The 288,358-nt window shown below is 49.1% G+C and overlaps 4 protein-coding genes across 13 annotated transcripts; 3 read left to right on the forward strand and 1 right to left on the reverse strand.

Moving 5' to 3' along the window:
* Nucleotides 1-1,899: 1,899 nt before the first annotated feature.
* Nucleotides 1,900-65,471, reverse strand: plaat1 (phospholipase A and acyltransferase 1). Of its 3 annotated transcripts, none has more exons than XM_072474320.1 (4): nt 65,282-65,471; nt 11,667-11,805; nt 8,782-9,050; nt 1,900-2,070 (listed from the first exon to the last, which is right to left on the reverse strand). In XM_072474320.1, the coding sequence occupies exons 1-4, from the start codon at nt 65,318-65,320 to the stop codon at nt 1,969-1,971; spliced, it is 549 nt and encodes a 182-aa protein (XP_072330421.1). In that variant the 5' UTR covers nt 65,321-65,471; the 3' UTR covers nt 1,900-1,968. The 3 variants fall into 3 exon arrangements, with proteins under 3 accessions (XP_072330421.1, XP_072330422.1, XP_072330423.1); XM_072474321.1 differs by lacking the exon at nt 65,282-65,471 and adding an exon at nt 45,031-45,146; XM_072474322.1 differs by lacking the exon at nt 65,282-65,471 and adding an exon at nt 13,915-14,084.
* On the forward strand, nt 14,324-45,502 carry polr2h (RNA polymerase II, I and III subunit H). Of its 3 annotated transcripts, none has more exons than XM_072474318.1 (5): nt 14,324-14,505; nt 38,274-38,357; nt 39,167-39,260; nt 40,943-41,026; nt 45,053-45,502. In XM_072474318.1, the coding sequence occupies exons 1-5, from the start codon at nt 14,484-14,486 to the stop codon at nt 45,168-45,170; spliced, it is 402 nt and encodes a 133-aa protein (XP_072330419.1). In that variant the 5' UTR covers nt 14,324-14,483; the 3' UTR covers nt 45,171-45,502. The 3 variants fall into 3 exon arrangements, with proteins under 3 accessions (XP_072330419.1, XP_072330420.1, XP_072330418.1); XM_072474319.1 differs by lacking the exon at nt 14,324-14,505 and adding an exon at nt 33,737-33,946; XM_072474317.1 differs by lacking the exon at nt 14,324-14,505 and adding an exon at nt 33,738-33,933.
* Nucleotides 65,020-149,505, forward strand: mfsd8l1 (major facilitator superfamily domain containing 8-like 1). 6 transcript variants are annotated; one of them, XM_072474313.1, is made up of 14 exons: nt 65,026-65,328; nt 87,250-87,330; nt 87,849-88,034; nt 90,015-90,077; nt 101,790-101,909; nt 110,589-110,668; nt 113,353-113,716; nt 118,110-118,183; nt 119,209-119,292; nt 120,410-120,539; nt 121,517-121,639; nt 127,952-128,082; nt 135,169-135,294; nt 148,998-149,505. In XM_072474313.1, exons 2-13 carry the CDS (start codon nt 87,324-87,326, stop codon nt 135,259-135,261), a joined length of 1,455 nt encoding a protein of 484 aa, XP_072330414.1. In that variant the 5' UTR covers nt 65,026-65,328; nt 87,250-87,323; the 3' UTR covers nt 135,262-135,294; nt 148,998-149,505. The 6 variants fall into 6 exon arrangements, with proteins under 6 accessions (XP_072330417.1, XP_072330416.1, XP_072330414.1 ...); XM_072474314.1 differs by having other exon boundaries at nt 87,260-87,330; XM_072474310.1 differs by lacking the exon at nt 87,250-87,330 and having other exon boundaries at nt 65,027-65,328.
* Nucleotides 149,506-185,675: 36,170 nt separating this feature from the next.
* Nucleotides 185,676-188,954, forward strand: LOC140389793 (transmembrane epididymal protein 1-like). The gene has a single exon (XM_072474323.1). It carries the CDS (start codon nt 185,948-185,950, stop codon nt 186,869-186,871), a length of 924 nt encoding a protein of 307 aa, XP_072330424.1. The 5' UTR covers nt 185,676-185,947; the 3' UTR covers nt 186,872-188,954.
* Nucleotides 188,955-288,358: the final 99,404 nt, after the last annotated feature.

Below are 288,358 nucleotides of genomic sequence, written 5' to 3' on the forward strand. Positions count from 1 at the left end.
CAGTCGCTGAAAGTTGGCATGTAGGTACAGCAGGCTATGAGGAAAGCTAATGGCATTCAGGCCTTCATAGAGAGAGGTTTCGAGTTTCGGAGTAGGAATGTCTTGCTGCAGTTATACAGGGCCTTGGTGTGGCCATACCTTGAGTATTGTGTGCAGTTTTGGTCTCCTAGTTTGAGGAAGGACATTCTTGCTATTGAGGGTGTCCAGCGAAGATTCAGGATGGCAGGACTGACATATAAAGAAAGACTGGATCGACTGGGCTTGTACTCACTGGAGTTTAGAAGAATGAGAGGGCATCTCATAGAAACATGGAAAATACATTGCTAGTTTATATTTATTAACATTATGCAAATTATAAAGGAGTTGTTTCGCAAAAGATGCCATTACATGGTAATTTTATAATGGGCTTGGGTAAGTACCAAAATTACATTTTATTTTGTGACTTACTGGTCATTGCCCCTATTTTCTTTGTAACTAGATCGATTAGTTTCTGTTTCTTCTATCCTTTTGCATAAATTTGCCTGTGTTGCTTCAATTTTTGTCTTTCTCGGAGCAAGGAGAAAATAGTCTCACAGGGCAAGCTCCATTCCAGACAGCTCCCATAAATAAGTATATTTGACATCTGGAGGTTGTATATCAGCCTGGCTTGCTAACTACACATAAACTTTGCAGTTTATCCTGTAATTGAATATAAGCAAGCTACTGACTTGCATTGTACTGTTATTCCATAAATAACAATTATATGTAAGAAAGTATTAGCTGAAATGTGCACAATTAAATACATTACTGGAAAATATTTAGGAATAGTATATTAATTTTATATAACACAGGCAGTATAAGGGAAGGTGGTGGCGTAGTGGTATTATCACTGGACTAGTAAGGGCAGCACGGTGGCACAATGGTTAGCACTGCTGCCTCACGGCGCCGAGGTCCCAGGTTTGATCCATTTGATTTCAATTTTTAAAAAATCTTTAATTAATAAAGTCTAATGATAATTGATTGTCGTAAAAATCTACCTGGTACACTAATGTCCTTAAGGGAAGGAAATCCACCATCCTTACCTGGCTTACATGTGACTCCAGACCCACAGCCATGTGGTTGACTCTTAAATGCCCTCTCAAGGGCAATGAGGGATGGGCAATAAATGCTGGCACAGGCACGACCCAAGTTTGAATTTTAAAAATTGTCAATGTTATCTAAATTTAAGGGTCGGGATTCTCCGAGCCCGCGGTGGGTCGTACAATCGTTGGTGACATGGGAAATTCCCGCCACGCCGCTCCAACGCCGGGATGCGATTCTCCGGCAATCAGAGAATCGGCACCAGTTGTGCCCGCACGGTCGACGCGGCGCCGATCGGGGCCGTTGAAAGCGGCCCCGCGGCGATTTTCCGTGGTTGACCAGCCGAATTCCGCCGTCATGGCTCCAACCTGGTACCACCCAGCGGGAGCTCGGACCCGCGTCCACGGTGGTTGTCCTGCTGAGGGGATCAGACCCCAGGGGGGCCTCCACGATGTCCAGGCCCGCGATCGGGGGCAACCGATTGGCGGGCACCCGCGTGGGCCCACTGTAGGGCTCTCCCGTGTTGCGCGGCGCCGGCGTGGAAACGGCCACCATGCGCATGCGCCAGCGTGGAAATGACTGTGCGCACGCGCAGACCCGCGCCGTCAGTGCAGGGCCACATATCGGCGGCGGAGCTGCGTGCAGCACTCCGGTGCCGTGCTGGCCTCCTGACGGCCGCTGAATCCCTTACGCCGGGATTTCGGAGAATCCCGGCCAAGATCATTTAAAATTGCTTAAATTATTTTTTTTCCAGAAAATAAATGAACTATCTGGTTGAAGATGTTGAATATAATGTTTTAAAACTGAGTAAACTATAATAACAAAAGACATCAAACCACATTTTTGTTCATTTATTTTTAATTTGTCTCAGTTTTCATATACAATCACTCTCCTCTGCTCGAACATCTTTCAATAATTTCTTTGCCTTGATCTATTTTGAAATAGTCCAATCATTGAAAAGGCACCAGCAGCAGCGGTTACAAAGGAAATGGCACTGATAGCTCTGCTTGCCTGAGGAAACAAAAGTGTAGTTAACAAAACTTCAATATAGCTGGTCAATGGGTGTGGGAACTATTGATTAGGTCATATGTTGGTCAATGTGAAAAATTGGTAAGTTGCAAAGTGCTTGTACTGGCAGTTGATCATGTTTGAATCCTTTTGAAAGATTTATTAAAACGATGGGTTAATGATAACTTTTGTAAATCTTTAAAAAATCAATGAAAAACACTGAGGCCCAGATTTTCGTCATGATGAAAAGTCTCTGTAGTGGCAAAAATCATAAGCCCTGCCCCGAGCATGGCACTTCCCATTTTCATGTGGGGGAAATGCACTTTTTACGGAGGCAACATTTAAATCATCAGCTGCCTCACTGAAATCGGAATTTGGTAGGTCAAGAGTGTGGGGCGGGCGGCAACACAGCCAGAAGCCCAGTCCTTCTATTTCACCCACTCCTACCCAAAAAACCACCCACGGGGCAGCATGAAATTCAGACCAATGTCTCTTTGTGATATATGTTATTGTGGGGATAACTATAACCAACTCATGACTTAATTGGTGCTGGACTATTCATAAAGTGTTAGTTACACTTGGAAACAAAAAGGTAATTAAGAATGGCACCTGAAATAACTCTAATTAAAAATTAGATACCAAAGAAATGTTTCAAAATACGGTGATTTTTAAAAATCTACTGATTACTTCAAAGCTAATTAGAAATTGATATTTTGCAAAGATCTTGTTGACATCATTTCTCTGCAAATTGAGAAGTAGTTTGTTCATATATACTTTTTATAAAAATGTTTTTATTGCGTTTTTGGTGTGTTCATGTAGACTTTTGGCTGTGATACTCATTCAGCAATACTATTATATTGCTGTAGTTATCCATAGATGTTCTTCTGAAGGTAAGAGAGTAAAGAACTCTTATCATACATTACCAAGAGGAAATCCAAATCTGCAGTGATTCTTGCATCAGTCTGAGATCTGCAGCTTACGGGCAGGATTCTCCGTTCCCCGCCACTAAGATCGGCAATCCTGATCAAGCGGACAATTCCGCGTCAGTCCAAAAGTGGGATCAGCCCCGACCAGCAGGCCCGTCCCCATTCTCCACTCCTGCTCTGCTGGCCGTAGTAGGCTCCTGGTCACATCAAAGCAGCCAAGTGGTTTTATTTTCTCTTTCCTAACTTCAGAAAGCACTTAGCATTATTGAAGTGGTCAGAAGGACTTCTGGTGGCGGCCATAGTGTGAATGGTCGCACATTAAGCAGCTCCCGCCTGTGGTGGTGTTCTTTGGCCTTTTCCCCAATTAACGGGCAATATTTTGGTGGGAAAAGGTGTAGGAGTGGTGGAGGAAGAGTTTATTCCACCGGTGGATGGATTCGTGGACCAGAAGTCGTTTCAGGCTAAAGGAGCTGTTGGAGCAAGAAACTTTTCCTGCGACACAGGGAAACATGGAGGAGGGCAAGGGGTCGGCCCTACCATCTCAGTGGTCTATGGGGCGTCTGGTGGACTTCTTGAATGAGAAGTTCACCCAGCAGATAAAGGAATCTCTGGAGGACCTGACGGTGGGCCTGTTTAAGGCAGGATCAACCACGTGGAGATCCAAAGCCAGGTGATCCAGTAGGTGGAGGAGATGGTGGGGGAGCATGAGGAGCAGCTTACTTTGTTGGTAGCCGAGATAAGGTGTTGAGAGATATCTAGAAACGGCTTCAGGCGAAGGTGGAAGTTATGAGTCAGGTGAATTTCATAACACACTTCGAAGTTTCTAAGCCCTGGCCCTGCCCATAACAAAAGTCAGTTTTTGAGAAACATTAACAGTGTCCTCAAAGCTGATTTCCAAATAATTGTGCATGGTACAGATGACAAAGAGGGAGGACATTACCTCATGAGGCAGAACCTGAGGATTGTTAGGTTGCTGGAGAGCACTGAGGGAGAGGAAGCAGGCTCGTATGTAGCCAGAATGCTGGAGAAGTTGCTGGGGGAGGGGGTCTTCTAAAGGCTCCTGGAGCTGGATTGGGCGCATTGGGTGCTGATGAGGAAGCTGCAGGTTAACGAGCCGCTGAGTGTGATGGTGGTGCGGTTGCACCTGTTCCTTGATAAAGAGCGGATCTTGAGGTGGGCCAGGCAGATGAGGCGGTGTACCTGGGAGGGCAACGAACCTCGGGTATACCAAGATCTGGTTACGGAGCTGGCGGAGAAATCTTCGTTGGTGGGTTGGTTTTTGTTTGTTGACTGCACTCGGGGCTGTTTTGAGGGGATGGTGGAGGGTTGTGGGTGAGTGCATTTGGTTTTGTTTTTTCTCTGGGAGTATTGTCCTTTGTTCTTTGGGGTTTTTTTCTCTCTGTCTTTGATTGTTGATATTGTTATTTGCACCAAGGTAGTGTGTGAGCGTGGGGAGGGGAATCAGTGGAAGGTAGGATGCTAGGCACCATGGGCAGGGGCTGCCAGGCTAGCTGGGCAGGCTAGTTCACGGAAATGCAGTGGGGGGGGGGGGAGGGGGAGGTGAGCAGGTGGTTAGCGTGTTGATGGGGGTTGGGATTGTTGTTCTGTGTCAAGGGGGAGGGGGGAATTGCTGACAGGGGAGGAACTTTAAAATATGTTTTGAGGGGGGGTGATGACAGTGGACATCCAAGGGGATGGTCAGCTCGGAGTACTCGGCAATTTTGGTTTTGGACCATACGCCGCATTGGGTGGATTTTCAGGTGAATCGGGGTGGGAGGGGGGGAGAGGGGGGGGGGGGGTTAGGTTATGGCCGCTACGCTATGGGAGGCACTGAAGGCAGTGGTGAGGGGGGAGTTCATTTCAATAGGGGGCAAGACGGAGCAGGCGGAGATGGCAAGGTTAGTGGATAATATCCTGCAGGTGGATAGGAGGTATTCAGAGGACCTGGCAGCGGGGTTGTTGAGGGAGCGGCAGAAACTCCAGATGGAGTTTGGATGCATATCTACGGGTAAGGCGGTAGGGTAGTTGAGGAGGGCTAGGGGGGCAGTCTATGAATATGGGGAAAAGGCGAGTAGAATTTATAGAATTTACAGTGCAGTGTAGGGTGTTGACACATCAATTGAGGAAGCATGAGACGGCGATGGAGAGTGGAAAGGTGAAGGATAGGAGGGGGAATACGATATTGGACCCGGTGGGGGTGAATGGGGTGTTCGGGGACTTTTATAAGAGACTATATGAGTCGGAACCCCTGGTCGGGGTGGAGAGAATAAGCCGTTTCTTGGATGGGCTAGAGTTCCCTAAGGTGGAGGAGGATCTAGTGGAGGGCTAGGCACCCCCATTGGGCTGGTGGAGGTGTTGGAGGATATGGGGGCGATACAGCGGGGAAGGCTCCGGGCTTGGATGGGTTCCCAGTGAAATTGTATTAAAAAATTTCAGAGGACCTGGGGCCCCTGCTAGTAAGGACATTCAGTGAGGTGAGGGAGAAGGGGGTGTTCCCCCGTACGTTATCACATGCATCGATCTCCTTAATTTTAAAGAGGGATAAGGATCAGGTGCAGTGTGGGTCTTACCGGCCAATTTCAATACGAAATGTGAACGCTATGTTGCTGGCCAAAATCCTGGCCTCATATTAAGGACTGTATGCCGGGGGTGACAGGGGAGGATCAGATGGGGTTTGTAGAAGGGAGGCATCTGTCGGCTAATGTAAGCCGGTTGTTAAATGTTATAATGATGCCCCCGGAGGGACAAAGTGTGGAGGTGGTAGTCACTATGGATGCAGAGAAGGCTGTCAACCGGGTGGAGTGGGACTATTTGTGGGACGGTTTGGATTTGGCCAGGGGTTTGTGGACTGGGTTTGGCTGTAGTACCGGCCGCCATTGGCGAGTGTGTGAACGAATCAGGTGAGCTGGGAGTATTTCAGGATGCACCGTGGAACGAGGCAGGGATGCCCACTCTCCCCATTGCTCTTTGCCGTTGTCAATGGTGCTTAGAGGTCAAGGGATTGACAGGGTATTGTGCGGGGGCGGGGGGAGCATAGGGTCTCGCTGTATGCGGACGATTTACTGCTGTATGTATCAAACCCGTTGGAAGTTATTAGGGGGGATTATGGGCACATTGGAAGAATTTCGTCGGTTCTCAAATTGAATATTGGGAAGAGTGAGGTTTTCTCAATCCATGCGAGGGGGCAGGAGAGGAGGTTGGGGGAGTTGCCGTTTCGGGTAGTGGGGGTGAGATTTAGGTATTTGGGCATTCAGATGGCGCGAGGGTGGGAGCAGCTGCACAAGCTGAATCTGGCTCACTTGGTGGAACAAATGAAGGGGGATTTTAGGAGGTGGGATGTACTCCCGCTGTTGCTGGTGGGACAGGTGCAATGGGCGAAGGTGACGGTTCTCCCAAGGCTCTTACTTGTGTCCCAGAATCTCCCGATCTTCATTCTGAAGGCTTTATTCGGGAGGGTTAATGCACTGATATCGGGCTTTGTTTGGATGGGTAAAGCCTCGCAGAAGAAGGTGTTGCTTGAGCGGGGGTGAGGGGGGAGGAGTGGGTTAGCACTTCCAAATTTGATGAATTATTATTGGGCAGTGAATAAAGACATGGTCAGGAAGTCGATAGTAGGGGAGGGGTCGGTATGGGAGCAGATGGAGGCAGCCTCTTGTAAGGACTCGAGTTTGGAGGCACTGTTGACGGTGCCTCTAACGTTCTTGCCGGCCAGGTACACCACAAGCCCAGTAGTGGTGGTGGCACTAAGGGTGTGGGGTCAGTGGCGGCAGCACCAGAGGCTAGAGGGGGCCTCAGTTTTGGCACCGATTTGCGGGAATCATAGGTTTGCTCCAGGGGTGGGTGGCTGTATGGGCGGTTTCGGGGGTGGCAACAGGCAGGGATTGAGCGATTTGGGGATCAATTCATTGGCGGCAGCTTCTCAAGTTTGGAGGGGTTGGTGGAGGAATTTGAGTTGCCCCCCGGGAATGGGTTCTGGTATCTATAGGTGAGGGATTTTGTCAGGAAGCATGTACCGACCTTTTCCCACCTGCCGCCGCAGGGGCTACAGGACAACATGTTGTCAAAAACGAGGGTCGGTGAGTGTCAGAAATTTATAAGGAGTTAATGGATTGGGAGAGAGCCCAGATCGGGGCAGTGAAGCGTAAGTTGGAGGAAGGGTTCGGGAGGGAGGTGGAGGCTAGGGTATGGGAGGAAACTTTGAAGAAGGTGAACGCATCCTCATCATGTGCTAGGCTTAGCCTTATCCAGTTCAAGGCGGTTTACAAGGCATATGTGATCGGCCAGGGTGAGCAGGATTTTTGAAGGGGTGGAGGATAGGTGTGGGCGATGGGAGGGTGGGCCTGTGAATCATGTCCACATGTTTTGGGCCTGTCTGAAGCTTGTGGAATTCTGGCAGGGGTTCGCCAATAGTATGTCGGAGGGTGAAGGTGGGCCCGAGTCCAGAAGTGGTGATCTTTGGTGTGTCAGAAGACTCGAGGGTCCAGGGGGGCGAGAGAGGCCAATGTCTTGGCCTTTGCTTCCCTGGTAGCCCGGAGATGGATCTCATTGGAATGGTGGGATTCAGGGCCGCCGAAACCAGGGGTTTGGGTGAGCGACCTGGCAGAGTTCCTCAGGCTGGAGAAGATAAAGTTCTCCTTGAGGGGGTCTGTGGAGGGGTTTGCCCGAAAATGGCAGCCAGTCATCGACTTCTTAAAAAATAGGTAAGGTGTCAAATAAATAGTTAATAGTGTCAGCAGAGTGGGGGGGGGGGGGGGTGGGGGGGGTAAAAAAGAGGAGGTAGGGGAGTTGGGGAGCAGGAGGCAGGATGGTGGGATGTTAGATATTTATTTGTTTTGATTATTTGCATTCCTGTTTGCTTGCTTTTTTATGGTTGTGTTTGTTGTATATATATATATATAAGTGCCTCAATAAAATATTTTTCAAAAAATTGAAGTGGTCAGAAGCTGTCAATCATAACAAGAATATTTACAGAATCAATGTGGGGTACTTCTGATGCTTTCGAGCATGGAGGGAAAAATAAATAAACAAACTCTCTGACAGCTGTGTTTAAACAATTAAGCTGTCAATCAAAAGTGCTGCTCTGTGAAATTGAATGAATGGTTAGCATTTCAAAGGATCTCAGAGGATTTTAGTGCTGTGGGCTTTCTGGGAAGGTTCTGATACTTCTAGAAGCAGCAGTTTTCAAATAATTGAGGGAGCATGTATGAAAAAAAGGAAAGTCTTCTTAGAATCCATTGAATCGTTACAGTACAGAAAGAGGCCATTCGGCCCTTCAAATGAGCATTCTACCAGTGTCTACTCCCACACCTGAATGGGGGGGGGTGGATCTGGGGGTTGGCTGGAGGGGGGTTGGCTGAGGGGGGTCGGATCATCCTCATACATGCGTGGTATGGGGCAGTGACCCGTTAGTCACATTGTGGGGGGAGAAGGATACCCCTCCTTGCTGAGGGGCTGGTGGTCCCCTTGTCAGCAGGGGAGATGACATTTCCATGTAGGGGGCAGGGGGGCCTGCCACTGGACGCTAGGATCAGGGCGTCCATTGAAAATGGTGGCCCATGACCGTGAAGGGAATGCAAACAGGCACACATGTGCCATGCATAAATTTGCATGGCAACGGTATGTGAAGAGCACCTGGGTGACGATCCTGGCGCCAGCGGGAACCAGTCCCAATTTTCCGCTGGTGGAGACTCTCGCCCAACGAGTGTCTTCTTATCTGAAGTGAATATGTTACATTGGCCTTCTGCAAAATAATCATGCACGACACACACTGTTGTGGCAAGCTACGTACCTGATCAGACACACCCTCACCATAACGAAGTAAGGTGACAAAATGTTCACAGTTATTTCCAAGCAAATCATAGGACACTTCCTGACCAATCAGAAACTCTGCTCGCTGAACAATTTCATCCACTGGCAAAGGTGTGTGGTTATCATCATATTTGTTATTTATTTTGAAAGTGTCTTGCCCAACAACATCTTTAAGTGGTTGCATTTTTGCCATTGCTTTCCTGCTGAAAACTGACTTTGCGCTAGTGAATGAAGCAGGTGGCCCCTCCTCTGTTGGATGGAAAAGACAGATTTATTAAGAGAGTAAATCTTTTTTTGGTTCAGGAAATCTACCATCTTCGAAGGTCACCAGTAATCAATTCATTTCTAACGAACTGCAAATATTGAATTATGTCTGCTAAAAGAATAGCCACACTATAAATATGATTTACAATAATCATGTAAATTCTTCCAATGTCAACACAGCTATTGATCTGCTTTAAACACTTGCTTTTGTCTGTACAACTATCAACTTCTTAAAAATAAGCATGATTGCATCAGCTGTATTGAGCTCTTTGGTATCATTTTGTGGCATCTTTATATCAATGAGCCAGCGAGAACGTTTGCCATTAACTTTGGCTGCCTCCATGCCAAAACTAGACTGACCACTATCGACATAGTTGATCTGCAGCTTGTTGGTGACTACAGTGTTGTTGCTCACTCTGCACCAGATTTGCAAGCCATTCTCAGTCTCTTACAAGAAACTTGGTCTGTCCTTGAATATTGGCAAAATCAAATCTCACATATCAATCCACACCTGGTGCTAAATATTCCACCCAAACGTGTTGAAGCAGAGTCCCTGGAATATGTTGAGCACTTCCTACACCTTGGCAGTGACATCTCTGAAAGGCTACATTTGCTGCCAATGCGGTGCATGCGCAGTTGTCCCACTTCATTCCATGACATTACTGCAAGCGACGTAGACCAGGGGCGGGATGCTCCATCCCACCAGCCCCATTTTCTGGCAAGGTGCACCCCCGCCGGCAGTGGGATCCTCTGTTCTGGCAGCCAGCCAATGGGGTTTCCTATTGTGGCCACCTTACGCCATCAGGAAACTCATGGAATAGGTGTGTTGCCGGCGAAGTGGAGGATCCTGCCAACGGAGAATCCCGCAGCAGAAGTCTACCTCAGCACCATTATGTATCCTTTCGATTTAGTTTCTCCTTTTGTTTTGGATTTTGGAACTAGAAAGGACTATTTTATGCAGAACAAAATGCAGTACCCATTTTTACCAGTGTAATTTCAGTTAGTTTTATCTTTTGCTATGGCATGCACTCATTTCAAAAAAATTAGCACCTAGATAGAGACTGGAAACTTCAAACTCCCTCTGAAATTCAATAGAGCAGGTTTTCATATTCCTGATTCTGAAGCTACTGAAACACCTGGAGACAGCCACAAAGATTAAAAATGGGATGGGAAATTGGCTGACTCCTTTATGGGGATGTAATCCTCCTCACCTGAGTTTTTACGATGCTCTGTATTTGGATGATTCAATATGCCCAAGTTAGGAACACAAAAACCTCTGCACCAGGTTTTAAAAGATATAGTCAGAATACTAAATATATAGATTGTGTTTTATCTAACCTCAAATTCAGTGGCAAATTAAATTTGTGCATCTGTTTTCTATCATAGAACATAGAACATACAGTGCAGAAGGAGGCCATTCGGCCCATCGAGTCTACACCGACCCACTTAACCCTCACTTCCACCCTATCCCCGTAACCCAGTGACAACTCCTATTCTTTTTGGTCACTAAGGGAAATTTATCATGGCCAATCCACCTAACCTGCACGTCTTTGGACTGTGGGAGGAAACCGGAGCACCCGGAGGAAACCCACGCACACACGGGGAGAACATGCAGACTTTGCACAGACAGTGACCCAGCGGGGAATCGGACCTGGGATCCTGGCGCTGTGAAACCACAGTGCTAACCATTTGTGCTACCGTGCTTCCCTTGTCGTTGGCAAGATTCGACTTTAGGTTTGTCGATGACCATCTGGCATTGGCAGGAGACACAGTGAATTCAAAATGTCACCGTCGATGAGTCCTCCCAACACTAGATTACCTGTGCCAGCTCAGCCTTCTATAAACTACAGCTGTGTGTGTTTGACCTCAACAAGTCAACAAAAGTCCCAGTGTGCAGAGCTGTTGACGTCATCACAGACCTGTACAGGAGCTAGAACTGGACTGGGTATCAGCAACACGTAAGAACATGTTATGGAGAGAGTAGGAGAACTAAACTGACAACCCCTTCGTCCCTTACTGTCTGAAATCAGTTTGTTTTTGGAAAGGTAGATGTGTGTGTTATTTACAAGAATGGGTGGGAATGGGATATGATGAATGTGGTGGCACAGTGGTTAGAACTGGTGCCTCACAGCGTCAGAGACACGGGTTCAATTCTGACCCTGTCTGTGTGGAGTTTGCACATTCTCCCTGTGCCTGCGCGGGTTTCCTCCGGATGCTCCGGTTTCCTCCCACAGTCCAAAGATGTGCAGGTTAGGCAGATTGGCCTTGACAAATTGTCCCTCAGTGTCCAAAGGTTAGTTGGCTTGCAGGATTATGGGGATAGCGTGGGGGAGTGGGCCTGCGTGGAGTGCTCTTTCAGAGGGTCGGCGCACATTCGATGGGCCGAATGACGTCCTTCTGCCCTGTAGGAAATCTATGATTCTATGATGTCGGCATTTAGATTGCGTGTCAAAATTTATTAGGATTAACACAGGAGATTTAAGATTGAACGTGGTAGAGTTCTTAAGGGCCATTTTTAACTCAAAATTAGTTGATAGTTTTGAAAAGTTAGAGCAGAGACAAAGCTTGTGCGGCACATTTTTTCTTCTTAATTTATCTTACCTAGAGGTGCCACATTTATAACGTTGCCATCTCCCAGGTAAAGAGCCCAATGCTGATATGCAGGTCTAAATATTTCAATTAAGTCCCCAGGATGGGGATCCCCAGAGTATTCCACACTAATGTGGTCATTAGAAGCCATCTGAAATGGAAAACATGAATAAAGCATTTTAAAACAAAATGTAATTTTACAAGTACTCTGCATAATTGATCAAAATATTCAAATTTAATGTATTTCTCTGTGAGAAGGTATTGGATCACTTTGTACAACATACAAATCTGACTGAATGACGAAAAACAATGCTGCTGAAAATCTGGTACAACTGAAAATCAAACACTTAACAGATCATCCCCATCTGTTAAGAGAACAAAGTTCACGGTCAGAACTAATACCGGAACCATTAATTCCTCTTTTCCCGGCACAGATATTGGCTGACCTGGTCAGTATTTGCATCATCGCCTTATTAAATAGTAGAGAGAGGCAGAAAGCTAAATAGGGAGCTTTATGTTTGTAATTCTAAATATATATTGTATCATCCAAGTACCAACTTTTGATCCACTGTCCCAATCCTCCTGGAGGATTTTTTAAAAATGCAATCATGGGGTTTGGGTGTCACTGGCGAAAGCCAAAATTTATTGCCCATCCCTACTTTTCCTTGAGAAGGTAAGTCAACAATTTTTTTAGAATCTCTACAGTGCAGGCCATTCGGCCCATCGAGTCTGCACCCACCTTCTGACAGAGCACTCCATCCAAGCCTACTTTCCCACCCTATCCCAATAACCTAACCTCCACATCCCTGGACACTAAGGGACAATTTTAGCATGGCCACATCTTTGGCCTGTGGGAAGAAACCGGAACACCCGGACGAAACCCGCGCAGACACAGGGAGACTGTGCGAACTCCACACAGACAGTCACCTGAAGTCGGAATCAAACCTGGATCCCTGGCGTTGTGAGGCAGCGATGCTAACCACTGTGCCACCGTGTCGCCCCATGTTGTGCCATGTTATTTCCGAGGACAATTAAAAGTCAACCACAAAGCTGTGGCTTTGATGTCAGATGTAGGCCAGACAGGAGAGGGAAAATGGATCAGATTTTTTTTTTCAAGTGACAATCTGGTAGTTACATGGTCACCATTACTGAGCACCAGCATTTTGTCCGATATTTCTATAATTAACAGAGGGCAGGTGTCCTTTGTTTGCAACCACGACTTGTCTCCCTTTTCATCTCATTTCCTCCTTGCAAGTTATTGTTGGTTGAAATATGACAATATTCAACTCTTTGATAATGAGAAACACATTTTCATAACATAAGATGACTTGTAACATATTTAGCTATAAGAAATCACAAACTCCAAATGTATCCAAAACATACCAACTTAACCATGACCAAACCACCCTGTATGTCTATGATAACATAATGCACACTTGACAATTATTCACGACTATCCACTTTGCACGGCACTGCATTTGTCTACTCAGCCACCTGTCTACATCTTCTTGAAGTCCTCCACACTCTTCCTCACACTTTACTGTGTTCCTTAATTTTGATGCAATTAGCAAATTTTGATATTCGCCCCTCTACTTCTCCAAATCTTGTATGACGAATTATCACGATTATCGGGACAGAGTGAATTTCTAAATTTAAGAATTAAAAACATCCTAATTTGTTGCCATGCGTTATATTCTCCAAACATGTCAGGCAGTCTAAACTTATTTAAAAACTCAACACAATAATAAATGTGAAACTATGCCAATCTTAAATGTAAATCTCGGTGACTTTTGGCGCTTCTGTTTAACGTGTCTAATAACAAATATCGGTAAGGATTTGTACACTAGTTTTCTAATTCATACTAAGTATTGCCAGTGCCAACTCTTTCTAATTCCAGACTCCTGATATATAGCTTCTCTCTCTCGCCCCAGCCTAGTGTGGTACCAAGCCGTTTCTCAGACCACCTGCTTGACACAAGAGGACATTTAATCTTTAAAAACACACACACACAAAGGATTCGTCAAAATTAAACTCGGAATCATAATCATTAATAGTCCAAATGAATGAGCTGAGGTGCAGGCTTGAATGAAAACACGATATCAATACTCAACCCAGTGACCCAGGCGCCATGCATTCCTCAATCTGCTGTCAGAAGGTCGACTGGTTTGAAAATAGCACCAGATTACCAGATTGAGTTCCACGTGGCTGCATTTGCCGATTTTACTGCAGCAAAGATAAAATGAGTAAAGCAGCGACTCACTGTTGTGATCTGAACATCCCACACATCGGTTTAAGTGTTCGTCCTGTCAAAGGTGGGTGTCACTGTACAAGCGCAACACTATCCCTGAAGTTTTAAAGCTGCCTGCTACTTATATGCAGATCAAGTGAAGGGTTACACCAGTGACATTGCTGTGTGTACCGAGGCTCGCCACTCCCTATATTGTTATGGTAATTCTGAATGAACGCGTGAGGAGTGGCCAGTGCCACCGAACTGTGTTCTTTTCTGGAATTCAATTCATTCACCAACAGAACAAACGCTGAGTCCGGGGATTTTCGAGTTCTGTTCACGTGTAAATTAAATGTTCATGTAGGGGGTCAGATGCGTCACGATAAGCCTTCAGCAGAAGTGAGAAACTATTTTTTAGCTTTATTTTCCAAACGAAGGTGTGTTTCTGTTGTTGGAGCAGCAGTGTGCCCCGTTTGGATGAATTTATTGGCCAATCTGAACCAACCCCCTCTTCACGCCAAACTACTGACCCTTCCGACTTCCCTCCAGCTTTTCACTTTCCACCTCACACACATTTTGAAGGTGAAGTAAGCCAACGTTTGATGCCGTTGGTGCAAATGTCAGGTAAGTAATGTTTCAGATTCCAGCATCCGCAGTAATTTGCTTTTGTCAGAGTCAGTAATAACTGTCAACAATTAGAACTGACACAAAGGGCGCAATTCTCCCCATGGCCCTGCCGGCAGCTTCAATGGAGGGCGGGTGGGAGAATTCAGCAGGAGTCCAAAAATTAGGGGATGGTGACAGACATGCCATGTGGAACCGTAACACAGCGGGGTCTCACTTGCTCAGATGATCCTGACCTCCAGGCCCGCCAACCCGGGGCCGGATCCCCCCCACACAATCCAGGACTCCGCAGGCCGCCCTCAAAGCCAGGTCCCGCCGGTGTGGACCTGGTCTAATCCACGCCGGCAGGACTGGCCGAAAACGGGCGGCCGCTCGGCCCATCGGGGCCCGTAGAATCGGCGGGGGGGCCACTGCCAACGGCCCCCGTCCGACGGAGACCGAAGGGTCTCCCTCCCTGACCTGCACCCAGGTGAGGGTTTTTTTTCTAGTCAGGGCTCCCCTTGTTAAGGGGAAGCCCCGCTCCCGTTACCGGGGGAGTTCATATTAAATGGAGTTCACGGGGAATTGGATTGTCCTTATTTCTTGACCACCATGGGGGTTATAACAGGGAGGTGAAAGGTTGGAGTATTGAAGGGAGGGCAGGAAAGTGTGGTTGGGTAAGCCTCAAAATGGGTTCCCTCAGCAACCCCTGCCCAAGCAGGGTGTCCTAACTTGGGGGGGGGGGGGGGGGGTGTAATGCCCATGTGTACAGGAGGTGACATTGTCTGTGTGTAGGGGTGTGGGGACAGTCAAGCTCACTTGATCCATCCAAAATGGCAGTCCAATCACAGGGTAGCTGTTCTCGCCGGCGAGTTCAGCTCCCCATTGTTGAAAAAATGTTGAAGTGTGTGCGAGACTGGGGAGAAAGTCACCAAGGCCCCCAAAAATGACTTAAGTGTGGTTGAATAGCGGTGTGGATCTCACCTGAAATGCCGGAGGGAAACACCCCACCCAAACACACCCAAAATGGCACTTAGGGCTGGATTCTTCCACTACGCCCGCCGCAAGAATGCCACAGGTGGGATGCCAACAATGGAAAAATCCATTGACTTTGGGCAGGATTCTCCAGTCGCTGGGCAAATGCAGCTGGAAAATCCTGCACTTAGAAATTTTTTGGTTGAATTCCGCCCTGCATTTTCCAGTCCGGACCTCATTAATTATGCACCATGGGATTTTGGGCCATATTCCGTGGTGGGTCGGACATGATGGCAGGAGTCTCACTATCATATCTGGGCGCCATATTGAAAATGCACCCAACATTACTGACCAACCGTTGAAGAAAGAAAATGAACCTTCTGAAAAAGATGGAATGCTAGAAACACTCTGACGCTGGAAGATGGACCTTCCTTTTTTTAAAAAAATGTTTATTCAGATTTTCCAACAAAATATAACAAACCACCCCCCATAACAAAAAGAAAAAAGAACACAAACACAACAATCAAAAATAATACAAAACTTATGCATTGGGTTTCCCCCGTATATAGCAACCCCCCCCATATGACATTCAAAGGTACCCTTGGGGAACCCCCCCCCCACCCACCCAAATACCCCCCTCGAAGGAGACCCCCACTCCCCCCTCCCCCCCTTGGGTTGCTGCTGCTGACCCCCTCCTAACGCTCCACGAGATAGTCTGTGAAAGGTTGCCACCGCCTGAAGAACACCTGCACAGACCTTCTCAAGGCAAACTTTATCCTCTCCAGCTTAATGAACCCTGCCATGTCATTCATCCAGGCTTCCACACTAGGGGGCTTCACGTCCTTCCATAATAGCAAGATCCTCCGCCGGGCTACCAGGGATGCAAAGGCCAGGATACCGGCCTCTTTCGCCTCCTGCACTCCCGGCTCATCCGTTACCCCAAATAGTGCCAACCCCCAACTCGGCTTGACATGGACTTTCACCACCTTGGACATAGTCCTCGCGAAACCCCTCCAAAACCCATCCTGTGCCGGGCACAACCAGAACATGTGGACGTGATTCGCCGGGCTTCCCGAGCACCTCCCACATCTGTCCTCCACCCCAAAGAACCTACTCAACCTCACCCCTGTCATATGCGTTCTGTGAGTAACCTTGAATTGTATTAGGCTGAGCCTGGTGCAAGAGGAGGAAGAATTAACCCTACTCAGGGCGTCAGCCCACAGACCCTCATCTATCTCCTCCCCAAGCTCCTCCTCCCACTTGCCCTTTAACTCCTCTACCGAGGCTTCCTCCTCTTCTTTCAGCTCCTGGTAGATCACCGAAACCTTGCCTTCTCCAACCCATACACCCAAAATCACCCTGTCCTGAATCCCCTGTGCCGGGAGCAGCGGGAATTCCCTCACTTGCCGCCTCACAAACGCCCTCAGTTGCATATACCTGAAAGCATTTCCCGGGGGTAACCCAAACTTCGCCTCCAGCGCCCCTAGGCTCGCAAATGTCCCATCTATAAACTGTTCCCCCATTCTTCTAATCCCTGCCCGGTGCCAGCTCCGAAACTCCCCATCCATCCTTCCCGGGACGAACTGATGGTTCTCCCGAATCGGGGACCAAACCGAGGCTCCCACCACGCCCCTGTGTCGTCTCCACTGCCCCCAGATCTTCAACGTCGCCGCCACCACCGGACTCATGGTGTACCTTGTCGGCGAGAGCGGCAGCAGTGCCGTCGCCAGCGCCCTCAGGCTTGTGCCCACACAGGACGCCATCTCCAACCGCTTCCACGCCGCCCCCTCTCCCTCCATTACCCACTTACGGATCATCGCCACATTGGCAGCCCAATAATAGCCGCACAAATTCGGCTGCGCCAGCCCTCCCTGTCCCTACTCCGCTCCAGAAACACCCTCTTTACCCTCGGGGTCTTATTTGCCCACACGAAACCCATGATGCTCCTACCTACCCGTTTGAAAAAGGCCTTGGGAATCATAATGGGAAGGCACTGGAACACAAAGAGAAACCTCGGGAGGACCATCATTTTAACCGACTGCACCCTGCCCGCTAGCGAGACTGGCAGCACATCCCATCTTTTGAAATCCTCCTCCATCTGCTCCACCAACCGTGTCAAATTGAGCTTGTGCAGGGCCCCCCAACTCCCAGCCACCTGGATCCCCAAGTACCAAAAGTTCCTTTCTGCCCTCTTCAATGGTAGGTCGTCTATCCCCCTTCCCTGGTCCCCTGTGTGCACCACAAAGAGCTCACTTTTCCCTACGTTGAGCTTATAGCCCGAGATGTCCCCAAACTCCCTTAGGATCCGCATGGCCTCCACCATCCCCTCCACTGGATCTGCCACATACAGCAACAGGTCGTCCGCATACAGCGACACCCGATGTTCCTCTCCCCCTCGGACCAATCCCCTCCATTTCCTGGACTCCCTTAGTGCCATGGCCAAAGGCTCAATTGCCAATGCAAACAACAAGGGGGACAGCGGGCACCACTGCCTCGTCCCTCGGTACAGCCGAAAGTACTTCGACCTCTGCCGATTCGTAGCCACACTCGCCACTGGGGCTCTGTATAGCAGCCTGACCCAGCTAATGAACCCCTCCCCAAACCCAAACCTCCGCAACACTTCCCAAAGATACTCCCACTCCACCCGGTCGAAGGCCTTATCCGCGTCCATAGCTGCCACTACCTCCGCTTCTCCCTCCACCGATGGCATCATAATCACGTTGAGTTGCCTCCGCACATTAGTATTTAGCTGCCTCCCTTTACAAAACCCGTCTGGTCCTCATGGATCACCTCCGGGACACAGTCCTCAATTCTCGTAGCCAGCACTTTTGCCAGCAACTTAGCATCCACATTGAGGCGTGAGATCGGTCTATACGACCCACATTGCAGTGGGTCGTTGTCCCGCTTCAGGATCAGAGAGATCAGCGCCCCGGACATTGTCGGGGGCAAGGTCTGCCTCCCCCCCCCTTGCCTCATTGAAAGTCCTCACTAGCAACAGGCCTAGCAGGTCCACATATTTCCGATAAAACTCGACCGGGAACCCATCTGGCCCCGGGGCCTTCCCCACCTGCATGTTCCCCAATCCTTTAACCAGCTCCTCCAACCCAATTGGTGCCCTTAAACCAGCCACCTCCTGCTCCTCCACCCTCAGGAACCTCAGTTGATCCAAAAATCGTCGCATCCCCTCTTCCCCCACTGGGGGCTCAGATCTGTACAGCTCCTCATAGAAGTCCTTGAATACCTCATTTACTCTCACTGCACTCCGCACCGTATTCCTCCCCGCTATCCTTAACTCCACCTATCTCCCTCGCTGCCTCCCTCTTACAAAGCTGGTGTGCCAGCATCCGGCTCGCCTTCTCCCCATACTCGTACGTCGCCCCCTGTGCTTTCCTCCACTGTGCCTCTGCTTTCCCTGTGGTCAACAGGTCAAACTCCGTCTGGAGGCTTCGCCGCTCCCTGAGTAGTCCCTCCTCGGGGGCCTCTGCATATCTCCTGTCCACCCTTAAGATCTCCCCCACCAACCTCTCCCTCTCCCTGCCCTCTCTCTTCTCCCTATGGGCCCTAATGGAGATTAACTCTCCCCTGACCACCGCCTCCCAGACTACCCCCACCTGCACCTCGCTGTTGTCATTGGCCTCCAAGTATCTCTCAATGCACCCCCGCACCCTCCCGCACACCTCCTCATCTGCCAATAATCCCACAATAAGACGCCACAATGGGCGCTGATCCCTCTCCTCTCCTAACTCCAGCTCCACCCAGTCAAGGACGTGGTCTGAGATGGCTATGGCCGAATACTCCGTTCCCTCCACTTTCGCCCTACTCAAAACAAAAAAATCTATCCGGGAGTAGGCTCTATGTACATGGGAAAAGAATGAGAATTCCCTGGCCTGGGGCCTGGCAAACCTCCATGGATCCACTCCCCCCATCTGGTCCATAAACCCCCTAAGCACCTTGGCCGCAGCCGGCCTCTTCCCCGTCTTGGACCTAGAGCGATCCAATGCAGGATCCAGCACCGTGTTGAAATCCCCCCCCATTATCAAGCTTCCTACCTCCAGGTACGGAATCCGACCCAGCATGCGCTTCATAAATCCGGCATCATCCCAGTTCAGGGCGTATACGTTTACCAGTACCACCCGCACCCCCTGCAACCTACCGCCCACCATCACGTATCGACCTCCATTATCCACTACAATATTCTTTGCCTCAAACGACACCCGCTTCCCCACCAGTATTGCAACCCCTCTGTTCTTCGCATCTAGCCCCGAATGGAATACCTGTCCTACCCATCCCTTTCTCAGCCTGATCTGATCTGCCACCTTCAAATGTGTCTCCTGAAGCATGACCACGTCTGCCTTCAGTCCCTTTAAGTGCGCGAACACTCGGGCCCTCTTAACCGGCCCATTCAGGCCCCTCACATTCCAAGTTATCAGCCGGAGGGGGGCTGCTCACCACCCCCCCCCCGCCGACTAGCCATCTCCTTTTCTAGGCCAGTCACGTGCCCGCGCCTCCCGCACCCTCCAGTCCCCCAGACGGCGGACCCCCACCCCGACCACCTCTCCTATTTCCAGTTCCCTTTTGGCCAATGCAGCAGCAACCCTATACCCCACCTCTCCCCACCCCCTCCCCCCGCTAGATCCGTATCTAGCTCTTTTGCTCCCCCATAACACTCCCGTATGTCAGCTGACTCCTGCTGACCCCGGCCTCTCCCGCCTTCCCATCGACCCCGCCAGTGTGGGAATCCACCCCCCCCCCCTCCTCCCTGGCAGTCAGTGTGCGCTCCTCTCCAGTACCGCCCCCCCTCCAACCCCCTCCTCCGTCCTTCCCCAGCGCTTTCCTGAGCAGGCCCTGCCCCCTCTGGCGCATCTCCTTTTGCGGCCTTACCTCAATTCCCCATCCCCGGGCCTCCCCTCCCTCCAACACCGACGCCCACACTCTCCCACAGTCTCCCCATCAAATCGCTTCACCCATCCCCATCCAGCACCCAACCAAGGGAACATTCCCTACACGTAGTGAAAACCATATATACAGCAAACATCCCCGCCCAACAACAAACCCTCAATTTGAGTCCAACTTTTCAGTCTGTATAAAGCTCCAAGCCTCCTCAGGCGTTTCAAAATAGTGGTGCCGATCCTGGAATGTGACCCATAATCGCGCTGGCTGCAGCATACCGAACTTCACCCCTTTCCGATGGAGCACCGCCTTTGCCCAATTAAAGCCAGCTCTCTTCTTGGCCACCTCTGCACTCCAGTCCTGGTAGATTCGGATCTCTGTGTTCTCCCACCTGCTGCCCCGCTCTTCTTGGCCCATCTCAAGACACACTCTCTGTCCATAAAGCGGTGGAACCTCACCACTACAGCCCTTGGGGGCTCGTTGGCCTTGGGTCTCCTTGCCAGGACCCGGTGCGCCCCATCTAGCTCCAGGGGCCTCGGGAAGGCTCCCGCGCCCATCAACGAATTGAGCATCGTACTCACATATGCCCCGGCATCGGGCCCCTCCACTCCTTCAGGGAGACCCAGAATCCAAAGATTCTTCCTCCTCGACCTATTCTCCAGGTCCTCAAATCTTTCCTCCCACCACTTGTGCAGCGCCTCATGTGCCTCCACCTTCACGGCCAGGCCCAAGATCTCGTCCTCGTTCTCCAAGACTTTTTGCCGCACCTCTCGGATCGCTGCCCCTTGGGCCTTCTGGGTCTCCACTAGCTTCTCAATCGCCGCCTTCATTGGCGCCAGCATTTCGGTTTTCAGCTCCTCAAAGCAGCGTCTATGAAACTCCTGCGACCACTGCGCCCATGCTGCTTGGTCTCCACCCGCCGCCATCTTGCTTTTTCTCCCTCTCACTTTTCGCTGCTCCAAGATACCTTTTTTCACCGCTCCACTCCTGGTCCAATCCATATACTGTTGGGGGGACCTTGCTGTCACCTTCCCACACTGTAAGCCGTCGAACAAGTGCCGTTGGGGCCCCTCTAGAGAGCCCAAAAGTCCATTCCCGGCGGGAGCTGCCGAACGTGCGACCTATCCAGGCATGGCCGCAACCGGAAGTGAGATGGACCTTCCTGATGGCAATGAAGCTGGAAGATCCATCTGTAGCTACAACCCCCACCCACTGCTGTGGTGTCCCAGGGTCGCTGGCAACCTCCATGCCAAACTCAGGTGGCAGCCCCAGGCATTGTTCGGGAGAGTACCTCTGCACGTCACATTCTTCCAAACGTACTCTGGATTGGCATGTTTTCCCACTGGTGTCACGGATATTCGGGTGCGGGGGAAGATTCCAGTTGGGCCTTCATCTGCATTGCATTAGCGGGATGCAAATCAGTTTCATACTGGCCTCCAGCAGGTTTTCTGATTCGCCATGGCAGGCACTAGTGGAAGATCCCGGTCGGGATTCTCCGTTTCAGAGACTAAGTGCTGACGTCGGGACAGAATCGGTGGGCTTCAGCAACAGCAGATTTGGCACTGCTCTGGAAGCAATTCATTAACCGTTAATGGACTAGCACTGGCGCCACGTGGAATACAAGCGGGCTACCTTGTACTCCAGCATGGCAAGGAGGTTGCCACCTGTCGCCGTCCACCAGGACTGGACGCAATGCCAGACACCATTAGCGACATGAGACCACCGCCAGGACCGGCCAGCAGTGTCGCAAAAAACTGCACGCCTCCTCAGGGCAGCCAGGGTGAGTAGGCAGCACTGTATCCCTGGCACTAGCTCCAGTCCCACACAACTGTATCCCCCTCCCACCCTGCACCACCCAGAGGGCAACCAAACTACCTCACGCCAGCACCCATACCAGTCACCATAGCCGGGTGCCCTGGCCACAAAGGTCACCAGCTACCCGCCCCCTGTGCTGCACGTGTTCGACCATCTAACACTGTGCGTTTCAGTCACCCCCCTCCTCCCAGCAAGGAGAAGGCAGACCACAACCGGCGGGAGAGGGAAAAGACTGGAGGGGGACCGCTGGACCGATGGCGGCCCCTCACCACAGTGGAGCAGCAGGCACTGGGCCAGGTTGGTGGGCCGGAGGTCAGGATCGGCTGAGCAAGTGAGACCCCGCTGAGTTACGGTTCCCCATGGCATGCCTGTCACCACCCCCTCCCAATCCCCCAGCAACCCCTTCTACCACCACCCCAACCCGCGATCCAATCATGCGTCATATCTTGTGCCTTGCAGGATCTCCTGGTCTTGAGGTGGGCCCTTCTCGAGTGCTCCACCCCCAACCCCAACCACAACGCGAACCCCAAGTGGATAGCAGCAAGGAAGAGGGCACGGACAGCGACCGGAGCCCTCGAACTTCAGCCTGAGACATCCTGGAGCACCAGTCCGGAGTGACACTGACATCCCACGCACCTGTCAACAGTTGCATCGTGTGGCATCACCGCTGGTCGCCCCAATCACGTAAATGGGCATTCGATTCGGATGGAGCACGATACCGGAGCCGCGGTATCCACGATCAGCCGCAACACTTTTGACCAGATCTGGTTCCGGCCTTCAAATACTGACCCTTCGAGACACCAACGCCTGCCTTGTCACTTATATGGAGGGGGTCCCCTGGCGATCACGGGCACCTCAATGGTCCCGGTCGAATATGGGCAGCAGGTGGTGAACCTGCGTTTGGTAGTAGTTCATGGCAGCGGGTCACGTTTGTTGGGATAGGACAGGTTACACCATCTATGTTTGGATTGGCAGCGGGTCTGTTGAATTCACCCACACGGCACATACCTGCCCTGCACCCACACACCCTTCATACCTCCCTCTCTCCCCTTTCATGGGTATGGCCCCCTCAGGCCCCAATCCTTGGCAATGCCTCCCTGGCACCCATGCCCTGCCACCCTGGCAGTGCCACCTAGGCACGCTGGCATTTCCAGGGTGGCACTGCCAGGGTGCCATGCTGGCAGTACCAAAGTGCCCAAATGCCAGAGGGTGAAAGCCAGGGTGCCACCCTGCCCTGTCTCCTACCACCAAGGGGTCTCTAATGGCCTGAGAGACCCCCCCAGGTGCCATTATGCCTGGTCCACGTTTGCGTGGACCAGTACTAAACGGCACCCAATTGATGCCTCGCTTGGGAGGCCATTAGCCATCGGGTGCTGGGATAATCCGGTACATGCATATTTAAATTAGCCTAATAGCTCATTAAAATATGCTGATCGGGATCTCAACTAGCGAGAGCGAGATCTAGATTGTGACATCTCATGAGGCTCGGTTGAATCTTGCGAGACATCTCGAGCGTCGCGAATCTCGTGCGAGGCCTCTCGTGGGATTCAACAGCCTAGTCGCGACACCAAGTAGAGCGAGATAAGGCCGGTAAATCGTGCCCATGGTGTGTTTTCCTGCAGGCCTCACAACGGTAAACATCCATGTTCCTGCACCGTCACGGGACTTGGTCCGAAATGGGAGAATTCTACTCAAAATAGGGGCTGGTTTAGCACACTGGGCTAAACAGCTGGCTTGTAATACAGAACAAGGCTACGACGCGGCTTCAATTCCCGTACCGGCCCCCCCGAACAGGCACCGGAATGTGGCGACTCTGGGCTTTTCACAGCAACTTCATTGAAGCCTATTTGTGACAATAAGCGATTATTATTATTTAAAAATTAAACGTATCAACATACCTTGCCTCCCTTTCCTCCTGCGCTTCATTCTCTCTTTTCTTTCTAATTATTTTAACATTACTTTGCCCCAACACAAAATGTTCAAGTTGCATATTTTTTTTAATCTAAGCATGTTAAAGCTTCAATTAAGTATCACATCTTCAGAAAATACAGGTAAATATTGCCAAATCTACCTGCGCAATGCAGCATAACTATTGTTGGAAGTGTAACATTATCGATATGTATTATTCAAATGCTTCCCCCTCACCCCTCTTCTAGTCAACTCTGACCGCGCTTGCTTTTCTGTAAATGAGCAGGATTGCTCCAAATGGCCTCTTTGTTTTTGAGGTTGTTACAAAGAGACCCACAAGGACAATCGAGTTATGGCTCTTTGAATTTTCCATCTCTCTAATGTCTGACCTCTACCCAGTGTCCTATCAGGTCAACATCAAAACTGCAGTAGGATTAATTGGTCTAGATTAGAAACATAGAAAATCGGAGCTGGAGGAGGCCACTCAGCCCTTCGAGCCTGCTTCACCATTCGTTATGATCATGGCTGATCGTCCATTAATTGGCTGATCTTGTTTTGGTCTCAACTGCTTTCTCTGGTAGCGAGTTCCACAGGCCGACCATTCTCTGGGTGAAGAAATTTCTCCTCATCTCAATCATAAATGATCTACCCCGTATCCTCAGACTGTCACCCCTGGTTCTGGACACCCCCACCATCGAGAACATCCTTTCTGCATCTACCCTGTCTCATCATGTTAGAATTTTATGTTTCGATGAGATCACCCCTCATTATTCTCAACTCCAGTGAATAAAATCCTAATCGACTCAATCTCTCCTGTAACACCAGTCAGTCCTGCCGTCCCAGGAATCAGTCTGGCAAACCTTTGCTGCACTCCTTTGATAGCAACAACATCCTTTCTCAGATAAGAAGACCAAAACTGCGCACAATATTCCAGGTGTGGTCAGACCAAGGCCCTCTATAACTGCAGCAAGACATCCCTGCTCCTGTACTTGAATCCTCATGCAGTGAAGGCCAACCTATCATTTGCCTTCTTTATCACCTGCTGCACCTGCACGCTTAGCTTCAGCAACTGGTGTATGAGGACACCTAGGTCTCATTGCACATTCACCTCTCCTAATTTATGGGAATTCAGATAATAATCTTCCCTCCCAATATAGCTACCAAAGTCGATAACCTCACATTTATTCAAATTATACTGCATCTGCCATTCATTTGCCCACTCACTCAACTTGGCTAAATCATACTAAAGGAGCTCTGCAACCTCCTCACAGCTCACCCTCCCACCAAGCTTTGTGTCATCTTCAAATTTGGAGATAATAGATTTAGATTCTGCATCTAAACCAGTGGCACAGTGGTTAGCACTGCTGCCCCACAGCACCAGGAACCCAGGTTCGAGTCCAGCCTCGAAGTGGAGTTTGCACGTCCTCCCCCTGTCTGTGTGGGTTTCATCCGGGTGCTCCGGTTTCCTCCCACAGTCCAAAGATATGCCAGTTAGGAGGATTGGCCATCCTAAATGACCCCTTAGTGTCCAAAGGTTAGGCCTAAGTAGAGTGCTCGTTCAGAGGTTTGGTGCAGACTCGATGGTTGAATGGCCTCCTTCTGCACTGTAGGGATTCTATGATTCGTCTGAAGTGTCATGTGAAAAATAAGAACAAGAATATCTATTAGTAGACTCAGAAAAGTGATATAACATTCTGATACAAATTTAGAGATTGGCTTAATTTTCTAGAGAGATCATTTTATCCCATATATGGAGCTGAGAGTGATGGTCTTGATCAAGCCAGCATCTGACTGAGTGTGAGACCAAGGAGCGCTGGCTGAATTAAAGTAAATGGGAATCAGGGAAATCTCTCCAAAGGATGGAGTTATACCCAGCATAAAGGAAGGTGGTTGTTCAAGGCCAATCATCTCAGCTTTGCAAGATTTCCTCAGGTTAGTTACCTAGGCCCAACCATCCTTATGTGTTTCAACAATAACCTTCCCTCCATCGTAAAGTCAGAAGCGGGAATGGTCACTGATGTTTGCAGGATGTACAGTACCATTAGCAACTCCTCAGATACTGAAGCAGTCATGCAACAAGACATGGACAACATTCAGGCTTGGGCAGATAAATGGCAAGTAATATTCACACCACATAAGAACCAAGCAATGGCATAACCAGAAAGAGAGAATCTAACCACCTCCCCTTGACATTCAATGGTATTACCATCTCTGAATCCCCCACTATTAATATACTGAGGATTACCATTGAACATGAATAAACTGGACCAGTCATACATAGACTGTGGCAACACAAGCAGGTCAGTGGGTGGGGATTTTGTGGCAAGTAACTCTCCTGCTGACTTCAAAAAACCTGTTCACCATCGACAAGGTACAAGTCAGGTACAAGGACATTCCACTTGCCTGGATTACTGTACAATGTCCAGTACTCCTCAGCTACTGAAGCTGTGCCTGCCAAAATGGACAACATTCAGCCTTGGGCTCATATGTGGCAAGTAATATTTGTGCTACACAAGTGCCAGGCAATGACCATCTCCAACAAAAGAGAATCTAACGACTTCCCCTTCACAAGCAATGGCATTACCAATAAAACTCAAGAAGCTCAACATCATCCAGGGAAAAACGTCCGCTTGGCTAGTACCCCATCCACCAACTTAAACATTCACTCGCCTACTGATGCACAGTGGTAGCAGGGTACACCACACACAAGATGCACTGCAGCAACAATCCAAGCCTTCTTTGACAGCACCTTCCAAACCAGCGGCATCTACCACATGGCAGGGCAAGAGCAGCAGACATATGGGAACACCACCACCTGCAAGTTTCCCTCCAAATCACCCACCATCCTGACTTGGAACCATATTGCTATATTTTTCAGTATCACGGGATTCCAATCCTACAACTTCCTTCCCAGCAGCATTGCAGGTGTACCTGCACTAGATGGACAGTAGAGGTTCAACAAGGTGGCATCATCTTCTCAAGGCTAATTAAAGATAGGTAACAAATGCTGGCCTTGCCAGCAACAGCCGCATCCCATAAAAGAAGAGAACATACATATATTTACAAAATGCCACCAACAACTATGAACTCAAGACATTGTGTCCAAAGGCACACTCTATATTTCTTTCACAGCTGATGAAGGTTGTTTGTGCAATAGACAATGTAGTCCCTTTTCTCTCAGCTGTAACTATTGTCAGAAAAAAATTAGCTTCTGTACAAAATTAGGGTAGGAACCTCGTGGTTTCTGGAATGTGCATCTGTCAGTTGGAACACTGGCTTTCATGAACATACAACAGAATCATCAGCAGTTATTAACAATACTCTCCTAACCTGGAGAATAATTACTGAACTGCGAGCCCAACATAATTAAATTTATTTTCCTCAGATAAATACGAGCAAATACAAAAATCGGATTGCTGTTAATGGAATGTCTCCTTTACAGAATAAATTTGTTTATTTGTTCTTCAATTTTAATCATGCACCCAATGTTGCTCATCAGTCAGGGCCTGAATAAGCCGTAGCTGAGGCCCAGTGGTTAGTTTGAATGCTGAGAAGGAAGGGAAGATGATTAGGAGGTGAGCTGGTAGTAGCTGCTATTCTGTGAAGACAGGAGGAGGCAGCCTGTGACTTCGAACTCAGCAATAAACAACATTGTGTACATTTGTGTACCTCTTTCAGGGCAACCTCTCACCGTCTCTTCATGCATCGTTGGTTGAAGCTATTTAAGGTGCACAAACTCTGACAGGAACAAACAAATTTGAGCCTTGATCTGAAATGAGCACAGAAGCCTCATTTCAACATTAAAATGCGCCTAAATAAAGGCTCCAGCTAGTTTAGCAGTGGCCTGAACTTCCACACATATTGGTCATTGACCTCTGTGCTGCTAAGTTGGTTACTGCACCCATTTTATACCCCTAAAGCGGGCACAGCCATGTTAAATTTAGACCTAATGTTACCAATTTTACTTATGTGTATAAAACAAAGAAAATATTTAAAATGACTGATTTATACAAATTCTCAATTACAGTAATGCAATTTCTATGTAAGATGACTTCTCTCTTTTTTTCTCCTCACCTTGAGTAAAAGGAATCCCAGGACAGATGATACTCAGAATGATCGTTTTGACTAGCACTTTAATGGCAATTGATGCGGTAGTTTCCACTTGACTATTAATGAATTATACAAGAGGTAATACAGTGAGCAGATAGTTCCATCAGTCAGGGACAACATTAACAGGGGAAGCAGAAAATTCTCAAACTGTTTTGCACAACTGCATAGTGCTCCTGGTTATTTCAGTTCCCTGGCTAATTTCTTTCAATTAAAATACATGGATGGTAGACAGATGATTCCATAACTAAAAATCACAACTAACTGTAGTCAAACTAGTTATTTTGGTCTGTGTAAGTAAAACATATTGGCGCAGATATCTTTTTATTGAATTGCACTCTCTCTGGTATGACAGGCTAGATAAACCTGCTTTAGAAAATGTTTGCCAGCAACAATAAAGTTGCTGATAATAGTTGAGACATTTTTATTTCTTAAGCCTGTGAGTAGTTGATTGCATAATCTCGCACTCTTAAAGGTTACATTCCACGGACTCCCCCCCCCCAACCTTGCCCTCCGCTACGAAAGCAATAATGATGTTATTCATGGCACACATGCATATACAAAATCCATTGGGCGCGATTCTCCGGCCTCGTAGCACTTTTGCTCATAGGAAAGGGGGCTCCACTGTGGGGGTGGTGGGGGGGGCAACTGTTTGTGGCACCAGCGTGCCAACCCATGGATCAAGTGTACCCGTTCCAGGCGCAACCCTTGTCTCTGCCCCACAAACTACCCATAACCCCACCCACTGCCGAGGCATCTGGCTGTGCGGCTGAAGGCTTCTGCTAATAGGGAATTGGCAAATGTGGCAAAGTGAGCACTTCACACAACCCAAGTGGATTCCTGTGGGTGAGCGGGCAATGTAGCATGTGGGAGTCTTTGCCTCGCATCCAAATCACACTTTGATGCCTGGACACTGTGCTTGAACACTGCAGGAGGCAACACCACACATGCAGCAGCCAACATCCGAACACCCCGGGATGGGACACATCTCCGGGAACATGTCCGCGGCCAGAACGTGGGTGAATGCTCTGGGGTGGGGGGGAGATATTGGAGAGTTGGGCCAAGGGTTCGGAGGTCGGGCCACATTGCAGAGGAAAGTGACAGAGGTGTTATACTGCTTATGATAAAGGATGTTTATTGTGTTTTACAATTCCCGACCCTTCCAATGGTGCCGCCCATATCCCCCACCCTCACTTTCTACCTATGCCCCACCCTCTCGCTCCTCCCATGGTGCCCGTAGTGATCCTCCATGTGCCTTGCCCTTCTAGCCCTCCTGCTACATCTAGGTGTGTCCCCAGGATGCACATCAGAAGTGGAGGCAGCCAGCTGCTTACCTTGTCCTGTGGCCTTTGATGCTCCTGGCGGGCAACGTCTGGGCGCTCTGGGGCCGGAAGACCCTGTCGCATTTCTCGCTGGCACATATACAGCGCTATCCCGTGTGCTGACTGCGAGACGCTGCCTCATCAGAGGGGTGAAACCCGGGGGAGCTGGTGGTCACTGTCACCACTCCATGGGATGGGTCCGGGTTGCCTCCCAATCCTGATCGGTGCGCATAGGGCCCCAGGGTTCACCTGGGTGTGAGCCCCGGATGACCCTGCATCATCTGGCTCAGCCAACACTGGCAGTTTCCCATGCTGGCACCATCTTGTCGACGCCCAATTCTGAATGTTGTCCATGTCTTGCTGCATGACTGCAATCATCAGTGACCATTCCCGCTTCTGACCTTATGATGGAGGGAAGGTTATTGTTGAAACACATAAGGATGCTTGGGCCTCGGTCACTAACCTGAGGAAATCCTGTAAAGCTGAGATGATTGGCCTCCAACAACCACCTTCCTTTATGTTGGGTATAACTCCAACTTTTGGAGAGTTTTCCCTGATTCCCATTTACTTCAATTTAGCCAGCGCTCCTTGGTCTCACACTCAGTCAGATGCTGGCTTGATCAAGACCATCACTCTGAGCTCCATATATGAGATAAAATGATCTCTAGAAAATTAAGCCAATCTCTAAATTCGTATTAGAATGTTATATCACTTTTCTGACAATCTACCAATAGATATTCTTGTTCTTATTTTTCACATGACACCTCAGACTAATCATAGAATCCCTACAGTGCAGAAGGAGGTCATTCAACCATCGAGTCTGCATCAACACTCTGAATGAGCACTCTACCTAGGCCTACCCCCCGCCCTAACCCCATCTAACATTTGGACAATAAGGAGTCATTTAGCAAGGCCAATCCTCCTAACCTGCATATCTTTGGACTGTGGGAGGAAACTGGAGAACCCGGAGGAAACCCACGCAGAAGGGGAGTGCAAATTCCACAGTCACCAAGGCTGGAATCGAACCTTGGATCCTGGTGCTGTGGGGCGCAGTACTAACCACTATGCCACTGATTTAGATGCAGAATCTAAATGCATTATCTCCAAATTTGAAGATGACACAAAGCTTAGTGGGAGGGTGAGCTGTGAGGAGGTTGCAGAGCTTCTTCAGTGTGATTTAGACAAGTTGAGTGAGTGGGCAAATAAATGGCAGATGCAGTATAATTTGGATAAATGTGAGGTTATCCACTTTGGTCGCAAAATCGGGAGGGAAGATTATTATCTGAATGCCCATAAATTAGGAGAGGTGAATGTGCAACAAGACCTGGGTATCCTCGTACACCCGTTGCTGAACCTAAGCGTGCAGGTGCAGCAGGCGATAAAGAAGGCAAATGATAGGTTGGCCTTCATTGCGAGGGGATTCAAGTACAGGAACAGGGATGTCTTGCTACAGTTATACAGGAGCTTGGTGAGGCCACGCCTGGAATATTGTGTGCAGTTTTTATCTTCTTATCTAAGAAAGGATGTTGTTGCGATCAAAGGAGGGCAGAGAATGTTTACCAGACTGATTCCTGGGTTGGCAGGACTGACTGTTTTTTTTGTTGATTTTATTTGCCAATATTTTCCATGCCTCTCTTTGTTTTCCTATTAATTTCATGCTTGCACTTTCTATATTCCTTTGGGCTTTCTGCAGTATTGTTTTGATTTATTTAACCTCCTTACAAACAGGTTGAGAGTGCCTCATTTTAACATGTCATTCATAGGGCAACACCTCTGGCAATGCTACATTCTCTCAGTCTACATTAGAATGTCAGTCCAACTCTGTGCTTTAACCGACAACTTTGTGAGTCAGAGGTAAATGGGCTAAGAACCAAGCCAGCTGACTGTAGAATTGTCTCTAATCGCCACTGTGGTATAATTTATTATAGTTAATCAGAATTTTCAATCTGGCTGTCGATTCAATTGTATGGTTCAGTGTGTTCTCAAAGCAACTCACCAATTACCTTATCTCTTTACAAGGATACTTAAAATTATCCTGCAATTGCAACCTTCTTCTCCTTTTAAAAATGTCCTCCTTCACCTTTGTCATATGCAGTATGTAATCCAGTTTTAAACATTCCGACCAGGAATTATCCACTTCGTAGTTCTGGAAGGGCCCTGCTCCATTCCCATGTACACGTGTTGGTTGGGAAATTAGCAGCTTTTGGGGCAGAACCAGGGGAGGGAAATGATAGTTGGGGCAATGATAGGCCTCACTGCCTGCCAGATTTGAGGCAAAAGAGCAGATTGGCTTCCTGGTCATTCCCTGACAAATTGATTATTAATGTGAGTGCTATTTTTTAACTAGGTGTAATGACTTAGACCAGGCCTTTGAGATTGGCCAATTGTATATAACAGAGTGTCAGATCCTCTGCACTCCCAGTGTAGACAGCAAGCTGAATGCACATGGTTGTCCTGCTGTTGGTTTTGTTAATAAAATGGATTCTGGTGAAGAGACATCTGCCCCTGTGGACTTATTACACTAAGTAAATTGAAGAAATCCAATGGGGTTATGGATAAAGGAAAGTGAGTTTTGAAAAATATATTCTGTACAATTTACTACTCACCTTTATGATTTTCACCTAAATGAGTTGTAAGAAAAGGCATGGGTGGGATTTTCCAGATTGTCTGATCCTGACAAATGTCTGTGGACTTTTGTCTGGGCTGTTGAATCTCCCATGGCAGGTCCCACCACGACAGGGCTGGAAAATCCCAGTCAGGGGAACTGTGAGCTTTTAAACTTTGAAAGAAAATACCTGGCATCGAACAGGAATTTCTACAAATAAAAAATGGGTCAATACATAGAATGGTATGGGTAGAGCAGGGAAGATGAACACTCTCGGATCATTTGAAAGCTGATACTGCAACAGAGGACCATTATGGATAAAATGAGGGGTTAAATGACCTTTTCATTCGTAATTTCTATGATGCAATTACTTTGAGATCGTCATGCACCTCCATTATTCATCTGGTGGGTTATTCCAAATATTAATCTCTCTTGGTGTGAAGAGTCTTACCCTGGATATCCCTCCCTCTAGCCGGTCTCTGTTATCATCCTCATATACCTGGTCTGTTTTCATCCCTATTAAGACTGATAACTTGTAAAAAGATATTTGAATTTCCAGTGAATGACTGGATGGATCACAGGACAAGATTTCAAGTTGAAAGACTTCTGTCATAGACAAGGTTTTTTTTTTTAATTTGCTTAAGAACAGTTCAATAAGCAAGTTATAGTCTAAACTAAATGAAGTTTCTATCATTTAGGTTTTTTTTAAAGCCAGAAATCCCCCACTTTAAGTAAACATTTTACTCTCCAGAATTAGTTCGGAGCTATTCTCCACTCCAAATAGCCTGTTTCCTTTCCTTTCTCCCAACTCGGTAACTTCTAATTCACAAACGAACTTTCATGTTAAGGATTACCCGGGAGATTCCTCCTCTAGCCAAAGCTCGGCAGATCTACCAGACTTGTTTAAATCCTCATATACTTGATTTCTTCAACTTAGAACCTGCCACTGGGATATCGCATGGTAACACTTCTCTGAATTGATTCCACTACTTCAATTTATTTCTTGATGAACATAACTGGAAAGAGTATTCATGGTAAAGTCTGACCAAACCAAAGTAAAGGTTGATCATTACTTCTTTGAACCTATCCGCTAATACTTTGGCCAAGGAAATCAAAATTTTATTGCTTTTGTTGATTGACTTGCAATCGGTGGTAACTCGCCCGCTGCCCTTCTCCTTCTAGTTGGTTAAGGTTGTGGATTTATTTGGAAGTTGCTGCTGAAAGAGATTTAGCGAAGTGCTGCAGTGCATCTCACGGTGCTGCTGGAGGGAGCGTATGGACGAGGAGGCTGGCTCCCGGCAAGTGCGGGCTCCGGACATCCATTTGGTCCCAATGTTGGATGAAGAAAACCCGCAGGAAAATTGACTGCCTCTCTCTCTCTCTCTCTCTGCAGACATGGCGAGTATTTCCAGCATAGGTTTTAGTTCAGATTTCCAGCACCTACAGAAATTATGTTTGTGCTGTAATTTGTTTTGTCGATACAGCTTTAAGAGACATTGAAAAATATGGAGACCGAAAAAAAAAATCTTTTCAGAAAGTATTTACAGAGCCAGAGCAGCGCCTTGATTAAAGATGGCGGAGTTGCGGTCATATGCTCACACTGCACTGCTGCCAGTCTGCTGGGAGACGGGCCTGGTCTGCCAGTATCCCGGCATACCTTGAAGAACTCCCCGGACACGAACAGAGGCCTGCTCGTTAGCGGTTGGAATTTCTCTTGTTCATGTCTGCTCGAAGTTAAAAATTATTGTACCAGGATGGCGGGGATTTTATTTGAGGATATCTTTGATGTGAAAGATATTGACCCGGAAGGCGTAAAGTTTGATCGAGGTAAGGAAAGGAGGTGAGCGACACACCGCCTGAGCTCCCCCTGCTCCATGGGGTCTTTTAATGAATGGGACTCGGGCAGCTCAGCTCCAATACAGGAAAACGAACAACTTGTCACCAGCAACGCTGACACTCTTCCAGTGCTTCTTTCAATGTTCAGTATCGAGTCCAACAATTTTCTTCCATAGCCAGCTCCTGTAATATTGCACGTGTGTTTTCCTCGACTTATGGAAGGGTGTAAAAGTCCCAGCTTTGACCAAATATTCATCTTTCACACCAGAAAATAATTCCGATCACATTTATACAACCTGTTCCCGCATTCCTTCATTCACATTTTCTACATTCACCCGCCCCCTACAAAAGTCTGAGAACACACTAACAGATTCAAAAACAGCTTCTTCCCCGCTGTTACCAGACTCCTGAATGACCCGCTTATGGACTGAACTGATCTCTCCACGCATCTTCTCTACTGAGTAGTACTACACTCATAGAATCATAGAATTTACAATGCCGAAGGAGGCCATTCGGCCCATCGAGTCTGCACCAGCTCTTGGAAAGAGCACGCTACCCAAGCCCGCGCCTCCACCCTATCCCCATAACCCAGTAACTCCACCCAACACTAAAGGCAATTTTGGACACTAAGGGCAATTTAGCATAGCCAATCCACCTAACTTGCACATCTTTGGACTGGGAGGAAACCCATGCACACACGGGGGAACGTGTAGACTCCGCACAGACAGTGACTCTTCTCCAAGTGGATTCAATCTCCACTTGGAGAGGCAAGTTTGATGAGGGACAGTCAGCATAGCTTTGTCAGAGGGAGGTCATGCATAACAAAGCTAATTGAATATTCTGAGGTGACCAGGTGTGTAGATGAGGGTAGTGAAGTTGATGTAATTTATATGGATTTCAGCAAAGCCTTTGACAAGATTCCACAGGGGAGACTGATAAAGGAGGTAAAAGCACATGTGATCGAGGGAAATGGATCCAATATTGGCTTAGCTGATAGGAGACAGAGGGTGATGGTAGAAGGCTGTTTGTGTGACTGGAGGTTGATAGGCCAGTGGCGTAACACGGGGATCAGTTTTGTGATATGTATGTATATATATATATATATACACAAGAGATATAAGAAAAAGGGTGGGGGGTGGGGAGCGATAAGTAAGTTTGCGAATGACACAATGATTGGCCGGGTGGTTGACAGTGAAAAAGGTCTTGGGTTACAGGAGAATATAAGTGGATTGGGCAGATCAGCATCAGATGGAATTTAACCCTGAAAAGTGAGGTGGTGCACTTTGGAAGGAGTAACATGACAAGGGAGTATTCAATGACTGGCAGGATGCTAGGAAGCTCAGAGGAACTAAGGGATCTTTGGTTTCTTGTCCACAGATCTCTGAAGGTGGCAGGACACGTTAATAGGGTAGTTAAGAAGGCACACATGTCACTTGCCTTTTTCAGTCATGGCATAGATTATCAGAGCAGAGAGGTTATGTTGGAGCTGTACAGGACGTTGGTTAGGACATAGCTGGAGTACTGTGTTCAGGTCTGGTCACCATACTGTAGGAAGGATGTGACTGCACCAGAGAGAGTGCAGAGAATACTCACCAGGATGTTGCCTGGGCTGGATCATTTTAGCTATGAAGATAGACTGGGTAAGCTCGGGTTGTTGTCTTTGGAGCAGGGAAGGTTGAGAGGGGACCGGATTGAGGTGTATAAGATCATGAGGGGCATGGACAGGGTAGCTAGACCCTTAGTTGAAGGGTCAATAACAAGGGGACATAATTTTAGGGTGAAAGGCAGGAAGGAGATTTAGCGGGGATTTGAGGAAATAAATTTTCACCCAGAAGGTGGTGGGAATCTGGAATGCACTGCCTCGGAGGATAGTTGAGGCAGGAACCCTTACAATCTTTAATCATTACTTGAATGAGCACTTGAAATGTCGTAACATTCAAGGCTTTGGATTAAGTGCTGGGAAGTGGGATTACGGTAGATTCGTTTTCTTTGTTGCTGAATGCTTGATGGGCCGAAGAACCTCTTCTGTACTGTATGATTCTATGAATGTATAGGATACTGATGAGACCACATCTGCAGTACTGTGTAGTTTTGGTCCCCTCATTTAAAAAAGGATATAAATGCATTTGAGATAATTCAAAGAAGGTTAATTTGATATATTCCTGGGATGGGGAGGGTTACCTTATGTAAAAAGGTTGGCTGGGCCTGTATCCATTGGAGTTCAGAAGAATGAGACAAGGTCTTATTGAAACATACAATATCCTGAGGGGATTTGACAGGATAATACTTAAAGGATATTTCTCCTAGTGGGAAGAGAATAGAACTAGGGGACACAGTTTAAAAATAAGCGGCTGCCAATTCAAGATAGGGATGAAGAGATTTTTTTTTCTCTCTCACCCGAGGTTTGAGAGTCTTTTGATCTCTCTTCCCCAGACAGCAGTGGAGGCATGGTCACTGAATATTTTTCAGGCAGAGGTGGATAAATTCTTAATTGACAAGGGAGTTAAAGGGCATCGGGGATAGGTGGGAATGTGGATTTGAAGCCACAATCAGATCAGCCATGATCTTATTAAATGGCAGAGTATGTTCATAGGGGCTAAATGGCCTGCTCCTGCTTTATGTGTTCATATGTTTGGAATGAATGATGAAATGAAATTAAAATCGCTTATTGGCACAAGTAGGCTTCAAATGAAGTTACTGTGAAAAGCCCCTAGTCACCACATTCCGGCGCCTGTTCGGGGAGGCTGGTACGGGAATTGAACCATGCTGCTGGCCTGCCTTGGTCTGCTTTACAAGCCAGTGATTCAGCCCCGTGAAACATTCATAGGAGTGAAATTTTATTAGATAGTACATTTATTATCGGTTAAAACTTCTTTGCACTATAGTATATTTTTCCTCATTAAAAACTGGCTATTGCTCCACTGCACAAAGCACAACAGTCCAAAGCAAACTAAATTAATTCAATAAAAAAATTAACAGCAGCAGTAGGCAACAGTATATTTCCATCAATATTTTAAAATCCTTAAATATTATTACAATTAGAGAGGAGGCCCGTATGGGAGAGAACAGCAACATGGACCAGTGAGACCAAATGACTAGTTACTGTGCAGTTGATTCTCTGTAATTATACCTCAGAGTTATTCGAAAAGCAAAGGACATGATAATTGGGAGTAATTAAATAAATAAATACAAATACAAGACTTGTATTTGATATTTTATATTTGAAAATATCTCAGAAAATACCACATGGAAGATTGCTAAAAATATTAAGGAGTATGGTGACATGCTGATATAAAAAGCTCTTGAATACATTTCAAGAAATCTGCTCCCTCTAAACCCTTTACAATATGATTATCTCAATTAATATTGGGCCAATTGAAATCCTCTAATATAATTACTCTCTTATTGTTTTTATATACCTCAGTGAATTGTCTACATATGTGCTCCTCTGTTGCCCGCTGATTATTTGGTGGTCTATAATACACTCCCAGCAGCGTGACTGCCCCCTTTTTATTCCTAAACTACCCACAAAGGTTCGTTAAAGACCCTTCCAAGATATTCTCTCACCTTACTGCAGTAACAACATCCTGAATTAATAAGGCAACACTACCTCTTATACACTCTCCGCTGTCCTGCCTGAAGATCCTATAACCCGGAATGTTGAGCTGCCAGTCCTGGCCCTCCCTCAACTATGAATCTGTGATGGTAACAACATCAGAACTCTGTGTCGATACATGCTCTTAACTCATCTGTTTTTCCTATTATACTCCTGGGATTGAAGTAGAGGCCATCAACCTTGCCTTAGTCCCTTGAAACTCAACCTGCTGTGTCCCTATTGCATTAACACACTGTTTCCCCTCCACTGCCGAACTAGTTTAAATTCCTCCCAACAGCACTGGCAAACCCATCTGCAAATTGTAACAATTTACTAATATTTGATTATGCAATAGATACCTGTCTGTTAGTGTTCAATGGCAATTCTGAAGTGACTAATGAAAACAATATAGAAATCCTACAGTGCAGAAGGGGCCATTCGGCCCATCAAAATATGCACCGACCCTCTGAAAGAGCACCGTATCTGGGCCCACTCACCCGCCCTGTCCCCACTTAACCTGCACATCTTTGGACTGTCGGAGGAAAACCGAGCAGCCAGAGGAACCCGAAGCAGACATGGGGAGAATGCGCAAATTCCGCACTGGTCACCCAAGGTTGAATTGAACCCGGTCCCTGGTGCTGTGAGGCAGCACTGCTAACCACTGTGCCAATGTGCTGCTTCTTTAATATTTAGGCACATTTGGGAAGATGACAGGATTTTTATGTTGTCTTTACAGTTTCACGTCTACACTGTGAGAGTGAATCCTTTAAAATGGACCTGATACTTGATGTGAACATTCAGATTTACCCTGTTGAACTTGGTAAGAATTTAAATATATTTCTGTAATTACTGTCTTCTAAACCTCCAAGTTCAGTTACAGATAAGCTGAATCAACACTAAAATGGAATAGTTGAAAAGCCTTTCAGTTTGACAGCTATATTATTGAGTGCACACTTGCACATGTTCACCAGGCTCTTGCTGCCATTGAAATTTTTAATGTTAATAAAGATTTGAAATATAGCTTCATTAGCAATTATAGTTAATAGTGAAGCCAAAATTATTTGAGACTACATTGATGTTCATCCATTCAATACAAAACACAGAATTGATGTTCAATTTGCTAAAGCCCAGAAATATTAATTCAGTTCAGTGGAATAATTTGATTTGATCATAATGTAATGGAGGTTTATAGTATGAAATCCCATTTTCATTATGTTGAACTTGTTGAAATGCTTAATTGAAAAGATTTGTTTATCAGGAGTCAAAAGTCTCCAGTGTAATAACAGAAGGACCTGTAGAGATGTTTTGTTTGGCCATGACGATTTCTTTAAATATAATTTATACTATCCTTCAGATGTAATGTGACAGTTTGTGCTCTTTTGATTTACATACAATGCTGTATAGATTTGGAGTTAGTTTGAAGTGAACAGTATCAGTCAATTTATTGATTCAATTACAACACTCTCAAAAGGAGATAAAATAATTGTAGACACAACACAACAAAAATGTATTTTGAGTTCACTCAAGTTTTGGATGGGGGTATAGACTCGGCCAGGGAAGGAGTTGTGACACCCAATATTTTTTACCCCATCATATTGAAAGTTTATTTTTCTTACTGGCTTTCTTCAGGTGACAAGTTTCGTCTTGTAATAGCGAGTACTTTATATGAAGATGGAACGCCGGATGACGGAGAATACAACCCCACAGATGACCGGCCATCAAGGTAGTTAAACAATCATCAAATCTTACAGAAGGAGGCTGCTCCAGCGCTAACAAGTCAAGGGTTGGAATACTTATGATTCACCTGAATGAAGGGCAGCACGGTGGCACAGTTGTGGTGCAGTGGTTAGAACTGTCTACCTCACAGCGCCGAGGTACCAGGTTCAATCCCGGCTCTGGGTCACTGTCCGTGTGGAGATTGCACATTCTCCCCATGTTTGCGCCCCCACAACCCAAAATGTGCAGGCTAGGTGGATTGGCCGCGATAAATTGCCCCTTAATTGGAAAAAAATGAATTGGGTACTCTAAATGTAAAAAAGAAAATCATTCACCTGAATGGGCACAGCCAGAATGTCACATTATATATTTTTTTAAATGTTCAACCATCCAGGACAGCAATTCACTTGATCATTGCCACTGGACACAATATCCACTGCTCCAGAGGTTACTCATGAAGGCCTGCCTTATCAACCTTGCCCCTCGCCTTAAGGTGTAGTGATCCTCAGGTTAAATCAACACCAGTCAACTTTCCCCCTCAAAGGGGAAAGCAGCCGATAGTCATCTTGGACTAGGCAACTTTACCTTTTTACTAACCCCTGTTGTTGCAGTAGGCACAATTTACACAACTTCAGAAACTTACTGAGGTAACTTTTGCAGTACCATCTACCATGGAGACGGACAATGTTGTAAGAACATCACCGCTTACAAACTCCCTTTGAAGTTACACTCCCTTCTGACATGGATATGTAGTGCTATTCGAGCCAATAACCTCAAATTATTTTGCTAAGACAGCAGTCCGTTAAAAAATAGGCACACTGTACTGATCTTGTATAAAGACCGTTGTTAGGCCTAGAACACTTTGATTGGCTTTCGTTTCCTCAAATGCTGTGTGATGTGAAGGACCCAGAATGGATTTGGAAGAAAACCACTTGTTTAAAGGTCTTTAGTTACCATGAAAGCCTTAGAGAACTGGGTCCTTTTGCTCCAGAAAAGTGTAGATTTTGAAAACATTTTAACTAATTAAAGAATTAGAATTCTGGATATTCCATTCCGTATAGCGAGGCATTGAAGGATGGAACTGGAACATTATATTTATATACATCAGCTATTATTAACAGAGACATACATTACAAACACACACCGCCGAACCCAACAACCGCAATTGCAGTTCATTATTCACATGTGAGCAATGATGGTAAATTGTGACACATGATTTGATTACAAAGATTGAGAAGCCTATTATTCTCTCATATACACGTGTAATTTCATATGCTTCTATTTCAAACACTATTGCTGAGTTTTCATCAAGAGCATGATCTCTGGCTGATTTTCATTTCTGTAATCAAGGCTATTTCCAAGACACCGTTTGTAACAAAATGGGCCTTGGTCAGAATAGTTCAGATGACAATATCAAAGTACTTTTGATTTGGTTGCACAATGTCTTCTGTGAAATTAATTTAAACAGTTCAGATATCGCTGTATAAAAATAATTGGAACACTTGCTTTCTGTAGTGATGGACTAATTATTGTTGAGTGCATCAAATTGAAGCAGGCTGGTAATAGTAAATACTGTTCTCTGCAGTATTTAGCCTAGAATCACCTGGGTCCAAAAATGTAAGTTTTCAGTTTCTCTGAATTTATTTTCTCACGTTACTAAATGCTATTTTCTTTTCTGTTTTGTAACAGGGCTGACCAATTTGAGTATGTTATGTATGGAAAAGTTTATAGAATAGAAGGTGATGAGAGCTCGACTGAAGCAGCCACTAGATTGTGAGTATAATATCGTCTACTGCATTTGTTGAGGTTAACAGAAATTGGCTGTACATTTATTTAAATGATGAGTTGTATTACTTAAAAATAAATGCTGCAAATGTTCATGGAGATAATTTGGTGAAATCTTTGGATGTATTGAGCACCCAAATGTAAAAAAAATTTGTTCATGGGAGGTGGGCGTTGCTGGCTAGCCCAACATTTATTGCCCATTGTTATTTGCCCTTGAGAAGGTGGTGAGCTGCCTTCTTGAACTTCTGCAGTCCTTGTGTTGTAGGAACACCCACAGTGCAGTTGGAAAGGATTTTGACCCAGCCACAGCAAAGGAATGGTGACATAGTTCCAAGTCAGAATGGTATGTGACTTGGAGAAGTTCTTGCAGGCAGTCATGTTCCCATGCATCTGCTGCCCTTGACTTTCTAAGTGATAGAGGTGCTGGATTTGGCCTTAGTGAGTTGCTGGAGTACATCTTGTAGATGGTACACACCACTCTCATTATGCATCGGTAGTTGAGGGAGTGAATGTTTATGGATGGGGTGCTAATCAAGCGAGTAGCGTTTTCTAGTATGGTGTTGAGCTTTTTGTTGGAGCTGTATCCATCCAGGCAAGTGGAGAGTATTCCACTCTATACTTGTAGATGGTGAAAAGGCATTGGGGAGTCGGGAGGTATCGTGTTCTGCAGAATTCCAGCCTCTGACCTCGTTGTAGCCATAATTGATAGATGGCTGGTCCAATTCAGTTTCTGGTCAGTGTTTAAACCCCCCCCCCAAGCCTCCCAAGAATGTTGATGGTGGAGGATTCTGTGTTGGAAATGCCATTGAATGTCATGGGGAGATGGTTAGATTCTCTCTTGTTGGAGATTGTCATTGTCTGACACTTGTGTTGTGCAAATGTTACTTGCCACTTATCAGTCCAAGGCTGAATATTGTCACGCAATAGCCTGAGGAACTCGTGCAATGATGTCCCAGGACTGAGATGATTGACCTCTAACAATCATTAGAATCTTCTTTTATGCTCTGTCTGACTTCAACTGGTGGAGAGTCTCCAGGACTATTGCTGAAAAGTTGTCTGGGTGCATAGCCTTTGCGGCATCCAGTGCCTTCAGCTGTTTCTTGATATCTGGGGAGTGAATCAAATTGGCTAAAGACTGGCACCAGTGGTGCTAGGGACTTCAGGAGGAGGCCAGCTGGCTGCAAATGCTTCAGCCTTGTCTTGAGCACTGGGATCTCCCATCATTGATGCTGGAGATATTTATGGCGCCTTAGTTAGTTATTTAATTGTCCATTCACAACTGGATATGGCAAGACTGCAGAGCTTAGATCTGATCCGTTGGTTGTGAGACCATTTAGCTCTGTCTATCGCAAACTGCTTCCACTGTTTGGCATGCATGTAGTCTTGTGTTGCAGCTTCACCAGGTTGATACTCATCCCTGGTGTTGTTCCTGCCACGCCCTCCTGCACTCTTCATTGAAGCAGAGTTGATCCCCCTCTTGATGGCATAATAATCTTTATTGTCACAAGTAGGTTTACATTAACACTGCAATGAAGTTACTGTGAAAAGTCCCTAGTTGCCACATTCCGGCGCCTGTTCGGGTACACTGAGGGAGAATTCAGAATGTCCAACCTACCTAACAGCATGTGTTTCAGGACTTGTGGGAGGAAACCAGAGCACCCAGAGGAAACCCACGCAGACACACGGAGAACGTGCAGACTCCGCACAGACAGTGACCATTACCAGTGGTAATGGAAGAGTGGGGGATATGCAGGGTCCTAAGGTTACAAATTATGTTTGTATACAATTCTTCTGCTGCTGGTGACCCACAGCACTTCATGGATGCCAAGTTTCGAGTTTGGTTTGTTTGAAATCTATTCCATTTGGCATGGCGGTTGTGCCACACAACACAATGGGGCGAATTCTATGTGAAGGTGGGACTTCATTTCCTTCAGGACTATAAAGTGGTTATGCTTGCCAGTACTGTCATAGACAGATTCCACTGTGACAGATAGATTGGTGAGGACCAGGTCAAGTATGTTTTTCTTTCTGTTGGGTCCTTCATCACCTGACAAAGACCCAAGACATACCAAGGGATGGGTGACGGTGATGTTTTGGTCATTGCCCATAAAGTATGATTCTGAAGGTATGACTGTGTCAGGCAGTTGCTTGACTTGTCTGTGGGACAGCTCTCAATGTTGGCACAAGTCCCAGATGTTAGTCCAGAGAACTTTGTAGGACTGGGTGTGCCTTTGTTTCTGGTGCACAGATCAATGCTCGGTTGTCTGTCTGGTTTCATCCCTTTTAGACTTTGTAACAATTTGATACAACTGAGTGGATAGTTAGGCCAGAAGGTATTTCAGAGTCAGTCACATTGCTGCTGGTGTGAGGTCACCATTGAGGCCAGACCAGATAAGGGTGGTTGATTTCCTTACCTTTAAATTAATTAATCAGATGTTTTTTTTAACAATTGACACTAGTTTTGTGGTCACTGTTAGACTAACTTTTAATTCCAAATGTTATTAATTTAATTTAAAATCCACCAGTTGCCTGATGGGATTTGAAACAGTGTCCCCAGAGCATTAGCCTGGGCCGCTGAATAGTTTTTCCAGTGACATTCGTTGCTCTTTTTAACCTTAGTCTCTTTTTAACCTTAGTCTATTTGCTCTGATTACGTCACCTTTGCTCATGAGTCGCCAGGTATCTTTATGATACCGCCACGTGGTTCAAGTTCAGGTTATGATTAATAATACAGCACACCTTAGTAAGGATTAAAACAACGATCATTTATTATATACAACAAGCAATATTAATACCCTAATACTACTTTCTATATAATAAACCTATCACTACTGGCCAATACTTAACTTAGGAAGAGCCCACCAGGTCAGGGAAACGAATGGCTTGTCCAATCAGATCTGGCCCGCGGGATTCAAAAGGCTGCTACAGGTCGGTGGCTAGGTGTCTCTACCGGATAGCGATCGCTGGATTCAAACTTACAGTTGCTGGTCTTGCGAAGGTCTCGAGCAGGCGAAGAGAAGAGAGAGAGATCTGAACTTGGACCCTCACTTTTATAGGGCCCAGGGGCTTCCCGCCTCCCGGGTCGGCCCTTGACCCTGAGTCCCAAGTGATTGGATTCTGTCCCCAATCTCTGGGGTCGATGTGTCCAATGGTGAGGCGATTCCTCGATCGGGGGGTGGTCGCTCACCTGTCTTTGTTTCGGCCACTGCAGGCGCCGACAGGTCTGGCCCGGTATTCAATTGCTAATATGTTGCAATTGTTCCCGGGGATAGCTGATTTAACTGTGGATGTCTGAATAGATTGGCTGCAAACAGTCCTGAATGCAACTGCGAATACCTGGGTTGATGGGCTGTTGATAGCCCTGAGTATCGATCTGGGCTACCTTCCCAGAGCCGAATATACAAAACTGTCTGCAGCTGCCTGCTTGTGTTTTCTTGGCTGCTTTTCCCAGCAGTCTTTCGGGTTAGCCGTTTTCAACTGGGTTTTGGCCAGATTAATCGGAACGCAGCCATTTTACATGACTACACATTATCGCAACACCACTGCCTCCCTCCTCTTTCCCCCCCCAAAAAAGTATGGTTAAGTACTAGGGTACAATGTAAATTCTAGAACTAGACATTAGTACACTACTGTTCTGAAGCACAAAGTGGATGAAGTACTAATCAACAGGTTGTTAAGAATATCCTGAATTAAGTTAAAACTATTCCTGATATTGGTGCAATAATAAAAAAGTAAAATACTGTGGATGGTGTGAATCTGAAATAAAACAAAGTGCTGGAAAGACTCAGCAGGTCTGCTCGCATCTGTGGAGAGAGAAACAAAGTTAACGTTTCCAGTCTAATATGACACTTCAGAGCAAGAGTCATACGGATTTGAAGCATTGTCCTGGATACTAGTGCCTCAGCATGTTAATACGTCTCGTATGCTTCGGGATAGTGTAGAGCTAATGTTTTAAATTGAAATTTTCTTGAAAATGTTGCAGAAATACTGACTGTGGATTTTCACTCCTTTCAGATCAGCCTATGTGTCATATGGCGGTCTCCTAATGAGGCTTCAAGGCGATGCAAATAATTTACATGGATTTGAGGTGGATTCCAGAGTGTACCTGCTAATGAAGAAACTTGCTTTTTAAGATGCATAGACAAAATAATGGCAATCTAAAGGTTTCTTGGCTTATCAATGAAATCAAGTTTGTTTGTTGCTGTAGTCAACAAACCATTATCACACCAAATGTGTAAATGTTGCCCTACATTTCCAGTTTCCCTGTTTTAAAGGGGATAGGAAAGGAACCACTGAAGGAAACTTATTTGCCTCACTGTGTGAAATTAAAGAAAGTTTTATTAAGTTGCTATTAAGTGAAACAAAAGTGTACTTTTTGTAATAACGAGTGAACAAAAAAGGATTTACCGGTAATTGAATTCTCCAGTGTCTAAATAAAAATGTGTTACATGATTAACAGTAAAAGGCTATTTTAATGAGTCAGCATGCCATATACAATATATACTGTTTTAGTTTTGAATAAATTTGGTCTGAGAAAAGGGATCAGTTGCTTTTATCAACTGTTGGGAGACAATGGACAAAGTAGAATTTCTTAGATGCATAAAAGAAAACTAAAAAACGTGGTATTTGGCCATAAGGGCAGCAGAGATATAGAGTAGAATTTTCCCTGTGGCCTTCAGGATGATGCTGTCCAGCTCAAATAGGGGTCAGAAATCTGCATTTTGTTTCCGTCCAGCTCAAATGGGGGTCAGAAGCCCGCGCTTTGTGGGAAACAGTAATTAATCTGTGATTTTCACTGAATTGGTCATTTAGCGGCCAGAGAGCAGGTACACTGTTGAAATAGGGATGTGAGGCCACCTCAAAGCTGGAGGGCCAGTAGCGGGCTCTCCAACTTCGAAACAGCAACAGGAGGATACCTTTGCAGTGAGGTTGCTCAAATATGGAAGTGTCTTCTCCAATTTTTATAAATTTAAAGTCAAAGAAAAAGTCCTCTAGCCACTATTGGAGGAGGTGAACCCTTTCACACGTCAGCTGCATGCAGACAGGAGGAGCTTCAAACCTGTCAAAGTGCAAAACCATGCTCACCCCCCCCCCCACAACTATCCCTGAGGAGCTTCCTCAAGGCACATACATGCACTGTTCCCCAACATCTCTGGGGACCTGAAGGCTTGTGGGTGGTTCTGCTGCCCCTCCATCCCACCCCGGGGAAAATGGCTTCAGGACGGGATGGAGCTGAGGAACCGACATACCATCTGGCGGTGTGAAATTCTGAACCCTCTTGACTCAATGCCTGCTCAAGTCATTTTCAAAAAACTCTAACTGTTGTTTGCAGTGGAAAGGCCAGCAATTGGCTGCTTATCCCTAATTGCCCTTGAGAAGCAGTGGTGAGCTGCCTTGAACTGCTGCAGTCCATCTGGTGTCAGTACGCCATAGTACTGTGAGGAAGAAATTCCAGGATTTTAATCCTGTGACAGTGAAGGAACGGCGATGTAGTTCCAAGAATTTTGTGGGTTTGAAGGTGGTGCTGTTCCTAGGTGGTAGAGCTCACGGTTTGAAAGGTGCTGTTGAAGGACTCTTGGTGAGTTGCTGCAGTGCATTTTCTGGATGGTATACAATGGAGGGAATGAATGTTTAAGGTGGTGGATGAGGTGCCAATCAAGTGGACTGCTTTGTCCTTGATTGTTTCAATTGTAGCCACCTGGGTTGGCCACTTCCCGACTTAAAATGGAGATCCGCAAAGAATGCAGGGAAATTCAGTCAAGTCAGGAAAAACAAGCAGGTGCAAAGTTTCCTGTGCATTAGAACTTGCAGAAACCCAGACAGCACTGAACCTAGCAACAATCTGCATATTAATAAGTGATCCCCGGGAACAATTGGAAACATTTAAGGTGAATAAGGCCAAGCCAGACTCCTCGGCGCCAGCAGGAGCCAAGACAAAGGAAAGCCAACGGACACTCAGGAACTGCCCAGCGATCAGGGAACGGCTCCAGTGTTGGAGAAATCGATCCAAGTGATCAGAACGTAGTCCAATCACTTGGAACCAGATACGAGGTCCGCCCCGAACGGCGCGAAGCCCCTGGGGACTATAAAGTAGAGTCCCCAAGTTCAATTTGTCCTTCTTGGCAGGGTCACTCAGCAGCTTGAAACAACCCTTGACAGTGACCTGCCTATCTGGCATCAACCAAGTAAGTATCCAGTCACGCACGCGACGAGATAGGTGCTCCTAGCTACCAGTCTATACCAGCTTTGAATCCTGCAGACTCAGAATCGAACGAAAGGCCATTTGTTCCCCTGACATGGTGGGCCAGTTCCGAAGCGAAGTATAGGCCTTTTAGTGATAGAGATAGTCTAGTATGTAGAGTTTATGCATGAGTAGTGATTGACTGTGTATAATAAATGTGTTTTGATTTGAAACTTACTAACTGGTGTATTGAGTTATTGATCAGCACTTGAACCTCGTGACGGTATCATAAACCTGGCGACCTAAGAGCAAAGGTTATAGAAACAGAGCAAATTAAGTAAAGACACCACGAGCAACATTTAAGAGCCAACCAAAAGTTAGCAACATTTACTGGCGAACTCTGACGGGATCCGACTTAGAAGTGGCCTAACCACTCCGGAAGAACCCAAAATTTGAATTGGAATCCAATTGGGAACAGAAAAATCACAAGTGTTCAAGCAGTTCTGATCAATCCTCATAATGCGGAAGTGTGTTAATGCATGCGTAACTAACAGGGCTATAAGATAAAACTGATAGATTTTGTTGCGAAAAACTGTTAGGTGTTTGTATTCCGGAAAGTAGCGAACGCCGTACCCGTATTACAGCACCGTCTTAGTACCCCTCGTTCCAAATTTTAAAAGACAGCATTCAGATAGGAAAAATGGCAATGAAGGCAATGGAACGCCTCATGAACCCTCAAGAATCCGTGGTCGCAGCGACCAGCAGCAGAGTAGGACAGCGTCCCGTTTGGGAAGAAAAGATCAGAAAATATCTCAAAGGGAAAGGATGGCCGCATTGGAGTGAATTCTGTGATCATGAGGAAACAGGACCCGGGAGTATAGGACATACTTGGTGGGAGAACCTGTCAGAGATCCACAAGAAGAGCTTGGGAAAAGCTCGCAAGCTGATGGCAATGGTGTCCTGTCTGGCACAATTGCGAGGCACAGAGGAGGTTGTTCGGACGCTCCGCAAAGAGATAGAAGAGAGACATCGAATGAGCAAGGTCGATGTTAGTGAGATCCAGAGAGAATATAGAATTAAGAAGGAAGTTGGCAGCAAAGGACGGAGAGGTGGAAGATGCCAAGAGGGCACAACAGTCTTGTCTAGCGCATCTGAGCAGCTTCCAAATCCAGTACGATAAGGCCTATCCGGACACGCAACGTGCAGTCCTGGTAAGAGAAGAGACAGAGAAACAGGTAGAGGCATTGCAAAGGCAGTGCAGCGATCTAAAAGCAGCGTTAAGAGCACTCCATGCTGCCACCACGGAGCACAGACAAAGCTCAGTGGATCATGCAAAATGCCGGAAGCAGATTGCGGAACTGCAGTCTTTGCTTTCCGTGCAAAATGGGTTTCAAAGCACCTTTGGATCCCAATCAGATGAAGAAGACGGCCCTGATTGGCAAGAACTAAACAAAACCGCGCATAGATATGTACAGGAAACATGTGCGCAAGGAAAGCCCCAAAGGAGAAAAGCACCCCAACCCCCCACAGAGCAGAGATCAGGCACCCATGAATCCCGTAACTACCCACCGCACAGTCACAGCGGAAGGAGACGCGGAATTCCTTTACACCACCCCCTTAACCGTGACCCAATTACGGGACGCGTGCGAAAAGATCACACCGTTCCTCCCCACCTCAGACCCCCACCACTTCTTTGCTAGAGTGAAGCAGCAGGCGACCATGTAAGGCCTGGATGAGTGTGAGCAAGTGAAGCTCACAGTTTTAAGCTTAGCCCCTTCTGTTGTCGCAGCCCTTCCCGACCCACAGAATGTAGGAGGGGGCACCCTTGCAGAGATGCACATGGCGATCCTAGACGCGATCGGTTATAACAGAGGTGACCCAGTAGAAGGCCTGAATAAGTGCAGGCAGAAGAAAACAGAACACCCCACAGCGTTTGCTGGACGCTTGTGGATACATTTCACAGCAGTTTTCGGAAACTTAGACTGCGCCCATTTGTCCCCAGACAACATGGCCAAATGGACCCGCACCCTTATCTCCCAATCCACAGAGGCAGGACAAAAAGCTTGTGTGGTAGTATGTATTAGGGGTCATGTGGGACTGGAAGCCCTAATGTCATTGGCTGACAGATCCCGGGTCCTGGTTGGCCGTTGACCTCTAGCTCCGCCCTGAAGGCGGAGTATAAGAAGCCGGAGTCCTCCCCCGCAGGCCAGTCTACTATCGAGCTGCGGGGGAACAGACACGCTTAATAAAGCCTCATCGACTTCACTCTATTCGTCTCACGGAGTCTTTGTGCGCTACAATTTATTAAGCGTGCCTAAAAAGGACTATGGAGCTCAGGATCATCACGGAATGCCTGAGGATCAGCCCCCACGCAGTGAACGCGGCAGCAGCCTTCAAGCACTGGCAGACTTGTTTTGAGGCCTACCTCAGAACGGCCACCGGCCGGGTCACAGAAGACCAAAAACTACAGGTCCTGCACTCGCGGTTAAGCACGGAGATTTTCTCCCTCATCGAAGACGCGGAGGATTTCCAGACGGCGTTCGCAGCACTGAAAAGTCTCTACGTCCGCCCAGTTAACCAAATTTACGCTCGCTACCAGCTCGCGACGAGACGGCAAAGTCCCGGAGAATCGATGGACGAATTCTACGCCGCGCTGCTGATTTTGGGACGAGCCTGCAGCTGCCCTTCGGTGAACGCAAATGAACACACGGACATGTTAATGCGCGATGCTTTTGTGGCAGGTATTAATTCCTCCCAAATCCGCCAAAGACTTCTAGAAAAAGAGTCGCTAGGACTCTCAGAGGCACGGGCCCTAGCAGCCTCTCTAGACATGGCCGCGCGTAATACCCGCGCCTACGGCCCCGACCGCGCGGCAGCCCATTGGGCTCCGTACGCACCCGTCGCGACAACCCCCCCCCCGGACACCCCACAGGCTTGCGCAGTCCAAACGCCAAGTTGCACCGGGGGCGCCCGCTGCTATTTCTGCGGCCAAGCGAAACACCCCCGGCAGCGCTGCCCGGCCCGCGCAGCAATCTGCAAGAGCTGCGGGAAAAAGGGCCATTTCGCGGTTGTGTGCCGGTCCCACGAGGTCGCCGCTGTCGCGGGAGAACAGGGAGCCCTGCAAGCCGCTTACGCTCCCCAGCGCCCCATGTACGACCCGCAGGCGCAGCCGCTCTGGGTCCCGACCACCGCGGTCCCGGGAGAACAGGGAGCCCTGCACGCCGCTTACGCTCCCCAACCCACCCCCCCGTCCCCACGTATGACCCACCGGCGCTACCAATTTGGGTCCCGACCACCGCTGTCCCCAGAGATGAGGGAGCCCCGCGCGGTCCTAACGCTCCCCAACCCCCCCAGCGCCCCATGTGCGACCCGCAGACGCCGCCATTTTGGGTCCCGGCCACCACGAGGGGAGGCAGGGCGCCGCCATCTTGGACCACCCCAGACCTGTACGACGCGTGGGGGCGGCCACTTTGTCCACCCCCGCCGCCATCTTGTGACCCCCCAGCCATGTGCGATGTATGGGGGCAGCCATTTTGTTCATCCCCGACGCCATCTTGGACGACAACAACGGACCCCAGTGTCGACGGCTCCACAGGGTTCGAGGAAGACGCTCCACTACGACAACCACGTCTCGCTTCAATTACGCTCGATCAAGCTCGGCCCCGGACACTCCAGACGACGACGACAACGGTGCTAATAAACGGGCACGAGACACCATGCCTAGTCGACTCCGGGAGCACGGAGAGCTTTATCCACCCCGACACGGTAAGACGCTGTTCCTTGACCGCCTATCCCAGCGCACAAAAGATTTCCCTAGCTGCAGGATCCCACTCCGTACAGATCCAAGGTTTCTGCATAGTTACCCTAACGGTGCAGGGGAGGGAGTTCAAAAACTACAAACTACACGTCCTTCCCCAACTCTGCGCCCCCACATTACTGGGATTAGATTTCCAGTGCAATCTACAGAGCCTTTCGTTCAAATTCGGTGGCCCAATACCCCCACTCACTATCTGCGGCCTCGCAACCCTCAAGGTGCAACCCCCGTCCTTGTTTGTGAACCTCACCCCAGATTGCAAACCCGTCGCCACTAGGAGCAGACGGTACAGCGCCCAGGACCGGACCTTCATTCGGTCCGAAGTCCAGCGGCTACTAAAGGAAGGCATAATCCAGGCCAGCAATAGTCCCCGGAGAGCACAGGTGGTAGTAGTGAAGACAGGGGAGAAACAAAGGATGGTCATAGATTATAGCCAGACCATCAACAGGTACACGCAACTAGACGCGTACCCTCTCCCCCGCATATCCGACATGGTCAATTGGATTGCCCAATATAAAGTCTTCTCCACCGTGGACCTCAAGTCCGCCTACCATCAGCTCCCAATCCGCCCAAGTGACCGCAAGTACACAGCCTTCGAGGCAGACGGGCGATTATACCATTTCCTAAGGGTCCCATTTGGCGTCACAAACGGGGTCTCGGTCTTCCAACGGGAGATGGACCGAATGGTTGATCAACATGGGTTGCGGGCCACGTTCCCGTATCTCGACAATGTAACCATCTGCGGCCACGACCAGCAGGACCACGACGCCAACCTCCAAAAATTCCTCCAGACCGCCAAAGCCTTGAACCTCACGTATAACGAGGACAAGTGCGTTTTTAGAACCAACCGGCTAGCCATTCTGGGCTACGTAGTGCGCAATGGGATAATAGGCCCCGACCCCGAACGTATGCGCGCCCTCATGGAATTTCCCCTCCCGCACTGCTCAAAAGCCCTGAAACGCTGCCTGGGGTTTTTTTCATACTACGCCCAGTGGATCCCCCAGTACGCAGACAAGGCCCGCCCCCTAATACAGACCACGACCTTCCTTCTGTCGACAGAGGCTTGCCAGGCCTTCAGCCGCATCAAAGCGGATATCGCAAAGGCCACGATGCGCACCATCGACGAGTCCCTCCCCTTCCAGGTCGAGAGCGACGCCTCCGACGTAGCTCTAGCGGCCACCCTTAACCAAGCGGGCAGACCCGTGGCCTTTTTCTCCCGAACCCTCCACGCTTCAGAAATACGCCACTCCTCAGTGGAAAAGGAAGCCCAAGCCATAGTGGAAGCTGTGCGACATTGGAGGCATTACCTGGCCGGCAGGAGATTCACTCTCCTCACCGACCAACGGTCGGTAGCCTTCATGTTCGATAATGCACTGCGGGGCAAAATCAAAAACGACAAGATCTTAAGGTGGAGGATCGAGCTCTCCACCTTCAACTACGAGATCTTGTATCGTCCCGGAAAGCTGAACGAGCCGTCCGATGCCCTATCCCGCGGCACATGTGCCAACGCACAAATTAACCGCCTCCAAACCCTCCACGAGGACCTCTGCCACCCGGGGGTCACTCGGTTTTTCCACTTTATCAAGTCCCGCAACCTCCCATACTCTTTAGAGGAGGTCCGTACAGCCACATCTGCGCGGAATGCAAACCGCATTTTTTCAGGCCAGAGGGTGCGCGCCTGATTAAGGCTTCCCGCCCCTTTGAACGCCTTAGTCTGGATTTCAAAGGGCCCCTCCCCTCCACCGACCGCAACACATATTTCCTTAATGTGGTGGACGAATACTCCCGCTTTCCATTCGCCATTCCCTGCTCTGACATGACCGCGGCCACAGTCATTAAAGCCCTGAACACCATCTTCACACTGTTCGGTTGCCCCGCATACGTCCACAGCGACAGGGGGTCCTCTTTCATGAGTGACGAGCTGCGCCAGTTCCTGCTCAGCAAGGGCATGGCCTCAAGCAGGACGACCCCCGGGGGAACGGGCAAGTAGAGAGGGAGAACGGCACGGTCTGGAAGACCGTCCTACTGGCCCTACGGTCCAGGGATCTCCCAGTTTCACGGTGGCAGGAGGTCCTCCCGGACGCTCTCCACTCCATCCGGTCGCTATTGTGTACGAGCACTAATCAAACGCCTCATGAGCGTCTCCTTGTCTTCCCTAGGAAGTCCTCCTGTGGAACGTCGCTGCCGACCTGGCTGGCGGCCCCAGGACCCATCTTGCTCCGAAAGCATGTGCGGGCACACAAGGCGGACCCGTTGGTCGAAAGGGTTCACTTCCTCCACGCGAACCCGCAGTACGCTTACGTGGAGTACCCCGACGGCCGACAGGACACGGTCTCCCTGCGAGATCTGGCGCCCGCCGGCAACACACACACACCCCCGACACCATTCACCCAACCCCCCCCTTCCTGCCACCGCCGCACCCCGCGACCGCCCCCTTCCCAGGAGGATCAGTCCTCCTCCCAGGCCCGACCAGGAATAAAGCCCAAGCTGAAACCGTAAGGCTCCCGGAGACGACAACACCGGAACAAGCACCACCACCACCACCGGGGCCGAGGCGATCGACACGGACGACCAAACCGCCCGACCGACTCGTGACGTCGATCTAAATCAATATATGGACTTTTCACAAGAACATTTTGCTTTTCTCCCGATACCTTCTGTAAATAGTTGAAACAGGACAAAATTGTCCAATACTGTATTGCCATATGAATGTTTTCCTCCCAGGACCAGCCCTGTAAACCCTTACCACCATGCGAAGCATCACCCCGCCGGGTTCATTTTTGACAAGGGGTGAATGTGGTAGTATGTATTAGGGGTCATGTGGGACTGGAAGCCCTAATGTAATTGGCTGACAGATCCCGGGTCCTGGTTGGCCGTTGACCTCTAGCTCTGTCCTGAAGGCGGAGTATAAGAAGCCGGAGTCCTCCCCCGCAGGCCAGTCTACTATCGAGCTGCGGGGGAACAGACACGCTGAATAAAGCCTCATCGACTTCACTCTATTCGTCTCACGGAGTCTTTGTGCGCTACAGCTTGTACTAATTATGACCCCTCGGAAGAAACGCACAACGAAAAGTGGGTTTTAAAAAGGTTGTTCCCACGCTTGGGAGCAATCTGTCCACAGCAAACCCGCGATTAGGAAACCCGAAGAACAGCAGGCAGAGGCAGATATCCAAGCAGTTAAAGCGCACCAGAGCCCCGCATGGGTGAACAAAGGCAGGAACACCCCCCCCCCCCCCCCCCCACAGAAACCACAGGAGTGTCGCAACTGTGGACAATTAGGTCACTTTGCACGAGAATGCAATGCCCCACGAAAGCCACAGAGAGCCCAGCAGGCAGGCACTCTGAATAGTAACAGGACAAAGCCCATACATAGTGTAGGCACCCGTTCAGACCAGACAGACATGAACGGAACTGACTGACGGTGTTCGGGCTCCCCCACTTGGGTCTGCGACACCCTTTGGGATAGGTCCAGCCGACCAGTCGTTGCAGCGAAAATACGGGGACAGCCCATCGAATTTCTCTGGGACGCAGGAGGGTCCCGCACCACAATTAATTCCTCCACCATGTTCCAAAAAGACACGTGGCCCACTACAGCCTCAATCACCCTCAGCGGCTTCACAGGCCACTCACAACAGGGACACATCACAGCCCCTGGACCCATTCAAATTGGCAACATTACAACAAAACACCCCATAGTTTTGGTCGATCTGGACCACACAGCAGAACACATTTTGGGCATCGATTTCATGAACTCCCACAACCTATCATTTGACCCGGTAAATCAATGTGTCTGGAAGATGACAAAATCAGCAAGAGCCCCCACAACGCTCACAGTAGGTGAGTATGCTAATAAGATTAGCGCAGTCAGCGATTTTTGGTTTGACCCGAACACGATTAGCACAGACAAACAGGTTAGGGCAGCTTTTCAGAAAAACAGGACCGTATTTGCAAGTCATAAACATGACTGCGGCAGGATGGTTGGTTTGGTTCAAATAACAGGCCCTGACCCTAGACCCCAGAAGCAATATGGATTTCCCCGAGAGGCAGAGGGAGAAATCTCAAAAGTCATTGATAGTCTATTAGAACAAGGAGTACTTAGATCAGTAGCCTCTACTAATAATGCCCTTATTTGGCCAGTGAGAAAGCCCCATGAATCATAGCGACTGACATTCGATTACCGGGAACTCAACAAAGTCACCCACGCAGCAGCCCCCACGGTAGCCACAAGTCCCGAGACCATGCTCAAACAGGGACTCAACTCACGCTATTTTACGGTTTTGGACATCAGTAACGGATTCTGGTCCATTCCATTGGCAAAAGCGTGCCAGTACAATTTGCCTTCACATTTAAAGGTCAGCAGTACACGTGGACATGCCTTCCACAACTCCCCCTCCATTTTCCACCGACAGCTGGCTAATGGTTTATCAAAATTTTCTCGCCCCGAATGTCTGGTCCAGTATGTGGACGACCTATTACTGCAGACAGACACCAAGGCAGAGCACATCGCGCTTCTGGCTGAACTCCTGGAACTCCTACAGCAAATTGGATGTAAAGTGAACCCCAAGAAGGCCCAACTTCTGGAAAACAAAGTGGTATATTTGGGAATGATTATCATGCATGGTAAACGCGAGATCAAGCATAAAAGAATTGACTCGATTGTCAAATTGCCCCTTCCCCAGAATGTTTCCGCCCTCCGGTCGTTTTTAGGACTGGTTGGCTACTGCCGAAACCATATTGACGGCTTCGCCACCAAAGCAGCACCCCTCTCGGAACTCCTAAAGAAAGGAGCCCCTTGCGAATGGCTTCCGCGGCACACAGATGCCGTAGATGCTTTAAAGCGTGCACTCATTGCAGCCCCCGTACTACAGGTTCCAGACCCACTTTCCCCCTATGCTATAGAGATAGCTAGCACAGATCGAACCCTTTCGGCCGTGCTCCTCCAGGAACGGCACGAACAGTTAAGACCCGTGGCTTACGCCTCCAGAGTTTTAGATCCTGTGGAGCAGGGATTTCCGGCCTGTGAAAGGCACCTGCTCGCAGTTTTCTGGGCAGTTCAATACTTTTCATACATCACCGGACTAAACCCCATCACAATCCTCATGGAACACACCCCCACCCAACTTTTACTAGACGGACGACTTAAGGATGGGACAGTAAGCCAGATCAGAGCGGCCAGGTGGACCCTTCTTTTGCAGGGACGGGACATCACAGTAAAAAGGACCAAGACCCACACTTTCCTAGCCGACAACCTTCAGTACCCAGGCACCCCCCACGAATGTGAAATCATCTCACCGCACCACAACACAGGCCCCTTTATCGCGAAAAGATAGGTAGTTCACCCCAGAGCCCCCAGCACACAGACACATGCGCACCCTTGAGAATATATGTGGATGGTTCTTCCAATGTATTAAATGGGAAGTGCATTACAGGATGCGGCGTCTATGTTGAGGACGCGCAGGGACGTGCCCTAGAAGAAATCTCGTTAAAACTACCAGGACACTTAAGCGCGCAGGCGGCAGAACTAGCAGCCATTGCGTACATTATAGATCACCCAGTTTCCTTCCCCAGCCCAGCAGACATATACCCGGACAGCCTCTATGTCTGTAACAGCCTCACAGAATTCCTACCCCTGCAAGAGGATTTGTTTCCGCGGACGGAAAACCCCTCCCTTCAGCCCCATTGCTCCGGCACATTTTGGACAAAGCACAGGACAGGATATTCGGTATCATTAAAGTGCGAAGTCACCACTGTTCCTCCCCACCTGGAAATGTAAAAGCCAACGCACTGGCTAAAGCAGGATCCAGACATTGACATTTTTGGAACCGCTCCGAAAGCGCCCCAGTGAATGCAGCTCAGGTCTCAGAGACAAATATCGAAGATTTAGTGCAGGCCCTGAAACAAGATAGTAATCTCAGGGAGATTTTAAAAGGAAGATTTCCAGCCCCATATGATAGGTTTAAAAATGCACTGACCACACATGATGGTGTGGTCCTAAAAGACACCCTTTATGTGGTTCCTGAACAGGACAGGAATCAGCTTATTTGTTTGTTCCATGATAGTCATGAGCATCAGGGAATTGACCCCACTACAGCCCATCTCAGGCAGCTCTGTTGGTGGCCGGATTTAAAGGAAGACGTCACGCACTATGTTGAAAATTGCCTTATCTGTGCCCAAAACAATTCGGACAGATATGCGAAGAAAGCTCAGCTTAGCCACACCCGCCCTGTTAATGGCCCCTGAACTAACCTCCAGATTGATTTTATAGGACCATTGCCCCCTAGCAGGAATGGTCACAAGTATGTGTTAGTTGTGATAGACACGTTTACGAAATGGGTAGAAGCATTCCCACCTGGGACAAACACGGCAAAGATTACAGCAAAGATTTTAACCCACCACATCTTTACGATATGGGGACTCCCCTGCAGCATTGAATCCGACCAAGGTTCCCATTTTACGGGATGTGTCATGAAGAACGTCCTCACGATATTTGGCATTACCTAAAAATTCCACATCGCAGACCACCCCCAGTCAAGTGGTATCGTGGAGCGAATGAATCGGACCCTAAAAGCAACCCTCAGGAAAATGGTCCAACAGAACAGCACCACTTGGGATTCAGTCCTCCCTTTTGCACTAATGTTTTTGCGTAACACTGTTTCGACATCCACAGGATACACCCCACACTCATGACCGGACGTCCCATGAAAGGCACAGAATTTTTATTAGGACTTGACTTGATCAGCCCCGAAGTAATGGCCCTCACATACGAGAACGCAGTGAAACAGTTAGTTGAGAATGTAAAAATGGCTCAGCTAGCAGCCGCAGTAAAATTAGGCACCAGGAAGAAACAGAGCAAGGCCTGTTTCGACAAGACAGTGCACGCGACTGAGTTTGATATAGGACAGCAGGTCATGCTCTCCATTTACAACACCAGCACATTCCTGTCACCTAAGTATTCGGGTCCGTACTCCGTTGCGGACAAAGTAAGCCCTCCGTTTACAAGATCAAGTACCCCAACGGGAAGACCGCGTGGTTCCATATTAACCAGCTAAAGGCATACGGCTCGCAGTCTAACCACACACACCACGTCATGCTCGACGCAGCAGACCACGCCCCACCCACAGTCAACGTTTCCCTACCCTCCCGCAACACGCCCACCCCATCCACGGTCTCGACCTCGACTCCGCTCCCGAACTCTAGACTCCGCCCTGGAACGCCCACAGGCAGCAGCAACAGCGACTGTGACACAGACGATAGCCACAGCACACATCCCCACTATCCCCAGGCAACAGGCCCCACACCCAGCGAATCTGAACACAATTCGAGTGATCCCTTCCTGATCACATTCCTTGACAAACCTCACCAAAGACCACCGCCCTACGATGACGACCCCGACTCCATCTCCACAGAATTAGATACAACTATTTGGCACCATGACAATTCGTACAGGCTCGTCCGAAATGACGAGATGGACCCTAAGTCACACCATGCAGCTTTAGCAACCCTCATCCACTCAAGAGTATGGCTTCTGGGAGAAGATGATGACATTGAGTCTGACTCCCAAACAAGAACCCCTTTGCGACCCTGTTCGCAACCGATAACTGAGGTGTCCAGATGATGTTTTAAAGGAACCGCTTGGGAGAAACGGTGTCCTTTCTGATGGAACCTGCAGCATGTTTGTTCAATGTTTGTTCGTTAATGTTATCGTTATGTGTTGTTTGTAAACTCGGAAGTTTCACGGCCCCACGCCACCACTCCGTTGACGCCCGGCTGTTAATGGAACAAGTCTGTCCCAGACAATAGTTCAGAGGAACTAGTCTGTTGACAGAAAATTGTTAGAGGATCTAGTTTGTCCCAGACAATACTTCAGAGGAACTAGTCTGTCGACAGAAAATGGTTAAAGGTACAAGTTTGTCCCAAACAATAGTTCAGAGGAACTAGTCTGTTGACAGACAACAATCATAACTACTCTCCTGATTCGAAGGTAATCACGAGAGGCAGCCCCACGACGACCACATTCTTACTCGTCTTGCCGGTTGCTCAGGCAGTGGAGAAACGGCATTGGTCTCCACCTTGCCTGAGGACCCCGCTCTGGTCAGCTACGCTCGGGTAGAGCACAAACGGCATTGATCACTGTCCTACCCGGGGATTCCATCCACATCTTACCCGCCGCGGTCCATACGCACCCCATTTTGGCTCGTTACGTTCAAAATTCTTTTGTTTGGTTTTGGCAACCTATGGTGGCTGCCCTATGCTATTTACATCCTCAAAACTGTGATGGTAAATCACACAGGCTGCGAGACGGCTCGCAGTATGGCAGTATTTTCTTAGATGTCTAGTCCAAATTTTCGGTTTAAAAAAAAAGAGGGAGTTGCACATGGTGACCAATTATAAAGGGCAATTGGCACTAAAAGACAGACATGCTAACATACAAGATATTAAACAAGATCGTAACAGAAACTATGCTTGATCCACAGAATTCCAGGAGCTCCAGGAAGAGAGAAGAGACGAAAAGGAAGAGAAGAGAACAATGAAGACATCATACGTGTTTTTCGTTACCATTGGAATTTGTATTCGGTTACGTGCGAACGCGAACCCCCTGACCCCAACCCCCCCCGGCCGTCAATGATTCACTTCCCCATAGCACCCAGAGCCCAGTGACAAGTAACAACACACCATCATGGTGCGATACGTTTGTAACATGGTACTCCCTTTCATACGTAATTGAGTCCCTTCTAGCATTGGCGATATTCTGCAGCATCGTGCAGACTATCCGTATGAGAAAATGGCGAAGGAGAGCCCACCGCTCTCGCACCCCGGTATACAGGATGAGATCCCCTATTTTTGGTTTTCACCAGGCCCCCGAACCCCTTGATCTACAATAAAGGACATTCGTTTGCGTCATCTGTAAATAAAGAAAGATGTCTCATTTGCAAATGAAAGATTGTACAACTCTGTGCTTGAACGCCAAGCCAGAGGAAAATGTGAATGCTGCTATTATTTTTGTACTGTTAGGAAGTTAGTATGATTGGATGTTTAAGTGAGTGTAGTTTATGGAAGATAGTTAGAGGTTCCATTTTTTCATGTTGTATTGCATGTCCCTGTTGTAACATAGCGCCACTTACATTTGTCAGTTAAAATTTTTGTGCATAGTTATGGTCAGTGTAGAGGCCATGGAAAAGCGCTCGCTGGGTCAGGGAGTGAAGACGACGCAGTTATGTGATCCTTCACGCTTCGCGTTAGGGATCACAAGGAGGATGTGTAGCCACCTGGATTAGCCACTTCACGACTTAAAATGGAGATCCGCAAAGAATGCAGGGAAATTCAGTCAAGCCAGGAAAAACAAACAGGTGCAAAGTTTCCTGTGTATTAGAACTTGCAGAAACCCATACAGCACTGAAACTAGCAACCATCTGCATATTAATGAGTGATCCCCGGGAACAATTGGAAACATTTAAGGTAAATAAGGCCAAGCCAGACTCCTCGGCGCCAGCAGGATCCAAGACAAAGGAAGGCCAACGGACACTAAGGAACCGCCCAGCGATCAGGGAATGGCTCCAGTATTGGAGAAATCGATCCAAATGATCAGAACGTAGTCCAATCACTTGGAACCAGATACGGGGTCCGCCCCGAATGGCGCGAAGCCCCTGGGGACTATAAAGTAGAGCCCCCAAGTTCAATTTGTCCTTCTTGGCAGGGTCACTCAGCAGCTCGAAACAACCCTTGACAGTGACCTGCCTAGCCGCTGCATCAACCAAGTAAGTCTCCAGTCAACGCACGCTACGAGATAGGCGCTCCTAGCTACCAGTCTATACCAGTTTTGAATCCTGCAGACTCAGAATCGAACGAAAGGCCATTTGTTCCCCTGACCTGGTGGGCCAGTTCCGAAGCTAAGTATAGGCCTTTTAGTGATAGAGATAGTCTAGTAAGTAGAGTTTATGCATGAGTAGTGATTGACTGTGTATAATAAATGTGTTTTGATTTGAAACTTACTAACTGGTGTATTGAGTTATTGATCAGCACTTGAACTTGAACCTCGTGATGGTATCATAAACCTGGCGATTCTAGAGCAAAGGTTATAGAAACAGAGCAAATTAAGTAAAGACACCACGAGCAACATTTAAGAGCCAATCAAAAGTTAGCAACACAACCTACTTGAGTGCTATTGGAGCGAAACTCATCTAGGCAAGTGGAGAAAATTCCATTGCTCCTTATGCATTGAGGTAGTTGGGAGGAGAGTTACTTGTTGCAGAATTCCCACCTCCAGGATGCTGATGATGAGGTATTCAATGATAATAATGTCAAGGGGAGATGGTTAGAATCTCTTGTTGTGGTATTTGTACATTGTCCTTCTACTTTGTGATCTGAGTTGACTGACTTGATGGAACTCTGCTCTTTATAACAGATGTTCCATGTAAAAATCACTAAACATTAGTGCTCAAACAAAAAAATAATCAAAAACAATAATTTTATAATGTTACCCTTTATCTCGAGGCTGGAATTCAGAAGAGAAGAAGTTATGCAGATATTTTCTTCATGATCATGTAGGATATATAGCACAGAAGCAGGCCATTTGGCTCAATCAGTTCATATGAGTGTTTATTTATGCTTCACTCAAGCCTCCTCCCCTCTTGGATTGATTGATTTTGATTTATTGTCACATGTACCGAAGAACAGTGAAAAGTATTTTTCTGCGGCTGAGGAATGTATCTTTCCTTATCTTTAAGTATAACTTCCTATTCTAGGGCTTCTGTAGCTCAGGATTATATTTCAGGGTTATGAGTTCCGAGACAGAAATGGCTGTCAAAAGCTTGGTCAAAGAAGTAGGTTTTAAGAAGTGTCTTGAGGATAGCAAGGCAAAGAAATGTAGGGAAGGAATTGCAGAGCTTGACAACTGAAGGTACGGTGACCAGTGAGGATGCTCAAGAGGTCAGAATTAGAGAAGTGAAGATATCTTGGAAGGTTGTGGGCCTGGAGGAGAGTACAAAGATAGGGAGTGACAAGGCCATGGACGAATTTGAAACAGGATGAGAATTTAAAAATATTGATTGACATGAAGCCAATGTAGGTCAGTGAGCATAGGTGATTAGAACTTTGTGTAAGTTAGGCAGCTTTTTGAATGTCCTGCATTTGAATAATCTTTATTAGTGTCACAAGTAGGCACACATTAATACTACAATGAAGTTACTGTGAAAATCCCCCAGTCGCCACACTCCAGTGCCTGTTCGGGTGCACTGAGGGAGAATTCAGAATGTACAATTCACCTAACAGTACGTTATTGGGACTTGTGGGAGGAAACTGGAGCGCCCGGAGGAAATCCACGTAGACATGGGAAGAACGTGCAGACTCCGCACCGACAGTGACCGAAGATGGGGGATCGAACCCGGGTACCTGGTGGTGTGAATCAACAGTGCTAACCACTGTTCTATCGTGCTGCCCATATGAAAGATAGAATGCAGGAGACCAGCCAGGAATGTTTTGGAACAAGCAGGAATAAAGGTAACAAAGATACAAATGACAGTTTCAACAGCAGATGAGCTGTGGCAGGGGTATGTCAGGTGATGCTATGGAGGTGGAAATAGACAGTCTTAGTGAATATGTGGTTGGAGGATCAAATGGAACATCCAAGGTTCCAAACAATCTGGTTTAGATACAAAAGCAAAATGCTGCAGATACTGAAAATCGGAAATAAAGTGTTGGAAATACTCCGTAGGTGGGCGACATCTGTGGAGCGAGAAAAAGTGCTGCACTTCTTTCCAGCATTTTCTATTTTTATTTCTGGTTTACCGTACATACTCAAGTAATGGTTGATCTTGTGTAAATGTTGACTCCTGGCTTTTATATATTTTTTATATAAATTCAGAGTACCCAATTATTCTTTTCCAATTAAAGGGCAATTTAGCGTGGCCAATCCACCTAGCCTGCACATCTTTGGGTTGTGGGGGCGAAACCCACGCAAACACGGGGAGAATGTGCAAACTCCACACGGACAGTGACCCAGAGCTGGGATCGAACCTGGGACCTCGGCGCCGTGAGGCAACAGGGCTAACCCACTACGCCACCATGCTGCCCAAGATCCATTCTCTTTGAACTTAACACTCTCTTGCCACTGAAATCGAACTCATCTTGGTGCAAAATTATTCATTGATAGAATCAGAGAATGGCACACCACTGAAGGCAGTTGTCCAGCTCCTCGTATTTGTGCATCAACAAGTGCTGTCAAGGCTACCACCTCACTGGTGTGTGCTGCATTTCCACCAATCCCGCCCTCCAAAATGGCAACAGTGCTGAGAAGGAATGGCTGATACACAGTCCAGTTCAAACTTAAAATCATTGAGATTGCAGAGCAGACAAATAATTGTGCAGCAGCTAGTGAATTGAAAATATCCAAGAAGAATGTTCAAGATTGAAAGCATTTTTCTACACAACTTAGGCAGATGCCTAAGAATATGTGTGCAAACTGAGTAAAGCCTAGCAAGAGGCTGCAGTTGGAAATTAAGTTGCAGAATCGCCTGAATGGACTCGCCATTTCTTACTGATCTATCCAAATCTTTACCCTGGAACTAGCAAGAAAATTAGGTGTTGCAGATTTCAAAGTCAGGCTTATAGCATTTCTGCAATTTACAATCAAACATCAACAAAAATAATGGATCCCGATTGGCCTGTATGGGAACATGGAGATGCTGGTGAATTTTGATATGCCAACCAGTAAAATGGTGAGCAAAGCTGCTGAGAAACAGTGTTAGTGAAGACAACTGGCCATGGGGATGACCTTGGCGTCTTCTTCGCAGCCTTCAACACGTCATCGATGAAGACGAACATCTTGCCAAGGTCATCCCGACACTTCCACTACTTGACCCCCACTACTTGCCTTCAAACAACCGCGCAACCTCAAACCATTATTTGCAGCAAACTACCCAGCCTTCAGAACACCGACCACGACACCACACAACCCTGCCATGGCAATCTCTGCAAGATGTGCCAGATCATCGACATGGGTAGCACCATTACATGTGCGACCACCACCCACCAGGTACGTGGTACATACTCGTGTGACTCGGCCAACGTTGTCTACCTCATACGCTGCAGGAAAGGATGTCCCGAAGCGTGGTACATTGGCGAGACTATGCAGATGCTGCGACAACGGATGAACGGACATCGCATGACAATCGGCAGGCAGGAATGTTCCCTTCCAGTCAGGGAACACTTCAGCAGACAAGGGCATTCAGCCTCTGATCTTTGGGTAAGCGTTCTCCAAGGCAGCCTTCAGGACACGCGACAACGCAGAATCGCCTAGCAGAAACCTATAGCCAAGTTCCGCACACATGAGTAAGGCCTCAACTGGGACCTTGGATTCATGTCGCATTACATTCACCCCCCACCATCTGGCCTGCGAAATCCTACCAACTGTCCTGGCTTGAGACAACTCACACCTCTTTAACCTGTGATTATCCCTCTCTCTGGATCTGTAAAAAGTATTGTCTTGCATCTTTGACTTTGTCTACATATATATATATATGTTTCTGGAACCTACTTCTTCATTCACCTGAGGCAGGAGCAGTGCTCTGAAAGCTAGTGATTTGAAACAAACCTGTTCTACTTTATAACCTGGTGTCGTAAGACTTCTTACTGTGCCCACCCCAGTCCAACGCCAGCATCTCCACATCATTGTTTCAGGTAGTAAGGGATGGGGCATATAGGGTGTGGTCAAGCTGGGCAGGGCCAGGTGGTAAGGGCCGGGGCTGGTCAGGTGGCCCTATTGTGGGGGGAGGTGATAAGGGGCGAGGTCGTTGCTGGTGGGCTGGGCCAGGTGGTAAGGGGCGGGGCTGTTGCAGGTGGGTGGGGCCAGGTGGTAAGGGGCGGGGCTGTTGCAGGTGGGTGGGGCCAGGTGGTAAGGGGCGGCGCTGATGCAGGTGGGTGGGGCCAGGTGGTAAGGGGCGGCGCTGATGCAGGTGGGTGGGGCCAGGTGGTAAGGGGCGGCGCTGATGCAGGTGACACGCTCTCACCGTGGAGCGAGCGGCGGGTGACCACCGCGGCCTGAGGGACATCGAGCAGGCCGCGGCTGGCAGCTGAAAGTCGCCTCAGCTCAGTGCGGTTCCGCCCGCACTACCTCAACCTGGGGGAGAGGGGAAGGCAGAGCAGAGCTGCCGTGTCCGACGGCCTGGTGCCGGGCAGTCGTTGCGTCCTCCGGCCGGCCGGCTGGAAGGCAGGGAGTTGTCGCCATGGAGCAGCGCACCAAGCGCAGGCTCACCAATATCACCATCGGTCTCCTCTTCCTCTTCAGCGGCATCGAGTACGGTAAGCAAGGAGCAGACCCTCTCGCTGCATCCCGGTAGCCCGCTGGCCGCCTGCCTGAAGAGGCTGTAAACAGTCACATCTGCGTTTTCAAGCCTGCGCCCGGGCTGTTAACTGGGTTTGCAGCTCCAGCAGGGAGAGGGGGGAAAGTCCGAGCCGCCGGTGCAGGGCACCTGCTAATGTTTTATCCGGTGGACTTTCAGTCATAATGCCATGTGTAGCTGTGTAGCCATCCAGCACTCATTCAGATTTACCTTCAACCATTTAACAAACGTGTAGGACGGCTAGCAGAGACTCTGGGGAAAGGACATTTTACTGAATAATTATGTTTCAAACACTCCCTGCTCAGCCTCATGGCAAATCAGCGTGCTCGCCTGCCAACTTATTTTTAAATGAAGGATTAGTTTAGAACATAGAAAACATAGAACATAGAAAAGACAGCACAGAACAGGCCCTTCGGCCCACAATGTTGTGCCGAACCTTTGTCCTAGATTAATCATAGATTATCATTGAATTTACAGTGCAGAAGGAGGCCATTCGGCCCTTTGAGTCTGCACTGGCTCTTGGAAAGAGCACCGGCTCTTGGAAAGAGTGCCCTAGCCAAACTCAACACCTCCACCAAACACCAAGGGCAATTTTGGACACTAAAGGCAATTTATCATGGCCAATCCACCTAACCTACACATCTTTGGACTGTGGGAGGAAACCGGAGCACCCGGAGGAAACTCACGCAGCCACGGGGAGGATGTGCAGACTCTGCACAGACAGTGACCCAAGCCGGAATCGAACCTGGGACCCTGGAGCTGTGAAGCAATTGTGCTATCCACAATGCTACCGTGCTGCCCTTAAGAACAAATACATCTACACTATATCATTTTACCGTAATCCATGTACCTATTCAATAGCTGCTTGAAGGTCCCTAATGTTTCCGACTCAACTACTTCCACAGGCAGTGCATTCCATGCCCCCACTACTCTCTGGGTAAAGAACCTACCTCTGACATGCCTCCTATATCTTCCACCTTTCACCTTAAATTTATTTCCCCTTGTAATGGCTTGTTCCACCCGGGGAAAAAGTCTCTGACTGTCTACTCTATCTATTCCCCTGATCATCTTATAAACCTCTATCAAGTCGCCCCTCATCCTTCTCCGTTCTAATGAGAAAAGGCCTAGCACCCTCAACCTTTCCTCGTAAGACCTACTCTCCATTCCAGGCTACATTCTGGTAAATCTCCTTTGCACCTTTTCCAAAGCTTCCACATCCTAAAATGAGGCAACCAGAGCTGTACACAGTACTCCAAATGTGGCCTTACCAAAGTTTTGTACAGCTGCATCATCACCTCACGGCTCTTAAATTCAATCCCTCTGTTAATGAACGTGAGCACACCATAGGCCTTCTTCACAGCTCTATCCACTTGAGTGGCAACTTTCAAAGATGTATGAACATAGACCCCATGATCTCTCTGCTCCTCCACATTGCCAAGAACTCTACCGTTAACCCTGTATTCAGCATTCATATTTGTCCTTCCAAAATGGACAACCTCACACTTTTCAGGGTTAAACTCCATCTGCCACTTCTCAGCCCAGCCCTGCATCCTATCTATGTCTCTTTGCAGCCGACAACAGCCTTCCTCACTATCCACAACTCCACCAATCTTCGTATCGTCTGCAAATTTACTGACCCACCCTTCAACTCCCTCATCCAAGTCATTAATGAAAATCACAAACAGTAGAGGACCCAGAACTGATCCCTGCGGTACGCCACTGGTAACTGGTATCCAGGCTGAAAATTTGCCATCCACCACCACTCTCTGACTTCTATCGGTTAGCCAGTTCGTTATCCAACTGGCCACATTTCCCACTATCCCATGCCTCCTTACTTTCTGCAGAAGCCTACCACGGGGAACCTTATCAAATGCCTTACTAAAATCCATGTACACTACATCCACTGCTTTACCTTCATCCACATGCTTGGTCACCTCCTCATTAAAAGTCGCCAAAGCAAAAAAAAGAATAATGGCAGATCTGTCTACACTTTAATCCACGCTGTTATCTTTAATGCTTGCATTCTACTCTTAAACTTCAGGGTCTTTTGTTCAGTAGCCGGTAGTGCAACTGTCACTTTGACATTTTATCTGGAAATGCCATTGACGGCTGTGCACTCGCAACAAGCAATAACAATTTAAAAACGTGCTGCCAGAGATTTTATGCCTTTGGGGGAAGTGTCACTGGGGAAAAGAGCTTTACGATTCCCAAAGTGAGCAAGACAACAACATTAAATGATTAAATTGAACAGAATCTGGAATATGCAGACAGATCACGCATCTTCAGTGATTGAGAGTCAGGCAGAGGCTATGGGAGGGAGATGAAGACAGAATTGTTGAAACCCCCAGAACTTTCAACACCACTAAGAGAAGGTGGCTGTGGTCAGGAGCAGTCGTTGGCACGTATGTAACATGCATCAAAGGGAATCGGTCTGCTGAGTTAAATAGCGTGCTGTTATTTTGAGATGTGAACATTATTGTTTTGATTTACAAAATTGTGTAGCATTAGGGAAAATGAGATGATTTCCAGGTTTCAACCCCAATACTAATTGTAAACCCCTTAGGGGATATCTTATTAAATGAAAGTAAAATATATGTATTTATAAAACGTTAAGGAATGTATTGAGATTTGTACATATTTTATTTACAAATGCCTTGGATCCATTTGGGCGAACAGTTACATGTGTCCCCTATGTATAGTAAACTCCTGGTACTGATATGTGAGGCTTTCTATGAGGGACGGTAACCTCACCATTTAGGAGGGACAAAATGACCAGAGATTAGTCAATGTTCCTTACCAGCAAACTAATAAAAATGTAGAAAATTTATAGCACAGAGGACCATTAGCCCATTGTGTCCACCGGCTGAAAAAACAGTTTTCCTGCCTAATATCACTTAGGTTATGACATTTCAAGTGCATATCCACTTATTTTTGAATAAGCTAAGGGGTTTTGCCTCTACAAGTTTCAGACCTCCAACACTTTCTTGAAGAAAATGTTCCTCCATTCCCTTTAATCCTTCCACTAATTACTTTAATTCAATGCTAAGTGAAATAGAACCTTTCTATCCAGTCTGTTTAAGGCCCTCATAATTTTATACATCTCAATTAAACCTCCTCTCAGTCTCCTTTGATCCAAAGAAAATAATCCCAGTTTATCAAGTCTTACTTCACAACTAAAACGTTCTATTCCTGGCAACACCTTCATAAATCATCTCTGTACTCTGTCCAGTGCAATTACATCCTGTAATGCAGTAACCTAACTGGTCGAACTAGTGTTTTATGTCGTTATTTTTAAAAATAAATTTAAAGTACCCAATTTTTTCCAATTAAGGAGCAATTTAGCGAGCCCATCCGCCTACCCTGCACATCTTTGGGATGTGGGGGTGAGACCCACGCAGACACTGGAAGAATGTGCAAACTCCTCATGTACAGTGACCCGGGGCTGGGATCTAACATGGGTCCTCGGCGTTGTGAGGCAGCAGTGCTAACCACTGTGGCGCCATGTGTTATGTAGCTCTGTCATAACCACTTTACTCCTTACTCTACTCCTTTGGCCAATAGAAGCAAGTATCCCACATGCCTTCTCAAGCATCATATTGACCTGTCTTGCTATCTTCACGGTTCTCTGGACATGCACTCCAAGGTCCTTTAGTTCCTTTACATCTCTTGATATTCTACCATTTACTGCGAATTCCCTTGCCTATTTTCTTGTCCTCTCAAAATGCATTACCTGACATATCTCAGGATATTGCTACCTTCCTGAAGTGTGCAGCTTTCTTCCTCACTGTTAACCACGTGGCCAATTTTCCTATCATCTCCAAACCTCTGAATCGTGCCGGCCCCCGACATTCAAGTCTAAATCCTTGGTTAAAAATCATGAGAAGCAAGGGATCCAGTACTGAACTCTGTAAAATCCCATTGGTAATACCTCACAGACCGAAAAACACCCATTGACACTTTTATTTCCTGCCACGTTATCAATTTTGGATTCCATGAGCTTTAGTCTATCATATGGGATCTTGTCAAAAAGCGTTATTAAAATCCATATTCACTATTCAAATGTGCTAACCTCAACAACCCTACTGATTAATTTCTCAAATATTCAATCAGACATGATCTTTCCTTAACAAATCCATATTGATTATCCTTGACTAATCAGTGGCTTTCCAAATGAAAATGTTTCCTGTCCTTAAATCTCTTTCCAATATTTTGTCCACCATTCAGGTTACGATGACTGGTTTGTAATTAATTAGTCTGTCCCGTCTTGCTTTATTAAGTCGCAGCACAGCTTAATCTTACCTGAGGTTAATTTCACATTATCATTTCCACCCATTATTATAATTATCCAACAGTGCTACTTTAAACATACAATTGCATTTGTCATAACCATTTTACTGCTGTAGGATTCAAATCAGCTATTCAGCAGTGGAGAATCACCAGCAGTGGGTTTGGTGATGAGAAAATACGGGCCGGAAGTCTCCGGGGTTCACTTTTCCCACCGGCAGTGCCACCTCCCCAGTGGGTTTTGCCGTGGAGCAGGGTGGTTACAATGGGAAATCCCATTGACAATCGGCAGGAAGATAGAATCCCACTGCCAGCGAATGGCTTGCGGCTGAGAAACATGCGGCTGGCGGACCTGAGAATCCCGCCCACAGAGAATGACTTGGGAAAGGTTTTATGTTCATTGTTTTGTCAGGAATTACACTTTTTAAATGTGCAAGTTTGTTTATGTCTTGTCGATAATAATTGAGGCTGCTGATTTACATTGACTGAAGAAGCCAAATTCTATTTTTATTAATTTATTAATTTGGGATTTTTGCTGGTGCTTTGGGATTGTATTGCACAAATATGACCATTACTTTGTGGCAACTGGAAAGAGTGCCTTTTATAAAATGTTCTCCTTGAGCTGTCCATTTTTTTTTTTTACTCCTTTCTATTTTGAAAACTGAGAATACGCAGCAAGATGATATGCAACATGCAATAATCAGGTCCCTGACATTTAGCAGTACTTGGGAAGGGAAATTGGGTTTGGCTACACATGCGAGGTAATGTTGGTTTTTGGTTCGCTGGCAATGTTGGGGTTTGGTAGAACTGGGTTGGGGGGTCTGGACTTAGATGAAACTGTAGTAGGACTGCAAGAATTTGGCAGCATGGAGACTGTTTAACGAGGCAATGCAACTGAAGAGAGAACCTGAAGAATGACAGATCTGTGGAAGGTGGAGCTGAGGTTTACCACATCTTGGGGCCTGAATGGGATTTGGCTCATTGTGCATGCTTAGAGTTTCTCATGAGTGATGGGAGGGCAGCACATGGGCCTGATTGCAGCACTGGTTTGTGACTTTCTGTGGAATCTTTTCTCTAGATACCAAATTTGTCTGTGGTAGTTTCCTGTCTCTGTGGGGTGAGATTTTCAGTTTATTTGTGCACGCACGCACTTATGTAATGACCAGATTTTCACACGTTATTATACCCTTTTTAAAAAATCCCTCAACTGAATGTAGCCTCTGTTCACAGACTGAAGAGTTGCTACATTTGAACTTCCTGTAATTTCACAGTTTGTACATGGGTGTAAAATTGCACCCAGAATGTTAAAGACAGAATGGAGCAAGTTATTTTCTGAGATCTTATTGTGACTTAAAACAATATCCTTAAACAAATCTGTATTTTCTGCTTTGTTGAATATTTATGATACTGAAATCTTCCAAGATTCTATGTTCTTAAACATGTCGCATCGATGCATATGAATATTAGTCAAATGGCTTAAAACTTTAATTTTCATACTCCCTTCAGCCCCCTGTATTAATTCTCATTTCTGTCTGTTTACACTTTCTACCTTCTTGTCAGGTTAATGAAATTGGCAGGAAATTTAGGTGTAAGTGAATTTAATTTTGGGCGTAACTTCTCAATTACGTCCTCCCAGAAAATTTCACTATACGACAAGGGGAAGTGAAGTTGTGCAAGTGTAGGATTTTTTCTGAGAAGCGATGTGAAGAAATTATTGAAGTAAATTTTGGTTCTGAAATTTCGTATAGACTTGCTAAATATCTTGGGAAACATGAGGCATGTTGGAATAGGATTGGGTTTTTTTCACCTCTGCTGTTGCAAGTTTTCCTATTTGAACATCAGATGTCCATGCTGGAGTAAAGACCTGGATTATAGGCAGCCTTGCAGTACCTTGTTAAAGTGGCTACTCTTCATGCTCGCCTGTTGATTGGCAATTTGACTACTGAAAAAGGACCTGTCCTCTACTCCCATCTTCTACACTTACAGTTTATCGGACTAGTCAGTGGGTAACCATCGTAAATGGAACTTGCCTTATTTTGTTTTCCTGTTGATACTACAGCACAGAAAATACCTCCCAATAGATCAGAAATGAGACTAGGTATCTATCACTGTATCACAGCATAAAGCATATTCATCTGCTGAACCATTGATAGAATCGCTGAAAGGTGTAATTCTGATTCACTTTACGAAGAGAGAAACTAAGAGTGCTGATTTAAGGTTGGTGCAGTCGCACTGATCCACATTTTCAGGTCTTCGTTTTGTTGGATTCTGGACATCTGACCCAAGATGCCTTGCAGAAGTCCTGATGTGCTCATCTCCATGGACATTGCCTAGGAGGTTTCAACTTCTGATCAGCAATCCCTCCCTGCTCCCTGGGACCCTTGTGAATGTCTCTGACTTAGGGTTAGAGCCTGAGACTTTGTACATTTCAGATGTACTCAAATAGCCACGCATGATATGTTAGACTGATTAAAACAGTAACTTCTGGGTTATTTCAGAACTGACCCCTAATTTCTCAAATTGACTACATCCAAACTGCATGGAGTACTCCGGAGCCCTGCTAGCCCCCTCTTCAAGAAAGTCCAGAGTGAAACTCCTGTGTTTTGGTGCTGGAGTGGGGACATAGCCCCATTATTGGAGAATTCCACCTCTGGTCTTTATTTTTAAAGCTTATTGACATGTATGGAAGTTAAATTATGTTGTTATGGATAAAGGTGAATAAATAATAGTGTACATGTTGAAACGGTAGGGTGGCCTGATAGCACAGAGCATTGGTTAGCACTGTTTCTTCACAGCGCCAGTGTCCCAGATTCGATTCCCAGCTTAGTCACTGTCCGTGCAGAGTCTGCACGTTCTCCCCGTGTCTGCGTGGGTTTCCTCCGGGTGCTCCGGTTTCTTCCCACAAGTCCCGAAAGATATGCTGTTCGGTAATTTGGACATTCTGAATTCTCCCTCAGTGTACCCGAACAGGCGCCAGAATGTGGCAACTAGGGGCTTTTCACAGTAACTTCATTGCAGTGTTAATGCAAGCCTACTTGTGACAATAAAGATCATTATTAAGGCTATTGTAGAATAGTCAGATTGATGACACTGTCAAGCCTCTTCAATCTAAAATATTCGCTATTGTAGAACTGCTATAGAAGTTCAAGTTAGGAAACTATTTTGAGTGCAGTACCATTCAAATAAACTATTCCACGTTCTTGTACCTTCCTCTCGGTTAAAGGATAGCACAATAAACTGCTTTGAAAATGCAGACAAGTCAGTAGAATACAAAACCGAGGATGTTGGTTTTGTTTTGCAAAAGTCAGTCAGTGCTTGTCCTAATTCCAGAGTGGAGTGAGGTTCCCTAAAGAAGGGAGTCCCACCCTGCCTTATTCTATTTGGGTCTTAATTTGTGCAACCTTTAATTCTGATTGATTGTTTAGCTCATTTCATAATTTTGTTCACTCAAGTTCTGAACATTCACAATATTAAATAAGCGTTCCTCCGGTATTTAATTCTTGAGCAAAATACTTTATTCCAAAAGCATTCAACTCGTGCAAATGCACCATTGGCTGTAGTTTTGTGTTACAAGATCATGATGCCCCAAGATTGAGTAAAGCTACATGGAAAATTAGGAGTTGTGTTACAGCAGAAAGCATTATCTTTCCAGTGAGTTTTAATGGTTTCTGTTTTCTTTTCAGTGTTATCAATTGGAATTTGTGTTTCATTTAAAAATGCGTAATTGTTTTTTCTGATCATGGCAGTGGCTAATTGCCAGGGAAAATCAATATGAAATGCATGCTGGGTATCACCATGCTGTTTTATTCAAGTGTTGAAACATCTCTTAAGAAGATTTCAAGACTCTTGTTGATAATAGCATTTGAGACAGTTTCCTGTTAAATGTGGTATATCGTGTTACCTGTGAGGAGGATAACTTGAAACACTGGTTTTTAGTGGTGTATTTTGGTTTGGAAGAATGTGACGAACCATGAACAACCCAGTGAGGAACCAGTCCAGCCATTGAGGCAATAATTAATAAGGAATATTTATTAATATTCCATTTGGCGTTACGAATGCAGAGATCTCCTTTGCTGTCTCGGCCACAGGTACTTTCCAATAGCTCTTTAGCACGTCTGCCTTCATGATGAATTTAGACTGTCCAACTCTTTTGATACAATTTGGTAGCCAAATGTGGAATAGGAAACAAATCCCTCTTACTGACAGTATTCATTCTCCTGCAGTCCATCCAAAATCTTTGTGTTCCATCTGGTTTTGGCACCAGTATGATAAGGGAGCTCCAATCACTAGAACTAAATCAAATAATGTATTTTTGATCACATATTCAATTTCCTTCTGTACTTATGATAACTTTTCTGGATTTAACCTATATAGATATTGTTTTATCGGAGCTGTGTCCCCTTGTATTGCTATCTTTGTTCTACCTAATGTGTACCAAAAATACATATATTGGTCTGTGGCAACTCTTTTCAATTTGCTCCGGCTCTTATCTGGATGATAACTTAACCGGTTGTTTGAGTTTTTGAGGGCTTCCTCATTACCCAGATGAATTTTAGGGAAGTCACTGTCTGAATTTAACCCTTCTTCTCCCTGTTTCCTTATTATTAAGACCTCCTGCTTGCCCTCATCTCCTCTATCTCAATACTCTTGAAGCATATTGATATGACACACTGTGCGGTTTATGTCCATCTGGTGTGCGTATCAGATAATTTACTTCTCTCAACTATCTTTTAATGTGGCCCACTAAATCTGGTTTGCCTGACACGAGTAATAATACAAGCATTTTTCTCTTGTTACAAAACTGAGTCTGTGCTGTCCTAACAGCCATTGCATTCATTCCATGCTGTGCTGTCTCTAAATTATTCCTTGCCAGCTCACAAGTCCCGTTCAGTCTTTTTGAATTAAACACATCTGCTCATTCCCTGTGACTATTTCATCTTTATTCAGCTCACTGAAGAGCGTATCAGATAACCTGATCTCACTTGTCTCATCCTGTGCTCGCAACTCCTCCCTCTTTTGTCTTAACTTCTGAGCCTGTAATCTTGTCACTACACAATCAGGAAAACCCTCCGGAGGGTCTGTTTGCAATTTCTCTACATCTGGGTTTCTATCGGCTGTTCAACCACAGTAGGCATCATTATTATCTGTGATCCTGCTATAGAATGAAGTGAAGGAATGGCGCTATGACACTTAAGTAGATGAATAACTAAACGCAGCATTTCATCTGAAGTTACCTCTTGTTCCCAAAATATACTCATGTTTCCTGAACTCATTGAGACACTCCTGTTCCCAAGCAGAATCCAATGTTAGTAACTCTATAGGTCAAATCCAGTTAATAGTTAGCACACAAAACATTGCTCAGGTGACCATGTCCGGGAACACGTGTTTTCCTGGTTCAGTGAAAGCACAAAACCGTGTGTTTTAGAGGAAATTATCTGCAGTCTCCCATGTCTCTAAATGTTAGATGGACCAGGCCTCCGTGGCTCACAGCATAGATGGAACTGTCATTTTTGACTATTGGATGAAGAACTAGCCTCTCCCCATACAGTTATTTTTAAATATTTTTATTCAGGAAATTTTAAATTTTACAACTTACAGAAAGGACAAATAGATTTTAAATAATTTTTATAAAACTACCCACAACCCAGCTCCACCTTTCCCTTATTTATCCGGAACCCCCCCCCCCATCTACTGATAACAATCCGCTCCTCAAAGAAGATAATGAACGGCATCTACCTCGAATAGAACCCCTCCTCCGATCCCCCAGTGGTGGACGTCCGCCAAGTACCACAGCCTCGCCTTCGACTTAGGGGACGTCGACTATTCTACCTGAGCAAGACCTGCCTCCAGGCTATCGGAGTGCTGAAGGCCAATACGCCAGCCCTCTTTCCCTCCTGCAGCCTCGGCAAGTCCAACATTTCAAAATTTGCTACCATTGGGCACTGCTTTATTCTAACTCCCCAAATCTCTGACTTTGTTTCTAAGAAGGAAGCCCAGAGCTTGAGGGACAGAACCAAATCATATGCGAGTGGTTCGCCAGCCCCCTTGAACAACACTTTCATCTATCCTGTATCTCCGGCAAGAACACACTCATATGAGCCCTAGTCAGGTGTGCCCTGTGTACCACTTTAAACTGAATTAAACTCAGTCTTGCACACAGGGAGGTAGAATTAACCCTATGCAGAACCTCGTTTTCCCCCCCCCCTCCTCAAAAATACTCCCCAACTCTTCCTCCCATTTTCCCTTTATTTCTTCCAGTGAAGCCCCCTCCTTCTCCAACGACTGCCCATAAATATCTGATATTCCCCCTTCCCCTATCTCATCAAGGCACAGCACCTTATCCGTAAAAGTGCCGGCAACTGCTGAAATGAAAGAGTTCCTCTCGCACAAAGTTCCGTACCTGCAAATACCTAAAAACATTCCCTCCAGGGAGCTAGAAGTTCTCCACAAATTCCTCCCACCCAGCAAACCTACACTCCATGAATGAAAGGAAGCAAATTTGTACTTGCTTGTCTCTCTTCCGATGTGGGATGCGGAAGATGTTTCTAGGGAAATCGAGAAAGCGGTGGCCCCGCCTTCGTTTAACTTTGGAGGGGGTGGCGTAGCGGATGGAGGCATAAGGCATGAAGTTCCGTGAGATGGAAGAGGCGGTCTCGGATCATAGTGTCCAGATTATCTCTTTGGAGGCCGAGGTATTGTTGATGGCGGAGACCCAAAAGCTTTTAAGAGCCATGGTTAAAGACCGAGAGAACAGGTCCAAGCGCCAAAATCATAGGATTGTTGGGCTACCGGAGGGCATCGAAAGCACGAATGCCACAGAAGATGTTAGAGAAATTGGTGGGGGAGGGGGCCTTAACACTCCTGAGGTAGACCAGGCCCACCGGTCACTACGACAGAAACCAAAATCCGGGAATCCTCCACGGAAAGTCATAGTCCGCCTTCATTGATTTCTCGATACAGAGTGATCTTGAAATGGCGTAGGCCACCAAGGAAATCTGTTGGGGAAAGCATAGAATTCTACTTTACCGGGATGTGGCGATGCCGGCGTTGGGCTGGGGTGAGCACAGTACATAAGAACATAAGAATTGGGAACAGGAGTAGGCCATCTGGCCCCTCGAGCCTGCTCCGCCATTTAATGAGATCATGGCTGATCTTTGTGGACTCAGCTCCACTCTCCGGCCCGTACACCATATCCCTGAATTCTTTAGAAAGGCATCTATCTTTTTCTTAAAAACGTTTAAAGAAGGAGCCTCACTGGGCTCACTGCTTCACTGGGCAAGGAATTCCAGAGATTCACAACCCTTTGGGTGAAGACGTTCCTCCTACACTCCGTCCTAATTCTACCGCCCCTTATTTTGAGGCTATGCCCCCTAGTTCTGCTTTCCCCGACCAGTGGAAACAACCTGCCCGCATCTATCCTATCTATTCCCTTCATAATTTTATATGTCTCAATAAGATCCCCCCCGCATCCTTCTAAACTCCAATGAGTACAGTCCCAGTCTACTCAACCTCTCGTCATGATCTAATCCCCTCAACTCTGGGATCAACCTAGTGAGTCTCCTCTGCACTCCCTCCAGTGCCAATATGTCCTTTCTCAGGTAAGGAGACCAAAACTGAACACAATACTCCAGATGCGGCCTCACCAACACCTTATACAATTGCAGCATAACCTCACTAGTCTTGAACTCCATCCCTCTAGCAATGAAAGACAAAACTCGATTAGCCTTCTTAATCACCTGTTGCACCTGCACACCAACGTTTTGCGACTCGTGCCCCAGCACACCCAGGTCCCTCTGCACAGCAGCATGTTTTAACATCTTACCGTTTAAATAATAAGCCATTCTGCTGTTATTCCTCCCAAAATGGATAGCCTCACACTTGGCAACATTGAATTCCATCTGCCAGACCCTAGCCCATTCACCTAACCTATCCAAATCCTTCTGCAGACTTCCGGTATCCTCTGCACTTTTTGCTTTACCGCTCATCTTAGTGTCGTCTGCAAACTTTGACACATTGCACTTGGTCCCCAACTCCAAATCGTCTATGTAAATTGTGAACAACTGCGGGCCCAACACTGATCCTTGAGGGACCCCACTAGTTACAGGTTGCCAACCAGAGGAACACCCATTTATCCCCACTCTCTGCTTTCTGTTAGTTAACCAATCCTCTACCCATGCTACCACTTTACCCTCAATGCCATGCATCTTTAGTTTATGCAGCAACCTTTTGTGTGGCACCTTGTCAAAAGCTTTCTGGAAATCCAGATATACCACATCCATTGGCTCCCCGTTATCTACTGCACTGGTAACGCCTCAAAAAATTCTACCAAATTAGTCAGACACGACCTACCCTTTGTGAACCCATGCTGCGTCTGCCCAATGGGACAATTTCCCTCCAGGTGCCCCGCTATTTCCTCCTTAATGATAGATTCCAGCATTTTCCCTACAACCAAAGTTAAGCTTACCGGCCTATAATTACCCGCTTTCTGCTGACCTCCTTTTTTTAAACAGTGGTGTCACGTTTGCTACTTTCCAATCCTCTGGGACCACCCCAGAGTCTAGTGAATTTTGATAAATTATCACTAGTGCGTTTACAATTTCCCTAGCCATCTCTTTTAACACTCTGGGATGCATCCCATCAGGGCCAGGTGACTTGTCTACCTTTAGCCCCATTAGCTTGCCCAATACTGCCTCCTTAGTGATTACAATCATCTCAAGGTCCTCACTAATCATATCCTTATTTCCATCAGTCACTGGCATGTTATTTGTGTCCTCCACTGTGAAGACTGACCCCAAAAACCTGTTCAGCTCCTCAGCCATTTCCCCGTCTCCTATTATTAAATCTCCCTTCTCATCTTCCAAAGGACCAATATTTACCTTAGCCACTCTTTTTTGTCTTCCATATTTGTAGAAGCTTTTACTATCTGCTTTTATGTTCTGAGCCAGTTTACTTTCATAGTCTACCTTACTCTTCTTTATGGCTTTTTTAGTAGCTTTCTGTTGTCCCCTAAAGACTTCCCAGTCCTCTAGTCTCCCACTAAAATTTGCCACTTTGTATGTTTTTTCCTTCAGTTTGATACTCTCCCTCACCTCCTTAGATATCCACGGTCGATTTTTTTCCCCTTTCTACCGTCTTTCTTTTTTGTCGGTATGAACCTTTTCTGAACACTGTGAAAGATCGCTCGGAAGGTTCTCCACTGTTCCTCAACTGCTTCACCATGAAGTCTTTGCTCCCAGTCTACCTTAGCTAGTTCTTCTCTCATCCCATTGTAATCGCCTTTGTTTAAGCACAAAACACTAGTGCTTGATTTTACCTTGTCATTCTCCAACTGTATTTTAAATTCCACCATATTGTGGTCGCTCCTTCCAAGAGGATCCCGAACTATGAGATCATTAATCAATCCTGCCTCATTACACAGGACCAGATCTAGGACCGCTTGTTCCCTTGTAGGTTCCATTACATACTGTTCCAGGAAATTATCCCGGGCACATTCTATAAACTCCTCCTCAAGGCTGCCTTTACCAACCTGGTTAAACCAATCGATATGCAGATTAAAATCTCCCATGATAACCGCTGTACCATTTCTACATGCATCCGTTATTTCTTTGCTTATTGCCTGCCCTACCATCCTATTACTATTTGGTGGCCTATAGACTACTCCCATCAGTGACCTTTTCGCCTTACTATTCCTGATTTCCACCCAAATTGATTCAACCTTGTCCTCCATAGCACCAATATCATCCCTTACTATTGCCCGGATGCCATCCTTAAACAACAAAGCTACACCACCGCCCTTACCGTCCATTCTATCCTTTCGTATAGTCTGATACCCTTGGATATTTAACTCCCAGTCGTGACCATCTTTTAACCATGTTTCAGTAATGGCCACCAAATCATAGTCATTCACGATGATTTGCGCCATCAACTCATTTACCTTAATTCGTATACTACGAGCATTCAGGTAAAGTACACTTATGCTGTTTTTTATGTCTTTGTTATGAATCCTAACACCTTGATCAGTAACTTTTCGCAATTTATTTTTCCTCTTGCCCATTCTCCTAATTTTCCTTGTCTGTTGAACCCATATCTCTGCATAATAACCTGTCACGTAACCTGCTGCCTTGATCTCCATTAACCATTATACTGTCCATAGCTTTACACTTCCCTTCCCCCCAACTTGCTAGTTTAACGTCCTTGTGACCAACCTATTTATCCTATTCGCTAGAACACTGGTCCCAGAATGGTTCAGGTGAAGACCGTCCCAACGGTACAGGTCCCTCCTGCCCCAGTACTGATGCCAATGCCCCATGAAATGGAATCCCTCTTTCCCGCACCACTCCTTTAGCCACGTGTTAACTTCTCTAATTTTCTCAACCCTATGCCAATTGGCACGTGGCTCGGGTAGTAATCCAGAGATTGTAACCCTGGAGGACCTGTTCTTTAATTTAGTCCCTAGTGTTTGATAATCCCCAAACAGGTCCTCTTTCCTAGTCTTACCTATGTTGTTAGTCCCAACGTGGACCACAACAACTGGATCCTCCCCCTCCCTCTCCAAAATCCTTTCAAGCTGATCAGAGATGTCCCTCACCCTGGCACCGGGTAGGCAACATACCATGCGGGACTCTCGATCTGGCTTACAAAGGATGCCATCAATCCCCCTAATTATAGAATCCCCTACAGCTACCACTTGTCTTTTTGCTCCCCCCTCTTGAATGGGTTCCTGTACCACGAGAAGTGTACATATTGTGATTTTTATTTTTTACAAGTGAGATATTCACTTGAATTTTTGGAGATATACTTGTAACTTCCACAAATGCTATATTTTCCCTTCCTCATCCCCTTTATAGATTAGTTGCTGGTAGGATAGTAGGAAATAGTAATCTCACAATTGGCTTATTAATTCCTTCAATTACATAACTTTATCTTTTGCTTGATACCAATTTAGATGTTATAAACAGCATTTGTTCGGATTATCTGCATTTACAGCTTGCTAAAGGATAGAACATAGACCATACAGTGCAGAAGGAGGCCATTCGGCCCATCGAGCCTGCACTGACCCACTTAAGCCCTTCCATCCTATCTCCATAACCCAATAACCCTTCCTAACATTTTTGGACACTAAGGGCAATTTAGCATGGCCAATCCACCTAACCTGCACATCTTGGACTGTGGGAGGAAACCGGAGCACCCGGAGGAAACCCACGCAGACACGGGGAGAATGTGCAGACTCCGCACAGACAGTGACCCAGCAGGGAATCGAACCTGGGTCCCTGACGCTGTGAAGCCACAGTGCTAGCCACGTGTGCTACCGTGCTGCCTTTCTCATAAATTTGTGATGCACGTCTTTCTCATAAATTTGTTTTATCTAACAAAATCTGATGTAAATAGTACTCAGTAACTTGATTTGGAACCAGCCAAATTGCGGATGGTGCTGGGGTTATTGAGGAAAGGCATTATTTTGCTATAAAAATCTATCTTGAAGGAATCCTTGAGGGTATTTTCTTTCCCACTAATTTGTTCAAGGAAATCTTAAACATCAATTAAGTAATAAAACGTGTTTTGGTAACCAGGCATGTTCTGATGTTCCCTGACATTTTTATAATAATAATCTTTATTAGTGTCACAAGCAGGCTTGCATTAACACTGCAATGAAGTTACTGTGAAAGTCCCCCAGTCGCCATACTCCGGCACCTGTTTGGGTACACTGAGGGAGAATTTAGAATGTCCACATTACCTAACCACGTCTTTTGGGACTTGTGGGAGGAAACCAGAGCGCCTGAAGGAAACCCACGCAGACACTCGGAGGAGGTGCAGACTCCACACAGACAGTGACCCAAGCCAGGAATCGAACCTGAGTCCCTGGCGCTGTGAAGTAACAGTGCTAACCACTGTGTTACTGTGCCTGCCCAATGCAAATACTTATTGAGCTTGTGCCGTATGCATGAATTGTGGCCAGTAACGACTATATTTTCTTTTCAAAAGACCAAATTGATTTGATGTTGTCATTTCGTGAGCAAAACCTAATGTTCGGGTCTTATTGGTCTACATTACAATGGAATAGTTGATGTATTGTAGACATATGACAACATATCAGCTTTTTGTGATTTTGAACTTTAAAAAAGTAGGGTGATATTTAAAAACAATGCATTGTGTAAGTATTTTCCTATTCCATTCCACCTTTATTTTTTGTACCTGTTGTTGAATGGTTTACTTCATTTCGGGTAAATATTAATAGCTGATCTCAAAATCGAACAGTTAATTTTTAAATACAAATACTTTTGGGGTCTACAAGGCGGAATTTAATTGCCTAATTTTTCACAGCCCAATGTTTGTATACTCTATACAATTTCTGACTTGTAAATATTGGAGAAATGTGATCAAATCATTAATTTTAAGTTCACTGCCATGAAGCAGTGTTTTAAAATAGGCTGTTGTGCAATGGGCACACAACAGTCATTGGACTTGGATGGAACTGGAGTGAAGATAACGACTTGGAACTTAAAAGGCCTGTGGTATCCTGTGTCTGCACCAATAGTGATACTAATTCTTCATTTTTTGCAGAAATATACCAATTTTTAAATTTTCTGCAGAAATAGTGCTTTATTATAAACATCATCTGGCTACTTTAATCAGCACATTGAGGCGCTTCCACAAATTCATTCTTAAAGCTATCATTTTTAATTTACAAATTGCTTTGGTAGTGAACCCACAATGCACTACACTGTATCTGAAACTTGAAATACATATTCAATGTGATAATTTAATTAAGTAGATGCGGTATGGTACCGCAGCACGGTAGCATAGTGGTTAGCACAGTTGCTCCACAGCTCCAGGGTCCCGGCTTGGGTCACTGTCTGTGCGGTGTCTGCATGTTCTCCCCGTATGTGCGCGAGTTTCCTCCGGGTGCTCCGGTTTCCTCCCACAGTCCAAAGCTGTGCAGGTTAGGTGGATTGGCCATGCTAAATTTCCCTTAGTGTCCAAAATTGCCTTTAGTGTTAGGTGGAGTTACTGGGTTATGGGGATAGGGTGGAGGTGTAGGCTTGGGTAGGGTGCTCTTTCTAAGAGCTGGTGCAGACTCGATGGGCCGAATGGCCTCCTTCTGCACTGTAAATTCTATGTCTATCTATGGCTTGTTTCAATTAATGAGCTAAAATGTGAAATTGCTTTTGTGATCCTATTGCTTTATGAACAAAACATTGGTGTTTCCTGCCTCTGATTATTTTTGTCTCTAGTACCGTTCCTTTGTATGCGAGGTAAGAGCTCATGCATGCTAGTCTAGTGCCCTGCTTGTGCTAGCTCCTGTCTATTTCTCTTTTTTTTCTCTCCTCTGTTTACTGCTTCTTTTTTCCTTTCTCATGCACCTGCTGTTTCTTGCCCTTGATCACTATTTGTCTTTCTCTGTCTAGACTTCCCCTCTCCCCTTTTTGCTCTTGTCCATACACTTCCTCTCCCTCTCGCATGCTGTTTCTCACTTTTTTTTCTCTCTCCGCCTATCTGCTCGTTTGTTCTGCTTTTTCCCTCTTTTGCACAAACATTGTCAATTGAATTCCAATTTTGGGCATTAACTGGGGGTTTACTTGTGGCCCTAAAGATAAAGGAGTCACCATAGACCCAGATCACCTTAGACTGCTTTCTTTTTTGAGGGGGCGAACTGACTGGTGGTGATTTAACCTGAGGATCACCACACCTCAGGCGAGAGACAAGGTAGAGAAGGCGGGACCTTCATGGCCTGTATGGGAATTGAACCCGCGCTGCTGTTTGTGCATCACAAACCAGCTGTCTAGCCAACTGAACTAAACCGACCCGATAAATAGACACAGACTGCAACTGTGAAAACAAGCAGTTAGGAGGTGTTTCCTTGAAATGTGCAACTCTACAAATAAATATGAAATTGTGTGAAGATTAGTTCTGGTCTATCTTTCAGCAATTGACTTTCTGGCATATAACATTGTAGCAGAGGCTGGTTGCCTGAAGGTGAGGATTGGAAACTGAGAAAATACATGTTTAGATGGAAAACTGTGATCTTTGTGGCCATTTTTGAAACTGACAGAATAAGTGTAATGATTATTCTCTGATATTCCTGGAATCTAACCAGTAAAAGAATGAAGTGGCTATGGGTATATGTCCCTGCCTAAAATAAAATATGGCCTTGTCATTGTCATTTTCTCAAGTACTAAAATCAGAAATAATGGACGTGATCTAACCAAAGAAAAAAAATCAGAATCCATTCTTAGCGGGATTGTACTGGGAATGACCCGGCCATCTGACAGCACTCTGTTGCTACTTGGGGCCCTGCCGGTTAAGTCCCTGAGGCTGCACTTTAATGGAGCTCCTCAGTGCAGGAAGAGATCGGGACACCATTTTTAAATGGCATCCCGATCTCTCAACCCCCCACCCCCCCAACCCCACCCCTCGACACGACTGCTGGACCCCCCCCCCCCCAACTCATTTATAAGAGGGTCCTCAGCAGGCCCCCCACACCCCACCTCAGACCAGCAGTGCACCCCCGGGCCCGATCCCCAGCGTGGGCAAAGTTCCAGCCTGACTTCCTGGCAGTGTGAAATTAAATGAAAAGTGAAATGAAAATGAAATGAAATGAAAAGTAAGTAAGTGTCCTGCCAGCCTAGCAGGTGGCACTGTCCGGTGGCAGGCTGGCGGAGGCCGTCTACCCGTGGGCCTCATCGACAGGGAGATCTCCTCGTGTGCCATTCCGCCTGCTCCCCGTTTGTGGGGATTAGTGCTAAATGGCACCTAGTGAGATCTTGGTGAGGCCGGTAGATGCTGGGAGGCCATCAGCACGGCTAATAGAGTTTCCGTGTGCGAGACTGTGTCCCGCCCATTATGGGCGCGATCCAGATTGCAACATCTCGCGAGAAGATCTCGTGAGGTGTAACGGCCGTCAAGAACCCCGTGGAAGGCCTCTTCCAAGGTCTACCGGCCTTGTTCCACTCTGATTCCAACGGGACGTGACCGGTAGATCAGCCCCTAAGTATTTTGTGAGAGGAATGCCTGTCAGTTGGATAATGAAGGAGGTTTGGATTTTCTACTAAAGTTCTTGAATGAAAGTTCAGATGAGAAAGATTGTTGAGGTACACTGTACTTCTATCTTCCCAGATGCTGCAGAATATTTGCAGCACTTTTAGTTTTCAGTTCTGATTTCCAGGATTGGTATTATTTTGCGTACTAGTGTTTAAATTGTTGGATTATGTTAGGTTGTCTTATATGGACTGATGCCTGCAAGGGAGGGAGATCATTTTGGATCAGATATCTGCTGCCTTGAAAAAGATCCTGGGGTCACAATCATTTCCTTCAGCCTTCATGGAACATAACCGTGACACAAAGAATAGAGCGCTCAATGACCGCCAACTTTCAAAATGGTCCAGATACTGGGAGCAAGAGTCAATACAATGGAACGATTAACAACAAGCAGAACCAGATCTGGCGATTACAGCAGACAACAGAACTGGAACAACAGTGATGAATCAATGAATCACAGGAAAGCGCTTATAGTTAATAGGTGCGTCAGGTGACACTCAACATATCATTGTGGTGAACTTCCCAAAGTTGAGAATACGGTTCTTCAAAAGGCCACATGATAAACAGAAGTCTGAGAAAGGCGATATAAATAATAATGGGCACGATTCTCCGGCCTCGTTGAGCTCTTGCTCAAGTGAAACGAGGCCAGTGAATAGCACGAGAGGCCAAAAACACAATCCGTGTCATGCGTCAAATGTTTGCACTACAACCAGCCCGCTCCCGTAGGGAAAATCGGGAGTTTGCTGAATGCATATTGGCTGCTGCGTTTCACAACAGTGACTACACTTCAAAAATACATCATTGGTTGTGTGGCAGAGTGAGATGTCTGGTGGTAGTGAAAGCACTGTGTATATGTCTTCTACTGCAGGAGGACCTTCCAATAGTGCAATAAGAAGAGATCACACAGTAGTGCAAAGTGCACATAGATGCTGTATTTTAAATAGATTAGATAATGAAATAAAGTTTGCAGAATAGGCTTTGAGAAAACTAGAAGCAGATGTCCTCATGGTGGCACATCTTTGGTGGCTGCCAATAAACCTGGTGACAAATTCATAGAGGAAAGGCAAGAGTTTGGAGTTTATTCTGAGGCAGCTTTGTCTTCGAGTTCGATTTATACTGAAAGTACTTACAGATGGAACTTGTCAACTGGTTGTTACGGGTTTTGAAGAATGACTGGATGATACAGATGTTAGTGTGGACACTGCCACAGCTGGAAAAGAATGTCATTTTTTTTAGCTTTTATGGCCACATGTGTAGCTCAATGAACATAATAATTGTGTTTCTGCAGGGTAGTACCTTTCAGAGAGAAGAGTTTTTGAAATTGCCTAAAGAGGTAGGAAGTGCAGAAGGAAAGTTATAGAAACAAAATAAATGCATCTGTGGACTGAAGAATGCTTCCAGGCTGCAATTTTGTTTCAGTGAAATTTGTTTGGCTGAAAATTGAATGTGTTCAACTTAAAAGTAGGTTTTGCAATGTTTTATTGGTAGCAACAGGAAATATTTCCGGTATCGTCACAAGGCATGTTGATGATTTCTTATGGGATGCTGCTGCGGAATTTGAGAAGTATTAATTAGATTGGAGTAGACGTTACAATTTTAAGTCAAATGTGTAGCTCTTTTAAATAAATTGGATTAGACATTAAACAGAGTAATAATAATCTTTATTATTGTCACAAGTAGGCTTACATTAACACTGCAATGAAGTTACTGTGAAAAGCCCCTAGTCGCCACATTCCGGCGCCTGTTCGGGTACACGGAGGGAGAATTCAGAATGTCCAAATTAACTAATAGCACGTCTTTCGGGACTTGTGGAAGGAAACCGGAGCACCCGGAGGAAACTCACGCAAACACAGGGAGAACTAGCAGACTCCACACAGTCAGTGACCCAAGCCAGGAATTGAACCTGGGACCATGGCGCTGTGGTGCAACAGTGCTAACCACTGTGCTAGTAGGTCTGGAATTAATTTAAATCAACAATCCTATTCCAGGAGGGTTATTGTTATCCTGGTTAATCATGTTCAGTCATCACAAAGATATGACGTTACGTCAAAAATGAGACAAAGTAATTGCAAAGATTGGTCGGTCAGTTGAGCTGGTTGGGTGGTCAGACTAGATCAGATGTTAGTTTTGATGTAATGGAGTAGTGTGTGACAATGAAAAGCCCAAAGTCACGGATGTTCTAAGAGCAATTAATTTTTAAAAATCAAATATGGAGAACTGCGTATTTAAATTCCAATCCTCGGGTGACCCAAGAACATGAAACTAGTCATTTTTAGTGATGTTTCACATGCTAATCTTCCTGTTGGGTATTCTAGAGCAGCTGGTTTCATAATGTGTCTTATCACCGAGTGTGGGAAATGTGGCTTATGGACCGAAGAAAATAAAACAGATTTATGAAAAGTACTTTAGCTGTTGAAACAATAGCTGTTGTGGAGGCAATGGATGTGAGATTCTATTTGGCAAAAATATTAAGTAAAAGTCCATACAATGGGCATATTGAAGGTTGCATATCCATTATGTTACTTAGATAATCATTTCTAATGTGAGCGAGTGTGAAAAGTTTATTACAGATTAACCTTGGTGACTTGAAACAAATGCTGGGAACGAACAAAAGAAGAGTGAAGGATTCTTTTAATGTTATGTAAGTGGGGTAACTAAGGATTCATTAGTACTGCTTTAAATAGACTGATGATGTGCTTTTGGGTTTGGAAGTGTATTCTTGTAATGTGTCGGTCTGTAAATAGATGCTTATAAAAGTGTGAAGATCAGCTCCAGTTTGGTCTTTCACAGTTTTTTTTCCGAAATATAGCACCTCCGACTCTCATCTGGGCAACCGAGTAATAGGTTCACCCAAATGCTAAGATTTAACACGATCAACATCACTGAAGGTGCATTGGTTACCTAAATTGAAATGCTTGTAGTGAAAATGAAGCAGGTTTGATTGAAGAATTCAAAAGGGAATGAGACTGTTATCTGAAAAGTGTGCAGGATTACGGGGCGAAGATGGGAAAATGGCACAAAGGGAATAGAGCATTCGTGGAGCCAGTGTAAGCACGATGGCCCGAATGGCTGCCTTCTGTACAGTAACAATTCTGTGATTTTGTAATCCAGTTGTAACCAGGTGCAATCTAAAATGTTTTGTTTTATTTGTTCTTTCAGCTGTGATACTTCCAACAATCTGGGCGTATCTTCAGACTCTTGATGCTGAACCTTATTTTCTGGGCCTGGGGCTATCTGCGTTCAGTTTTAGTGGGCTGATTGCAAGCCCCATCTTTGGACATGTGTCAGATAGACTACAGAGGACAAAAGCCATCATATTGTTTGCTAATTTATTTGAGATTGCAGGTAAGTTAACTCTCTGCCCGTCCTTTTTGTCCATTGACGGATGCAGTAAATAGTGGTGGCTGTTCAGAAGCAGAGAACAATTGTGGGTGGGATAATGTAGCGGGAGACAAAAGCTGCATTGATTGCATTCAGGTAGTGGAAGTTTGTACAATATTTCACCAGCTATTTTAAATGTATTGCTTCTAATCCTAGGCTGGATTCTCCGGTTCCTCAACCATGTTTTTCTCGGCGGCATGCCGTTCACTGCTAGCGGGATTCTCTTTTCCCGCCACTTGTCAATGGGACTTTCCATTGAAGAGATCCCATGCCGCCGGTAAACCCACGGACAGGGAATTCCGGCCCGCATCTCTACCCAGTTTGCACGACAGTAATTTGTAGAAGAGGTATTTCGTGCAGAATCAGTTGTAATGTTCAAAAAGTACACAATAGAGAGCATTGCTTGGGAATGAGAGAAATCTGATCAAGTGGCTGATTTTAGCACTCCCAAATCGGTGGGTTAGGTCATCTTAAAGATCTGAACCCTGACCCTAACTTGTTTACACTTCCAGATTTTCCAAGGCAAGAATTTAAATCTTTTAATGAGACTTGCAGCCTCTCTCTGCGGTGTGGTTTAGAGGTTTTACTGTGGATGGCTGGGTTTTGCAGGTCTCAGGAAACCTGACAGCTGAAGTGAGGTGAGGACAGCTTCAGGGAGAAGTAAATATTTTCATAGTACAGATTGTGTAACAGGAGGAATAGGAGTGCTACCCTCCCTGGTCCCCATCTCCTACCCCTCTATCAGACCCCTGTCACCCTCCAAACTATGGCCCCTTGGATGGGGAGCCACAATCTCATGATTGTGGATCAGACCTATTGTTCCTGGGGCCTGCTTCTGGAGTGCTCCCTGCCTAATTGAAGCCACTCCTGTCAGTCAAGGTGATATCCAGCCAGGGACACACATTCGAGCCAACTGGGGCACACTGAGTTAAAACTCAATAGAATCATAGAATTTACTGTGCAGAAGGAGGCCATTTGGCCCATCGAGTCTGCAACGGCCCTTGGATAGAGCACCCTACTTAAGCCAACATCTCCACCCTAACCCAGTAACCCCATGTGACCTTTTTGGATACTTAAGGATAATTTATCATGGCCAATCCACCTAACCTGCACATCGTTGAACTGTGGGAGGAAACCCATGCAGACACTGGGAGAATGTGCAGACTCCGCACAGAGTGTGACCCAAGCCGGGAATCGAACCTGGAACCCTGGAGCTAAGAAGCAACTGTGCTAGCCACTGTGCTACCGTCCTGAGTTCGATAGGTTCTTGATTAATAAGGAGATCATGGGTTATGGGAGAAGGCAGGAAAATGGGGATGAGAAAATAAAAGCCATAATTGAATGGCGGAGCAGACTCGATGGGCCGAGTGGCCTTATTCTGCTCCTATGTCTTATGGTCTTATATCGGAACCTGTAACTCCTTATTTTGCCCATGTAACTTGCTCCTTGAATCCAGGCTTTTTGATTCTGATGAAAGATCATCCACATGAATTGTTCATTAGTTTCCCTCACCATGGATGCTTCCAGACACGTCGGAAATTGCCAACAATTTGTGTTTTAATAGATGCCAGAAATGTACATGTGGGCAGTTAGTAACTGAAAGTGAATGACTTGTGAAGAATTTTGGTTGATATCCTTCAATGGAACAGACACAGTTTAGTGTGACTTGATGTTGCCAATGTGATCAATCCCATTCAAAAAAGAAAAATAATTCCCTTCTCATTTCTCTTTCCAAAGCTTTCTCTTTCCACAGCTGGTTGATCTTGTGTATATCTCTGGTATTTTCTTACCTTTTTGAGAGTATTCAGTTTTTTGACTGTTAGTCAGCTACCCACTGTAAAACCTCCAAATCAAACTGTAGAGAGGCTGCAAGAGTATTTTGATGAATTGTAATAAAGGCAAAATATAATTTTTTGGGATTAAAATAATTACCTTTGTTTCTAGGCAACTTTATGTACTTCATGGGTTATTCAAAATGGTTACTACTTGGTAGTCGGCTTGTAGCAGGTAAGTTGAATTATCAACAGCTGTATTATTGACCAGGAAAACTTCTCTTCATCTTTCTTCAATATCTTGATTTGTTTTATTGTATATGTACAGTAACTCTCCTATAAAAATGTAATTTTCATGCCCTCAAGATGTTGGGTGAAATTTGGGGTTCTAAATACAGATTTATTTGAAAGAAGTTGGCGATGTGTGTCTTCATCTCTTCCTGTTTTTTGTAAAGGAAAACGCGAGTGAAGTATATTATTGCAATATCATTGATTTGGAAGGAAAATTAGAATACAGTATCACATTTAAATAAGTAGGCTGTCATGCGAGAGTACCTTTAAGAAATGGGTGTTTATAAATGGGTGTGTAGATAAATATCTGTAGTGAGAGTACCTTTAAGAAATGGGTGTTTACTACTGCAGTGATGTCAGAGTGGGTAGAGCTGGACTGTCTGTCAGCTTTTTACTTTTGTTTTTGAGCAGGCTGCAGGGTGTGTTTTAGTTTTGTTTTCAGTGTTGGAGCTGAAGCCAGACCAAGCAGGTGTACTGCTGTTCTCTCTGCCATCAAAAGACTCTTGATCATTTGGTGAATTCAGAATTATGAATGTTCTCAGTAGTGAATGTGCTTCTGTTAAAAGGTGTTTCTTCTGTCTTCTGGATGTTGTTTGGGAGGTTATTAAGGACTACTTAGTGTTGTATTCTTTGGGGGTTGTATTTGAATTAATGGTTGCTAAGATGTTCACTGTTTGGTTTAAAAAGGTTAACTTGAATTCATAAAATAAACATTGTTTTGCTTAAAAACATACTTTTCCATTTCTGCTGTACCACACCTATAGAATGGGCCGTGTGCTCCCCAGACCACAATCTATTAAAAGTTGTGGGTCAGGTGAACTCCATGATACACTTTGGGGTTCTCTAAACCCTGGCCTATAACAAGGCAGAAAATGCACAGAATACAGCACCCAATTAGTATAAAATAATTAATTTGGGTGTGTGTATAATGCTCACTCTTTACAACTGCCATATTTGGATGTGGTGAGCTTAATAAATTAGAACCGCAGACAGTTCCTCCAGCAATACTGTATTATTTGCTATAATTTCAATTACAAAATTGCTTCAAGAAGCAATTCTGCATAATTACCCAGGTAGGATACTTTATAAGCCAACAGTCAAACAACTGAATGTAATGTCTATAATGGCATTCAGGAGACTTCCGGGTGCGGCTATGCAGAGCTAGGTCGCATATTCGGCAGCTCCTGCTTGGAACGGACTTTTGGGCTCTTTTACAGGGCCCCCACGGCATTTGTTTGACATTTCCCGGTGTGGGAAGAAGGCGGCAATATTCCCCCGACAGTGTCCCCCAGGAAGGGTATGTCTCTTGGTTGCCAGACACACGCAGAAACAGTGAAAGATTTGGCTGCAACTACAGGATAAACAGGGCCTCTTCCAGCATGCAGGCGGGGGAAGGGCAAGCTTAAAGCTGCAAGCTGACCTGAGGGCCTGTATCAAAGGTGAATTCTAGCAGCAGAGGGAACAACTGTGAAAAGACCTCATCAAGGCCACTGAAGGGACTTCCGGTTGCGGTGATGCCTAGCTAGCCGCACGCTTCGGCGGCTCCAGCTCCGACGGACCTTCGGGCTCTTTTAAGAGCCTCAACGGGGAATTTTTCGACGACGCAACCCGGTGTGGGGCGTGTGAGAAGGGAGTCCCCCCCAAACGAAGGAGGAAAAAACCGGCGGCGGCGGCTGCAGCGCGAGGAATCGTCGACCAAAGGGTCAGAAAGAGAGAAGTACAAGATGGCGGCGGAGAAAGCGCAGGCGACATGGGGGCCTGAGCATGAAATTGTGAGACGGTGCGTGGAGCTGCTGAAGAGGGAGGTGCTGACCCCGTTGCTACAGGCAATTGAGGGGCTCAAGGAGACATTAAAGACCCAGGAGACAGAGCTCCGTGTGGTGGAGCAGAAGGTGACAGATATTGAGGACGAGATCCTGGGCCTGGCGGTTAAGACACAGACGCACGAGGCACTTCATAAAAAGTGTACTGAAAGGATCGAAGCCCTAGAAAATGGAGCGCGAAGGAAGAACCTTCGGATACTGGGTCTCCCTGAGGGTGTGGAAGGAGTGGACTGTGGAGCGTACGCAAGTACGATGCTGAGCTCACTGATGGGTGCTGAGGCCCCTACGGGCCCCTTGGAGGTGGAGTGGGCAAATCGGATTCCGGCGAGAAGACCAAAAGCGGGAGAACCACCCAGGGCGATAATCGTGCGATTTTACCGCCTTAAGGATAGAGAAGAGGTCCTGAGATGGGCTAAAAAGGTGCGGAGTAGCAGATGGGAGAATGCAGTGGTACGGGTATACCAGGATTGGAGTGCGGAGGTGGCGAGAAGGAGGGCGAGCTTCAACCGAGCCAAAGAGGTGTTGCATAAAAGGAAGGTGAAGTTCGGGATGCTGCAGCCGGCAAGACTATGGGTCACGTATCAGGAGAGACACCATTATTTCGAGACGGCGGAGGAAGCATGGACCTTCATCAAAGAAGAGAAATTGGATCGGAACTGAGGGACTGATGCTGCAGGAAATGTTATTGTTAATGTTACGGTGGAAGTTAATTGAGAAGTAAACAGGGAAGGGGGGAGACATTGGGGAAATGTGGGCGCCGGTGAGGGGGGAAAGACGGGACATAGTTGGAGAATGGGGAAGGGGAGGGGGAGGGGAAAGGGAGCTGCGCCATAAGAGGCGGGTCAGGTAAAGGGATGTTCCCGCACCAGAAAGAATAAGGCGGGAAGACAGGCGCAAGGCGGATGGGAGTTCCCCACATGGGGAGGTCGAGGAGTGAGCAGGAGTAGCCGGGGTCAGTTGAAGTCAGCTGACTTACGGAAGTAATATGGGGGGAGCAATCAAGCTAGAAAGAGATCTAGCGGGGAGGGGAGGAGGGAGGGAGAAGGGGGGGGGGGACAACTGGGTTGCTGCTGCGGAAATCCAAAAGGAAATGGCTAAAGAGTGGGTGGGCGGGGATGGTGTGCGACGCTGGGGGAGCGAGCGGGAGCGCGGAGGCGGGATATGGGACTGGCCTAGAGAAGGTAATGGCTAGTCGACACGGGAGGGGGGCAGGTAGCCCCCTAGTGAGGCTGATCACGTGGAACGTGAGAGGCCTGAACGGACCGATAAAAAGGGCCCGAGTGCTCGCGCATTTGAAAGGACTAAGGGCAGACGTGGTTATGCTCCAAGAGACGCACCTAAAGGTGGCGGACCAAGTTAGGCTAAGGAAAGGATGGGTGGGACAGGTGTTCCACTCAGGACTGGACGCAAAGAATAGAGGGGTGGCCATTTTGGTGGGGAAACAGGTCGCATTTGAAGCAAAGAACATCGTAGCAGATAGCGGAGGTAGATATGTAATGGTGAGTGGCAGGCTGGAGGGAATGGAGGTCGTGTTGGTTAACGTGTATGCCCCAAACTGGGACGATGCGGGATTTATGAGACGGATGCTGGGGCGTATACCGGACCTGGAGGTAGGAAACTTGATTTTAGGAGGGGACTTTAATACGGTGCTGGACCCGGGGCTAGATAGATCCAGCTCAAGGACCGGAAGAAGGCCGGCAGCGGCCAAGGTACTTAAGGGGTTTATGGACCAAATGGGGGGAGTGGATCCATGGCGATTTCTTAGACCTAGGGCTAGGGAGTATTCCTTCTTCTCCCATGTCCATAAAGTGTACTCCCGGATAGATTTTTTTGTTTTGGGAAGGTCGTTGATCTCTAGGGTGGAAGAAGCTGAGTACTCAGCCATAGCGGTTTCGGATCATGCCCCACATTGGGTGGACCTGGAATTAGGAGAGGAAAGGGAGCAGAGAACACTCTGGCGATTAGATGTGGGACTGATGGCGGATGAGGGAGTGTGTGCAAGAGTGCGGGGGTGTATTGAGAGATACCTGGAGGTCAATGACGACGGCGAGGTCCCTGTGGGAGTGGTATGGGAAGCACTAAAAGCGGTGGTCAGAGGAGAGCTGATCTCCATTGGGGCCCACAAAAGGAAAAAAGAGGCCAAGGAAAGGGAAAGATTACTGGGGGAGATTTTAAGGGTGGATAGGGAATTTGCAGAGACCCCGGAGGAGGAATTGTACAGGGAGAGGAGACGACTCCAGACGGAATTTGACCTTCTGACCACCAGAAAGGCGGAGGTACTGTGGAGGAAGGCACAGGGGAGGAGGTATGAATATGGGGAAAAGGCGAGTCGCCTGTTGGCTCATCAATTGCGAAAGAGGGCAGCAGCGAGGGAAATAGGAGGAATTAGAGACGAAAGGGGAGACACGGTGCGAAGGGCAGGAAAGATAAATGAGGTGTTCAAGACCTTCTATGAGGAACTGTATAGGTCTCAACCCCCAGAGGGAGAGGAGGGGATGCGGCAGTTCCTGGACCAATTGAGGTTCCCGAAAGTGGAGGAGCGGGGGGTGGTAGGCCTGGGGGCACCGATTGGGGTGGACGAGGTTATTAAGGGACTGGGAAGCATGCAAGCAGGGAAGGCCCCAGGACCAGACGGGTTCCCGGTGGAGTATTACAGAAAATATGTGGACTTGTTGGCCCCGTTGATGGTGAGGACGTTCAATGAGGCCAGGAAAGGGGGGACTCTACCCCCGACGATGTCGGAGGCGACGATATCGTTAATTTTGAAGAGGGATAAAGATCCGTTGCAGTGCGGGTCCTATAGACCCATTTCATTGTTGAACGTGGACGCCAAATTGTTGGCAAAGGTGCTGGCATCGAGGATAGAGGACTGTGTCCCGGGGGTGGTGCACGAAGATCAGACAGGGTTCGTAAAAGGGAGACAACTGAATGTTAACGTGCGACGACTATTAGGGGTGATAATGATGCCCCCAGTGGAGGGGGAGGCAGAGATAGTGGCGGCAATGGACGCAGAGAAGGCATTTGATAGGGTGGAGTGGGAGTATTTATGGGAAGTGTTAAGGAGGTTTGGGTTTGGGAACGGGTTTATTAGCTGGGTTAGACTTCTTTATGGGGCTCCAACGGCAAGCGTAGTTACAGGTCGACATAGATCGGAGTATTTCCGACTATATAGGGGAACAAGACAGGGATGCCCGCTGTCTCCATTGTTGTTCGCGTTGGCAATTGAACCTCTGGCCATGGCGTTGAGAGACTCCAGGAAATGGAGAGGGGTGATTAGAGGGGGAGAAGAACACCGAGTCTCGTTATATGCGGATGACCTATTGTTATACGTGTCGGACCCAGCGGGGGGAATGATAGAGGTTATGCGAATTTTGAGGGGGTTCGGGGATTTCTCGGGGTATAGGCTAAACATGGGAAAGAGTGAATTATTTGTGATACATCCAGGGGACCAGAGTAGAGAGATAGAAGGCTTGCCTCTAAGGAAAGTGGAAAGAAACTTCCGATACCTGGGGATTCAGATCGCTAGGAGCTGGGGAACCTTGCACAGACTTAATCTGACACGGTTGGTAGAACAAATGGAGGAGGACTTCAAGAGGTGGGACATGCAGCCTCTATCGCTGGCGGGCAGGGTGCAAGCAATTAAGATGATGGTCCTCCCGAGGTTCTTATTTGTATTTCAATGTCTCCCTATACTAATCACTAAGACCTTTTTTAATAAAATAGACAGGAGCATCACGAGCTTCGTGTGGGCAGGGAAAGTTCCGAGAGTAAGGAGGGGGTTCCTTCAGCGTAGTAGGGACAGAGGAGGATTGGCACTACCGAACTTGGGCGATTACTATTGGGCCGCCAATGTGGCAATGATACGTAAATGGATGATGGAGGGTGAGGGAGCGGCGTGGGAAAGACTGGAGAGAAAGTCCTGTAAAGGGACGAGTTTAGAGGCGCTGGTGACGGCGCCGCTACCGATCTCACCTAAAAAGTTTACCACGAACCCGGTGGTGGCGGCAACATTGAATATCTGGGGACAGTGGAGGCGACAGAGAGGGGTGCGGGGAGCCCTGGTGGGGTCCCCAATCAGGAACAACCATAGGTTCGCCCCAGGAAGAATGGATGGAGGATTTCAGAGCTGGTTCCAGTTGGGAATTAGGAGGGTGGGAGATTTATTTATAGATGGGACTTTTGCGAGCTTGGGAGCATTGGAGGAAAAGTATAAGTTGCCCCGGGGAAATTTCTTGAGATATATGCAGGTGAGGGCATTTACTAGACAACAGGTGAGGGAATTTCCATTGCTCCCGACACAGGGGATACAGGACAGGGTGCTTTCAGGGGTGTGGGTCGGAGAGGGCAAGGTGTCAGAGATTTACCGAGAGATGAGGGAAGAGGGGGAGGAGTCGGTGGGCGAACTAAAAGGAAAGTGGGAAGAAGAACTAGGGGAGGAGATAGAGGAGGGTATGTGGGCTGATGCCCTAAGCAGGGTAAATTCCTCTTCCTCATGCGCCAGGCTTAGCCTGATTCAATTTAAGGTGCTACATAGAGCACACATAACGGGAGCAAGATTGAGCAGGTTCTTTGGAGTGGAGGACAAATGTGGGAGGTGTGGCGGGAGCCCGGCAAACCACGCACATATGTTTTGGGCATGCCCGGCACTGGAAGGGTATTGGAAGGGAGTGACGGGAGTGATTTCGCGGGTGGTGAAGGCCCGGGTCAAACCAGGCTGGGGGTTAGCTCTATTTGGAGTTGCGGAAGAGCCGGGAGTGCAGGAGGCGAAAGAGGCCGACGTTGTGGCCTTTGCGTCCCTAGTAGCCCGGCGCAGGATCCTACTCATGTGGAAGGAGGCGAAACCCCCCGGACTGGAGGCCTGGGTAAATGATATGGCGGGGTTCATTAAACTGGAGCAGATAAAGTTTGCCCTGAGAGGATCGGCTCAAGGGTTCACCAGGCAGTGGCAGCCATTTCTCGACTACCTAGGGGAACGTTAGAGGGAAGACAGATGACCAGCAGCAGCAACCCAGGGGGAGGGGGGGGGGGGGGGGTTTAGTTTAAGTTTAGGTCAAAGATAAAGGGGTTTTGTTACTTGTGTATTGTTTAAAATTTCTGTATTGTTATTGTTGCGTTTGCTTTGTAAGAGGGGAAAAATTGTTGTTTGGGAAAAAAATTTCAATAAAACATTTATAAAAAAAAAAAAAAAAAAAAAAAATATAATGGCATTCAGGATATCTTCTGGCGGTATCACCAGGATCTTCTCAAAGAAGAGGGGGTCAGTCTGGGAGGGCCGGGATGCAGGCGCTGGGGGAGGGGGTGAATCAGGTAGTGGTGTTTTTTTTTTTGGAGGGGGGGCGGGTCCCGTGCAATCTGGGCTTTTTAAATAGTTACTCTGGAGTTGTGTGATTTTTTTTCCCTCTAACTCTTGCAGAGTAACTAACTCTTGGACAGTAACTATCAGGATAAAACTGGCAGAACCATTCAAAGTTAGCAATTAAAATCACTTCTGTCGGATGGTTCTCAGCCCAGCGCAACTGTCCAGAGGAAATTAGCACTTCTAGGCAATTGCTGGGGAAACCAGCAATGCAAACCAGCATACCAGGATGTTGCCTGGTATGGTGGGCATTAGCTTTGAGGAGAGGTTGAATAAACTTGATTTGTTTTCACTGGAACAACGGAGGTTGAGGGATGACCTGATAGAGGTCTACAAAATTATGAGGGCCAGAGACAAAGTGGATGGTCAGAGACTTTTTCCCAGGGTAGAGGGGTCAATTACTCAAGGGCATAGGTTTAAGGTGCGAGGGGCAATGTTGAGAGGAGATGTACGAGGCAAGTTTTTTTACACAGAGGGTGGTGGGTGCCTGAAAGTCGCTACCGGAGGACGGGTGGAAGCAGGGACGATAGTGACGTTTATGGGGCATCTTGCCGAATACATGAATAGGATGGGAATAGAGGGATACGGACCCCGGAATGAAGATTTTAGTTTAGACGGGCAGCATGGTCGGCGCAGGCTTGGAGGGCCAAAGGGCCTGTTCCTGTGCTGTACTTTTCTTTGTTCTTTGTTCAAAACTCTCACACGGGAACATCCGAGAGGGATTCCCCAGCACATTATTGGGGTTCCTCCTAAATGCTGGGAAACCCAGAAGTAATGGACCAATAGCACATAAATTAATAGCAGGAGTAGTCTATTTGGCCCTTCAAACCAGCTCCATCATTCAACAAGCTCATGCCTGATCTGATTGTGACCTCAACTCCACATTCCCACCTACCCCCGAAAATCTTTCACCCCTTGCTTTTAAAGAATCTATCTAGCGCTACCTTAAAAATAGTCAAAGACCTGGGTTCCACCACCTTTTGAGGAACAGAGTTCCAAAGACTGAAGACCTTCAGAGAAAAAAAAATTCCTCATCTTCATCTTAAAGGGTGATCCCTTATTTTTAAACAGGGACCCCTAGTTCTAGATTTTCCCACAAGAGGAAACATCCTCTTCACATCCACCTTATCGATACCCCTCAGGATCTAAAGGTCTCAATCAAGTTGCCTCTTACTCTTCTGAACTCCAGCCGAAACAAACCTACCCTGTCCCACCTTTCCTCACAGACAACCCACCCATTCTTGGCATTAGTCTAGTGAAACTTTAACTGCTTCAATGCTTAATTCTTCATTAAATAAGGAGACCAATATTGTAAACAGCACTCCAGATGTGATCTTACCAATGCCTTGTATAACTGAAGCATAACCTCTCTATTGTTTTATTTAATTCCTCTCACAATGAATGATATCATTCTATTGCCTTTCCTAATTACCAGCATGCCAACCTTTTATGATTCATGCCCCAATACACCCAAATTATTCTGCATCTCCGAGCTCTGCAATCTCTCACCATTTGGATAATGAGCTTTTTTATTCTTCCCTGCTAAAATGGGCGAATTCACATTTTACCACATTACACTCCTTTTACCAGATCCTTGTCCATTCAACCTATCTATATCCCTTTGTAGCCTCCTTGTGTTGACTTCACAGCTTACTTTCCTACCTATCTTTGTATCATCACTCTGAGCTTCTTTCAACAGCTGTTAAAGATAAAAGTAGCCTTTGGTTCTACAGCCTTCAAACTACTGAATCATACACCCAAGTGTTGAACCTAAATTATTTATTTGTGCATTTTTCATTCTTGAGATTTATAAATAAGACTTGGATTTTGGAATTAATTTGCCGGAGCATGTGAGCCACTGGAGGGTAGCAATTACAGGGGTGATGGATCGTTAGATTTGGTATTGGATAGAATGTCGGTGGCAGTATCCGATAATTCATATAGCATGAATGTCTGAAGATTAGTTAGGAATCCTCTGAACAGTTAATCTTGCAGAACCAAAAATATTGGCAAGAGTAGGGTTGACATAGATGACTAATATTCTAGAAATGGCAGATATTCTTGGGGATGATATTGGATCTGAACTTCAGCCTAGAATTGAATAAAGCTTAAGCCCAGTTGAGTTTAGCCTGAGCAAGAAATCAAGGAAAGGATAGAATCAGTCTTGGAAATTGAGTTGCATAGGAACGGTGAACTAAATTGTATGTTCTGCCAAATAAGTCTTTGATATATATACATTCTATAATTCTGAGATTTTGAAGTGAGAGGGGAGACAAAACTGTCAACGTTTTCCAATAATAAAGGTGACAAGGTGCTTGGTTTGCAAACAATGGATTGACCTTTCAGATACAGCAGAATCTATACAGATTGGACTGAGAAATAGTAAATAAAATTCAGTATCAAAAATGCAAAGCAATAAGACTAGGAATGAAAGCACTGAATAAGCATTGGAACTATATATCGATGGTGTTAGTTTTCATCATACTGCGCAAGAAGTAAAATAGACTTATTGATGAACAGGATAATTGATGAATTACAAAGAAGAATTTGGGGGCATTTGTGCACACTAATGAAACCATCTTCATTGTGTGGCAGTGGTTTAAAAAAAATCAAATTGGATTTTTGGTTGTATAATGCAAGGGATCAGACACCAGGAATATCTTATAAAAGATGTTTTGTTCTTCACCATCTGAAATATACAGTTCTGATCACCATATTACAGGAGAGACTTCATGGCACTGGAAAAGGTACAGCAAAAGGTTATTGATCTGATACTAGGTATCAGACATCTGGGGCGAAATTCTCCGGAAATGGCGCCATGTCCGCCGACTGGCGCCCAAAACGGCGCAAATCAGACGGGTATCGCGCCGCCCCAAAGGTGCGGAATGCTCCGCATCTTTGGGGGCCGAGCCCCAACATTGAGGGGCTAGGCCGACGGCAGAGGAATTTCCGCCCCGCCAGCTGGCAGAAAAGGCCTTTGGTGCCCCGCCAGCTGGTGCGGAAATGACATCTCCGGGCGGCGCATGCGCGGGAGCGTCAGCGGTCGCTGACAGTTTCCCACGCATGCGCAGTGGAGGGAGTCTCTTCCACCTCCGCCATGGTGGAGACCGTGGCGGAGGCGGAAGGAAAGAGTGCCCCCACGGCACAGGCCCGCCCGCGGATTGGTGGGCCCCGATCGCGGGCCAGGCCACCGTGGGGGCACCCCCCCGGGGCCAGATCGCCCCGCGCCCCCCCCAGGACCCCGGAGCCCGCCCAAACCGCCTTGTCCCACCGTTAAGGTAGGTGGTTCAAATTACGCCGGCGGGACAGGCAATTTATCAGCGGGACTTCGGCCCATCCGGGCCGGAGAATCGAGTGGGGGGGGGCCCGCCAACCGGCGCGGCACGATTCCCGTCCCCACCGAATCTCCGGTGCTGGAGACTTCGGCAACCGACGGGGGCGGGATTCACGCCAGCCCCCGGCGATTCTCCGACCCGGCGGGGGGTCGGAGAATTTCGACCCTGAACTGCAAGGGGAAACTACAGAAGCTGAGTATATTGGTGTTGGAGAAATGAATGAAAGGGGAACACTGGTGTGATTCAGGTCCTTAAGGATATGAAGAAGTTCTACCTGGAGAAACGGTTTATCTCCGTTTCATGAACAATAAGAAGGGCCATAGGATCGCATTTATGAAGGAAAATAATGGACAGATCACATTTAACTATATCACAAAATAGTTGATGAATGCTTGGGATGAACTGTACGGTGAGGCAATTGAAGCTGATAATCTCTGATTTTAAGAGGGTATTGAAAGACAATTAGCAATAAAATCAATTGAGGGATAAAGGTAGTGAATTCTGCATTTTGTTGTCGAACTCTAGCAAGCCAGATGGATTGAAAGGAGGTCTTTACCGGCCTTGCACATGTCTATATTGATGATGGTATATAGAATAGAATCAAACTGTTTTGACCCACCAATCCAATTTGTGTGTTTGCTCATCAAAGGAGCAACCAGGTTTGTTACAACAATTCTGCTTGCTTTCGATATCCTTTCGCATTTCTCTTCAGCAAACTATCTGATTTTCTTTTGAAACAGTCCAAAGTTCTGCTTTGGCAATAGGTTGTGAAAGAGGATTCGGAATTCAGAACCTTTATGTAAATATAAGATGATTTATTTTCTGACCTTGCTTTTTTTATTCTTCAATGGAGAAAAATCATGTAATCTCTGTTTATCACCAAGGAAGTAGTTCATCGGGGTCACATTTTAACCTTCAGCAAAAGAAAACACCCTAATATTTTAAGCCAAAGTAAAAGTAATGTTCACTGTGAAAAGCTGTTAATGTCAAACTTTTGTGCAAAAAGACTGATTGTTGCTGTCTGCCACTAATCATTTTTGTTCTCTAAATGGCAAGACTCATTGACTATTAAAAATTGATTGCAGTAAATGGTGCTTTAACTAGCTCATCTGCTAAAAAGACCTGTAATTATTACTTTACAGGTATAGGTACAGGAGCTGGTGCATGCATTTTTGGATACCTTACTCGTTCGACCACAACAGAGGAACGGGCTACAGTATTTGCTGTCGTCATGGCTGCACGACAGGCTGGGCTCCTAATTGGTAAGTGTTAATGTATAGTTAGTGGTAATGCAAAGCTGTGGAATGCATAGTACAAACATATAAAGTAGGAGCAGGAGGAGACCTCTCGATCCTGTTGCGTCATTCAATAAGATCATGGCTGATCTGATTTAAACCTCAACCCCACGTTCCTGCCTACCCCCGATAACCATTCACCCCTTAATAAAGAATCCACCTAGTGCCATTTCAGTGGAGATGTTGAGCTGTCTTAATTAGAGCCACAAGTAATGAGTGAATTGTGGTCTTGATACACACTTATCCAGGTCTTAGATGTGGACCTGTGGTAACCTGACCACAAAAAGGTAGTGAAATGAATCTTCTTCACTTACATAGAAAAAATTTAAGTAACAGTTTAGAAACTAGCAGCAGTTATACACAACTATACACAAGCTCCTTGTGGCCAATGCTGAAACCCGTGCTACTGAGGATGTCACTCACGCTTGCTCACAACTTGATAAAGACATCCATACATATAATTCAAATCAGAATATGTTTATTATAACACTGTGTAATAGGACCCTTCTCCAACGGAATTACACTTTTCTCATTGATCATTATGCTCCTCAGTCAAAATGGCTAAAAATATACTTTGAAAATAATTTTCTGAACTACGAAGTCAAATGTACAATTCTTGATTTAGTGTTGCTCTCAAGTCAAACTTTCCAGTTAGTATGGCAGAAATAACCATTATTTCATTTACCTGAGTACCAAGGAGGATTTAAATAAAAACACTTGCTACACGGTGCAATGGATGACACATTGTGTATGGTGGGGCAGTATCTAAGGTCAAATGACTATCAATTAACTGATTCGAGCAACTTATTTGACATTTCCGTGCAGTATCTTGGAAACAGTACCAGATGGCACTATAGTTCTATTTACTGGAGCACAGCCAAAGTCTCACTAAAGAATAAATAATTAATTCTTATTAAAGGACGGGATATCCTATCAAGAAGCCCACATTATTAGTTAAATGATGGCAGTAATCTCCAAACTCCCTCATTGAATGGCACTCGTGACTGTCTGCCATTTGAGCTGAAGCCTGACAAGACTCTGAGCGGCACACCAGATCAGTACAAGCAGGGCCCACACCACACCCTCCCAGTGAGAGCTGGTCTGACCCTTCCTCTCTCGGACCAACATTCCCCTCTCCCAGACTGACCCTCAACCACCCCCTCCTCCTCCACCACAGCAACCAGTGCCTTAAAAAAGGGCATGTCTTAACCCTCTGCACCCCTGTCACTTCACTCCGATGCAGCCAGGCCGGTGGCGAGTTTCGCTGCTCCTGTCTCACCCAGCCTGAGTGAGGAAGATTGGGTTAGATTGGGGCTCCGGAAACCCAATGGCGGTAAGTCCATCAAAAGTGGTAATCTGATGGAGATTGCCACTGCTGAAGTTACAGGCCTATTTAAATTTTTTAACTGCTTCCCACCCTGCGTTCTGCTCAACCTGATCTAGAGTAACTCTTCCTCAACATCAAAACAGCATTTCATAAAGTGTGGTACCAAGAAAGCATAACAAAAGTCAGTGAGGATCAGTAGGAAGAACCTCCAGTCACTGGTATTGTACCTGATACACCGGATGGTGGTAATGGTTGTGAATAAATACCTCATTGAACTTTGATTCAAGGTCCTGGAACCCACATGAAACAATAATTCTTTGCTCTATAATATTTGCCTTGTAAATTTTTATTTTCTCGATTCCTCTTTTACTGTACTTATGCACAGGAGACAACTTTGCGACCCAGAAATTGGATCACACCAAACAGAGGGGTTGGGAAATACATTACCGCTTATAAAGGAGGAAACAAATCAAAAACACATTTCTATTGAGAAATTTTTGCCTTTTAAATTGACTTCCGCTTCTGTCCTTAACATTTCTTTCATTTCCCCTCTGAACATTCCATATTCTAACTGGTTCTTTCTTCCATTACTTCACATCTGTCCTATGCACCCACTTTTTGCTTCACCTCCCTCTCTGTCTCTTTCGTCATTCCGGAAGCTCTGGCTTTGGTTCCCTGATGGGAATCCACTGTGGCGGTACCCAAGCTTTCTCCTCTTTAAATCCACTCAATGGCTCTGTTACAGTTTTGCCTGACAATCTTTGATCTCAATTTACCTGGGCCAAATCTGTTCTTACCCAATTGACGTTTTGCAGACCTCAATTTACCCTGAATTGCTCTGGTCCTTTTCAATAGTTAACCTAAACCTTTGATCACTGTGCCTTTAAATGTTCCCCTACTTGATCTACCTCATTACCCTCAACTGGATTCAGTAATGAAGCCTTCCTCGTCCAGTCAGAGACATAACTGATCTAGAACATTCACCGGAGCCCACTTTCTTTCCTGCCCTTTGCATAACTACTTCTATCTACTTCTTCAGCGATCACTCTCTAACAAGTATGATTGTCCACCTAAGAAACTCCATGTTATAACAGGAAGACAGAGTACTGGGCTAATGGTAAGATTCTTGGCACTGTGGATGAGCAGAGAGATCTTGGTGTCCATGTACATAGATCCCTGAAAGTTGCCACCCAGGTTCAGAGGGTTGTTAAGAAGGCGTACGGTGTGTTTGCTTTTATTGGTAGAGGGATTGAGTTTCGGATCCATGAAGTCATGTTGCAGCTGTACAAAACTCTGGTGCGGCCACATTTGGAGTATTGCGTGCAATTCTGGTCGCCGCATTATAGGAAGGATGTGGACGCATTGGAAAGGGTGCAGAGGAGATTTACCAGAATGTTGCCTGGTATGGAGGGAAGATCTTATGAGGGAAGGCTGAGGGACTTGAGGCTGTTTTCGTTAGAGAGAAGAAGGTTAAGAGGTGACTTAATAGAAGCATACAAGATGATCAGAGGATTAGATAGGGTGGACAGTGAGAGCCTTTTTCCTCAGATGGTGATGTAGCACGAGGGGACATAGCTTTAAATTGAGGGGAGATAGATATAGGACCGATGTCGGAGGTAGGTTCTTTACTCAGAGAGTAGTAAGGGCGTGGAATGCCCTGCCTGCAACAGTAGTGGACTCACCAACACTAAGGGCATTCAAATGGTCATTGGATAGACATATGGACGATAAGGGAATAGTGTAGATGGGCTTTAGAGTGGTTTCACAGGTTGGCGCAACATCGAGGGCTGAAGGGCCTGTACTGCGCTGTAATGTTCTATGTTACTGGTCATGGGTTCTGCCGGTTCTTGCATGGCTGATGAGCTCGATCCTAAATCCGCATCTTCAATCCCACACTTGGTGTTTCCAGGAGATGGGATTGGTTTTTGGACTCTAGAACATGGAGATTCATTTCTTGGGCTCCTTTTCCAGGCATCCTCCTGTCATCAGGTGTTGTCGAAGATTTGTATCCCTTCAATCAAGAGGTTCCTCCAAGGAGGTCTCTTCTGCGCAAGGATTTTCCAAGTGTTGACGTCTATGTTGCATGAGTTCAGAGTCCTGACTGCCAAAGCAAATCTTCTTTGCTCAGCTCGAGGAAGGCTTCTGAACAAGAGGACGACAAAAGAAGCACTTCAAAGACACCCTGCCCTAACTTAAGATAGGCCTTCAGCGTGTCTGTGAAGCGCTCCCTTTGTCGTCCTCTTGTTCAGAAGCATTCCTTGAGCAGGGCAAAGAAGATTTGCTTTGGCAGTCAGGATTCTGACATCCCAAGCACATGGCTGGCCCATGGTGCTCTTTCAGAGGGGCGGTGCAGACTCAATGAGCCTCCTTCTGCACTGTGGAGTTTCTGTGATTCTCAAGGGTAATTAGGGATGGGCAATGATGCTGGCCTGGTCAGTGAAGCCCAGATCTCCTGAACAAATGTTTTAAAAGTCTATAATTCTTGCATCTATTTATAATTTCATTGCAAATTTTTTCCTTTTCATCTTGCCCACTGGTAGCCTGTATAATACTAGAAGAGTAATAGTTCCTCTATATTGTTTCTTGGCTCTAACAAAATAGATTTCATCCTTGAACCCTCTAAGATATCCTCACTCTCCAGTACTGTAACGTTTTCCTTAATCAACACTACCACCCTTCTTCCTTTCTTTCCTGAGCACATTGTAACCAATAATATTCAGTACCCATGCCTGCCCTTATTTTTTTTGAGCCATGCCTGTGCTATCTCTATGACATTATAGCATGGTATTTCAAATTCAGGCCAGCATTTCTCCACCTTCTAAAACTGATCACCTAGAGCGAGAAATGATACTTCCAATTTGTAATAGGGGACTCTATAGTCAGGGGCACAGATAGGCGCTTCTGTGGACGTGAAAGAGACTCCAGGATGGTATGTTGCCTCCCTGGTGCCAGGGTCCAGGATGTCTCCGAACGGGTAGAGGGAATCCTGAAGGGGGAGGGCAAACAGGCAGAGGTCGTTGTACATATTGGTACTAACGACATAGGCAGGAAGGGGCATGAGGTCCTGCAGCAGGAGTTCAGGGAGCTAGGCAGAAAGTTAAAAGACAGGACCTCGAGGGTTGTAATCTCGGGATTACTCCCTGTGCCACGTGCCAGTGAGGCTAGAAATAGGAAGATAGAGCAGACAAACACGTGGCTAAACAGCTGGTGTAGGAGGGAGGGTTTCCGTTATCTGGACCACTGGGAGCTCTTCCGGGGCAGGTGTGACCTGTATAAGATGGACGGGTTGCATCTAAACCGGAGAGGCATAAATATCCTGGCCGCGAGGTTTGCTAGTGTCACACGGGAGGGTTTAAACTAGTATGGCAGGGGGGTGGGCACGGGAGCAATAGGTCAGAAGGTGAGAGCATTGAGGGAGAACTAGGGAATAGGGACAGTGTGGCTCTGAGGCAGAGCAGACGGGGAGAAGTTGCTGAACACAGCGGGTCTGGTGGCCTGAAGTGCATATGTTTTAATGCAAGGAGCATTATGGGTAAGGCAGATGAACTTAGAGCTTGGATTACTACTTGTAACTATGATGTTGTTGCCATTACAGAGACCTGGTTGAGGGAAGGGCAGGATTGGCAGCTAAACGTTCCAGGATTTAGATGTTTCAGGCGGGATAGAGGGGGATGTAAAAGGGGAGGCGGAGTTGCGCTACTTGTTCGGGAGAATATCACAGCTATACTGCGAGAGGACACCTCAGAGGGCAGTGAGGCTATATGGGTAGAGATCAGGAATAAGAAGGGTGCAGTCACAATGTTGGGGGTATACTACAGGCCTCCCAACAGCCAGCGGGAGATAGAGGAGCAGATAGGTAGACAGATTTTGGAAAAGAGTAAAAACAACAGGGTTGTGGTGATGGGAGACTTCAACTTCCCCAATATTGACTGGGACTCACTTAGTGCCAGGGGCTTAGACGGGGCGGAGTTTGTAAGGAGCATCCAGGAGGGCTTCTTAAAACAATATGTAAACAGTCCAACTAGGGAAGGGGCGGTACTGGACCTGGTATTGGGGAATGAGCCCGGCCAGGTGGTAGATGTTTCAGTAGGGGAGCATTTCGGTAACAGTGACCACAATTCAGTAAGTTTTAAAGTACTGGTGGACAAGGATAAGAGTGGTCCGAGGATGAATGTGCTAAATTGGGGGAAGGCTAATTATAACAATATTAGGCGGGAACTGAAGAACATAGATTGGGGGCGGATGTTTGAGGGCAAATCAACATCTGACATGTGGGAGGCTTTCAAGTGTCAGTTGAAAGGAATACAGGACAGGCATGTTCCTGTGAGGAAGAAAGATAAATACGGCAATTTTCGGGAACCTTGGATGACGAGTGATATTGTAGGCCTCGTCAAAAAGAAAAAGGAGGCATTTGTCAGGGCTAAAAGGCTGGGAACAGACGAAGCCTGTGTGGCATATAAGGAAAGTAGGAAGGAACTTAAGCAAGGTGTCAGGAGGGCTAGAAGGGGTCATGAAAAGTCATTGGCAAATAGGGTTAAGGAAAATCCCAAGGCTTTTTACACGTACATAAAAAGCAAGAGGGTAGCCAGGGAAAGGGTTGGCCCACTGAAGGATAGGCAAGGGAATCTATGTGTGGAGCCAGAGGAAATGGGCGAGGTACTAAATGAATACTTTGCATCAGTATTCACCAAAGAGAAGGAATTGGTAGATGTTGAGTCTGGAGAAGGGGGTGTAGATAGCCTGGGTCACGTTGTGATCCAAAAAGACGAGGTGTTGGGTGTCTTAAAAAATATTAAGGTAGATAAGTCCCCAGGGCCTGATGGGATCTACCCCAGAATACTGAAGGAGGCTGGAGAGGAAATTGCTGAGGCCTTGACAGAAATCTTTGGATCCTCGCTGTCTTCAGGGGATGTCCCGGAGGACTGGAGAATAGCCAATGTTGTTCCTCTGTTTAAGAAGGGTAGCAAGGATAATCCCGGGAACTACAGGCCGGTGAGCCTTACTTCAGTGGTAGGGAAATTACTGGAGAGAATTCTTCGAGACAGGATCTACTCCCATTTGGAAGCAAATGGACGTATTAGTGAGAGGCAGCACGGTTTTGTGAAGGGGAGGTCGTGTCTCACTAACTTGATAGAGTTTTTCGAGGAGGTCACTAAGATGATTGATGCAGGTAGGGCAGTAGATGTTGTCTATATGGACTTCAGTAAGGCCTTTGACAAGGTCCCTCATGGTAGACTAGTACAAAAGGTGAAGTCACACGGGATCAGGGGTGAACTGGCAAGGTGGATACAGAACTGGCTAGGCCATAGAAGGCAGAGGGTAGCAATGGAGGGATGCTTTTCTAATTGGAGGGCTGTGACCAGTGGTGTTCCACAGGGATCAGTGCTGGGACCTTTGCTCTTTGTAGTATATATAAATGATTTGGAGGAAAATGTAACTGGTCTGATTAGTAAGTTTGCAGACGACACAAAGGTTGGTGGAATTGCGGATAGCGATGAGGACTGTCTGAGGATACAGCAGGATTTAGATTGTCTGGAGACTTGGGCGGAGAGATGGCAGATGGAGTTTAATCCGGACAAATGTGAGGTAATGCATTTTGGAAGGGCTAATGCAGGTAGGGAATATACAGTGAATGGTAGAACCCTCAAGAGTATTGAAAGTCAAAGAGATCTAGGAGTACAGGTCCACAGGTCATTGAAAGGGGCAACACAGGTGGAGAAGGTAGTCAAGAAGGCATACGGCATGCTTGCCTTCATTGGCCGGGGCATTGAGTATAAGAATTGGCAAGTCATGTTGCAGCTGTATAGAACCTTAGTTAGGCCACACTTGGAGTATAGTGTTCAATTCTGGTCGCCACACTACCAGAAGGATGTGGAGGCTTTAGAGAGGGTGCAGAAGAGATTTACCAGAATGTTGCCTGGTATGGAGGGCATAAGCTATGAGGAGCGATTGAATAAACTCGGTTTGTTCTCACTGGAACGAAGGAGGTTGAGGGGCGACCTGATAGAGGTCTACAAAATTATGAGGGGCATAGACAGAGTGGATAGTCAGAGGCTTTTCCCCAGGGTAGAGGGGTCAATTACTAGGGGGCATAGGTGAGAGGGGCAAGGTTTAGAGTAGATGTACGAGGCAAGTTTTTTACGCAGAGGGTAGTGGGTGCCTGGAACTCACTACCGGAGGAGGTAGTGGAAGCAGGGACGATAGGGACATTTAAGGGGCATCTTGACAAATATATGAATAGGATGGGAATAGAAGGATACGGACCCAGGAAGTGTAGAAGATTGTAGTTTAGTCAGGCAGTATGGTCGGCACGGGCTTGGAGGGCCGAAGGGCCTGTTCCTGTGCTGTACATTTCTTTGTTCTTTGTTCTTTGATCAAACTGTCTGCAGTTTGCTGTTCGCTCCTACCTACAAGGTTCGGCATGCCCACTGTTGGACTTGTTCTTGCACTTGTTTTGTTCTGTCTCTGTCTTGTCCTTTTTTGTTCATGGGTTTTTTCTGGGCTATCTTTCTCTTCGAATCATAAATATAGCCCAGAAGGAGGGCGTGCATTTTTCACATCTGTCGAACACTTGGATTGCTTGGTGCTGACAGTGGATATAACTAACTGCAAAAAGTGATACAATTCAAAATGACATTGATCACCTTTCAGAACTAATCTTGAATGTAACAATTTGCATATCTTTTAAAATAATTTATTTTTTCCTTCATTATGTTTTTAAAAAATTGGGTCGTTAATTGACTGTTCCCTTAAGAAAATGGAACTTGTAAGACCATAAGATATAGGAGCAGAATTAGGCCATTCAGCCCATTGAGTCTGCTCCACCATTCAATCATGGCTGATATCTTTCTCATCCCCATTATTCGCCTGTCTTCTCCCCACAACCCCTGATCCCCTTCTTAATCAAGAACCTATTTATCACTTTCTTAAAGACGCTCAGTGACTTGACCTCCACAGTTTTCTGCACAATGAGTTTCATGAACTTGCTTCAGTATGAGCTTTATGGGAATATAAGAATAGGACTGGTCGACGATTCAGCCCCTCAAGCCTGCTCTGCTATTCAGTATCCTCTGCCTCAACTCCATTTTCCTGCCTGCTCCCCATAACCCTCGATCCTATTACAGCTTTGATGGAACATGCACAACTCTCTGTGGTAGGGTTTCCAGAGATCTCAAAGCAGACCTTTCACATCTCCTTTAAATCTTGAGCTCATTAACTATTCTTCTGCCTCCAGTGGTCATTTTAAAATCTTCACTATTAATAGCGTTCCACCAATGTTTAAAAAATTGATCCAAATTGTTTTTATGCTTTTCTTTTAGGACCAGGATTTAATCTTTTCCTGAGACTTTGTAACTTCAACCTGGGACCATTTAAAGTAAATAAATACACGTCACCTGGGGTAAGAATTACTCTGTTCTTTTAAACTTTTGCTTTGTGAATTCAGGTAGAATTAAGAATAATTATAATAATTAGTGGCATTTTTATAATTGCCATGATCTCGCAGAGGCTAAGTGTCATGCAAACCAAATCCGAATGGGAAAGTTGCCAAGCTGTCACAACCCGTTTCTTTTTGTAATTTACCAAGAGAAGATATGTCTACTGAAGTCAGAAGCTATAATTCCAGTGACACTTTTGAAGATTTTAAATATTGCGTTAAAACATTTATCAAGAAAAGAAAAAAAAACACAAGATTTAATTTGCACAGTTAAAATTAGTCTTATAGAACATCCCCCCCCCAAAAAGATTCCTACTTGGTTAGACTCACAAGCACTCCTTTAGGCAACCATCTCTTATAGATATTTAATTTATCAATAATTCCAGTAATATTACCAAAAGACCCATTGTTGCTGTCGGGAGGTTTATCACAGGACTTCTCTTCTCCCACTCTGCTGTGAAAATTCCAATACACCTTACACCAAAACCTTACTTTCTAGTAAAGAGATAACTGGGTTGGCTGAAGGTCACTTAGCTTCTTTTCACAGTTCTCTCTCAGCACACAGCACACTCTAGGGAGGTCTTCCATTGCTTCTCTCTGAACAGCTTTCACATCTTTCCTCAAGTATATTATTTCCTTTTTCAATTTTTCCCATTGTCCTTCTTCTTTGAAATTTACCTTTATGTTTTCCTATTGCCACGACTTTCTGGTAAAATAAAATTTATGATCTTGTCTTAAGTTATAAACTCCGTCTTGCCTCCCATTGAAATTCAACAACTGAACACAACAAATTTGTAAATAAGTGGTTGCAGTAATAAAATTCACCTGAACATTCTGGTTTTGAAACGTTTCCAGAAATTTCAAAGGATTGTGGTCCGTATGTTATAAAATTTCCTTCAAAGCAATGCTTGCAACATAAATTTTAAAATGCTGCAATGCTAACACCAAACTTTGAGTTTGTTTCTCGACAGTGAATATTTCTTCTGAACTAGCTTAAGTATTTTAAACCAAAACATATAAGCCGGGATTTAACTAAATGGGAACAAAGTCTCACAGCGAGCGCGAGAAGCACAACACACTCGAACGTCACTCGGATTAGATAGAGGACCTCAGTGGGAAATGCGCGGCTGAGGTCTCACATAGCCCCGTTTTATGCATTGAGGAGCTCTGCTCGTCAGAACTCCTCGGTGTAGTGAGCGATGCATTCCGATAATCGTGCAGGGCACCCCCGATCTGATTGCCACTGCATGGAAAATGCCAGCTTGTCAGTGTCAACCTGGTACTCTGGCAGTGCCCTTACCAGCTGGCAGTGCCACCTAGGCACTGGCAATGCCATGCTGGGACCCAGGTGGAATTGCATGCTGGCACCCTGTAGAAAGGGCATGCACCTGGGGGTCTCCGATCCCGGGGGAGACCCCCACAAGTGCCGTTCTGTCTGGTTGCCGTTTGTGGAGACCAGTACTGAACGGCACTCGCCCGAGGTCTCCGAGGCAAAAGGGATAGATCCCAATGTTTCGGGTGCCTCGGAAAACTGTATATTAGAGTGAGTCTAGCTGTCTCGCTTCAATATGCAGATTTGCCAAAAAGTGATGCCGCCCACAATGGGCGGGATTTACATTGCAACATCTCGCAAGATCACGTGAGGTGTTGCAAACCATGTAGATCCAGAGAGCAGCGTCTTCCAGCTTCTATTGGCCACAGCGAGCTGTTTTTCGGGTGCAGGGTTGTGATATCTGTTCGATCGCGCCCATGTTAGAAATCCCCAAAAATACAATTTAGTGCATTTTTAGAAAAAAATTGAAATGTCCTGATATAGCACTCTGAATGGATGACTACATCTTTGTGCTTTACAGTGAAGAGGAAAGTATTTTATTTTAGTTAAGATCGCAGGCCCTTTGCTGCTCCTATAAGCAGCTGTTGACGATGGAGTAGAGGAAGCAAGGAAATCTCAGTGTTAGAGGAGCATAGAGTACGTGCAAGGACATAAGGCAGAAAAAGATCATTTAAGTGTGGTAAGCTGAGGGTGCAGGCCATTTTTAATTCTGCAAGCTGGAGAATGGGAAGCCAGTCGAGTTTGCAGAGGGAGGGTCTTATGAAATTATTGAAGATTATTGTAGGTGGGGACAGGGACTGTGGCATTTTCTGTAAGTTGTAGCTTGTCTGGGAATAACTTGGTATTGAAGGCAAAAGCAAAGAGACGCAACTAACTAAAATTTAGTGATGCTCTGGCTGCTAGTGGATAAGTGAAACTAAGCAAGGACAGCCCCTCTGAAATGGCGACAGACTTTGCTGTGAGCTGCTCTGCCAAGGAGTGCAGGGAGGGGCAGGGGCAGAGTTATAGGAGATGCAACTTGTGACTTAATTTGGAAATTAATTGCAGATGTAAAGAAAACAACATTTTCAAGATTGTATAAATACGGAACAATAAACAGTGACGTCTAGAAGTCTGAATATGTTGAGCTACAGGGTACCAATTTTCCCCACAAACTTTCAACCTACTCTATTAGGATGATGTACTAATTATGATAAGTTGCAAGAAAGCATTTGAATAGGTATTTTTGCATGGTAATTGAGCCAGAATTCAGACTTAACTATGCACGGAAATCTCTTACACACCCACTAATATGTTTTTGTTCATTTTATTACAGTTGTTCATGTGTCTTATGTGGATCATTCTTCAAGTGATAATAATTTTTATGTATTATGACCTTCCATTGGTTCCCAAACGCAATTCTCAACAAAGACTCATTTCAGCTGTGGAGGAAGAAGAACCTTTGGTTCAAGATGATGATGATGTGAACCATGCAGCTGCAGAGAACAATCGGTATGGTAGCATTAAGGAAGATGAAAAATCACATGTTCCACCAACTAATGAAATGGATGGTGAAAATAGCACAGTAGATGACTATCACTATATACCTAATGGACACATTGATGAAGATTGCAAAGCGAATGATAATCCATTCCACAATTTTAGTGCCACTAAAGGTGGGTATTTTAGTGCCACTAAAGGTGGGTATTTGCAAATTATTAACTGTAATCCATTTGTAAGCTCCTGCCCCACCCCACTCATTTGTAGAATTGTTTTGAAACTTAAACTTCCTTTGCTTGTTGAGTGACTTATTCAGAGATGGTTGTGCTGTGGATCATCCATGTATTCTGCTTATTGGTTTTCAGTTGTGTTAAAGTATGTATTAGATTTTAATCAAATTTCAAAGAAGGCCCCTCCAGAGGACTCCCGCATCTCAGGCCATAGGGAGTGGAAGGCAGCATGCTGTCTCCACACTGATGTACATCCTGGGATGACACCTAGATGTAGCGGTAGGGCAGGGAAGATTAAGAAGTTGTAGGTGCTCAGTGGGTACGGGTAAAAGTAGATGCCATTAATAAGGGCATTAATAATGTTGCACTGTTACAAATCACCGTATTAAATAACATTGCACCTCAAAGCCATAACTCCTCTGTCTTCGACCCCTCTCACATAGGGATGGTTATTCTCCCCATTTAATCAGACATAAGTGGAGTCTGAAGAGCATCTCCGCTTTCCTCGGATAGAGTTGACATCACCCTCCTGCCTTACTTACACGGTCAACCCAGACACATCACCCTAGGTGATATGTCAGTGAGACTTTCGAAGGGGGGGGGGGGTAGAGGTTGAGGGGCAAGGTCTTCGGGAGGTTGAAGGTTTGTGGGGGGGAGGAGTGGCGGTTTGTGGAACACCAAATCTTCTAATGAGTGAACCTGGAGGCTATGAAGGCTACCCTGGTCCTCCTGGCCTGACCAACCCTGCCGTCGTCTGTACTCCTTCCTTGGGGTCCTTCTCGGGCTCTTACTCCACTCCCTCCTGGTCCTCCTCAGAGGAAGTGGCACATTCCTCCTTCTCCTCCTCTTCCAGCATGTCACCAGCTGCTATGCCAGGTTGCACAGTGCGGTAGCACAATGGTTAGCACTGTTGCTTCACAGTGCCAGGGTCTCTGGTTCGATTCCCGACTTGGGTCACTGTGCAGAGTCTGCACGTTCTCCCTGTGTCTGCGTGGGTTTCCTCCGGGTGCTCCGGTTTCCTCCCACAAGTCCCGAAAGACGTGCTATTGGGTAAATTGGACATTCTGAATTCTCCCTCTGTGTACCGAACAGGCGCCGAGAATGTGGCGACTAGGGGCTTTTCACAGTAACTTCATTGCAGTGTTAATGTAAGCCTACTTGTGACAATAATAAAGATGATGATGAGGTTGTGGAGGGCACAACAGACAACGGCAACGTGGTACACCCTCAGGGGGCTATGTTGAAGAACATTGCTGAACCAGCTGAGGCAGCACAAATGCATCTTCAGCAGCCCTATGCACCATGGCTTACTGATCAAGTGGCACTATGAGCTTCATTATAATGGGGCTCAACCATGGTTTTGGGCGTCTGCACTGGTATCATCAGCCATTCCCTCAATGGATAGCCCTTGCCCCCCAAGATCCATCTCAGCAGCCTGAGGTGGTCCTTGAAGATCCCAGGGATCTGCGAATGCCCCAGGATGAAGCTGTCATGCCTGCTCCCAGGGAAGTCTGCACACATGTGCATGATGTTCATCCGCTGGTCGCAGGAACCTCTTATGATTGATGAAGGGAACTCCCTGATGCCACGGTACTCTCAAGGCCACATGTGCCCCCCCTGGACCTGAGGCATCCCAGTGATGGCAATGAATCTTGAAACCGGGCATCTTGGTGGGCCTGGTCAAGGTCAAAGTGGAGATGTTGGGGAATACAGATCTGTAAGATGCACTTGTGGACTGATGATTGAGATAACCTACAAAAATCACTGGTTGAGATCTGGATGAGCCAGTGACAAAGTTCAGGACTGCCATGACGTACTTGACCACAGGGAACAGGTGCCCTCCTCCTCCAAGTGGCGCCAGGTCTGCAAGAACATGACAGAGGTACCTCTCTGCCTGTCTCTGTTCAGACAGAGTCTGTGGGGATACATGGTGTCCGACAGGAATGGCGTGTGAGTCCTGTAAAACCGAGGTATCCTCCGATGGCTTGGATTTCTCCTCCTCGGCCTGATGGCTGGTCTTGAGCCTGACCTGCGGCCTCCTGCCCCGTGGCGCAGAGTCCTCCTTGGGTTAGGCTTCTTGGAGTCGGTGTTGTCTGTCCGCCTGCAGTGGTGTTATTTAAATTATTGCCAGCTCCACTGGCTCCATTCTGAGACAAATCAGTAATCTGAGAGAAATGGGAGAAAGAGTACACCGTCTCTAGCAGCCAGCGCTGCCTCACTTCTTTGCTGTCCATTACACTTCATTGCTTTACTGGCCACGATCACTGCCGTCACCCTATCAGAGTCGTCTATGGGCTTGCATTTGATTTCTCCCTCAATATCAGCAGCAGTGGGGATCATCATGTGTTGTGGCAACTGAATGCCTATGTGAACCTTGAGGGCTGTTGGATCTCCCAGGATATTCACGTACTCAAGACTTTCCCTCCCGATGCCCTGGATCCAACCTTCATCCCTTTGCACTTAAGGTTTCAGCCCTCACCCTAACTGTGAGACTGTGGGCAGCTGATATTGCTGAGGGTCAACTGGTGATGACCAATTAGACGAGCAAGACTCTTGGGACTGTTAGGAGGGCACAACTACTCTAAGGTAGGGAAAGGCTACACTAATATGTACAGATCATACTCTGGTTTAATCATCCCAATTTTTAATCGCTGTCACGTCTTAACACTCCTGGGCGGCCATTGCATTATCTCAGTGATTGCGCAGCAGCGTTTCCCCCCCCCCCCCCCCCCCCCCCAAACTTGATCATCACAAAGAGTTTTTTCCTTCACTCTGGCCTTTGACGTGCTCTGTAAACAAAGAGCCTTTCGCTCACTGTGGGCTGTGAACTGCTTTTAAACCGGGCAGGCTGCAGAATTGCTCCGTGCTGTGAACTGAATTTAGAACAGGCACACAGAAGGCTTATTTGCAATGCAGGTCCACGGAAAGCCCCCAGCCCAGAGGTAACTTCCGACCTGTTCCCTCACTCCAGACCGACAGCTCAAACTCTTGCAACCTTGAACTATCCCCCCTCCACAACTGTCCAGCAATAACTTCCCCCTTGTGCACTGTTAAACAAGGTGAAGAGCAGTACTAACCTCCCTTTCTCCCCCTCCGAGTCCATGGCGCCTGGTCCACGTTTTTATAGAGCAGTTGTAATTTTTTTTTAATTCATTCATTGGATGTGGGAGTCACTGTCTGGGCCAGCATTTATTGCCCACCCCCCTTGAGGGGGCATTTAAGAATCAACCACATGGCTGTAGCTCTGGTCACATGTAGGCCAGACCAGGTAAGGATGACAGATTTTCTTCCCTAAAGGATATTAGTGAAGCAGATGGGGTTTTATGACAATCGACTGGTTCCATGGTCATCATTAGACTTTTTAATTCCAGATTTTTATTGAATTCAAATTTCAGCATCTGCCCTGGCGGGATTTGAACCCAGTCCCCAGAGCATGTCTCTGGGTCCCTGGATTACTAGTCCGATGATAATACCAGTGCGCCACTGCCTCCGCGTGACATCATCATGCTGGTGGACTGGAAGATTCAGTGAGGCCGGAATATCTGATTTTAAACTCGCTCATGATATTAAATTGGATTTAAATGCATTCAAATCAGGATCACGCACAGATAAGGCATCACCAGGAAGGGTCCGGGGAAGATCATGTTCTGAAATCTCCTTGGTGCAAATCCCGTCTTTGGCCCCTCGCGATATATTGCAGCCATTCCAGGATTTGCGCCCACGGCTAACGGACCCACAAAATTGCACCCTTTAATTCTCAGTTTTTTTTGTTGATTATAGAAAAAAGTTGCAGAATTTGTAATGGAAAGCATTCCTGTGGTTTGTTGTACTCCAAGAAGCCTTTAGAATTAGTGTCAGTTTTATTCTTTGTTTTTATTGATCAAATAGCCCTTGTCCTTGGAGAGTTTTTTTTTGGCAGTCTCAATGCGCCACCTTGTGGACAAAAGATTATTCCAATTGTGTAATGCAAAATCTTCCCATAACAAATAAATGGTGAACATTTGCATTATAACTTTTGGTCTTCACATTGTCTCTTTTACCAAAAAGGTATATTATAATTAAGTCAATTCTTAGGATATTTTCCTTGCAATTGTGTCTTTTCAAATGAATATGATAGTACCCATATTTGTATGAATTAAGATTGCTGTCTCTCGGCCAGATTAAGTAACAGATGTGATTCAGAATTGGTTTAATTCTGTCCCTATAAAATGATGTGCCACAATATTTTTATTGAAGTAAGTAGCTGCAGTGTTCTAAAAGCAGCTGAAAGGCATCAGTCTGGTGAAAATTAAAATTTTTAAAATTTTCCCTTGTTATTGAAACATTCATCTATAATCAGTGCAGTGTTATTCTCCCATTTTAGAGTACCTACGAGAGGAAGTTGTGGTTGTCCTTACTGCACAATTCATTACACTATTCAATCAGACTGCTTTAGAGGTATGTAAGTAGATTTAACCAGAACATAATTTTTAATCGGATGTAAACCAATGTTAAGTTTAAGGTGACGCTTGCCAACTAAAGCTCTTTAGCAGTTTAAGGGTTGCTCTGCAGGTTCCTGGGTTAGTTGCTTTAGTAACGTGGAAGCAGCCCAATGATGGATAGTAGAGCTGTTGTTGAACTGACGTTTAATTCTCTGCACTTATATTTGTTATTTTTTACTTTTTCTCAAAAAAAATTATCAGTTTTAAATCCATACAGCAGATTGCCGTGTAAGCGGATGATGCATTTTTAAAAATTTTAGCTAGTTCCTGAGTTTTGTTACATTTTTAAAGCAGTTTTACTCTTGGGAAGGGCAGTGTGAACTTCTGATCTCAGGTACTTGCCCTGTCCCAAACATCATTTTAAGCATCCTGTATGCATTGTAAAAATAATGTTTAGGTTGGTCCTGGGAAGATCATGCATTTGGTGCATTCATGAAAATGTTATCACTGTATTGCAGATTAAGAGTGTTGCAGTGCTGCTCTAACCCAGCACCATTTAAAACCACATTATGTCAGTTAAATTACCTTGCTCAATAGACGAGTTGTTTAGAGATTGCTAATCTCAAATTAACAACCTGAAATATATTGTTTGTAGGAAGACAAAATCTTTGCATGGTTATACTGTGAATATATCAACACCCCTCCCTCTGCCCCTACACAGCAGCATCAAACTCTGTTTAAACTCTGAGATCACTGCTTACTTTTTCAAGGTGTAGTATTCAGCTAGCTTTGCTGTGCCAGCATTTGCACATGGTATAGTTAGTGACCACCATTGTGTGATGACATTGGCACTGAATGGCTAATTATTAATTGCAAAGTCATCCAAAACGTTTTTAATGTAATTACTACAGTAGCAATGAAATGACATGCTGATAATTTCTATGCGCAATGATTTGAAGTTTTATGAATGCTGTTTGTCTTACCTTTTCAAATAAAATATGTTAAATGTATTTAAATGAATATGCTGAATTTTCATTTCAGACAATGGTTACTCCTATTACACAAAAGTATTTTCACTTTGGGGAATTGGAGAATAGTTTGATGTACTGTATATGTGGTGTAGAGGTAAGTAAAAATTGTCATTCAATGTCATGATGAAATACTGTAGATTTTACCTTTACCAATCAATCATCTGTAGCGATTCCAATAGAGTAGATTTCGGTTGACTTGGTTCTGAAGAGAAGTGAAATGATTCCGTGGAAGTGATGGTCTTATACATGTAAGTGCATCACAATGTCAAGCAGAACATTTGTTAACCCTGCCAACAATTGATTTAAGCGTGTGGTGAGAATGCTACCACCCTGGATTTTTAAATCAGCAGTTGCATCATAAATGCTGCCTTGGATGCAATCAAACTTTTATTACCTGGTGCTTTATTAAACTCCATGATGCTGTACACCATGCAGCCTTGCCACAAGGATTCAAAGACAAAACCCTTGTAAGGAGTGACAATACTGGCATTTTTAAATCTTAAAACATGTATCCAATAATTGAAATTAAGCAACATGGGTAAGACAGCAAAATGAGACTGAGTACATAGAACATTACAGCGCAGTACAGGCCCTTCGGCCCTCGATGTTGCGTCGTCCTGTGAAACCACTCTAAAGCCCATCTACACTATTCCCTTATCGTCCATATGTCTATCAAATGACCATTTGAATGCCCTTAGTGTTGGCGAGTCCACTACTGTTGCAGGCAGGGCATTCCACGCCCTTACTACTCTTTGAGTAAAGAACCTACCTCTGACATCTGTCCTATATCTATCTCCTCTCAATTTAAAGCTATGTCCCCTCGTGCTAGAATCACCATCCGAGGAAAAAGGCTCTCACTGTCCACCCTATCCAATCCTCTGTATTTGAGTATTTGAACAAAATTTTGGTGATATGACCTGTGAATTAAGCAACTTTGAATTAAGGTTAGCTAATTCTATAAAGTTTGGTAGTGGAAGGTATGGATGGCACAAACTTTCTTGATTGCATCTGAATTTGGACTAAAGTTCTATTATTGCCTACTCATTGTTTGGAATTCTACTCTACACGATGCTTTACATCTGGTGGGGAAAAAAAGGAAATAAAATTATTATCTAAATACGGTTATTGTCTATTTGTAGTATTTAATATTAGACTCTAGAAACATTTTGGCATTCTTTTCGGTGGTAACATTTTAACTTTCTGTTTTATAGGTAATAGCTGGATTCTTTCTTGTGAGGTGGCTAAGCACTCGGTTTACAGACCGAGTAATCCTGGCAGTGGGTCTCGTCATATGCAACATTTCTTGTATTTGGTGTTTGATTTTCCTGGCAAACCCAAAAGGTAAGAATTCTGTTGCTTCTGTGTCTTTTTGTTACTTACCCCTCATTACGCTTTCTAGAATAAAACATTTCTAATACAAAGTATAATTTCTGGTATAGAAATAAGTAGGGGGTGGGATTTACTGCACAACCTGCTGCATGTTTTTCAGCGGCGGAATCTTCCCACCAGCAGGATTTTCTGGTCCCGCTGTTGACGATGGGATTTCTTGTTGACTGCACCTCTCATCGCCGGGAAACCCGTGTGCCATCGGTGGGACTGGAATAACCCACTGGCGACAACAGCTGGTAAATTCCGCCCGTAATTTCTTTAAGATGCCCATTGCTTCCTTCAGATAGGTTAAAAGTTTAATTCTTGGGTGATTGACATTTGAAAACTGTAGCATTTACATATAAATCAATTAATTTTGCATAGTCTTTACAATTGAAGTGAACTCCAACAAGATGAAATGAATGCTTCTGTTCTACCTGATTTGAACAGGTAGGTCGCAGAATAAGCCTCCAATATGTGTCTGATGATTTTGCATGTATAGTAATATGAATTAATGAAAAATGCCTAATCATTTTTGCTCTATTTTGATTTAAAACATCCATGATCATAAATGCTATTTCTCAGTTTTACCGTCATAAAGCACAGTTGGTAAGCTTCACAATTTTATATTATGACTGATTAAAGGAACAAGTCTCCTGATGCAAATGGCAAGGCATTGCTCCAAATTCTCAGTGTCCTGTAGCTTTATCATGCAAATTAATCCATCCCTTGGAATATAGCCAGGGTCATCAGGACAGTGGTCCCTTCCTGCTGTACTTTGGCAGTGCATCTCCCAGTCCCATGTTCACTGATCAGCTTGCCACAACTCCAGCTTCTGCCTTATTGTTTACAAGGTATTCCAAACTTTATTGTGTCCAGTTATGGATGCATTGATATATGCTCTTAAGTAGTTTTTAAAAATGCAAACCTCTTGTTTTTTTTATTTGCAGGGAGTTTTGCCATTTTGCTATCAGAGTTTGTGGTAGGTGTGTTTCTACAAATTCTGGGGTTGCCTTTTGTTGCTGTTTCTCAAGTGTCTTTGTTTTCAAAAGTTACAGCAGAGAAAACACAAGGTCAGTTGGTTCTCTTCCTCATTCCCTCATTCTTAGAGTATGTATATTGAAAGTAGGTGTTAATGTGTCCCATTGGAATTTTCCATAACCTTTTTAACACAACTTTTAAGCTGCAGTCCGTGAGGCTGGGGATTATGTTTTGAATTTTACATCAATTTTATTAAGCAGTTGTTTCAAAAATCCTTTTTAAAAACATTATCAAATTCACATGTTTAAAGGTGGTGCCTTTAGGTAGAATTTGTAAACCGCACAGTTGTTTTACTCATTAGTCCACAAAGAGATACATATGCCAGGCTTAACATAAAGAAAGATCGGGCTGTTCACCAATGTTTCTGGCGTGATCATCTCCATTCCCATGTAGCCCATGCCAGTTGACAGCAGGACCTGGAAAATACTCAGGCTTCACCTAGCATGGCAAGCAATATTTGTGGCACCTGTAATGCAATTCTCAAGTAAGAGAACCTAGCAACTCCTCATAACCTTCAATGCCATCAAAAAGAAATCTGAAATTAAAAGTCTAATGATGGCCACAAAACCAAAAACCCATCTGGTTCACTAATATCCTTCAGGAAAGGAAATCTGCCATCCTTACTCAGTCTGGTCTACATGTCTACTCCAGCTACATAGTAATATGGTTGACTCTTAGTTCAAGGGCAATTAGGGATGGGCAATAAATGCTGGCTCAGCTAGTGACGCCCACTGGTTGCCCACCATCTACACCTTGGTGATTCCCATTAACAGAAGCTTAATCAGATCAACCATATCCAAACCATAGTGGTATGTGCAGAATAGAAGCAGGGTAGTGTGAAGAAAACAAAGGTAGTTTTAAAGGATTTATATTTATACAGGTAAACATTGGAAAAAGGTATAGTTTTAAGTGGGTTTAATTTATTGTTTCCATGGAAGGAAGGGTAAAACCTATAGTTAAATTCATGCTGGACGAAGGTGTTTGTGTGTGGAGGTTGGTTCAGGTTCAACTTTGTTTCTGTACTCCGAGGGCTACGGCATCAAGAATAAATAAATTAGCAGTGGTTGCTTTGCAACAGGGGCCACTTTCCAGAGAGAGGATTTCCTTTGTTCTTAGTTTTAGCTGAATTTGTTGGCGGTTGGAGATAGTATACTAAGGAGTGAACATCTCTCAACTTTGCCACAAGAAAGACCTGGGGCGAAATTCTCCGGAAACGGCGCGATGTCCGCCGACTGGTGCCCAAAACGGCGTAAATCAGACGGGCATCGCGCCGCCCCAAAGGTGGGGAATGCTCCGCATCTTTGGGGGCCGAGCCCTAACCTTAAGGGGTTAGGCCCGCGCCGGACGAATTTCCGCCCAGCCAGCTGGCGGAAAAGGCCTTTGGTGCCCCGCCAGCTGGCGCGGAAATGACATCTCCGGGCGGCGCATGCGTGGGAGCGTTAGCGTCCGCTGCCGGCATTCCCGCGCATGCGCATTGGAGGCAGTCTCTTCTGCCTCCACCATGGTGGAGACCGTGGCGAAGGCGGAAGGGAAAGAGTGCCCCCACGGCACAGACCCGCCCGCGGATCGGTGGGCCCCGATCGCGGGCCAGGCCACCGCGGGGGCACCCCCCGGGGCCAGATCGCCCCGCGCCCCCCCCCCCCCCCCCCCCCCAGGACCCCGGAGCCCGCCCGCGCTGCCTTGTCCCACCGGTAAGGTAGGTGGTTTAATCTATGCCGGCGGGACAGGCATTTTAGCGGCGGGACTTCGGCCCATTCGGGCCGGAGAATCACGCGGGGGGGGGCGCCAACCGGCGCGGCGCGATTCCCGCCCCCGCCGAATATCCGGGTGCCGGAGACTTCGGCAACCGGCGGGGGCAGGATTCACGCCAGCCCCAGGCGATTCTCCGACCCGGCGGGGGGTCGGAGAATCTCGCCCCTGGTCAGGATTGTTCAGAAGAATTAAAGGAAGATTAAACCAAGTGTTCTGAGTTAAAGAGACAATTTCAGGAACCCGATTTTAAAGTGGGAAAGCAGACTTCAGAAGTAAATCAAAGGCTTGATGCTATTTTAATAGAATCTGGGAATCGAGAGTTAACCGAACAGTTTGTACAGCAGTCAAGACAAATCCTAAAGGGGGTGGTGTAAAACCTGGACTGGATTCACTGTGATAAAGTAGAACGGAAGCTTTGTTTAAGAGAGTCATTTGAAAAACCTGGACTGTAGGTTGGAATTCAAACCACTGATGGAAAGCATTATTGTGTAAGAATATGTTAAAATTGTATTTTTGGGGTGGAGTTTGGAAGCTCCCATGTGACAAATCATCGGAGATTCTGAGGATACATCCACAGACACTTGGGCTTCGGTGCGGAGTGTGTGTATTTGACCATAGCCAATCTGTGCTCTTAATGGGACGTTGTGTTACTGAGAGAATAGTACCTTAAGATAAACTGTGTAACCCGTGTTAATCTTAAAATTGGTGTGTATTTGTTAAGCTACGGGGGGGGGGGGGGGGGGAGTATAGGAGTATTGTACCATAATCTAAAATGTTCATGTTTAATATAAGTTTTTTTTTGTTAAGACTAATTAACCGCCCTGTGGCTCTGTTCCTCCATGTTTTATAAAAAAAAGTAAAAGTTACAGTCTTTTGAGCAGGGTTCAATTCTGGGATCGTCCCATCTAGTTATAACACAGACTGGGATTGTAACAAATTCTGTGACTAGTGGCTCACTGCTCTCCCTTAAAAGCCTATCTTGTAAGGCACGTGGGCGGCATGGTAGCACAATGGTTAGCACTGTTACTTCACAGCACCAGGGACCTGGGTTCAATTCCTGGCTTGGGTCACTGTCTGTGTGGACTCTGCACATTCTCCCCGTGTCTGCGTGGGTTTCCTCCGGGTGCTCCGGTTTACTCCCACTCCCGAAGGATGTGCTCGTTAGGTGAAGTGGACATTCTGAATTCTCCCTCTGTAAACCCGAACAGGCGCCAGAGTGTGGCGACTAGGGGATTTTCACAATAACTTTGTTGCAGTGTTAATGTAAGCCTACTTGTGACAATAAAGATTATTATTATTAGATTTGTTCATGAGATGTGGGTGTCACTGGCTAGGCCAGCATTTATGCGCAGTCCTAATTGTCCTTGAGAAGGTGGTGGTGTATTACCTTCTTGAAACGTCCATGTGCTGTTGGGAAGGGAGTTCCAGGATTTTTACCCAGTGACAGTAAAGGAATGGCAATATGTTTCCAAGTCAGGATGGTTGGAGGAAACTTGCAGTTGGTGATGTTCCCATAATCGGCTACCCTTGTTCTTCTAGGTGGTAGAAGTTGTGGGTCTTAACATATAAGAAGCTCAAATCAAGAATGTGATTCTGTTTCCGAACACACTACTTGCCTGGTTGGATACAACTGTAACAAACTAATGAATCTCAGCGATATCCAGGCTAGAGTAATTCAGTTGGTATCCAAGTTATCAAACTCCATATTCACCCACTTCATTACCTTGTGTATTATGGCTGCAGTATAGTCGAATCAAGTGTTTGAATGTCTGCTTTGTTTTACTTGAAACGTCGGCTTCAACTGAAGCAATTAGAAAAATGTTTTCTTGGCCTCGCAACTAACAAAAGATTCTGGAAGTTTCAACAGCTTGAGGCAGGAAAGCTTTTTGCTTCATATACTTCTGTCATACAGCCATTTCAATGGAGTATAATATCAATATTGCGCATATGTGTCTTAATAATAGAGGTGGAACAGAAGCAGGAGGAAGAGAAAATCTTGGAAAGTTTACAGCACAGAAAGTGGCCACTTGTCCTATTGTGCCTACGCCAGCCGAAAAACGAGGCACCTGGCTTAATCCCACTTTCCAGCAATTGATCGATAGCCCTACAGGTTACAGTATTGAAATTCAGATCCAGGCACATGTTAAATGAGTTGAGGGTTTCTGCCTCTACTCCCCTTTCGGGCAATGATTACCAAATTGTCATAATCCTTTGGGTGAAAACCTTTTTCCTTTTCTCCCCTCTAATCCTTCTACCAATCATTTTAAATCCATGCCCTTTAGTCACTGATCTTTCTGCTAAAGTAAAAAGGCCCTTCCCATTCACTCTATCCATGCTCCACACAATTTTATACATCTCAACTAAATCTCCCTCCGGCTCCTCTGTTCCAAGGAAAACAACCTCAGGCTATCCAATCTTCCCTCATAGCTGCAATTTTCCAGTCCTGACAACATCCTCCCAAATCCCTTCTCTACTCTCTCTCAAATGTAATTACGTCATTTCTGTAATGAGATGACCAGAACCGCACATAGTACGCAAGTTGGCAGCCTAACGAATGTTTCATAAAGTTCCAGCATAGCCACTCTGCTCTTACATTCCTTGGCTAATAAATGAAAGGATCCCATAAACCTTAGCCATCTTATCAACCTGTCCTGCTGCCTGCAGGGATCTATGGACATCCAAGTTTTCACAATTCCTCTGCACCTTTCAGTATCCTTCCATTTATTGTGTAATCCTTTGCCTTGTTTGACCCACCCAAATGCATCACATCGCACTTCTCTGGGTTGAATACCATTTGCAAATGTTCTACCCATCTGACCAGTTCATTGCTATCTTCCTGCAGTCTGCAGCTATTCTCCTCTCTTTCAACTATATGGCCAATTTTTGTATTTGTCTGCAAACCTCTTGATCATTCCCCCTCCATTTACATCCAAATCATTGATGCATGCCACAAAAAACAGGGACCTAGTACTGAGCCCTGCAGAAGCCTATTGGAAACAGACTTCCAGTCGCAAAAACATCCATCAACAGTTGCACTTTATTTCCTGCCACCGAAACAATTTTATGTTGAGTTTTCTACATTCCCCTGGATCCCATGGGCTTTTTTTTTTAACCAGTCTTATGAGGCACACGGGGTACATTGCATCAGAGCCGAGAACTTCAAAAAAGGTCAGTTTATGAAAGCAACAGTTTAGTAAGGAGCAATGGAAGGAACTCTGTGCCTTGTTGCAAATTGATTTCTAAGCATTCTCACAAACACAATGAGCATATTTCTTCACATTAAACCTTATGACAGTGGTTTTCTTTTATGTAAATTATGGATATTTGCAGCAAATGCATTTGATACCATTGAGCCTACTCCTGGTACCAGTCAACTGTTCTAAAATCTATCCTGGTGCCACAACATGTTACCTGAGGTCCTCCAAAATCTGATTCTGAAGGTAACATGGCTGTATTTCCCCGCGAGCAGGGTTCACTTTGACTTTATCCATCATTTTAAGCTAGCTCTTCTGGCCTCACAAGGGTGATGAATTCAGGACTATCATACACTGGAAGAAACTGGAAGGAAAGGCCAGGGGAAATATGCAGCTGTTCTTGGTGAGGTTGTTAAATTTCCCATAATATAAAAATTCAAGGAACTGCCACAACAACATTCCTCAAAACATGTGCCTAGCTCTGGTGCCCGACCAAACACGCTCCCTATTTCTGTTATGTACTTCAGTCACTGGTTTGCCACTTGTTTTCATTTCAAATTGGGTACCATCAATGTAGCCCATTAGCCTGCTTGTCCTAGTGGTGCTATTGTTCATTTAAGGAAGAGTCAATTTTATACTCCCTCCACCAGGTATTATCTCACCTGTTTTCTTTGATTTGAGATCTCACTCTTGCCACATGCTGCCACCCTCGCCCTAGTATATCTGAGGGTTATAGGCTGTATTTGCATAGCCAACATGCCTCTGCAGATGTAAACTAACAAATTATACCAGCCAAAGTGTTCGGTAGGGCCCCTTAACTACACTTAAGGCGGCACGGTAACACAGTGGTTAGCACTGTTGCTACACAGTGCCAGGACCCAGGTTCGATTCCCATTTGGGTCACTGTCTGTGCGGAATCTGCACGTTCTCCATGTCTGCGTGAGTTTCCTCCGGGTGCTCCGATTTCCTCCCACAAGTCCGGGAAGATGTGCTGTTAGATAATTTGGACATTCTGAATTCTCCCTCAGTGTACCCGAATAGGTGCCGAAATGTGGCGACTAGGGGCTTTTCACAGTAATTTCATTACAGTGTTAATGTAAGCCTTCTTGTGACAATAACGATTATTAATTTACTCTTTCTCAGCACTGCTTTTAGGGGGCTGAAGAAGTCTCGCCAATGAGTTGTAAATAGACCATGGTTTGCTATATTTTAAAGACACAGGTTTTAATCATTTTAATTGTACTTCTAACATGAATGAAATAAAATCGCTTATTGTCACAAGTTGGCTTCAAATGCTCATATATGCAAGTGATCATATACAAACTTTGTCTGAAAATATGGTACCGATACTTTTCTGTATGGATGTCCAGCTCTGAGTGCTTCCCTTTTCCTTTCCAGGATTCAGTCAAGGATTCCGTCGTTCAATTGGTGGACTTGCCACTATATTGGGTCCCATGTGGGCAGGAGGATTAACTAATAATCTTTACATAATGTTAGGAGTCATGATGGGTTTACTGACACTTCTGACTGTAAGTAAACTTGAAATTAATGAACCTCGAGAATAAGAATTACTTTGCAATTTCTAGTACTTGTAATTTGTGGTGTATAATTTGGAAATTCAGCTGTCAATCTGACATTCTGCAGGTTCCTTAGATTGACCTTTTCATCAGCCTTGATCGTTTATAAAATAATGATTGACAGGGAAGGACCGTCTCTGGTTCATCCAGCCTACCTCCCCCAACTCCAATGCCTTCCTTTTGCATCACAATACACAGACTCAGTGTCTCACCTCAAATCCATTCTATTGTCTTGCAATGTGACTGAGGTATCAGAGCTAAACTCAGTTCTTCCCCCATTATTATTTTCTGTGCGTAATGGATAGCAGCTGGGAGCTTGAAGCCTTGGCTGATGATTTTGTAACAACCTCCTCTGGCCCGTGATCATGAGTACAATTTTAGAATGCCTACTGCACACTCCATATGAAATAATAGAACTTGGGACATTTCTGGTCCAAAGTAGATCAACTTCTTGCCTAACCATTAGAAAATCAGGTTTATGGATTACTATCCATAATAGCATATACTAATTGACAAAATCACACGGGTCCTTTTAAAATTATTAGAGGGTAAATAAACAATTTTCTTTATACCTGTCCTTGTATCAGCTTTTCTGTTTTTAGTGAAGAATGAAGGGTGGATAAACAAACTCATTAACCCTCAGGAGCTTGTATTAAAATTAGGAGACCTGTAACGGACTCATCAAACAACAGCATGATATAGTTATGCTCATCAAAATCATGCTTTCCATTCAACATCCCAGACTCCTTCACCAACAATTGCTGAGTATACCTTGTTCCAGCGGTAAGACAGACCCACCAAACTGGTGGCACATTTGGGAGGACGTGATCCCGAAAGATCTGAATGACTCAAGATTGCAAAGTCTCGTAGCATCAGGTCAAACAAGGGCAAGGAAACCTACACCTCCATTCTGTGCCCCTCACACCCCAGGATAGCCTGGAACTTAATTGAATCTTCCTTAAACAGAATCCCAACAAGCCCTCATCCGCCACCACACTTCTTTTTATTTTGTTACCTTGCTGAATTTGATCTCGCATTGAACAAACTGCTCCTTTTGGCTCTGCTGCCATGGGAACATATTTGGGCCTTCGCTCGATCTAAAAGTGTATTTTTTAAGCAATGCCTACCTTTTTGTGAGGTATGTGTCACAGTCTTTATTCCAGTCCTTCTCAGATGCCCTCCACCATCATTATTTCTGGCACATCAATGATTGTATCGATGCTGTTTCCTGCTCTCGCCCTGAACTGAAACATTTCATTAAATGTGCTTCCAGTCCCCACCCTTCCCTTGTCTTCACGTGTTCCATTTCTGACTCTTTCTTCCATGAATTCTGTTTCTAGCTCTGGGGATGGGCTATCAATTGATACCTACTGGAGCCAACAAACCTCCAAAGCTACCTTGACCGCACTTCTTCCACTCTGCCTCCTATAAGGCTTCGATTCCATTTTCTCAGCGTCTCCATTTCTGTTGCATCTCATCTGACGATGCAACTTCCATACCAGTGTTTCCGATTTGTCTTCATTTTTTCGCAACCAGGATTTTTCTCCACTTTCATATTTAACGGTATTCTTGACTATTGTCTGTTTCCAAATCTTGTCTCACCACTTTCCTTTCTTCCCAGATGTACAGGTTCCCCCTGTGCTCACCTTCCACATTCAATTAATCATCCTTCGTCACTTCTAGTGTCATGCCATCACCAAACACATCTTCCCTTCCCTCCCCTTTGAGTATTCTGAAGGGATAGTTCTCTCTACAACAACATTGTTTACTCCTAAATCGAGCTCAATACCTCCAACCTTTTCTCTGGCAGCTTCCTGCAAGTGTAGGAGATGCAACACCTCTCCTATTTACCTCCTTCCTTCCCACCTTCCAAGACTGCGACCTCTCCTTCCAGGTGAAATAACAATTTAATTTTGCTTTCAATTTAATACATCGTAGACACTATACATAACAGGGATCTCATTTACCTTTTACAGAATGTCTGTTCAGTCCGCGAGCAAGAACTCTGAGCTTCTGGTCACTTTTTTGCCCACTGTGGCTCTGACTCCTCTGCCTTGAGTCTCATACTTTGTTTCAATAAATCCCAATGTGCTCTCAATGATCAGCATCTTATCTTTTAAATAGGCACTTACAGCATGCTGGATTCAATATTGTGCTCAACAATTTCAGACCACCGCTTCTGCCCTAATTTGTTCTGCTATTTATACCTCGTCTAGACCCATTTTATTATTTTATTCTACTTGTCCCATTTTGCTTTGCACTATCTTTCATTTTAATAATTCCTGCCTTTCACCGTAACACACACCTTCCTTTTTTTTCTTTTTCCCTCCTCCCATCCCTTTCTCCTGCCTGTACTTGCTTAAAACCTATCCCATCCCTAGATCTTTATAGTTCTGGTGAATGGCCGTCGACATAAAATGATGGCCCAAAACCGTCCGATATAGGAGTGGCCTCTGACTAACTTGCATCACGATGCGTCTTGGGGAACCCTGAGGAAGTCTCAGTGTTTGCACATTATACTTATGTTGGAAGTTTGAACTTCTATTTGCCAGTTTTACCCTGCCCAGATTGTTCTGTGACTCCAACAAAAGTGGGATCAGATAGCTAAAACCATGGAGACTTGGGTTGTTGGTGCTAGACTTATGCTGGTTTGAATATGGATTTATGTAGAGTTTCTCAATGGTATAAAACCAAAGTAACTTAACATAAATCAGCTGGCATGTCAAAGCACTGCAGACCCACAGTAATGTTCACCCCCAACTACCCCTTCCTAGTAATGCAACCCCCTCCACCTGACAATATTCATCCCCCTCCAGGCAATGTTCAGGTGTTTAACCCCTTCACCACTGCCCTCGCTAGATAGTTTCAACCCCTTCCACACCATTCTCCTGACTCACCGTCTGGAATCCCTAGCTCTTGTTCAGTTGACGTTAGAAGAGTCGGCATTGTTAGCAAGGGGGAGTTGTGCATTTTCATGAGGTGAGGGAGGGGGGTTAAACATTGTCAAGCATTTGAATCATACAGAAGGAAATTTGAGTGGCTTGAAGCAACACTGAATCCCAGTTTTGCATGGAGCGGATTGATCACATCAGGCAAGCTGTCCAGTTTAGAGAAAAGTTCGGTGAGGTCTGATCAAAGCGTGATGTTGCATCCAGAACTGCATAATAGCACACTGAAATGTTTGCGTGATAAGTAACAGCTTGTCCAGGAAGGATTGTACATAATTATTCACGACTCATTCAATATCCCAGCAAAAGTTGTGGGATTTGGGCTCAGCATCCCGCAAACCAACGGTGGTTTCATATCCAGGACTGACTGTGAAAGTGTAGTGCCCAACATTCCTGAGGGAACACAACTGGACAATGCCGTCACCACCATGTTATCAGTGAAGGGATTGTTTGCAGGATCTCTTCCACTTTGTTGTCATTGTCCATTAGCAAATCCTCCACACCATGTGAGGGTGGGGGTGGGGGGGGGGGGGGGGGGGGGGGGAATGGACACTGAGGGGGATGGTTGAGAATTTTTGTGAGGTTGGGAATGGGGAGGGTGAAAGTTTGAGCATTGGCAGAGCATGCTGGGGTGGTCAGCACTGTCAGTGGGTTGAGGCTAAGCAGTTTGAGGTTGACAGGCCTATTTAAAAATAACACCAGTTAATGAACTGATGTCTGACCTTGAGAGGTAAATCTTCAGTTATTGATGGAAAAAAAGAGCTTGGCTGCAGTGGAATTACTCTAGACTATTTGCCTCTGGACTCCATTTGTCCTCTGCTGGAACCATCATAGGAAGGTGCAAAGACTGCAGTCCAAAATGTTAAGTGGGCAGTAGGGTGGCGCAGTAGCACTGCTGCCTCAGAGCTCCAGGTCCCCGAGTCCAGTTACAGCCTTGGGTCACTGCCTGTGTGCGCTTTCTCCCCGTGTCTGCGTGGGTTTCCTCCGGGTGCTCCAGTTTCCCCTCTCAGTCCAAAGATGTGCAGGTTAGGTGGATTGGCCATGATAAATGGCCCCATAGTGTCCAAAAGGTTAGGTGGGGTTATGGGGATGTGGTGGAGGCGCGGGCGTAAGTGGGGTGCTCTTCCCAAGGGCCAATGCAGACTCGATGGGACGAATGGTCTTCTGCTCTGTAAATTCTATGATTATATCACAGTCGGCATCCAACGCATCCTCTCCGACACTAACTTTGTTTATCCACCAATGCTTTCTGATTTCCTAAGCTCAGCATTTTCCAGTTTTATTTTTTTCCGGTTTTATTTACGGGAATGGACATCTCTTGAATGCCACTTATGCCTTCCCTTAGCTGGCGAATCAGTATGCACTTTGGTTGGAGATCTTCATGTCCGTCACCAAGAGTAGCTCGGTAGCACCACTTACTAAGGTGATTGAGTCCTGAAAAACATAGCTATCAGATTGGACCTGCAGAGAATGGTGAACAAACCAACACAAGAGAAAAACATTGTTTTCCTTGCCCTCCCCAATCTACCTGTCACAGATGCAACTATCAATGGTAATGTTGGAAGGAGTTCTTAATCCTTATAGAAGTAAAGAGCCTTCTTTGCACTGAGAACACCCTCCGTTGTTTTTTATGGCACCGTGACCTTGCTAAATAGCATAGATCCAAAACAGAACCCACAACTCAACCCTGCAGCACTGTGAACAATTAGCAGTAGACTTGTATTCCACCACAATCTGTAAACTCATGAACTGACATAACCTTCATTCATCTATTACCATCAAGTCAGTGATCAATCTTGCTTCAACTAGGGAGTGTGGAAGTGCATGCCAGGAGCAGTACCAGGTGTACCTAAAAAGGAGGCTCAAATCTAAATGAAACAGCAGCACAGTACTCCCTGTATGCTAAAGTTCAGAAGTAGCATGCTATGGAAGGCGATAAGCAATCCCACATATCACATCAAGGCTCTTGTAGTTCCACCACATCCAGTTGGGAATAGTGGTAGACAATTAAATACATGGGAAGTGGCGTCTCTGTGAAGATCCTCGTCCTTAATAATGTGAGAGCTCAGCACATCAGTGCAAATGACAAGGCTGAAGTATTTTCAGCTGTCTTTAACCAGAATGCCGGGTGGATAATCTATCTCGGCCTTCTCCTGAGATCGCCATCATCACAAATGTTAGTCTTCAGCCAATGTGATAGCAAGAATCAGCTGAATATACTGGATACAGCAAAGACCCAACACAAGCCGGTGGTGGTGCTGATGACTAGTGTTGCAGAACTATAGTACTTCTTGCCAACCTGTTCCAGTACAACACTAGCATCCAGCTGACATTGGAAAATTACCCAGATATGTCCTGTCTATAAAAGGGACAAATCGATTCTTGCCAATTACCGCCCCGTCAGTTTACTCACAATCATCAGTTAAGTGATGGAGAATGTTGTCAGTGCTGCTATCCGGATGATTTACTCATCAATAACCTGATCATAAATGCTCAGTTTAAGTGCTGTCAGGACCACTTAACATCAGACCGCTTTACAGCCTCGTTTCATATGCAGAAAAAGAACTGAATTCCAGAGGTGGGGTGACTTTTTTTGCAGCAAGGAAGCATTTGACAGTGTGAATGAAATGAAAATGAAAATCGCTTATTGTCACAAGTAGGCTTCAAATGAAGTTACTGTGAAAAGCCCCGAGTCACCACATTCCAGCGCCTGTTCGGGGAGGCTGGTATGGGAATTGAACCGTGCAGCTGGCCTGACTTGGTCTGCTTTCAAAGCCAGCAATTTAGCCCTGTGCTAAACAGCCCCAGTGGTATCAAGGAGCCCTATTACCATTGAAGCCAATGAGAATCCGGAAGAACGCTCTCCACAGATTGGAGTCATATCCAACACAAAGGAAGATGTTTGTGATTATAAGTCATTTCAGTCCCAGAACATCACTGCAGGACTTCCTAATGGGCAATGTCCTTGGCCCAACAATACTCAGCTCCTTCATTGATGACTTTCCTTCCAACATAAAGTAATATATGGGACTGTTCATTGAGATTGCAGTGTTTAGCACCATTCACAACTTCTCAGATAATGAAGTGGTCCATATCTGCGTGCATGAGGATCTGGACAAAATTCAGGCTTTGTCCAGTGATTTCTGTTTTTGTCTCAGATTCTAGGAGCCGCAGTAATTTGCTTTTATTTTATAATACATTGGACCTCGACCATTGCTGCTTGCTGATTGACTACAAGCCTCGGGCCTGATGAATCATATCCTGTAGAGTTGCATAATGATTGATAGCAATTTACGATATGCCTCCCCATATCAGAAAACTATCCGCCATCATCGCATGCTCGTAAAATTGTAGTGTTGAGGAATTGCACCAAGAATAGTCTTCACATAGAATGGTGGTCACCATTGGCCAGAAACCTAACTGGACAAACCTGCAAGAGCAGGTCAGCGGCTGGGTATTTTGTGGTAAATGACTCTAGTACCGACTCCTCAAAACATTACTGCCACCTAAAGGATACAATTCAATGCAGCAACACCACCATTCAGGAAGTGGAATCCCATCCAGGACAAAAAAGTTGGTTGGATTGACCCCATCTATTACCTTAAATGTTCACATTTTCCACCACTGGTGCTCCGTGGCTCCACTATGTACCATCTACAAAATACACTGCAATACCTCACCTAGTTCTTCTTCATAGTACCTTCTCAATCATGACTTCGACCATCTAGAAAATCTAGGGCAGCAAGCCCTAGTTCCCAAGTTCTCTTCCCAGTCACATACCATCTTGTATTGGATATATGTATTGTCATTTCTTTAATGTCACTGCTTCAAAATCCTGGAAGTCTCTATCTAACAGCACTGTGAGCATACCTTCATATAAACTGTGGCAGGACAATAAGGCATCTCCCCTCCACCTTCTCAAGGCTAATACACGCTGGTCTTGTCAGCAACTCTCACAACATGGGAATGATTTTTTTAAATTGCTGAATTTACCTGCACCGTTAATCCTAATAATCTTTTTGCATCTGGTGCCCTTGAGGTTTAAATAATAATGAACTCTAAATTCACCTGACCATATTTTCTGCTTTAGATAATGATGATATTATCATACAGCTACTTGGTTGAACCTCCCCCAACCCAGCATTCAACAGTGAACAGAAGAAGTATGGATGATGATTGCTGAACATGGACGTGAAATCCAGCAGAAAAATACAAGGTAGAGTGACAGAAGAAATGATTGTCTATGCATAGAAGTTAAAATTAACCCTGTTTCAAAGCTAACTTGAGAAGATAGGAATGTATAGGATCAATACCACTGTTCTTTACAAGTCTTGAGTTCAAAAGCAGAGCCTATAGTTCATTCCCTATGGCCACGCTGTGGTGGCAGGATTTTCTAGTGTCGCCGAGTCTGTGTACTTTGCGTGGCTCACCCTTCTGCTACAGCTAGGGACTCTGCCACAACGGGTTGACTTTAGCGGGGGCCAAAAGATCCCGCCGACAAGGGTGGGGCTGTAAAATTCTACCCTATGTCTCTTGGCTGTTTTTCTTTCTGGCCAAATGCTTATTTATTTCCAGTGTATCCCTAATCATCGTTTTGGGTGGGGTTACTGGGTTATGGGAATAGGGTGGCAGTGTTGGCCTTGGGTAGGGTGCTGTTTCCAGGAGCCGGTGCAGACTCGATGGGCCGAATGGCCTCCTTCTGCACTGTAAATTCTATGAATCCTAACAAATCTTTCCTGCTCCTCATCAGCGACTTCAGTGTGAATTACAGTGCATAGTTATAACTTGGGTCTGCCAAATGGATGTGTCCATTAGCTGCAATATAAATGTATCTTTGAATGTGAGACCAGTGCATTATCGAACGGAATCAATTGCGATGCGATTACTGATCATTCTCTGTGGAAGTATTTAGTCAATGTGGGCCTGCTACTAAGTGTCATGCCTAGTAGAAGGATGCCATATTCATAACTACACATAGGCTGAGGAATATGGAAGCTTGAGGAATCATGATTTATTGATTAAAATGAATACTGATTCACATTTAAGTGGTAGTAGATGATCATTGCTTATTCAACATAGATTATCAAACTTCCGGTGTTACAAATGGGTTAATTATGGGTGGGGCCTAACCCATGAATGGGCACACCAAGATGATATCTGTAGCATTCATAACTATCATTGCTTGAAGCTTACTCAAAACACTTGAGTCACTCAGGTTTGAAATTCAATAAAAGAAAACTGGTGAAACAAGTTGTGCACAGTTTTAAAAAAAGATGAAAAACCAGCATCTGTTTCCGATTGTACATCAATGACCTTTTAGTTTAAGCCAATCTGTGTACAATGGCTGTTGACCATGTGACCAAAACTGGTATCTGATACTGAGATCCTGTATTATCCCAAGACCCAGAAGAGACGTGGTCAGACTGAAAAGAACATCAACAAGGCGACAGCTGCAGAGAAGGGCTGTGCCATCTATGTCTTTTTTAAAACCATCAGGAGTCAGCCAGTCTGAGAACTAGATGCTGGAACTAACTTGCGAGATTGGCTGTCACTGGTTAGACCAGCATTTATTTTCCATCCATAATTGCCCTTGAGCAAGTGGTGGTGAGCTGCCTTCTTGAATTACTGTAGCCTCTGTGGTGTAGGTACACCTACATTTCTGTTAGGGAGGGAGTTCCAGGATTCTGACCCAGCGACAGTGAAGAATGGCGATTATATTTCCAAGTCAGGATGATGAGTTACTTCGAGGGGAACCTCCATTTCGTGGTGTACTAATGTGTCTGCTGCCTTTATACCTTATAATGGTTGTGATGCTGTTGAAGGAGCCTTGGTGAGTTTTTTAGTGTATTTCATAGATGGTACACATTGCTGCCACTATTGTAGGTGGGAGAGACTGAGGGTTTGTGGAAGGGTGCCAATCAAGCGGGCTGCTTTGTCCTGGATGGTGTCAAGCTTCTTAAGCATTGCTGGAGCTGCACTTATCCAGGCAAGTGGAGAGTATTCCATTACATGCCTGACTTGTGCCTTGTAGGTGATGGCAGGCTTTGGGAGTCAGGAGGCGAGTTACTCATTGCAGGGTTCTGAACCTTTGGCCTGCTCTGGTGACCACAGTATTTATATAGTTGTCTGGATGAGTTTCTGATCAACAATAACCCCAGGATGTTGATAGTGGGGATTCAGCAATGGTAATGCCATTGAATGTCAAGTGGCGATTATTAGATCCTCTCTTGTTGCCAGTGGTTATTGCCTGGCACTTGTGTGCCGTGAATGTTACTTCCTACTTTTCAGCCCAAGCCTGGATATTGTCCAGGTCTTGCTGCATTTTAACATGCACTGTTTCAGTATCTGAGGCATCTCAAATGGTGCTGAACATTGTGCAGTCATCTGCGAACACCCCCACCTCTGACCTTATGATGGAAAGGTCATCGAGAAGCAACTGAAGACATTTGGGCCTAGGACACTATCCTGAGCAACTCCTGCAGTGATGTCCTACAGCTGAGGTGATTGAGCTCCAAACCTGACAACCATCATGCTAGGCAAGAGTCTACCCAGTGGAGAGTTTCCCACTGATTTCCATTAGCTTCAGTTTTGCAAGAGCTCCTTGATGCCATATTTTGTCTAATGCTGCCTTGATGTCAAGGGCAGTCACTCTCCTCTCATCTCTGGTGTTCATCTCTTTTGTCCATGTTTGAACCAAGGCTGTACTGAGGTCAGGTGCTGAGTGACCCTGGCGGAACCCAAACTGAGCATCAATGAGCAGGTTATTGCATAGTAAGTGCCGCTGAGCAGCACTTTTGATGTTCCCTTCCATCACTTTGCTGATGATCCAAGTGTAGACTGATGGCCAAATTGGATTTGTCCTGCTTTTTGTGTACAGGATATATTGGCAATTTTCCAAAATACCAGGTAGGTGCCAGTATTGTAGCTGCACTGGAACAACACGGCAAGTTCTGGAGCACAAATCTTCAGCACCATTGCCAGAGCACCATCAGGGCCCATAGCCAATGCCTTTAACTATTATTTGGTGGTAACGTGGGTGTGGGAGGGGATGGTACTTGGTAATCAGCAGAAAGATTCCTTGAACTGATGCCGGAAGAGATTATGGGTTCTGGAATCAATTTAAGAACTCCCAAGGCAACTCCCTCCATACTGTACAATAATGAGCCGCCACCTCCTGCACAGTCTGTCCTGCCATTGGGACAGGACAATCATAGGAATGGTGATGGTGGTGTCTGAGAAGTTGGGTGGGATTTACCCACCACCCTGCCGCGTGTTTTTCAGTGGCGGCCCGCCAGTGGGATCTACCGGTCCTGCCGGTGTCAATAGGATTTCCCGTTGACTGCATCTCTCGTCGCCTGGAAACCCGTGGGTCGACGTGGGAGTGAAATGCCCCATTGATGTGAAGAGCTGATAAATCTCGCCCATTATCTGTAAGGTATGATTCTGAGAGTATGACTTTGTCAGGCTGTTGCTTGACCAGTCTGAGAGACAGCTCTCCCAATTTTTCCACAAGCTCCCAGATGTTAGAATCATAGAATCATAGAAGTTTACAGCATGGAAACAGGCCCTTCGGCCCAACCAGTCCATGCCGCCCAGTTTTTACCATTAAGCTAGTCCCAGTTGCCCGCACTTGGCCCATAACCCTCTATACCCATCTTACTCATGTAACTATCTAAATGCTTTTTAAAAGACACAATTGTACCTGCCTCTACCACTACCTCTGGCAGCACATTCCAGGCACTCACTACCCTCTGAGTGAAGAAATTGCCCCTCTGGGCCCTTCTGAATCTCTCCCCTCTCACCTTAAACCTATGCCCTCTAGTTTTAGACTCCCCTACCTTTGGGAAAAGATGTTGACTATCTACCTTATCTATGCCCCTCATTATTTTATAGACCTCTATAAGATCACCCCTAAGCCTCCTACGCTCCAGGGAAAAAAGTCCCAGTCTATCCAGCCTCTCCTTATAACTCGAACCATCAAGTCCCGGTAACATCCTAGTAAATCTTTTCTGCACTCTTTCTAGTTTAATAATATCCTTTCTATAATAGGGTGACCAGAACTGCACACAGTATTCCAAGTGTGGCCGTACCAATGTCTTGTACAACTTCAACAAGACGTCCCAACTCCTGTATTCAATGTTCTGACCAATGAAACCAAGCATGCCGAATGCCTTCTTCACCACCCTGTCCACCTGCGACTCCACCTTCAAGGAGCTATGAACCTGTACTCTTAGATCTCTTTGTTCTATAACTCTCCCCAACGCCATACCATTAACTGAGTAGGTCCTGGCCTGATTCGATCTGCCAAAATGCATCACCTCACATTTATCTAAATTAAACTCCATCTGCCATTCGTCGGCCCACTGGCCTAATTGATCAAGATCCCGTTGCAATCCTAGATAACCTTCTTCACTATCCACTGTGCCACCAATCTTGGTGTCATCTGCAAACTTACTAACCATGCCTCCTAAATTCTCATCCAAATCATTAATATATATCACAAATAACAGTGGACCCAGCACCAATCCCTGAGGCACACCACTGGTCACAGGCCTCCAGTTTGAAAAACAACCCTCCACAACCACCCTCTGTCTTCTGACGTCCAGCCAATTTTGAATCCAATTGGTAACCTCACCCTGGATCCCGTGAGCTTTAACCTTCTGCAACAACCTACCATGCGGTACCTTGTCAAAGGCTTTGCTAAAGTCCATGTAGACAACGTCTACTGCACTGCCCTCATCTACCTTCTTGGTCACCCCCTCAAAAAACTCAATCAAATTTGTGAGACATGATTTTCCACGCACAAAGCCATGCTGACTGCCCCAAATCAGTCCTTGCCTCTCTAAATGCTTGTAGATCCTGTCTCTCAGAATACCTTCTAGCAACTTACCTACTACAGACGTTAGGCTCACCGGTCTGTAGTTCCCAGGCTTTTCCCTGCTGCCCTTCTTAAACAAGGGCACAACATTCGCCACTCTCCAATCTTCAGGCACCTCACCTGTGGCTGCCGATGATTCAAATATCTCGGTTAGGGGACCCGCAATTTCCTCCCTAGCCTCCCTCAACATCCTGGGATACATTTCATCAGGTCCCGGGGATTTATCTACCTTGATGTGCTTTAAGACTTCCAGCACCTCCTCCTCTGTAATATGCACACTTCTCAAGACATCACTATTTATTTCCCTTAGTTTCCTAACATCGATGCCTTTCTCCACCGTGAATACCGATGAGAAATATTCATTCAGGATCTCACCCAACTCATGTGGCTCTGCACATAGATGTCCTTGTTGATCCTTAAGAGGCCCTACTCTGTCCCTAGTTACTCTTTTTCCCTTTATGTATCTGTAGAAGCTCTTTGGATTCTCCTTTGCATTATTTGCCAAAGCAATTTCATGTCCCCTTTTTGCCCTCCTGATTTCCCTCTTAACTCTATTTCGACAATCTCTATACTCTTCAAGGGATCCACTTGATCCCAGTTGTTTATGTACGTCATATGCCTCCTTCTTCTTTTTGACCAGAGTCTCAATATCTCGAGTCATCCAGGGTTCCCTACTTCTACCAGCCTTGCCCTTCACTCTAAAGGGAATGTGCTTACCCTGAACCCTGGTTAACACATTTTTAAAAGCTTCCCATTTACCAGCCGTCCCTTTGCCTGCCAACAGTCTCCCCCAATCTACCTCTGAAAGTTCCTGTCTGATACCATCAAAATTGGCCTTGCCCCAATTAAGAATTTTAACTCTTGGGCCAGACCTATCATTCTCCATAGCTATCTTAAAACTAATGGAGTTATGGTCACTTGTCCCAAAGTGATCCCTCACTAACATTTCTGTCACTTGCCCTTCCTTATTTCCCAAGACGAGGTCAAGTTTTGCCCCCTCTCTAGTCGGTCCATCCACATACTGAATGAGAAATTCCTCCTGAATACACTCAACAAATTTCCCTCCATCCAAGCCCCTAATGCTATGGCTGTCCCAGTCAATGTTGGGAAAGTTAAAGTCCCCTACTATTTCCACCCTATTATTCTTGCAGCTATCTGTAATCTCCTTACATATTTGCTCCTCAATTTCCCGCTGACTATTTGGGGGCCTGTAATACAGTCCTATCAAGGTGATCTCTCCCTTCTTATTTTTCAGTTCCACCCATATAGACTCAGTGGGCGAACCCTCGGATATATCCCCTCTAAGTACTGCCGTGATGTTCTCCCTAATCAAAAACGCCACTCCCCCTCCTCTCTTACCTCCTGTTCTATCCTTTCTATAGCATCTGCACCCCGGAACATTGAGCTGCCAGTCCTGCCCCTCCCTTAGCCATGTTTCAGTCATAGCTATAATATTCCAGTCCCATGTGCCCATCCATGCCCTGAGTTCATCCGCTTTGCCCGTCAGGCCCCTTGCATTGAAATAAATGCAGTTTAATGTAGACTTTATGTTAGTAAGGAGGACTTAGCAGGGTCAACAGGGCTGGGTTTGCCATTGTCGTTTCTGGTGCCTAGGTGAATGCTGGGTGATCCGTCCAATTTCATACCTTTTTATTCACTTTGTAGCAGTTGGCTTGCTAGGCCATTTCAGAGGGCATTTAAGAGTCAACCACATTGCTGCAGATCTGAAGTCACATGTAGACCAGAGCAGGTGGGGTGTCAGATTTCCTTCCCTAAAGGACATTAGTGAACCAGATGGGTTTTTATGACAATCGACCAATGGACAAGTTAAAAAATCTGCATTAATCCTGTGTAATTTGTCAGGCCACTTCTGGAACATTGCATGTTTTTTTTTGTTATCAGACATACATTTATCCATTGGAAATTAATCAGTGGAGCAACAGTTAAAACACACTTATCAGGGCAGACTGAACCAATTGAACTTGTTTTCATTGGACAGCAAAAAAATAAGGCATGATGTTTATTGGAAGAGTTTCATTCCAACAAAAGTGAAATAAGCATGATTTAACTAAATATTTAATTTTTAATCATAGAATTTACAGTGCAGAAGGAGGCCAATCGGCCCATCGGGTCCGCACCGGCTCTCTGAAAGAGCATCCTACCCAACCGCACACCTCCACCTTATCCCCGTAACCCAGTAACCCCACCCAACACTAAGGGCAATTTTGGACACTAAGGGCAATTTAGCATGGCCAACCCACCTAACCTGCACATCTTTGGACTGTGGGAGGAAACCGGAGCACCCGGAGGAAACCCACGCACACACTGGGAGAACGTGCAGACTCCGCACAGACAGTGAGCCAAGCGGGAATCGAACTTGGGACCCTGGAGCTGTGAAGCAATTGTGCTAACCACCATGCTACCGTGCTGCCCACTACCTGTAACAATATATTAACCGTTGATTGTGTAAGAAATACCGTCTGAAATTCAAAACTTGTTGAGCTAGCTATCGTTTAATTCTACCACTTAAAAACGTAAGCACTAATATTTAAACCATTACACGTGTAATTAACTTTATTCTGTTCACAAAACAGTACTGTACTTACAAAATTACCTCGTGTATTATAATCCGTGTAAATTGAGTATATGTGATAAAACTATTAACTATCTAAAGATGATTAAAGAAGATCTCTATCTCATCCAATATTAATCACAATTAATTCTTGTTATTCGCCTGGAGGCTCAAAAGCTTGAATCTTGGTGTTCTTGGCAAAGGTAATTTGCACGACTGTTGCAATCGATTCCACATCTGAACAAAATTCATAGCTCAAAATGAAAACGTTTAAACTAAAACAATAAATGACAACTTAGAAATTTACTGGGATATTTCAAGGAATTTTGTAGGAAACCAACCTGGTTAAGGAAGCTGGGGTTACTTTATTTGGAAAAGAGGTTTCCAATTCAACAATTTTTTAAAATAGTTATGAAAGTAATTGATAAACTTAATACCGGCAATTGTTCACTAATAAAGGGTTCAAATGCCAGGAAAGAATATTTTTAAGAAAGAAAAATAGAAAACTGTGAATATGAAGGTAAACCAAGTGGAATTTTCACAAAAGGATGATAGACTTGTGAAACAAGGGAAGACCAATAGAAGGAAAATATAAAGAAGTGGAGACTGGGGAGATTGAAGGGGCATAGTAAAAAGGTAGGTAAATGTGTTTATCTGTAAGAAGGATTGGGTTTCATTGGACAATAACTCTTCTGTATTCCTTATGTTATTTTGGTCCATCATCTTCTGCATAAATGGGGCTAAGTTCCACACATCAACTATTTAAAAAAAATTAGTTTCCTAGGAGAATAATAAAGTAATTTTCCACAGGACTTAGTGGCAAATACATTTGCAGGAGTCTTTCCAAACAGGAATAGAGTGTTGGCTCAGATGAGAAAATCAGAGTGAAGTTCACAGGCTGCACAGCCAGCTTTTCTCGCCATATTGAACTGCACTCTGTGCAATTTCAATGGGGAGGTGAGACTCACAGTCAGCTGGAGGGGCCTGGAAATCCCGAGATCACGCTCCGTTTTTAAAAGCGCCCCGATCTCTGATTTTGAATTAAACGCAACCCACCCTATGGACATCAAGTCCCCTCCCAAATGCTAAAGAGCAATCCCTGCCCCCCAGCCGCGAGAACAGCGTCAAGGCTGCGCATATATTCATTTATGCAAATCAGGCTCACTCTCTTCCTGGGTGTGAACCTGATTATGGCACCAGTGGGGGACAGAGAAGATTTCATTCTGAGATCTCGCCAGTGCAAATCCAATTTTCGACCTCACGCGAAATTTAGCAGCCATTACGGGATTTATGCCCATGGTCAGTGAGACCATTAGATCGTGGCCATTATCTTTCAGATTGAGAAATGTTTTACTTATTACTGCAACTCTTCAAAATCACAGAATTATTATAGTGCAGGAGGCCATTTGACCCATCATGGCTCACTGGCTCTCCAAATGAGCATTATGCCTTTGTGCTATTCCCTTGCACTTTTCTCCATACCCCTGCATATTGTTCCTATTCAAGTAATTATCTGATGCCCTTTTGGAAACCTTTATTGAACTAGTCTGTATGAGATAAAATTTTTGCATCAATTGTTTCCTGAACTTTGTATTTATCCTCGTGAAATCTTATCCCCACTATCTGAATGCAGTTTGCATTGACATCATTGGACATGTTCCCTACTGTGCTGCTCCTACCTGACTGTTATTGGGAACACTTTCAGGTGCTGCATATTGTACAGAGGAATTCTAGCAAGAATAGCAGTTTCTGCCTAAAGTATGCAATGGCTGGAATTCTCTCCATTAGAAGCAGAAAGGGGAACATGGACAGGGAGAAGGGGAAGCTGGAACTGGTGTTTTGAGGTGGGAGTGGAAACATGGGGCTGGATTGTCCGTTCCTGACACCGATGCAGGACTTGTGGAGTTCCACGACAGCCAAACTGGCGCTGCACCTGGACCAATTCAGTGACTGTTGAGGGGTTAACACTGGCGCCACGTGGAACACAAAAATCGATTCCAATGAGCAATGGCACCGGATTCGTCAGATTCGCGATTGACAATCCGAAGGCTGATGAGCTGCATCCACATATACAGACTACGCTTCCCGTGCGCACACCATTCCAGCCAACAAGATGGCAGCAAGGAGAGCGTCCCCGAGATTCATCGATGCGAGCTGGAGCCCCTCCTGAACGCGGTGGAGAAGAGGCGGTTGATCCTGTACCCTGGCCCAGGAAGGAGGCTGCCAGCTACCGCCATTTGCATACCTAGGTGCTGGTGACAGAGGCGGTGAGCGCCACCAGCAACACCGCCCGGACCGACCAGCAGTGCTGGAAGAAACTCCACTCAGCAGCCCTCAATCCGGCATTGCCCATGCGCTGGCCGACATGGCACAGACCACAGACAGAGACGGAGATGGCCCAGTTCCGGAGGGAGATGGCGCAGTCACTCTGATGTGTCAGAGATCCAGAAGGTGAAGGCACAAACAATGGGTGATGTGGCGCAGTCCCAGACGGCAATGGTGCACTCCCTGTGCTTCATGGCCGCGAGCACGCAGACCTGGTGGAGACCTGAGCGAGCCACCAGGACTGGCAGCGACAAGTGGCGGGGGAGAGCCTCCGGGGATAGCTCCACTCACATCCCCATCCATGGAGTTTCCCGGGAACCAACGGGCACTCCGAGGAGGAGGAGGTGATGGGGCCCGTGCAGGTAGCTCCCGCAGGGGACGTGCCAGAGCACAACAGCACCTACCCCCACCCCTCCTGTCCCTGAAGGTGGTGGGCAGTGGGCAGAACAGGGCAGCACCACACCATCTGGGACACACGAGCAGCAGCCGGGCCCATCCAGTCCCGGTCCCCCCAGAAAACGCCCCAGGGATGTGAGTGGAGCTATCCCCTGAGGCTCTTCCCCCTGCCACCTGACGCCCGCCAATGGGGACCCAAGTCGCAGGGTGGGATTCACAGCACCCCTGATGTACCGTCTGTGGACCCACTTAGACGTAGAGTTATGGCCCGTAGGCCAGGAAGTTAGACACCAGTTAAGTTGGAACGGGTGCAGTACCACAGTTTAGTTATAGGGGCTAGGACACGACTAGCCCCTATGTTGTCACATTGAACTTCTGTTCACAATGTTACAACCTGCTCTGTCAGATGGGTGTGAGGGGTGGGCTGGCCTGACAGGGGTGTGGGGGGAGAATGGGCGGATATGGTGGGTGGCCTGGGCTCCCCCCAACCATCCCTACCACCGCAAACCCAGAAATCCGATGGCACCTTGTGATGGAATGGCCAGCTCGCATGCAGGGATCACCCAGGTGGACGGTGGAAAGTGCTACCAAGGGCAGGAGTTATACGTTGTTAAATGATGTGGCGCACCAGAGCTCATCGCAGAGTGGGTTGTCATCCTCCTCCATCCCATGGACCAGACCCTCTGTTACTGCCAACCCATGGTCCGTAGTGTGGCAGGTATGTTTAACGGAGGGGGTTGCAGGTGAGGCGTGTGTCCCCGCCACGATGACGTGTCGTCAGCTACAACCGCAGTGGATAACCGCTGTCGCCCAAGAGCCAACACCCGAGCCGCAGTGGGGCGTTTCGAACATGTCACGAACCGTCGTGTTTGCCAGGATGAAGGCGTCGTGCACACTGCCCGGGTATCGGACGCAGCTGTGTATGATGCGCAGCTCATAGTCACATATCAGCTGCACGTTCATCGAGTGGAACCCCTTTTTGTTTGTATAGAGTGGCCTGTTACCTGCAGGTGCTACTGAGGGACATGCATCCCGTCGATCACCCCCTAGACCCGGAGCATGTCGGCGATGGCAGCGAACCTTGCTCCCTGGGCATCCTGGGCTTGGGCTTGGTCCACATTGAAATGGATAAATTGTGCCGACTGTGCATGCAGGGCCTCCATGATGGCACGTATGCACCAAGGTCTGTGAGAGCCCGGACAGGTCCCCATTCGGCAACTGGAAGGACAGTGGGGCAGCACGGTAGCACAGTGGTTAGCACCGTTGCTTCACAGCTCCAGGGTCCCAGGTTCGATTCCCGGCTTGGGTCACTGTCTGTGCGGAGTCTGCACATTCTCCCAGTGTGTGCGTGGGTTTCCTCCGGGTGCTCCGGTTTCCTCCCACAGTCCAAAGATGTGCAGGTTAGGTGGATTGGCCATGATAAATTTCCCTTAGTGTCCAAAAAAAGGATAGGTGGTGTTACGGGGATAGGATGGAGGTGTGCGTACAGGGTGGAGGTATGGGCTTCGGTAAGGTGCTCTTTTCAAAGGCCGGCGCAGACTTGATAGGCCGAATGGCCTCCTTCTGCATTGCAGATTCTATGACCCTGTGGCTTAAAAATTCAGGGCAACGTCACCTTGATGGCCACCAGAAGCGGGTGTCATCCCCTATGGGGCCAGACGTGCATGATCTGACAGATATGTCGCACTGTCCTCCTGCTCAGCTGGCGTCTTCAACGGCATGCCCGTTCTGACATGTCCTCAAATGATAAGTGCTGCCGGTACACATGAGGCCTCATGCAGTGCTTCCTTTGTACTTCCTCCTCGCCGACTTGTTGGGCAGCTGGCTCACCATCCAGGGCGGCTACGTCCTGTTTCTCTTGAACATGCTCCACAGCTTCCTCCTCCTCGAGCAGCTCCAGGTCGTACAACCGCAGGGCTGCAGTGACTGGCAGGAAGGCCATCATTGCTAGTTGAATTTCAATATCCATTGTCTGCATGGGGTGAAAGGCTGACATGTTAGCACGGGGCTAGGTCCAACGGGCTACATGGTGCCCCCGGATGGCACTGCGGACTCTGGCCCCCTCATATTCTCTTTTCCCCCCCCCCCCTCATATTCTCTTTTCCCCCCCCCGCATTCCCGCAACCCTGGCCCTATCGGTATCCAACACTGTGGGGCCCTGGCACTTGCCTTGATGCCAGAAGTACCATCAGCTGGCACTGTCCTTGCCAGGCAGTGGCCGCTGCCCAACAACCCCCGTAGGGGCTACAGTGGACAGTGCCCTTGAGTGGGCCTCCTGATGCCCCGGCGGCGGGTGTCAGACGGGGTGGGAGGAGTATGGCGGAGGGTGGGGTGCGGGGTTCGGGGGCACCCATACAGTCGGTGTCACTCATACAGTCGGTGTCACTCTGCAGAACCAGTGGCCAAGGTGGGTGGTCAATGGGATGCGTAGCAAGATGGCTGCCTTGCACGCTGTGGCAATGGCAGTCCATGCCTGGACACCGCCCCGTTCCATTGGGCGTCACTCTGGCCACTTGGCCCATTCCCCTGTCACCCCCCTGGCCCTGCCAGGGCCCCCCACCCCGGCCAGTGTCCGGCTCGGCAGCCCTCAGTCCTGTCTCTCTCTCCTCCCTCCTCTCCCTCCCTCATCAGCCAGGACGCCGGTTTCATGATTTATCTTAGCATAAGTGAACCGCGCAGTCATGAACTCGGCCCATCGGAGGCGAAGAATCGCGGAGGCCCCAGAGAATAAGTAATGATATGCAAATAGTGTTTACTGTACGTGCATTTCGGAACGCATTGACGCCACTGTTGAGGTGACAGAGAATTGCAATTTGGTGTCAAATCGGCACCTGTCATGATTCCGGTGTCTGAACTGATTCTCCGCACAATCGCGTTTCCCGATTCCAGCGACAGTCAACGGAGAATCCTGCCCATGAAGTTGGGCGAGAGTGATTGTCAAGGTAATTTTTAGGGAAGTAACAGATTTTGATCTGTTAAACTTTGATTTCCTGTTAATTCTGCCACCTGAATGTACTTGGAAAGCAGAAACATGCATCATTTTTAATGTAAGAATTTGGTTTTCCAGGATTGGATGACTGTGTTTGGCATTAATTGTATAGATTTTGTGCCATCAACATTTGGATTTCCTCTTGTACTTTTTAGGGTTTATCCTTAAAGGAATGAGGGTTTAAGTTACAAAGCCAAATATACGAGGTGACTACCACAATTTGCAAACACCCCATTTATAAGGCATCTGGCAACTGAAAAAACAAGGAAACCTATCCTCATCATCGCCTCCCATACACACATGCTCCCGTGGCATACCCAAAGCCTTGCCTGCAGGAGACTATCTGTAGCATTATGATTTCAATTTTTCAGTACAAATACTTGGGGTGGGATTTTCCATCCCGGGACACTCTGATCACGTTTTCCGTGGGTCGGAGAATCGTGCGTGGGGGGGAATGTAAATGAATGCACATGGGTCTTAATGACCCATTTGCCATCCATTTTGTGGGCCCGGCACCCTATGCTCTGGCCCTCTGAGTAATAGTATCCTGCGATTCAGATATAATAAGTCATTCAGACTTGTTTCTCCGTTTCATCATCAGAAACACGTAATTAAATTACTATTTTGTAACTTGCTCTTGATCATTCTTTGTTTCCCAGCCCTGTTCTATTTCCAATGCAGTGTTGATTCATCTTTGTAATGAAATTCCTTTTAAACTATTTATTTGCACAAAAATTGTACTTTTTTGTTTCTTTTCAGATCTCCAGTCAATGTTGCTGTTGTGAGACTTCAAGCATCATATGACATGCACACTTGTTACCATATTTAATGTGAACATTTCCATTCAGTTTATTTTTTTTGTACATGTTGGCGACTGTAAAAATTAAATGACTTTTACTGTAATAAAGAAATCAGGTAAACAATAGAACGATTATATAAAATGAACAAATGAATGAAGTGTATTCCTGTTTGCTCCATACAAATATTATTTAATGTACACATACTGAAAAATATATTTTAAATTGCACACCATATCATGTGAATGTTTGCTAATAGATCAGTGTTAAATTAGTTTTAAGACAAAAGCACATTTTCTGCATTGTCAGACTTGGATATATACATCAATAATTAATGTTATAAAACTTAACATAAACATGATTGTGATGAATGTTGTCACAATGTGAAATAATATACATTAAATGTATGTTTTGTATTGAAGTCTGGCATTGCTGTGTTAAAGCCAGTAATAAATTAAGTAATTTCTGTCTGTTTGCATTTTTTTTAAAGAAAACTAACCATTAAAATCTAGCTAGTAACAGCTTGAAATATTGTGAGAAGCATCATAATTTTAACTTTGCCTATTAGAAACTTAGTAGGAAGTCTTTCAACACTAGGTTCAAGTCAACAGGTTTGTTTCGAATCACTAGCTTTCGGAGCACAGCGCCTTCCTCAGGTGAGCTGTGCTCCGAAAGCTAGTGATTCGAAACAAACCTGTTGGACTTTAACCTGGTGTTGTAAGACTTCTTACTGTGGTCACCCCAGTCCAATGCTGACATCTCCACATCATATTGGAAACTTGGCTGAGATGAGGGAGAGTTAGTATGGTGTATCTCCTCCTTTACTCCCTGATCAGGGCAATACCACATTTTTATTTGTAGGTGGGCAGGACACCCACTACCCCATGCCAATGAGGATTTCTTTCAATGTGCTCATTGGGCCCCGATGCCTTATTCGAGGCCTGGTATACAACTTCAGCCTGAGTAGGGGAGCAGTGTTGTTTTCTTCCCATCTCGGGCAATATCTGCCAAGATCTAAACTGAGAGCTGGAAAGGACCCAGAAAGTTATTTTCCCCCTACATCCTGGAATAGCAAGATTGCTGTTCTGGATCTCTACATGCAAACCTTTGACCGCCCTGGTTCCAGGTTTCCTGCTTCCTCAGTTGGAATTCTTGCCCAGAGTCTTGTCTGAATGTGATGGACTGTAATCATGGGCTCGATTTTCTGTTTGGGGTGAAGTCCCTAACTTGGGAGATCAAAAGTGGGTCCGAACCCCGCAGTAATAATTTTGCAAGATTGACAATAACTGTCCAGTGATGAACGGCAAGTGGGCTCCTGAGACTGGAGGGCTGATGAGAGACCATCCAGTGGTGAAACATTGGCAACCTCACTAGGTAAAATGGGAGAAGCTGTTTTTTAAATAGGGAGAGAGAGCACCTCAAGATGGAGGAGACCTCTGAAGACCAGGTCATAAGATTTCATTTTTAAAAGAAGTCAGCAGTTGACTGGCTGTGATTTTGGCGAGGGAACACTTCCTTAAGATTTCTGGAGGCCATAGCTGTGGCCTGATCACCATGATGGGTGCATGGGGTTTCCTAAGGGGATGTTACTCTCAGGATACTGCCTGTTTTGGCTACAGTGTGGGGCCTGCTTGCCAATTGGAAGGTTTTACTTGGTGCAGGAAAGGGGCCTTAATAGGGTCCCCACCAGTCTTGTGTCCTGCACCAAAGGGTCTCTCAAACCCCACCCCATGAGTCTCTGGCAGCTACTTGCTATCACCCAAATTCCCACTTCCAACTGCCAGACGGGCAGTGATTCTTGCTGGGATTGAGCAGGAAATGAATCCTGGGAGATAAAACCTCACTGGCCTTGTCATTTGAATTTGTTGCTGACCCTGGTTTCCCTTGCATACTGATATGGCCAGAGTTAAAATTGAAGCGAATGTCCTTGTGTGAAGGAAATGCATGAATAAATAGGTAGAATTCATATCTATTTAAGATATCATACTTTAGAATTGAGAAAGTGGGCACACGTTCAAGTATTGCCATTTTTACACACAATTCTTAAAGCGTATACATGGGCAGCACTTGCTGATAGCTTTGATTTCAACAGGTGTTAAATAGACCTCGCCTGTGCCACACACAAAGTAACAACAGGCCTTTCCAGTTCTCTTTACACTATGCAAAGATAAGAAAAAGCTTTAAAGTCATTTTCAAAGAACAAAGAAAACTGCAGCACAGAAACGGGCCCTTCAGCCCTACAAGTCAACGACGACCATGCTGTCATCTAACCTAAAACCTTTTAGAATTATGGGGTCCGTATCCCTCTATTCTCAAACTATTCATATATTTGTCACAACATCCCTTAAACGTCACTATCATACCTGCTTCCACCACCACCTGAGGCAGCAAGTTCCAGCACCCACTGCTCTGTAAAAAAAAATTTTTTTAAAACTTCCCTCACATATGTCCTCTAAACTTTGCCCCTTGCACCTTAAGTCTATGTCGCCTAGTAATTGACTCTTCCACACTGGGTAAAAGCTTATGGCTATCCACTCTGTCCATGCCCCTCATAATTTTGTAGACTTCTATCAGGTCACCCCTCAACCTCCAACGTTCCTGTGAGAACAAACCAGTTTATCCAACTCTTCTGTACCCTTTCCAAAGCTTCCATATCCTTCGGATAGTGTTGCAACCAGAATTGAACACTATATTCCAAATGTGGCCTAACTAAGGTTCTATTCAATTTTTATACTCAATTGCCGATGAAGGCAAGCATGACGTATGCGTTCTTGACTTCCCTCTCCACCTGTGTTGCCACTTTCAGTGTCCTGTGGACCTGTAAAGGAATTTTGTTTTGGAAATCCTTTTATTGGAATTTTCAGTTTTTACAAAGTAATGGTTCAATCTACAGTGTACCTGGCATTTACATAGAAAGTTGTTTCTTATTTACAGAGATTTTTATACATGGATTCTGCCCTGGGTGTCTCATACTGTGTTCTGCTCCTGTCTTTCGTGGTTTTTAGTTGATGTCTTTGTGTGAGAGGGGGGGGGGGCTGTGTGGCCCCTCTTTCCCCCCCCCCCCCCCCCCCGCGCCTGCTCTTGCTTCGTTCTGTGATTCCCATGGGTTCCCACCTCTCTCTTTTCCCCCCCCTCTGTTTCTTTCCATTGTGTTTATTCTCCCCCCCTTCCCCCCAGCTGCTATTGGCCTTGAACAGGTCTTAAAACAGGCTGATGAATGGCCCCCACACTTTGTGGAAGAACCCGTCAGACCCTCAGATGGTGTATTTGATCTTCTCCAAGTGGAGAAATTCCAACAGGTCTGCCAGCCAGTCTGCAGCTGTGGGTGGTGCTGTTGATCACCAATCGAGCAGGATTCTCCGGCGTGCGATTAAAGAAGCAAAAGTCAGGGCATCAGCCCTCTTTCCCCATATGAAGTTCTGGCTGGTCCGATACTACGAAGACTGCCACTCTTCACCCTCACCCCCACAACCTTGGACATTGCATCAAAGAAGGCTGTCCAGAACCCAACAGGTCTGGGGCAGGCCCAGAACATGTGGACATGGTTGGCCAGGCCTCCCTGGCACCTTTCACATTTATCCTCCACCTCCAGGAAGGACCTGTTCATTCGGGTTTTGGTTAGGTGGGCTTCCCACCACTTTGAACTACATGAGGTTTAGCCTGGCGCAGGAGGAGGTGGAGTTGACTTCGCTCCAAAGCCCCACTCACTTCCATCCCCAGTTTGTCTTCCCACTTTCGTCTGGCTTCGTTCAGATGCAATCTTGCCCTATCCAGTAACCGTCCGATAGGTTCCCCCAGTTCTTTCTCTCTCTTTTCCCTCCCCCTTACTATCTGTGTTTATTAGTTCCTCTAGTAGTTTGTCTCTCAGGGCTCTGGTGTATCCTGCCGTCTCTTTGCGGAGAAAGTGTTTAATTTGTTGTTCCAGCTCTTCCGTCAGTTCGCCCAGGACCACGAGCATTTCCCCTATTTAAAACTCCCTGACTGTTGGCGTCTTACCGCCTGTCCTGTCTCTATTTTTTGAAGGTGGTGTTGAGCATGGCTGGTGGAAATTTGTGGTTGCTACAGATGGGGGCTATCTCGGGTAAACTGCAATGCTGCCTCATTTGGTTCCATGTCTTCAGTGTGGCTACCACCTCTGGGCAGGATGTGTAGTTTGTCAGGGGAGGATGGGAACGCTGTCGTGGCGAGGGCCCGGAGGGTTGTTCCTTTGCAGGAGGACGCTTCCAGCCTCACCCATTCCGTGTTGGGTTCTCGTATCCATCCCCTCACCCTCTCGGCTGTGGCTGTCCAGTGGTAATGTAGTTGATTCGGCATTTTTCCTCCTTTGCAGTGTCCTTTAGGGATCCTTGGTTCTGTACCACTCCCCCACCCCTCCTTGACACCCCCCCCCCCCCCCCAAACACACACAAACGCCATGATCATTTTATCTATCTTGTGGGAAATGGCCCATCTCTGTAGGTCCTTTCTTACTTCCTCCACTAGACTGGCCAGATTCCACCAGCTCTGAGCACTTCTAGCTGCACAGAATCACAAGGCAGGGATGCCCACTATCCCCGCTCTAACGTGTACGGCATATTAAATAGTTCTGAATAAACTTGTAAATAAGTTGATAAAGTATAACGACCCTTGTAGTCTTCTTCATGGAGTATAAAAAGCCACCTCTCCTGGAGGGGATCACAGAATTTACAGAGTTTACGGCCCATCGAGTCTGCACTGGCCCTTGGAAAGAGCACCCTACCCAAGCCCACACCTCCACCCTATCCCCGCAACTCAGTAACCCCACCCAACACTTTTTGGATACTAAGGGCAATTTAGCATGGCCAATCCACCTAACCTGCACATCTTTGGACCGTGGGAGGAAACCGGAGCACCCGGAGGAAACCTACACAGACTGGGAGAACGTGCAGACTTTCCTTCTGCACTGTAGGGATTCTATGGTTCTATAGTATGTTCTGAAAGTGGGAAAATACAATTTATAATATCCGGTAGTTCGAACTTGGCCAACAAATAATTTCACAGGCTATCTGGGAAAAAGCAATATCTTAAATCACTTTCCTGGTTCATTTTCTCAGACCCCAAATAAGTGTCAATGTAAAGTAGCTGCATCAAACTCGAGTGAGGTGATTGTCGAGGGAGTGCTCCCAATCTAGGTTAGTCTATATTTGGGGGTTAATTATAATCCACTTCACTGGGTCACTTTGATTGTCCACATGCATTCTAACAGTGCACTTTTGAAATATTTAGATTCGTAGGCCTAGAAGAGGAATAGTTATAGACTTCTGAGTTTTCAATATTTTTGCTATTTTCTAATGTATGACGTGACCTCTTTGCTTAGTTATTCCATTAAAATTTTTTTGTTGTTTCTTGTTTTGGTAATATAAGTAATCACAGCATATATGGGTTGTGTTCTGCTTCCCACTGATTCGAAGCAGCAAACATATTGCCAACTTTCTGTCATAGATTTCTCATGGTGTGCGGGTCATCTGAATGTCATAAAGATTCAGAACGCCTTGTGATGGGCATAACTTTAAAACTACTGCGAGGGTGTTCTGGGGTGTTGTCAGGAAACACTCCTTCACACAAAGGGTACTGACAATCTGGAAATCTCTCCACCAAAAAGCTGTTGAGGTTAGGTCAATTGAAAATTTCAGAACTGAGATTAATCTATTTTTATTAGGTAAGGTTTTTAAATGACGTGAAATTGTGATTAAATGGAATTAAGATAAATATCAACCATGATCAAATTGATGGAGCAGGCTCGCAAGGCTGAATATACTTCTGTTCCTATGTTTCTGTCTGTGTTTGATTTCCTGTAGGCTAAAGGTTAATTGGGCAACCGTGATTTGAGCAGAACAGCATAATATTTAATTCTAAATAGATTAGAGTAGCAACAATGTATTTTTTAAACAACTTGAGATGTATTTTGAGATGTAAATTTGAAGCTATTTCCCAACCCCAGTTTGGTCTGTCGCAGAAGCATTTAGAGCGGTAATGTAATTGACGTGGAATCCAGTAGAGGAAGCATTTTTAGAATATGATTTTCTAATGTGGTCTTAATTTTTCAATGCAAACTATAAGCTTCTGGTTGATGGTCTAAGTCTGGTATAAGAACATTCGACAAATCAGTTGTGAAGCATTAAGAATGCCCAGCAGCATTGCAAGGTCAGGGAATGGGAACAATTAAACTCAAGGGGGTATTTTTGCTGCTCATGGATATAAGGTTACTATTGCACAAATTGCCTGTACTTGGCAATAAATGCTCTTTTGCAAGCTTCTAGTGAGACAGAGACTCCCCTCAGCAGGTATGTTGTTCAGCTAGTTTTGTGCTTTGAATACTTACCACTGGATAGCTGTGCAGAGGAATACTCAATACCGTCGAAGGATAATTAAATCAATAATTATAATTCGGTATTTTGAAAATAAATAAATTGCAGATATTCACCCTTTTCCTAGGGTGTAAAATCCTATGTTTAACCAATAACCCTTGCTTCTGGCATTTAAGATGTATGCATAATTATGCTCTGAGCAAATTTAAGTTATTTTGAACCTCCTACATAATGTCTAATTAGTTGGGAATTCTCATTACAATAGAATTCATCAAGGCTAAGCCATCAGTGTTTAGTCATTATTTGAGGTGCCAGGAATTGCTACAAATAGTCAAATAGTTCCAGTCAGCTGTATAATTCTGCTGATAGATTGGCAGTAACCCCAATTATACATATATTCATCTGGGTTTCCACCAAACCAAACTGGTCAGCTGAGGTTATTTTCAGCAATGGTGTGGCAAGCTGAAAAATGCACAATTTTGTTTATATTGTGCATAATTTAGTATGTGGTTCATATTTATCTCTCTCTTGCTTAATTTGAAGACAAAGGGCCGAATTTTCCGCTGTCGGGATTCTTTGTTTTGCCGGAAGTCCGGGGGTTTCCTGATGGCGTGGGACTGTCCTACAATGGGAAATCCCATTGACCAGCCGGCGCAACAGAGAATCCCGATGGCGTGCCGCACCAGCAGAATCCTGCCCAAAGTTTTGGACCATATGATGTTCAGGATAAGAGATTAACTCTGCTGTTTTACCAATTTAAGTTCCACACAACATTTAATAGTGGCAATTATTGGACTTCCGAAGGCGGCTATGAAGGAGTAAGTCGCACATTTGGTGGCTCCCGCTCGCGTCGAACCTTTGGACCTTTTCCCCCGATTTTCTACCAGACTTGAAGACCGAGGCAATTGTGTACTGAATTCCCACATCGGTGCATGGAGAGAAGGACTAGAAGTGCTCGTAAAGGCAGAAACAGAAAGACAGAGAAGACTTGGGCTGAAGCTGCAGCGGGAGACAGCATGGGGGAGGACCGGACCTCTGGTTTGTTGACCTCTGGTTGGTCAATGGAGCAGTTGATGCAAGTTATTCAGGAAGGCTTTGCTCAGCAGAAACAGGACTGCTTGGACCCGATAAAAGTGTCGATTGAGTGGCTGGAGCTTAGATTGGACGCCCAAGATCGGGCGATCCCGAAGGTAGAGAAGGCGCTGGCTGAGCAGGAGGAACATCAAACTGCAGTGGAGTTGGAGGTGGGAATGCTGAGAGACTGCAGAAGAAGCTCCTAAAGAAGGTGGAGGACCTAGAGAATAGGTCCCACCGGCAGAATTTGAGAATCGTTGGGCTCCCGGAGGGGTCCGAAGGAGCGGTTGCTGGGACATACATCGCAGATATGTTTGAGAAGCTGCTGGGGGATGGGGCATTCTCCCGACCCTTGGAGGTGGACATGGCTCACAGAGCACTCGCGAGGAAGCAGCGAACGGGAGACCCTCCCCGAGGGCAATGGTGGTGAGATTCCACAGGAACTTGGATAAGGAGCGCATTCTACAGTGGGCCAAGCAGACACGGAGCTGTAAGTGGGACAATAGTATCCTGCGGGGCTGCCAGGAGAAGAACAGGCTTCAACCAGATTAGGTCGCTCCTTTTTAAGAAAAAGGTGAAGTTCAGACTGTTGTATCCGGCCCGTCTCTGGGTCACGCACGAGGAACAGCACTTTTATTTTGAGTCGCCTGAGGACGCGCTGGACTTAGCGAAAAAGGAAAAAACTGGTGGTGGACTGAGAACTATTGAACTTTACTGCAGCATTCATATTTTTTTTTCTTTTTGTTTCTCTGTTCCTTTTATTCAAAAAAAAAAGTTTCTTGTTTTTCGTTTCGTGGAAGCTGTTTGTAATGCCTTCTGTATTTATTTGGGACCAATGGCAGAGCTGAGTGAGTTAAGGTTTTCATTTGCACTGTTGGGGGATGGAGGTGTGCTTGTTTAGATTTTGGTATTTTTCTGTCAGGCAATTGTGTGGGGAATGTTTGATGTTGGAGTATGTTTGTATGAGCGGGGGTGGGGAGGGAACAATAGGTGGGAGGCTATCCTGCACCAGGGATGGGGGCCGCCAAGCTAGCTGGGTGGGCTAGCTCATGGAAGTGCAGTGGGGGGGATGTGCATATGTTTGGTTTATCAAAGGGGTTAGGTTACAGAGTGTTGTTACTAGGGGGGTGAGGGGGAGAAATTTACTGCTGACGAGGGAGGGACTTGGGCCAAGGGACAGAGAGGAGGTTGGGGGCGGAGGCTGCCTGGGGACGGGCTGGTGGAGGCATGGAGCATCGGCTGGAGGCAGGCCCAAAAAAGAGGATGGCTGATCGGCGAAGTGGGGGGAGGGGGGCAATGAGCCTTCCAACTAGGCTGATCACCTGGAATGTTTGAGGGTTAAATGGGCCAGTCAAGAGGGCACGTATGTTCGCGCATCTTAGGGGATTGAAGGCGGACGTGGTAATGTTGCAGGAGACGCACCTGAGAGTAACTGACCAGAATAGATTAAGGAAAGGCTGGGTCAGTCAGGTCTTTCACTCGGGACTAGATTCAAAGACTAGAGGGGTCGCGATCCTGATCACTAAGTGGGTGGTGTTTGAGGCGGGTAGAATAGTCTTGGATGTGGGAGGTCGGTACATTCTGGTCAGTGGGAAACTGGAGGGGTGCAGGTGGTATTAGTAAGTGTGTATGCGCCAAATTGGGATGATGTGGAGTTGATAAAGAGGATGCTGGGGAAGATACCGGACCTGGACTCGCACAGGTTGGTCATGGGAGGGGACTTCAACACAGTTATGGACCCTGACTTGGACCGGTCATGCTTGAAAACAGGCAGGGTGATAGCAATGGCAAAGGAACTAAAAGGGTTAATGGAGCAGATGGATGGGGGGGGGTGGATCCATGGAGATTTGGGCAGCCGAGGGTGAAGGAGTTCTCCTTCTACGCACACGTGCATAAAGTGTACTCCCGGATCGATTTCTTCATTTTGAGCAGGGCCTTACTGGCAGGGGTGGTGGACACTGGGTACTCGGCGATTACAATCTCATACCATGCTCTGCACTGGGTTGACCTGCAGGTTAGTAAAGACAGTAACCAGCACCCGCACTGGAGGTTAGATGTGGGACTTTTGGCTGACGAAGGGGTGTGCGAGCGGCTGAGGAAATGTATTCAGAACTACCTGCAGGTCAATGACACGGGGGAAATTTCAGCAGCGATGGTCTGGGAAGCACTGAAGGCAGTGGTTAGAGGGGAGCTGATCTCGATACGGGCCCACAGGGAGAAGGTAGACAGGGCAGAGACAGACCGACCGGTTAAGGAGATACTACAGATCGATAGGAGGTATGCGGCGACCCCAGGGGCAGGGCTTTTACGGGAACGGCAGAGGCTACAGGCGGAGTTTGGCTTGTTAACCACAGGGAGGGCGGTGGAGCAGCTGAGAAAGATGAGGGGGGCGATCTATGAGTATGGAGAGAAGGCCAGCAGAATGCTTGCACAGCAGCTTAGAAAGAGGGAGGGAGATAGGGAAAGTAAATAAGACCATAAGACATAGGAGCGGAAGTAAGGCCATTTGGCCCATCGAGTCCACTCCACCATTCAATCATGGCTGATTTCAACTCCATTTACCCGCTCTCTCTCCATAGCCCTTAATTCCTCGAGAAATCAAGAATTTATCAACTTTTGTCTTAAAGACACTCAACGTCCCGGCCTCCACCGCCCTCTGTGGCAATGAATTCCACAGACCCACCACTCTGGCTGAAGAAATTTCTCCTCATCACTGTTCTAAAGTGACTCCCTTTTATTCTAAGGCTGTGCCCCCGGGTCCTAGTCTCCCCTGCTAATGGAAACAACTTCCCTACATCCACCCTATGTAAGCCATTCATTATCTTGTAAGTTTCTATTAGATCTCCCCTCAACCTCCTAAACTAATATAATCCCAGGATCCTCAGACGTTCATCGTACGTTAGGCCTACCATTCCTGGGATCATCCGTGTGAATCTCCGCTGGACCCGCTCCAGTGCCAGTATGTCCTTCCTGAGGTGTGGGGCCCAATATTGCTCACAGTATTCTAAATGGGGCCTAACTAATGCTTTATAAAGCTTCAGAAGTACATCCCTGCTTTTATATTCCAAGCCTCTTGAGATGAATGACAACATTGCATTTGCTTTCTTAATTACATACTCAACCTGCAAGTTTACCTTTAGAGAATCCTGGACTAGGACTCCCAAGTCCCTTTGCACTTTATCATTATGAATTTTGTCACCGTTTAGAAAATAGTCCATGCCTCTATTCTTTTTTCCAAAGTGCAAGACCTCGCACTTTCCCACGTTGAATTTCATCAGCCATTTCTTGGACCACTCTCCTAAACTGTCTAAATCTTTCTGCAGCCTCCCCACCTCCTCCATACTACCTGCCCCTCCACCTATCTTTGTATCATCGGCAAACTTAGCCAGAATGCCCCCAGTCCCGTCATCTAGATCGTTAATATATAAAGAGAACAGCTGTGGCCCCAACACTGAACCCTACGGGACACCACTCGTCACCAGTTGCCATTCCAAAAAAGAACCTTTTATCCCAACTCTCTGCCTTCTGCCTGACAGCCAATCGTCAATCCATGTTAGTACCTTGCCTCGAATACCATGGGCCCTTATTTTACTCAGCAGTCTCCCGTGAGGCACCTTATCAAAGGCCTTTTGGAAGTCAAGATAGATAACATCCATTGGCTCTCCTTGGTCTAACCTATTTGTTATCTCTTCAAAGAACTCTATAACAGGTTTGTCAGGCACAACCTCCCCTTACTAAATCCATGCTGACTTGTCCTAATCCGACCCTGCACTTCCAAGAATTTAGAAATCTCATCCTTAACAATGGATTCTAGAACCTTGCCAACAACCGAGGTTAGGCTAATTGGCCTATAATTTTCCATCTTTTTCCTTGTTCCCTTCTTGAACAGGGGGGTTACAACAGCGATTTTCCAATCCTCTGGGACTTTCCCTGACTCCAGTGACTTTTGAAAGATCATAACTAACGCCTCCACTATTTCTTCAGCTATCTCCTTTAAAACTCTAGGATGCAGCCCATCTGGGCCCGGGGATTTATCAATTTTTAGACCTCTTAGTTTCTCTAGCGCTTTCTCCTTTGTGATGGCTACCATATTCAACTCTGCCCCCTGACTCTCCGGAATTGTTGGGATATTACTCATGTCTTCTACTGTGAAGACCGACGCAAAGTACTTATTTAGTTCCTCAGCTATTTCCTTGTCTCCCATCACTAGATTACCAGCGTCATTTTGGAGCGGCCTAATGTCAACTTTTGCCTCCCGTTTGTTTTTCATGTATTTAAAGAAACTTTTACTATCATTCCTAATGTTACTGGCTAGCCTACCTTCATATTTGATCCTCTCTTTCCTTATTTCTCTCTTTGTTATCCTCTGTTTGTTTTTGTAGCCTTCCCAATCTTCTGACTTCCCACTACTCTTTGCCACATTATAGGCTTTCTCTTTTGCTTTGATGCATTCCCTGACATGACAGAAATGGGAACCTGGTTGGAGATTCAGCAGGGGTGAATAAGGCGTTTAGGGATTTCTATAGTAGGCTGTGTAGGTCGGAACCCCCTACGCGGCCGGAGGGGATGAGGCACTGCTTGGGGGGGGCTGAATTTCCCAAAGATGGAAGGGGAGCTGGTAGAAGGGCTGGGGGCTCCGATCGGGTTGGAAGAGATAGTGGAGGGTCTGAAGACCATGCAGGCGGGTAAAGTTCTCTGGTATATTGGGGCCGGGGTTGATGAGGATGTTCAATGAGGCAAGGGAAAGAGGGGTGCTGCCCCCGACGATTTCACAGGCCACGATTTTGCTGATTCTGAAGCGGGACAAGAACCCGGAGCTGTGTGGGTCCTACAGGCCGATATCCCTGTTGAATGTGGACGCCAAACTGCTGGCCAAAATTTTGTCCTCCAGGATTGAGGACTGTGTTCCGGACGTTATTGGGGAGGACCAGATGGGGTTTGTTAAGGGCCGGCAGTTGGTGGCCAATGTAAGGAGGCTGTTAAATGTGATTATGATGCTCCCAGAAGGTCGGGAGGTGGAGGTAGTATTGGCAATGGTTGCAGCAAAGGCTTTTGATCTGGTAGAATGGGATTATCTGTGGGAGGTACTGGGATGGTTCATATTTGGGCGGGGCTTTATTGACTGGGTCAGGTTGCTGCATCAGGCTCCTGTGGCAAGCATATGGACGAATAGGACAACATCGGACTATTTTAGACTGCACCGGAGGACGAGACAGGGATGCCCCATCTCCCCACTGTTGTTCGCTCTCGCTCTAGAACCGTTGACAATTGCTCTGAGAGCCTCAAGGGGCTGGTCTGGGGGGGGGGTGTTGGAGCAAAAGTCTCGCTCTGTTTCTGTATGTATCGGACCCACTAGAGGAGATGGAAGAAATCATGAGGATTCTCGGGGAATTTGGCCGGTTTTCGGGGTAGAAGCTAAATATGGGGAAAACTGAGATGTTTGCAATCCAGGTGAGGGGACGGGAGAGGCAATTGGGGGAGCTGCCGTTTAGATTAGTAGAGGGAAGCTTTAGGTTCCTAGGCATTCAAGTGGTGCGGGAAAAGAGCCGGCTGCATAAATTAAACCTGGCCCGGCTCGTAGACCAAATGAAGGACGATTTTCGGAGATGGGACACGCTTCCGTTGTCACTGGCTGGGAGGGTGCAGACGGTGAAGATGACGGTCCTTCCGAGATTCCTGTTCGCGTTTCAATGTCTTTCCATCTTTATTCCGCGGTCCTTTTTTAAACGGGTCAACAAAGTGATCTCTGACTTTGTTTGGACGGGCTGCGCTGCCACATTTTACCAACTATTACTGGGTGGCGAATATAGCCATGATCAGGAAGTGGGTGGTGGGGGAGGGGTCGGCATGGGAGCGTATGGAGGCGGCTTCATGCAAGAGCACCAGTTTGGGAGCGTTGGTAACTGCGCCTCTGCTGTTCCTGCCGGCACGGTACTCCACCAGTCCCATGGTGGTGGCAGCCCTGAGAGTCTGGGGGCAATGGAGGAGGCATGTGGGACCAGAGGGAGCATTGGTCTAGTCCCCAATCTGTAATAATCACCGGTTTGCCCCGGAAGTATGGATGGGGGGATCCAGATATGGCGGAGAGCAGGAATTGAGAGGATGTGGGAATATGTTTATAGAGGGGAGCTTTCCGATTATGAGGGCGCTGGAGGAGAGGTTTGGGTTGGCGAGGGGAAATGAATTCAGGTATCTGCAGGTGTGGGACTTCCTATGTAAACAGGTGTCAACCTTCCCACTCCTACCGCTAAGGGGGATTCAGGACAGGTTAATTTCCAGAGGGTGGGTAGGAGAAGGGAGCATCTCGGACATTTACAAGGAACTTATGGGGTCAGAGGAGACGCAGACCGAGGAGCTGAAGCGCAAGTGGGAGGAGGAGAGATCGAGGATAGTCTATGGGCGGACGCGTTGAGTAGAGTCAACGCGTCCGCAACATGTGCCAGGCTCAGCCTGATACAATTTAAGGTTGTTCACCGGGCTCTCAAGACAGTGGCCCGGATGAGCAGATTCTTTGGGGTGGAAGACAAGTGTGCAAAATGTGCGGGAGGACCAGCAAACCATGTCCACATGTTCTGGGCATGTCCGAAGCTTAGGTGATTTTGGCAGGGGTTTGCAGATGTCATGTCCACGGTGTTAAAAACAAGGGTGGTGCTGAGTCCAGAGGTGGCGATTTTCGGGGTGTCAGAAGACCCGGGAATCCAGGAGACCAGGGAATCCAGGAGAAGAGGCAGACGTTCTGGCCTTTGCTTCCCTGGTAGCCCAGAGACGGATACTATTAGCTTGGAGGGACTCAAAGCCCCCGAAGTCGGAGACCTGGCTATCGGACAGGGCTAGCTTTCTCTGTTTGGAGAAAATCGAGTTCGCCTTAAGAGGGTCACTGTTAGGGTTTGCCCGGAGGTGGCAACCATTCGTCGATTTCTTCGCGGAAAATTAATCGTCAGCAGGAGGGGGGGGGGTTAGTTTAACTTAGAGTAGGGGGTTAATAAAGGTGGCACCTGTAAGGGAGGGAGATGGCTTTTGCACTGTTTATAGTTTCATGTACATTGTATGTTGTGTTGTTGTGATACCAAAAAATACTTCAATAAAATGTTTATTAAAAAAAAATAGTGGCAATTATTTTTGTTTTTTAGTTGTAATTATTCAACTTTAAAGTAATAGCATTTTCATTGGCTGAATCAATATCTACTGTTTTAGAGTATTTGAAATATATTTAAGGCTGAAAATTATGTTTATCTGATTTGAGCTTTCTTGTTCTTAAAACCTATTTCTCAGGTGCAAATCTGAGGGAAAACAAAAATTTGTGACATTTGGTTTCCACCCACATAATGTTGCCCAAAGATTTCTATTTTTATAAAACCAGAAAATAATCAGCAGGTCAGAAATCACCTGAGGGGAGAGAGTTAACATTTCAGGTCAATGGCTTTTCATCAGACCCCTCAGTGGCATTGCTGGGACTATGCCAACCGCTAAGGCAGGTTTTCTGAGGAAGGGCAGTAGTCCCGCCTCCAGCCAATGTTAAATGGTGCTGGGGCAGCCATTGGGTTCATGGGCTGGTTTCCCCCTGACCTTTTTGCTGGTAGGGTGGGTGTGGTGGGGATTCTGGCAGGGGTCTGCAGATGTCATGTCCACGGTGTTAAAAACAAAGGTGGTAAATCCAACCCAGTGCATCTCCACTTACAACTATCTATTCCTTCCTCTAGGTCATTGGTGTATATCATGAAAGGTTGAGCCATCAGTTTGGATCTCTGGGTAAATGCCACTTGCCATACATTAAATGACAAAAGCTCATGTCCCAATCTCACTTTCCAAACCTGTAGCCTCCGCCACTTAGGATAGAGGCAGCAGGTTCATGGGAACGTTATCGCCTCATAGTTTCAATCCAAGTTACACATCACCCTGATTTGGATGTGGGGAAATTCTGTTTCCCAAAAATTGCTGTCCAGATCACGCCGCTGGGGCCGGCAGGGTTCGTCCTAGTTTTTCTGCCGGAACTGACAAATTTGGAGAAATTTCATCTCCGGGTATTTAGATTTCTAAAAGTCATTCCATATGATCTCCTGATGTTGATGGTGACATTAACATTGATAGAGGATTGGTCAAGTGACAGGCAACATAGTCAGGAGAAATGGGTCATGTTCAGATTAGAAACCTGAAACTCTATGGGGCGTCACAGGGACCTCAGATGTTTTCAGTCCACATTAATGACTTGAATGAAGCTACTGCAGACATAATTCTTCCAAAAGATTTCGAAGTGTGGTCTCCGGCAGGAAACAAAGTGCGATTCACGGCAGGATATTCATAAGAAAATAAGAATTAGGAGCAGGTGTAAGCCATCTGGCCCCTCAAGTCTACTCTGTCATTCAATAAAATCATGGCCGATCCTTTTGTGGACTCAGCTCCACTTACCCATCCACTCATGGTAACCTTTCATTCCTTTACTGTTCGAAAATCTATCTACCTTTGCGTTAAAAACATTTATCGAGGTAGCCTCAACTGTTTCACTAGGCAGGGAATTCCACAGATTCACGACCCTTTGGGTGAAGAAGTTCCTCCTCAACTCAGTCCTAAATCTGCTCCCTCTTATTTTGAGGCTATGCCCCTGAGTTCTAGTTCACCCGCCAGAGGACTCAATCTCCCTGCTTCTATCCTATCTATTCCCTTCATAATTTTCTATGTTTCTATAAGATGCCCCTTATTCTTCTAAATTCCAATGAGTATAGTCCCAGTCTACTTAGTCTCTCCTCATAAGCTAATTTTTTCAATTCTAGAATCAACCTAGTGAATCTCCTCTGCACAACCTTCAGTGGCAGTACATCCTTTCTCAAGTAAGGAGACCAAAACTGTACACGACGTGATTCAGATTGCAATCCACACACATTTACACATGATTTTGCAGGGGGGCGTGATTTGCACAGCACTGAGAGGGGTAGGGCCTGAACATGCCAGCAAGCCTAGCTTCACAGTGATTGGGCACCCTAAAGAGACAGTAAAGGCCCCCCCACATCGGCGGCATTGGGGCTTCAGTGTCGCCCCTGCCCCCACCATCCTTGCCAGCCTCAAACCTCTCCACCACTCCCAACCCCCAGATGAGTGGCTTCCCACTGTGGGGTCACCAGATGCCCCACACCCATTCATGCCCCACCAATTTTTGGCGCAATGCTTCCCTCGCACTCTTGGCAGTGCCAACCATGTCATCGCCCTGACCACCCAGAGGCTCCAAGCCCCCTAATGTGGTCAGGGGGTATCAATAGTTTCAATGAGTAGGGAAAACATTTGGCCATTGGGAGTATTATGTGAAGTTGTTCCCAAGGTGTGAAGAAATGAAAAGCCGAGTATTATTTCAATGGGGAGAGAATCTATGGAATGCTGTGTTCAAGAGCGATCTGGATGAAGGCAAATGGAATATTGGCCTTTACTGCAAGAGGGGATGGAACATAAAAGTAGGGAAGTTTTATTACAACTGTGAAGGATGTTGCAAGACCACATCTGGACCACTGAGTACAATTTTGGTCTTCTTATTTAAGGGGAGGTATACTTGTATTGGAGGCAGTTCAGCAAAGGTTCATTGAGTTGATTCCTGGAATGAGGACAGACGAACAGGTTGGGTCTATATGCATTGGAGTTTAGAAGAATGAGAGGTGATCTTATTAGAACATATACTTGTATAAAAGTCACATCTCTGAGACCAGCTGTTTAGACCAAAAGTCATGGGGTAGACTTTTACATGGCTAATGTTTTCAGGGGTGTACATATATGCGCTTGATTTGGGCTACATTGAATGGGCAAGGTGACCTCTAATGGCTAGGAAGGCAGTGCTGCCAGATTAATGGCCCACATTTCCCCATCCTCACATAGCTGGAGGAAGGCTGTAGGTTGAGAGATGCACATAAGGACCCCAAGTCCTGATGCACAGGTGTACGCTGAAATTGCCTGAGAAGTTTAAACTTCCGATTAGCTGATTCCATTGCCCGGTTCCACTGCAGATATTTCCATCCCTGGTCCAGATACACGGGACTTAGCTGCAGACTTACTCAAGGAATGTTAAAGTTTAATTAATACCTGGTCCAACAAAGCGGTGAAGAAATGTAACTCAGCTGAATAATGCCATCGACACCACCCCTCCCCCCCCATCCCATAGTCACCCTCCTGACTCCCCCCCCCTGACCTCTTGACTACCCCTGAAAATGTGACTATCCTCCCCAACTGCCCTCAACCGGATTACCCTCCAACCAGCTGACTACCCACCTGCCCGCTCACCCATTCACTGATTCACTTAATGAAAGTGTTGGACCGATACTGTCGTAAAACGGGATATGATCTCCTTTCCTCTGCAACTTTTTACATCTGACAATTTTTCCTTGGCAAAACTGCGCTGAACCTTGGTGCTTCAGCTGGGATTGGAAAACATGGCTGAAAATTGTAAAAAGGTCAGGTCACAGATATCTGCCTGGGCAGTCTCAGTGCGTTCAGCATCGATGTTGACCAGAGGATTTGGGGCAATATAAGCAGTTTGTAACCCAGGGCGGCATGGTGATGCAATGGTTAGCACTGTTGCCTCACGGCGCCGAAGACCCGGGTTCGATCCTGGACCTGGGTCTCTGTGTGGGGTTTGCACATTCTCCCTGTGTCTCACCCTCACAATCCAACGATGTGCAGGGTAGGTGGATTGACCATGCCAAATTGCCCATAATTGGAAATATTAAATAAAAAATATAGTTTGCAACCCATTATAAAATGGAGCTGAAGTCTGTTCAATAACGTTTTCTACCCAATCCTCCACTCAATATTCTTTTTTTTAAATTTAGAGTACCCAATTCATTTTTTTCAATTAAGGGGCAATTTAACGTGGCCAATCCCCCTAGCCTGCACATCTTTGGGTTGTGGGGGCGAAACCCACGCAGACACGGGGAGAATGTGCAAACTCCACACGGACAGTGACCCAGAGCCGGGTTCGAACCTGGGACCTCGGCGCCGTGAGGCTGCAGGGCTAACCCACTGCGCCACCGTGCTGCCCTCCACTCAATATTCTTAACAATGTACAGCTGCAAAAACAACCCAGCCTGTAATTATATTTCGACTGCAATTTATTTTAAAAATCCTTCTTTTCCTACACATTTTTGAGTCACACATCAGCGAGCCCACCTTCTATTCCTGTACTTGTCCTGAGGCTTTGCCCCTTTATTTGTGAAAAAATGATTTTCCAACTTTCAACTGACTTTTTGCAGTTTGAAATGAGACAGAAGGAACTGTTTAAAAATGCAAGCCACCTTCCAACATGAAAGTGAAAAAGCCAACAAGGCACCCTCAGGGGAATGTGAAGAGAGGAACATTTCTGAGAATTTGGAAGCCCACCGGAATTCATCACTAAGGAATAACAAAGTAATGGATATTGAATCAATGGCTGCTGCAGACAGGCCCACCCCAAACCCCTGGAAACGATAAAATGCCACTGCTGAGATTGCAAAACCGCATTCAGAAATTACATTCTCTCTCTTCCTCCCTGTCTCTCTCCCTCTCCTTGTCTCTTTCCCTCCGCGTCTATCTTTTTGAACAAGTGTATTACCTGGTTCAAAAGGCAACCTTACTAGAGGTCTATCTGCAAAATGAGTGTGGTAAACCACGTTATTGCATTGTATGTATTGTATTGTATTGTGCATGCTTGTGCATGCTTGGACTTGGCCAGGCTGGCTCCGCCTGTGGCTTCTCCCCTCGGGCTTCTGTACAAAGGTGGGTAGTCTCTGCCTCTGGACCCAGTTCGGGTCCAGAGGCAGGAGGCTTGCTGTTTAGTGTATTAAAGCCTCAGTTACGTTCTTCACTCGTTGTGTGTTATTGATGGTGTATCAATTTAATACACTAAATTCCTAAAGATGAACTCATCACTCAAGCCTGATTGCTTGGAGCTGTACCCACAAGCAGCCAACACTACAGAAACGTTTGAACACTGACTAAGCTGCTTCGAGGCGTACCTCACATCCTTCAACGAAGACCTCACAGGCCTCCAGAGGAAGCAGGTCCTCCATGCATGGGTGAGCCCAAGAGTCTTTCCACTCATCAGGGACACCCCTCGTACGTGGAAGCAGTAACGCTGCTAAAAGGACAAAACGTGAAATCCGTTAACCAGGTATATGCTCGGCACCTCCTCGCCACGAGACGGCAGCACCATGGGGAATCACTCGCAGAATTCCTGCTTGCCTTGCGCATCCTCTGCCGGAACTGTGACTGCCGGGCAATATCGGCTACCCAGCACGCGTAGCTGCTGATCAGGGACGCTTATGTCGCGGGTATGAACTCTAACAATATCCGCCAGTGTCTACTAGAAGGGGGGGCACTCAGCCCCCCAGAAACAGTACAACCCTCCAACTCGCTGGAGGTGGCCTGACAGAACATGCAGGCCTACACCTCTGACCGTGCGGCACCCTCGTGGGCGCAGCCATCAACCGACCCGGGTGTGACACAAGCCTGCACCGCGTAGCGGCCCGCCAACGCTGGAGGCCCGAGGTGCTACTTCTGCGGCCAGGGTAATCATCCCAGACAACGCTGCCCAGCACAGAACGCAACTAGTAACGGTTGTGGGAAGAAGGGCCACTTCGCAAAAGCCTGCCAGGCCCGATCCCCCACCTAAATCTTCTAGGCCCAGCAGCACTGCCTGCTGCCTGTCGGGGCCGCCCCCAGTTGCCACGCCACCCGCCACGTGCGACCTGTGGGCGCCACCATCTTTAACTTCGGCCGACACATGCAACCCACGGGGGCCGCCATCTTGCATGCCATCGCTGCTGACACCCGCCACGCGTGACCCATGGGGGCCGCCATCTTGGATGCCATCGCAGATGCCACCCGCCACGCGCGACTCATGGGGGCCGCCATCTTGGGACTACTCTGCAGCCTCCTGGGAGCTCAGCTCACCCGACCGTACGCTGGCCTACCAACCGCCTTCTGACACTCACCTCCGTCACACTCGGCCAGTCCCGGCCGCACCACCTCGCGAAGTTCACGATGACCTTCCGGATCAACGGGCACGAGACGGCCTGCCTTTTTGACTCTAGGAGCACAGACAGCTTCATACACCCAAATACGGTAAGGTGCTGCTCTCTGTCCATCCTACCCGCGACACAGGGTACCCTTACCATACAAGGCGTAGAGTACACCAACTTTAAGCTCTACGTCCTCCCCCATCTCTGCGCTGCCCTATTACTGGGGCTCGACTTCCAGTGCCATCTCCAGAGCTTACCTTAAAGTTCAACGGACCCCTGCCCCCCCTCACTGTCTGTAGCCTCGCGACCCTTAAGGTCGCCCCACCCTCCCTCTTCGCAAACCTCACCCCGGAGTGTAAGCCCATCGCTACCAGAAGCAGAAGCTACAGTGCCCAGGACAGGGCCTTTATCAGGTTGGAGGTCCAGCGACTCATGTGAGAGGGGATCATTGAGGCTAATAACAGCCCCTGGAGAGCCCAAGTAGCGGTTGTCAAGACCATCGGATGGTCATCGATTGCAGCCAGACCATTAACCAGTACACGCAGCTCGATGCGTACCCCCTCCCCCGCATATGGTAAGTGACTGGTAAGTAGTGTTTCTGTTTTCTTTTTCTTTTCATTGGTATATTTATTTATGTTTTCTTCGTTGTTTATTTATTTATTTTATTTGGGGGGGGGAATTGTAATTGTTGAAGTTAACCGAAGGTTTAAGACATGGCAGGAGATCTCAGACCCGCGTCATGCTCCTCGTGTGCGATGTGGGAGCTCAGGGACACGTCCACTGTCCCTGGCTCCTTCACGTGCAAGAAGTGTGTCCAGTTGCAGCTCCTGTTAGACCGCTTGACGGCTCTGGAGCTGCGGATGGACTCACTTTGGAGCATCCACGATGCTGAGGATGTCGTGGATAGCACGTTTAGCGAGTTGGTCACACCGCAGGTGAAAGGTACTGAGGGAGATAGAAAATTGGTGACCAAAAGACAGAGCAAGAGTAGATATACCTGCAAAACAGATATATCGCTTTGGATACTGTTGAGGGAGATGGCTCACCAGGGGAAGGCAGCAGCAGCAAGGTTCATGGCACCGTGGCTGGCTCTGCTGTGCAGCTGGGCAGGAAGAAGAATGGCAGGGCTATAGTGATAGGGGACTCAATTGTAAGGGGAATAGACAGGCGGTTCTGCGGACGCAATCGAGACTCCAGGATGGTATGTTGCCTCCCTGGTGCAAGGGTCAAGGGTGTCTCGGAGCAGCTGCAGGACATTCTGGGGGGGGGGGGGTGAACAGCCAGCTGTCGTGGTGCACATAGGCACCAACGATATAGGTAAAAAACGGGACAAGGTCCTACAAGCTGAATTCAGGGAGTTAGGAGTTAAACTAAAAAGTAGGACCTCAAAGGTAGTAATCTCAGGATTGCTACCAGTGCCACGAGCTAGTCAGAGTAGGAATGTCAGGATAGATAGGATGAATGCATGGCTCGAGAGATGGTGCAAGAGAGAAGGATTCAAATTCCTGGGGCATTGGAACCGGTTCTGGGGGAGGTGGGACCAGTACAAACCGGACGGTCTGCACCAGGGCAGGACTGGAACCGATGTCCTGGGGGGGGGGGGGTTTGCTAGAGCTGTTGGGGAGAGTTTAAATTAATGTGGCAGGGGGATGAGAACCGATGCAGGAAGTTGGAAGGTAGTAAAACAGTGACAGAAACAAAAGGCAGTAAGAGAGAAAGTGTAAGGCAGAGAAGCCAGAGTCAAAAATCAAAAAGGGCGACAGTACAAGGTACAGTGACTGAGGGGAGCTCAGTGAATAGGACCAGGAATACTAAAAGGAATAAAACGGGATGTGAAAACATTAATGGGAAGCGATGCGGCAGGTTGTTACATGAAGATATGGGTTCAACGACAAGGACAATTAGGAGAAAGGTTAAGAGGAAATATAACTAAGGAGAGGTTACTGATCGAGGTGTTAAGATTCAGAACAGAGGTAAAAAAGCCAACATAAGTGTACTTTACCTGAATGCTCGTAGTATTCGAAATAAGGTAAATGAGTTGATGGCGCAAATCATCGTGAATGACTATGATTTGGTGGCCATTACTGAAACATGGTTAAAGGATGGTCACGACTGGGAGTTAAATATCCGAGGGTATCAAACTATTCGGAAGGACAGAGTGGATGGTAAGGGAGGTGGTGTAGCTCTGTTATTTAAGGATGACATCCGGGCAACAGTAAGGGATGACATCGGTGCTATGGAGGATAAGGTTGAATCCATTTGGGTGGAAATCAGGAATAGTAAGGCGAAAAAGTCACTGATAGGAGAAGTCTATAGGCCACTAAATTGTAACATTATGGTGGGGCAGGCAATAAACAAAGAAATAACTGATGCGTGTAGAAATGGTACAGCAGTTATCATGGGGGATTTTAATCTACATGTCGATTGGTTTAACCAGGTCGGTCAAGGCAGCCTTGAGGGAGGAGTTTATAGAATGTATCCGCGATAGTTTCCTAGAACAGTATGTAATGGAACCTACGAGGGAACAAGCGGTCCTAGATCTGGTCCTGTGTAATGAGACAGGATTGATTCAGGATCTCATAGTTAGGGATCCTCTCAGAAGGAGCTATCACAATATGGTGGAATTTAAAATACAGATGGAGGGTGAGAAGGTAAAATCAAGCACTAGTGTTTTGTGCTTAAACAAAGGAGATTACAATGGGATGAGAGAAGAACTAGCTAAGGTAGACTGGGAGCAAAGACTTTATGGTGAAACAGTTGAGGAACAGTGGAGAACTTTCCAAGCGATTTTTCTCAATGCTCAACAAAGGTTTATACCAACAAAAAGGAAGGATGTTAGAAAGAGGGAAAATCTAAGGAAATAAGGGAGAGTATCAAATTGAAGGAAAAAGCATACAAAGTAGCAAAGATTAGTGGGAGACTAGAGGACTGGGAAATCTTTCGGGGGGCAACAGAAAGCTACTAAAAAAGCTATAAAGAAGAGTAAGATAGATTATGAGAGTGAACTTGCTCAGAATATAAAAACAGATAGTAAAAGTTTCTACAAATATATAAAACAAAAAAGAGTGGCTAAGGTAAATATTGGTCCTTTAGAGGATGAGAAGGGAGATTTAATAATGGGAGATGAGGAAATGGCTGAGGAACTGAACAGATTTTTTGGGTCGGTCTTCACAGTGGAAGACACAAATAACATGCCAGTGACTGATGGAAATGAGGCTATGACAGGTGAGGACCTTGAGAGGATTGTTAACACCAAGGAGGTAGTGATGGGCAAACTAATGGGGCTAAAGGTAGACAAGTCTCCTGGCCCTGATGGAATGCATCCCAGAGTGCTAAAAGAGATGGCCAGGGAAATTGCAAATGCACTAGTGATAATTTACCAAAATTCACTAGACTCTGGGGTGGTCCCGGCGGATTGGAAATTAGCAAACGTGACACCATTGTTTAAAAAAGGAGGTAGGCAGAAAGCGGGTAATTATAGGCCAGTGAGCTTAACTTCGGTAGTAGGGAAGATGCTGGAATCTATCATCAAGGAAGAAATATCGAGGCATCTGGATGGAAATTGTCCCATTGGGCAGACACAGCATGGGTTCATAAAGGGCAGGTCATGCTGAACTAATTTAGTGGAATTTTTTGAGGACATTACCAGTGCGGTAGATAACGGGGAGCCAATGGATGTGGTATATCTGGATTTCCAGAAAGCCTTTGACAAGGTGCCACACAAAAGGTTGTTGCATAAGATAAAGATGCATGGCATTAAGGGAAAAGTAGTAGCATGGATAGAGGATTAGTTAATTAATAGAAAGCAAAGAGTGGGGATTAATGGGTGTTTCTCTGGTTGGCAATCAGTAGCTAGTGGTGTCCCTCAGGGATCAGTGTTGGGCCCACAACTGTTCACAATTTACATAGATGATTTGGAGTTGGGGACCAAGGGCAATGTGTCCAAGTTTGCAGACAACACTAAGATAAGTGGTAAAGTAAAACGTGCAGAGGATACTGGAAGTCTGCAGAGGGAGTTGGATAGGCTAAGTGAATGGGCTAAGGTCTGGCAGATGGAATACAATGTTGACAAATGTCAGGTTATCCATTTTGGTGGGAATAACAGCAAAAGGGATTATTATTTAAATGATAAAATATTAAAATATGCTGCTGTGCAGAGAGACCTGGGTGTGCTAGTGCATGAGTCGCAAAAAGTTGGTTTACAGGTGCAACAGGTGATTGAGAAGGCAAATGGAATTTTGACCTTCATTGCTAGAGGGATGGAGTTTAAGACTATGGAGGTTATGCTGCAATTGTACAAGGTTTTCGTGAGGCCACACCTGGAGTATTGTGTTCAATTTTGGTCTCCTTACTTGAGAAAGGACGTACTGGCACTGGAGGGTGTGCAGAGGAGATTCACTAGGTTAATCCCAGAGCTGAAGGGGTTGGATTACGAGGAGAGGTTGAGTAGACTGGGACTGTACTCGTTGGAATTTAGAAGGATGAGGGGGGATCTTATAGAAACATATAAAATTATGAAGGGAATAGATAGGATAGATGCGGGCAGGTTGTTTCCACTGGCGGGTGAAAGCAGAACTAGGGGGCATAGCCTCAAAATAAGGGGAAGTAGATTTGGGACTGAGTTTAGGAGGAACTTCTTCACCCAAAGGGTTGTGAATCTATGGAATTCCTTGCCCAGTGAAGCAGTAGAGGCTCCTTCATTAAATGTTTTTAAGATAAAGATAGATAGTTTTTTGAAGAATAAAGGGATTAAGGGTTATGGTGTTCGGGCCGGAAAGTGGAGCTGTGTCCACAAAAGATCAGCCATGATCTCATTGAGTGGTGGAGCAGGCTCAAGGGGCCAGATGGCCTACTCCTGCTTCTAGTTCTTATGTTCTTATATCTGACATGGTCAATCAGATTGCGCAGTATCGAGTCTTCTCTACAGTCAACTTGAAGTCTGCGTACCACCAGCTCCCTATCCGCCCGGAGGACCACCAATACACTGCCTTCGAGGCAGATGGCCGCCTCTACCACTTCCTCAGGGTCCCCTTCGGCGTCACCAATGGGGTCTTGGTCTTCCAAAGGGAAATGGACCGAATGGTTGACCAGTACGGGCTGTGGGCCACGCTCCAGTACCTGGACAACGTCACCATCTGCAGCCATGACCAGCAGGATCATGACGAGAATCTCCGGCGCTTCCTCCACACTGCAAGCCCAGGCATGCACAATACAATACAGTACATATAATGCAATAACGTGGTTTAACGTAAGACTGCACCCATACCACATGCACCACACAAGTCACTACCTGCCATTCGGAAAAAGACTGTGTTTTTCCCGACTCTTTGGGTGCGAGTTTCCGGCCTTGTTACGCTCTCGCTCAAGCGAAACAAGGCCAGGGAACAGTGGAAGAGGCAGAAGCCGAGAACCGCGGCGCCAGGTGCCAGTTTCCGATGAAACCGGCCCATTTCCGCAGGTGAAATCGGGAGCAGGCGAGAAACCAATTATTACAACTTAAGCCCCATTTCCATACAATTAACAGGAGCCACACCCTATGGCCTCCCGTCATTTATTGGCCTCCCAGCAAGGGGTCACGCTGACACCGATTAGTGCTTCTTTTTAAAAATGTGAACCTAGCGGAAGGTCTGCTGTCGGGAGCCGAGAAGGTGAGTAGCCATCGTTGCTCACAAGCATCGATTCCGGGGACGCTGGGCTTGACACCCTAGTTGAGGACCTTCAGCTGGGGGTGGAGGATCCTCCACAGGGGTTGGCCGCCATGGGAAGGAAGGAAGGCACTGGGGGAAGGGGAACTGCTCGCGAAACCATCATGTCAACCCCTGGCAACACAGGTGGAGAAGGTAGTCAAGAAGGCATACGGCATGCTTGCCTTCATTGGCCGGGGCATTGAGTATAAGAATTGGCAAGTCATGTTGCAGCTGTATAGAACCTTAGTTAGGCCACACTTGGAGTATAGTGTTCAATTCTGGTCGCCACACTACCAGAAGGATGTGGAGGCTTTAGAGAGGGTGCAGAAGAGATTTACCAGAATGTTGCCTGGTATGGAGGGCAATAGCTATGAGGAGCGATTGAATAAACTCGGTTTGTTCTCACTGGAACGAAGGAGGTTGAGGGGCGACCTGATAGAGGTATACAAAATTATGAGGGGCATAGACAGAGTGGATAGTCAGAGGCTTTTCCCCAGGGTAGAGGGGTCAATTACTAGGGGGCATAGGTTTAAGGTGAGAGGGGCAAGGTTTAGAGTAGATGTACGAGGCAAGTTTTTTACGCAGAGGGTAGTGGGTGCCTGGAACTCACTACCGGAGGAGGTAGTGGAAGCAGGGACGATAGGGACATTTAAGGGGCATCTTGACAAATATATGAATAGGATGGGAATAGAAGGATACGGACCCAGGAAGTGTAGAAGATTGTAGTTTAGTCGGGCAGTATGGTCGGCACGGGCTTGGTGGGCCGAAGGGCCTGTTCCTGTGCTGTACATGTCTTTGTTCTTTGTTTGTTCTTGTTTGGATCGTGTTTACCCATTCCGGGGGCAACCCTTATCCCTGCCCGTCTGTCCCACCGACCACCCATAACTCCCACCGACTGCTGAGACCTCTGGCCGAGCGGCTGAAGGCTATTGCGAATAGACTTGGCAATCGTGGTTAAGTGAGCACTTCACACAATCCAAGTGGATTCCCGTGGGTGGATGGGCCATGTAGCATGTGGGAGTCATTGCCTAGCATCCCAATCACACCTTGATGCTGGACCCTGTGCCTAATCACTGAGGGAGGCAACACCATACATGCAGCAGCGAACTCCCAGGCGATGGGACAAAGCTCCGGGCACATGCCCAGGTCGGAGGCAATGACCATCTCCAACATTGGCGAATTTAACCATCGCCCCTTGAAATTCAATGGCATTATCATTGCTGAATCCCCCACGATCAACATCCTGGGCAATGGGTAGTGTCCTGACCTCTAGGCCAGAAGCTCTGGGCTCAAGTCCCTCTTCAGGACTTGATGGCCACGGTTTCTGTCACTGTTCAGCGAGTTAGAATGAATGAATTGCAATTACTCAACATCTTCGGGGATACCACTGACCAAAAACAGAATTGGACCAGCCATATAAATACTGTGGCTACAAGGGCAGGTCAGAGGCTTGGAATCCTGTAACGAGTAACACCCCAAAGTCTGTCCATCATCTCCAGGGCACAAGTCAGGAGTGTGATCAATACCCTCAACATGCCGGGGTGAGTGCAACTCCAACAATGTCCAAGAATCTCAACATCCTGCTTGATTGGCAAGCCATCCACAAACATTCAGTCTCTCCACCACCGATGCATAATGACAGCAGTATATACTTCCAAGAACTCACTATGATTCCTTAAGCAGCACCATTCAAATCCACAGCCACAACAATCTAGATGGACAAGGGCAGCAGTTATGGGAACACCACCACCTGGTAGATCCCCTCCAAGCTACTCACCATCCTGATTTGGGAATATATTGCCGTTACTTCACTGTTGCTGGGTCAGAATCCTGGAACTCCCTCCCTAACAGCACTGTGGATGTACCTACAGCTCAGGGACTGCAGTGGTTCATGAAGGGAGCTTCCCACCATCTTCTCAAGGGCAATTAGTGATGGACAATAATTGCTGGTTCAGCCAGCCAAGCCCACATTCCATGGAGGAATTTTTTTTTAAAAGATGAAAAGGATTTGTGATATCAGCCCAGACTTTGGAGTCCAAACAGCACCACAATTTCCAACTTTCGAAAACTGGAAGTTGTGGTATACCTCAGTGTACTCCTGAGGAAGCTCTGATGATAATTCTGCCTTTGTAAAGAAGCAGACCTATATTTCTTTTAATTTGCACTGATTGCCCACAACTAGTGGTAGATCTAATGTTGATTTAGAGTTGGTATCAGCTGCCACAGAACCAAATGCATCTACATCTGTTAACACCAGTGAATTATACACAAGGAATATACTGCTTCCGATTAACATTCACAGGCAATTCTTAAATGATTTTGAATTCATTTGTACTGAAGTAAATTACTGTAAATACATTGAAAGCATTGGGCTTCCTGTTAGCAGAGGGAAACTGCCATGAAACAATTAGCGCCATTGAAGCCTAGTACTGAACAAAGACCCACTTCAATCACAAACAATATTTAACCAAATATTACACAGCGGGGAAGTCCAAAGATCAGTAAATTATTTCAATAAATCTTTAAGAGAACAGAGATAATAACCCCTGCAGTCACTGATGTAATAAAGCGAAAAAAGCTTAATTTAAGATTAGAAATCATTTATGAAGAAAGCCTTGGCCTGTATCCATTGGAGTTTAGAAGAATGAGAGCTGATCTTACTGAAACCTACAGGATGGGATGCTGCGACTTTGTCCGCCTGGTGACCGGAAATTCCCACCCGAGGCCAATGGACCTTCCCATGGTCCTGTCCTGTCCCTGCCGATCTGGCTGAAGAATCTAGCTCATAAAATCCTGAGGGGTTTGACAGGGTGGATGTGGATGTTTCCTCTTGTGGGAGAATCTAGAACTAGGGGGACACAGTTTAAAAAAAAGGGATCACCCATTTAAGACAGAGGTGAGGTTGGTTGTGAGTCTTTGGAACTCTTCTGCAAAAGGAGGTGGAAGCAGAGTCTTTGAACGTTTTTAAGGAAGAGGTAGATTGCTGATAAGTAAGGGGATGAAAAGTTATAGGGGGGAAGTGGGAATTTGAAGATGAGATTACAATAAGATCAGCCATGAACTTATTGAATGGCGGAGTAGGTTCGAGGGGCTGAGTGGCCTTCTCCTGCTCCTAATTCATATAATCTGCTCGATGGCGGTTTGGGTTATTTTAGGGCTCCTCAATAGCTATCTCATCAATGGGTGGCTCTTGTCATCAAGAATCCAACCTTGACGGTGCACGGTAAGAATAACAAGCATGGGCACTGGGAAATTTCTGAATATGTAGATACTGTGACGAGTTCCAGAGTACCGATCACACACCTTAATTGCCTTTCCTTCAGATCTGTGCACCATTCCCAACTTTTTCCCAGGGAAAGTCATTGGGCAATCAAAGTTTATTAATGCTTTTGAAAGTTTATAGAAGTGTTTGAAGTGCTTAAAAGTAATAAAAATCGTAATGAAATAGTTACTTGCCTTGGAGTTGAAAAGGCTAATCCAGCTCGTTATGTCATTAACCGGATGTGTTTTTGCCAGGTATGAATACCTCGGCCTCTGCAATGTCACTTTACAGCCAGCCGCCAGTGATTGTTTGCTAATGGCCCATGAAGATCTGCCAATCCATCCCCTCCCAACTAGGACTGATCTTTTTCTGTATTTGCTAAAATAATTAATTGGAGGTCAAAATTACTCATAGTGTTTGCTTGGAAAACAAATAATTTATTGTCCTCATGCTACACCATGCAAGTTAATATGATAAATTCACTCTGGGAAGTTGAAGGCACAGGTATTCATCCTAATATTCCATATGCTTTATTTTGGAAGAAAATAGTCCTTAACTAGGACATTGTTATACTACCAGTGTTGCCTTCTCACAAAGTTTTCCATTAGTATTTTGTAATATGAATGAGCGTTATAAGCATGTTCCACTATTGTCATGAACTAGAACTCGCTAAGGATTAATTTAAAGAGCCACCTTGGATCCACATGCCATTTCACCAATCAGACACTGGTAATATGAATTTCCAATCTTTTGTGAGGGCCACGAAGAATCCAGCACGAGTTGAAGGATAGAAAGAAATAACATTTATTTACAATAACATATATATACAACAGCAACTCCCTTGCTGCTCATTCCTCTTTAGCTGGTTCCAAACTGATCAGCTTTATTTATGCAGGGAATCTGCTAAAGATTTCTCCGCCCCCCTCATTGGGGAAGCTCATATTCCCAAAGGATTGTGGGATTGCCATTAGTCCCCAGCCAGTGGTAAGCAGGCAGGTTATAGCATCCCTCCCCCCCCAAAGTCCAAGGAATCCACCGAAGATCCTGGCGAAGGAGGGCTACGGACTCGTTTTGCCGCAGGCCGGACACCATTTGCACGAGGCGCTGGATCGGGCAGTATGTAACGAGACAGAGAACGGCGCTTCCGTGATGGACGGCGTAATGGTTGTACATCCACGGACCGTGGGCCTGAGGACTTCCCCTCTGAGGCGTCCTGTGTCTCCGTCTCGGAGTCTGAGTCCGCTGCCTCCTTCATCTCGGCATCTCTATCTCCATGCGGTTCTGCAATGATCTGCGCAGGCTTTGAGTGCGGCACCAGAGGAAGATTGTGAAGAATACTCTCCACTGTGTCTGGTCTCTGTGGCTGTAGAAATGAGCTCCGGGGGTGGGGAATCTTTGGAAGAGATGGTCTTCTGGACCGAACGTGGTCTACATGCTTGCGCTAGAGACGACCCTGGGCTTGCACCTGGTAAGAGATAGGGCCCGTTCGGCGAAAGATAACGCCAGGGACCCACTGGGCACCACCAGCAAAATTTCGAACGAACACTTGGTCACCGAGCACAAACTGCTGAATCGGCCGATGCCGAGAAAAACCATGCTCTGCCGTTCTTGAGTGCGGCATACTTTTGCGCCAATGTCCGGGAAAACCATGCTAAGGCGGGTGCGAAGTCTCTGGCCTATTAGGAGGTCCGCGGGAGCTACCCCAGTCACCGCATGTGGAGTGGTCATGTTTGAAAACAAAAACCTGGCCAGTCTCGTGTCCATAGACCCGGAAGACTGCTTCTTTAGGCCTCGTTAGAATGTCTGCACTGCGCGCTCCGCCAATCATTAGAAGCCGGGTGGTAAGGGGCAGTGCGGATATGGCGTATGCCGTTCATCTTCATGAACTTCGCAATCTCCTCACTTGTGAACGGAGTGCCATTGTCCGTGACCAGCACCTCGGGGAGGCCATGCGTACTGAAAGACAAACGCATCTTCTCGATTGTTGCGCAGGACGTTGTACCTACCATCTTATGCACCTCTAACCATTTAGACTAGGCATCGATTAATAGAAGGAACATGGATCCTTGAAAATGGCCGGCGAAATCCGCATGCAAGCGCACCCAAGGCTGCCCTGGCCATTCCCAGTGATGTAGGGGCGCGGCCGGCGGAAGCTTCTGATGCTCCTGGCAAATGGAGCAGGTTTGGACCACCTCAATGTCGGTGTTGAGGGCTGGCCACCAGACATAACTCCAGACCAACATTTTCATTTTGGTCTCACCCGGATGCCCATTGTGCAAGTCCCTTAGTATCAGCTCCTGTCCTTTTTCCGGGATAATCACACACGTCCCCCACAAGAGGATACCGTCTTCCACGCTAAATTCTGACAGCTTGGAGGAAAATGCCCGCAACTTGTAGCCACCTGGGTTAGCCAACTCCCGACGTAAAATGGAGAACAGCAAAGGCTGCAGGGAAATTCAGCCAACAGAGGCAGAAACTAGCAGGTGCAAGTTTACTGTGTATTAAACTCTGCAAAAGCCCAGCCAGCATCGATACAAGCAGCCATCTGCATAATAATGTAGCAGCCATCTACATACTAATGAGCGATCCCCGAGTACAATCGAAACATTTGGGATAAACAAAGCCAAGCCAGACTCCTCGGCGCCAGCAGGAGCCAACACAAAAGAGGTTAACGGGCCCCTCAAGACCGCCCATCGATCAGGGAACCACTCCAGTATTGGAGAAATCGAACCAAGCGATTGGAACAAAGTCCAATCACTTGGAACCAGGTATGGGGTACACCCCGAAAGGCGGGAAGCCCCTGGGGACTATAAAGTTAAGCCCCCAAGTTCAAATTGTTCTTCTTGACCGGGTCACTCAGCAACGCGAACCAACCCTTGACAGTGACCGGTTCAGCTGCTGCCACATCCAGTAAGTCTTAAGTCAACGCTCGCTACGAGATAGGCGCTCCTAGCTACCAGTCCGTACCAACTTCGAATCCCACAGACTCAGAACCCGAACGAAAGGCCATTTGTTCCCCTGACCTGGTGGCCAGTCCGAAGCTAAGAATAGGCCTGTTAGTTGTAGAAGTAGCTTAGAAGTAGAATTTATGCATGAGTAGCGATTACTGTGTATAATAAATGTGCTTTGATTTGAATCTTACTAATTGGTGTATTGAGTTATTGATCATTACTTGAACTTGAACCTCGTGGCGGTATCATAAAGATACCTGGCGACTCGAAAGCAAAGGTTATAAAACAGAGCCAATTTAACCAACCAAAAGTTAGCAACATACTCGCATGTGAGTTGTCTATGCTGCCCACCATACAGCACTATGTGCCGAACCTTTGACAGGATTGGCTCTGTCTGGGTCCACTCACGGATCTGTGATGCCGTGACAGGCAAGGAGTCCATTGAATTTAGGGTTGCAACCACCTCACCCGTCGTGGGGGTCGACATGGGGCCAGTCGATAAAGGCAATCGGCTTAGTGTGTCGGCATTCGCTATCTGGGTTCCTGGTTTGTGCTCCAGCGAATACTCGTAGGCAGCGAGCAACAAAGCCCAGCGCTGGATCCGTACGGAAGCAATGGGCGGTATTGGCTTATCCTCTCGGAAAAGTCCCAGCAGAGTCTTATGATCAGTCACGATAGTGAAGTGGCGGCCATACACATACTGGTGGAAGCGTTTCACCGCAAAGACCACCACCAGGCCCTCCTTCTTGATCTGCGCGTACTCCTTTTCCGCTGCAGTCAATGTGCGGGAGGCGAAAGCTATCAGCCGCTCGGCCCCGTTCTCCATCTTGTGGGACAAGACGGCTCCAATACCATACGGGGATGCATCACATGTGATGAGCAAAGGCTTTCCAGGATCATAGTGGGTTAGTAACCCAGACGACACCAATTGTTGTTTTACCCGCCGGAATGCGGTTTCTTGCGGCTGACCCCAAACCCAGGTGTGACTCTTCTTTAGCAGAAGGTGCAATGGGGCACAAGACAAAACGCATGATTAGACCACGGACCAGGGCGGAGTGGGGGTGATGGATTCAGCAATTATAGAGAGGGGTCCTTTGAAATATTAGCTAAAGATTCTGGAAAATAAAATGATTCTTGAAATTTATTGAATTGTGGAAATATGAGCAGGTTATAAAATTGGCTATTCTTTTGAATATTGTCCATGACTGTCTCAAATGTTACAAATACTGTATTCAAATACTCTTACTGATATGAGGGTACATTAAACGAGTTTGAAACAACCTCGTAACTGAGACCAGACATGACGTAGGGAGTTTGAACGTGGGACAAGAGAAGTGGAAAGATAATTAATTTGGAATAATTGATTGTCTAATTAACCAATCACCTGTTAAGTGACTGACATTTTCCTGAACAACTCGGACTGCGGAGGTAGCTGCAAAATGTAGGACCCCTGATATGGCGGACGCCCGCGGATCCGAGCCGCCCGATCGCTGCCCTGGCCCCCTACCCCCCCCCCCCCCCCCCCCCCCCCCGGTGCTCGATCCCCTGCCCCCCCACCAATGCGGTCACGGACTGAGTCCGCAGCTGTCATCCATGCTTCCCGACGGCCAACACGTGGTTAGAACCATGCCATCGGGAACTGAGCCAGTTTTGCACGGAGAATTGCAGGGGGGGCAGCTCTCTGTCAATGGCTCCCTAGCCGCGCTGTGTAAATCGCGTGCGAGTGATTCTCTAGGGACCAGAGAATTGCGGGAGCAGCACCGGCTTTGATTTTGGCGCAAACGGGGATCCTCCGCCCCCGTGCCGAACGTGATTTCGGCGCGGGGCTGCAGAGAATCCAGCTTCTTATCTATGAGCGAGAGATAAGGGGAATCTGAGGGTGGGGGTGGTGATGTAGGGTGGTGGTTTTGGGATTTATGGTGAGGGGTGGTGGTGTGTGAGTGGTGGAGGGTGAGATGGTATAGGGTGAGGGTAGGGGTACAGGTGATGTAGGGTGAGGGTGATGTGGGGTTGAGGGTGATGTGGGGGTAAGGTGGTGTGAGAGTGGTGTTGGGGAGGAAGGTTTGACACACGTGTCACGGGGAACCGCAACTATGCACAATCTCACTTCATCGCCTGTGGCCGAGTTCCACCTCGGTGACCTCCCTTCCGGGCTGCCGACCACATCCAGGGCCCTCTGCTCGGCCACATTGAGGGGCCGCGGGTCCAGCGGTCCCCCTCCTCATTTTTCCTGCAGTTGTGCACGGCCTTCCATTAAGGGAGGTGCTGGAGAAACAGAAAACGATAGTGTGAAACAGTCCGACGTATGCAGTCCAGGGGCAGCTAGTGGCCTCAGTGCCCAGGGCACCCAGCCATGGTGGCCGGTATGGGTGATGGCATGTGGTGCAAGATGGAGGTTCGGCTGCTCTCTGGGTTGGGGGAGTCGGGCTACGGATGTGTGGGACAGGGGTTGGTGCCAGGTGCACAGTGCTACCTGAGGAGGTTGTGCATTTTCTTCCAGCACTGCTGGCCGGTCCAGACGGTATTGCTGGTGGCACTGACCACCTCTACCACCTGCGCTCAGGCACATGGAATGGTGGCAGCTGGCAGCCTCCTTTCCGGGCAGGGGTAAAGGTCATCCTTCTCTCTCCACAGCATCCAGGAGGATCTTCAGCTCAGCGTCGGTGAAGTGTGGAGCTGTTCTCCTTGCTGCATCTTATTGGTTGGGATGGGGTTTTTTGGGGGTGGGGGTGGGGATGGTAGCATGTCTATATGCAGCTGCAGCTTGTCAGCTTCCTGAGTGTCAATCGTTAAACCAGCAAATTCGGCACCGTTTCTCATTAGACGCGATTGTGTTCCACGTGGCGCCGGTGCTAGCCCCTTAACAGTAGCAGAATCGTTCCAGGTGTGGCGCCAGTTTTGCTGTCATGAAAGTCCACAAATTCTGCATTGGCATCAACATTTAGTCTCAGAAACAGAGAATCCCCCCAGGATCTCCACTGAGTCACAGTAGGGACTATTTAACGATAGCCATATTAGTGTTTGTGTGTGGAGATCCTTCTCAAGAAACCTAACAAGAATTAAGTTTTATTTTAGTAAAGTTGGTTGGTGCCTAGGTTGGTGGAGTAGCTGATAGTGTTGAGGATTGTCAGAGGATACAGTAGGACATAGATAGGTTGGAGACTTGGGCAGAGAAATGGCAAATGGAGTTTAATCCGGACAAATGTGAGGTAATGCATTTTGGCAGGTCTAACATGGGGGGAAATATACAGTAAATGGCAAAACTCTTAGGAATATAGAAAGTCAGAGAGTTCCGAATGTACAGGTCTACAGATCTTTGAAGGTGGCAACACAAGTGTACATGGTAGTCAAGAAAGCATACGGAATGCTTGCCTTCATTGGACGGGGCATCGAGTATAAAAACTGGCAAGTCATGCTACAGTTGTATAGAACTTTGGTAAGGCCGCACTTGGAATATCGGCACAATTCCGGTCGCCACACTGCCAGAAGGATGTGGAGGCTGTGGAGAGGGTGCAGAGATTGTTTACCGGGATGTTGCCTGGTCTGGAGGGTGTTAGCTATGTGGCGAGGCTGAATGGACTTGGACTGTTTTCATTGGAACGACAGAGGTTGAGGGGCGACCTGATAGAGGTCCACAAGATTATGAGAGTCATGGATAAAGTGGATGGGCTGGCACTCTATCCCAGGGTGGGGAGGGGTCAGTCACCAGGGGGCACAGGTTTAAGGTCCGTGGGGCAAAGTTTAGAAGAGATGCGCAAGGCAGGTTTTTTTACGCAGAGGATGGTGAGTGCCTGGAAGGCATGGCAGGGGAGGTTGTGAAAGCAGATACATTAACGGCGTTCAAAAAGCATCTTGACAAATACATGGATAGGATGGGTATAGAGGGATACGGCACTAGGAAGTGCGGAGGGTTTGGCCAAGGGTGGTATCATGACCGGTACAGGCTTGGAGGGCCGAAGGGCCCGTTCATAGATTTCATAGAATTTACAGTGCAGAAGGAGGCCATTCAGCCCATCAAGTCTGCACCGGCTCTTGGAAAGAGCACCCTACCCAAGATCCACACCTCCACCCTATCCCCATAACCCGGTAACCCCACCCAACACTAAGGGCAATTTTGGACTAAGGGCAATTTAGCATGGCCAATCCACCTAACCTGCACATCTTTGGACTGTGGGAGGAAACCGGAGCACCCGGAGGAAACCCACGCACACACGGGGAGGATGTGCAGACTCCGCACAGACAGTGACCCAAGCCGGAATCGAACCTGGGACCTTGGAGCTGTGAAGCAATTGTGCTATCCACAATGCTACCGTTCCTGTGCTGTATTGTTCTTTGTTCGAAAGAAACTTGGCGAAAGAACACATTTCATCTGCAGTGCTGTCCTTGACCCCAGTAAAACAAAAGGGATGAAGCTTAACCAGCTTTCAGTTTCTTTATTGCACTTAGCTACGGTAAACCTTACTCCCTACTGAACAAGTGAAATTGGTCTTTGACAGCTCTGGACACAGGCGCTTTACGGAGGAAAGCTTTAAAAAGGCGTTCCCAGGAAATGTTTTTATTAAGCAGCCTGCCGCTCTGTATGTGGTCTGACAGGTTGAACGCTGTCCTTCATTCACACAACAGGAGCACCCGGTCGGCGGAATGGGCACCTTTATCGGTCACATCTCGCCGGGCCTGGCTTTCCTCTCCTTCGGCATTCTCTACGCTTTCAAGTTCTCCCTGATGGTGCTTCGGGGCCAAAAGATGCAGCTCGTGTCTCCCGCCCGGCCACCCGGATTGCGGGCCTGCCTGAAGCGGATTCCTGCTGAAGGGGTGATGAAGATTCTGTACGGTACCCTGGCCGTCGCGGCAGAGTTCTTTTACCCGCCCGGGGTGTACAAGCTGACTCTCTACAACAGAGAGAGGGCCGACTACCCATTCATACACCCCAACGAGTGGCAGCACGCCACCATGTATTCCTATTTCGCCCTCAGTGGCTGGGTGGATATCATCAGCCAGGCCTGTCTGCCCAGGCGTGTGGTCCTGGTGGAGAGCATTGCCATCGCCCTGGCTTTTTACATCGAAGCGCTGCTCCTGTACTCTCACATGCACGGGAAGGAGCGGGTGGAGAACTCGGTGCACAGCCTGCTGCTCCTCGCCTGCTTCCTCGTCTGCCTCATCCTCACCGCCGAGATCTGGAGACCCAACGACCACGTCCTCTGGTTCGCCAAGACCTGCCTGGTCATGACCCAAGGCACCTGGCTCCTCCACGCCGCCTTCATCCTCTACAGGCCGTTCACGGGGAGACCCTGGAAGGGCGATGACATGGTCAACCTCATGTTTGTCACCAGTTTCTTCTGCTGGCACGTCGCGCTGAACATGATCCTGCTGCTGGCCATCTTCTCACTCACCGGCCTCTGGCACAGTCGCTGCTCCGGCCGGGACGCTGGCCCGGCTTTCCAGGGTGCCAAGCCAACATTCAGCTTGCTCCTGGAGCGGGTCCATGGCGCAGGCCTCCCCTCACAGTATGCCAAACTCCAGGCTGAAGAGGAGGAAACGCAACTGCTCCAAGAATGTGACTTTTAATGTTTTTAATGCACGAATTTCAACTTTGGGAGGAGCGCCAAATAAATCCGATCCACAGCGTACCCTGTTAAATTTCAACCCTTCCCGCCACCAGCATTGGGCTACCACTCAGGAAGGTTTAATCTTTACTCTTTTAGTTTACAAAGCTCATTACTCAGGTAAGAAATCTCAAAAGAAAGCCACCAGCAATGTGTTCTTTTCAGCTTAAAAAAAAATATATACTTGTACTCGAAGAAGTCAATTTTTAACTAATCATTTTTAATCATGCTTCTCACCTACTAATTAAAAATAGCATTTGAAAAATTATACGGGATATCTGGTAAGAATTATGATGCTTTTCAGACAATGTTTGCCAGCTACTTTAGCGGCTAACTGCTAAACTGGTTCGAGAATGTGACTCACCATCACATCTTAAAAGGCAGTTAGGGATGGACAATAACTAGGCAACGCTCACACCCCAAAACCAAATAGAAACAAATGGCCAAGTTTGCCCCTTCAACCCTAGGTGGACTCCTACCATTGCCTTGCTGAAAGCAGCTAAGCCAACAAAGATTGAGAATGGTATATGGACATTTCTTAGTATTTATGGGTAAATTTTCATGAGTGAAGTTTATTGAGCCATTTGGGAGACTTGAATACAATGTTAACTTTGTGCCCCCCCCCCCCCCTCAAGCCTCTCTGTCACCTGTAGGACACAAGTCAGGAGTGTGAGGGAATATACTGCACTTGATTGGATGCTCCAATAACAGACCAGCAGGTTTACACAATCCAGGCTAAAGCAATCCATTTGTTTGGCACCTCATTGACTGACTTAGACAGCCACTCCCTCTGGGCCACCATAGTGCCATAGCTGCTACGCACACTATCGACAGGATGCGCTGCAATGACTCACCAAGGCTCCTTTTTTCACACCTCACCAACCTGCAACTTCCACGACCTAGAACAAGGACAGTACCTACACCTCAGAGACTGCAGCGGTTCAAGGAGGCAACTCACCATCACCTTCTGAAGGGCAACTAGGAATGGGCAATAAATGCAGGCCCAGTCAGCGATGCCCACATCCTGTAAATGATTTTTTAAAAATGTATGTACATGTGAAAAGGATCACCTACAAGTTCCCTTCCAAGACCATTCCGACTTGGACAAATGTCACCAATGCTTCAATATTGATTTGTCAAAATCTTGAAATGTCCACTGAAACAACATTGTGGGAATACTTTCACCACACAGAGTGGGACAATTCAAGAAGACCCACCATCAGCTTCTCGAGTTGTGTTCGACAATAAACGCTGGACTTACCAACAATGACCACATCCAGAGAATGAATTAAATCTGAAATTGTATAAATTATTTTTTTGTTGAAATTAATCTTTGCTTTATTGGAGTTTCGCAGAATTCAATAATAATAATCTTTATTGTCACAAGTAGGCTCACATTAACAGTGCAATGAAGATACTGCAAAAATCCCCTAGTCGCCACATTCCGGCACCTGTTCGGGTACACTGAAGGAGAATTTGCAATGTCCAAATTCCCTAACAGCACATATTTCGGGACTTTGGGGTTGGTTTAGCACAGGGCTAAATCACTGGCTTTGAAAGCAGACCAAGGCAGGCCAGCAGCATGGTTCAATTCCCGTACTAGCCTCCCCGAATAGGCGCCGGAATGTGGCGACTAGGGGCTTTTCACAGTAACTTCATTTGAAGCCTACTTGTGACAATGTGATTTTCATTTCATTTCATTTTAATAAATAAATGTGGAAAATTATTATTTTTCGCCCTAAACTTTTAAAATGTCATGGATGATGTGTTACCTGAAATTGAGCTAAGGTAGGAAATAAAATCTTTCGTTGATAGCATCAAATAGATTGATGTAGCCGCTGTGAAGAATGGTGTACGTGGCTTGAAGGAAGATATAAAAGATAACCAGTATCTGCAACTATTTAATATAGTTCCGACAATGCTTGTTAAACTATTGCTGTGTGAGATTAAAACCCCAAATCTCATGTAATTTGGTGACAAAATGCAGTCTATTCCTGTTTGGTTTAAATATAATTGCTTTTCTAAGAAATACAAGGATTGATGTTCCAAAGACACCGTTCTGTCTGGCTTCTTGGTGTTTGAATGTGTGCTATTGGTGTTCACCTTTTCACAGAATCACAGAATGCAATAATAATAATCTTTATTGTCACAAGTAGGCTTACATTAACACTGCAATGAAGATATTGTGAAAATCCCCTAGTCGCCACAGTCCGGCGCCTGTTCGGGCACACTGAAGGAGAATTCAGAATGTCCAAATTCCCTAACAGCACGTCCTTCGGGACTTTGGGGAGGAAACCGGAGCACGCAAAGGAAACCCACGCAGTCACAGGGAGAACGTGCAGACTTGGCACAGCCAGTGATCCAAGCTGGGAATCAAACCTGGGACCCTGGCACTTTGAAGCAACAGTGCTACCTACTGTGCTACCGTTTCGCCCACTGTGCTACTGTGCCATCACTGTTATGTACATCTAGAAGTTGAGGCTGACGGTTTGGTGACCATCAGTCTTAACAGTTTAAAAATCATGAGAGGCAGTTTCAGAATTTTTTCATACATCCCCTTTTACACTAAATATTGAATTATACATTCATTTGAATTATGGAACCCCTAGGGATCTATATTATGTTGGACAACCCGATAATGTTCTTGCACCATAATTGAATTTTAAAATGCATGTTAAGGAGGACCTCACAGTCTAATCCTTACTCCTTGACAATGGTTGGAGTCCATGGACTTGCCAGCTGCTAGCCACCAATTTATTCCTGCTGACTTTATGTCGGGATCAGCAGCCAAACATCCAAAAGACTTCAAACCTTCAAAAATAAGAACACATGAGGTTACATTCAATATATTTATAGTCTTTGGATTGCAGACATCAACAGACCAGCTCTGTGTTTCTTCCTGCAGCTCACAGCAAAACACACAGACACTCCCAGCTGCCTTCTCCAACTGAAACTCAAAAAAGCAGAAGTGAGCTGAGCTCCCCACCCTCTGATATCACTTCAGTAATATGATCAGCTCCATTTCTTAAAGGTACACTCACATGACACCTTCTCCCAAGAAAAACAAAAACCCATCAACTTCAAGATGGTTTCATTTCTCACCTTTGCACCATCAATTAAGAAATGCACACAATAAAAACACTTTACCAGTTCAAAAAAAAACACACGCAAACAGGTATAATAATATAGTCCATTTTTTTTTTCTTCGTTCTTGTTCCTCCAACCGAAATCCTTCTCGATTGACAGTCTCTTTGAACAGAAAAGTCTCTGCACGAGCCATCCATTCCTCTACGCCTCGGCATTTCTCTTTAAAGTTAGATACTTCAGTTCAATCTGATCACAGAGTCCCTTGCAATTCTCCAATACAGGAGCATCGGTTACCACAGCTTTCAGGCAGTCAAATACATGTTGAAACTCCACTGTCCATTGAAATTTTGTTAACGTTTCTTCAGCAAGTCCATCAGTGGAGCAACCATGCTACAAATCTTTTGCACAAAGGTATGATCAAATCCACTCATGCCAAGAAATCACATTATTTCCCTTCGTCTTGAGGGTATCGGAAACTCCTCAAGGTAAGTGATCTGGGCTTTTCCAAATTCACTTCTGGCTAGATTTGTCACCAACCCTGCCTCCTGAAGTCGATCGAATAACTCCATCAGATGTTTTAAATGTTCTTTCCATGTCTGGCTGAAAATTACCAGATCGTCGATGTATACCGCATAATTGGGTAATCCTGAAACAACTGTATTAGTTAACCGTTGAAAAGTGGCTGGGGCGTTTTTCATGCCAAATGGCATAATTCTGAATTGGTATATACCATCTGGTGTCACAAAACCTGAAATCTCCTTCGCCCTTTCGGATAAAGGTACCTGCCAGTAAGTAACCTTTAAGTAAATCCAATTTGGAAATAAAAGTGGACTATCCCACTTTCTCAATGCAATCCTCCAAATGTGAGATAGGATAAGAGTCCGTTATGGTAACTGCATTCACCTTTCTATACTCCACACACAACCGTTGGGTACTGTCTGGTTTAGGTACCATCACTATGGGTGAGCTCCATTGGCTGCAACCCACTTCAATTATGTCATTTTTAAGCATACTCTCAATCTCTTTGTTAACCTGTGCCAATTTTAAAGGATTAAGTCTATATGGATGTTGTTTGATAGAAACAGCATTTCCCACATCTACATCATGTATAACCATTTTAGTACTTCCCAATTTATCTCTACAAACTTGCCCATGCGATATCAATAACTCTTTCAGGTCAGTTTGTTTTTCCTCTGGAAGGTAACTTTTTAAAAAAATATATTTTATTCAAAATTTTGTGGCCAAACATAACAGTACATAGTTTTTCTTTAGGACAACAACAAAGCAATATAAATAACCGTGGCCAGTTTTAAACAAATAAATAAATAATATATAAACAAAAACAAAACTGAGTTCCACATTAACAATATCCTGCGCCGGGCTACTAGGGACGCAAAGGCCAAAACATCAGCCTCTCTCGCCTCCTGCACTCCCGGCTCTTCTGCAACCCCGAATATAGCCAACCCCCAGCTTGGTTTGACCCGGACCCCCACCACCTTCGAAAGCACCTTTGCCACCCCCACCCAGAACCCCTGTAGTGCCGGGGCATGACCAGAACATGTGGGTGTGATTCGCTGGGCTTCTCGAACATCTCCCACACCTATCCTCTACCCCCAAAAATTTACTGAGCCGTGCTCCAGTCATATGCGCCCTGTGTAACACCTTAAATTGTATCAGGCTTAGCCTGGCACACGAGGATGATGAGTTTACCCTACGTAAGGCGTCGGCCCACAGCCCCTCCTCAATCTCCTCCCCCAGCTCTTCTTCCCATTTCCCTTTCAGCTCATCTACCATGATCTCCCCCTCGTCCCTCATTTCCCTATATATGTCCGACACCTTACCATCCCCCACCCATGTCTCTGAGATCACTCTATCCTGCACCTCCTGCGTCGGGAGCTTCGGGAATTCCCTCACCTGTTGCCTCGCGAAAGCCCTCAGTTGCATATACCGAAATGCATTCCCTTGGGGCAACCCATATTATTCCGTCAGCGCTCCCAGACTCGCAAACGTCCCATCTACGAACAGATCTCTGAATTGTACTACCCCAGCTCTTTGCCATGCTCCAAATCCCCCATCCATTCTCCCCGGAACAAACCTATGGTTATTTCTTATCGGGGACCACACCGAGGCTCCCGTCTTTCCCCTATGCCGTCTCCACTGCCCCCAAATTTTCAATGTAGCCACCACCACCGGGCTTGTGGTGTATTTCTTCGGTGAGAACGGCAACGGTGCCGTCACCATTGCTTGTAGGCTAGTCCCCCTGCAGGACGCCCTCTCCAATCTCTTCCACGCCGCTCCCTCCCCTTCTCCCATCCACTTACACACCATTGAAATATTGGCGGCCCAGTAATAGTCGTTTAGGCTCGGTAGTGCCAACCCCCCCCTGTCCCTACTACGCTGCAAAAATTCCCTCCTCACTCTCGGGGTCTTCCCGGCCCACACAAAACTCAAAATGCTCTTCTCGATTCTCTTGAAAAAAGCCTTCGTGACCACTACCGGGAGGCACTGAAACACAAAAAGGAATCTCGGGAGGACCACCATTTTAACCGCCTGCACCCTACCTGCCAGTGACAGGGACACCATGTCCCATCTCTTAAAGTCCTCCTCCATCTGTTCCACCAACCGCGTTAAATTAAGCCTGTGTAATGTACCCCAATTCTTGGCTATCTGGATCCCCAAGTACCGGAAGTCCCTTGTTACCTTCCTCAACGGTAAATCCTCTATTTCCCTGCTCTGCTCCCCTGGATGCACCACGAACAACTCACTTTTCCCCATGTTCAATTTATACCCTGAAAAATCCCCAAACTTCCCAAGTATCCGCATTATCTCTGGCATCCCCTCCGCCGGGTCCGCCACATACAACAACAAATCATCCGCATACAGAGATACCCGGTGTTCTTCTCCTCCCCTGAGTACTCCCCTCCACTTCCTGGAACCCCTCAATGCTATGGCCAGGGGCTCAATCGCCAGTGCAAACAATAACTGGGACAGAGGACATCCCTGCCTCGTCCCTCTATGGAGCTGAAAATAATCAGACCCCCGTCCATTCGTGACCACGCTCGCCATCGGGGCCCTATACAGCAACTGTTCCCATCTGATATACCCATCTCCAAAGCCAAATCTCCTCAGCACCTCCCACAAATAATCCCACTCCACTCTATCAAATGCTTTCTCGGCATCCATCGCCACCACTATCTCTGCTTCCCCCTCTGGTGGGGGCATCATCATTACCCCAAGCAGCCTCCGTATATTCGTGTTCAGCTGTCTCCCCTTCACAAACCCAGTTTGGTCCTCATGAACCACCCCTGGGACACAATCCTCTATCCTCGTTGCCATTACCTTGGCCAGAATCTTAGCATCCATATTCAGGAGGGAAATGGGCCGATAGGACCCGCATTGCAGCGGGTCTTTTTCCTTCTTTAGGAGGAGCGATATCGTTCCCTCAGACATAGTCGGGGGCAGCTGCCCCCTTTCCCTAGCCTCATTAAAGGTTCTCATCAGTAGCGGGGCCAGCAAGTCCATCTATTTCCTATAAAATTCCACTGGGAATCCGTCTGGTCCCGGGGCCTTCCCCGCCTGCATGCTCCCAATCCCTTTCACTACTTCCTCCGTCTCAATCTGTGCTCCCAGTCCCGCCCTCTCCTGCTCCTCCACCTTAGGAAATTCCAGCTGATCCAGAAAGCACATCATTCTCTCCTTCCCTTCCGGGGGCTGAGCTTCATATAATCTTTCATAAAATGCCTTGAACACTCCATTCACTCTCTCCGCTCCCCGCTCCATCTCTCCCTCCTCATCTCTCACCCCCCCTATCTCCCTCGCTGCTCCCCTTTTCCTCAGTTGGTGGGCCAGCAACCTGCTCGCCTTCTCCCCATATTCGTACTGTACACCCTGTGCCTTCCTCCATTGTGCCTCTGCATTACCCGTAGTCAACAAGTCAAATTCTACATGTAGCCTTTGCCTTTCCCTGTACAGTCCCTCCTCCGGTGCCTCCGCATATTGTCTGTCCACCCTAAAAAGTTCTTTCAACAACCGCTCCCTTTCCCTACCCTCCTGTTTTCCTTTATGTGCCCTGATAGATATCAGCTCCCCTCTAACCACTGCCTTCAACGCCTCTCAGACCACTCCCACCTGAACCTCCCCATTGTCATTGAGTTCCAAGTACCTTTCAATACACCCCCTCACCCTTAAACACACCCCCTCATCTGCCAATAATCCCATGTCCATTCTCCAGGGTGGGTGCTGTTCTTTTTCCTCCCCTATCTCCAGGTCCACCCAATGTGGAGCATGGTCCGAAATAGCTATAGCCGTGTACTCCGTCCCCGTCACCTTCGGGATCAGTGCCCTTCCCAAAAGAAAAAAGTCTATCCGTGAATAAACTTTGTGGACATAGGAGAAAAACGAAAACTCCTTACTCCTAGGTCTACTTAATCTCTAGGGGTCTACTCCTCCCATCTGCTCCATAAAGTCCTTGAGCACCCTAGCTGCAGCCGGCCTCCTTCCGGTCCTGGACCTCGATCTGTCCAGCCCTGGGTCCAGCACCGTATTAAAATCTCCACCCATTACCAACTTTCCCGCCTCTAGGTCCGGGATGCGTCCCAACATACGCCTCATAAAATTGGCATCATCCCAGTTCGGGGCATATACGTTCACTAAAACCACCACCTCCCCTTGCAATCTGCCACTCACCATCACGTATCTGCCCCCACTATCCGCCACTATGGTCTTTGCCTCAAACATTACCCGCTTCCCCACTAATATAGCCACCCCCCTGTTTTTTCCGTCTAGCCCCGAATGAAACACCTGCCCCACCCATCCTTTGCGTAGTCTAACCTGGTCTATCAGTTTCAGATGCATCTCCTGCAGCATAACCACATCTGCCTTAAGTTTCTTTAGGTGTGCGAGTACCCATGCCCTCTTAATCGGCCCGTTCAGCCCTCTCACATTCCACGTGATCAGCCGGGTTGGAGGGCTCTTTACCCCCCTCCCCCGCCTTGTCGACTAGCCATCTCCTTTTTCAATCCAGCTCCTCACCCGGTTCCCACGTAGCCATATCTCCCCCCAACGGCGCCCTCCCGCCCCGACCACCCCACCCCATACCAGCTCCCCCTTCTCCCCAGCAGCAGCAACCCAGTTAACCCCACCCCCCCCCCCCCCCGCTAGATCCTTTTCTAGCGTAATTGCACCCCCCATGTTGCTCCCAGAAGTCAGCAAACTCTGGTCGATCTCGGCTTCCCCCCGTGACCTCGACCCCCACTGTGCGAGGCCCACTCCTTCCTGCTTCCCTGTCCCCGCCATGATTACCATAGCGCGGGAAGAAAGCCCGCGTTTCCCATTTGGCCTCGCCCCCAATGGCCGGCGCCCCCAGCTCCTCATCCTCCCTCCCCCCCTCCCCCACGACATGGGGAAGAGAGAAATGTTACAGGGTCGCAGGATTAACAATTTGGGAAATCATCTCTTCCCCCTTTTCCCCCCCCCTTCACCCCACATAATCACCCCACCACTTTGTCCCAAACGTTCTTTTTCTAGCCCGCTTATTCCAGTTTCTCCTCGACAATAAATGTCCACGCCTCTTCTGCCGTTTCAAAGTAGTGGTGTTTCCCTTGATGTGTGACCCACAGTCTTGCTGGCTGCAGCATTCCAAATTTAACCTTCCTTTTGTGCAGCACCGCCTTGGCCCGATTAAAGCTTGCCCTCCTTCTCGCCACCTCCGCACTCCAATCTTGATATACGCGGATTACCGCGTTCTCCCACCTACTGCTTTGAGTTTTCTTTGCCCATCTGAGGACCATCTCTCTGTCCTTATATCGGAGAAATCTCACCACTATGGCTCGAGGAATTTCTCCAGCCCTCGGTCTTCGCGCCATAACTCGATAGGCTCCCTCCACCTCCAACGGGCCCGTCGGGGCCTCCGATCCCATTAATGAGTGCAGCATTGTGCTCACATATGCCCCGACGTCCACCCCTTCTGCACCTTCGGGAAGACCAAGAATCCTTAAATTCTTCCTCCTCGCATTATTCTCCAGCATCTCCAGCCTTTCCACACACCTTTTGTGTTGTGCCTCGTGCATCTCTGTCTTCACCACCAGGCCCTGTATTTCGTCCTCATTCTCAGCAGCCTTTGCCTTCACGACCTGAAGCTCCTGCTCCTGGGTCTTTTGCTCCTCCTTTAGCCCTTCAATCGCTTGTAATATCGGGGCCAGCAGCTCCTTCTTCATCTCCTTTTTAAGTTCTTCCACGCAGCGCCGCAGGAACTCTTGTTGGTCAGGGCCCCATATTAAACTGCCACCTTCCGATGCCATCTTGCTTTGTGCTTGCCTTCCTTGCCGCTGCTCTAGAGGATCCACCGCAATCCGGCCACTTTCCTCTCCTTTTTCCATCCGTGTCCAGGGGGGATTCCCTTCTGGTTTACCGCACAGTGTTTTTAGCCGTTAAAATTGCCGTTGGGGCTCCTATTAAGAGCCCAAAAGTCCGTTCCACCGGGAGCTGCCGAAACATGCGACTTAGCTGGTCATCGCCGCACCCGGAAGCCGTCCTCTGGAAGGAAACTTAACAATTCATCCCAATTTTTAAGAACATCCTAATTTTCCAATTTAATTTGAGGTATGTCAAATTCACAGTCATCTGTATTTGGTTTGTCACTTTGAGTTAGAATCATGAAAACCTCCTTTTTCTCTCCCCTTTCAAAGTACCTTTTAAGCATATTCACATGACACACTCGGTGAGTCTTCCTTCTATCTGGTGTTTTTACCACATAATTCACCTCACTTAATTTCCTTTCAATCTGATACAGTCCACAAAACCTAGCTTTTAAAGGCTCTCCTACCACTGGTAACAACACTAAAACTTCATCTCCATTGGCAAAACTACGAACTTTGGATTTCTTGTCTGCTACCCGTTTCATCACATTTTGTGCAACTTTCAAATGTTGTCGAGCCAATTCACCTGCTCTATTTAATCGTTCCCTAAAATTTGACACTTAATCCAATAGTGTAATTTCCGATTTCTCAAAGAAAAATTAATTTTTCTTTAATCAATTTAAGTGGTCCTCTTACCTCATGACCAAAAATTAGTTCAAAAGGACTAAATTGTGTTGACTCATTAGGTGCATCCCTAATTGCAAACAGTACGAATGGAATTCTTTGATTCCAATCCTCTGGATAACCTTGACAATAAGCCCTCAACATTATCTTTCATGTCTGATGCCACCTTTCTAACGCTCCTTGCGATTCTGGATGGTACGCAGTTGATTTAAATTGTTTTATTCCTAAGCTATCCATAACTTCTTTGATTAACTTTGAGGTAAAATTTGATCCTTGATCCGATTGAATTTCTGTGGGTAGTCCATATCTAGTAAAGAATTTAAGTAACTCCTCTACAATCTTTTTAGCTGTAATATTACGTACTGGAATGGCCTCTGGAAACCTAGTAGACACATCCATTATAGTCAAAAGACATTGATTCCCACTTTTTGTTTAAGGAAGCGGTCCTACACAATCAATTAGGACTCTTGTAAAAGGTTCCTCAAATGCTGGAATGGGTATTAAGGGCACTGGTTTTATCATTGCTTAAGGTTTTCCTATCACTTGACATGTGTGACATGATTGACAAAATGTAACTACATCTTTATGTAGTCCAGGCCAATAAAAATGTTTCTGGATTTTAGCTTGAGTTTTCCTTATCCCCAAATGACCTCCCATTGGTACCTCATGTGCCACTCGCAACACCTCCTTTCTATACCCTACCCGCAATACTACTTGATGAACTTCTGCCCACTTTTCATCCACCTGCATATGTACAGGTCTCCATTTTCTCATCAAGACATCACTTTTACGGTAATAACACTCTGGTATACTCTCAGATTCCTCTTCCGTATATGCTTTCTGATATATCCGTTTTATTTCTACATCTTTCTGCTGTAACTCCGCCAATTTTCCTGAACTAAAAATATCCGCCTCATCCTCCACCTGTTCTTGTTCTTTTTCAACCATCTGATCAAAAATCGTTTCTGATAATTGCACTTCAACTTCATCTTCACTCTTTGATTTCTCCTCTTGTCTTAACCTGTGACTTTGCGACCTTGTTACTACACAATCCGGAAAAATCCCAGGATATTCGTCCTTCAACACTTCAGTTGCCTGATTTTCCACTGGCCTATCAACCACAGTAGGCATCACTCCCACTTGTGATCCAGCTATATCATTACCCAAGATAAACTGTATTCCTGGGCAAGATAGTTTCTCTATTACTCCTACTACCACTTCACCACTCTTCACTGGACTTTCCAACCTTACCTTAAATAATGGAACGCTACTCCTCTCACCCTGAACTCCACATATTACCACCTTTTCTGGCAACATTCTTCCCAAACTACATAATTCCTCATCTTTTACCATTAAAGATTGACTAGCTCCTGTATCTCTTAAAATTGTGACTTCTTTACCTGCTCCTCCTGATACACATGAGTAAACTTTACCCACACAAGTAAATTCTTTAAAGACATCTGGCACCTTCTCATCAATTACTTCTTGAACAGGCTGTACAATCGTTTGCACCTCCTTTGCTTCCCTTGGGATTCCTTTACCACTCTAACAAACCCCACTGTCTTATCCTGTTTCACCACATCAGCCTTCCCAGTGCTTTTCTTCAACCACCAACACTGTGACTTGACAGTGAAAACATTTGAAACTTTTCATTTCTCTTCCACCCTCCTGGATTTCTTTTTTAATCTGAGGTACTCTCTCTTTATTATCTCCCATCAGATCACCTTTACCTTTACCACTTGAGTATTTCTTTTTTTTTTAAAATAATTTTTATTAAAGGTTTTCATAAAATATCAATAACAAAATGAGAAAGAAAAAAGAACCCAACAGGGGTAAGTACAAAACACAATCTAAAAAAGCAACCCCCCAAACCCCTCCCCCCCGTGCCTAAATAATAAATTAATATTAACACCCCGACTTAAGACAACAGGTGTATACACCCCCTCAGACCCTTCCAGTGTAAATAACATAAACAAAAATAAAGTAACCCCCCTCCCCCCCACCACCCGAGCTGCTGCTGCCATTGACCAATGTCTATCGTTCTGCCAAGAAGTCTAAGAACGGTTGCCACCGCCTAAAGAACCCTTGTACCGACCCTCTCAAGGCGAATTTCACCCTCTCCAATTTAATGAACCCTGCCATATCTCTGATCCAGGATTCCACGCTTGGGGGCCTCGTATCTTTCCACTGAAGGAGAATCCTTCGCCGAGCTACCAGGGACGCAAAGGCCAGAATTCCAGCCTCTTTCGCCTCCTGCACTCCCGGCTCCTCTGCCACCCCAAATATTGCGAGCCCCCAGCCCGGTTTGACCCTGGATCCTACCACCCTCGACACCGTCCTCGCTACGCCCTTCCAAAATTCCTCCAGCGCTGGGCATGCCCAGAACATATGGGTGTGATTTGCTGGGCTCCCTGAGTACCTAACACACCTGTCCTCACCCCCAAAGAACCTGCTCATCCTTGTCCCGGTCATGTGTGCCCTGTGCAGCACCTTAAACTGTATGAGGCTGAGCCTCGCGCACAAAGAGGAAGAGTTCACCCTCCCAAGGGCATCTGCCCACGTCCCCTCTTCGATCTCCTCTCCCAACTCCTCCTCCCACTTACCTTTCAAGTCCACCACCGAGGCCTTCTCCTCCTCCTGCATCACCTGGTAAGTTCCAGAGATCTTCCCCACTCCCACCCACCCCCCCCGAGAGCACCCTGTCCTGTACTGTGTGTGGCAGTAGCCATGGGAATTCCACCACCTGCCGTCTGGCAAACGCCCTTACCTGTGAGTTACTGAAGGTGTTCCCCGGGGGGGAGCCCATACTTCTCCTCCAGCTCACCCAAGCTCGCGAACTTCCCGTCCACAAACAGGTCCCCCAACTTTCGTATCCCTGCTCTGTGCCACCCCGAAAACCCTCCACCTGTTCTTCCTGGGGCGAACCGGTGGTTCTCCCGTAATGGGGTCCACGCCGAGGCCCTAACTTCCCCCCCTATGCCGCCTCCACTGCCCCCAAATTTTGAGGGCCACCACCACCACCGGGCTCGTGGTATACCTCCTTGGAGGGAGCGGCAGCGGCGCCGTTGCCAGCGCCCCCAGACTCGTACCCACACAGGACGCCGCCTCCAGCCTCTTCCATGCAGCCCACTCCCCCTCCATCACCCACTTGCGCACCATTGTCGCATTGGCGGCCCAGTAGTACCCACAGAGGTTGGGCAGTGCCAGCCCCCCCTATCTCTACTCCGCTCCAGGAACACCCTTCTCACCCTCGGAGTCCCTCGCGCCCACAGAAAACCCCATTATACTCCTGTTAACCCGCCTGAAAAAAGCCTTCGGGATAAACACGGGGAGGCACTGGAACAGGAACAAAAACCTTGGGACTCATTTTGATTGACTGCACCCTACCCGCCAGGGACAGCGGCAACGCGTCCCACCTCTTGAACTCCTCCTCCATTTGCTCCACCAGCCTTGTAAAGTTAAGCCTATGCAGGGCCCCCAGCTCCTGGCCACCTGGACCCCCAAATACCTGAAGCTCCTCTCCGCCCTTTTTAGTGGGAGCTCGCCAATCCCCCTCTCCTGGTCCCCTAGCTGAACTACGAACAGCTCGCTCTTCCCCATATTGAGCTTGTACCCCGAAAAGTCCCTGAATTCCCTAAGGATCCTCATTACCTCTGGCATTCCTCCCACCGGGTCCGCCACATACAGCAGCAGGTCGTCCGCATAAAGCGACACCCTATGCTCCTCCCCACCCTGCACCAACCCCCTCCAGTTCCTCGACTCTCTCAGTGCCATAGCCAGGGGATAAATCGCCAGTGCGAAGAGCAGGGGGGACAGGGGACACCCCTGTCTCGTCCCTCGGTGCAACTGAAAGTACTCGGACCTCCTCCTATTTGTGGCCACACTCGCCATCGGGACCTCATACAACAGCCTAACCCACCTGACAAATCCCTCCCCAAACCCGAACCTCTTCAGCACCTCCCACAGGTACCCCCACTCTACCCTATCGAAGGCTTTCTCAGTGTCCATCGCCACCACTATCTCCGCCTCCCCCTCCCTCGCCGGCATCATGATAACGTTCAATAGCCTCCACACATTCGCGTTCAACTGTCTCCCCTTCACAAACCCCGTCTGGTCTTCATGGATGATCTGCGGCACACAATCCTCAATCCTCGTGGCTAAGATCTTCGCCAGCACCTTGGCATCTACATTTAGCAAGGAAATCGGTCTGTAAGACCCACATTGCAGGGGATCCTTGTCCCGCTTCAGGATCAAGGAGATCAGTGCCCGGGACATCGTCGGGGGTAAAGCCCCCCCCCCCCCCTCCCTTGCCTCATTGAAGGTCCTAACTAACAGCGGGCCCAACAGGTCCATATATTTTATATAGAACTCGACCGGGAAACCGTCTGGCCCCGGTGCCTTCCCCGCCTGCATGCTTCCTATCCCTTTGATCAGCTCCTCCAGCCCAATCGGGGCCCCCAGTCCCGCCACATGTCCCTCTTCCACCTTTGGAAACCTCAATTGGTCCAGGAAACAGCTCATCCCTCCCTCCTCCCGTGGGGGCTCGGATCGGTACAATTCCTCGTAGAAGTCCCTGAAGACCCCATTGATGCCAACCCCACTCCGCACCACGCTCCCTCCTCTGTCCTTAACTCCCCCGATCTCCCTAGCTGCGTCCTGCTTCCGAAGCTGATGCGCCAGCATCCGGCTTGCCTTTTCCCCATACTAGTAGACCGCCCCCTGGGCCTTCCTCCACTGCACCTCCGCCTTCCTGGTGGTCACCAGGTCGAATTCGGCCTGGAGGCTGCGCCTCTTCCTCAACAATCCTTCATCAGGCTCTTCCGCATACCTCCTGTCTACCCTCACCATCTCCCCCACCAGCCTCTCTCTCTCCCCCCGCTCCCTCCGCTCCTTGTGGGCCCTGATGGAGATCAGCTCTCCCCTCACCACCGCCTTCAGTGCCTCCCATACCATCCCCACTCGGACCTCCCCGTTGTCATTGGTCTCCAAGTACCTCTCTATTCTTCCTCGGACCCGCTCGCTCACCTCCTCGTCCGCCAACATCCCCAACTCCAAGCGCCATAGCGGGCGCTGGTCCCTCTCCTCCCCCATCTCTAAGTCCACCCAATGCTCCACTTGAGTATTTCTCATGTCCCCAGTTTCTATCCCTCACCGGCTGAAACTGATGTCAGAAACCAAGCCTTGATTTATGAACTAATTCATAATCATCTGCCATTTCTGCTGCTAATCTCGCAGTTTTAACCCTCTGCTCTTCCACATGAGTTCTCACTACATCAGGAATTGAATTTTTAAACTCCTCCAAAAGTATAATTTCTCTGAGAGCTTCATACGTTTTGGTCTATTTTCAAAGCCCTTATCCACCTATTAAAATTACTCTGAGCCTTTCAAACTCCATGTATGTGTGACCAAATTCTTTCCTTAAATTTCTAAACCTTTGTCTGTGAGCTTCAGGCACTAGCTCATATGCACCTAAGATGGATTTTTTCACCTCCTCATACATTCCAGTTACCTCCTCCGGTAGTGATGCAAACACTTCACTAGCTCTACCCACCAGCTTTATTTGAATCAGTAATATCCACATGTCCTGTGGCCATTTCATTTGTTTAGCTACCTTCTCAAATGAAATGAAAAAGGCTTCTACCTCCTTCTCGTCAAACCTTGGCAATGCTTGGACATATTTAAATAGATCCCCACCACGTCTTTGACTATGATGCTCTGTCTCACTATCCTCACCAATCTCATCCAACTGTATGTTTCCCTTTGCGTCTGCCAATTTTAATTGATTTTCATGTTTCATAGCCATTTTATAAAGTTCAAACTCTCTCTTTTTCCTTTTCCTCTCTATCTCTATCTCTTTCTTTGTTTCTTTCTTCTCTCTCCTTTTCTTTTTGCCCTCTATCACTACCTCTTTCTTTGTTGCTTTCTTCTCTCTCCTTTTCTATTTCTCTCATTGCATATTCAAGCTGCTTTAATTCTTTTTCATGTTCAAATTGCTTAATCTGCAACTGGAGCTTTGCCATTTCTAATGGGTCAGAATGTATCTCAGGCAAATTTAAATGCTCAGCTACCGCAGTAAGTACCTAATCTTTTCACATTTTGCCAGGCAATGTGAACTGCAATGCTTTTGCCAAATCTAACAGTCTGCTTTTCGTCTCTGTCTGTAAGGTATTGCGTGTTACCGTGTCCACCCCCAAAAACTCCTGAGCCTCTGAAAGAGCCATTGTCCACAACACACTCCCCACTTAAACTAAAATACCACACCTGAAAAGCAACCACAATATGCTCACCCCTCACTGTCTTTAAGTTTGTTAAGCCAGTCCAATCGATAGACTTTTATCCCCCTCGAGCCCCGAATTGTTATGGGTCCGGGTTTACAGAACCCCAAAGTGTTTCATGGAGTTCAACCGACCCACAACTTTTAATAGATTGTGGTGTGGGAAGCAGAAATGGACAATGTTTATTCTATGAACTCAAGTTAACCTTTTAAAAACAAACATTGAATATCTTAACAGCCATTGCTTCAAAGATAACCCCAAAAGACTGCAATGCCAAATAACCCTTCAAACTGTTCCTTTAAACATCCAAAAGACTTCAAACCTTCAAAAATAAGAACACATTAGGTTACATTCAATATATTTATTGTGTTTGGATTGCAGACATCAACAGACCAGCTCTGTGTTTCTTCCTGCAGTTCACATCAAAACACACAGACACTCCCAGCTGCCTTCTCCAACTGAAACTCAAAAAAGCAGAAGTGAGCTCAGCTCCCCCCACCCTCTGACATCGCTTCAGTAATATGATCAGCTCCATTTCTTAAAGGTACACTCACATGACTCAAGGCAATCATAGTTTGATTATTCACTTGTTAAAAGCACAATTTGTAAAAGAATATTTGAAACCGTGCGATGAAATAAGATAAATGATGATTCCTAAAATAAAATATTTGGCACCCACACATACACATAAACTCTCACTCCAAATATTTGACAACCCACACAGAAACTCTCACTCCCACCCCCCACACATACCCTGACTCCCACACTCACGGTCACACGCCTGCTTATACACACTACGCTTTCACTCCCCCACACACATACACTCTCAATCCCACACCCTCATGCCTCTCACCTCCCAGACTCGCAATCCCACACCCGCATGCCTCTCACCTCCCCCACACAGATATTTCCTGCCCAACCCCCTCCAGATACACACACACACCTTTTAGCCACAGTAATTATGGGATAATCAAGGAAAACCAACAGAGATTTGGTAAAGGTAAATAGTGTTTACATAACTTGATTGAATTTTTTGCTCGGTAACAAAGTGTTGATGAGGGTAATGTGGTTTTTGTGGTGCACATACATTTCACAAAAATTGTTTGCTTAAAGTCTCACATAATAGGCTGGCCAGCAAATTTGACGTCCATTGAATAAAAGAAACAGTGGCAGCATGGATATGAAATGGGTGAAGTGATAGAAAACAGAGAGTAGTGGTTGTTTTTCAGACTAGAGAAAGTTTTATCCTCCAAAAGTTGATACAATGATCACTGATTCTCATAATATAAATTAACAATCTAGATTTTACTGAGGTCTGGGCGGGTTACTGAGAAATCCATGAAACCTGAATTGGCTGCATTTTCTTTGTATTGCATATTGTGGTGCGTTAAGACCATATGAGCATAAGACCATAATGCATAGGAGCAGAATTAGGCCACTCGGCCCATCGAGTCTGCTCTGCCATTCAATCATGGCTGATATTTTCTCATCCCCATTCTCCTGCCTTCTCCCCATAAACACTGATCCCTTTATTGATCAAGAACCTATCTATCTCTGTCTTAAGGACACTCAGTGATTTGGCCTTCACAACCTTCTGCGGCAAAGAGTTCCACAGATTCATCACCCTCTGGCTGAAGAAATTCCTCCTCATTTCTGTTTTAAAGGATTGTCCCTTTAGTCTGAGATGTTGTCCGCTGGTTCTAATTTTTCCTGGCAAGTGGAAACATCCTCTCCACGTCCACTCTATCCAGGCCTCGCAGTATCCTGTAAGTTTCAATAAGATCCCCCCTCATCCTTCTAAACTCCAGAGTCCTCAACCGTTCTTCATATGACAAGTTTTTCATTCCAGGGATGAACCTCCCCAGGACCCTTTCCAAGGCCAGCACATCCTTCCATAGATACGGGGTGCAAAACTGCTCACAATACTCCAAATGGGGTCTGACCAGAGCCATACACAGCCTCAGAATACATACCTGGGGCGACATTCTCCGACCCCCCGCCGGGTCGGAGAATCGCCGGGGGCTGGCGTGAAACGCGCCCCCGCCGGTTGCCGAAGTCTCCGACACCGGATATTCGCCGGGGGCGGGAATCGCGTCGCGCCGGTTGGCGGGCCCCCCCGCTCGATTCTCCGGGCCGGATGGGCCGAAGTCCCGCCGATAAATTGCCTGTCCCGCCGGCGTAAATTAAACCACCTACCTTACCGGCGGGACAAGGCGGAGTGGGCGGGCTCCGGGGTCCTGGGGGGTGGGGCACGGGGTGATCTGGCCCCGGGGTGTGCCCCCACGGTGGCCTGGCCCGCGATCGGGGCCCACCGATCCGCGGGCGGGCCTGTGCCGTGGGGGCACTGTTTCCCTTCCGCCTCCGCCACGGTCTCCACCATGGTGGTGGTGGAAGAGACTCCCTCCACTGCGCATGAGTGGGAAACTGTCAGCGGCCGCTGACGCTCCCGCGCATGCGCCGCCCGGAGATGTCATTTCCGCGCCAGCCGGCGGGGCAACAAAGGCCTTTTCCGCCAGCTGGCAGGGCAGAAATTACTCCGCCGCCGGCCTAGCCCCTCAATGTTGGGGCTCGGCCCCCAAAAATGCGGAGCATTCCGCACCTTTGGGGCGGCGCGATGCCCGTCTGATTGGCGCCGTTTTGGGCCGTTTCCGGAGAATTCCGCCCCAGGTCTTGTATTCTAGCCCTTTTGACATGAATGCTAACATTGCATTTGCCTTCTTAACTGCTGACTGAACCTGCACGTTAATCTTAAGAGAGTCGTGAACAAGGACTCCCAAATCTCTTTGTGCTTCTGATTTCCTAAGCATTTCACCATTTAGAAAATAGTCTGTGCCTAAATTCCTCCTTCCAAAGTGCATAACCTCACACTTTTCCACATTGTCTTTCGTCTGCCACTTCATTCCCCACTCTCCTAGCTTGTCCAAATCCTTCTGCAGCCCCCTTGCTTCCACAATACTACCTGTCCCTCTACAGATCTTTGTATCATCTGCAAACTTAGCAACAGTGCCTTCAGTTCCTTCTTCCAGATCATTAATGTATATTGTAAAAAGTTGTGGTCCCAGCACAGACCCCTGAGGCACACCACTAGTCACCGGCTGCCATCCTGAAAAAGACCCCTTTAACCCCACTCTCAGCCTTCTGCCAGTCAGTCAATTCTCTATCCGTGCCAGGATCTTACCCTTAAAATCATGGGCTCTTAATTTATTTAACAGTCTCCTATGCGGCACCTTGTCAAAGGTCTTCTGGAAATCTAAATAAATCACATCCACTGGTTCTCCTTTGTCTAACTTCCTTGTTACCTCCTCAAAGAACTCTAACAGATTTGTCAGACATGACCTCCCTTTGACAAAGCCGTGCTGACTCAGTCCTATTTTACTATGCACTTCCGAGTACTTCACGATCTCACCTTTAATAATCATCTTTTTTATGCTATCCTTGACTTCCCTCGTCAACCATGGATCCCTTGTCCAATCCTTAGCATGGTTCCTCCTCCTTTAGATGAATTTCTGCTGTGCCTCCCGAATAACCCCCAAAAACTCCTGCCATTGCTGTTCCACTGTCTTTCCTGCTAGTCTCCTTTTCCAATCAACTCTGGCTAGTTCCTCACTCATGTCTATGTAGTTACCCTTATTTAATTGTATTACCGTTACATCTGACTCCCGCTTTTCCCTCTCAAACTGCAGGGTAAATTCTATCATATTGTGGTCACTGCTCCCTATGGGTTCCTTCACCTTAAGATCCCTAATCAAGTCTGCCTCATTACACATCACCAAATTCAGAATTGCCTGTTCCCTAGTAGGCTCTACCACAAGCTGCTCCAAAAAAAACATCTCTTAAACATTCTACAAATTTATTTTCTTAGGATCCACTACCAACCTGATTTTCCCAGTCCACGTGCATATTGAAGTTGTCCATGATTATTGTGATATTGCCTTTTTTCCATGCTTTCTCTATCTCCTGATTTATTTTCTGCCCTACATCCTGACTACTGCTAGGAGGCCTGCACATAACTCCCATCAGGGTTTTCAACCACAGTTTGCCTGTACCTCATATTAACTCAGAATGTCAGAGTATAAGATCGATTTTGTAAATTGTTTAACCTTTTTGATCTTGTAAAGCTTATTTTTGTGTGTTCCAAACCCATGGAATCTTGTGGCTTTATTTTCATAGCAAGTGTCAAGAATCTCAAATATTGTCTACTTTAAACAAAACTTTATCGTTCCCAAACATTTGGGTCATTGGTCCAGGATCATAAGAAATGGAAAATCAGGTAATGCAGATTTCTGGTTGAAATTAACAGCATGGTTTCATTTGAATTTCTTTTCTGGTTTCCTGTCTGGCAGCCAGGCAGTTCAAGAGATTTAAGGCTGGAATGATCTTTGATCATTTTTGCTGAGAGATTTTTGATCTCTCTGGAAATCATGCAATATGTGGAGTGGGTGGAAAACATAACGTTGAAGCCCAAGATCAGCCATAATTGTATTGAATGGTGGAGCAGGCTCAATGGTCCATTGCTGCTCCTAGAACAAAAGAACATAGGAATTAGAGCAGGAGAAGGCAATTCAGCCCCTCATCTCAGACTAAACACCACTTTTCCGCCCATTCTCCATTACCTTTCAACACATTACAAATTAAAAACCTGTCCATCTCCCCCTTAAATTTGCTCAATGTCCCGGCACTCTGGGGTAGTGAATTATGAAAATTCATGACCCTTTAAGAGAAGTAATTTCTCCTCATCTTGTCCTAATCTTCCACCCCTTGTCCTAAAACTATGACCTCTAATTCTAGATTGTCCCACAACAGGAAGCATCTGCTCTACACCTATTTTGTCAATACCTTTTATCATTTTCTTTGCCTCAATTAGATCTCCTCTCATTCTAAGAGCCTAAGCTGCTCAATCTCTCTTCATCAGACAAACCCCTCAACCCTGGATCTAATCGAGTGAACCTCCTCTGAACTGCCTCTAATGTAATTACATTCCTCCTCAAATAAGGGGACCAAAACTGTACACAGAACTCCAGGTGCGGTCTCACTAATGCCTTGCACAGTTGCAGCAACACTTTTCTACTGTTATACTATATTCCTTTAGCTATAAAGACCAACATTCAATTTGCCTTCCTTATTACCCGCTGTACCTGCATGCTAGTTTTCTGCGATTTATGCAGGATGACACCTAGATCCCTCCGCACCAAAGTACTCTGAAGTTTCTCTCCATTTAGATAAGTCGCTTTTCTATTTTTCCGACAAAAATGGATAACCTCACGCTTAGCCTTGTTAAACTCCATTTGCCAAACTTTGGTCCACTCACTTAACCGATCCATATCCATTTGTAAATTTCTTATTTCCTCATTGTAACTTACTGTCCCACCTATTTTAGTGTCATCTGCAAATTTGGCTATATTACCTTCTATCCTACATCCAAGTCATTAATGTATATTGTAAAAGTTGGGGCCAAGACTGGCACCCCACTAGTTGCACCTTGCCATCCAGAAAATGCCCCATTTATCCTGACTCTCTGCCTTCTGTCAGTTAGCCAGTCTTCTATCCAAGCTAATAAATTACCCCTAATCCCATGTGATCTTACCTTGTGTATTCACCTTCTGTGCAACACCTTATCAAGTGCCTTTTGGATGTGCAGATATACTACATCTACAGGATCCCCATTATCCACTTGGCTTGTTACATCTTCGAAGAACTCAAGCACATTAGTCAAACACGATTTACCCTTCATAAAACCGTGCTGACTCTGATGGATTGCCTTTTGACTTTCCAAATGTCCTGTTATTACTTCCTCAATAATGGATTCCAACAATTTCTCAATGACAGAAGTTAAACTAACCACTTTATGGTACTAACTGGTCTTTAGTCTTATCTGTTGTGTTCTCCAGTCTGCAAGGGCATGGAAGAAAAGCCTGTTTCCTTGGGACAGACGGAGGAGACCTGCTTGCCAAGTCTAGCAGGCCTGGATGGAGGAAGCAGGGATTGTCCATTGTTTCCCATACCTGACTGCAGTGCTAATATCGGGTCAATGATCTAATGCATCTGGCAAGGTCCGTGCACTGCAAAATATTGAGCTTGCAACCTTAACTGTGACTGAATATAAATTGGCAAATGAGGTTGCTGTGCAGTTAATGGAGATGCACAGTCACCAGCATTGACTTTCAGATGCATGTTAGTCTCTCTATGAAAGAGGACAATCAGACAAAGGTGACTCCTGCACAGTCAGTACTGACTGCCACCAAGATAGATAGTTCAGTCACCATTAACAAAGACATTGGAAGTGTCTTTTATCGATAAGTAACGATGGGAATTCATATACTTAAAGGAGAAGAGAGCTCACAATGCAAGTGAAAGATGAATGACCAGAGCGACATTCTCGACATGGCCAACCTCTCACCTATGGAGGAAAAGGCATGGCAGTCATAAATACAGTCAGCCTTGGCAATCGCGAATGGTGAAACGGGTGTGGAACTCAGAGAGAGTGAGTGCCTAATGGATGGGTCAAACTCTTCCTGCAGCAGATTCCTCTAGTCCCACCGAAGGCAACACCCAGTGTCAGGTTCCCTAGTGGTGGGACAGCAGAGCAACACAAAATGCTGTAGATATCGGCCGGAACGGAAGATCCAACCGGTGGGACCGGAAGATCCAACCCGTGGCCAATGGTGAGCCATCTCCACCACCGGAAAACATGCCGCAGAGAGCTGGAATGTCCCACCCTATTTGACAGACCTCCCTGAGGAGGAGGAGTAGGAAACCTCAAATGATACATTGTCACATTATTCCCTGTACTCTTCACTAGCGCAGATACACTCTTGTTGGTGGCTAGTTGTGCCCAGTTAGTAATGAAGTCACAATCCTGTAGGTATAGCATTGATAGACCTGGACAGCTGATGGAGACTGTGACAGTTGAGGTCTCTGATATTTGGAGGACTGTGGAAATGTTCCTTGGTGCTCAACTTCAGGCTGACGACAGGTCTCTGGACTCATCAAGATGGCATCTTTAGAAGGCCAATGCCCTGCTCAGGCCCTTTGTGCATTTTAGGGGTGAATATTCTGTAACAGTGGTTACTTACATCTGTGAGGAACCCAAATACAGATGCAAAGGGGAAGTACAAGAGCTACAAAGGGACAACTTGAACAACCACTGAGCAGGGCATTGGCCATCTGAAGATATGGTTCAGTTGCCATGATAGATCTGGTGGAGCTCTTCGGTATGTCCCAGCAAGGATCTTGTGCATTGTGATAGTGTGAAATGCTTTGTGAAACCAGATGCTACAGGGGGGAGAAGCTGTGAACATGAAAACATCCTGGAGCGCACTGCCTTCTCTAAGGATGAGGATAGGGGGGAAGATATGACCACGAACAACAGAATGAAGAACCCAAAGTTCTGCTAGCAAAACACAAGGGAGGCTCGCTACTCGCTAATGAAGGAACATTTCACATCAAACTTACTTACACACCCAGACAATGCAAGAAATAATTCTGCAGCCATGTTGCCATTTATTTGAATGCCCTTACCATTTCCCTGGATTCATCATCACATGAGACAACATCTTGACACCTCACTCAGCATGGTCCTTTCAGTCAAACTCTGTGCAGGAGCCCAGTGAGCTATTAATGAACGCAGTGGTGCCTGAAAAAGAAAAGCGCAGAAGGGGTTCATTCAGGTTGCTTAGTCTCATCTAGTCCCAGTCCATCTGCCTTTTCTTTGCAGCCTGGGAAGATTTTCTCTTTTGATAAATTTTCCATTCTCTTTTAAAAGCCATAAGACTGCAAGACCTTAAGGGATAGGAAGAGGAGGAGGCCATTTGGCCCCTCAAGCATGCTCCGCCATTCAATAGGATCATGGCTGATCTGATATTCCTCACAGCCATGTTCCTGCCGTTTCCCTAAAAACCTTGATAACCTTACTGATCAAGAATTTATTTATCTCAGCCTTAAATATACACAAGGGCTCTGCCCCGTAACTCTCTGTGGCAAAGAGTTCCAAAGACTCACAACCATCTGAGAAGGAATTTCTCCTCATCTCAGTTTTAAATTGGGACCCCTTTATTTTGAGACCAAGCGCTCTGATCCTAGACTCTCCCATGAGGGGAAACATCTTCCCAGCGTTTACCCTGCCAAACCCCTTCAGAATCCTCTATGTTCCAATGAGATCACCTCTCATTCTCCTAAATTCCAATAACTAGAGTCCCTACCTGTTTGACCTTTGCTCATAAGACAATCCCTCCATTCCGGGCATCATTCTAGTGAACCTTTTGTGAACCGCCTACAATGAAGTAATATCCTTAATTAAGGAGACCAAAACTGCTCACAGTACTCCAGATGTGGTTTCACCAGTACTTTGTACAGTTGCAGCAAAACGTCCCCACTCTTATGCTCCATGATTTAATCTGCCTTAACACAACTCTCAGGTGGTTCATCCAGAACCAAATATGCATTGCATAAACATGTTTTTCCTCATGTGGCAACTGTTTATTTTGTCAATCATTTTTAATGTGTGCCCTCTGGTTCACGATCCTTTCACCAATTAGGGTTTCTCTATATCTACTCTGTCCAGTCTACCTCTATCAAATGTCCTCTTAAACTTCTCTTCTAGTACAACAAGCCCAGATTTTCCAACCTATCCATCTAACTGAATTTCCTCAGCTCTGCAGCCATGTACTTCCAGTGGCGGCCATGGTATGAGTGGTCACACCCAGGGCAGCTCCTGCATGTAGACACAGGAAAGAGCTCTTTTTACCCGATACGTGGGGGCATTTTGCTGAAAAGGCATAGGTGAAGGTTGGAGGAGTAGTTTCCCCTGGGAGTGGTATGTCCACTGGTTACCAAACCCGGCAGAAGACGGTGAGCGACCTGGCCAAAGAGCTGGAGGAAACCTGTGCTGCTGCAGAACAGTGTAAGGATGGCTGTGGGGCAAGAGTGCTGCAATGTGGAAGACTCCAGCTAGAGGAGTTGATGGCTTTTTATTATGGAGGAATTCTGCCAGTAGAGGAAGGAAATGCGGGAGGATCGTTCGAAGGCCATCGAAGGAGCTGTGGCACCCCTGAAGAGTTTGTTGGAGCGGGTGGGGAAGTGTTTGGAGGTGCAGGGGTTGCAAATCCGGGAGATCGAAGGAGTGATCTCGGACCACATCGATCATGTGGTGGCTCTGGAGGCGGAGGTGGGCTCCTAGGGGCAAAGGTGGAGGCGGATGTGGGCTCCTCCTGTTGAGGGCAAAGGTGGAGGAGCAGGGGAATACCTCGAGAAGGCAAAACCTGATGACTCGGGCAAGAATGAGTGGGTTCTATCAGGGGGTAGCAGATGAGTGTGAGAGGTGTGGGCGGGGGCCATCGAATCACACGCATGTGTTTTGAGGTTGCGAAAATTTGGGAAGATTCAGTGCAGGAGTGTTCATGGTCTTAGCCAGGGTAGTGGAGAGGAGGTGGACCACCCTTTGGTGGCGATATTTGGGGTTTCAGAGAAGCCGGGACTCATGGAGAGGAGGAAGGCCGATGTTGTGGCCTTCATCTCTCTGATTGCACGGCGGCAAATTTTGCTGGAGTGGCGGTCGGCATCGCCACTTGCAGTAGCGGCATGGTTGGGTAACCTATATGACTTCCTGTGGTTAGAGAAGATAAAGTATAAGTTAAGAGGCTCAGTAGGGGAGTTTGAGAAAAGGTGGGGTGTTTGGAACCGTGTTTAAGGAGCTGTTCGTCGCAGGGGGGTGGGGGATGGAGGCGGAGGGTTAAAAAGGGGAAAAATCTGTACAGACTGGATAGTTGATTGTTGGGAAGTATGTTTCCCAGGGTGTTTATTGGTTGTAACCTGCTTTGATACATGTTTGTAATAAAATACATTTAAAAAATAAAGAGAAGGCAGAACCTGCAAATAGTGGGCCTACCTGAAGCAGTGGAAGGTGTGAGTGCCACGAGGTACATCTCGAAGATGCTGGCGGGGCTGGTGGCAGAAGAGGTGCCAAATAAGGCCCCTGAAGTGGACCAAGTGCATAGATATCTGAGGCAGAAGCCTAGAGCTGGGGAACCGCTGCGGGAGTGATCACGAGACTCCACAAATTTGTGAGGAAGAGAAGACTTTGCGTTGGGCAAGGGAGAAGCATACCTAAGAGTGGGAAGGGAACAAGGTGCAAATTTATCAGGACATCGAAGCCGAGTTGGCAAAGCGACGGGCAGGGTTCAGCAAGGCCAAGGCGGTGCTGTACCGGCAGCATATCAGGTTTGGAGTGCTCTACCCGGCGAAATTATGGATGACGTTCGGAGGCCGGGAGTATTATTTCGAGACCCCAGAAGTGTCCGAAGACTTCGTTAAGGAGCATAAACTGGGGGAGAGCTAAGTGGACAATGATTGGGAACCAGGGTGTTGTCACTTTGTAATGGTTTGGAAACATGTTCGAAGTGGGGGTAAGGATTGGGGTTTTTTCGTCCCCTCCGATTTGGAGGGGGTCCTTTCTTGGGTTTGTTGTTTACTATTGGGATTGTTAGGGGTGAAAATGTTATGTGAGGATGGATGTTCCCATCCTCTCCCTCCTGTTTTATGGGACTGTTTGTGTTTAGCATTTGTTTATTTGGTTTTGGGCCTGGGATTCAGGAGAATTGTTGGTTTGGGTGGGGGGGGGTAAGGTCAGCAGGGAGCCTTCTTCCTTGAGCTGAGTGTGGTGGACACCACTAGTGGTATATTGTATGTATTACGGCACTGCCCGTATATTACAGGTACGACGGTAAATCAGTGCCTGCTGGCTCCGCCCAGCAGGCGGCGTATAAAAGTGTAAGTTCTCCTGCGCTGATTCCATTCTGGTTCCAGCTGCGGGAGGCAATAAAGCCTCGATTGCTTCACCATTCTCATCTTGTGGTAATTGACAGTACATCAATTTATTGCACAAAATTTTAAAAGATGGATAACCTAATCAAGCCTGATCGCCTGCAGCTGAGCCCTCATGCAGCCAACGCCACGTCTACCTTCGACCACTGGCTAGCCTACTTCGAAGGCTACCTCAGGTCAGCCACTGAAGAACCCTCGGACTCACAGAAGCTCCAAGTGCTCTACTCGCGGGTGAGCCCTGAAATTTTCCCCCTCATCCAGGATGCGGTCACCTACTCAGAAGTGAGTAAAGGGACATTACATTAAACCGGTGAACCAAGTGTACGCCAGGCACCTCCTGGCCACGGCGGCAACTCCCCGGAAAGACTCTGGATGATTTCTTGCGGGCCCTACAGATTCTCGGTAGGAACTGTGACTGCCAGGCAGTTTCGGCAGTCCAACACACCAAACTATTAATCAGAGACGCTTATGTCACGGGCATGCAGTCTACGTACGTTCGCCAGCGACTACTGGAAGGGGGTAAGCTCGATCTTGCGGAGACTAGGCAGCTTGCAAATTCACTAGAAGTGGCCTCCCGTAACCTGGAGGCCTACACCCTCGTGTGGCACCCTCGTGGGCATCGTGGGCCCACCAGTTGCCGACTCCAGCTCACCGCAAACCTGCGCCGCGTGGCAGCCAGCCAACTCTGGGGGGCCCAAGTGTTATTTTTGTGGACAAAGCAAACACCCCAGGCAGCGCTGCCCGGTGCAGAGCGCGACCTGCAACGGGTGTGGGAAGAAAGGACATTTAGTTTCTGTTTGCCAGGCCCAGTCGGTCCCCGCTGTTTCCAGGCCCGGCATTTCTACACCCCCCACACGTGACCCAGGGGCACCGCCATCTTCTCCTCCACAAGCCACGTGCGGCCCGTGGGCACCGCCATCTTCCCCACCGCAAGCCACGTGCGGCCCGTGGGCACCGCCATCTTCCCCACCGCAAGCCACTTGCGGACTGTGGGCGCCGCCATCTTTGATGCCGCCCGCCGTGGGCACCGCCATCTTCGGTGCCATTTTGGACCACGCCTCGGGACCCCGCCTCATCTGGCCGTTCGCCGCCTACTGCTACCTCCGCCACCGCTGATCAGCCCGGGACTGCCCAACATCTTCTGCAGCTCGCCTCAATCACCCTGGATCAGTCTCAGCCCCACAACCTCGCGACTGCTCCGACGACGGTGAAGATCAACGGGCACGGGACGACCTGTCTCTTTGACTCCAGGAGCACAGAGAGTTTCATCCACCCCACTACGGCAAGGCGCTGCTCCCTCCCGGTACACCCCGTCACCCAGAAAATCTCCCTGGCCTCCAGATCCCATTCTGTTGAAATCCGGGGGGTACTGTATCGTGACCCTCACCGTCCAGGGTGTAGAGTTCAGCAACTTCAGGCTCTATGTCCTCCCCCACCTCTGCGCTGGATTTTCAATGTCATCTCCAAAGTCTAACCTTAAAATTCGGCAGACCCCTGCCCCCCTCACTGCCTGCTGTCTCACAACCCTTAAGGTCGATCCACCTTCTCTGTTTGCAAACCTCACCCCGGACTGTAAGCCCGTCGCCATTAGGAGCAGACGGTACAGTGCCCAAGACAGGACCTTCATCAGGTCGCAGATCCAACGGCTTCTCCGGGAGGGGATCATTGAGGCCAGCAACAGCCCCTGGAGAGCTCAAGTAGTGGCAGTGAAGACTGGGGAGAAGCACAGGATGGTCATTGACTACAGTCAGACCATCAACCGGTACACGCAGCTCGACGCGTACCCCCTCCCATGCATATCTGACATGGTCAATCAGATTGCGCAGTATCGAGTCTTCTCTACAGTTGACTTGAAGTCCGCCTACCACCAGCTCCCCATCCGCCCGGAGGACCACCAATACACTGCGTTCGAAGCAGATGGCCGCCTCTATCACTTCCTCAAAGTTCCCTTCGGAGTCACCAATGGGGTCTCGGTCTTCCAGCGCGAGATGGACCGAATGGTTGACCAGTACGGGCTGCGGGCCACCTTCCCGTACCTAGATAATGTCACCATCCGGCCACAATCAGCAGGACCACGACGCAGACCTCCAAAAATTCCTCCATACCGCCAAACTCCTTACCCTCACATACAATAAGGAGAAATGCGTGTTCCGCACCAACCGCTTAGCCATCCTTGGCTACGTAGTGGAAAATGGAGTCCTAGGGCCCGACCCCAACCGCATGAGCCTCCTCCTGGAACTCCCTCTCCCTCACTGCCCCAAGGCCCTGAAACGGTGCCTGGGGTTTTTCTCGTATTATGCCCAGTGGGTCCCTAATTATGCGGACAAGGCCCGCCCACTCATCAAGTCCACAGTTTTTCCCCTGACGGCTGAGGCCCACCAGGCCTTCAACCACATCAAGGCGGACATCGCAAAGGCCACGATGCACGCGGTCGACGAGTCCCTCCCCTTTCAGGTGGAGAGCGATGCATCGGACGTGGCTCTGGCCACGACCCTCAACCAGGCGGGCAGACCCGTGGCCTTTTTTTCCAGTACCGTCCATGCCTCTGAAATTCGCCACTCCTCTGTCGAAAAGGAGGCCCAAGCCATTGTGGAAGCTGTGCGACATTGGAGGCATTACCTGGCCGGCAGGAGATTCACTCTCCTCATTGACCAACGGTCGGTTGCCTTCATGTTTAATAATACACAGCGGGGCAAGATCAAAAATGACAAGACCTTGAGGTGGAGGATCAAGCTCTCCACCTATAATTCTGAGATCTTGTATCGCCTGGGAAGCTCAACAAGCCCCCTGATGCCCTATCCCGCGGTACATGTGCCAGCGCACAAGTGGACCAACTCCAGGCTCTCCACTATGACCTCTGCCACCCGGGGTCATCCGGTTCTTCCATTTTGTCAAGGCCCGCAACCTGCCCTACTCCACTGAGGAGGTCAGGACCGTAACCAGAGACTGCCAAGTCTGCGCAGACTGCAAGCCGCACTTCTACCGGCCAGATAGAGCGCATCTGGTGAAGGCCTCCCGCCCCTTTAAGCGCCTTAGCATGGACTTCAAAGGGCCCCTCCCCTCCACCGACCGCAATGTGTACTTCCTCAACATAATTGACGAGTACTCCCGGTTCCCTTTCGCCATCCCGTGCCCCGACATGACTTCTGCCACGGTAATCAAATCCCTGCACAGCATCTTCACTCTGTTCGGTTTCCCCACCTACATCCACAGCAATTGGGGATCCTCATTCATGAGCGATGAGCTGCGTCAGTTCCTGCTCAGCAAGGGCATTGCCTCGAGCAGGACGACCAGCTACAACCCCCGGGGAAATGGGCAGGTGGAGAGGGAGAACGGAAGGCCGTCCTGCTGGCCCTGCGGTCTAAAAATCTCCCGGTCTCACGCTGGCAGGAGGTCCTCCCCGACGTGCTCCACTCCATCCGGTCGCTCCTCTGCACCGCCACTAATGAGACCCCTCACGAACGTGTGTTTGCCTTCCCCAGGAAGTCCACCTCCGGGGTCTCGCTCCCAATATGGCTACCAGTTCCTGGACCCGTCCTTCTCCGGAAGCATGAGCGGAGCCATAAATCAGACCCCTTGGTCGAGAAAGTCCACCTCCTACATGCAAACCCGCGTACGCCTACGTGGCACACCCCAACGGGCGCCAAGACACAGTCTCCCTCTGGGACCTGGCACTCGCTGGGTCCCCACCCATGACCCCCGACCTGACACCCCCCCGGTTACCTCATCCACCCGTGCACCACCCACCCTCCCACCAGCGAACCTCACCGCAGCCCCCACCCCAGCGGGATCCGTCCTCCCACTGGATTCACTCAGGGGTGACGAGGACAACACACTCCCGGGATTGCAGGTGACCACATCCGTGCCCACATCACCACCAGGATTGAGGCGATCGCGGCGGAGGGTCAAAGCCCCCGACAGACTTAATTTGTAATGTTTCATCACCGCCGCCGGACTTTTGTTTAACAGGGGGTGAATGTGGTAGACACCACTAGTGGTATATTGTATGTATTGCGGCACTGCCCATATATTACAGGTACGACAGTAAATACCTGCCTGCTGGCTCCGCCTAGCAGGCGGCGTATAAAAGTGTATGCTCTCCTGCGCTGATTCCATTCTGGTTCCAGCTGCGGGAGGCACAACATCTTGTGCAATAAAGCCTCGATTATTTCACCATTCTCGTCTCATGGTAATTGACGGTACATCACTGAGGAGTGGGGGGAGGGGTGCTTTTGGGCAGGGGCTGTCATTGCTAGCTGGCGATGCTGGTGAACGGAAATGTGGTGGTGGGGGAGAAGGCCGAGGGGGTGGCCCGAGGGGGAAGGGGGGGGGGGAGAGGGAGGGGAGGAGGGGCAGTAGTGGGGGGTTGAAAGATGACATGGTCAGGGGCAGAGGAAGGGGCCACCTGGGATAGGCTAGGGTTTGGGTGGAATCAAGGGGGCGGGTGTTAAGTGGGGAAGAAGACAGATGGTAGAGGGGATTGGAGGAGTAAGCCTCCGGTAGGGCTGGTAACGTGGAATGTCTGGGGACTGAATGGGCCGGCTAAAAGGTCGCAGGTGTTCGTGCACCTCATGAGCTTGAAAGCAGGGTTGGTCTTTCTGCAGGAGACGCAGATTTGCGTGAAGGACCAAGTTAGGTAAAGGAAGGGGTGGGTCGGGCATATTTTGCACTCGGGCTTTTATTCAAAATCGAGGTGGTTGGAGGTTTTAATGAGCAAAGAAATGGGATTTGTGAGTCCGAAAGAGGTGAGTGATCCGGGTGGGAAAGATGTGATTGTGACTGGGGTATTGGAAGGGGAGCCGGTGATGTTGGTAAATGTGTATGTCCCAAATTGGGATGATATGGGTTTTATGAGGGGGTTGTTGGCTGCGATCCCTGATTTGGCTACGCATCAGTTAATCATGGGAGGAGATTGTAATTGTGTCCTAGAGCCGAGGGTGGATAGGTCGAGCCCCAGGTCGATGGGTAGGGTACGAATGGCAAGGCGCTGGGGTGTTCTATGGAGAGGATGGGTATGGTGGATCCATGAAATGAAAATCGCTTATTGTCACAAGTAGGCTTCAAATGAAGTTACTGTGAAAAGCCCCTAGTCGCCACATTCCGGCGCCCGTTCGGGGAGGCTAGTACGGGAATGGTGCTTTCAGAACCCCGGGGAAGGGAGTATTCCTTCTTTTCACATGTCTATAAGGTGTATTCGAGGACTGATGACTTTGTACTGAGTCAGGGGATTTTGGTTGGGGTGGAGGGGGCAGATTATGCGGGAATAGTTATCTCGGACCATGCGTCCCACTGGCTGGAGATTCGGTTTAGATTGGGATGAGAGCAGGTTTGATTCGGGGTTGTTGGCAGATATGGACTGGGACTGGAGATGTGGTGTCAGAGCCAGGGAAGATAAATGAGGCGTATAGGGAATACTACCACGGACTGTATGAGGTGGACCCAGGGGAAGAGGAGAGGGACATGGGGCGGTTTCTGGATGAGCTGGCATTTCCCCAGGTGGAGGAAGAAAAGGGGCAGGCGTTGGAGGAGCCCCTGGGTCTGAGGGAGGTGCTGGATAGTATCAGGGGTATGAAGTCGGGGAAGGTCCCAGGGTCAGATGTGTACCCGACGGAAATTTATAAGGAATTTGGAACGGACCTGGCATCACAACTGTTTAATGAAGTGCTGGAGAACGGGAAGCTGCCGGAGACAATGACGCAGGGAGTAATCATGCTAATCCTGAAAAAGGGGAAGGACCCGTGGAATGTGGTCACATAGGCCCGTATCACTATTGAACACATATGTGAAAGTATTGGCTACATTGTTGGTGGGAAGGATGGAGGATTGTGACCTGGGGGTGGTTGCAGAGATCAAACAAGTTTTGTGAAGTGCAGGCAGCTCGCAAGTAATATAAGACAGCTGTTGAATGTAGTGATGAATCCGTCAGGGACTCTGGTTTCGGAGGTGGTGGTGTCCATGGATGTGGAGAAGGCATTTGATCTGGTGGAGTAGCGGTAGTTGTTCGAGGTTTTGGGAAAGTTTGGGTTTGGGCTGAGATTTATGGTATTTGCTGTGTGTGGCACCAAAGCCGGGTGTGAAGACTTACTGCTTTGATTTATGCAGGGGTACGAGACAGGGGTGCCCGTTGTCGCCGGTATTGTTTTCCGCTGGCCATAGAGCCTTGGCGATGGCTCTCAGGGTGTCGGCGGAGTGGCAGGGGGATATGAGGGTCAGAGGGAGCATCGGGTGTTGTCTATGCCGATGACCTGATGCTGTATGTTTTGGATACGCTGGAGAGTATGGGAAAGCTTATGGGCCCGTTGGGAGGTTTGGAGGGTCCTCGGGGTATAAACTGAATGTAAGGAAAAGCGAGGTATTCACAGTGAATGAGTTGGGACGGCGGGGAAATTTAGGGAGATGCCATTTACGGTAGTGAGGGATAGGTTTAGGTATTTGGGGATTCAGGTAGTGAGGGAATGGACGGGGCTCCATAAGTGGAACTTAACGAAGCTGGTGGAGGAAGCCAGGAAGAATCTTAAGAGGTTGGATAGACTCCAGTTGACGTTGGCGGGGAGGGTCCGAGTGGTGAAAATGAATATTCTGCCGAGGTTCTTGTTTATTTTTCAGGCTCTCCCGATCATTATACCAAATGTCTTTTTTTGGAAATTGGACACGATCATTTCGGACTTTGTATGGGCGGGGAAGGTGCTGAGGGTCGGGAGATCCCTGCTGCAGAGACAGAGGCAGCAGGGGGGGCGGTGGTATTGGCGTTGCTGAAACTGCTTCGTTATTATTGGGCGGCGAATGTGGATAAGGTGCGGCGATGGTGGGAAGGAGAAGGGGTAGAGTGGGTTAGGGTGGAGGAGGAATCTTGTGAGGGGTCCAGTTTGAGGGCTTTGCTGATGGCAGCCAATGGCTCCGAGTAGGTATTCAGGGAGTCTGGTGGTGCAGTCCACGGTGAAGATATGGAATCAGTTGAGGAGGCATTTTCGGGTGTAATGGATGTCGGTGTTAACACCGCTGTGCGAGAATCATGGGTTTGAGCCGGGTGGAATGGATAGAGTATACAGGAGGTGGAGCGAAGTAAGGCCGGCCAAGGTGAGAGATCTGTATTTGGAGGAAGGGTTTGTCAGTCTGGAGGAGCTAAGTGAGAGGATACAGCTACCGAGGGGGAGTGAGTTCAGGTATCTGCAGGTTAGGGACTTTGTGCAAAAGATCTGGAGGGGGTTCGCTAGGTTACCGGGATACACCCTGCTGGAGCGACTGCTGCTTCCGGATGTGGAAGTGGAGGGAAGAATTGGGGATATATACAAGTGACTGGCGGAGCAGGGAAGCGAGCGGGTGGTGAAGATCAAGGAGAAATGGGAAGGGGAGTTGGGAGGGGAGATCAATTGGGGAGTATGGAGTGAGGCACTGCGAAGGGTAAACAGGACCTCCTCCTGTGCAAGGATGAGCCTGATACAGTTTAAGGTGGTGCACAGGGTGCATATGATTCGGGCAAAAATGAGTGGGTTCTTCCAGGTGGTAGCAGATGAGTGTGAGAGTTTTGGGCAAGGACTAGTGAATCACAGGCACATGTTTTGGGGTTGCAAAAAATTGGGAAGTTTCTGGGCGGGGTTGTTCACGGTCTTAGCCAGAATAGTGGAGGAGGAGGTGGACCTTTGGTGGCGATATTTGAGGATTCAGAGAAGCCGGAACTCATGGAGAGGAGGCTGATGTCGTGGCCTTCGCCTCTCTGATTGCACGGCGGTGAATTTTACTGGAGTGGCGGTCGGCATCAGGGGTAGCGGCTTGGTTGGGTGAGGGTATGACTTCCTGCGGTTGGAGAATATAAAATATGAGTTAAGGGGCTCTGCAGATTGATTTGAGAAAAGGTGGAGGATGTTTGTGACCGTGTTTGAGGAGCTGTTCGTCATGGGGCGAGGGGGCGGGGCGGGGGGTGAAAAAGGGGAAAAAATTGTACAGACTGTATAGTTGATTGCTGGGTAGTATGTTTCCCGGGGTGTTTATGTGTTGTAACCTGTTTTGAAACATGTTTTTAAGAAAAAACATTTTTAAAAACTCTGCAACCATTCTCGTGAATCTTTACTGCACTGTTTCTAATCCTTTGACATCCTTCCTAACGTACGGTGCCAAAACTGTCCTCCAGTTCAGGCTGAATCAGTGTTTGAAACAGATTCATCATACTGTCTTTGCTTTTGTATTGCATGCCCTATTTATAAACCCAGATTCCCCTCTGCTTTATTAATAACTAAGTCAACCTTCCCTGCCACCTTCAATGATTTGTGCACATATACCACCAGGGGCTTCTGCTCATTCACCCCCCTTAAAATTGTATCCTTTGTTTTACATTGGCTCCTATTGGTATGAAACCCAGACTTACCTTAAAGTTGAGTTCAGAGAATGGTAACTTCAACTCCAGACAGTCCTCAGACTTTCTGCGCATACGCAGGCCAGGCCTGGCGTGGGCTGCACAGGCGCAGTTCATCATCATTCAGTTCTTTGGACCCAGGGCGGGCACCTGCAAATTAATAAAAACAAGAAAATGGTGCAAAAACAAAGTGTGGAACATCATAACCAGCAAGTATCTCAGACCGGGGACAAAGGAGTGGGACAGTGAGAGGTCCCAAACAGGCAAGAGGAAACAGGGAGCGTCCCAAAAGGAAATCCGAGTAAGGGACAGAGAAGGGGAACAGAAACAAGGTCCCAATTAAGATAAGGAAAAGGAGAGGAGCAAAGAAACAGGTTTCACGTTATAGAATGAGCTGTGAAAAGATGACTTTAAGTAAAGAGGGCTCAGGAGAAGCCCTGGTAATTGAAGAGAGCTGGTGGGATAAATATACCTCTTTGGAGCAGTAGCATTCAGCACCACCAAAAGACTGAGGTTATGCTGTAATTTGGCGTTTGGGTATATCCTCGGGCATCCAGGGGAACAGAATGTTGGAAGATGCAATTGAGACACTGAGCCGCTGCGAGGTTGATGCTGTGTGAGTCTCGTAAGTGAAAAGAGCTTAGCTTACAAGAAGCCCTGAAGTTCCAAGCAGGCAACCAAAGGTTGGTGTCTCTGTACTGTGAGCCGATGGGGAAAAGGTACACCTTCGGAACAGTAATTTTCTTTTTTTTAATATAAATTTAGAGTACCCAATTCATTTTTTCCAATGAAGGTGCAATTTAGCGTGGCCAATCCACCTACCCTGCACATCTTTTTGGGTTGTGGGAGCGAAACCCACGCAAACACGGGGAGAATGTGTAAACTCCACACGGACAGTGACCCAGAGCCGGAATCGAACCTGGAACCTCGGCACCGTGAGACAGCAGTGCTAACCACTGCCCCACCGTGCTTGGTTCAGCCAAAGTGCTGAAGTTGTGCTTGGTTGTTGGTACTTGAGTGAGAATCAGAAATCCAGTTAAACAGATCGCGGTAGATGAGATTAAAACCTTGCCAGGTGTCATTGTTGCCGTCCAAGTTGTCAACACCTTTAGAGAGAATTCCAAGATGACATCTGCGAAGTTGAAGACTAGAATCCATCATGAGAGAGATGGACTTACAGTGGTTGACTAATTGTTGCTGAAGTTTGGGTTGCTGAGAAATCCATGTTTTGGTTGCATTTGGTATTTATTGAACAGGGCTGTGTGTTTAACCACAGTCTGTCTGTTAATTCACATGTACCTTATACTTACACTGAATGTCAGAGTATAAGGTAGATATTGTAAATTGTTTTAACATTCTAACCTTGTATGTTCAAGTTTATTTCTGTTTGTTCAAAATTGTGGAATCTTGTGGCTTTATTCACTGAGCAAGTGTCTCAAATCTAAACTTTGCCTACTTTAAACAAAACGTTATTGGTCCCAAACCAGATCCTACCAACAACTTTGGGGTCTGGCCAGGGACCATAAAACTACCAGGGCTAAATCAAACTTCTCTGTATTAAATTTCATCTGACATTTGTCCACTCATTCCACCAGCCTGTATATGTGTCTTTTAAAGTTTTACAATACTTTCAAGTTTTGTGCCATTTGCAAATCTTGAAAATATACCCTTTACACCCAAGTCTAAGTCATTAATAGACATTAGGAAAAGCAGGCTTCCTGATACTGACCTCTGGGGAACGTCCTTCCGTATCTTTCTGCAGTCAGAATCCCACAGATATTTCAAAAAGATCCCAGGAATGATCCTGAGACTGGGAAATTTAGTGCCAGGAAACATTTCAGTGCTGCAGGCATTGGTTGGCCACTGCTTCCCATCGGGATCAGTCCCTCTTTCATCAGGGCTCAGTTTGGCGAGAATGTCTCTGCTTTTTTGCCAAGTTTGTCATTGCTTCAGACTGCCACTGCCAACCAAGCTGCATGACCTCTTGCAATCGTCAGCCGACACCGACCTTCCACTGAGCCTCCCTCCTCTTATAGCTGGCTCTGAAGCTCTGCTGTTCCCTGTGTCCCCCATAAAATGGAAAACAAAAGTTGGTAAAATAGCAGTTAATTGACTGTAATAGACTTAATTACCTTCCTGTTGTGTTCCAGCATGATTTCCTCCCTTCGGCCTGCCTGCCTCTGTTAATATCTGCTCGCAAAGTAAACCTGTTGGACTTCCCTTCTGACACCTTCCACAACCATTTTGCCACTCCTCCCACCTCCCAACCCGACTCCAAAACCCGGGGAACTCCCAGCTATAGAGTACAAAAGCATGGAAGTTATGATGAACCTTTCTAAAACACGGCTCTAACAACACCTGCTGTACTTTGCCCAATTCTGGGCACGTGGCATAGGAATGACATGCAGGCTTTGGAGGGGGTGCAGGAAAGATTTCTGAGAATGGTTCCATGGCTGAGGAACTCCAGCAACATGGGTATATTGGAGCAACTGGTGTTGTTTTCTTAAAGAAGAGAAGGCCGAGAAGAGGTTTCATAGAGGTATTCAAAATCATGAGGGGTCCCGACAGAGTTAAACAAATAAATGAAAATAAATAACCTTTATTGTCACAAGTAGGCTTACATCAACACTGCAATGAAGTTACTGTGAAAAGCCCCTAATCGCCACATTCCGGCACCTGTTCGGGTACACAGAGGGAGAATTCAGAATTCTCAGCTGGTACAGGAATTGAACCTGTGCAGCTGGCCTTGCTCTGCATCACAAACCAGCTGTCTAGCCCACTGAGCTATCTAGGGGCCTGAATTTTTCAGATGGCGCGGTCTCCTTTCCTGTCATTTGATGAGCTGACTCCCAGTGCCCTGCAACCATTTCATGCACGATTGAGCATAAAATGGCTGCAGACGGGACCGCTGTCCCTCACTCAGCAGCTCTCACATCCCTGCAGCTGTAGTGGACAGAGAGGAAGATGCCTGAACCTAAGTTTCAGAACCCGAGGACAAGGTGAGTCCAAATGTTCCCATGGTGAAGAGGATAGGGAAAGCCTGGAAGGGGGGGTGGGGGTGGTAAGAGCTACGAAGGTGTGATTGGGTATGAGAATGTTGGAGAAAGGCCCGGAGGGACATGAAGTTCCAGCAGCTATCCGGACCTTAGGAGCTAGGGGGTTGGTCAAATGGGGGCTTTCAGATGGAGGCTTCTGATAGAGCCACCACCCCGCCCCGCACCCAGTTCCCACTGAAGATCTAGGCCCAGTCTTTTTCGGACATTACTCAAACCAGGTAAATCCTCCTACCAGCCTAAAAATTGAGACTGGGCAAGGCAAAGCCCTGAAGTGGCCATTTAAGGGCCTCAACAGGGATAAGGGTGGGCTGCCTGTCCAAGGCTTTGGCCACTCAAGAGTAAAATCGCTGGGTGGACAGAGCGGGCAGGAACCCAGAAGATATTTCTTTCCTTCTATTTCAGGCTACCCATCCGCCCTCCCAACCCCCCAAAAAAACCTGTTTTCAGGGAAGCATATAATTCTGGCCAGAGGGAAACCGGTCCCATTGGCAGAGGAGACAGTGGAAACAGTTTTAAATTGATTGACAAGAGAATCAAACGTGACACAAGGAAAACATTTTTATGTAGTGGACAGTCGCGATCTGGAATGCACCACTTTAGAGTCTGATGGAAGAAGATTTCATAAGCCTTTTGAAAGGGAGTTTTCCCTTTGGGGAAACAAACCTTGGGTTATGGGAAAGGGTGGGTAATGGGACCCACTAGAATACTCCTGTTCAAAGGGCCAAATGGTCTGCTTCTTTGCAGGAACTATCAGTGAAAGACGGATCCATGAGGATGAGGTTAGGTAGGATTTTCCCTCTTGTAGGTTCTCTCCCCACCTACGGCAGGCCCAGTTGGGCACATGTGTTCTTCAGGACTCGGTCAAACCTGTCAGTAGTGGTGCTACCCAGCCACCTTTGATAATGGGCTTTGCAGACCCGCAAAGTACATTCTGTGCCCAACAACTTCTGTATTTTAACAAAAAGGGCCAGGATAGTTACTTGAAATATGTTCTCATAATTTTCGCACCAACAAGGGATGGAAAACATTTGAACTTGCAAAGATCCCTTTGAGGTCAATTTTAACCTGGTCTGTAATGAGTTTGTGGATGGGACAAAAATGGATGATAAGCCTGGAGGGAAAGCTATTGGAGAGCATGCAGCTGCTTTTAACTGCTGTGATCCACATTCATCAATGTTACAGCCACTGAAGGAGCCTTTAATATCTAATTAGTTACATGTCCCTGCTCTTCAACACAGCCCTGTAAAAGTTTTCGTCAATAATTTATTCAATCTCATTTTGTAATTTACTTTTGAATCAGCTTTCATCTCTCCTTCAGACAGTGCATTCCAGATCAAAATGGCAACTTGTATTTATAAGTGCCTCTAATGCTATAAAACATCCTGTTTTAACCCTCCAGGAGGCCCAGGGGCCTGCAACATCAGAGTCCCTGTGGAGTCACCTGAATATGATCTACCCAGATGGGGGGGGGGGGGGGGGGGGGGGGGGGCAAGTTCCTAAGACTGCTGGGATATGAATACCGTGGCCCAAGTGTGGGCTGGACGTGGGAGATACTTTGGGAAGTGGGAGGAGTGTATCGTAACCAGAATAAAACCAAACTTTTCGACAGACATTGCTTCTGAGTGGTCGCTTGCCTGAGACTTTACACATCCCAAGCCAATTCACAGAAGTGTTAGAGAGCAAAGTATGACACTGGGTCACATAAAGCAAAATTGCAGCAGATGGCTAAAAGCTTAGTGAAAGAATTAGGTTTCAAGGAGCATCTTAAAGGAGGAAACCCTCATCCATGTCTTTGTTACCTCTAGACTCGACTATTCCAATGCACTTCTGGTTGGTTTCTCACATTCTATCCTCTGTAAACTTTAAATGATCTAAAACGCTGCCACGCATGACATAGCTTGCAGCAAGTCCCTTTCCTCTATCACCCCAGTGCTCGCTAACCTACATTAGCTCCCAAACCAACACATTGGGCGGGATTCTCCAGCCTGCCACCCATGTGTTTCTCGGTGGCTGGAGGCGCCGTGATGTTCTCTGGCCACGGGATTCTCTGCTCCCACCGCTGTCAATGGAAATCCCCATTGAAGCCACCCCACGCTGCCGGAAAACCGTGGGCTGGGTGTGTTGCTGGTGGGAACAGAGAATCCTGCTGCCTGCGAATGGCTGGAGAATTCCAGCCATTGTTTTAAACTTCTAATCTTTGTTTTCTAATCTATTGATGGCACTGCCACTCCTTAGTTTTGCAATCTCCTTCCCACAACCCTCTGAGATAACTGCATTCTTCTAATTCTGGCCTCACGCTCAATCCCAATTGTAACAATTCTTTCATGAGGTGTGGGCATCGCCTGCCAGGCTAGCATATATTGTTCATCCCTAATTGCCTTGAGAAGGTGGAGGTGAGCCGCTCTCTTGAACTGCTGCAGGCCATGTGGTGTAGGTACACCCACATTGTTTTTGAAATTCTTTCCATAGAATCCATAGAATCATAGAATCACTACAGTGTACTAGCTCAGTGACATTACCATTAATAATAATAATCTTTATTGTCACAAGTAGGCTTACATTAACACTGCAATGAAGTTACTGTGAAAATCCCCTAGTCGCCACATTCCGGCGCCTGTTCGGGTACACTGAGGGAGAATTCAGAATGTCCAAATTACCTAACAAGCATGTCTTTGGGACTTGTGGGAGGAAACCGGAGTACCCAGAGGAAATCCCTCGCAGACACGGGAAGAAAGTGCAGACAGTGACCCAAGCCGGGAATTGAACCCGGGTCCCTGGCACTGTGAAGCAACAATGCTAACTATTGCGCTACCCAACCACCAACTCTCTGCTGCTAGGCCACCTTTGGCAGCTATGCTTTCAGTTCCCTATGCTCCAAGCTTTGGAATTTCTTCTCCACACTTCTCTGTGACTCTGCCTTGCTTTTCTCATTTAAGACGCTTCTTAAAACCTACCCTTTTGACCAAGCTTTTGGTAATCTGATACAACATCTGCATGCTTCCATGAAGTGCTTTGAATGTTTCATTACGTGAAATATGCAATATAAATAGAAGCTGTTATTGGGAGTGAGATAGAGAGGTGGAGAGGTTAGAGAGGCACTAGCCATCAATATTGGAGCAATTCATGGCAGGGATATACAAAAAGCCAGAGTTACACAAACTCAGATCTTTAGGGTTGTGGAGCTTAAGAAGAATGCAGAGATAAGGAGCGGGGAGGACATGGAGAGATTTGGAAACATGAGTAAGATTTTTTAAAAGTATATTCACTGAGGTTTTACATTTTAACAAACATCGCAACAAACCCACAAGAATGACACAGTACAACGAGCAAAAAGAAAAATACATGAATCCAGAGGAGGACAAGAGAACAGTTATAGGAAGCTTATCCAATCATTAGACATAACTCGATGCTTCCATAAGCCCAACCAGAGATCAAGGGGAGCAACAGGATAACGGCGTGAAAACATGGTAGAATGGTGCACATCCTCCCGCGCAGTGAATACTCGCAGCCGCCAAGAAAATTCAGGATAAAGTTTTCATGTTCGGGCGTGCAACAATACATAATAATAATCTTTATTAATGTCATAATTTAATAATAATAATCCTTTATTGTCACAAGTATGAAGTTACTGTGAAAAGTCCCTGGTTGCCACATTCCAGCACCTGTTTGGGTAAGCTGGTACAGGAATTGAACCTGCGCTGCTGACTTGGTTCTGCATTACAAACCAGCTGTCTATGCCACTGAGCTAAATTAGCAAGTAGTCTTACACTAACTCTGCAATGAAGTTACTGTGACAATCGCCTGGTCACCACACTCCAGTGCCTGTTCGGGTACACTGAGGGAGAATTCAGAATGTCCAATTCACCTAACAGCATGTCTTTTGGGACTTGTGGGAGGAAACCAGAGCACCCGGAGGAAACCCACGCAGGCACGAAGAGTACGTGCAGACTCCACACAGACAGTGACCCACCACTCCAGCAATGCCAGAATCAACAATGACACACCACAACCTCCTCTCCTTGGATGCTGGACCCATCTGCACCCATGCAGGAACCAATCACAGATTCTTTATGCTCCGTAACCTAGCCTGCACATCCCTGGACACTAAAACCAGGGATACCCCTAAAAGTAAGGAAACATGCAACAAAAATAAACAAGAACTCCAGTTCTAAGAAGATATCACATATAAATCACACAACGCAATGTTACTCCAGTGTCAGACCCAGCACAGAACCAACATCATTCCACACATTTATGCAGCGGGGCCCAACAGGTATGGGTTATGATCCATGTCCCAAAATGTGTGGGTAGCTGAATTGGCCATGCTCAATTGCCCCTTAGTGTCCAGTGATGTGCAGGCGAGGTTACGGGGTTATGTGGATCGGGCCAGGTGGGCGGGACAGTGGACCTGGGTAGTGTTCTCTTTTGGTGGTCGGTGGAAATTCGATGGCCGAATGCACTGTAGGGATTCAATGGAAACAAAAAGGAAGGAGAGCCAGAACTACCAAGAGGGGCCCACAGGATAATAGATGATCAGCACCCAACCCTTGGGTTTGTAATCCCACAATGCCAGCCACAGCCAGGGAGAGCCCCTCACCAAAGACACAAAGAATCGTAGGACACCCAATAATTGGACACCCTGTGAGTGGTTGGCGGGTAGCAGGAGACAGGCTGAATCCCTCCTGTGTGGTACAATAGACCACCGGACCACGATTGAAAACACAGTGCTCACCCAAATGAAGAGAAGAAAAAAAACCCCGAAGGGAATAATCCCCGAGGCGACCACATTAGCCACTGTCCCACGCTGCAAGCCATCACAAGAGAAATGACAGCGCTGCCTCAACAGAGACACAAACACGGCTTCCACATGGAAAACCCAACCACAGTGAAGAGGACACTCAGGAAATCACCATATAAGACCACTTGGATGTGGGCACCTATCTCCCCCTTCAAACCAACCTCCCACATGAGGGAAGGCTCCAAGAACGTAGAGACATGGCCAACAGTTTGTCACTTCAACAAATCAGACAAGCCTCCAAAGGCAAATGAGAATTGGAAGCATTGACAGTAGCACCAAAAAAGTGAGTGAAAGTTAGACGTGTTCCAGAAGAGGTCCGAAGAGAGGAGCCAGTGCAACAGTGAATGAAATAGCAGGGGAAGACAAGCAGAACATGATAACTTTTGATGGTTTGTGGGACTCAAACCCTTAGCCTGATAAAAAATATGACGTGCCGGAGGCTCCCGACTCAAAAACCTTCGACCAGTTTGTCACATGGTCAAGGAACATTTTAACTCCAGGCCATCGCTCATCCTCCAGCGGTAAAAATTCAATTGTCCTGTTAGTGACCCAGAAGAGTCCACCTCTGCATTTGTAGCCAGGCTCTGCCAAATGACCGAGCATTGTGAGTTTGGTGCAGCGCTCAGCGATATGCTGTGCAACCGTTTAGTGTGCGGAATTAAAAATCTAAGCATCCAGTAAAAACTCCTGGTTGAAACAAAAGTCATGTTAGACAAAGCAATCAAAATAGCTCGGGTGACAGAGTGTGCCAAAACAGGCAGGTCTGAGCTCCAAAGCCTGCCAGAAGGGAAAGTGAATCAGTTGTGGGGCAGTATGGCCACAAGGTGCCCGGTAAGACCAACAAGAACTGCAGAGAACCAGACACGGTCCTCGGGACTGGATCAACGTCAGGGAACAGGAAAAGAGTGGGTCATCAGCCCAAGATAGAGGTGGATTGCTATTGATATGGGGGAGACCACCCCCAGGAAACTTGCCATTGTTGCGGGGTTGTCTGTTTTCATCGTAATCGGAGAGGCTGTTGCTGTGTACTGATGCCAAAAAAAAACAGGAACATGCAGAAATCCACAACACCACTGAACCAGGAGGAGAAGAGCTCTGAGGTGAAGCACGAAATGTAAGTAATAAAGTAAGTACAGTCGCCATAGTCCCAGATGACCATAGGCTGCTTTCCCCTTTGAGGGGGAGAGCTGGCTGGTGGTAATTTAACCTGAGGATCACCAAACCTCAGGCGAGGGGCAGGTGGAGGCAGGAGCAGCCGAGGGGCCGGGAGGTCAGAGGGTATCCCGGCGCGAGCAACCATCTGCCGCCCAGACGGGTCCCGGGTTCCTGGAGTTACCACACCCACCCATAGACCCGATGCAGTCACGGACCTCGGGACGATCGAACGGGGTGTCGGCCGGCTTGCGGCAGCTGCAGACGAAGGTGGAGGAGTCCACCCGCCTCCAGGAGCAGGGAGTGGTGCCGGTCATGCGTGCCACCCAGGCCGAAACCGCACGCGTGGCGTCTGCGGTGGAGGCAATGGGGGTGACGGTGTCAGACATGGGGAGCAGTGTGCAAGGCCTGGGGCTTTCCGTGCAGGCGGTGTCTGTGGCCCAGGACATGGCTGCCCTCTCACAGGAAACCATGAGCCAGAGCCAGCGGCAGATCGCAGAGGCGCTCAACGCCGTGGCCCAGTCTCAGCAAGCAATGGCCCAGTCTCTGCAGGCAGTGGCCCAGTCTCAGCAGGCCATCGCTGAGGGCATCGGTGTCATTGCCCAGGTGCTGGCGGGTGTTGCCCAGACACAGACAGGGGATGTCCAACTCCCTGAGCTCCATTGCTGCAAGCTTGCAGACCCCTGTCGATACCAGGGCGGGCCTCCAGGACTGGCAGTGCCAGGTGTCGGGGGGGGGGGCGTCGGATGGTCGGTCGGTTCGCACCCCCGACCCATGTAGAGGCCCGGGCGGGGGCCATCGGGCACCCCGAGGGAGGAGGAGGTGCTGAGGCCCGTTCCGGGTCCCCCTGTAGGAGAGGTCCCCGAACACCGCGACACCTCGGACTCCCCCCTTCCGTCCCAGGTGCATCTGGTGGGCAACGGGCAGGACAGGCTGGCAGCTCGCCATCCCAGTCGCCCGAGCCGCAGCCTGCTCCATCTAGGCCGGGCCGCCCCAGGAAACGGTCGCCAAAGGGATCCCGAGTCACAGGGCAGGAATCACAGGAGTCCACCTCCAGTTCTGCTGTACCGTCTAGGGAACCACCTAGACGTAGTCAAAGGGCCCATAAGGCCAAACAATTAGACACTGAGTAAGTTGGCACGGGTGCTGGGCACAGATTAGTTATAGGGGCACGTGTATGAACTGTTTGTTATTAAAATCACTTTCACACCTGCAGAAGTTGCCTTTGTGCTCTGTCCGATGTGTGCGGGGGTGTGGTGTGAGGTGAGCGCCAGTGTGTGTTTGAGGGCTGATAAAACGCCGGCCTCAGGTGAGTGTACCCCCCCCCCCCTCCCCTCTGGTCGCCCTCGCCACCCCGCCGGTCAGACGATGGGACCGTGCGCTACAGTGTCATGGCATGCAGGGACGGTCCGGGTGGAGGGTGGTATTGTGGCCATGGGTCAGGCATTGTCCAACAATGTAGAGCCCAGAGCTCATCGCAGAGAGGGTTGTCATCATCCTCCATGGCTTGCAATAGACACGCTTCCACCGGCGACCGTGTGAGCCCGGCCCATTGTGCCGCAGGTGGATGTGCAATGGAGGGGTGGTATGCATGAGGGTGGGGTGAGGGTGGTTGGTGGTGGGCCACCCCCCCCCCCCCGGCACTCGCCCCCCCCCCCCCCACCCGGCACTCGCCACCCCCCCCCCCCCCGGCACTCGCCCCCTCCCGGCACTCGCCCCCCCCCCCCCGGCACTCGTCCCCCCCCCCGGCACTCGCCCCCCACCCCCCCCCGGCACTCGCCCACACCCCTCCCCGGCACTCGCCCACATCCCTCCACGGCACTCGCCCACCCCCCTCCCCGGCACTCGCCCACCCCCCTCCCCGGCACTCATGCCCTCATCGGCACTCGCCCTCTCCCCTTCACCTCCACCTCCCCCTCCACCCCCACACTCCACACCCCACCCACTCCACACCCGCTACTCCACACACACCCTGCTCCACACACCCCCTGCTCCACACTGCATCCACTCCACACCCCACCCCCCCCTACTCCACACCCCGCACCCCCCAACTCCACACTCCTACCACTCCTGCGACCACCCCACGCCGAGACCTACCTCCACGCTGGCCGGCGTGAACCATCACAACTGGTTGACGCCGTTAAATAGGTGGTTTAATTTACGCCGACGTGACCCGTGGTCAGGTCGGTGGGATTTCAGCCCATCCGGCCGGGAGAATTCGGGCGGCCCCGGGGCCCATAGTGTCGCACCGGTCCTCGACATTCTCCAAGGCGGGTGGCGTGATTCGTGTCAGCGGGAATCTTTGGGGGCCGGAGAATTCGGCAGCCGGCGGGGGCGGGATTCACGCCGACCCCCGGCGATTCTCCGACCCGGTGGGTGGTCGGAGAATCCCGCCCAAAATTTGACAATAGGGTGGAGGCACCTCAGGCCTCCCAGAGAAATCAACATACTTCACAGAAGGGTGACAGATCGTTTTTCGGTGGGTGACCGGGTTCTAATTCAAAATTCTGCCTCGGGCCCACACGTGTGAACCATTCGGATCATGTCCCAATCTGGACCTATATCGTTTGTGGTAAATTTCAATGGTAGGACCATTTGAAAGCATGTCGACCATAGGGTGTGCCGGGAGACAGTAACACCCATTCCAAAACAGATGGGTCCAACTAGTGATGTAGGTGCTCCTGTGGCTATTCCAGAGCAGTGGGAGCCAGGAAGTCAGAGTCAACAATGCCAGCAGCCCTGGTGGGAGTTGGTGAGGTATATGACCTGACAGAAGAGTTGGAGACTCCTGAACCATTGTCTTCTACAGACAAGACTACCTTGTGATGTGTTGGGTACTCTGGCTGATTGCTGGTCGAAGGCAGATCACTTGAAGGTAGGTCTATTAAACTCTAACATCACATACTGGTACCATGATGTGTTGGGTACTCTGGATCTGTGGAGACTGCGTTTACCTTAGCAGTAACATAGACAGGCTACCAACACTTGTAATAGTACAACTCTATTATATTTAACTAAGAGCTGTTAAACATACTTGCACTGTGGGTCGACACTATGTTAGATTGACTGAATACCTATGCCTAACCTGACCAGCCTACACTGCTAGCACATGGTGGATGTTTGTGCTACTGACTGCGGGCTCTGTCTGTCTCAGAGGCTGCATCCCGAATGAACGGGAAAACTAGTGCCCTCTGTCTTTATAGTGTCCGTGCCCTGACTGGTGATTGGCTGCTGTGCTGTGTGTGTTGATTGGTCTTGCAGTGTGTCAGTCAGTGTGTGTCTCTGCACCATCATATACTGATGTGTATATTATGACACGTTGTAGATGATGGAGCCAGTTGGGGGGGCTAAGGTGGTCCATGAGCACTTGAAGGTCCCTGGACAGACTCACACTTTGATGGACTCTTTTCCCTTATATCTTTTGACCTTGTCAACTTGTGTAAAGGTAAGTAAGATAAAGTCGCCATAGTTCCAGATGACCATAGGCTGCTTTCCCCTTTGAGGGGGAGAGTTGACTGTTGGTGATTTAAGTTGAGGATCACCACACCTCAGGCGAGGGCCAAGGTTGTGAAGGTGGGCCTACATGAATAACCTCAGCCGGTACGGGAAGGAACCCACGCGACTGGCCTTGCTTGTGTATAACCCATATATATAAAGCTTATTTTATTTTATTTTTAAAAATATTTTTATTCTCCTTTTTCATATTTTCTTCCAAATTTACACCCAACAAGAAACAATAATCACTAACAAATTCAATGTCAATCCCCATATCAATAACAACGATCCCATCCCATCCTCCCACCAAACTCCAGACATTGGCCCACATGTTAACATAAGCAAATGACAAAAAGGAATCAGGAATCACCCATAGCCACCATTAACACATAGAGTCCCCCTCCCCCCAACCGTCCCAGTAGCCCCCCTCCCTAATGTTCGATGTAATCCAATTCTCGAAAGTGCATAATGAATAACGCCCATGAATTGTAGAACCCCTCCATCCTTCCCCTCAGTTCAAATTTGACCTTCTCAGGAGTCAAGAATTCCTGCAGGTCCCACCACCATGCCAGGGCTCAGGGTGGAGAGGTTGATCACACTAACAGGATCTGCCTTTGGGCGATCAACGAGGCAAAGGCTACAACATCTGCCTCCGCACCCGTTTCCAACCCCAGCTGGTCCGACATCCCGAATATGTTCCCCCGAGGGCCCAGGTCCTGTTTCACATGCACCACTTTAGAGATGACCCTAAAAACCTCCTTCCAGTAATCCTCCAGCTTTGGACAGGTCCAAAACATATGAACCTAGTTTGCAGACCCCCCCGCCCCCGCAATGTTCACACACATCTTCTGCCCCCTCAAAGAGCCGGGTCATCCTTGCTCTTGTAAAGTGTGCTCTATATACCGCCTTCAGCTGTATCAGCTTAACCTCCTGTTCTTTAGGAAGACCAACCCCATTTGCACATCTTTTTCCCACCAAATGCTGTCAGGAATACCGTTTAGGCCAGCGAGCTGGAGTGGGAATCGGACACCACTGGGGGCCCAAAGGAACAGCCCCTGGCATTCGGTAAGCTCTGAGTTTGGCGTTGGCATTGGGGAAGGTGGAGGAATGATTGCAGCTGAGGAGCAGAAGGATTCCTTGCAGATCTTGGATGAGCTGCTGGTCCCGAGGAATCATTCCAAAAATTAAGAAACTATCTTGTTCTGGCCACTCTGCTACCTTCCTCTAGGTCTTCCTGGTGGATTATTGACCAAACAGGCCGCAACTCAAGCTCCATTAAAAAGAGCATTATGGCTGGAATTTTCCATTTCCATTAAGCCCCCACCTGCCTGTAACAGAAGCCTCAGTGACTTGAAAGATAGTAAAGATAAAATGCTCCCACGTAGAAACGGAAATACCTCAAGCTAATAAATTGAATTGCATAATTTTATTACCCCCCCCTCCCCCACATACACACACACACACACACCATTCCATCCAGTGCGAGGGGTTAGATTCTAACTTCATAAGTATGTATGATAAACAATGCACAATACCTGAGGCTAGCCCATAATATCGAAACATCCACCTCTTATGAAACCAGTTTTACAACTTTGGGCAGGTCTCTACTCTTTGGCTCAAAGCCATACACCTTATCATGTAGCTTTACTTGTTTAAAGAGATTCGCCTCACATTATAATTAAAAGCAGAACATTCTGGAAATTATCTGCAGGAAACACTCAGCAGGTCAGACAGTATCTGCGGGGACAGAAGCAGGTTAACGCCTTAGGTCAATAACCTTTCGTCTGGCCGGAATGTCCTTCAGGGTATTTACATGTTCTAATAAACATCAGTGATAACGAAAGGAAGAAAAGATTTGAAATTGCAAAGAATTGTCGAGAGGTCATCAACTTGAAACACTGGGTAAAATCTTGTGCCCCGCCACGTGGTGAGGTTGGTGATGGAGGGGCATTTAATCAGGAGGGAGGGTTGATTAAGTCTGTGACGGGAAGACCCATAAATGGCCTTGCTGTCCTGTCACTGTCGTGTTGGGTGTTCTGTTTCACAAACAAGCCAACAATGCTGGAAGTAGTGTAACGCTATTTTATTAACTGTTCAACTATGCTAACATACTGTGAACGTGGGTATAAGCAATACCAGCTTAACTGTGGACCCTTTCCTATCACTAGCTTTGGTGAGGCACTCAGCACATGGTGAATGTCTGTGATGCAGGCTGTGAGCTCTGTGCTCTGAGCTGGCTGCTGCTAGAATGAGCGGGAACTCTCCTGTCCCCTGTCTTTATAGTGCTTGTACTCTCACTGGTGATTGGCTGCGGTGTTATGTATGCTGCTTGGACCTACTGCATGTCCATCAGTGTGTGTATGTGATTGCACCATAATGTACTGATGTATATTATGACAGTCACCAATTAAAGTCTTAAGGGGATGTAGCGCACAAAGACTCACGAGAGACGAATAGAGATGAAGTCGATGAGGCTTTATTAAGCGTGACTTGTTCCCCGCAGTTCAGTAGCTGACTGGCCTGCGGGGGAGAACTCCAGGTTCTTATACTCCGCCTTCAGGGCGGAGCTAGAGGTCAACAGCCAACCAGGACCCGGGATCTGTCAGCCAATGACATCACGGCTTCACAGTCCCACATGACCCCTAATGCATACTACCACATTCACCCCTTGTTAAAAATGAACCCGGCGGGGTGGTGCTTCGTATGGTGGTAAGGGTTTACAAGGCTGGTCCTGGGAGGAAAACTTTTGCATGTACAGAGGGTTTTTTTTTTGTTTGTTTTGAACTATTTACAGTAAAGGGGGAAAAGGAAAACGTTCTCGTTACAGTCCACAATATAGTAGTGTTACATTGATGCCACAAGTCGGTCAGGCGGTCTGGTCGTCCTCGTCGATCGCCTCGGCCCCGGTGGTGGTGCTTGTTCCCGTGTTGTCGTCTCCGGGAGCCTTACGGTTTCTGCTTCCGCTTCACTTCTGGTCGGACCTGGGAGGAGGACCAATCCCCCTGGGAAGGGGGCGCTCGCGGGGTGCGCCGGTGGCAGGGAGGGGGTGATTGGTGTCAGGGGGGGTGTGCGTGTTGCCGGCGGGCGCCAGATCTCACAGGGAGACCGTGTCCTGTCGGCCGTCGGGGTACTCCACGTAAGCGTACTGCGGGTTCGCGTGGAGGAGGCGAACCCTCTCGACCAACGGGTCCGACTTGTGCGCCCGCACATGTTTTCGGAGAAGGATGGGTCCTGGGACCGCCAGCCAGGTCGGCAGCGACGTTCCAGAGGAGGACTTCCTGGGGAAGACAAGGAGGCGCTCATGAGGCGTTTGGTTAGTGCTAGTACACAGTAGCGACCGGATGGAGTGGAGAGCGTCCGGGAGGACCTCCTGCCACCGTGAAACTGGGAGGTCCCTGGACCGTAGGGCCAGTAGGACGGTCTTCCAGACCGTGCCGTTCTCCCTCTCTACTTGCCCGTTCCCCCGGGGGTTGTAGCTGGTCGTCCTGCTCGAGGCTATACCGTTGCTGAGCAGGAACTGGCGCAGCTCGTCACTCATAAAGGAGGACCCCCTGTCGCTGTGGACGTATGCGGGGCAACCGAACAGTGTGAATATGGTGTTAAGGGCTTTAATGACTGTGGCCGCTGTCATGTCAGGGCAGGGGATGGCGAAGGGGAAATGGGAGTACTCGTCCACCACGTTCAGGAAGTATATGTTGCGGTCGGTGGAGGGGAGGGGCCCTTTGAAATCCAGACCAAGGCGTTCAAAGGGACGGGAAGCCTTGATCAGGTGCGCACCATCCGGCCTGAAAAAGTGCGGTTTGCACTCTGCACAGATGTGGCAGTTCCTTGTGACTGTACGGACCTCCTCCACAGAGTAGGGGAGGTTGCGGGACTTTATAAAGTGGTAGAACCGAGTGACCCCCGGGTGGCAGAGGTCCTCGTGGAGGGTTTGGAGGCGGTTAATTTGTGCGTTGGCACATGTGCCGCGGGATAGGGCGTCGGACGGCTCGTTCAGCTTTCCGGGATGGTACATGATCTCATAGTTGAAGGTGGAGAGCTCGATCCTCCACCTTAAGATCTTGTTGTTCTTAATTTTGCCCCGCTGTGCATTATCGAACATGAAGGCTACCGACCGTTGGTCCGTGAGGAGAGTGAATCTCCTGCCGGCCAGGTAATGCCTCCAATGTCGCACAGCTTCCACTATGGCTTGGGCTTCCTTTTCCACTGAGGAGTGGCGGATTTCTGAAGCGTGGAGGGTTCGGGAGAAAAAGGCCACGGGCCTGCCCGCTTGGTTAAGGGTGGCCGCTAGAGCGACATCGGAGGCGTCGCTCTCGACCTGGAAGGGGAGGGACTCGTCGATGGCGCGCATCGTCGCCTTTGCGATATCCGCTTTGATGCGGCTGAAGGCCTGGCAAGCCTCTGTCGACAGGGGGAAGGTCGTGGTCTGTATTAGGGGGCGGGCCTTGTCTGCGTACTGGGGGACCCACTGGGCGTAATATGAAAAAAACCCCAGGCAACGTTTTAGGGCTTTTGAGCAGTGCGGGAGGGGAAATTCCATGAGGGGGCGCATGCGTTCGGGGTCGGGGCCTATTATCCCATTGCGCACTACATATCCCAAGATGGCTAGCCGGTTTGTGCTAAACACGCACTTGTCCTCGTTGTATGTGAGGCTCAAGGCTTTAGCGGTCTGGAGGAATTTTTGGAGGTTGGCGTCGTGGTCCTGCTGATCGTGGCCGCAGATGGTCACGTTGTCGAGGTACGGGAACGTGGCCTGCAACCCGTGTTGATCAATCATTCGGTCCATCTCTCGTTGGAAGACCGAGACCCCGTTTGTGACGCCAAATGGGACCCTTAGGAAATGGTATAATCGCCCGTCTGCCTCGAAGGCTGTGTACTTGCGGTCACTTGGGCGGATGGGGAGCTGATGGTAGGCGGACTTGAGGTCCACGGTGGAGAAGACCTTATATTGGGCAATCCGATTGACCATGTCGGATATGCGGGGGAGAGGGTACGCATCTAGTTGTGTGTACCTGTTGATGGTCTGGCTATAGTCTATGACCATCCTTTGTTTCTCCCCTGTCTTTACTACTACCACTTGTGCTCTCCAGGGACTGTTGCTGGCCTGGATTATGCCTTCCTTCAGTAGCCGCTGGACTTCGGACCGAATGAATGTCCGGTCCTGGGCGCTGTACCGTCTGCTCCTAGTGGCGACGGGTTTGCAATCCGGGGTGAGGTTTGCAAACAAGGATGGGGGCTCAACCTTGAGGGTTGCGAGGCCGCAGATAGTGAGTGGGGGTATTGGGCCGCCGAATTGAAACGTTAGGCTCTGCAGGTTGCACTGGAAATCTAATCCCAGTAATGTGGGCGCGCAGAGTTGGGGAAGGACGTAGAGCCTGTAGTTTTTAAACTCCCTCCCTTGCACCATTAGGGTCACTATGCAGAAGCCTTTAGTCTGTACGGAGTGCGATCCTGCAGCTAGGGAAATCTTTTGCGCACTGGGACGGATGGTCAAAAAACAGCGTCTTACCGTGTCGGGGTAGATGAAGCTTTCTGTGCTCCCGGAGTCGACCAGGCATGGTGTCTCGTGCCCGTTTATCAGCACCGTTGTTGTCGTCGTCTGGAGCGTCCGGGGCCGTGCTTGGTCCAGCATCATTGAGGCCAGACGTGATCGTAGTGTTTGAGCGTCTTCCTCGAACCCCGTGGAGCCGTCGACACTGGGGTCCGCTGTTGCCGTCCAAGATGGCGGCGGGGGTGAACAAAATGGCCACCCCCATGCATCGCACATGGCTGGGGGGCCACAAGATGGCGGCGGGGGTGGACAAAATGGCCGTCCCCATGCGTCGCACAGGTCTGGGGGATCCCAAGATGGCGGCGCCCCTCCTCCCCTCGTGGTGGCCGGGACCAAAAATGGCGGCGCCTGCGGGTCGCACATGGGGCGCTGGGGGGGTTGGGGAGCGTCAGAAACGCGCAGATCGCCTTGTTCTCCGGGGACAGCGGTAGTCGGGACCCAAACTGGTTGCGCCTGTGGGTCGTACATGGGGCGCTGGACAGCGGTGGCCGGGACCCAAACTGGTTGCGCCTGCGGGTCGTACATGGGGCGCTGGGGGGGGGTTGGGGAGCGTTAGAAGCGCGCAGGAATCCTTGTTCGCCGGGGACCGCGGCGACCTCCCGGGACCGGCACACAGCCGCGAAATGGCCCTTTTCCCCGCAGCTCTTACAAGTCGCTGCGCGGGCCGTGCAGCGCTGCCGGGGGTGTTTCGCCTGGCTGCAGAAATAGCAGCGGGCTCCCCCGGGACGACTTGGCGTCTGGACCGCGCAAGCCTGTGGGGTGGGGGGGGGGGTTGTCACGACGGGGGTCCACGGAGCCCAAGGGGCTGCCGCTCGGTCGGGGCCGTAGGCGCGGGCGTTTCGCGCGGGCACATCTAGTGAGGCTGCAAGGGTCCGTGCCTCTGAGAGTCCTAGCGACTCTTTTTCTAAAAGTCTTTGGCGGATTTGGGAAGAGTTCATACCAGCCACGAAAGCATCACGCATTAACATGTCCGTGTGTTCCATCGCGTTTACCGGCGGGCAGCTGCAGGCCCGTCCCAAAATTAGTAGCGCGGCGTAGAAATCATCTATCGATTCTCCGGGACTTTGCCGTCTCGTTGCGAGTTGGTAGCGTGCGTAGATCTGGTTCACTGGGCGAACATAGATGCTTTTTAGTGCTGCGAACACCGTCTGGTAATCCACTGCGTCTTCGATGAGAGGGAAAATTTCCGGGCTTACCCTCGAGTGCAGGACCTGTAGTTTCTGGTCTTCTGTGACCCGGCCGGGGGCCGTTCTGAGGTTGGCCTCGAAACAAGTCTGCCAGTGTTTGAAAACTGCTGCTGAGTTCACTGCGTTGGGGCTGATCCTCAGGCATTCCGGGATGATCCTGAGCTCCATAGTTCTTTTAAGCACGCTTAATAAATTGTAGCGCACAAAGACTCACGAGAGACGAATAGAGATGAAGTCGATGAGGCTTTATTAAGCGTGACTTGTTCCCCGCAGTTCAGTAGCTGACTGGCCTGCGGGGGAGAACTCCAGGTTCTTATACTCCGCCTTCAGGGTGGAGCTAGAGGTCAAAGCTAACCAGGACCCGGGATCTGTCAGCCAATGACATCACGGCTTCACTGTCCCACATGACCCCTAATGCATACTACCACAGGGGACAATTGAAACCCACTGTCGCTGGCAGTAAACTAGTGGTGGGTGGGAACTTTCCATGCAGGGACCATGACAAGCAAATTCTGGCATGTTGGTGGCAGGATCCCTGATTCAATTATCATAGAATCATAGAATCCCTAGAGTGTAGAAGCAGGCCATTCAGCCCATCGTGCCTGCGCCGACCCTTCGAAAGAGCACCCCACCTAGTCCCCATCCCCCCTCTAGCCCTGGATCCCCACTCAACCATTGGACACTATGGGGCAATTTAGCATGGCCAATCCACCTAACCTGCACATCTTTGGACTGTGCGAGGGAACCGGAGCACCCGGCGAAAACCCCCGCAGACACGGGGAGAAAGTGCAAACTTCACACAGACAGTCATGCACTCAGCACCTGATTGAGGGCCCTGCATCATGATGTCTCACGTGCCCTTGCTGCCAACTCTGCTTCCCCTCCTCCATCACCCATTTCCCACCATCTGTGCCTGCAACCCTCCTCGATCTAACGCCTCCAGTGGGTGTAGTTCTGGCAGCAGCCACTGCCTCCCCAGTGGCACTGCTGGGTAGAGAAGAGCTGCCGACAGATTGTTCTTGGCAAGTGAGACTTCTGCGCCCGGGCTCCTTGATCCCAGAGGAAGGTCTGTTGCTGGTCAATTTCCTGACAGGCACAAGGTGTGGAGGGCCTTCCCTAACAGAGATTATGTTGGGTCTCGCAGACTGGCAACCAAGACCCCTGTTGCCTTCACAAAATTCTGCCCTGTAACTCTTGTTTCTCTCTCCACACACCTGACCTGCAAACTTTGCCCAGAATGTTTTGTATTTCTGCAAGAGATGGTGGCGAGGTGGTAATGTCACTGGACTAGTCTCCTAGAGGCCTAGTCTAAAGCTCTGGGCATACGGGTTCAAATCCCACCATGCCAGCTATGTAGGATTTAAATTCAATTTTAGAGGGCAGCACGGTGGCACAGTGGTTAGCACTGCCGCTTCACGGAGCCGAGGTCTCAGGTTCGATCCTGGCTCTGGGTCAATGTCCGTGTGGATTTAGGGGCTGTCATGATATTCAAACACACACATCATGATAGACACACCAACAGACAAATCAGAACACACAACACCACAACCAATCACAGAAAGATATAAAAGCACAAACATGACACCTGGTGGTCAGTATTAGCTGGAGAGGAGGACCAGGACAGACCTGCTACATGACACACTCAGGGAGACAGCACATGCAGAGGAGTATCCAGAACGAACTGTAGATAAGAGTTAAAATAAAATAGAGTTGTACCACATACAACTGTGTTGGCTCATCTGTGCACCAGAGAACCCAACACCACATGGTACAGGAGTGGATCGATACCTGCCGGCATACCTCAGTGTACAGAGACAACCAGCAGTGCCCAGGCAAAATGATAGAGCTCCCGGTTCCGCAGCCGCTCCAGTGCCACGGCGATCTCCGCGAAAACTGGCGGCGATTCCGGCAAGTGTTCGAATTGTTCCTGGTGGCAGCTGAACTCCAAGACCTGGATGATAGCGAAAAAATTGAATTTCTCCTCACCATCGCCGGTGCAAGGGCAAGAGAAATATTCAGAAGGTTCAGGTTCTTCAGGAGGCAGCAAAGGTACGATTACCAGGCAGTCCTGGACAAATTCTCCAAGTACTGTGAAGAAAACGCAATCCAATCGGCAAGTAAAGGTAAGAAAAGCGGCAGTACTCACCTCGTGGCCGGGATCCCGGAGCCCGAATTCCCAGAGGCCGAAATCCCGGACCTGAGAGAGGGCTGAGTCGAGGTCGGCGGCCATCTTGCTAAAGGTATCACGCTAGCACAGTTGCGCGAGCAGTGCGCAGAACCGGAAGTTTCGTTTGCGCATGCGCGAGATGCTGCGCATGCGCAGTCAAGAAAACGGCCATCGGTAAAGGAACAGCGATCTGAGCATGCGCAGTCGCTTCCTACGTGCTACATACCGAGCGTCAGGATGTCAGAGGCCCCAGACCGCCCCAATTTAAAGGGGAAACATCCCAAATCCAATTTAAAAGGGAAACGTCCCAAATCAAAAAAACAAAAATCTGTTAAAGCTGTAAAACAACCTTCCCTCACCTGGAATGACAGCACATTGCCGCAAATTGACCCAGGAGATGAATTTGACCTCCGAAGAACCCTCCGACAAGCAGTTACCTACGCACAAGCCGATGATTCCGACCTCGAATACTTCGATGATGATCTTTACAGTGTTTCCGGACCTCGCGAGCCCAATGATAGCTCCGTGGTCCTATACGACTATGACTCGGACGAACCTTTCGTGTTTCACATTGGCGGCCCCCACATTGAATCCGACGCAAATGTGGATTCATTTTTCGGATTTGAGGATCTTCAACCCAGCAGATATGACGTCCCAACTTATCAGTACCGGATGATGCTGCAGCCTGACATTAACAGACAGGGAGCGGTGCACGCACACGGAGAGCGTCCTGCTGCCACACAGAGCGTGGTCCACGTCCCGCTCAACGCTCCCGACTCTATGAAAGAAGACATGCAAGACTCCAGAGCGCAGTCCTCGCATGAACCAGAAGTGACTCCAGTGTCACAAGCCTCCACAGAGAGCTCGTGGACAGCCTCCATGATAGAAGCAACGCAAGACTCCAGAGCGCAGTCCTTGCATGAACAAGAAGTGACTCCAGAGTCACAAGCCTCCACAGAGAGCTCGTGGACAGCCTCCACGATAGAAGCAACGCAAGACTCCAATGTGCGGTCCTTGCAGGAACAAGACCATGAGGGTCTAGCAACCTCTCCTGACCAACCAGCGGCAGACGATGCAAGTCTGCCATGCTCACGTGAACAGCAAGAAGGCTATAACAGCCTACCATGCTCCACTACACAGCAGCATGACCATGACGGTCTCTCATGCTACAATGAAGGGCACAGCGCTGAAGACTGTTCCAGCCCAACTGAAGACAAGCCAAAGGAATCGCCTCTTCCAAGCCCGAAGAAAAAAGGTTTATGCGCTGACCTTCAGGATCATTATAGCCGAACAGAGATTAATAATGCTGCACGGTCACAGAAGGATGCTGAGGATTTGCTAAAGAAATTAATTGAATGTTTAACTTGCAAGGAGCAGACTGAGAATTGCCAGTGTTTTAGTACGGATCGAAAAAATGGACATGACATTGATCCTCAGGTAATGGAAATAACACAACCTGCATCATATCTACAGCAGGGACAAATGTCTCCCTTCAACACAACGCCGCAAAGTCCCAACTTCGGAGACCAGCAGTTAGTCAGTAATGACTCTTCAAACCTTGAGGGGAACATTAATTGCATTGAACCTATACACACTCCACTGATAAATGAGCAGAACATTGGAGCAAGAATCCTGAGGACACCGACATCGAGTAGCCAGATAACGAATTTAAAACCCACAGCAGTTTCAAGTGAACCAAGTGTGCTTTCCACTAATGGTGAAGATGCAGATAAGGTCGACCCGATTATCCATTGTACCACACTAACCCCAGTGATTAAGCAGTTATGTATGGGGAGTATAATGTGGGCAATTGAGAACAGTAAAAGAGAGACTGTGACCATGCCAGTCCCAGCAAAATCAGACCCAGAGACCATGAAGGCATGTACATTAGACAAAGATACATATGAGGTACCTGAGAAGAAAAGTGAAACGGAATGTTCTTTGGAAAATAGTACAATGTCGATAGAAACATTGGATCCTATATTCGAGACCATACATATGGGAGAATTTGGGGGTAATAAACAAGGCTCTGCAATGTCTGGGGGAAGATTTAAAATTCCAAAGAAGAAAAGCCCAAATGAAGGACAACGGCAAGACAATGACAGTCCACCGACATGGTGTGCACCACCAGATGAAAACTCTGACAATTTACCCAACCCTAGTGAACAGCAAGCTGCTAATGAGGATCTATCCACGGGATGTGAGACGAGTGACGACAGCATCCCACTTCCCATGCAAAAGGTGCAAGGTGACAGACCTCGCCTAGTGCGTACCGAGGCACTCGACGATCACGGTGGGACCACTGACGACTGCGGTGGCGGCGCACCGCTTCCATCCTCGATGGCTCGAGCCTCTCCACTGGTCGGTGCATTCCTGCATGTTCCGACTCCAGAAGTGCAGCTTCAGGGAATCTCGGCTGCCTCCAGTGAACCTGTTGGGACTCCGGATGGGGAGCATCGACGGAAGGCAGACCGGACTCCAGATGGGGAGCAGCCAAGCGCCGACTCTGATTCGCGCACGCCAGACCTTGCTCCGGACGGGCGGTGTCGCGGCCTCGGTGATGGCACGCTCAGGGTGACGGCGGATGCCACGGCGACAGGGAATGGATCGCGTGGCAGTCCCACGGGGTCGGCAGTGGCGACCAGCACCGGCGGTCCAAGACGGACACACCAATTCGCACCATCGCCAGACGTTGATGCGAGCAACAATTCTCTCTCCAAGGCGACATGCTTTGGCGTTTCTCTGCAGAGTCGCCCTTCCGGCACAGCAGGTGGCCGGAACCAGCGTGCACGGTCTCGGCCAACTTCCACATCTGGCACAGTCATCGCCTTACATGATATTAGTGATGGTGCTTCTTCGATGGCAACGACCCATCGGCTACAAGATGCCGTCCACCACAAACATAAAAAGAAAAAAGACTCCACCTTGTTCCTGGCATGCAGGGCGGATGGATTGGTGCGTAGGCGCAATCAGCGAGCTTTGCGCCGCCTTCCACGCTCGCAACTGAACCGTACGCACGCACCGGATCCTCCACTGGTTCCCAAGGATGACTTCGTGGCGATGCCACGGATCATGCCCCTTCCATCGCCACCAGAACCAAACCACAGCCAAGGCAACACTAACAAAGATGTTGAATGTTATATTTGCACAAATGAAAAACCAAGCACTGCACGAAGTACAACAAATGGTAAAGTAGAGACTTCGGCAACAGCATCACCTCCAACAGTCCAAGGTGAACCAGTGTGAACCCAAATGTCCACAGCTGAACCGGCTTGAGGACCAGCCTATTCTTGAGGCGGTCACCCATTAGACTGGACTTATAACGCTGTTCATACGTTCAAAAAGTCAAACACTTCTGTATTATAACCTGTTGTTGTTTATCTTTCCAGATATCGTCTGACCGGACCACTGTTCAAGTTTTTTTTTTCTCGCATTCATGTTTTGTTATGGTACAACCTTGTTAGTGTGACGCACCCGACATTGCCCCATGTAAATAGTTACGTCATATACACAACACACACACTCTTAGATGCACTCACAACACGATTATATTTATAACCACGTAGGCACATATCTTTGTAAAAAGGGGGGATGTCATGATATTCAAACACACACATCATGATAGACACACCAACAGACAAATCAGAACACACAACACCACAACCAATCACAGAAAGATATAAAAGCACAAACACGACACCTGGTGGTCAGTATTAGCTGGAGAGGAGGACCAGGACAGACCTGCTACACGACACACTCAGGGAGACAGCACGTGCAGAGTATCCAGAACGAACTGTAGATAAGAGTTAAAATAAAATAGAGTTGTACCACATACAACTGTGTTGGCTCATCTGTGCACCAGAGAACCCAACACCACAGGGGCAGCACGGTAGCATTGTGGATAGCACAATGCTTCACAGCTCCAGGGTCGCAGGTTCGATTCCCAGCTTGGGTCACTGTCTGTGCGGAGTCTGCACATCCTCCCCGTGTGTGCGTGGGTTTCCTCCGGGTGCTCCGGTTTCCTCCCACAGTCCAAAGATGTGCAGGTTAGATGGATTGGTCATGCTAAATTGTCCATAGTGTCCAAAATTGCCCTTAGTGTAGGGTGGGGTTACTGGGTTATGGAGATAGGGTGGAGGTGTGGGCCTTGGGTAGGGTGCTCTTTCCAAGAGCCGGTGCAGACGCGATGGGCCGAATGGCCTCCTTCTGCACTTAAATTCTCCCACACGATAGGCCCCGAGTGGGTTACATGCTCCGTGAAAGGTCACCCCTTAAAGGAGCCACGCTATCCCATCCCTCCCTCCTTAAGTCCCGTGACACATATATATCACACATATATCACAGGTTATTTACAGTTAACTATGTACATTGAGGGCAGAACCACCAAGGGGGTAGTACAGTACAATCCATTACAAGGTCAGTTTGTCAGGGAACTTCTTAGGTTCGGTGGAAAGCCTCAGTTCCCTGACTGGTTTCTCCACCAGTGAGGCAGTGTCTTTGTCAACAGCGAAAGGTTGCCTCAAGGTCCCAACAGGGTGAGTTGGAGGTGCCTTTGCTCCAGTCCCTTCAGCAGTGAGCCCCCCCATTTCCCTTGTTTCAGGTTCCACTGAAGCGACATTGGTAGCGTCCACTGGATCCAGCTGTTCAGTCATTGGGGTTGCAGCCTCTCTGCTCCTTTTTTGGTCTGCATGCTTTTGCACTCGCCTCCCTTTTAATAATAATCGCTTATTGTCACAAGTAGGCTTCTATGAAGTTACTGTGAAAAGCCCCTAGTCACCACATTCCGGCGCCTGTTCGGGGAGGCCAGTACGGGAATTGAATCCACGCTGCTGGTCTTGTACTGCATTGCAAGCCAGCTGTTTCGTCCACTGTGCTAAACCAGCTATGAGACGGGACCAGATTTTGCCACAATTCGCCCAGATATCCGGATGGACCAGATGCAAAGTTTCTTACAGCCTGAGTGTAAGCAGCACAACGGCTAAGTTGGCAACGTTTACTGTGGAAACCTTAAAGATTTGCTCTCTCGATATATTGGCTCACGTTTTCGGCCCATTGATCGGAAGGATCAAATTTCCCTCTCAAAAGCATTGTTTCTCACTCACTGTTGTTTTTCTCTTGCGACCTTGGGCGGGATTCTCCGACCCCACGCCGGATCGGAGAATCGCCGGGGGCTGGCGTGAATCCCGCCCCTGCCGTGTCCCGAAGTCTCCGCCACCAGAGATTCGTCGGGGGCGGGGATCGCGCCGTGCCAGTTGGCGGGGGCGGGAATCGCGCCGCGCTGCGCCGGTCGGCAGGCCCACCCCCGCCGATTCTGGAATGCCTGTCCCGCCAGCGTGGATTAAACCACCATTTGAACGGCGAGACAAGGCGGCGCGGGCAGGCTCCGGGGTCCCGGGGGGGGGGGGGGGGGGGGGGGGGTGCCCCCACGGTGGCCTGGCCCGCGATCGGAGCCCACCGATCCGCGGGCGGGCCTGTGCCGTGGGGACACTATTTTTCTTCCGCCTTCGCCATGGTCTTCACTAGGGCAGAGGCGGAAGAGACCCCCTCCCCTGCGCATGCGCGGGGATGACGTCAGCAGCCGCTGACGCTGCCACGCATGCGTCGCCTGGCGAAGACCTTTCGGCCCCGGCTGGCGTGGCGCCAAAGGCCTTTCCCGCCAGCCGGTGGGGCGAAAACCACTCCGGCGCAGGCCCAGCCCCTCAAGGTGAGGGCTTGGCCCCTAAATGTGCGGAGACTTCCGCACCTTTGGAGCGGCCCGACGCCGGAGTGGTTCCCACCACTCCATCACGCTGGGAGCCCCGCCCCGCCGGGTAGGGGAGAATCCCGCCCCTGGGATTCTCCGCACATTTAGGGGCCAAGCCCTCACCTTGAGGGGCTAGGCCCGCGCCGGAGTGGTTTCCGCTCCGCCAGCTGGCAGGAAAGGCCTTTGGCGCCACGCCAGCCGGGGCCGAAAGGTCTTCACCGGCGACGTATGTGCGGGAGCGTCAGCGGCCGCTCACGGCATCCCCGCGCATGCGCAGGAGAGGGGGTCTCTTCCGCCTCCACCATCGTGAAGACCATGGTGAAGGCGGAAGAAAAAGAGTGCCCCCATGGCACAGGCCCGCCCATGGATCGGTGGGCCCCGATCGCGGGCCAGTCCACCGTGGGGGTATTCCCCGGGGCCAGATCGCTCCGCGTCCCCCCCCCAGGACCCCGGAGCCCTCCCGCGCCGCCTGCTCCTGCCATTCAAAAGGTGGTTGAATCCACGCTGGCTGGAGAGGGTTGACAGCGGCGGGACTTCGGCCCATCGCGGGCCGGAGAATCGCTGGGGGTGGGCTCGTTGACCTGCACGACGCGATTCCTGCCCCCACCGATTCTCTGGTGGCGGAGAATTCGGGACACGGCAGGGGCGGGATTCAGGCCAGCCCCCGCCTATTCTCCGATCCTGCGGGGGGTCGGGGAATCGCGCCCCTTATCTTTTCCGTTTCTTGGAAATGTCCAATGCAAACTATTCCCCCGCAAATTTTGAGACTTGTGATCATTTACTCTCAATACCAATGTAATAGTGCGAGATCATAGAGATCATAGAATTTACAGTGCAGAAGGGGCCACCCGGCCCATCGAGTCCGCACCGGCTCCTGGGAAGAGCACCCCACCCAAGGCCAACACCTCCACCCTATTCCCATAACCCAGTAACCCCACCTAACACTAAGGGCAACCTTGGACACGAAGGGCAATTTATCATGGCCAATCCACCTAACCCGCACATCTTTGGACTGTGGGAGGAAACCGGAGCACCCGGAGGAAACCCACGCACACACGGGGAGGATGTGCAGACTCCGCACAGACAGTGACCCAAGCCGGAATCGAATCTGGGACCCTGGAGCTGTGAAGCAATTGTGCTATCCACAATGCTACCGTGCTGCCCAGAGATATCACTGGAGAGACTTCTTGCTATTAAAGTGATTTTTTTTTTTGCATCAGTCAAATCAAATTGCCGTGTATTTTGTAAACCATGTCTGGGCAGCAACTAAGAGAAAGGAAGGAACAGGAAAGACTAGGGAACAGGGTTTTCTTTGCAATGATAGAATTAGTAGTCAAAATGCTCTTACCCAGGGAGCAGGCTAGTCATAGATGAGGTTTTGAAGAAGCAGCAGCAAGAGAGAGAGAGAGAGGGGCAGACAACCTCAGGAAACAACCTAGCTAGAGGTAAAGTGCTGAAGGCAAAAGTAGGTTTGTGCAAAAGATCATTTTTTTTCTGAACAGAAGACCATTCCCAAGTTCCGGTCACTTAGGCTGTACGGTATGATAGTCACTGACTAGATTTGACCAAGAGATTCATGGTTGTTGTTTGGGAAATGGGGGGTCTCAGCAGAGTTTCAGATTATGAATAAACAGATGCTTTGGGGTTTCTCATCCTCTTCTGTGAATGTGTCGAAGGATAATATTGTTCTTTGGAGTGTTTCATTATCTTTCTTTTACTTTAATAAGTATTTTTACTGTTGCTTAATTATAGAACATACAGTGCAGAAGGAGGCCATTCGGCCCATCGAGTCTGCACTGACCTACTTAAGACCTCACTTCCACCCTATCCCCATAACCCAATAACCCCTCAAACCTTTTTTGGACACGAAGGGCAATTTATCATGGCCAATCCACCAAACCTGCACATCTTTGGACTTGTGGGAGGAAACCGGAGCATCCGGAGGAAACCCACGCAGACACGGGGAGAATGTGCAGACTCCGCACAGACAGTGACCCAGCGGGTAATCGAACCTGGGACCTTGGTGCTGTGAAGCCACAGTGCTAGCCACATGTGCTGCTGTGCTGCCCATGAAACAGCGTTTTGAGTTCTCACTCAAAAACCTTGGAAAAAGAACATTTGGAGAACCTAGCCAAAGTCCTCCGGCATTTTGAACAGGCCAGTGTCCAGAAGTCACCTGTTTATGGTACTGGATTGACAAGAGGGAGCATCACCCAGTGGAAAACAAGGGGCTAGATTCTCCATTTGGGAGACTAAGGGCGGGATTCTCCAATGCCCGACACTGATATCGTAATCAGCAATCAGGGGCGACATTCCTCGACCCCCCCGCCGGGTCGGAGAATCACCGGGGGCTGGTGTGAATCCCGCACCCGCCGGTTGCCGAAGTCTCCGGCACCGGAGATTCGGCAGGGGCGGGAATCGCGCCGCGCCGGTTGGCGGGCCAACCCCGCTCGATTCTCCGGCCCAGATGGGCCGAAGTCCCGCCGATAAATTGCCTGTCCCGCCGGTGTAAATTGAACCACCTACCTTACCGGCGGGACAAGGCGGCATGGGCGGGGTCCTGGGGGGGGCGCGGGGTGGTCTGGCCCCGGGGGGTGCCCCCACGGTGGCCTGGCCCGTGATCGGGGCCCACCGATCCGCGGGCGGGCCTGTGCCATGGGGGCACTCTTTCCCTTCCGCCTCCGCCACGGTCTCCACCATGGAGGAGGCGGAAGGGACTCCCTCCACTGCGCATGCGTGGGAAACTGTCAGCGGCCGCTGACGCTCCCGCGCATGCGCCACCCCGAGATGTCATTTCCGTGCCAGCTGGCAGGGCACCGAAGGCCTTTTCCACCAGCTGGCGGGGCGGAAATTCCTCCGGCGTCGGCCTAGCCCCTCAATGTTGGGGCTCGGCCCCCAAAGATGCGGAGCATTCCGCACCTTTGGGGCGGCGCGATGCCTGCCTGATTTGCGCCGTTTTTGGCGCCAGTCGGCGGACATCGCGCCGTTTCCGGAGAATTTCGCCCCATGTGGAGAATCCACTCCGATACCCAAATCAAGGCAGGCGGCGGTTTAACGGCAATCAGCCATGCTCCGTCGCTTTGGAAGTGGCATAATCACGTTGTGCGCTGCACGCCATTGCAAAGGCGTTGGCGCATCAGCGGCAGGTCCTCCTGTGATGGTCCCCCGCCCGATGGGCTGTGTTTACGACTGCGTGGGTGACGTGTAGTCTCAGCGGTGGGGAACCCGGCGTGGTGGTTGCGAACTGTGTCCAGCGCCGCCATACTCGTCCATGATCCGTGCCGCTGGCCGGGGAGCTTCCACAAGTGCTGTGGAGACTGGTGGGGGTTGCCAGGGATTGGCCTGTGGGGTCGTGGTTGGCGGGTCAGTTCTGTGCAAGGACTGTGTTTCTTTCGATTTCCCCCTTACACAGCTGAGTACGATCTCCCCCCCGTAATTGGGGACGGCGTCCCCCCTACTCTGTATAAAAACCCTGACCTGGGTGCAGATCAGGGAGGGTGCCCTTTCGGGGAGAGGAGAAGCAGTTTTCCTGTATCTGTGTATATTTTAATAAACCATTTCTACCCTACCGTGTATTCCTGTAGTCTCTCCCGTTCTGGTTCTGCACCTTTGGACTTTGCTTTTCATGAACCTTGTCCTAAGTGAGATAAAAACCTGCCTAAAACTCTTCACTTGAGTTTTGGAATTATAGTGCGTACAAAATGTTATTAATGTTTGTACAGCAGAGATTGCTGAAGGATCACATTTGGAACTCTGAGGGAAAGCAATAAGTAGATTCCCACCATAAATATATTGTTCAAAATGATTAACCTTTCAATTTGAAGCATATAGTGGCAGAAAAATGTTTTAAGTAAACTTTGGGAAATCTAAAAGCAATATCAGAAGTCTCCAAGGTCACGACATCACTTTCTATATAACCACCTGTAAGTCATGCAATGTGGTTAAGGGGTTTGGGTTTATGCTATGGTGCAGTAACTGAAATCAGTATAATTTGTTACATGTGAATTCTCTTAACAGTTGTCTGGAGTATTTCATTACAGCAGCAGTGATTGATTTGCTATACGATGTTTACTTTGTAAAAAATGTTACATTTTTACCTGTAAAGAAAAAAATTATGGCATGGTCTTTGATGAAGCAGCCCAAAATTAAAAAGTCTTCAGTTTGAACAATGGTATAGTACAATGTCATCTGGGGTAATTGCCAATTTTAATGAGGAACCAAAAAACTGATGGTGGTGGATCAGGGGCGAGGTTTTCCAACACGCCGGGGGCTGGCGTGAATCCCGCCCCCGCCGGTTGCCGAAGTCTCCGGCACCGGATATTCGGCGGGGGCGGGAATCGCGCTGCGCCGGTTGGCGGGCCCCCCCGCGCGATTCTCTGGCCCATATGGGCCGAAGTCCCGCCGCTAAAATGCCTGTCCCGCCGGTGTAGATTAAACCACCTCTCTTACTGGCGGGACAAGGCGGCTCAGGCGGGCTCCGGGGTCCTGGGGGGGGGGGCGATTTGGCCCCAGGGGGGTGCCCCCACGGTGGCCTGGCCCGCAATCGGGGCCCACCGATCCGCGGGCGGGCCTGTGCCGTGGGGGCACTCTTTCCCTTCCGCCTCCGCCACGGTCTCCACCATGGCGGAGGCGGAAGCGACTCCCTCCAATGCGCATGCGCGGGAATGCCGTCAGCGGCCGCTAACGCTCCCGCGCATGCGCCGCCCGGAGATGTCATTTCCGCGCCAGCTGGCGGGGCACCAAAGGCCTTTTCCGCCAGCTGGCGGGGAGGAAATTCGTCCGGCGCCGACCTAGCCCCTTAAGGTTGGGGCTCGGCACCCAAAGATGCGGAGCATTCCGCACCTTTGGGGCGGCACGATGCCCGACTGATTTGCGCCGTTTTGGGCACCAGTCGGCGGACATCACGCCGTTTCCGGAGAATTTCGCCCCAGCAGTCTGGGGCGTCATTCTCCGCCGGCGGGAGTCTCCGTTTTGCCGGCGCCCGGGGGTTTCCCGACGGCGTGGGGCTGCCCCACAATGGGAAACCCCATTGACCGGCCGGTGTAACGGAGACTCCCGCCGGCCGGTCGGGGTAGTAATGTGCCGGGGCGGGTAGGAGAATTTCGCCCCTGTCCTCCACCTTGGACGGGATTCTCCGACCCCCCGCCGGGTTGGAGAATCGGCGGGGGCCGGCGTGAATCCCGCCCCCGCCGTCCTCCGAATTCCCAAAATTTGGCCCGGCGTGAATCGCGCCGCCCGCCTCGGAGAATGGAGGGGACCGACCGGCGCGACGCTATGGGCCCCGGGGCTGCCCGAATTCTCCCGGCCGGATGGGCATGGTCACGTCGGCTTAAATTAAAACACCTATATAACGGCGCCAACCAGTGCTGATGGTGGTGGACAGCGCGGAGATAGGTCATGGCATGGAGAAGTGACGGCACGGCCGCAGTCGGTGTGGAGGGGCGGGGGGTGTGTGCATGGAGGGAGTGTGTGCGTGGGGTGGGTGTGTGTGTGGAGGGGGGGGTGTGTGTGGAGGGGGGTGTGTGGAGGGTGTGTGTGTGTGTGGAGGGGGGTGTGTGGAGGAGGGGGTGAGTGGAGGGGGTGAGTGGAGGGTGTGTGTGTGTGTGTGGAGGAGGGGTGTGTGGAGGGGGTTGTGTGGAGGGTGTGGTGTGGAGGGGGGTGTGTGGAGGGGGGGTGAGTGGAAGGGGGTGTGTGTGTGGAGGGGGTTGTGGGGAGGGTGTGGTGTGGAGGGGGGTGTGTGTGTGGAGGGGGGTGGAGAGGTGGGGAGAGGGGGCAGAGTGCTGGGGAGAGGGCGATTGCCAGGGTGAGGGGGCGAGTGCCGGGGAGAGGGGAGAGGGCGATTGCCGGGGTGAGGTGGCGAGTGCCGGGGAGGGGGGAGAGGGCGAGTGCCGCGGAGGGGGAAGAGGGCGTGTGCCGGGGTGGGGGGAGAGTGCCAGGGAGAGGGGGAAAGTGCCGGGGAGGGGGGAGAGGACGAGTTCCGGGGAGAAGGGAGAGGGCGATTACCGGGGGGAGGGGGCGAGTGCCGGGGAGGGGGGGAGAGGGCGATTGCTAGGGAGAGGGGGCAAGTGCCGTGGAGGGCGGAGAGGGCGAGTGCTACGGAGGGGGGAGAGGACGAGTGCCGGGGAGGGGGGAGAGGGCGATTGCCGGGGAGAGGGGGCGAGTTCCGGGGAGAGGGGAGAGGGCGATTGCCGGGGAGAGGGGGCGAGTGCCAGGGAGTGGGGAGAGAGCGAGTGCCGCGGAGGGGGGAGAGGGCGAATGCCGGGGAGGGGGGAGAGGGCGAGTGCCAGGAAGAGGGGGTAAGTGCCGGGGAGGGGGGAGAGGGCGAGTGCCGGGGAGGGGGGAGAGGGCGAGTGCCAGGGAGAGGGGGTAAGTGCCAGGGAGGGGGGAGAGGGCGAGTGCCGGGGAGGGGGGAAGAGGGCGAGTGCCGGGGAGGGGGGGCGAGTGCCGGGGAGGGGGGAGAGGGCAAGTGCCGGGGATGGGGGAGAGGGCAAGTGCCGGGGAGGGGGGATGAGGCTGAGTGCCGGGGAGAGGGGGCAAGTGCCGGGGAGGGGGGAGAGGGCGAGTGCCAGGGAAAGGGGGCGAGTGCCAGGGAGAGGGGCGAGTGCCGGGTAGAGGGGACAAGTGCCGGGGAAGGGGGAGAGGGCGCGCGCCGGGGAGAGGGAACGAGTGCCGGGGAGTGGGGAGAGGGCGAATGCCAGGGAGAGTGGGTGAGTGACAGGGAGGGCGGAGAGGGGGAGTGCCGGCGAGAGTGGGCGAGTGCCCGGGAGGGGGGGAGAGGGCGAGTGCCTGGGAGGGGTTAGAGGGCGAGTGCCGGGGAGGGGGCGAGTGCGAGTGCCGGAGAGAGTGGGCGAGTGCCGGGGAGGGGGGAGAGGGCGAGTGCCAGGAAGAGGGGGTAAGTGCCGGGGAGGGGGGAGAGGGCGAGTGCCGGGGAGGGGGGAGAGGGCGAGTGCCAGGGAGAGGGGGTAAGTGCCGGGGAGGGGGGAGAGGGCGAGTGCCGGGGAGGGGGGAAGAGGGCGAGTGCCGGGGAGAGGGGGCGAGTGCCGGGGAGGGGGGAGAGGGCAAGTGCCGGGGATGGGGGAGAGGGCAAGTGCCGGGGAGGGGGGATGAGGCTGAGTGCCGGGGAGAGGGGGCAAGTGCCGGGGAGGGGGGAGAGGGCGAGTGCCAGGGAAAGGGGGCGAGTGCCAGGGAGGGGGCGAGTGCGAGTGCCGGAGAGAGTGGGCGAGTGCCGGGGAGGGGGGAGAGGGCGAGTGCCGGGGAGAGGGGGTGAGTGCCGGGGAGGGGGAGAGGGCGAGTGCCAGGGAGAGTGGGCGAGTGCCAGGGAGGGGGGAGAGGGCGAGTGCCTGGGAGGGGGGAAGAGGGCGAGTGCCGGGGAGGGGGGAGAGGGTGAGTGCCTGGGAGGGGGGAGAGGGCGAGTGCCGGGGAGAGGGCGAGTGCCGGGGAGAGGGGAGAGGGCGAGTGCCGGGGAGAGGGGAGAGGGCGAGTGCCGGGGAGGGGGATAAGGGGGCGAGTGCTGGGGAGGTGGGAGAGGGCGAGTGCTGGGGAGAGGGGGGCAAGTGCCGGGGTGGGGGGAGGGAACGTGTGCCGGGGAGAGGGGAGAGGGCGAGTGCCGGGGAGGGGGGAGAGGGCGAGTGCCGGGGAGAGGGCGAGTGCCGGGGAGAGGGGGCGAATACCGGGGAGGGGGGAGAGGTGAGTGCCGGGGAGGGGGAGAGGGCGAGTGCCTGGGAGGGGGGAAGAGGGCGAGTGCCGGGGAGGGGGGAGAAGGCGAGTGCCTGGGAGGGGGGAGAGGGCGAGTGCCGGGGAGAGGGGAGAGGGCGAGTGCCGGGGAGAGGGGAGAGGGCGAGTGCCGGGCTGGGGGGAGAGTGCCAGGGAGAGGGGGAAAGTGCCGGGGAGGGGGGAGAGGACGAGTTCCGGGGAGAAGGGAGAGGGCGATTACCGGGGGGAGGGGGCGAGTGCCGGGGAGGGGGGGAGAGGGCGATTGCTAGGGAGAGGGGGCAAGTGCCGTGGAGGGCGGAGAGGGCGAGTGCTACGGAGGGGGGAGAGGACGAGTGCCGGGGAGGGGGGAGAGGGCGATTGCCGGGGAGAGGGGGCGAGTTCCGGGGAGAGGGGAGAGGGCGATTGCCGGGGAGAGGGGGCGAGTGCCAGGGAGTGGGGAGAGAGCGAGTGCCGCGGAGGGGGGAGAGGGCGAGTGCCGGGGAGGGGGGAGAGGGCGAGTGCCAGGGAGAGGGGGTAAGTGCCAGGGAGGGGGGAGAGGGCGAGTGCCGGGGAGGGGGGAAGAGGGCGAGTGCCGGGGAGGGGGGGCGAGTGCCGGGGAGGGGGGAGAGGGCAAGTGCCGGGGATGGGGGAGAGGGCAAGTGCCGGGGAGGGGGGATGAGGCTGAGTGCCGGGGAGAGGGGGCAAGTGCCGGGGAGGGGGGAGAGGGCGAGTGCCAGGGAAAGGGGGCGAGTGCCAGGGAGAGGGGCGAGTGCCGGGTAGAGGGGACAAGTGCCGGGGAAGGGGGAGAGGGCGCGCGCCGGGGAGAGGGAGCGAGTGCCGGGGAGTGGGGAGAGGGCGAATGCCAGGGAGAGTGGGTGAGTGACAGGGAGGGCGGAGAGGGGGAGTGCCGGCGAGAGTGGGCGAGTGCCCGGGAGGGGGGGAGAGGGCGAGTGCCTGGGAGGGGTTAGAGGGCGAGTGCCGGGGAGGGGGCGAGTGCGAGTGCCGGAGAGAGTGGGCGAGTGCCGGGGAGGGGGGAGAGGGCGAGTGCCAGGAAGAGGGGGTAAGTGCCGGGGAGGGGGGAGAGGGCGAGTGCCGGGGAGGGGGGAGAGGGCGAGTGCCAGGGAGAGGGGGTAAGTGCCGGGGAGGGGGGAGAGGGCGAGTGCCGGGGAGGGGGGAAGAGGGCGAGTGCCGGGGAGAGGGGGCGAGTGCCGGGGAGGGGGGAGAGGGCAAGTGCCGGGGATGGGGGAGAGGGCAAGTGCCGGGGAGGGGGGATGAGGCTGAGTGCCGGGGAGAGGGGGCAAGTGCCGGGGAGGGGGGAGAGGGCGAGTGCCAGGGAAAGGGGGCGAGTGCCAGGGAGGGGGCGAGTGCGAGTGCCGGAGAGAGTGGGCGAGTGCCGGGGAGGGGGGAGAGGGCGAGTGCCGGGGAGAGGGGGTGAGTGCCGGGGAGGGGGAGAGGGCGAGTGCCAGGGAGAGTGGGCGAGTGCCAGGGAGGGGGGAGAGGGCGAGTGCCTGGGAGGGGGGAAGAGGGCGAGTGCCGGGGAGGGGGGAGAGGGCGAGTGCCTGGTAGGGGGGAGAGGGCGAGTGCCGGGGAGAGGGCGAGTGCCGGGGAGAGGGGAGAGGGCGAGTGCCGGGGAGAGGGGAGAGGGCGAGTGCCGGGGAGGGGGATAAGGGGGCGAGTGCTGGGGAGGTGGGAGAGGGCGAGTGCTGGGGAGAGGGGGGCAAGTGCCGGGGTGGGGGGAGGGAACGTGTGCCGGGGAGAGGGGAGAGGGCGAGTGCCGGGGAGGGGGGAGAGGGCGAGTGCCGGGGAGAGGGCGAGTGCCGGGGAGAGGGGGCGAATACCGGGGAGGGGGGAGAGGTGAGTGCCGGGGAGGGGGAGAGGGCGAGTGCCTGGGAGGGGGGAAGAGGGCGAGTGCCGGGGAGGGGGGAGAAGGCGAGTGCCTGGGAGGGGGGAGAGGGCGAGTGCCGGGGAGAGGGGAGAGGGCGAGTGCCGGGGAGAGGGGAGAGGGCGAGTGCCGGGGAGGGGGATAAGGGGGCGAGTGCTGGGGAGGTGGGAGAGGGCGAGTGCTGGGGAGAGGGGGGCAAGTGCCGGGGTGGGGGGAGGGAACGTGTGCCGGGGAGAGGGGAGAGGGCGAGTGCCGGGGAGGGGGGAGAGGGCGAGTGCCGGGGAGAGGGCGAGTGCCGGGGAGAGGGGTCGAATGCCGGGGAGGGGGGAGAGGTGAGTGCCGGGGAGGGGGAGAGGGTGAGTACCGGGGAGAGGGTGCGAGTGCTGGGGAGGGGGGAAAGGGGGCGAGTGCTGGGGAGGTGGGAGAGGGCGAGTGCTGGGGAGAGGGGGGCAAGTGCCGGGGAGGGGGGAGAGAACGTGTGCCGGGTAGAGGGGGCAAGTGCCCGGGAGGGGGGAGAGGGCGAGTGCCCGGGAGGGGGGGAGGGCGAGTGCCGGGGAGGGGGGGAAGAGGGCGAGTGCCGGGGAGGAGGGAGAGGGCGAGTGCCGGTGAGGGGGAAGAGGACGAGTACCAGGGGTGGGGGGGAAGAGGGCGAGTGCCGGGGAGGGGGAAGAGGACGAGTACCAGGGGTGGGGCGGAAGAGGGCGAGTGCCGGGGAGGGGAGAGAGAGCGAGTGCCGGGGTGGGTTGGGGAGGTCGTCTGCCTGGCCAGGTGCCAGCTTCCAACAGACGCGACCATGCAGTCCATGGCATCTGGCTGCGGGGGGGTGGGGGGGGGGGGGGGGGGGTGGGGGGGGGGGGGGGTGGTACAGGCAATGCTGACATGTTGTCATTCCCCCACCCCTCACCCTCCGCAGGCCGTTATGTTTGGTGATCACCGAGCAATGTTGGCCGCCGTGGCGGGAGCTGCACTTCTACATGTTGCCCTGGGGGAGCAGGAGGAGGAGCGTGTTAGAGAGGCGGTGGAGGCTGCCGCAGAGGGGCAGGTGTCAACCGCCCAGGCTGGAGGGCCGCCCGCCCGTCAGCTCGAGGAGGAGGAGGAGCACGAGGAGGGGGGGGGGGGGGGGGGAGGAGGTTGTGGCGCCACGGCGACGGAGACGCCCTAAGAGGCCACGTGTGTACCGGCCCCGCTCATCGTACCAGGACCTCACGGACCGGGCATGCAGGAGGAGACTCCGGATGAGCCGGGGAACCGTGGCACACATCTGCCACCTGATGGCACACCTGGCACTGCGTGGCACTGGGGGAGGACACCCTCTCCCCATGTCCGTCAAGGTTACGGTGGCCCTGAACTTTTCTGCCACGGAGTCCTTCCAGGCGCCGAGTGGGGACCTGTCCGGCATCTCGCAGACATCGGTGCACCGGTGCATCCGGGCAGTGACAGACGCCTTATATGCCATTGCAGACCGCTACATCCAGTTCCCTGTGGACCGGGCCAGCCAGGATGCTCGGGCAGCGGGCTTCGCCGGGTTTCCCATGGTCCAGGGCGCGATTGATGGGATGCACGTCGCTGTGCGGCTACCTGCAGATAACAGGGCCGTGTTCACCAATAGGAAGGGGACCTATTCCATGAACATTCAGGTGGTCTGCGACCACCGCATTATGATCCTGCACGTCTGTGCCCGGTATCCGGGCAGTATACATGACTCATTCGTATTGGCGCAGTCTTACATCCCCGGCATGTTCGAGGGACGCCCCCCCCGGTTGAGGGGCTGGTTGCTGGGCGACTGGGGTTACCCATCACAGTTGTGGCTGATGACACTATATGGAGGCCACAGACTGACCCGGAGAACGGCTACAACGATGCCCATGCTGCGACCAGGAGTGTGATAGAGAGGGGCTTTGGGCTGCTAAAAATGGGTTTCAGGTGCCTGGATCGCTTTGGAGGGGCCCTCCTGTACCCACCAGATAGGGCCGGCCGCATCATTGTGGTCTGCGGCGTCCTGCACAATATAGCCCAGCAGAGGGGTGATGTGCTGCAGGCAGAGGAGGGGGAAGGGGAGGAGCAGCAGGAAGAGGCGCAGTCCTCCCCAGATGTGGAGGATGGGGGCAATGGTCAGGACAGACGGGCTGGACATGGGTGGGAGGCTGCCCACCGTTACCGGCTGGGCCAGCGGGCACGGGACAGGCTGATAGCCGCCCGCTTCACTGACTAGGGGGGCATGGGAATCGCCGAGTATGGGCACAGACTGCACACCACGGCACCAGGCGACCACCCTCACCCCCCCACCCACCACCAACGACACTCCCCCCCCCCACCCACCAACCACCCACCACACTCACCCCCCCTCACCCACCCACCACCAACCACACTCACCCCACCCCCACCCACCCACCACCAACCACACTCACCCCACCCCCATCCACCCACCACCAACCACCCCCACCCGCATGCACACCACCCCTCCATTGCACATCCACCTGCGGCACAACGGGCTGGGCTCACACAGTTGCCGGTGGAAGCGTGTCTATTGCAGACCATGGAGGATGATGACGACCCGCTCTGCGATGCGCTCCGGGCTCTACATGGTTGGACAATGCCTGACCCATGGCCACAGTACCACCCTCCATCCGGACCATCCCTGCATGCAGCCGTGACACTGTAGCACACGGTCCCGTCCTCTGTCCGGGGGGATGGCGAGGGCGACCCGGGGGGAGGGGGGAAGGGGCACACTCACCTGAGGCCGATGTAATACCACCCCTCACACACACACTGGAGCTCACCTCTCACCACACCCCTGCACGCTTCGGACAGAGCACAAAGGCAGCTTCTGTAGGTGTGAAAGTGACTTTAATAACAAACAGTTCATACACGTGCCCCAGCCCCTATAACTCGTCTGTGCCCTGCACCCGTGCCAGCTTGCTCAGTGTCTAATTGTTTGGTCTTACGGGCCCTTTGCCTACGTCTAGGTGGTTCCCCAGACGGAGCAGCAGATCTGGAGGTGGACTCCTGTGATTCCTGCCCTGTGACTCGGGATCCCTTTGGCAGCCGTTTCCTCGGGCGACCCGGCCTAGGTGGGCCAGGCTGCGGCTTGGGCGACTGGGATGGCGAGCTGCCAGCCTATCCTGCCCACTGCCCACCAGATGCACCTGGGACGGAAGGGGGGGGGGGGGGGAGTCCGAGGTGTCGCGGTGTTCCGGGACCTCCCCTACAGGGGGACCCGGAACGGGCGCCAGCACCTCCTCCTCCCTCGGGGTGCCCGATGGCCCCCGGGCCTCTATATGGGTCGGGGGTGCGAACGGACCGACCATCCGACGCCTGGCGCTGCCATGGAGCTCAGGTTTGCAGCCATGGAGCTCAGGGAGTTGGCCATCCCTGTCTGTGTCTGGGCGACGCTGGCCAGCACCTGAGCAATGGCGCCGATGCCCTCAGCGATGACCCGCTGAGACTGGGCCACTGCCTGCAGAGACTGGGCCATGGCGTTGAGCGCCTCTGTCATCTGCCGCTGGCTCTGGCTCATGGCCTCCTGTGAGAGGGCAGCCATGTCCTGGGCCACAGACGCCGCCTGCACAGAAAGCCCCAGGCCTTGCACACTGCTCCCCATGTCTGACACGTCGCACCCATTGCCTCTACCGCAGATGCCACCCGTGCGGTTTTGGCCTGGGTGGCACGCATGACCGGCACCACTCCCAGCTCCTGGACGTGGGTGGACTCTCTGCAGCCGACGCAAGCCAGCCGTCACCCCCTTTGATCGTCCCTGGTTCCGTGACTGCATCGGGTCTATGGGTGGGTGTGGTAACTCCAGGAACCCGGGACCCGTCTGGGCGGCACATGGTTGCTTGCGCCAGGATGCCCTCCGACCTCCCGGCCCCTCGGCTGCTCCTACCTCCACCTGCTGTACCGGGACGGCTGTGTTGTGCGCACCAGTGAATGTACCAGAAGCCTCAACGCTAAAGTGCCCAACCGAGGTGAGTGTCTCTGCGATGGTGGAGGGTGTTGGAGATAGCAGTGGCGTAGTGTCGGGCTCCTCGTCCGACCCAGAGTCCATGGTCCCCTGGGGTGGCGGTTCCAGTCCACCTGTCCCCTATGTGTCAATGTCCTGTGTGTCGGTGTCATGTGTGTCAGTGTCCCGGGTAGGGGTGCCCTGGGTAGGGGTATTCTGGGTAGCGGTGTCCTGGGTAGTCGTGTCCTGGGTAGGGCTGTCCTGGGTAGGGATGTCCTGGGTAGGGCTGTCCTGGGTAGGGGTGTCCTGGGTAGGGGTGTCCTGGGTAGGGGTGCCCTGGCTCGGCTGCGACGGGGGCCTGTGGCTGCCCCCCTCATCGCTGTCGCACGCCTGCGTCGCCGCACTCGCACGAGACGGGGGCGTTGTCTTCCTGTCTCGTGGCCGCCCTGGGGCATCCTGGGGGCGTCGCATGCCGGAGGGGCTGGGTCTCTCCCTGTCTCGTGGCCGCCTTGGATCATCCTGGGGGCAGTCGGCATTCACGTGGACGGGTGCCTCGCGTTTGGTCCTGCAATACACAATACAGCATGCATGGTTGGACACGCAAGCGATGATCGGGGGATATGGGGAAGGGGGGACATGGGGGAGGGGGGACATGGGGGAGGGGGGATATGGGGGATATGGAGGAGGGGGATATGGAGGAGGGGGGATATAGTGGAGGGGGATATGGGGAAGGGGATATGGGGCAGGGGGATATGGGGGAGGGGGGATTTGGGGGAGGGGGAGATGGATATGGGTAGGGGGGATATAGGGGAAGGGGACGGGCCATGGGGGGCCCCACTTGGTGGTGCACCCCCGGCCTCTGCATCCACAACCTCCCGGTCCTCGGGTCCGCCTGCCAGTTCCAGGGCCCTCTCCTCACGAATGGTGAGTGGTCTCTCATCAGCTGGGCCCCCTCCGGTCCTCTCACTCTTCCTGTTGTTGTGTGCGCGCGTCTCCTGTGGGGGCGGGCGGGTGGGTGGCAGGAATAAAGGGCAACAGTGTTAGGCAGGGATATACATGCAGGCCAGCGGTTGTGTGTATATTGGCAGAGGTGCGCAGCACATTAGGGTTAGGGTTCGGGTTAGAGTTAGGGTTAGTTGCACCTCAACCTCGCTGCCCTAACAAGGTAATTCACCTTCTTGTGGCACTGGGCGCCTGTCTTTGGTGTTACAGCCACAGCGCTGACGGCCTCTGCCACCTCCCTCCACAGGCGCCGGCTGAGGCGTGGGGCGACCCTGCGGCCGTGTCCGGGGTACAGGGCCTCCCTCCTCTGCTCCACTGCGTCCAGGAGCGCCTCCTGGAACCTCGGAGCTGCGCAGCGGCTGGCCATCTTGACGGCTCTCCGTGGGGGGGGGGGGCGTCCTTTGTGCTGCGACGGGTGACGCCGTCGTGAATGGCGTCACGCCGCTACTAGCCCATTCCGGGCCGGACACTTTGCGCCGTTTGGGGGTCCCAACTCCGGAGTGATTCGCGCCGTTCTTGCTGATTGTGCCGATTATGGGAGAATCCCGACCATACCTTCATTTTACATTCCATTGGCTTGAAGAAGATAGACCTGTATGAAAGCAATCTAGTTACCAATAGACTATAAGACATCCTTGAATTGGAAATGGTATCTAACTATGTATGCACATTCATTTCATATGTCACTGCTGACAGTTCTATAATTTGAATTTTGACAGTGCAATAGCACAGTGCGTTGCACCATAGATGGGATTCATAGATAAATTCAGATAAGTCGCACCAATGATTTACCAATACGGTAGTTCCTAATGTCAGCTGTGACACTGGGGGATAGTTTGGGTAGGTTTTAACCATCGCATGATTAGTTTTGCAGGCGGACATGGCCAGTTCATTTTCAGAACCTGCCGTTGTTATGAAATATAAAAGGCAGGCTGTGGGTGCCACCTGTGAGCGAACAACCTGCCATCTTGAGTTGCGAGGGCCTGGGCCTGGAGATACTGGTGCAGCAATGGCACACATTATTGTTGTGGAAGTTGAAGTAGCACTGATCCTCCTAATTTTAGAACTTAACTCCGAGGATTGTTTTGCTGTTCTGTCAGGTTTTACTGACCCAAACTTCCATATGCATGTTTCCTCAGTAGGCAGATGGTATTAATGACTGTACAAAGTCAATCAATGTTTAAAAAGTCCAATTCTAACAAAAAACTTTGTGAGTCCAGACTGTCTGCGTTTGATCAGGTGGGTGGATCCTTTCGCCTGTCGTTGAGGTGGCAGTGTTGATGTCGCCATGTCGTTGTGACCATCAGTGTTTATGTGTGTCCGTGAGGACATCATGAGACATCAGAATGGTCGAAGTAAGTTGACGTTAGTAGCGGACTTTCTTTCGTGCTTGCAGTGTTGACCCCGTATGTTATCTTTTTTGCAAGCTGGGTTGGGTGATTGCTGTGGCACAGACACAAAATCACGAGATCTGTTGTTGTTGTTGTTGTGGTTTTGTTCACTGCTTTGATCAACAGTGGGTATACATTTAATGTCTGCTGCTGGCTGCTCATACAAGGCAGATAGACCGTCATAGTCTTCCTCGTTCACGGCTGTCGCTCCGGAGTCGTCGCTTGTGGCCATTCTGGAGCCTGTTAACGAGCTCGCTATAGAGGCTGGTATCACTCCCTCAGTGGAGTCAATCTGTGCTCTCTGCGTGGCGTCGCCTTCTGCTAGGATATATGACATGTGGTTGTCATCCATTTTGGCGACGAGTTGCCATGTCGTCATGGTACTGGATTCTCCCACCATGAGACTCGTATGGGACTTGGCACCCATGTTGCTGCTGAAATAACCATCAGATCCGGAGAACTGATCCATGGCTGGGTGGCATTCGTCAGCGAGCAAATCATCGCTTCTTGTCAAGGATGTGTCATGGTGCTCTATTTGTCCAATGAGGGACTCATCCCCTGAGTAATCATCGTCAATTAACAAATCTTTTGCTATGGATTTGTCATTGTGCTCTTCTCTTTGGGTGTTGCAAAAGGTATGTTTCAGGGTGCTGCGGCAGTGATCTTTAACTGTAAGTGGAGACTCAAGCTTCATTCTGTCGCTGGAGAAAATACTTTTTTGTTTTGAGACTTTAAACCCCTTTCTGTTCACTTTCGGGCATTTTGGATGAGGCGTGGTGATGTAAGGTTCCTCCCTTATTGTAATCGTGTCCACACCGTGGAAGTCATCATAGGCAAGGTCATTATTTTCGGACAGGTAATCACTGAATATTGGTTGGCGGTCCATAGATGCCACATTCCGAACGTTGCAGGGTCTCAGTTGTTGTCCCGTGGAAGTCACCTGTAGCACAGCTCGACATTTGAAGGCATAGTGGTTGTACTTTCCACACCTCAGGCACTGTTTGCCATAAGCTGGACATTGCCCTTTTAAGTGGGCGTGTCCACAGTTATGACACGTCATGACGCCGTCCTGGCACGTTCGCGCATGCGCATTAGCGTTCTCAGCCGGTTCCAGTGTTGCTAACTTTGGTTGGCTCTTAATTCGTTGCCCGTTGTGTCTTTACTTAATTTTGTCTGTTTCTATAACTTTTGCTCTAGAGTCGCCAGGTATCTTTATGATACCGCCACAAGGTTCAAGTTCAAGTGCTGATCAATAACTCAACACACCAATTAGTAAGATTCAAATCAAAACACATTTATTATACACAGTCAATCACTACTCAGGCATAAAACTCTACTTACTAGACTATCTCTAACACTAAAAGGCCTATACTTAGCTTCGGATCTGGCCCACCAGGTCAGGGGAACAAATGGCCTTTGGTTCGATTCTGAGCCTGCAGGATTCAAAAGCTGGTATAGACTGGTAGCTAGGAGCGTCTATCTTGTAGCGTGCATTGACTGGAGACTTACTTGGTTGATGCGGCACCTAGGCAGGTCACTGTCAAGGGTTGTTTCAAGCTGCTGAGTGACCCTGTCAAGAAGGACAAATTGAACTTGGGGATTCTACTTTATAGTCCCCAGGGGCTTCGCGCCGTTCGGGGCGGACCCCGTATCTTGTTCCAAGTGATTGGACTACGTTCTGATCATTTGGATCGATTTCTCCAATACTGGAGCCGTTCCCTGATCGCTGGGCGGTCCCTGAGTGTCCGTTGGCTTTCCTTTGTCTTGGTTCCTGCTGGCACCGAGGAGTCTGGCTTGGCCTTATTCACCTTAAATGTTTCAATTGTTCCCGGGGATCGCTCATTAATATGCAGATGGCTGTTGCTTTCAGTGCTGTATGGGTTTCTGCAAAGTCTAATACACAGGAAACTTTGCACCTGCTAGTTTTTCCTGGCTTGGCTGAATTTCCCTGCATTCTTTGCGGACCTCCATTTTAAGTCGGGAAGTAGCCAACCCAGGTGGCTACACCAGTCTCCGTGCAAACTGCGCATGTATGTGGGCCACTTGCAGATTCGCGCGCGTGGCATTGGCAGTGGAGGAGCGCCTTCGAGAAGGCTGGTGAACTTGAAGCGTTCAAATGTTTCATTCACCTCCGATTTGCAGTGGGTATTGAATTTTTTAATATTTGTGTCCCACTTATTCTTGTCCTCCCCTTCGGCATAGGTAAATGAGTTATATATCTCCATGGCCAGTTTCCCTGCTGCAGCTAAGAGATGTGCAATTTTTTTTTATCTGGCACAGCGGTCATGTCCTTAATTTCCAGAAACAAATTAAATTGTTGCAGGAAAATCTTCCAATTATACTAGAGATTACCAGAAGTTCTGAGGTGTTCTGGAAGTGATTCCATCTTACCGGTTTGTGCCCGAGAGATCCAAGTGTAGTGATGCCTTCCTTGGCAGAATATCTTATCCGAGTTTTTTTTCTTTTTTTTTGTTTTCTCTTGTCTGTCGAACCTAAGCTAGCTAGTTTCTATTTTCGTTGTTAAGGCCACCCCACTCCGTGGTACCATGTGGTGTTACCTGCGTGGTTGATAACACGTGTTACTCAATCCTTGGCTGATGGTAAGGTCCTCTGAATCTTGTTGAAGAAGACTCAAACTCGTCCAGTAACAACAAAGGTTTATTGAGTAACTATAACTATTAATGCGCGAGTTCTTTACCTTAACATGGGAACTAGGAATTGAATAACAAGATTTAACAATTGTAACTAAATGTAACTCCGCTAACTATCTATGTGATTCTGATGTTTCCCTGTTCACAGCACACGAGAGAGAGAGCCAGAGACCCCGTGTGGCTGCCCTTTGTACCCCTGTTGGTCCAGCTCTCTGGTGATCATGTGGTGCTGCTTCTACCCATGAACCCTTTGTGATGAATGATAACTGTGCCTGTGATGAATGATAACTGTACCTTTAATGTCATGATCCCTTTAAGACCGGGTTTGGAACCCTGGGGGACTCCGCCTCTGGCTCCGCCCCCCCAGGGAGCCATATATAAGGTAATGTTCAGTGGGCAGTGTGCAGTGAGCACACTTCTCGGCAGCTGTCTGGTTCTCTGGTTCTAATTAAAGCCTTTGTATTACCAATCATCTCTCTCGAGTTGTAATTGAGGGTATCTCAATTTAATTAGCAGATTACTTCAAGATGGACAGCGGTCTAAAGCCAGACATGCTCAATTTGGACGCTCGGTCGCCGGAGGCCGCTGAAATTTTAAAATATTGGCTCCGGTGTTTTGAGGCCTACCTGAACTCCTCAGACACTCCAGTTGACGGACCTCGCAAGCTGAGCTTGCTACATGCCCGGGTGGGCCACAGACTCTCCTCCGTGATCAAAAAGGCCACCACGTACGAAACGCGGAAATCCTGCAGAAGCGCTTCGTTAAGCCAATAAACGAGGTACACACCCGGCATTTGCTCTCGACCTGCCGGCAGCGCTCCGGGGAAACGTTGGACGAGTACGTGGAGAGACTCACCGCGCTCGCTAGGAACTGCGACCACAAGGACTTGACAGCAGAAGTCCAGATGAACTTGCACATTCGAGATGCTTTCGTGTCCGGTATACGATCCTCATACATCAGGCAGTGACTCCTCGAAGACGGAGCAAAGGACCTCCAAGGCACGGTAACGCTCGCCTCTTCTCTGGAAGCGGCCCACCATAATCTCCACACGTTCTCCGCGGACATTGCGAATCCCTCTCGATCCCCTGCAGACTCGGCCATGCTACACGCCTACACCGAGCTCACACCGAGGGCACATCGTGCTATTTCTGTGGGCAAGGCCAGCACCCACGTCAGCATTGCCCAGCCCGCTCCGCTATCTGCAACGACTGCGGAAAGAATGGACAGTCCGCAAAGATCTGCCTAGCTGGGCTCAAAGTCCAGAAACAAAAGTCTCATCGGGCCCAAAAATCGAGCTCCCGGGCCCTCAGGCCCCGCAACACGGCTGTGCGCCGGCCGGACACGCCCCATTCTGACGTGTCATCGGCCTCGTGCAAGTCATGGGGCGGCCATCTTGGTGGTGGCCATATTCAAAATCCGACACTTGCAACAGACGGCGGCGGCCATTTTATGACTCCGGGCGGCCATTTTGTGAGTCCGACTCAACTGAGGACTTTGACTACCCGCAACTGGGAGCGGTCACTCTTGATCAATCACCGCCAAAGCACCTGCGGACCTCCATGATGCAGGTCCAAATCAACGGGCACGACACCCCCTGCCCCCCAATCCGGCTGATCACGTGGAATGTGAGAGGCCTAAATGGGCCGGTTAAGAGGGCCCAAGTGTTTGCGCACTTGAAGGGACTGAAGGCAGACGTGGTCATGCTTCAGGAGACACATCTGAAGGTGGCAGATCAGGTCAGGTTAAGGAAGGGATGGGTAGGACAGGTGTTCCATTCGGGGCTAGATGCGAAGAATAGAGGGGTGGCAATACTGGTGGGGAAGCGGGTGTCGTTTGAGGCCAAGAACATAGTAGCGGACAATGGAGGCCGATACGTGATGGTGAGCGGTAGGTTGCAGGGGATGGGGGTGGTATTGGTAAATGTATACACCCCGAACTGGGGCGATGCTGGATTCATGAAATGGATGTTGGGGCGTATTCCGGACTTGGACATAGGGAGCTTGATAATGGGTGGGGATTTCAACACGGTGTTGGACCCAGCATTAGATCGTTCCAGATCTAGGACGGGGAAGAGGCCGGCTGTGGCCAAGGTGCTCAGGGGGTTTATGGATCAGATGGGGGGGGGAATAGATCCGTGGAGGTTTGCCAGGCCTTTGGCCAGAGAATTTTCTTTTTTCTCCCATGTAAATAAGATAGATTTTTTTGTTCTGGGCAGGGCATTGATCCCGAAAGTGGAGGGAACGGAGTATTCGGCCATAGCCATTTCAGACCACGCCCCGCATTGGGTGGAGCTAGAGCTGGGGGAGGAGAGGGACCAACGCCTGTTGTGGCGGTTGGATGTGGGACTGCTGGCAGACGAGGAAGTGTGTGGGAGGGTGCGGGGGTGCATCGAAATGTACCTGGAGGCCAACGACAACGGGGAGGTGCAGGTGGGAGTAGTATGGGAGACGCTGAAGGCGGTGGTCAGGGGAGAGTTAATCTCCATCAGGGCTCACAGGGAGAAGAGAGAGGGCAGGGAAAGGGAGAGGTTAGTGGGGGATATTTTAAGGGTGGTCAGGAGATATGCAGAGGCCCCTGATGAGGGACTACTCAGGGAGAGACGAAGTCTCCAGACGGAGTTCGACCTGTTGACTACAGGGAAAGCAGAGGCACAGTGGAGGAAGGCACAGGGGGCGATGTATGAATATGGGGAGAAGGCGAGTCGGATGCTGGCACATCAAAACCGTAAGAGGATGGCAGCGAGGGAAATAGGTGGAGTCAAGGATGGCAGGGGAACTACGGTGCGGAGTGCGGTGAAAGTGAATGAGGCATTTAAGGCCGTTTACGAGGAGCTGTATAGGTCCCAGCCCCCAGGGGGAAAAGAGGGGATGCGACGATTCTTGGACCAACTGAGGTTCCCGAGGGTGGAGGTTTGGGGGCGCCAATTGGGGTGGAGGAGCTGGTTAAAGGACTGGGGAGCATGCAGGCAGGGAAGGCCCCGGGGCCGGATGTGTTCCCGGTGGAGTTCTATAGGAAGTATGTAGACCTGTTAGCCCCGTTGCTAGTAAGGACCTTCAATGAAGCAAGGGAGGGGGGACCCTGCCCCCGACAATATCGGAGGCGACGATCTCCTTGATCCTGAAGCGGGATAAGGACCCACTGCAATGTGGGTCGTATAGACCGATCTCGCTCCTCAACGTGGATGCTAAGTTGCTGGCATAAATGTTGGCTACGAGGATTGAGGACTGTGTCATGGGGTAATTCACAAGGACCAGACGGGATTCGTAAAGGGTAGGCAGCTAAATACTGATGTGCGAAGGCTCCTAAATGTGATAATGATGCCATCGGTGGAGGGAGAGGCGGAGATAGTGCCAGCTATGGACGCGGAGAAGGCCTTTGACCGAGTAGAGTGGGAATATCTCTGGGAAGTGTTGCGGAGGTTTGGGTTTGGAGAGGGGTTTATCAGTTGGGTTATACTCCTATATAGAGCCCCGGTGGCGAGTGTGGTTACGAATCGGCGGAGGTCGGACTATTTTCAGCTGTATCGAGGGATGAGGCAGGGGTGCCCCATGTCCCCCTTGTTGTTTACACTAGCAATTGAACCTTTGGCCATGGCATTAAGGGAGTCTGGGAAATGGAGGGGGGTGGTCCGAGGGGGAGAGGAGCATCGAGTGTCGCTGTATGCAGACGACCTGTTGCTGTATGTGGCGGACCCAGTGGAGGGGATGGTGGAGGTCATGCAGATCCTAAGGGAGTTTGGGGACTTCTCGGGCTATAAGCTCAATGTAGGGAAGAGCGAGCTCTTTGTGGTGCATCCGGGGGATCAGGGAAGAGGGATAGATGACCTACCGCTGAGGAGGGCGGATAGGAGCTTTCGATACTTGGGGATCCAGGTAGCTAGGAGCTGGGGGGCCCTGCACAAACTTAACTTGACGAGGTTGGTGGAGCAGATGGAGGAGGACTTCAAACGGTGGGAGCAGATGGAGGAGGACTTTAAACGGTGGGACATGTTGCCACTCTCGCTAGCGGGCAGGGTACAGTCGATTAAAATGGTGGTCCTTCCGAGGTTTCTTTTTGTATTTCAATGCCTTCCAATTGTGATCACCAAGGCCTTTTTTAAGAGGGTAGGCAGGAGCATTATGGGCTTTGTGTGGGCGAGTAAGACCCCGAGGGTAAGGAGGGGGTTCCTGGAGCGTAGTAGGGATAGAGGAGGGCTGGCGTTGCCGAATCTGGGTGGCTACTATTGGGCAGCCAACGTGGCGATGATCCGTAAGTGGGTGATGGAGGGAGAGGGGGCGGCATGGAAGAGGCTGGAGATGGCGTCCTGCAAAGGAACGAGCCTGGGGGCGCTGGTGACGGCACCGCTGCCGCTCTCGCCGACAAGGTACACCACACGCCCGGTGGTGGCGGCAACGCTAAAGATCTGGGGGCAGTGGAGACGGCACAGGGGTGCGATGGAAGCCTCGGTGTGGTCCCTGATCAGAGACAACCATCGGTTTGTCCCAGGAAGGATGGACGGGGGGTTTCAGAGCTGGCATAGGGCAGGGTTTAGAAGAATGGGGGACCTGTTCATTGATGGGACATTTGCGAGCTTAAGGGCGCTGGAGGAGAAGTTTGGGCTACCCCCGTGTAGTGCACAAAGACTCCTAGAGACGAATAGAGTGAAGTCGATGAGGCTTTATTAAGCGTGACTGTTCCCCCGCAGTTCAGTAGTAGACTGCCTGCGGGGGAGGACTCCTGGTACTTATACTCCGCCTTCAGGGCGGGGCTAGAGGTCAACGTCCAACCAGGACCCGGGGTCTGTCAGCCAATGACATCACGGCTTCACAGTCCCACATGACCCCTAATGCATACTACCACACCCCGGGAAACGCTTTTAGGTACATGCAAGTGAGGGCGTTTGTGAGGCGGCAGGTGAGGGAATTCCCGCTGCTCCCGGCACAGGGGATTCAAGACAGGGCGATTTCGGGCGTATGGGTCGGAGAGGGCAAGCTGTCGGCGATATACCAGGAGATGAAAGAAGAGGGGGAGGCTTTGGTAGAGGAGCTGAAGGGTAAATGGGAAGAGGTGCTGGGGGAGTAGATTGAGGAGGGGCTGTGGGCTGATGCCCTAAGTAGGGTTAATTCCTCTTCCTCGTGTGCCAGGCTTAGCCTGATACAGTTTAAGGTAGTTCACAGAGCACATATGACGGGGGCGAGGCTGAGTAGGTTCTTTGGGGTGGAGGACAGATGTGGGAGGTGCTCAGGAAGCCCGGCGAACCATGTCCAGATGTTTTGGTCATGCCGGCACTGGAGGGGTTCTGGAGGGGAGTTGCGAGAACAGTATCTAAGGTGGTGAAAGTCCGGGTCAAGCCAAGCTGGGGGCTAGCACTATTTAGAGTAGCGGACGAGCCGGGAGTGCAGGGGGCGAAAGAGGCCGGCATTCTGGCCTTTGCGTCCCTAGTAGCCCGTCGAAGGATCTTGTTAATGTGGAAAGAGGCAAAGCCCCCCAGTGTGGAGGCCTGGATAAATGATATGGCAGGGTTTATCAAGTTGGAGAGGATAAAGTTTGCCTTGAGAGGGTCTGCGCAGGGGTTCTACAGGCGGTGGCAACCGTTCCTAGACTATCTCGCGGAGTGTTAGATGAAGATCGGACAGCAGCAGCAACAACCCGGGGGGGGGGTGGGCGGGAGGAGGGGGGGATATCTTTCTTGGGGCGGGGGGGGAGGTGGAAGGTTTTTTTTTCTGGGGGGCATTTGAGCAAGAAAATACATGAATGATCCGGAAAACTGATATGTACGGGAGGCATCCAATGTACAAAGTTCTGTATCATATTAACTTGCCATGATCATGTCTTGCTATGCGAGCTTTCCTTCTTTTGTGTTACGGGGGGGGGGGGGGGTTTGTTTGTATGGTTGAAAATTTTGTTAAAAAATTCTTAATAAACATATTAAAAAAAAAAAAGAAAATCCGCCTATCATCAGCTCCCTATCCACCCGGAGGACCGCCCCTACCCAGCCTTCGAAGCAGCCGGTCGGCTTTTTCACTTCCTCAGGGTCCCTTTTGGCATCACAAATGGGGTCTCTGTTTTTCAAAGGGTGATGGATCAAATGGTGGACCAGTACAGCTTACGGGCTGCATACCCATACTTGAACAATGTCACCATCTGCGGCCATGACCAGCAGGACCACGACACAAACCTGAGAAAGTTCCTTCAGATCGCCCGGGCCCTCAATCTGACATACAACAAAGAGAAATGCGTTTTCCACACAACCTGACTAGCCATCCTCGGCTACGTCGTGGAAAATGGGGTCCTAGGCCCAGACCCCGACGGCATGCGCCCCCTAAAGGAACTTCCCCTTCCCCGCAGCCTCAAGGCACTCAAACGGTGCTTGGGGCTCTTTGCCTATTACGCCCAGTGGGTCCCCAGATATGCAGAAAAAGCCCGACGACTCATTAAGACGACGATTTTTCCCCTGACGGCTGAGGCCCATTCGGCCTTCAGTCGTATCAAGGCCAATATCATCAAGGGCGTCATGCACGCGGTGGATGAAACCATTCCTTTCCAGGTAGAAAGCGATGCGTCAGGCATCGCCCTGGCTGCTACCCTCAATCAGGCAGGCAGGCCAGTAGCTTTTTTCTCCCGAACCCTCACCGCCTTGGAAATTCGGCACTCAGCGGTCGAGAAGGAGGCACAAGCCATTGTGGAGGCCGTATGGCACTGGAGGCACTACCTAGCTGGTAGGAGATTCGCCCTCGTCACCGACTAACGGTCGGTAGCCTTCATGTTTGATAACGCACAACGGGGCAAAATAAAAAATGATAAAATTTTGAGGTGGAGGATCGAACTCTCCACCTATACGTATGATATTACATATCGTCCGGGGAATCTCAACGAGTCCACAGATGCCCTGTCCCCGCGGCACGTGCGCCACGCACAGAAAGACCGTCTGCGGGCCATCCACGATGACCTCTGTCACCCGGGGGTCACCTGGCTTGCTCATTTCATCAAGTCCCGCAACCTACCTTACTCCACCGAGGAGGTCAAGGCCATGACCAAGGCTTGCCAGATCTGTGCGGACTGCAAACCGCACTTCTACCGACCAGAAAAGGCTCGCCTGGTGAAAGCCTCTGGGCCCTTTGAGCGACTAAGCGTGGACTTCAAAGGGCCCTTCCCGTCCACCAACCGCAACATTTATTTCCTCAGTGTCATCGACGAATTCTCCATTCACTGTCCCCTGCCCCGATATGACCTCGGCAACCGTAATCAAGGTGCTGCACAGCATCTTCACCCTGTTTGGTTTCCCCGCCTATATCCACAGCGACTGGGGTACATCGTTCATGAGCGATGAGCTGCGTCAGTATCTGCTCAACAAGGGCATCGCCTCGAGCAGAACGACCAGCTATAACCCGCGGGGAAATGGGCAGGTGGAGAGGGAGAACGCGACAGTTTGGAAGGCTGTCCTTCTAGCCCTACAGTCAAGAAGTCTCCCAACCACCCACTGGCAGGAGGTCCTACCGAATGCCCGACATTCCATGAGGTCGCTCCTCTGCACGGCCACGAACGAGACCTCTCACAATCGTTTGTTTGTCTTCCCCAGGAAGTCCACCTCTGGGGTCTCGCTTCCACGTTGTCTGAGGACTCCGGGACCAGTTCTACTCTGAAGGCACACGAGGAGCCGTAAGACGGACCCTCTAGTCGAGAGGGTCCAGCTGCTGCATGCAAACCCTCAATACGCCTATGTCGAGCACCTCAACGGAAGGCAAGACACAGATTCCCTGTGAGACCTGGCTCCCGCTGGCTCTCCCCGCACCTGCTGCCGACCCCAACAGCGCCCCCCCCCAGTGCCCCCTTCCCCCCAGCCGGCACCAATCACCCTAGTCACCCCGGATACCCCCCCTGCTCCAACACGGGCAAAGGCTCAGACCACCATGCTCCCGGATATACCCCCACTGAAGACGACCATGTCCGCCGCATCACCGCCGGAGCTGAGAAGGTCAACACGGACAATCAGACCATCCAAAAGACTGGCATGTAATTCCACTTCACCCCCGACGGACTGTGCATTTTATTAAATCAGGGGGTGAATGTGATGAATGATAACTGTACCTTTAATGTCATGATCCCTTTAAGACCGGGTTGCTGGGGGACTCCGCCTCTGGCTCCGGCCCCCCAGGGAGCCATATACAAGGTAATGTTCAGTGGGCAGTGTGCAGTGAGCACACTTCTCGGCAGCTGTTTGGTTCTCTGCTAATTAAAGCCTTTGTATTACCAATCATCCCTCTCGAGTTGTAATTGAGGGTATCTCACCTCTTGTGTGCATGCACCTACAGAGATCACCACTAAGTGTTTGCGTCGTCGTGAACGCCGTCGTGATTCACGGCAGCGCAAAACTGGCCCGGGTATGACCGATTCTGTCCCCCACAGGGGCCAGCACGGCGCTGGAGTGGTTCACGCCAGCAGTTGGGCCGCGCCAACCTGCGCATGCATGCGGGACTTCTTCAGCGTGCTGGTCCCGACTCAACATGGCGTCGGTGTTCAGGGGCCGGCCGCGCAGCAAAGTAGGCCCGGGGGGGAGAGGCCGGCGGGCCAGTCCCCATCGGAGGCCCCCCCCCCCCCCCCCGGTGAAGGATCGCATTTCCCCGCCCCACAGGCCGCCCCCACGACCCTTCGCGCAGAGCTGCCGCTGGCAGCGACCAGGGGTGAACGGCGGCGGCGGGACTCTGTCGTATCCGCGCGGTCGCTCGGCCCATCCGGCCGGAGAATCGGTGGTCCCGTCGAGTCCAGCGGCCGACGCCGCGTCAAACGTGCCGCCGCAAATGGCGGCGATTCTCTGCACCTCGGAGAATCGCGCGCCGGCGTCGGGGCGTCGTGGCGCGGTTGCGGCGATTCTCCGGCCCGGCGCGGGGCTCGGAGAATTGCCCCCTCTATATATTTCTGTGTGTATTGTTTCTCTGACTCCCTGAGTGTTTCTCTCCCTAATGCATGGAAAATTACAGAGATCTAACGAGTGTCTTTAAAGTTAGGAGTGGTTTTGGCAAGATAACTAGGAAAACCTACATGTTTTTTAAGCAGAGAAGTTTTATGATCTACCATGAATAGTGATGGAAAGAAAACCCATAACAGCTTCTAAAAGGGGAATGAAAATATGATTGAAAAGAAATATGTAACTATACACAGATTAAGACCAAGGTCAGGGTGAAAAAATGATTTGAAACATTAATTTTATTGATGTGATTCCAGTATGAAATCTCTGTTGAGAATATCATCTTGGGAGAGGATGTAGTCAGTTTGGTTGACAGGCCTATTAAGCGAACCCTTTGACAGGAAATACGTTGAAGGGATGATTGCCACTTGCTGCAGTACAAATGGAAAAAGAGATACTTGGTCAATCTGCTAAATTGAGGTGCAAGGCTGTGGCCGGGAAGTACTAAAATGCAGGTCAATTGTTGCAGAAAGGAGTAGTTAGAGAGAAAGAGAGTGTCAAACTCAATTGAGTCAGATCACAAAGGGTATAGGGTACCAGGGTTAGTATATTTTTTCCTCAGTTTTTGAGACGTTTTAGATTGAACTAAATACAATTTGCTTTGACTGTCAGTCTGTATTTTTGTTCACTGTCTGCAAAATAAAGCAGCTGATTGATTTGCATCCATTCGTATTTAATCTCACTGGCATTTCTCAGTTGGTGGAGCGCGCATAAGGAACGTGTAAAATACGTAGAGCTGAATTTTCACATGTGAACACTGCGTTTGCGTCGGATGGTAAAATTCAAACAATTTGAATCCTGACCTCCACCCGTATCCAACCTATCCACTTGTATGAAAATGGGACTAGGGTGGGCAGTCTCCCTGGAAGAATTATGACAATTTCAATCGGAGCTGGCTGACTCTGAGTTAAGCTGCTTTTCAGATTTTACAGTGGGTGACCTGGGGCGAGATTCTCCGACCCCCCAGCGGGTCGGTGAATGGCCGTTGGCCGCCGTGAATTCCGCCCCCGCCGCCCGCCGAATTCTCCGAAGGAAGAAAAGTCGGTGGGGCGTCAATGGCGCCGCAGACCTCGGAGAATGGCACGGGTGGGCGCAAGGCAATGGATTTTGGGGCTGCCGATATTCTCCCGTCCGGATGGGCCGAAGTCCCGCCGACGTGATGACGGGTCACGTCGGCGTAAATCAAACCACCTTTCAATCGGCGTCAACCAGTGCTTAAGGTTTACGCCGACCAGCGTGGAGGTGGGTGACGGCCTGGGGGGTTGGCTGCTGGAGAGGCGATGGCGTGGCCGCAGTCTGAATGTGTGGGGGAGAGGTGTGTGTAGGGTTTTGTATGTGTGTGTGCGGCAGGGGGGGGGGGGGTGGTTAGAGTGGGCTGGGCTCCGGGGGAGTGCCGGGAGGGGGGGTGAGTGCCGGGGAGGAGGATGGGGTCCGTGCCTGGGAGGGGGATGCGGTCCGTGCCGGGGAGGGGGATGGGGGGGAGGTCCGTGCCGGGGAGGGGGATGGGGTCCGTGCCAGGGAGGAGGATGGGGTCCGTGCTGGGGAGGGGGATGGGGTCCGTGCCGGGGAGGGGGATGGGGTCCGTGCCGGGGAGGGGGATGGGGGGGAGGTCCGTGCGGGGAGGGGGATGGGGTCCGTGCCAGGGAGGAGGATGGGGTCCGTGCCGGGGAGGGGGATGGGGTCCGTACTGGGGAGGGCGATATGGGGGGGGGGGTCCGTGCCGGGGAGGAGGATGGGGTCCGTGCCGGGGAGGGGGATGGGGGCCGTGCCGGGGAGTGGGATGGGGGGGGGGGGTCCGTGCCGGGGAGGGGGATGGGGTCCGTGCTGGGGAGGGGGATGGGGTCCGTGACGGGGAGGGGGATGGGGGGGAGGTCCGTGCCGGGGAGAGGGATGGGGGGGAGGTCGGTGCCGGGGAGAGGGATGGGGTCCGTGCCAGGGAGGAGGATGGGGTCCGTGCCGGGGAGGGGGATGGGGTCTGTGCCGGGGAGGGGGATGGGGGGGGGTCCGTGCCGGGGAGGAGGATGGGGTCCGTGCCGGGGAGGGGGATGGGGGCCGTGCCGGGGAGTGGGATGGGGGGGGGGGGTCCGTGCCGGGGAGGAGGATGGGGTCCGTGCCGGGGAGGGGGATGGGGGCCGTGCCAGGGAGTGGGATGGGGGGGGGTCCGTGCCGGGGAGGGGGATGGGGTCCGTGCTGGGGAGGGGGATGGGGTCCGTGACGGGGAGGGGGATGGGAGGGAGGTCCGTGCCGGGGAGAGGGATGGGGTCCGTGCCAGGGAGGAGGATGGGGTCCGTGCCGGGGAGGGGGATGGGGTCTGTGCCGGGGAGGGGGATGGGGGGGGTCCGTGCCGGGGAGGAGGTTGGGGTCCGTGCCGGGGAGGGGGATGGGGGCCGTGCCGGGGAGTGGGATGGGGGGGGGGGGTCCGTGCCTGGGAGGGGGATGGGGTCCGTGCCGGGGAGGGGGATGGAGTCCGTGCCGGGGAGGAGGATGGGGTCTGTGCCGGGGAGGAGGATGGGGTCCGTGCCGGGGGGGGGGGGGATGGGGTCCGTGCCGGGGAGGGGGATGGGGGGGGTCCGTGCCGGGGAGGGGGATGGTGTCCGTGCTGGGGAGGGGGATGGGGTCCGTGCCGGGGAGGGGGATGGGGTCCGTGCCGGGGAGGGGGATGGGGGGGAGGTCCGTGCCGGGAGGGGGATGGGGTCCGTGCCAGGGAGGAGGATGGGGTCCGTGCCGGGGAGGGGGATGGGGTCCGTACTGGGGAGGGCGATATGGGGGGGGGTCCGTGCCGGGGAGGAGGATGGGGTCCGTGCCGGGGAGGGGGATGGGGGCCGTGCCGGGGAGTGGGATGGGGGGGGGCGTCCGTGCCGGGGAGGGGGATGGGGTCCGTGCTGGGGAGGGGGATGGGGTCCGTGACGGGGAGGGGGATGGGGGGGAGGTCCGTGCCGGGGAGAGGGATGGGGGGGAGGTCGGTGCCGGGGAGAGGGATGGGGTCCGTGCCAGGGAGGAGGATGGGGTCCGTGCCGGGGAGGGGGATGGGGTCTGTGCCGGGGAGGGGGATGGGGGCCGTGCCAGGGAGTGGGATGGGGGGGGGGGTCCGTGCCGGGGAGGGGGATGGGGTCCGTGCTGGGGAGGGGGATGGGGTCCGTGACGGGGAGGGGGATGGGGGGGAGGTCCGTGCCGGGGAGAGGGATGGGGTCCGTGCCAGGGAGGAGGATGGGGTCCGTGCCGGGGAGGGGGATGGGGTCTGTGCCGGGGAGGGGGATGGGGGGGGTCCGTGCCGGGGAGGAGGTTGGGGTCCGTGCCGGGGAGGGGGATGGGGGCCGTGCCGGGGAGTGGGATGGGGGGGGGGGGGGGTCCGTGCCGGGGAGGGGGATGGGGTCCGTGCCGGGGAGGGGGATGGAGTCCGTGCCGGGGAGGAGGATGGGGTCTGTGCCGGGGAGGAGGATGGGGTCCGTGCCGGGGGGGGGGGATGGGGTCCGTGCCGGGGAGGGGGATGGGGGGGTCCGTGCCGGGGAGGGGGATGGTGTCCGTGCCGGGAAGGGGGATGGGTTCCATGCGGGGAGGAGGATGGGGTCCGTGCCGGGGAGGGGGATGGGGGGGGTGTCCGTGCCGGGGAGGGGGATGGGGGGACGGGGTCCGTGCCGGGGAGGGACGTGGGGGTGGGGGGGTGGGGGGCAAGTGAGTTGGTCCACTTGGCCAGGTGCCAGCCTCCAACAGTCGGACCCATGCGGTCCATGGCACCTGGCTGGGGGGAGGAGGGGATATGGGCAATGATGACATGCCGTCGTCCCCCCCACCCCCCGCCCCCCCCCCCCCCCCCCTGCAGGCTGTCATGTTTTCCGATCAGCCAGCGATGTAGGCCGCCGTGGCTGCAGCCGCTAATGTCCATGTTGCCCTGGATAAGGAGGAGGAGGAGAGCGTGCCAGAGAGGCGGCGCAGGCTGCCGCAGAGGGGCAGGCGGCAGCCGCCCAGGCTGGAGGGACACCTGACCGACAGGACGAGGAGGGGGAGGAGGACGTCGCGGCCCCACGGCAACGGAGGCACCCGAGGGCGCCCCGTGTGTACCGGCCCCGGCAGTCATACCAGGACCTCACGGACCGAGAATGCAGGAGGAGACTCCGGATGAGCTGGGAAACCGTGGCACACATTTCATTTACCACCTGCTGGCACACCTGTCACTGCGTGGCACTGGCGGGGGACACCCTCTCCCCGTGTCCGTCAAGGTTACGGTGGCCCTGAACTTTTATGCAACGGGGTCATTCCAGGCACCGAGTGGGGACCTGTCCGGCATATCGCAGACATCGGTGCACCGGTGCATCCGGGCAGTGACAGATGCCCTATATGCCATGGCGCACCGCTACATCTGCTTCCCTGTGGACCGGGCCAGCCAAGATGCCCGGGCCATGGGCTTCTCTGCTGTGGCTGGGGTCCCCATGGTCCAGGGCGCAATTGATGGGATGCACGTCGCCGTGCGGCCACCTGCAGATAACAGGGCAGTGTTCACCAATAGGAAGGGGACCTATTCGATGAACATACAGGTGGTCTGCGACCACCGCAAGATGATCCTGCACGTCTGCACCCGTTACCCGGGCAGTGTACACGACTCATACGTGTTGTCGCGGTCATACATCACCGGCATGTACGAGGGACGCCATCCCCGGCTGAGGGGCTGGTTGCTGGGCGACAGGGACTACCCCTTGCGATCGTGGCTGATGACGCCTATACGGAGGCCACGCAATGAGGCGGAGAACCGCTACAATGATGCCCATGTAGCGACAAGGGGAGTGATAGAGAGGTGCTTTGGCGTGCTGAAGATGCGTTTCAGGTGCCTGGACCTCTCTGGGGGCACCCTCCAGTATCGGTCAGATAGGGTCGGCCACATCATTGTGGTGTGCTGCGTCCTGCACAATATAGCCCAGCAGAGGGGCGATGTGCCGCAGGCAGAGGAGGGCGGAATGGAGGAGCAGTAGGAAGAGGCGCAGTCCTCCCCAGATGAGGGGGATGGGGACAATGGTCAGGGCAGACGGACTAGAGACGGGCGGGTGGCTGTCCACCGTTACCGGCTGGCCCAGCGGGCACGGGACAGGCTGATAGCCGCCCGCTTCACTGACTAGATGGGCATGGGAATCGGGTAGTATGGCCACAGACCGCACACCATGGCAACAGCCGACCACCCACACCCCCCACCCATCCACCCACCCAGCACTCTCACCCCCCTCCCCAACCCCACCCACCCCACCCGCATGCACACCACCCCCCCCCATTGCCGATCCACCTGCGGCACAACGGCCGGGCTCACACAGTTGCCGGTGGACGCGTGTCTATTGCAGGCCATGGAGGATGATGACAACCCGCCCTGCGATGAGCTCCTGGCTCCACATCGTTGGACTATGTCTGACCCATGGCCACAGTACCACCATCCACCCGGACCATCCCTGCATGCGGCTGTGACACTGCAGCGCACGGTCCCGTCCTCTGCCCGGGGGGATGTTGATTGCGGCCCAGGGGGAAGGGGGCAGACTCACCTGGGGCTGAGGTAAGACCACCCCTCACACACACACTTGCACTCAACGTACATGACACCCCCGCACGCTTTGGACAGAGCACAAAGGCAGCTTCGGTAGGTGTAACATTGACTTTAATAACCAAAGGAGTTCATGCACGTGCCCTAGCGCCTAAAACTCATCTGTGCCCTGCACCCGTGCCAACTTACTCAGTGTCTAATTGTTTGGCCTTACGGACCCTATGACTACGTCTATGTGGTTCGCCAGACGGTACAGCAGAACTGGAGGTGGACTCCTGTGATTCCTGCCCTCTGACACGGGATCCCTTTGGCGGCCATTTCCTGGGGCGTCCTGGCCTAGATGGGCCAGGCTGTGGCCCGGGTGACTGGGATGGCGAGCTGCCAGCCTGTCCTGCCCGTTGCCCACCCGATGCACCTGGGACGGAAGGGGGGGAGTCCGAGGTGTCGCGGTGTTCCGGCACCTCCCCTACAGGGGGACCCGGGACGGACCACAGCACCTCCTCCTCCCTCGGGGTGCCCGATGGCCCCCAGGCCTCTACATGGGTAGGGGATGCGAACGGACTGGCCATCCGACGCCCCCCCCCGACATCTGGCGCTGCCAGTCCTGGAGGCCCGTGGTATCGACAGGGGTCTGCAGGTTTGCAGCCATGGAGCTCAGGGGATTGGCAAACCCTGTCTGTGACTGTGCGACGCCGGCTCGCACATGGGCAATGGCGCCGATGCCCTCAGCGATGGCCTGCTGAGACTGCGCCATGGCCTGCTGAGACTGGGCCATGGCGTTGAGCGCCTCTGCCATCTGCCACTGGCGCTGGCTCATGGCCTCCTGTGAGAGGGCAGCCATGTCCTGGGCCACAGACGCCGCCTGCACGGAAAGCCCCAGGCCTCGCAAACCGTTCCCCATGTCTGACACCGTCGCACCCATTGCCTCCACCGCGGACGCCACCCGTGCGGTGTCGGCCTGGGTGGCACGCATGACCGGCACCACTCCCAGCTCCTGGACGCGGGTGGACTCCTCCACCTGCGACTGCAGCCGCCGCAAGCCGGCCGTCACCCTCTTCGCTCGTCTCCGGGTCGGTGGTTGCATCGGATCTATGGGTGGGTGTGGTAACTCCAGGAACCCGGGATCCATCTGGGCGGCAGATGTTCATAGAATCATAGAATTTACAGTGCAGAAGCAGGCCATTCGGCCCATCGAGTCTGCACCGGCTCTTGGAAAGAGCACCCCACCCAAGGTCCACACCTCCACCCTATCCCCATAACCCAGTAACCCCACCCAACAATTTTGGACACTATGGCCAATTTAGCATGGCCAATCCACCTAACCGGTTCGCTTGGGCTGGGCTGCCCTCCGACCGCCCGGCCCCTCTGCTGCTCCTACCTCCACCTGCTGCACCGGGACGGCTGTGTTGTGCGCACCAGTGAGTGTACCAGATGCCTCATCACTAAAGTGCCCAACCGAGGTGAGCGTCTCTGAGATGGTGGAGGGTGTTGATGACAGCAGTGGCGTTTCGTCGCGCGCATCGTCCCACTCTGAGTCCATGGCACATTGGGGTGGCAGTTCGTCTCCGCCCATCCAATCTGTGTCACTGTCCTGTATTTCAGGTTCCTGGGTAGGGGTGTCCTGGGTAGTGGTGTCCTGGGTCGTGGTGTCCTGGGTAGTGGTGTCCTGGGTAGTGGTTTCGTGGCTCGGCTGTGACGGGGGCCTGTGGCTGCCACTCTCGTCGCTGGGTGGCACACGCCTGCGTTGTCGCACCCGCACGAGACGGGTGTCGTCTCCCTGTTGCTCCAGGTCTCTCCATCTCCAGTGGTCTCCAAGGGGCATCCTGCGGGCGTCGCATGCCAGAGGGTCCGGGTCTCTCCATCTCCAGTGGTCTCTGAGGGACATCGTGCGGGCGTCGCATGCCAGAGGGTCCGGGTCTCTCCATCTCCAGTGGTCTCCAAGGGGCATCCTGCGGGCATCGCATGCCAGAGGGTCCGGGTCTCTCCATCTCCAGTGGTCTCCAAGGGGCATCCTGCGGACGTCGCATGCCAGAGGGTCCGGGTCTCTCCGTCCCCCGTGGTCTCCGAGGGGCATCATGCGGGCGGTCTGCATCTGCGGGCATGGGTGCCTCGACGTTTGCTCCTGCGATACACAATGAAGCATGCATGGTTAGACACGCAGGCAGTGATCAGGTGATATGGGGGAGGTGGGATATGGGGGATATGGGGGAGGGGGGATATGGGGGAGGGGCGATATGGGGGATATGGGGGAGGGGGGATATGGGGGAAGGGGGATAGGGGGGAGGGGGGATATGGGGAGGGGGGATATGGGGGAGGGGGGATATGGGGGTTATGGGGGAGGGGGGATATGGGGGATATGGGGGAGGGGGGATATGGGGGAGGGGGGATATGGGGAGGGGGGATATGGGGGAGGGGGGATATGGGGAAGGGGGGATATGGGGAGGGGGGATATGGCGCACCCCCGGAATTGTGGGGAGGCTTCAATGGCAATTCCCATTGACAGTGGCGGGAGCGAGTGGCGTGCTGCCTCCCACCCCCGGGAAACACGCGGCTGGGAGACGGGAGAATCCCGCCCCTTACTTCCCTCTTTTGCTGGTGTTCCACTTTAAAGTCTACAAGACCAGTTCAGACCAGTACTGCTATTTCCCCATTTTTCTATTTTTTCCTTCTTGTGATTTTTCCTTCTGGTGTTATTGTACACTTTCATTCGATTCACATTCCTGCTTCCATCCACCTACCACTGCTTCATTCCAATCCTCCTGACTATAACACTGGGAATTGTTTTTAAATCTACCGGCCTGGATTCATGGTAAAACCTACTTCCTGAATGATATAAATTCAGGGATCACCCCTTGTCCAAACCCCCAGATTAAATGGCCAATACTATGGGCATGAAAAGAAGAAGCAACTCAATTTGGGCCACATACAATTGGTAATTTGTGATCTCAACCCTGACTTGCCCAGTGCGCTTCCTTTTTTAAACACTTTAAATAGTTTAAGGTTGCTGGGGGAGTGTAAACAGGGCATAACCAATCTTGTGTTTTAGGTAATGTTAATAAATGGTGAGCCATTTAATTGTACTTTAGCTTTGTTTACTAGTTGAGATATTTGATACATCAGTGGAACTTTCTAAACAATGAATTTAATGAAACTATTATACAAATATTGAAATGCTCCAATCATTTATCATGTAATTGAATGGGATAACACTTTAATCACAATGAAATTACTCTCCACTCATACAGATTTTTCATAATTTTTCATTGTTTAGTCTATCAAGGCAGTGAATAATGAACAAAACATCAATGGAAGCAAGCATTCTGAAATTCACCAATCCTGGTATCGAGCTGAATTGTAGTTCATAAACAGTCTCAAGATTTTAAGTGTGTCCAAGACAAGTAGATAGGTTTTAGGACCAGAATTGAACATTGTAGTACTTCCTTTAGACTAGAAAACTTTGAAACACGCTTTTTAACATTTGTTAAGTTAAATCTTACATTGCTGCAGCAAAAGCCATAAGATTAGGAGCAAAGTCATTTGATTTTTATATTTAATAATCATACCTTTGCTAACCAGTCACATAACAAACCCATCCTTCACAGAAAATTGTCACAAACATACAAATGGTTAAAAAGCACTTGTTTGTTCAAAACAAAACTTTTGTTCAGAAAAGGGGGGCGCGATTCTCTGAAATGGAGACAGAGTGTTCACACCGTCGAGGTTCACAACGGCGCGAAACGGCCCCTATCCCGACCGATTCAGGGCCCGAAAATGGGCTAGGAGCGGCGGCGCGTCATTTATGCGCGCCAGGCCTTGGCGCCGCGTAAAGGTGGCGCCGCATACATGACGCGGCCGGCGCCGCATAACTGGCGTCACCCGCGCCGTCCTCCCCGAGTCCGCCCCGCAAGAACATGTCAGACGGATCTTGCGGGGCTGCAGAAGAAAGGAGGCCCTCCTTCAGAGAGGACGGCCCGACGATCGGTGGGCACCGATCGCAGGCCAGACCCCATTTGAGGCCCCCCCCCCCGGTGCAGGATCCCCCCTCGCCCCCCCCACAGGCCGCCCCCCCCCCCCAGCTTTCCCGCGCTGTTCCCGCCGGCAGCGACCAGGTGTGGACGGCGGCGGGGGGAACCCGCCGTTTTGGGCAGGCCGCTCGGCACATCTGGCACTCAGAATCGCGGGGGTAGCGGTGAATCGGCAGTTTGGCTCTCTTGGGCGATTCACTGGACCGCGGCGCGCAAAACGCGATTGTGCCAATCTGGCTGCTTCCGTGAATCGCGGGAGGGCATCGGACCGGTGTCGCGGGAAAATTTGGCGATCCAGGCGATTCTCCAAACCGGCGCGGGAGCGGAGAATCGCGCCCAGGATCTTTGGACAGACAACTTGACACCTTTCTATGTTGGATCAAAACCTTATCAGGCTGCTTATTTCATCAAATTGAATGAGTGTTCCACAAGTGTAAATAAGCTCCTTTCATTTGCTGGTTTTCGTTCGGAATAAAGACAATTTTCGGCGCAATTCAACTAAATGGTGACAAAGTCCCATTGTGAGCGCGCTTAGCCGTGTGTTTCACAGTGTTCACAGCGCCGGGAAACACATGGCTATACAATGTGATGTACCTTGTATAAGGGGTCTCAGCGGAGAATGCGTGACCGAGGCCACGCTGTTGTTTTACATCGAGGAGCTTATCAGGCACAGTGTGGCCATTGGATCACGCCCAAGGACTTTAGTGGAAAGCAAAACAACGAACCCCAGGTTGGAGAAAGGCTGTTTGAATGGTCCATACCTAATTTGGAAGCATCATCGTCAGTCTTGGGGCCCAGGTGGCACTGCCAGGGTTTGTGAGGACCAGTACTGAATGGCACTCGTCTAAAGTCTCTGAGGTGAAGGGGTTAGATCCCAGGGCCTCGGGTGGATCAAACAAGCATATATTAGAGTGAGACCAGCTACTTACTCTAATATGCAGATTTGCCAAATATTGATCTCACCCACAATGGGCGGGATTCAGATTGCGACATATTGTGAGATCCCATTAGATCTCACGAGGTGTGGGGAGTGGGTAGATCCCGGAAGAGGGATCTCCCGGCATCTATTGGCCACGCTGCATCTCAATCCCGTTTGTGCCCAAAATGAAAGAGACACCTTGAAACCTCAACAGAAATTTAGACTGAGGAAGGTTTTTGAGAAATAGATATCTGAAATACTTCTGTACTAAATCAGGCTACCAAGAGCCATCACATGCAGGACCCTATATTGTAAAAGTGAAAACAGGAGCCTTCACTCACTGGACCTGTTCTGCTTGTTGAGTCCACCTTCTCAGGCAAGCTTCAACTCTTCAACCACAGAAGCCATCGCAGCTGCGAAACTGAACCCGAGGTTTCAACTACTTCGCTTCGGAAAGAAGGAATTCAAGCAACGGGCCCGCAATATCTCAACGAGACTGACTTGAAATCTTGGGCAGGATTCTCCGACCCCCCGCCGGTCGGAGAATCCCCGGGTGACAGCGTGAATCCTGTCCCGCCCCCCGATGCCGGCTGTCGTATTTTCCGCCGCCATTTTTCGGGCGGAGGCGGGATTCATGCCACGCCGGTCGGGGGCCGATGGCAATGCCCCCCCCCCCCCCCGACGATTCTCCGAGTGGCTGTCCATTTTTGGCCAGTCCCGCCGGCGTGAATCGCATGCGCGAACGCGCGCCATCCCTTCGCCGCCG

The sequence above is a fragment of the Scyliorhinus torazame genome, chromosome 14, assembly GCF_047496885.1.
Source record: "Scyliorhinus torazame isolate Kashiwa2021f chromosome 14, sScyTor2.1, whole genome shotgun sequence".
NCBI classification, from domain to species: Eukaryota; Metazoa; Chordata; class Chondrichthyes; order Carcharhiniformes; family Scyliorhinidae; genus Scyliorhinus; species Scyliorhinus torazame.

Coding starts and splice junctions, on each gene's coding strand:
- polr2h (XM_072474317.1), top strand. CDS start 33,861: ATGGCGGGGATTTTATTTGAGGATATCTTTGATGTGAAAGATATTGAC. Junction 39,261..40,942: donor ACAGATGACCGGCCATCAAG/GTAGTTAAACAA, acceptor GTTTTGTAACAG/GGCTGACCAATTTGAGTATG. Junction 41,027..45,052: donor ACTGAAGCAGCCACTAGATT/GTGAGTATAATA, acceptor CACTCCTTTCAG/ATCAGCCTATGTGTCATATG.
- mfsd8l1 (XM_072474310.1), top strand. CDS start 65,253: ATGGAGCAGCGCACCAAGCGCAGGCTCACCAATATCACCATCGGTCTC. Junction 90,078..101,789: donor TGGTAGTCGGCTTGTAGCAG/GTAAGTTGAATT, acceptor ATTACTTTACAG/GTATAGGTACAGGAGCTGGT. Junction 119,293..120,409: donor ACTGTATATGTGGTGTAGAG/GTAAGTAAAAAT, acceptor TCTGTTTTATAG/GTAATAGCTGGATTCTTTCT.
- LOC140389793 (XM_072474323.1), top strand. CDS start 185,948: ATGGGCACCTTTATCGGTCACATCTCGCCGGGCCTGGCTTTCCTCTCC.
- plaat1 (XM_072474320.1), bottom strand. CDS start 65,320: ATGCCGCTGAAGAGGAAGAGGAGACCGATGGTGATATTG. Junction 9,051..11,666: donor TATAAATGTGGCACCTCTAG/GTAAGATAAATT, acceptor TCCATCCAACAG/AGGAGGGGCCACCTGCTTCA. Junction 2,071..8,781: donor GTGAGGGTGTGTCTGATCAG/GTACGTAGCTTG, acceptor TTGTTTCCTCAG/GCAAGCAGAGCTATCAGTGC.